The 217,340-nt window shown below is 44.1% G+C and overlaps 6 protein-coding genes across 12 annotated transcripts; 4 read left to right on the plus strand and 2 right to left on the minus strand.

Moving 5' to 3' along the window:
* Nucleotides 1-810: 810 nt before the first annotated feature.
* MFAP5 (microfibril associated protein 5) lies at nucleotides 811-18,783 on the minus strand. The gene is made up of 11 exons (XM_050331510.1): nucleotides 18,639-18,783; nucleotides 18,033-18,099; nucleotides 12,523-12,666; nucleotides 12,066-12,128; nucleotides 9,267-9,314; nucleotides 8,197-8,232; nucleotides 6,587-6,622; nucleotides 5,768-5,803; nucleotides 4,961-5,048; nucleotides 4,021-4,094; nucleotides 811-3,454 (listed from the first exon to the last, which is right to left on the minus strand). Exons 4-11 carry the CDS (start codon nucleotides 12,124-12,126, stop codon nucleotides 3,333-3,335), a joined length of 501 nt encoding a protein of 166 aa, XP_050187467.1. The 5' UTR covers nucleotides 12,127-12,128; nucleotides 12,523-12,666; nucleotides 18,033-18,099; nucleotides 18,639-18,783; the 3' UTR covers nucleotides 811-3,332.
* An 8,247-nt stretch (nucleotides 18,784-27,030) lies between these two features.
* Nucleotides 27,031-78,144, plus strand: RIMKLB (ribosomal modification protein rimK like family member B). Of its 5 annotated transcripts, none has more exons than XM_050331488.1 (9): nucleotides 27,031-27,172; nucleotides 28,161-28,669; nucleotides 34,873-35,093; nucleotides 59,133-59,363; nucleotides 61,260-61,346; nucleotides 64,267-64,470; nucleotides 65,873-72,825; nucleotides 77,621-77,686; nucleotides 77,946-78,144. In XM_050331488.1, the coding sequence occupies exons 3-7, from the start codon at nucleotides 34,919-34,921 to the stop codon at nucleotides 66,334-66,336; spliced, it is 1,161 nt and encodes a 386-aa protein (XP_050187445.1). In that variant the 5' UTR covers nucleotides 27,031-27,172; nucleotides 28,161-28,669; nucleotides 34,873-34,918; the 3' UTR covers nucleotides 66,337-72,825; nucleotides 77,621-77,686; nucleotides 77,946-78,144. The 5 variants fall into 5 exon arrangements, with proteins under 5 accessions (XP_050187445.1, XP_050187446.1, XP_050187447.1 ...); XM_050331492.1 differs by lacking the exons at nucleotides 27,031-27,172; nucleotides 28,161-28,669 and adding exons at nucleotides 44,240-44,430; nucleotides 47,274-47,338 and having other exon boundaries at nucleotides 34,958-35,093; XM_050331489.1 differs by lacking the exon at nucleotides 27,031-27,172 and having other exon boundaries at nucleotides 34,876-35,093.
* A 24,852-nt stretch (nucleotides 78,145-102,996) lies between these two features.
* LOC126648450 (alpha-2-macroglobulin-like protein 1) lies at nucleotides 102,997-125,826 on the plus strand. Its single transcript, XM_050331392.1, has 36 exons — nucleotides 102,997-103,055; nucleotides 103,702-103,885; nucleotides 104,890-105,052; nucleotides 105,412-105,464; nucleotides 106,351-106,368; nucleotides 106,878-107,037; nucleotides 107,610-107,694; nucleotides 108,475-108,589; nucleotides 108,909-109,023; nucleotides 109,423-109,532; nucleotides 110,069-110,236; nucleotides 110,497-110,727; nucleotides 111,137-111,200; nucleotides 111,897-112,042; nucleotides 113,006-113,155; nucleotides 113,564-113,680; nucleotides 114,237-114,384; nucleotides 114,826-114,940; nucleotides 115,724-115,949; nucleotides 117,439-117,565; nucleotides 117,862-117,983; nucleotides 118,466-118,520; nucleotides 119,209-119,292; nucleotides 119,709-119,885; nucleotides 120,048-120,129; nucleotides 120,480-120,636; nucleotides 120,836-120,910; nucleotides 122,063-122,225; nucleotides 122,547-122,764; nucleotides 122,953-123,168; nucleotides 123,640-123,764; nucleotides 124,140-124,230; nucleotides 124,652-124,720; nucleotides 124,939-125,041; nucleotides 125,134-125,175; nucleotides 125,595-125,826. Exons 1-35 carry the CDS (start codon nucleotides 102,997-102,999, stop codon nucleotides 125,172-125,174), a joined length of 4,332 nt encoding a protein of 1,443 aa, XP_050187349.1. The 3' UTR covers nucleotide 125,175; nucleotides 125,595-125,826.
* A 6,473-nt stretch (nucleotides 125,827-132,299) lies between these two features.
* Nucleotides 132,300-160,892, plus strand: A2ML1 (alpha-2-macroglobulin like 1). Its single transcript, XM_050331511.1, has 36 exons — nucleotides 132,300-132,422; nucleotides 133,045-133,228; nucleotides 134,144-134,306; nucleotides 134,882-134,934; nucleotides 136,962-136,982; nucleotides 137,451-137,622; nucleotides 138,099-138,183; nucleotides 139,537-139,648; nucleotides 140,818-140,932; nucleotides 141,303-141,412; nucleotides 141,912-142,079; nucleotides 142,303-142,533; nucleotides 143,219-143,282; nucleotides 143,668-143,813; nucleotides 144,103-144,252; nucleotides 144,498-144,650; nucleotides 145,636-145,720; nucleotides 146,524-146,638; nucleotides 147,220-147,445; nucleotides 147,558-147,684; nucleotides 148,246-148,367; nucleotides 148,862-148,916; nucleotides 149,549-149,632; nucleotides 150,674-150,850; nucleotides 150,971-151,052; nucleotides 151,854-152,010; nucleotides 152,246-152,320; nucleotides 152,705-152,867; nucleotides 153,244-153,458; nucleotides 153,587-153,802; nucleotides 153,912-154,036; nucleotides 154,345-154,435; nucleotides 155,194-155,262; nucleotides 155,576-155,678; nucleotides 155,800-155,841; nucleotides 160,547-160,892. Exons 1-35 carry the CDS (start codon nucleotides 132,358-132,360, stop codon nucleotides 155,838-155,840), a joined length of 4,320 nt encoding a protein of 1,439 aa, XP_050187468.1. The 5' UTR covers nucleotides 132,300-132,357; the 3' UTR covers nucleotide 155,841; nucleotides 160,547-160,892.
* On the minus strand, nucleotides 156,974-182,765 carry LOC126648483 (alpha-2-macroglobulin-like protein 1). Of its 2 annotated transcripts, none has more exons than XM_050331469.1 (36): nucleotides 182,517-182,765; nucleotides 180,478-180,664; nucleotides 179,981-180,143; nucleotides 179,153-179,205; nucleotides 178,833-178,850; nucleotides 177,480-177,633; nucleotides 176,967-177,051; nucleotides 176,295-176,415; nucleotides 175,377-175,494; nucleotides 174,403-174,512; nucleotides 173,924-174,094; nucleotides 172,399-172,623; nucleotides 172,205-172,268; nucleotides 171,753-171,898; nucleotides 171,453-171,602; nucleotides 170,409-170,606; nucleotides 169,649-169,742; nucleotides 168,862-169,021; nucleotides 167,389-167,617; nucleotides 166,908-167,031; nucleotides 166,600-166,721; nucleotides 166,128-166,179; nucleotides 165,640-165,723; nucleotides 165,105-165,281; nucleotides 164,720-164,801; nucleotides 163,952-164,108; nucleotides 163,361-163,435; nucleotides 163,019-163,190; nucleotides 162,379-162,593; nucleotides 161,879-162,094; nucleotides 161,387-161,502; nucleotides 160,633-160,723; nucleotides 160,276-160,344; nucleotides 158,939-159,041; nucleotides 158,209-158,250; nucleotides 156,974-157,131 (listed from the first exon to the last, which is right to left on the minus strand). In XM_050331469.1, the coding sequence occupies exons 1-35, from the start codon at nucleotides 182,585-182,587 to the stop codon at nucleotides 158,210-158,212; spliced, it is 4,413 nt and encodes a 1,470-aa protein (XP_050187426.1). In that variant the 5' UTR covers nucleotides 182,588-182,765; the 3' UTR covers nucleotides 156,974-157,131; nucleotide 158,209. The 2 variants fall into 2 exon arrangements, with proteins under 2 accessions (XP_050187426.1, XP_050187425.1); XM_050331468.1 differs by having other exon boundaries at nucleotides 178,833-178,853.
* Nucleotides 182,766-184,393: 1,628 nt separating this feature from the next.
* On the plus strand, nucleotides 184,394-212,964 carry LOC126648485 (alpha-2-macroglobulin-like protein 1). Of its 2 annotated transcripts, none has more exons than XM_050331471.1 (37): nucleotides 184,394-184,561; nucleotides 185,199-185,382; nucleotides 186,602-186,652; nucleotides 187,000-187,144; nucleotides 187,785-187,837; nucleotides 188,161-188,181; nucleotides 188,673-188,832; nucleotides 189,443-189,527; nucleotides 189,647-189,761; nucleotides 190,818-190,926; nucleotides 191,458-191,567; nucleotides 192,957-193,121; nucleotides 193,419-193,652; nucleotides 194,543-194,606; nucleotides 195,024-195,169; nucleotides 195,743-195,889; nucleotides 197,103-197,276; nucleotides 198,288-198,393; nucleotides 198,946-199,057; nucleotides 199,152-199,377; nucleotides 199,584-199,710; nucleotides 199,851-199,972; nucleotides 200,149-200,200; nucleotides 200,517-200,600; nucleotides 201,182-201,358; nucleotides 202,617-202,698; nucleotides 202,796-202,952; nucleotides 204,301-204,375; nucleotides 205,095-205,248; nucleotides 207,018-207,199; nucleotides 207,611-207,826; nucleotides 209,073-209,194; nucleotides 209,929-210,019; nucleotides 210,696-210,764; nucleotides 211,009-211,111; nucleotides 212,296-212,337; nucleotides 212,766-212,964. In XM_050331471.1, the coding sequence occupies exons 1-37, from the start codon at nucleotides 184,494-184,496 to the stop codon at nucleotides 212,789-212,791; spliced, it is 4,356 nt and encodes a 1,451-aa protein (XP_050187428.1). In that variant the 5' UTR covers nucleotides 184,394-184,493; the 3' UTR covers nucleotides 212,792-212,964. The 2 variants fall into 2 exon arrangements, with proteins under 2 accessions (XP_050187428.1, XP_050187429.1); XM_050331472.1 differs by having other exon boundaries at nucleotides 207,021-207,199.
* The last annotated feature ends 4,376 nt before the right edge of the window (nucleotides 212,965-217,340 follow it).

The raw sequence follows: 217,340 nt of genomic DNA on the forward strand, positions 1-217,340 counted from the left end.
TCTAAAATAGGCCTCTGGCAGCTTTCTTTGTGGCTAGCCCAAGTGCATGAACAGCAGACCTAGCTGGAGCTGTATGGCTTACAAGAGAGAGCTCTATCCAGAGACCAGCAACCATGGCAATTCTGTTTGGAACGGCAGGGAAGGTAAATCTGGGTATGGAATAAGTGCTAATGAAGACAGGGAAGTGCATCTGCAGACTCCAGTGCTGTAAGAAAAGGGAAGAATAAACTGAATCACAAAAAATTGATGGCACACACAGCCAGTGGAAAGTGCCAATAGAGGGACACTGCACAGGTCAAGAGCTCATAAAACAGAGCAGGGTTTGGCCTGTGTAGGTGGGAGCAACATCTACAGTCACTGGGGCTGAGGCTGTTTGTGTTCTAATAGTGCAAGATAGGGGTACCACAGCATCAGCCAGGAAGGGGCATTGCTTCTAGGGGATAGCACTGTGCAATAACCTGCATTGTGGGTTTTAGTCCTGAAGACCTATGGGAAACTGTCAGAGGCACTTTAATGGGTAATTTGGGCCACAGCCACTTTTGTTCTAGAGATATCCTCTAAATGCAGATCTCACTGCTTGCACATGAGCACACTGCCTAGAGTGCCCCAATCTCTGAGTGCTCTATCTTTTCAATGAAAATATGATGTACAGTCAGTGCCTGATGAATCTATGCAAAAGTTGGAAAATCAATGAAAGGGAAATGTTTCTAATCTTTTTGACCTAGATGTGTAATTTTCCCATTGTTGAGTTACATGGCTGTAGTGAACAAATTCTTCTTCACTCATGTGATATTTAGCACAGCTCTTCTCTTATTTCAGTCACCTTACCATTTTACTTGGAGATGTTAATTCCCCACCAGAAAGTCATGGCACATGCACAGTGAAAATATGTGTTTTCAGCACAAATTTAATGGGCTCGGAGGACTTATTCTTGTATTCAGCAGCTACCAACTGTCAGGAAAATCTATCAGAGCTATGCACAGGAAAAAAAGTGCTGGAGCAAATCTTATGTTTCTCTAGAAAAAATAATGACTTCCCAGGAAGACCTGTGATTCACGAGTGAAGGGAGGGTGGCAGCAAAGGACTAGGTTAGCAGGGAATAAAAAGGTCCAAATGACAGATTTGGGCTGGAGTCAAGTTTCCCCACAAATCTGGAGGAAATATAGCAAGAGACAAATAAACCCAGAGACATGAGAGTTGCCAAGAATAATAGGAAATAAATTTTCCTTTAATACGCATTATATAGACTTTAGCATTAAAACAGTGTTCTCCTGGACAGGAGCACCTCTTCCTGACCCTGCTGAAAGCAAGCAACAGAAAGGCTTCTAACCACTTCCCAAACTGTATGAATGTTAAATTTTCTATATGCTGTACAGGAGCTATGTTACACAGTTATATATCTATATTGACTTATATTCAACCCTAAATATGGAGTGAAGACTTGGCCTAGTCCAATTTCCAAGATGTCCCTCTAATATCTCATCTCCATCCTACCTTCCTCCACACAGGCAATTTAGCCCATCTACGGCCAATTTTGACCTCATATAGAACAAATCTGTCTGCACAGGGTGTCTTCCCCTACAGAGAGGATGTAAACAGCTTATTGATGCATACAGCAGAAATCCTAGTCCAGGTGAGATGGCCTTACATTAATTGTTTTGCTCTTTTTCTCAGAGACATCTGGCTCTGTGCAGCAAACTGTCCCTGATATTGTGTGACCCTGGCTCTGTGCAGGAGAGCAGTGTCCCTACAAGGGTGAATGGTACTCTGTCAGCAGCAGAGTATGTTATGTGATGGGGGTGAATGCCTAATCTAGCAAACTGTCTCTCTGTTAGCTGGGAACAACACAGAGATCCTAGAGACAGGGTCTTGCTGATCTGCTGCAGTGCTCCGGTGCCCCACAGAATCATGCCACTGAGAGTCACACAAGAATAATTAATACAGTTCAGATTGCTCTTCCCCACTTACCCTACCCAGTGTCATCATGAAAACTGCCTATATACCTGGAAATGTTCTCCATATATCTGAAATACAAAGTTCTTGAGCAGACCAGACATCCAGTGCTACCAGAGTAATTCTTGTCCCCAGGCTGGCCTGCCTCTATAAGCACTTAGATCTGCAGATATGTTTACCTTCCCCATCAGCACCTGGCTCTGTACAGGTCAGCCCAGTCAGGGAACCTGCAGGAAAATCCCAGGTCCCAGATAACCAGGGATCCCAGATAATGATCCTTCTCCCACATCTGATTCCAATTTGTGATCCCTTTCTGCTTTGTGCAGAAATTTCCAGGTCAGGAGGTAGGAACTCAAGTGGAGATATTGAAAGCAGGCTCAGCAACTGGAGAGTGTGGAGGTAGCCAGACCAAGACAAGACACCAGTACTAGCTAATTCATTGCAAGTTCCCCATACTGTCAGGACACACAGGTTCTTCATGGGCTTTCTTAGGCTTAGGAGTGGAGACAGCCATTACTGCTCCTTGGAACTTGCCTGGAATGGACATCAAGGGATGTCTTCAATGGGAAGGGAGGGACAAGAATAGGGGAGAGGAGAGGAGGGAGTGTAAGAGATAGCACTCTGTTCCAACATAATCTTCTTGAGAAAAATACAATGCCATACTAAATCCAGAATTCTTCCTCTTGGTAGCAGTTGTGTGTGAGGGAGGCAATGGGCTTGGGACAAAGAACTTCCCAGAGGGAGTTATAAATGATCTGTTGCTATCCAGGGACAGTGAGGTGTGCGTTGGGTTCAGGATAGCTCATCTACCATTTCTATCACTTCTCTCATGCCAGCAGACACAAGGAGGAGATTGTGCTATCACACAACAAACGCAGTGGTTCGGGAGAATCAGAGAGGCTCAGGCTGACTAACAATATTGGAGCTCATACTGATGCCATTGCAAGAAATATAGGGCAGGAATCCTAGGGCTTAGTCCTAGTTTGTACTCCTCCATGTGAAATGCAGATTAGGGCATCTGTACCATTGGAAAGGACTACATCCTGTCCCCATGCAAAATATCCCTCCAGGGACAAAGCAAGAGAAGATGCAGCACATTCATAAGGACCTCTGGGAAATGAGTAGCTCGTGGCCTGCCAGACAGAGAGGAAAGGAGAGAGCATCTTATATCCTCAGCAACAGATTTTAAAGATAAGAGCCACCATAACAGACTAGCAGAGTACTCTGTGTACTGCAGCACCCGAAGAAGAGGATGTAGGGGAAGGCATAGAAGCAAGAAAATGGTGGGGAAATCACAAACAAGAAGGACTTGTCTCGGGTAGGTAGTGGATGAGGATTTCTCTTCTCTCCCTTCCTTTTCCTCTCCTACTGTTGGGAGTTCAGAGAGCGTCAGGCCTTCCACGCTGCTGCTCCAGAAGCTGTCTGCAAGGGAGAGGCAGGGGTTGCCCAGATCGGCGCAGACGTCGAGGAGGAAGGCCAGCCAGCTGGCGACAGATCTCATCTGAAGACATAATAGACACACACAAGTTGACAGATAATCAAAACTTCCTTCAAATTCTTCACCACTACATCTACAGAAACAGTTGAAACTGCTGAATCCTCATATACACGAGGCATGCAAAACAGGTCCTTAGGCTTTTATGATTTTCTTTCTGGCTTTATTCATGTACAGTACATATTAAAATCACTAGTATTTTGTTGCAACAAAGACTGCGTAAAAAATCTAGACTGGATCCTGTTTCTATTCATGACCAGAAATACTGAGATTTACTCTTTAACCTCAAAGGAATACAACTTTGAGTATGAGTGTGTTTGGGGCTAGTAGAGCATGATCAAGATGGGGGAATAGAGAGCTATCATACTTCTTGTTAGTACAATATCTACTACCCATTTTTTCTGTCATGTTTTTTGTGTACTGGATCTAAGACTGCATTGCATGAGAGCTCCTTCAAACGGAGTCCAGGGAAACTACTGCAGACGGATTGGAGTCCAAGTTAACTAGTTAGGTTAGAGACTCTGTCAGATGGCTGCAACTATTCTTCTAGGCTAGCTTGTGATCTCACTCACCTTGCATGACCTCATTCTCCTTGCAGACAATGCGAGAGCACACCTCCTTGTTTATTATGTACATGCGCCGCACACTGAGGGATCGCCAGGGTCAGTGGCAAGAGGCGCGGAGACCCAAAGAAAGAAAAAAGGGATACAGGCAATAAACACATATATTCACTGATGAGGAGGCAAGTCCTACGTTTTTATGATTAGTCAACCTAGATTAAGGCTGCCATCTATAGGAAAGTAATCTTGGCAAAGGCTTCATAAAATCTCAGAATCATAGAAAGGTTTGGGTTGGAAGGGACCTTCAAGATCAACTTGATCCAACCCACTGTCATGGGCAGGGACACCTTGCACTAGATCAGGTCGCTCAAAGCCCTGTCCAATCTGGCCTTGAACACTTCCAGGGACTGGACATCCACAGCTTCTCTAGACAATCTGTTCCTGTGTCTCATGACCTTCTGAGCAAAGAATTTCTCCCTAACATCTAATCTCTCCTCTTTTAGTTCAAAACCATTCCCTCTTGTCCTATCACCATTTGCCTGTGGAAAAAGCTGATCTCCCTCTTTTTTATAAACTCTGTTTAGGTACTGGAAGGTCGCAATAAGGTCTCTCTGGAGCCTTCTCTTCTCCAGGCTGAACAACCCCATCTCTCTCTGCCTGTCTTCATAGGAAAGGTGCTCTATCCCTCTGATTATCTTCATGGCCCTATAAATGGCCAAATACCTTAAATATGGATTACAATATCGAGCACATTACAGTTCCCTAATGCTGCACAGATAATAGTAATTGTGCTGTTTTAAATAATCACACAAAAAGGACACTCTGGGGATAGAATTCATCTCACCAACTGGTTCCCAGAGACCTCTAGTCCTCAAAAGGAACAATTGCTAAACTGGATATACCATTTCTGGAGAGTTTTTAAGGCATTTCTTAGGGACTGCTGGTTTCTTACCTTGTAACACAGAGGTAGCTGATACACTGCTTTACTGGTTTGTGAACAGAGTACAGGCGCGTGCAAGGAAACTTTTCTTCACGACAGTCTGGGAACACACACACACAGACACAGAGGTGCAATCCAGCATCACTGGCAGACGAACTCATTCTGGCAGATATCACTTCATCACTAGGTATTGTCCTCCAGGATTCTAGGGAAGGCCTCCAGCCTCTATTGTCCACTCTCTCATGAGAGATGGGGATGGTTTAGAAAATAGGAAAGTGATGCAGATATTTCTGATCCCTTTGCCTCGTAAGACAAAAGCAAGGGAAAGTTGAGTGAAATGCAAAAGCTCGCTGGGCATCCTGAATACAGGAGGCACATGCTGTAAAACGGGCAGACACAAATTAACCAAATGTAAATTGTAGTTGCATATTTAAGATGTGTTTCCAACAGATCTGCAATATCACGTTTCAGGATATGAATTTAGTTCCTTTTTTTTTCTGGAGAGTCAACCCTATAGCTAACTATGATGGGTTTTCCTGTATTTCATTCTGAAATGCCAGGTATCGGCCAATGACAATGGCACAATATTGACCCAGCGTATCTGGTCTGGTGATCTGCCAGTTCCTCCCCTCCCAGGCATGCCACTCAGGTGAAGGCTGCAGCTTCCACTACCATAATTCTCCAGTACTTCTAACTCAAGAAACAATTGAAAGCAATTTTCCAGGAGACAAAGCTCAGTGCTCAGCCAGCACCTGCCTCTAGAGGGGCTGGTTGAAAGTGGTTTTGGGAGGGAAGGTAGGCAGCAAACTTAAAACATACCTGATGAAGCTGTTGCAGTTTCACTGTCAGACTGAACTGGGAGACAGAGGGTAGCAAAGTTAGTTAGTTACCATGATTTCTTCCTAGATATTAGCTTAATCAAAACAAATACCTGGAAAGCTCTTTTAAGAGCCCTGCACTGTAACTTCTAAGGTGGAAAAAGATTTCATTGCTACTAATATGAAACCATAAGAGAAGGTACAAATCCAATATGAAACTAGCCAGGCAATAACAGCAAAAATCTGCCCAAGCTTTCCCTGAAAATATTACCATTACTGTTCAAAATTACACTACAAAGACATCTTCAAAATTCAAAAGTTCAGGTAAATTTATTTAGTTGCTGTAATTACTATTTATCTAAACAAGAAGTGAAGGACCTTTGACTGCCTCTTCCTAAGGAATAGCGACACCTTTAAAAAACAGCATCCCCAAGACCTCTTTAAGACTTCTTTAATGTCCATGACAAAGGATCAAAAATATGTTGGTTTGTTATTCCCTCTAATAAAGTAACTCATCTGTACCACAGCAAACCACTATATTTTATAATTTACCCAGTAACAAACTGCAAAGGAATTCAAAAAACTGCCAGGTGCAAGTTTTCATCAACAGTTAGAGAGGACTTTTACTTATGCTCATGAGCCATAGTGTCAGCCAGAAGCATAGAAAAACACATGTGCACAAGGGAAAATGAGTCTTTTTGGTGTCAGGGCGGTGCTTAGGGGCAGTCAGAGATGGCAGGATTCTGGGTGTGCAAGGGACTGTGAAAGGAGAGGGAAGGAGGGTCTACAACATGTGGTTGTGAACTGAGAATAAACTTACTGGTAGGAAGAACCTCAGGTGGTGTGTCGGCTGCAGCTGGAAAAAGAGAAGATGTTCTGAAAGATCTTAATTTGAGCTTTCAGCCTCTTTCCTCCTGCCACAGTTCTGCTGATGGCTCACCACTCCTGACCAGCAGCCATCTAGTTCACAGACAATGCTGGTCATGATGTTCTTATCATCTGACTTAGAATAACTGCAGACTTTCCTTACAAATATGCTGGGTGTCCCAGAGATGATAGGATGCTGCAGAGCAAAGATGGATCCCAATGGTACATCCTTTGTGAACAATATCTTCTTGATCCCTCAATAATAAACATTTCAAAGCCCAAGTTTGCTGCAAAGGCTTCACCTTTTAGTCTTTTCAGTTTTAGATGTAGGTTAGTCACCACCAGTTTGGTCTAGACACTAAGACTTATCTACACTCATACAGACTGTCAGGCCTCATGTACTGAACACAATTGCTTTCACCTCCCATCCCACCCAGGATGTGCATACAATATTGTTCTTCCAGTTTTCTGTTCCAGTGTTGTCCCATGACAGCTTGACCCATGATAAATACTCTAGACAGATGATGAACAGAATCAGGGCAGAAGACAGATTATGGAACTGATGTCCTGGAAAACAAGACACCATTCTCAGAAGAGCTCTCCTACACACACAGCAGACTTCCCAGAAACAGCCATGCATAGCTGCCTCTCTTGGGACCGTATCATTGACCAGATGTGTTCCTCCTCTCCCTTCCCTCTCTGGTCTTCCCATCCTCAGAGGGATGTGTTTGAGAGAGCCCCATAAGTGAGAGAAACCAGACATGCCAGATTTGAAACCAGACTCATGGAAAAAGTGGAGAGGCTCCTTCTTGAGCCTCCTTTCCTCCATTGCTGATTGTTGCAAATGCCTATACTCCCATCAGGTCTGTGTCCTTCCCCTGAGGTTACCTCCACTCTCCAAGGAGACACACTGCAGGCTGTAAGTGTTCATCTTCCAAGTCCTCCATCTACCCTACCTTTTGCAGACATTTTGCTGCCCCCCAGTGACACAGCCATAGCCAGAGTGGGGAGGACAGTACTAAAACAACAGTATTTCCACTTCCTGATCCCAGCACTCCTCAGAGTTTGCTTTACTACTGTTTTTCAGGTGTTTTTTGCCACCTCTGTCTCCTGAGCATCAAGCATGTGTGCCACCTGCCAGCAGACACACACCCAACCTGTGTCCCAGTGATGCCCAGTTTGAACCTGTCCAATTTCTCACCCATGTCACTTCGTCTCTTTGTTTCTGCCACCTCCTCTGGAAGACCAGGCTGAGTGAGCTTGGAATTTCATGGCTTCCTGCAGTGCAAACATCTTCAGAGAGTACACTAGTACCTAGTACACTAGGTGAGATTGGCATGTCCTCGGAGAACAGACCATCAGGTCACCCTAAATTAATCTCCCTGTATGGAGCACAGAAAGGATTCCCAGACAGCCATAAATGCTGGAAGAACACTGCTAGATGTCTAAAGTGGGAAGAGGAGTTTCTGGGCATAATGGGTAATTTCTGAGTGTGTGTAGGCAGGAGTACAGATGAAAAGGGAAAATGAAGCACGAAAATGAAGCCAAGAGATAGGAGCTTACCAGGGCTGCTGAGAAGAGAGGCAGGGGTAACATCACCTGGAAAAGACAGAAAGTTCTTACAAAAGCTTGTCTTTACTTTGTGGTCCTTTACATATCCAGCCATAGCCAGCTTGAATTACCTTGGCTGCCATCACGGGCTCATGAGACAGTGGGATCCAATCCAGTAAATACATAAACAAACACAGTGCCCCCATCCCATTCATATCCATTCCCTTTTTCTGTGACTGGCCTGGGACTGGATTTTTTAGTGCACATGTTGCATCAACCTGTACTGAATTCTGAGTGCATATTCTGACTTCTCACATATGGTCATTTTAGGCATCTTGGTGGGAAATAAAGATGTCTGAAATGAAGGTGCTGATGCCTCCTACAGCAGCAGGACAGACAGCTGAGGTACCCACTGCAGGGAAGGAAGGAGGCAACTCTAAAACAGTCTTGACTGAAGAAATTCATCAGCAGATGAGTTTCTTTGAAAGGCAAGTAATGGCAAAACTGGGGTAGTGATGGAGGGATAAAGTGTGAAGGAAAGGGAAACTTGGAGGACATGTTTTAGACTGCCTTGGGAATAGTTTTCTGGAAAGCCCCAGATGCTATAAGACAGGATCGTAGCTGGAAGATGTCTGAAGGCTTAGGCAGGGGTTTCAGTTTGAAGAAAAGGCAGGCCCTTGTGGTTCTTCTGGGTGCTGAAACATGATGCAAACATGCATTCATTTTATGTTACCATGTCACAGAAATGGATATGTCCAGGGGATAAAGCAATTCACCCCCAACAACAAAACTAGTATGAAGACCACTCAATAACCTTTCCCAGTGGACTTACTGCTGAAGCACCACTTGTGCACTTCAGCTAAGTGTTCAGGACCCCCACACCAGCAAATTATTTGTAAAGAGCACAAAACATTTAGCAGGTTGTCTTGGAAGGCTTGTTCAATCTTCCCTGAAAAGTAAGCTCACTAATGTCAGAGGTAAAGAAACAAAGAACAGTATTTGCTAATAAACAGGCTGAAACTCCACAGGACAACAGGATCACATGAGCAACCTTCAGCACACAACATGCCTGTAATACTTACCAGTTGCAGTTTCTGGTTCTTGCCCATTGACCACCCATGGAAACCAGTCTGCAAGAAAAGAAGAGAGGGAGTGAAGAAAGAGAGAGATTTCTACAGTCTGCAGGCTTTGTGAAATTTTTATGAGACATTTATCTATCCAGGAGACACCACTGCCCTCTGTTGAAGGGAGAAATCTCTTCACTCTGCCTCAGCCTCCACTGCTGGCTGGGTTTGTTGTTTAAAGACTCGTGGACACAGCCAGTCCTGATCTGAACCCTGTTGCTTCCACCAGGGTCAAGGGCTGGGCACAGGGAAAGTTAGTAAATACCTCCAGATCTGCTACCACATGTCACATTTCTGAAACCCCATTTGATGCATTTTGAAAAAAAAATATCCATGTGGCCTCCGTGCTCTGGAGTCTGGTCAAAATCCCTATCTTCATTTTATAAAAGAGGAAACTGAGTCATGGAAATTATTTACTTGGGGTCATGGATTGAGTCATTGGTACAGTAAGAAACAGACTGCAGGTTTTGTATCCTCTTAGGCAAATAATTATCTGGTCCATCATCCTGCTTGGGTATGGGGCACAGAGCAGATGATCTTTCCCTTCTCTGCACCAGGGTGCACTGGCGAGGGAGAATGATGAAGGCTTGGCTGTGCATTCTGTGTGGAAGAGAAGAAACTGAAACTGGGCTACACTGTTTGTTTGTCCAAATATAAAGGGTGAGAGAGCTGCTTCCTACAGCAGCCAGGAATAGGAAAGTATTTCCTGCTAGCCGCAGAGGAGGGAAATGTCTGCATAACTGGGGTGGGATGAAGGAAGGAGTTGGCAGGAAAAAGCCACAGATCTGGGGCACTGCAGGGATGTGTGCACGACCAGCCCAAAAAACAGTACACCCTGCTACATCTTGTGAACTCAGCCTTTAGCTTTCTGTTCTTAATGGGAGCACCATGTGGGTAAAAGCTATCAGCTCTGGAGCTTCTGTCTTAGTTCTTCCATGTTCCAAGAACAGTTACTTGCAGACTGCAGAGGGACTCTTGGGACCCCTACATAATCCTGCTTTGCAGCATTACAGAAGTTGTTGGATCTTGATATTCTCTTCCCCACCCAGCTGCCAGCAACAGCTCAGCCGCTGGCAATTAACCCAGGGAGAGCCAGACATGTATAATAACTTAATTGCACAATTTAATGCAGCCCAAAACTTTCCCTCTTCTGGCTAATCCCTTAATTGTAACATGTAGAGAAGTAAACAGTATTGAACACTTTCTCACTTGTTTCTGATGCAAAAGCAAGGACACAAATTCTGAAACCATTGCAGAAACCAGCAGTGCTGGATTTGAAGAGACATGTAGAAAAGGCAGGGAGGCTCTCCCCTCTTTTCTAACATCGAAAACTCAGCTCTTGCTAGTTTGGTGGGTTTTTTCCTCCCTAGGAGCTAACTAGAAAACTGATCTAATTCTAAACCAACAGGACAGAAAGTAAAGTGAAATCTCTGCATATGAGGTGAGGAGACAAAACAGGTGACTTTCTTATCCTATCTTCAATTACTTCAATTTATATTTGCTATTGTATGCAATTCATATGTTTTATAAACAATTGGACTTTATTCTCCAAGCTGCAGTAAATTCATCCTTGAGGTCTAAAACTGCAACCCTAGCTGACTGAATCTGTAGCTTACCCCAAACCAAAAGAAACAGTAAGAGACCAGCTGGTCGTTCCTGTTATTTTCCAAGTTAAAACAAACAAACAAACACAAATGGAAGCGCTAAAACGAAATACACCAAAGTAAGAAATATTCTTTTCAGGACTCCTTCATATATCATAAAAACCACAGACTTTTTTTTTCCCCTTTAACTTTGTAGGCCACCTACACACTGCATCTCTTGCATGCCTCACCTCCCTGCTTCACAGTCAAAAATATGACATCATCTACTGTGCACCTTTAAAGGAAAAAGTGCTTTTTGGAGCAGAATCAGGCTTCAGTATGAGGGGAAGACCAAAGGAGGTATTGCAATAAGCTGATTTGAATGTGATAGGTAGTCAGGTAGTCATCTCTCTCCCACTTGGAGTCTTTCCTGGACAAAGCTTTATCCATTCACTGAAATTCACCTTTTTTCGCTGTCTGTCCTGAGTCTTCCAACTATAATGTCTGATGCTGTCCTCCAGTTTTGAGGGCTTTGTGCTTTTTTTTTTTGTTTTAAACAAATTTTATCCCACCTGGATTTTTGCCAAAGTAGCTCCAAGCAAACAAAATCATGGAGCAACAAAACAGTAACAACATTCACCAACACCAAAAGCAAAAAATGGCCTGAACTACAGAGGTTAAGTTTCTCAAAACAGCTCTACAAAGAACTACAAAACCTTCCAGCAGTCAAGTGGCCTGAAATGGGGTCATTCCAGCAGGAACTACTAGTGACAGCAAATGTGTCATAACTATGACAGAACAAATTTTGTGGAGCACTGGGAAATGCCCTGAACACACAGGTGGTACACCAGTAAGCACAAAGCACACCTAACTCTCTTTCTCAAACTGACTTGGCTGTTTTGCTTACATAAACATCCCTGAAGTGGAGGCTGTGGACCTCTGCCTCTTGTGACTCCCAGTACTTACTGGAGACTGTCACAGATAAGAACCTGTTTCCAGTTTCTAATTTTTTCCTTACAGCCCTATATCCACCTTGCCTTTCCTGTTCGGTACTTCCCCTTTCACTACCCATCTACATGTCTCTTTCTTCTTAAGTCATTGCATATTAGTCTGTGTAGGAAATTCTGTGGGGCCCAGATGGGGAAGAAATTCTCCCCCTGGCATACAGACTCACCAGCTGGGGACAAGAAGAGTGCCAAGAGACACAGCAGTGTACAGGTTCCAGAGTTCTTCATCCCTGTGGAGTGGAGGAGAGAGTAGTCAGAGGAAAGCTAAGGCAGGAATTGGAATACACTCCCCTACAGCACAGAAACTTTGCTTGCTGCCCCCATTTCCCTCTCAAGACCATTTGGTATTCCCAGTCTCGTTCTTGTCTCCCTCCTCACCTCACTAGTTTTCCAGATGTTTTAGAAATATTCTGGACTGAAGTTATAACATCACCTGCTTTCTTCCTCTTTCCGTCTCCTTCCTCCAGTCCCCATCTTTTTTCTCATCCAGGTGGCTAAGCCCCACTCCACACACACACCCAGCATGCAAAGAAAAGTTTTCCCACATTATCTCCCTCCATTCTCTTCTACTTTTAAGTTATTTAGAGGAGCACTGAGAGAATGGATAGGGTCCCCATCACTTACTGCAGCCCTCAGCTTCCACTCCCTTCAGCAGAAAACGCTCTGTCTTTCCCCTTCGGCGTCCCCCCCACTTTGGCTATTGGGTAAATCACATGCAGCCACACCCAGAATACATTCTCCTTTTGGTTGTCTTCAAAAATACAATTTCTGGGAAAAAAAAAAAAAAAAAAAAAAGCCAGCGAGACGGAGGGACAGAGTGTCATCATGCATCTGGAATGAGGGGGGGGGAGCGAGAACCAGCTGCCCACACCCTCATTCCGGAGTTTATTGTCCTCCGAAGGGGCTCCTCCCATTCCCCCAGGATGGCCCAGCACCAGGGATGGATTCTTGGGTCTGTGTTGCACACTGGTGTCCCGCTTCGTCCTTCCCTCCTGCACAGTCCCGCTTCTCCTCACGCCGCTACCTCTAGCCACGATTCCCCCACTCAGCAGCGGCCTCTCCCCACGCCAGTCCTTCTGCCCTCTTCCCCGTTTCCCTGCGAGCCTCCCGCTCAGGGACAGTGCGGAACCGCATCCCGTGTGCGCTCAGGACGCGCTCGCTGCTCGGGCCGGCGGGGTGGGAGCGGCCGCGTCCCGCGGGGACCGAGCGCGGGCGGCGGGACGGGGGACACACGGCGGGGGCAGGCGGGCAATCCACGGGCAGCCACAGCAGGGACATCGCCCCGCTGCCGCGCCAGGGCGGGGCTGGAGCCTCCCAGCTGGATGGAGGGAAGGGGCTCCCGCCTGGACCAGCCTGGTGGCGGGGAGGGGGCATGGGGAGCAGGTACCGGCCACGGGGCCTGTTCTGCAGCGCCGCTGCCTGTCTGAGAAAAGCAGGGGATAGGGAACACGTGTGCAAAAAATAGGAAAATAAATAAATAAATAACTAAATAAAACGGTTAAAAAGTAGGAAAGTGAGCAAGACGAACTGAGAAGGGAAGAATGAGACCTGACCTTCACTGCTATCCTCCTGACTCCCCTGTGCCTCCACATGGCTGCATTTTACGAGCCCCACTGGAATAGCCACTCTCCCCTAACCCTTCCTCCAACAGTCCCTGCATCCCTCATCTCCTGTTGCTTTTGCTGACTTATTTTCCCTTTGCTATTTCTATAACTACTCCTCTGGGTCTGAGGAGGCACTGGATGAGCTTCAAGGCACAATGTCAGTCCTGAAGCCAAGAAGAAATCTAGGAAATGACCCCACTCCCCCCCTCATCTAGCAATGAAACCTTGTAGGGGAAAGCTGTCCCCCCTAAGGTTCATCCTTAGCTTGGTAACCCTAATTTGTCCTCAACTAAATGCAGACTAGAAATAAAATCCCACAATGCTTTAGACAGAGTTACTAAAGGAAATCCTCACTATGTCCTTGCTGCCACTGGAGACTCAAAAGAGTTATGTGACATAACTGATGCCACCGCTTCTTACCTGATAGTGCTGAGCATTGGGTGTGGCAGTGCTTAAGAGAAAAATGACTGCTCCTTCTTATTTCTGGTCCTCCCAAGGCTCCTGGAGGATGCACCATTGGTGGACTGTACCAGAGGAGGGATAGAAGGGATGGGGAAAGCTAGGAAATTCCCTGGTACCAGGACAGTGTTCTGGAGCCAAACACATTGCTCTGTTTCACTAGAGCGAGTCACCAACATCTGCACTTTCAGAGACCAGCTAAAACTGAGTGCATTGGAAATGCTGGAGAGGTCATTAAACAACAAAAAGAATGTGATGGAAGTTATAACCACAGCTCGGGTTGAGTAATTCTCTAAGATTCTTGGCTCTTATTGGAAGTCCACTTAGCAGTATGTTTGGGTTACAATTCTCCACACACCTTGGTTTGGTTTTTGCTTTTCTCTACTTCTGTGTTGTCATTCAAGCCTCTGTAACTGATTAACTGGATAACTAAAACATCCTGAAGACTTTGTGAGTTTTGAACACATTTATTAGGAAATTTTCATTGATGCCAAATGTTTTGGTCTACCAATATGCTGATGTACCACCATCTCCCACAGAGCACAGGATTCACAGCCAAACCTGGTTAAAGTTTGTGCTGATTGCTTTTGAACTTTAAAACTTTTCAATCTATGTCCTCCCCCAGCTGCTCAGTGCGGGTAAACCCGTGGCGCTAGCAGCACCCCTCCATTTGGAGAGCTTGGCACGGATGAGGTCGATGCTCCTGGTGGTGGAATCGCTGGCTGAGAAGCAGTTCAGTATTTTACAGACCAGACAAGCTGCGGAGAAATAGCTGGAGACATCCTGCTGCTCTTGCTCGCGGTGGACACCGGAGGGAGCCGCAGCACAATGGCATGAGAACGCCCCTTTTTCCTCTTGCAGTCCAAGCACATTCTTCAAGAGATGTGGCTCTGCGTCTGCAGGCCTCCATCTGGCATGAAGGATCTCCTCTTAGCCCTCCTAACTGTCTACTGGATTCACAACTGTTTATCCGGTTTGCTTTTTGAAACAGAAAAGAATCTTGTTTTTTTCTCCCATCCTTGCCCCGTGACACGGACAAAGGTAATTGGACAGCCCTCACAGCTGGGAGATATGAAAAATTAACATCCTTCTGCACCATCCCTTCTCATCCATTCCCATTGCTGTCTTGTGATTTGTGGGCTGCTGTCCTCCATCACAGTGTATCCTGGGGACATTTACAGCTGATGACTCAAGGTGAAGCACTCTTCCTTCTAAAAATTCAGGTATCAAGGCCACACATCATGGTGTGATGAACTGTGCTGCAGTAAATGGCGTGGGTGACTCATAAAGGAAACACATATCCCCTAAGTGCTGACTCCAGTGCCTGTAGGTGTTTACCTAAGATCAGAAGCAGTGACAATGATTCAGCAAAAAGTTATCTTCCTTCCCAGTTTGTACTGATCCCATTATGTTACCAGGGATTTATGCTACAGTGATGGTAGCATGGATAAGACACAAAATTGGCCTTCCTGGAAATTAAAATCACCTGATGCATTTCACCCCAGAGACTTCTGTGTCTCAGCAGACAGGTAAGTGATCCTGGGGCATACTATATGTATAGGTCCTGGAGCAGCATTTAAATTCCTACTGACTTCTTTCCCTTTCCCTCTTTGTCTTCTTGGCCTTCACATATCCTCACGGTAACTGGGCATTAAGTTACACCTGACTGATAAGAAATTAATGAACTGCTGTAAGATATGTGAATGTATCATGTCAATAATGCAGGACTACTAGTCTTGTGAATTGGGGCTGAAACGAATTTTCTTGGGTCCCACACTGCTGATGGGCTCCACTAATACCTGAGGTCTGACATCATCCTGCAGTTGTTCTACTGGTTTTGCTGAGGTCATCAGAGGGAAGGGACACAAGTTCAAGGCCTGATCCACCTATCCCCAATTTTCAGAGATTCACATCTGACTTTGTATCCAACCCACTGTAGAAGTGCAAACACTGCAAGGTACAGCAGCCTCAACACAATTTGTCTCTTTTTGACTCATAGTCATGCTTTCTGTTGTCCCATCTACAAAAATAAGGAATTCTTCACCCCTCTGTTTCCAAATCAACAAGGCAGTGCTTAGAGGGCATGCAGTCTCGCAGTCACAAAATACACTAAGATAGTCCATGAAACTGACTAATACCCGCTCAGTTCCTTCAAATCAGTTCAGCACTGTGAAGAACTGACCACAAGAAGAGGAAATCAGTGAGCTCTTTGGTGTTTGGTCGGTGACTTGGCCAGGTGCTTCAGGCCTTTCATGGACAAGGTGGTTATGGTGAATTGCCAGGATTTTCCTTAGTAATTTGCTGTGCTTTGGGGTTTCCTTTGCTACTCTTTCTGTAGTTCTTACTATCATAAATGTAGTTCTTTTGTGATCCTTTGTACTGTCTCAGGGCCAATTCTTCCTGGCTGTTTCATCTGTTCCTCCACACTTCCCTTTCTTCAAGCAGTTGAGCTCAAATATGGCTTCTCTTATGAAACTTTTTCCAAGACTGCTCTCTCAGGAGGACAGGTAACACTTTAAGCTTAACAAAGATATAAATCCCTCACATAAGTCCAGTTATGTGTGTCCATACAGAGTCTGGAGTACATAATAACACCATATTTAATTTAATTGGGGCAACTTTTCCATACAGATGAGGCTGAAGCCATGAGTAAAATGTCAGTAAAGACACGATGGATTCCCCCTTCCCTTCTCCCAACTCTTCTGGACACCACAAACCCTGGAGCAAAGACAGCAGGATTAATCCTCCTGTTTCAGCACAGTGATCAAGCACTGGAGCAGTAACCAGAGCTGGCTAAAGAAGTCACTACTGGGAAGCAGAGTGGTGTCTTACTCCTGCACAGAGAGGTTCACCAGAGCCAATCCAGCAGAGATGAAGTCACAGTTGAGCTTTCCAAACAATACAGTATCTGTCTCATTTGAGGTCCAGTCTTTTGTACCATTTTTATTGTCTTTTAGTAGTCCTCCAAGGTGAAATAGATTTTAGTGGTTTTTTTCTACCCTTACAGTCTAAAATCAGGAGCGGTGTCCCTCTAGTCCTCCTCCCAAGAAAATCAGCTTCGAAAATCCAAAAACCACCCAGTGAAAGGGCTACTCCAAGTTTAGTGTTGCAGTGCTGACATGTACATCATTTTGAGATCCTCACACAGCTCAGTGAGTGTAGTAGTGGGGCTATGGAGAGTACTGGATTATAAAAGATGTGATGAAATTGGGGCAGCTCACAGTGCCTGAATTGGACATACCCTTTCAGTTAAAAGAGGCATCAGAGTGAGAGAGGTGTACAGGTCCATGCTTAGAGAAAAGGTTTCATGCGCACATAGAGAGACTGGGAGCAGGAATAGCAATTTAAAAGAAAATAAAGTGAAAGTATAGATATCACATTATATTAATTATATTTAAAAATAGAACACCCAGTAAGTTTTTAAATTCCATTGGGGAAAGGGCAAAAGTGGCAATTTTAAAAGCCATTTGCTTTAAATTCTGTAACATTTAGAAAAGATCTGTTGTCAAAACATTTTCTTAAATTGGCCACATCCAAAATATACAAACTGTTGAAGTCCTCAGTGTCAGCATTGACAACACTCACCGTGCTTCTGATAGGATGTAAGAAAGAAGAACAACACTTGCACTGGGTAGAAGAAATGCAAATGAAACTACCTGTTAGCAGACAAACTGATAAAAGTTCATATTGTGGGGAAAATTAGGAAGTACCATTTTCAGGCTTTTATCCCTCCATTTTCTATATCCCTCCATTTCACTGGGACTGTAAAGTCTGCCTTTTATCATCATTTATGTTTTGTTCTACAGTTGACATTAGAGAAATCTGAACAAAGATTTTGGACATTACTGAAACTGCAGTGGTATAAATCACTGTCTCACCTGTAGGTACTGCTGACTTCAACCAGATCACTTGATTTTCTTCTGACCTTCCCCATGTACAGTGACTATTCTAACTCGATGGCAGACTGAAACTAAGGCAAGGTAATGAAAGATTAAGGCAATGTTAATGAAAATGTGTCCTAATGTATATGTATATGTATATGCATAAAGGGCCTGCACTGCTTTAGCTTACCTCAGTTTTAAAGAGATGAAAACAGCAACCATTCTTTATCAACCTCAACAGCACCTTCACAAGTTGCCTGTAAAAGAGCAACAGCGTTCATATCTGAAAAACCTAATTGGATACTATTATAATAATTTCTTGCCTCTGTCCATCAATGCAGCTGCCCTGATACATATCTTTCTATGAAAGAGGACTTGAACTATTCATCCATTATGCACTCATTCTTACAATAAAAAACACACTGGAATTTTATTTGCATGCAGCTGTAAAGAATATTTGCATTCAAAACAAAGCCCACTGGCTTTGCTTATTAAACTATTTAAATGTTATTTCATATCAAATCAAACCTTCTTAGCAAGGCTCCTCTGGCTATTTATTGTATCCTTCTTGAGTTTTCTTGCCATGCCTGCCATCTTAGGTTTCTCTCCAATTTAATTCTTGTGGTTTTTTGCTATGTTTTCCTTTTCCTGCACCTAATATTTTTTTTTTATCCTATTTCTGCATTTATTCCTCTATTTCTGTATATACCTTTTTCTTTCTGGTTTTGTTTTGTTTTTTTTCCTCCCCTTAGTGCTCTTTTCTCCTGGTTTTTCTATCAGAACAAGCTTTTCTTACTCTGGCATTCTCTCTGTCTCCTTGGTTTCCTTTCAGTCGCCCAGTCGCCCTCACTGGAATGTTGGCAGAAACATATTTTTCTTTGAAAACAAAGAGTCTAAATAAGTAAATGGATAAATAAAATAGCTGGGAGCAGATGGGAGGTTTCAGTTCTAGAAGGGTCTGTATTCTGTGAGCTTTTCTCACTTCTTAGCAAAGGAGGAGATAGTTGCACTCACTGCCCACCCACCCCCAGCCTCACAAGGAGCCAGGCTTCCCCCTCCCCTGGCGTGAGGACCTTGCTGGGAGTGATGGATTGCACTGCAGTGAGGACTTGAAGCACTGCAGGGAGAAGAGGGGGAGGGATGGGAAGGAAGGGAAGGAGGGAAGAAGGGAGGAGACACACTGGTAGCGTCAGGCCAGGAAGGATGTAGCCGGGCTGATGAGAAGAGACGGGGGAGGGGGCTGGAAAACGGGGATGGAGAGGGCATGGCGGGGGTGGGCGTGCGTTTCTGCAGGCAGCACCGGTCCGAGCAGATTGGAGCCCAGGAATGATGGAGACACAAGGCAGTGTGGGCAAAGCTGTCACTGGGCAGCGGGGGAGACGGGCAGGGAAAATGGAAAAGAGATAGGGAAAGGGAGGAGGGATAAAAAGTCAGAGCGAGAGAAAGTAAGGCTTTGGCTGTACAGCAACGACAAAAGGACACAACTCTGGCAATCTGGATTTCCTCGGAGCTGTAACAGAGAAGGCAATGTTGATGTAGAAACACTCAAAAGGTCAAACAAGGCATTCAGCTAACCGTACTGAAATGGGCTTTCATTGCACTCCAAAGGGTGGTAACAGTATGACCTTTGGGCAGTAGCGAGGTACAGCTGTACCGCCGAAGCTACTGGCAGTGGTGAGCTTGCAGCGTCTGGCTGCAGCAGCTTATTGCCCTGTGGATTTTGGCAAGGGGGACGCGCGTCCTTTTGCCTGGGCACCGTGAGGAATACAGATGACCTCCCCACTGCACCAATTGCAAGTGCTGAAACATCACTTGTCATTGTTTGTTGTCTTTCACGCTTCTCTTCTTCCTTATTTTAATATACATTTCTCCATCTGTTCCTTATTCATTGCCCAGATTTTTTTTCTCCATTTCTCCATTTCCATCCAGCCTCCTTTCTCCATTATTAACATCTTTTTTTTTTTCCTCAACTCTCCTCCAGCATCACTTTCTTCCCTTCCTCTCTCTCTCTCTCTGCCCTTTCGCGGACGTCCCCCTGCCCACCCCAAGGCGCAGGGCTGGGAAGGGGCTCGGCGGGTGCAGGGGGCTGGGGGACGATGGGGAGCGGGGCGGGTCTGCTGGCAGCCCTGCGATCGGCCTGCAAGACGCTGCCCCGCCCCTGCAACTTCGCAGAAAGACCCCCCCACCCTCCACCCACTCACCCCCCTCTGGCTATAGCTGGCTCTCCGCCCCCCATCGCACTGCATCAGCTGCGGTTTCCAGCTCCGCTGACCTACTTCTGGCCTCCCTGGGAGGCACCTCTGTCCCACTCCTCCCTTAGCACCTGGCCTTAGCACAGGAGGAAAGGGGAAGGGTCCCCTCACACCGCAGGGAGCCTCCTGAGCACAGTTCCCATCATGGCGTCGGACTCTGCGAGAGGAGAGAGAATTGGTGATGCAGGAGCCCGCCCCCGAATCACCTCCATCGGCTCAAGGCAGGCAAGCGGAGATGGGTGTGTAGGCACACCAGCAAGGTGGCGAGAGGGGGTATCAGAGTTAGATGAAGAAAAGATGAAGAAACCACTCCCCACGAATGAGAGAAGTCTTGAAAAAACCCAGGTTGCCTGCTCTCATCAGATCTGGGCACAGAACTGCCGGACACAAGAGGATAACACCAACACGATGGGGATAAAGTCGGGGACATTTAACCTGCTGCCTGAAGCTCTTTAGCTCGCAGGGCAGATGTTTATCAGACTTAATGCAGCAGAGTGCCTGCGAGGTATAGCCACCCTGTGGTTGCATCAGATCCTTCCCAACAGGCACTGAAATCCTAAGTCATCACTGCAACAGCATTCATCAAAAGACAATGGAGAAAAGAGACAGAAAAGGGCAAAACAGGAGTCAAAAAGAGGTAAAGGAAAAGGAAACAAAAGCAGGCAGGCAGGAACTTTCTCAAGATGGTAAAGGAAAAATGCAGACTGAAAAAAACAGCTGGAAAAGGGGCCAGGCAGACAACAAGGAGTGGCAGAAAGGAGATACAGAGAAAAGGAGGCATTTTCCTTTCAAATGACTGTTTCCATCGAAAGCACATTCATCCTGTTGTCCAGCTCCTCAGTACTGTTCCCTATTTTCCTGCAGCAGAACTGCAACTTAGTTGAGAGAAATGCACTCCCGTCTTCTGGAATTGGGAGCTGCTAGTTATATACCAGCCTTTGAAGCTTACCAGCTGCTATTCACCCATTCCTTTGTTTCTGCCTGTAACTCTGCCCGCCTGGGCTTCTTTGTGTCTCGCAGTTCTCAAACTGTTCCCAGAATAAGGATAACAGAAGCCTCTGACCTTCTCCAAAGTTACTTATTCAATTAGATGTACGCTCTCCTCCCTTATGTCCCCAAATGTTGCTGTCTGGCAGGAAAAATCTTGCAATGCCCCTCTGAGCTCCTTTTTTCTGTCAGGATTGTGCCCTGAGCCTGAGCCTCGTTTCAAATGCTGGGAACAAGGGGGTTCCCATTCCGTCTATTCCACCACCTGCACAGACCACCGTTATTTTGTCTCAGTATTTACAGCAAAATAATTATTTCCCCCGCAGGAGCCTGCTGGCTCCCTTCCCACCGCCTGGCATAGGAAACGGGCAGTCGCGCCCTCCCCCTCCCCGCGCGTTCGGCACTGGCCGCCTCTCCACCCCAGAACCAGCAGGGATGCAGGGCTCCCTGAACCGCGCCACACGGGCAGCATCACCCCCGCTTCCCCAGCCCCACTGCCCCCCATCCCGGTCCCCCGCCTCGGGGCACTCCCGAGCCGCTGCCGCCGGCGGGACGGCGGTGCTGGCAGCCGGCCTGGCGGCAGAGACCTCGCCGCCGCCGGTCGCAGCCGGGCCGCGGGCAGGGTTTATTCAGAGGTATCGGTGGGTCCGGTGGGATGAAGCACATGGAGCCAGGCACGTGTGTGACGGACCCACCTGCAAGCTGGGGTGTTGCATTCTGGAGGGGAGGGTGCCGGGTCAAAATGCTTTTGGGACTGAGTCAGTGAAACCTGGAACCTCCTGCAGACCCCCTCAGCTGGGAGTCCTTTGTATTAGCAGTAGTGTCTCCATTTTCTGCTATCTTACAGTAGTTTTTTCAGAACAGCAATTAGCATAACAGGCAGAACCAATAAGAAACTTAGGTTGTATGAAATTAAAGACGATTTTGCACCATTTGGCATAAGTCCTCATTTTACATGGTATGAAACAAGAATGATACGGCCGTTTTTTGTTGAAATGCTGTCCAGAACTTGTTTCCCTCCATGGGACCATCTGTGTTCATATGTGAACCCAAGCATTCATGTGTGAACACAGGCATTTACCTTGCCTTATACATATATTTTTTTATTATGCAGTCATCCAAGCAGGAAGCAAAAACATTGCTATGAGATTTGGCTGACTAAATGAGTAACTGCTGAAGACACAAGGAGCACACAGTCAGCACACAGGGAAATGGGTTTAAATAATTAGGCTTAGCAACATCTGCAGGTTGGATTTCCCACCATTTTCCCATCACAAGGTCATACACCCAACCAGAGACAGCATATGAAACTTTACAATGTGAAAAATGGGATAATGTCCTGCAGACTTTGGCTTCAGGACTAAACAGCTGGTTTGCAGTTTTAGTGAACTCAGTGACAAAAGATGTTTCATGGAATCAACCGTGAAATCAGATTTTGCATTCATTAAGGCTTTGGACCAGTCCTTACATTATGCATTACAGAGTGCATGGGAAAAATCTCAAAAGAAAGGTGCCAGGAATCTTTAGTGTTCAGAGGCGTCCATTCCTTGCCGATACTACAATTATATTTCTTCCCTAAAGGGTGAAGCTTGGTATTCTGGATCACTGATACACTCCCCAATATTGTCCTTGCACTTTTAAACAGGAAGAATTTTGTCCTGAGAATGAGGTTTATGGGTAACAGGAAAGACCTCACCTTTAGTGGATAAAAAAGAATAGAAAAAAGAGGTCTTGACTAATTCTAGGGAAGTATAACATCTACATCCAACTCAGCAGTGGTAACAACTCTTAAAAAAAAAAACCAAAACACAAACTCAAAAGTTTCTGCAGCAGTGGACATATCCTGGGTGGGCATGTCCTGAGTAGTAAATTGACCCTTTCTCCTGTTCTACCTTTTCAAGAAATAGCAAAAAACTTTCAGGACTCTTTCCAAACTCACTTAGGTTTCTAGATGATGGGAAATTGTTCCAGAGATATAGGTTATCCAACCTGTGACAAAGTACTTCAACTCCAGTAGTTCAACGAACAGTAATAAAAAGGATACAAGGCTACATTTTGCATGTGAGAGAGCTATGAAGGTACATGGTAGTTGGTGGAATAAATTGTTACTGATAATCATAAGACCCAGCTGAAACATCTCAAGTGGTTTGAGATCAAATATCTTACTGTTACCGTGACGAGTGTTTTTCCTGTACTTGTAGAATGACTTCCTCTCAGATGTCTTATAACCAAAAGTGCATTTGTATGGCCAAAAATCTACATTCCTCAATTTCCCAGCTGTGCAATTCTCCTCTTTCCACAAACTGCTAACGATGTTTGAGCAGGAGAGGCACCTGCCTTACAGCTTGGCTACTTATTGAAATACAAAAGAAAAAAATTCTGCTATTATTATGTTACTGTAGTTCTAGTTATACCAATACTAATGCAGAGATTTTTCTTTCCTCTTTGCTTTATGCTGTCTTAAAAACAGCATACATGAGTCCAGAAGAAATCTTACTCTGAAATATATGTACATGTGAGGCAATGGGCAGTGGTTGCACAATCTTCAGCAGAGCAGATACCACAGTAGCTCTTTGTTAGCAAATTCCCTATGTAAACAAACTCTGCGCACCTCACAGCCTGAAATTACAACTTTTGTAAGTGTGAACTTGGTGCACATGGGAACTCTATTCCAGAAGGCTTCAGCCTATAGTAATTCTGTCTAAGAAGATAATGTTTTGTTATTGTCAAGATAACAGAAATACTGTTTAGCATTTTGGTGTTATTTATTTGTTTACTTACTAGTTTACCCTGCTGGTACTTGCCTATGATTGCCTCCTGCTCTCAAGTTATACTTTGAGTTGGCATTTAGGCAAGTAGGAGGTTGTAGCCAGGTGGCAGTTGGTCTCTCTTCCAAGGCAGCTATCAGTAAGACAAGAGGACATGGTCTTAAGCTCTTGTCAGGGAAAATTTAGGTTGGATATTAGGAAGAAATTCTTTACAGAGAGGGTAATCAGGCATTGGAATGGGCTGCCCAGGGAGCTGGTGGATTCTCCGTCCCTGGAGATATTTAAGGAGAGACTGAATGTGGCACTTAGTGCCATAGTCTAGTAACCGCTGTGGTAGTGGATCAAGGGTTGGACTTGATGATCTCAGAGGTCCTTTCCAACCCATCTGATTCTATGATTCTGTGTATTTTTCCCTATACTGTTGTACAAAGGCAGGCAGGTGTCTTGGAGAGCAACCCAAGCACACAGGTGAGCATTGGATGATGTCTGGGTAGCTGGGGATTTTGTCCTCTGACATCATCTGTGAGGTTGCCTTGCCTCATACGCATGAAGCAAATAGTTTTCAGAAGAGCACCTGAATCGCACTTGAGGTCTGGGGAGTAGCACCCAGATGTTTGCAGAACCAAATGAACAAACGTATATACCCTTCAGCAAAGTCAGTCTTAGAAATGCTCAATGATGTTTGTGTTATGAGTATTTTAACTGCCAGGTATAATTTTGCAGACGATATACCAAAGATGGAGCATATGACACCGCAGTACAGCATTGTGCAGTATGAATGAATAAACATTGCAGATGATTTTAGGGCATCCTGTCTTCCAATACATAGGTTACTCCTGTGGAAGTCAGTCCCATCGTGTCAGTTAAACCTTGTGGATACTTCATGAGAGGTTTGGGTGGCTCAGCTTTACCCTGCAACTGCAGGTTGGAAAACCTGTCTGGAATGGTCACATGTAGATGAACTGTGCTGGGGAGGCAATGAGTATGTAAACTGTCTGTTGTTCAGGTAGGAGAATTAAGACCAGTAGGACAGAACCACCACGTGCTGAAGAGGCAGAAGAAAGCAGGTTGAATGGTAACCTTCATGGTATGATGGATGTTGGGGAGTATCAGAGTGACCAGGTGAGTATATCCCATCTTTGCAAAGCTGGGAGTGCAGCACAGGCTAGCGAGAAACACACACGTTGTTCCTCTGGGGCGCAAAGGGTGTGTTTGCTGTGTCTAGAGGTTCTGAAGGTTGGTGAAGGAGAAACTCACATAGGACAATGTGGAATATACAGCTGATACGATACAGTGAATGAAAAGGGTGTGGTACGAAAGAAACTGAGTAGGTGTGCCATAGAAATTGATAAACAAGGTGTGTTGGTTGATACAGAGGATGCGTCATATTTGTCTGCTGCCAACAGTTATTATTTAAGAGAAATGACAGCAGCGAGGGATGATGCAGCTCTGGCTGCACACTGGGTACATCAGGCACATGATGGCATATGGTGGGTGGTGCGTAGGACATGTCACACGCGACATAGGACAAGGGGACATAGTCTCAAGCTGTGACAGGGGAAGTAGACACTGGACATTAAGAGAATTTCTTCACAGAAAGAGTGATTAGATAGTGCAACGGGCTGCCCATTGAGATGGTGGAGTCACCATCCCTGGAGATGTTTAAGGAAAGACTGGACGTGGCACACAGTGCCATGGTGTAGTTGACATGGTGGTGTTTGGGCAGGGGTTGGACTCGATGATCTCAGAGGTCTGATTACGTGATTCTGTCACACTGAACGTGAAGGATGAGGGTTCTGGGTTTGCATGCCACATGCCAACAGCAGCAGTGACAAGCGTGACAGACAGTGCCCATTTTGCTGACAGAGTGGCTGCTTTTGCTGTGCTGGGACTGGTCACCCGTGGCAGTGGGATGGTGTCTGCAGCCCCGAGGGGGCAGTCAGGGTTGGAAGGTGGGGACTGCAGGAGAAGCTGGGTCAGCACAATAGGGCCTGGGCTGGGGTCTGCCACGGCAGTGGGGGCTGGACTGAATCCCCAGCTAGAGCAGGGGAGGAGGGTGGGAACAGGCAGGAAGAACATTAGGAAAAGCATTGTCAGCATGTCCAGGGAGGTGATCCTGTCCCTCTACTCAGCTTTGGTGAGGCCGCATCTGTAGGGCTGTGTCCAGTCTGGGCTCCTCAGTAAGGAGAGACGTGGAACTTCTGGAGCAGGTCAGACATGGAACTCCTGGAGCAGGTCCAGCAGATACCAACAGGGATGACTGGGGGACTGAAGCGCCTCTCTTACTAGGAAAGGCTGAGAGAGTTGGGCCTGTTTATCCTTGAGATGACTGAGAGGGGACCTCATCAATGTGTGTTAAGTGTCTGAAGGGAGGTGCCAAGAGGATGGATCCAGACTCTTCGTGGTGGTGCAGAGCTATAGGACAAGGACATGGGCAGAAACTGATGCACAGGAAGTTCCACCTGAATACGAGGCAGAATTTTACTGTGCGGGTGACCAAGCACTGGAACAGGTTGCCTAGAGAGGTTGTGGAGTCCTCCTCACTGGAGATATTCCAGAACCGCCTGACACAATCCCGTGCCATGCTCTCTAGGACGACCCCCTGCTTGATCAGGGCGGTTGGAGCAGATGACCCGCTGTGGTCCCTTCCAGCCCGACCCGTTCCGAGACCCCGTGGGAGACCTCGGCCGTTGGGCAGGGGCGGCCTCGCCGCGCGGGCGGTGCCGCCGCTCACGGGCAGCGGTTCGGTGGAGCCCGGCCCCGCGGCCCGGCCGTTACGGCACCGCCGCCGCTCCGCTCTGAGGCGGCGGGAGCGGGCGCGGGCGGCGGCGGCGGCGGGCGGGGGGCTCGGTGCAGGGAACAGCCGCGGCCTCCTCGCCTCAGCCGCGGGGAGGAGGGACACCGAGAAAGGGGGAAGGCGGGAGGGGGGGCGGTGAGGGAGGTGGGCGAGCGTCGCGTCGCGTCGCCCGCTTCCCTCTAGGACCGCGCCGCCGGCGGGGAGGAAGGGGCGCGTCTCCCCGGAGCCTTCTTCGCCCCGCGCCCTCTCTTCCCAGGCCCGGTGCCGGAGGGGGTGGGGTGGGCGCCCGCGGGTCCCCTCAGGCTCGGCGGTGCCCGGGGCGGGTGAGATGTCGGGCTGAGCGGGCGCGAGCCCGCGGGGTGGGGTCCGCCGTGCCCGGGGAGGGGGCGGGCGGGCGGGGGTGGTTGGGACCGTCCCTCACAGCCGTCCCGCCCGCCGCCGCCGCGCTGCGCCCATGGTGATTGTGCTGCATCCCCCGCGCGCCGAGCGGGGCGAGCTGCCCGCGCCTCCCCGCCGGGGCGCCCAGGTGGGTGGTGGAGGGGGAGCGGCGGCGGCGGCCGCTCCTTGTGCGCGGGGAGAGGGCCGGGGGGTGTGAGTGGGGGGTCCGTGCCGCGGTCCAGGACCCGCCGTTCCGCGGGCGGGTCGCGCTGCCAGCGCGGGGTGGGGACCGCCGCCCCCCCGGGCTCGCACGGCGGCCGCGACCCCGCACGGGTCCGTGGGGATCCGCGGTGGCTGCGGGGGTTGATCTTCACGTGATGGAGGCAGGGGTGTGTGTGGCTGGCGTTGGGTCTGGCAGCGAGATCTTCCCAACTAGGTTTCTTCTCCCCTTTTGTTTTCTGATGTTTAAAGAGCTCATCGGTGACTTTACTGCCTGGCACCTATCAGGGGCTCCGTTTCTCCAAGCGTGCCACTGTTAATCTTGAATTGATTCCATCATTTAAGCAAGCATTCTCTAGATATGTTTGTTGTTTTTTGCTTGTTTGTTTGTTTGTTTTTTTGTTACCGTTTATAAACCACTTTATTTTGTGTGGCAGAATGGAGTCCCATGCATAGGAGTACATACTCCTAATGCATAGGAATACGTGCTCCTGACCTGAAATGTACTTTTCTCGAGTCTCCTCGTCTGAATCCTAAAGGTTATTCTGGGGGAGGGGATTAAAGACTCGCACAAATAAATGGAATAGTTTCTGTAGGTTTTAAAACTTGTTTTCTTCACGTGTAGGTACAGGTTTATCTTTCCATTGAATGCACATTCTTCAGTAAAAGAACAAGGTGCTTAGTCTTCTGGGGTCTTTTTCTCCTTAGAATTGGTATCTGTGGTAGTATAATGGTGTAAATTCCTTAAAGTTGCACATTTCCCCTAGTTGTGTTCATCTCACAATTTTCATTTGACTTTGCTTATTGTCTTGAATGGCACGTTTTATTCCTTTGGGATTTAGTTTATCTGTATTTCATACATTTATATGTTTATTTATGTCTAATAGGGACATTTCTTCTTTTTTTTTCCTCCTTAGGTGTTGGTGTCTTCAGAGTCATTTAGGCTTTTAGTTCTGAGGAAGTAGAGACACAAGGATTGAGTCTGTTTTACGTAGAAAGCTACAGCTCTTCACCAGTACTCTTTTTACTCCTTCCTATCCCTGCTATAGGGGAGGACAATTTAGGAATTATTTTAACAGTCGTTTACTCCCCTTCCCCCCTCAGAAATCTACCCTGGTCCCCGAGGCATCTGCTAGACATTGCCTGTTATAGGACCAGGAGAACGTTCTCATCATCATCATCCCTTGCTTGCTTTGGGAGCTTCAGTAGTACCCTTCCCTCCTTTGGAGTGTAGTGCAGAGAGGCATCCAGAAGACCTCCTTACCACCCTTTTTGGTTAGTAGAGGATCCAGGAAAAGGGGTACCTAGCAAGACACGTGACCTCCTTAAGGGAGCCAGAACTGAAGCAGCACTTAGCACGCTGAAGGAAACACCCATCTTTAGTGTCTACTTCGTCTTCCACTCCTCCTTCATCACCAAATTTCTGGTAAGTCTCTTCAGTCCATTCATTCACGCAGTGCATGTTTCCCTTCCCCCACTCCAGGCGCTGGGAGAGGCATGCACAGAGACTGTGGGGTGGGGGAAGGGAGGAGGGAAAACTGGCTGTGTACACACGGATCAGGGAGCAGAGGAGTGTGTTGTACCACACTGCAGGGAAACCTGGCACAGGTGGAAGAGCCTCTCACCAGAAAAGCAGCTGATATGGGGGAAATGTGTGTTTTATTTGCACATGGGCGTGCGTGCGCACACAGGCATGGTGGAGGGTGGTGAAAAAGCTGTTGTAGGAAAAAATACCGAGAAGTAGAAGGATGGCTGTTGCTGACCGGTATCGGGCTCGTGTTGCAGAGAGGAAAGAGAATGGATTATTCAGTGGTGATCGGGAAGTGGGGTGTGTGAATGAGGAATCGTAACCACCTACTTGCAAGCATGAACATAGAAGAGGAAAGATGGGGCGGGGGGAGTGTGGATGTCTGGCTTTTAGAGGCAGCTGTGCCTGGGAGGATTGCTGCTTGCATCTTGAACATCACTCAGTGCAAAGGTGGAGACAAGCAGATGAAAGCCATCACTGAGGGTGCAGTTGCCCGTCTGCAGCGGGGGGGATTGTACTGGGAATAAATGGAAACAATTAATATATTCCCATATCCTTTGGCTTTTGCAGTCTACAAATCTCCAAGGGAAAAGGAGGTGAATACTGTGATATGCTTTCAAAGAGGTGTGCTTGGGTTCACCTGCCTGCAGAGACTTTAAATTCTACAATGCATGTGTAACGAGTGGATGATAATGCAGCAGCACTGGACAGATTGTGCTGCAGATGCTCAATATATTATATAAAATTCATTTAAATAAATGTTCTAATTTTTCAGATTCTTCAGGTTTTAAAAATATGTTCTTTCCAAAGAGTCTCAAACAGTTATGTGACAGTCTTAGGAAAACTAGTTTTTGGTACATAAAAGAGGAATTTTTCTTGATGTTGGCCTTAAGCATCACCATGAAGGAGCATTGTCAGGAATGAGTTGATTTACTGTGGATTTTTTTTTCTTGAAAGATGTCAGTTCTTATCTCTATCACCATGGGATATATTCATCATCCATACATTTTCTTTAGATGATCATCATTCTGGTACCTTTGTGTGGAAGAAAATTACTTGTGCTTTATGCTCTAAACAGCTGTGAGCTGTTTGCAGACCTGCTCTCCTTATGGCATAGAAAGTCGTATTTCTGGGATGTTTCAAATACTGCTTTCCTCTCATTAAGATGAAATAGAGAATTCCATGACAGCGTATGGCGGATTATGTGCTGGGTCATGTGCTGGATAGCTGTTTGTTAGCTGTTTAACTGGTCTGCTATCTAAGATTGACTTTATAATTCAGATCTGCCTTGAGGTATCTCCTAAAGGAGATAAGTTGCAAGCATCTGCCAAATGTTCTTAGGTCTTCAGTGTCTTGAAGTGTGGCCTTCTAGCATTCTAGAAACTGCTGCCATGGTGGAGACGATCAGTTTACTGGAAATATGTACTCAGTTTCAAGCCTTAGCTAATTTATGATGAGAAGGAAGTCAAAATAAGCCTTCCAAGTTGAATAACACTATTTTGGAAATGAGTATTAAGGGATAAGCACCAATGGTGTTATTAGTGTTAATTGCAGTGAGGTGAGTGCTTAGAGCTGTGTTTTTCCTAGTTCTCTGTTTCCCGTGGCAGTCATGACTGTCAGTGTCCTTGCTCATTCCTTCTCGCTTCCATGAGATTTTTATTATCATTCTCTCAGCTGTAGGGATCCAACATGCCTAGAGGTATGCTAAAACTAAGGTTAGGTTTTACCTCTATTAACTGATGGAATCTGTGGAGTTAGTGTTAGCTGCACAGTGCTGTAACTGAGCCTGAGAGTCTGAGCCAAGCTCTAAAAAAAGGGAGATTCTGGGAGGGGCTGATGGTAGTAATTGTTCTGCTAACTTGTTTCCCAGATCACGGTATAGTCAGTGGGAGTGTGCTGCAACATCAGATCACAGGTCTCGCAGTTGAAATAGCTAGATAATATTGATTCTTAATGCTACAAAACATCTGGGATTCCATTCATCATTCCCACAGGGAAGAAACAAGTTAGATTTTTTAATTTACAAAAGCATTGAGTGGTTGCATTCTGAGCAGAAAGAAGACGGAATGGATTTTTTTTGCATACAAGGTATCTCTTATTTTACACATTTACCAGTAAAACATAAATTAGTTATTATCCCCTAATAGTGGGTTTCTTCTTAGAGGTCATATATCACGATGAGAAAGAAGAGACTAGTCCATTTTTGTCCTGCTTTTGGGTGTTGAAGATGGGATAAGGAGTAAATTAACAATGGAGACCAGTCTCACATTCCTGGAGACAGTTCTCTAATCTCTCTGTAAAGAGAAGACCCCTTCAAGGCAAAAAGAATGGTCTTCAGAGAAGATTTCTAGATCTCTCTAGACAGCTGATCTGATTGGCTGAATTCTCTGTTATTTCAAGAAAACATATTCCTATATGATGTAAAGCAGAAAAGGAGCACAGTGAGTGCTTTTGTTAGAACAGCTGTTAAAGGTGTACTGCAGATTGAAGGAATGCGGGAGGAAATGTGATGGGGAGGGGAGGAAGCTGCTGTGTGCTTGCCGGAATAAAGCCTAGCTTAAGCAATACCAGGGTGCTACAGCTCAAAGTTGAGGTGAGTGTTCCATTCCCTCTATAAACTGCTACGAATCTGTTCCACACAGCTTCCTGAAGCTGATGCGGCAGTGTCTGCTTGGCTGCCGTGACACAGAGTTTGATTTTTATGAGAGCTTTTACTTTGATGCTGCCCTTTTTACCTCTCCCAGTCCATTTTATGCAGTTAGGTTTATGGTTATTTTTTGCCTTTAATTTCATAAGTCTATTAAGTAGTTTTTGAAGGATGGTACTTTGACTGTAGTAGGTAGCTTTGATTGAAAACTGCACTTCAGCTGGTCATCTTGAACATATTTAAACATCTGGTCTTCCCCTTATATATACCATACTTACTTTGCAATAGATTCTCTCATGGATTAGGAAGTATTCCATGCACACCCAGCATTGTCTGAGGCTGTGTCTTTTAGACTGAAATGGGTGGAGTTGGTTTTCAAGGAAAAATTCTGGCAATCATATCCAACTTGAGAGCTTAATGCTCTTGTGCATCTGACTGCAAGGCCAGCTTTCCTCCTACAGACTGTTTTCTTGAGAATGTGGGAGGGATTGTTAAGATGTTTGGGTTAATAGGGTAAATTGCAGGTTTTGTGTTCTGTGAGAGTTCTTACACAATCAAAATAGAGATTGTAAGGAGAGGCTGAAACTGATGAGTAGATTCTGTTTTTAGGAACAGAATGTTAGTGTGAAAAAGATGGAAAGATTTTTTCCAGGTGGAAAAAAAGGGTGGTGTAGGGTTGGGGGTGAAGGAACCAAGAGTTAGGATTACTAGTTTCTGCCTCTGCTGCTGGCTTGCATCTTGATCTAAAGTGAATTTCTTAATCTTTGTTCCCAGATTTGAGGTTGTTACCTGCTTTCCTTAAAATGTTAGCTTTTGCATATACATTTATAAAACTCCTAAGATTTTGAGGGAATAAGACACAGTGTTAGGAGGGAGATGAATACCCATAGCTAAGGCATTTTTGTATGCCTGCACATTTATTTTGCTCATTGAGATACCTGGATGGCTCTTCTTAATGAAGCTGTAGCTTCTTTCAAAAGTAGAAGAACCATGGCCCTTTGCTGATTTTTAAGGATTTGAGTGCTGAAGTGGCATCAGGGAGAGATGATGGCAGACTTGAGGGGGTGGAGGTGGGGCGATGTAGAAAAGAGGCTTGAGAAAAATGGGAGTAGATTGGCAAAGAAATCAAGGGTTACTGGCAAGCTAAAATGGGGAAAACATATTTTTTTTTCCACCAGTGTTAGAACCAGTGCAGAGGAGGGAAAAAAGCCTCAAAACCTCAAACTAAAACCTCGAACAGGCCGAAAATATGTATTGTTTTCTGATTGATTTGTTTGCTTTTTTTTTTTTCAATGAAGAGAAGGTGTGGCTGGTGTATTGGTTGGCGTACTCGCGGTCCCCCGGCGGTCCCTCAGCCCGCTGCGGGCGGGCCCCCGGGCTGCGGGCGGGCCCCCGGGCAGCGCGGCGTTGCCGGGGCGGGGCGGCAGGTGGCGCTGCGCCGCCTCGCCCACCCCTCACGCAAATGGCAGCGGCGAGGGCCGGTGCCCGGCGGCCTCCGCGCTGTGCCCCCGGCGCGGCGGTGACACGGCTGGGAAACACAGCCTCTCCCGGCTCCTAGCCGAGCACGCTGTTCCCGGAAGTTTTATGTAAACTGCCGCGTGGAGAAGTCCATTGTTGAGAGAGACAAAAGTGGGGCTGGATCTGATGGTTGTCAGCCCAAGCCTCGTCTTGCCCTTTCCACTTTCGGTTGCTGTGAAGCACAAAGAGGTTCTTTGAGATATCAAAAGATATTCCTTACAACCCACCATACCTATTGTCCTGCAGGGAGCAAACACTCCTGTTCCTCCTTTACCTTGAACATCTTGCCTGCTGTCAAGGGCTGGTCTGGATCTATGATTACCTTTCCCAAGCTTCTGCTTGCATTCAGTCTATTAAGATGAAGACCTGTAGTCCTTGGCTTTATTGTTGCTCCTCATTTACCAAAGTAATGGAAAAAATATCTTTGTCTTTGTTAGTTGTCATTATGGTTCTCAGTACCAGGATTAAAAATGTCCACTTAACATTTGATGTTCACGATAAGAAAAAGCTGTACTAGTAGAAAAAACTTGCTTTTTAATTACCCAAAAAAAAAAATCCGATTCTTATGGTTGCAGCTAAACAATCCTTTTGTCCCAAGACCTGCTGCAGAAACTAAAATTCTTTGTAATATCACATGATAACAGTTGTATACTTACTGCCTTTCTGTATTTACATTTCCTGCTGACAGCACGTCCTGTCATTAGGACTACCAGGCAAAACTCCTGTTTCTATCCCACTCTGGCCATTATTTATATCCCACTTCTCTTTGAGTTCAGTTCTCTTTGGAACTTATGTAAGATATATTGATGAAAATCATGATTTCTACCTCTTTATTTTAATAGGAAAGTGACACTGAAAGCAGCTCTGTTTTTCTCCAGAATTCTTTTTCCCTACACCATGCTGCTGCTTGTCTTTCTTGAATGTAAATGAGTAGTCCATTAGCATACCTGTAATTGTTTTACAGCTTTTAAAATACTTCAGTAAAAATGTATTCAGTCGAGAATAGCTCAAGTTCTCTGTATTCAAAGCAAAAGGAGCAGTACCTTGCTGTTATCAGTTCTAACACCATTGAATTTCTTCAATTTGAACTGTTTTTTCTGTTCTTGGTGCTGAATTCATTAGTGCTGTTTATGTATAAAGATGATTTAAAAAAATGATTTGGAGCAAGAAAGGGCTAGTACTGAGATTCAGACTTTGATTTTTGCTTTATTTTACATATATTATTAATGTTCTGTATCCCTAACATTTTGTTGATGCTCCTCGTTCCATCGTTTTTTTCTGTTATTATGTGTTCTGGATACTACTAAATATATTTCTAAATATATTATGCAGTAGATGTGAAGTAGTTGTAAGAGCAAAACTAAATAGTTACCTGGAAAATTCTGTTTTAATGAATTTCTTTTATTCTTCTGGGCTCCTTTTTTAACATTAAGAATTTGTCACAGTGTACTTTCTTCCCTATGTGGTGGAAAAGGAAAATCAACTCCGTCACTGGGTGTTCTACCAGTACCGAGGAGAGGGACTGAGTTATTTCAATTGTAAGGAATTATCCCAATAGTGAAGTTGAAATTCTGGCCTTCAGACATGGCCATTCAAAGTTTATTAAGTTCTTGTCTTGCTTCTTAGTTCTGTCAAGGAAGGGGGATGCTACTACCAGTAGCAGGAGTTATATCATTTGTATACCTATTGTGAAGAAAGCTAGGATGAGGACCAAGACCTGGTTACTAGCCTTTAACATTCCATCAAGTGTAAATGGATTTGTTTGTGGTGTTGGTACTTCAGTGACAGATTAGGTGTAGACATTATTTTGCCTCTTGGAGGTTGGAAGTTGCAGTCTGTTGAAAAGGACTGACTTGTTCAGAGGGAGAGGGACTTGGTACAGGCAGGGATCAAGAATTATGTGCTCTAACAGAGTCTCATCTTTTCTACTGTCTAGCAGTTTCATTGAAAAGAAACCTTGAAGGTTGCAACACAAGTCCAAGATGTGCAGTTCAGTTGCTCCCAGGCTGTGGTTCTTAACAGACCGTCGCATCAGAGAAGATTACCCTCAGCAGGAGATCCTGAGAGCACTGAAGGCCAAATGCTGTGAAGAGGAACTGGATTTCCGGGCCTTGGTGATGGATGAAGTGGTGCTGACCATTGAGGATGGAAATCTTGGTGAGAATGAGCTGAGGCTGGGAATGTGCTGAAAGGGTACTTCGAAAAAGATTATAAAATGGAACATCTGTACTCTTTAATAATGAATTCCATGTGTGCCAGACTACCTGTCATTCATCATCTAAATCATGTAGATGTATGTCATACCATGTTTTTTAGCATTTATTATGTTAATTGAATATAACTGTTAAATTTGCTAATTTGTAGTAGAACCATTTTTGCCTTCCTTCTGCAGAAAAGAGAGGAGGGTTGTTTCGTTTTGTTGAGTTCAGGATAAGGACTACAGGACTTCTGAATTAATAAGAAATCTTGGAGCTTAATTTTTACTTAGATAATTGAAGTTTATGGGTCACATTTAAGAGTTTTAGGGGGAATTTTTTCTTTTGTTTGTGTTCTAACTCCAGAATAGAAAACACATTTTAAATAGTCTAAAAGGAATTTTCAATGAACAGTACAAATTGTTATAATGTGGTATAGATTATAATGTGATATAACTAAAGCGTGCTGCTGTACGCATGTGGAGTTACATATGTGCTAAAAGAGAACGGTGGTGAAAAACAAAGTATGTACATCCGAATAATTTGAACTATTACTACAGTTTACAGTGTTTAAAACTAAATGGTAAGATTCATGTTTTGTTCTCCTATTAAGTTTCTTTTTCCCTGTGGTGATTAAAAGGGAAAAGCAAGACATTGTGTCAGAAATGTTGAGTAAAAACGTAAATAGCAAGCTTATATGATAGGAAGAATATTAATACCACCAATGTCAAAGCTGTGTAACACAGTTTATTTTTGTTCCAACTTTTTAGCTTGGATTTCCTAAAGTAAGAAGACTACAATGTTGGCCTTTCTTTACCTCTTCCATTTCTCTTCCCCATATATCAGTCAAAAAAAATACCACTGGGAATCCAGGGAAGAATTACATTTCTGAAAGTTGTATTAGAGTAATCCTCTGTGGGAACAAAATATAAAAGTACCCTCAGCTCTGAAGAAGAGGCTACCATGTGATCATATTCCTTGTTCCTTATTGGGAAATCTTACATAGGAGTGGAATCATAAAAGTGACTCTGGGGAAGATTCAGTCAGAATTTTTACCCTATTTGTTACCTCCATCAAGCATAAAACGTATGCATGGGAAAACCAGTATCTTTTGTTCTGGTATTACTAAAACTTTATTTACCTATTCTGTCTTTTAATCTGAGGATTATGATTTTTAGCACAGATTGAAATTCTGTTGGATGTCTTCAAATCAAGATAACTTCTTGTCAGAAAGTCTGAACATCTTACTGCTCTGAGCGTACTTTCCTTTGGACAGCGTGTTATGCAAAGGCAGCCTTCCTGGACAGAGCTGCAGTCTTTGAGATGCATAATTAGTCCCTCACCATTTCAGTATTGTTTTTATTTTTTGGTGATGATTTCTTCTTTCCTGTCTTCTGTCTGTTTTTGGGCAGTTAAATACGGCAAGCATAAATTGTGGACCTTTCTACTCTCTTCTGCCTAATGTCTCCTAATACTGTATCTGTTGCAAGAAAAAAAGTATGCAAGTTGGAAATGCTGAGAAATATGCAGTACAAGAACGAGAAAAATTAAGGAAATTACTGGAAAGAAAATCCAAAAACCATGAAGTTATTCTCATACAAGGTGTTCATTCAAAATGATGTAAATAACTAACTGTTTGAAAAGGAGTGAGAAAAAAATGCTGAAAGATTGCAGATAGAAATTTTGTTTTTCTGTAGGTGATATAGTCAGTAATCTTGTGGATTTGCTGACTGTCAGGAACACGGCTTGAGGCTTCAGAGACCAAAAATTCAGCACAGGACATTAAAAAGCTTGGAATTATTTACCTCATGGGGCTAGAGTGGAAAAGACACTTCTAAACTTAGAAAAACTGAGCAGAACAGTGGGATACGTACCAGAATCGAAAATTGTCCCTTCCACCAGTCATGTGGTGTACACCTTGACAGTAGAGCACACTGATGTATCACTGAATCCTAGAGCCAAAGGCATAAATGGGAAGCTTTTGCAATGCTGAGATTTACAAGATTTGTGTAAGTCAGAAGTGATGAGATCTGCTGTGGCAGAAGCGGGGGGTTTCAATCAGTGGACACAGCAGCAGCAACTCCTTGGGGCAGGGCTGGATGGGGAAGCATGGCTGGATTCCCAGGCAAACCAGCAGTGTAGGCCCAGCAGTCTCTGCTGATTCCTTTTCTTCCACAGCTAAAACTCAGGATGACTCAGTATCCCAAGCACCCCACATAGCCCCAGTATGACTGGCCACGTGATGAACTAGCGTGCAGCTCAAGATCCACATTAGATTCCTCAACACAGCATGAGTCCAAAAATCATTGTAAATGGAAGTTAAGGGATATAGAATTAATTTTTTTCCTTTGAAGTCTAGAAAGAAATTCTTAAACTGATTTATGCTTAAACGGTTTTGGAAATAATTTAAGTTCAACAAGTATTTTTTGAAAATAACTGTTGTTTATGCCTTACTTAAGTAAGTGCCTGCTTACCCAAGCCATGCATTCCTGTTTTCTTTGCACCCTGGCAATAGTACTCTTTAGATTTCCAAGGCAAAAGCTGTGATGAAGTAAGAGCTGTATAAAAGGATGCATTTTTTCTGCTGCCTTAGTGGATTGAACCTGCTGAGTTGGTTACTGAATCAGATATACACAACATTGTTGCACAGGAATCAAAGTATCACAGAATCAATTAGGTTGGAAAAGACCTCTGAGATCACGGCAGTCCAATGGACAGGAATGCATATATGGAAAAAAGTGGAGGGTGACATTGCAGCTGGTCTGATTTAAACTGGCTCAATGTAGCTGTAGCCTAAGTTTAAGAGCTAAATTCTTGAAGCTAAACCAGTTTAGTACGATCTACTGTGGAGTGGAGCAGCTGTGTTTCTCTTGTGCCCTTCCAGTGCTGCTGTTCCTGTTTGCCCTGTATAAGGACTTCATGTCTCTCGGCTTGCTTTCATGCTGTATCCAAGCTAATCTTAGTGGCTTGTTGTCTAATCTAGTTTGGCAATTGCTGTATTAATTTGAAATGCGTAGCGAGTAACGTAGCAAAACTCTGCAGGACATTTTCAGACATGCAGTGAGCCCCATCAAAACGTTGACTTTTAAACTATTTGTCTGAGTTTGCTAACACAGTGATGTAACAGGCTTGAGGAATTTGAAGCTAGACAAATTAAAGCTTGTGAGCAGGAATGTGTACAGTGTGGGATGGAGTGGGGTGGAGGTGGAGCAAGCCTGTAGGAAAGTCCCACCCTGTAGGGGAGACTTAGTGGACAAGAGACAAAACACACTCATGGGTTGTCTCCTCATTCTGAATATTCTTTCTTACCTGTGTCTAGGACTGAGCAGTACCTTTCGCCACAGACTGAACACCTTACCTGTAGGGCAACACAGTTCAAAAATTGTTTTTTGGTGAAGAATGTGTTACGGAAATTTGTATCTTTCCCTTGTTAAAATGATAAACAATAATATCTTAATTAAAATTCTTTACTACCAGAACAGCGGAAATTGTAATTCACTGGGTCAGCAACTTACCAATACCTTTATTGTAGGTTTTTGGAATCTCCATGTTTTCTGATACTGTGAAGGAAAATAATTTTAAGGAAAGTTGCATTAATGAACTTTAAACTATTAAAGATGATGAAGTGACTAAAGTATAAAACTAAGTATGAACTTTTCCTAAGACTTTTTTGAAAGGCAAAACCAAATGATCAGCCTAGGTGAGGAATAGAAAGGGCATAGTAGTAATGTATTCTAAAACAGTAATACCTTGTGCATGGTCAGCTGCCCTTCTGAAGTCAATTGACATCTGGAAACAGATCTCTTACCTTCATTTTTTCTGCAGAGGAAGTATTTAGAAGATAGATTCTTTTAATTTGGTAAAGGTTGGTGTGCTGGTTTAGGCATCTGGGTTTCCAGGGTGGGCCTCAAATTTGTGATAAAAGTCAGTATTTTGTTTAGGTCTTTCATCTGCAAAATGTGATTTTGTTTTGTATAATCTGTCCTTCATTTCTTATTTAGTTTAAACTAGTAACAAATGGTTGTGATCTTTGATTTTTTTTCTCACACTGGATTAGATAGCAGTGGAAATAAACACGGAGGAATCAGGATAGTTGAAAGATTTCACAGAATATGTGACAGAATATTCTGAGTTGGAAGGGACCCACAAGGATCATCGAGTCCCACTCTGAAGTGAATAGCCCATACAGGGATTAAACTCACAACTGTGGCGTTATTAGCACCATGTTGTAATGAACTGAGTTCATCTCATTTCTGTGAAGTTTAGAAAGCTGAGGGAAAAAAGATAAGGTTGGATAACAAATTCTTGAGTTTTCATGAAATGGTGAGAAAAACACTTATGGATCAGCTGGATCTATGGTGAGAGAGGGCTTTTACAGATACAAAATGTTACTGTATCAAAATATCAAAACTTATAATGTTTTTGAGTAATCTTTAAGTCATCTAAAGGCTTTCTTCTGTCACACAACAAGGGGAATAATCAACTCCTCTTCCTTCTGGCCATTTCAGCAGTCTGGCACTTTTTAGTCCACCAGTGCACTTTACTGTAAGAGCTTTTCCTGCAGTGTGCAGCAGTGGCTTTGGGAGTGATGGAGCAGAGGCAAGCGGTCTTGGCAAGGTGCCTTGTTGAGCACTGCGGAGTTGGCCTGTTTCCTGCTGCTAACTACAGCCAGAGCAGCCATTGCTTCCTCTGCAGAGTTGGGAAATTGGTTTGTAACTCAAGTGAGAACTGGAGAAGAAGCTGCATTATGTGCAAAGGACTGGAAGGTGGTTTGACATGAAGTGAATTTTGTGCTGCTGAAAGTGCTGGGCTCCGAATCACTTGAAACCATTTCTGATGTTCTTTCATTGTGGAAATCAATCACTTGGCAGTCTGACTGGTGTTAAATCTGATGGAGCCATAAGCAGTACTAGTAGGCAGTTATGGATGATACAGATGGGATTCTGGAATGGTAGCTGTGTTTAAAGGTGGGCGTGATCCATTGTGTGACCACCCCAATATTAGATGCGTGAGACAAACACAGCTCTAGTAGAAAAAACATCAATTCAAAAATGTACTCTATTATCATATTTTAATAACAGTGCATTCCAACAGCTGCCACATATTTTAAGAATTGATTTTTTTGTTTTCAGAACTGTGACACCAAAGACAGCTTTCTTATGATGCATATAGGAAGAAAGGATTTATGCTCTCTAACCATCCTGGGTGTTCTTGCAGTTTTCCTCCTTCCTATCAGGGATTTCTGTTCTTTGGTAAATGATCTGCTGTTATCTCAAGCTGGTGCTAAATAACAAGGCTAACAATGAATTTGATCTTCTCGAATGTGTTTTGTTTCTTCAGTATGTCGTCAGTGGTAGATATGGGCTCAGTCCAAAGCCACCTTTGCAAGGTGGAAAGGTTGGAATGTTTCTGCATGGAAATATTATGTTAATTTCAGAGGGCTATGTTAAGGTCTGAAGTTTTTCATGGGGCACGTCATGTTGAGCATACGTGCATGTCATCATACCTGAAAATGCCAGAAAGCATTGCCAGATTTTTAATTGTAGTAAGAATTCTCAGGAATGGCCATCTGGATGATAAACAATATAAAAAGGACAAAAGCAAAATGAAAGATGTGTTTCTGTACATTCTAGTCAAGAAATGAAAATTAACTTAATGTTTCACAAGACAGTCTTTAACTGGCTGGGGATTTCTGTGTCACCTTTCCAACAATTCCTGTTCCAGTGCTGTGTCGCCTAGGCAAGTTTGGCTGGCACGTTTGTGTGAGCAGTTGTATTGTGAACCAGGTCTGCATACTGGTGTAATTTTAAATCAGCCTCTTCTTGGTGGCAGGTGTTTTTTTATACTGCATTGGTCCTCTGAGTGAGGGAACAGCGTGACTGCACAAACAGTAGTGTTCTGCAGCACTTAAATCAGAAGGGTAGACTGTGTGTTGGAGTGTGAGAGATTCGGATATACCACAAGTACTGATGTGAAAAACTTAATCTTATGAAACTGACAGCTATGCTTGCTTTACTAGATTTGTGAACAGAGTACTCTATTACCTGTTCTTTAGGCAATACAGTTGCTTTGGCTTTTTCCGCCTTTTCTCCAAGTCTAGTCGTTGTCCATTTGTGAATGATGGGCAGTTGACTGATTCTCAGTGACTGTGAATATGAGGGAGATTGGTACTGCTGAACTTTGACCAGTATTGAGATGGGTCTTCCATTGAGCAGATGGTGTTTAAATTGGTACGGACTTCTAAGAATACCAGTGTTCATGGACAAGTCCCTTTATTTACTTATTTTTATAAATTCTTGTCTGTAAAATGTGGTGAATTACCAGTTTCAAGAATTACTGTTTCCTTTTGTATCTGCCCTTTGCTGCATGGAAAGACTGGAATGAAAAGGAGAACAACAACAACAAAAAGAATGCCACTACTGAAACTATTAATTATTTTTTAATTCCTTTTATTGTAAATAACTAACATTGACAACGTCACAAAAATCTGTAGTGCTGCCCTTGTGATGATTGTTCTTTAAATGGAAGAGCTTACATGATTTCTATATCTGTATAAAGGCCTAGACCATTTCATGATTAAAAGTGTGATAAAATGCCTTTGTAATTGTCAAAAGTTTAAGCAAATTGAAGCAGAATGTGTTACATGTGCTTTGACTAATTGAACAGAATACCTGAGAGCAAAGGTATTCTGCTAATGTTGTCAGAAAAACTCTTCTCGAATTACACTAATTAATTGTTTACTGGCATTAACTACTAGAAAACCTTTCCTATCATACAGAAAGGGTTTTGTCCATATAAGGCAGGTATTGAACTGGGGACTGTCTTGCTGTGCTTGTTACTCATCTCGACACATCTATGAGTAAAACAGGGAAGAACAGATATTGGAAGAGACACACTAGTGATTTGATCCATTTTGTCAAGGTGTGAAGTGAAAAGACTAAATATGCCAGTGTTCTTTCTTTGATTTTTTTAGCTGAGAGGGAGGTTGGACTGCACTAACACAGTTATTAGGGTAGATGATTTTGTTCACAGTAATAGTTGTAATGCAACATCCATGAAATAATATGCTCAAAATCCATGCTATCAAAATCTGTTTCTTGGCAGTTTCCATTTAAAGAATAATTAGGTCTGGTAGGGAAACACAGCAGTCAGAAGATCAATAAATATTTCCCTTGGGTTCTAAGAATGTGATTTGAAAGTGTCCTCTAGGTATCGTGTTTGTTGTCTTGTGTTGGTACAACGCTGTGAAACTTTGAGGGGGATGATTTCCTTTTAATTTAAGTTTTTACAAGGACAGAAGAGGAAGTTGTTTGTAAAAAGCTGTGGAAGTGTTCTCTTTAGTTGTTCAAAATATACAGCTGTTAATTGTTTGACAAGCAATTTAGGAATAGAAATAAGTGCATAGACAGAGCTGCTGGAGCACAATGCAAATTGTGATTCTCATTACAGGTCCCTCTGTTATATTTACCATGTCTAAGGTCAGGGCATGAGCCTGGGAAGAAATATACTTCCATTACTACCTTCACCAAAGACTGAAAATGTTAGACAAGTCTTTTACACCCAGACAAATGCCTCAAACTCCAGATTCTATACACTGGCAGCTCTTCTCTCCATGTGATTCTGTCCTTAAGTGACATACTTACCTGATAAAACATTGTATGAGGTGTTTTGTGACATTGCAGATGGGTCTCATCTCACCTATGTTAACATTGCAGTGGGCCAAACCTTTCTATCGGAGCCTTATTGCTTAGAATTTGTCCTTCCTTATTAATATACATCTGCCCCTTAAGTCTTAAATGTATTTCTGAGGGAGTTTTGGTAATTTTTTGCTAAGTCATTCAGCGGAAGGAGGGCACTTCAAGGAAAAAAGAATATGTTTTTCTGCTTTCCTTAAATCCAGAAGGATGTTTTTGGAAGGACTAGCTTGGAACAGGAACTCGATTCGGCTGAAGTAGCTTTTGCTGATGAAAGTAGACATAAATTTGTCCCAAATTATTACCAATTCAAAAAATAATCTGTTAAGCATCTTAGAGGCTTGTTTAAGCTTCACAGCTGAAGCGTTTGAAACATAGCCCTGTGTTATGCCAAAAAAGGACTTCCGGTGTTATGGCCTTGTGTCTGCTGTGGGATGGGAAATACAGTTTGGTCTGAGCATACAGTTTAAAATGGAGATCTTCTTTCATGTTGGTTATACCTCCTCACTGACAGAGACCTGAATGGAGTCACTCATTCCATTCAAATATAGCGGGGACAAGATGACTGAAATTGGTTTGAGATTGGGGACTGAGGTGCCAGTGGAGAAAAATCTGGTGAGGAGGCAGTGTACTACAAACATGTTGGAATAAGAAACTGTAACAGGAAGTGATTGCAGTGAAACTCTTGCTAGATAAGAAATTGCTTCCCTCAAGGAGGAAATTGGAGCTGAAAATCAGTGGAGCATGGGTTGTGTTGAAACTTGCAAACTGATCAAGGAGCCTCAAATGGAAAACAAGTTTCAAGGCAAAGGCAGGCAATAGAGTGGTTAAAGTGGTATTCAAAATTGGTGGCAAAAAACCTACATGACAGTAGAGAAATCTGTAGTTAGAAATTACTGGAAAAATAGGGAATAGAATGAAGGTGGGACAGAAAGGCAGTGGAAGCATAGGTGTTATACCTAGGGGATGAATGCTGAGGGAGTTGTGAGTGGGGAGTGAGAATCTGGGGCAAAGCAAGCTGCATTCAGTAGTTGCTGACTTCCAGTGCCTGGAGTGGGATCAGATGTGCCAGAGATTTTCTCTCCTGCAGGTTTTCCTCTGCTGGTTGGTTACACAAATACTTGCTGATGGTGAAGCCCATCCACCTTAGGGTGGCTGCAGCTCCAGTGCTGCAGACATGTAACTGTCAGCTCAAGTGTCAGAGGCCTGTGTGGGAGATGAAGCCGGGGTAACCCTCATGTCCCTATTCCACCAATGTCATGCATATGTTAGACTCAAGGGAAGTTTGAATTTGGTTGTCTACAATTGTATGGACAAAATACTATTATGAGTAGCAATAGCAAATGCTCAAAACTTAGAAATTAGCAAAATCAGATTTGCATTTTTGACTCCTTTGTTGTTCTTTTGTTTTCAGATACTGCACTTTAAATTACTTAATCACTTGCTACTTTTTCATCAGCCTCCCTAAAGTACAGGGTGTTCTGTTCTGGAAATACAACTTGAAGTAGAGTGAAGGAGAGGACAATTTGTAGGATGTCTTCTTTGTGTTTACAAGAATTTGTGACAATTTAAGTGGAACATTGCTGGAAGAAAAGTGTTAGTCTGGTGAGTTAAATTGAACTGCTCGGAAATTGCCTATAATTGCATGTTTTTGCATTTTCTGAGTGCCCAGACTTTGGATACTAGGATCAGCTTTGTGGAAGAACTGAATGCTTGCATCCACAAATAAAATCAATCAGAGCAGCATGAACAACTGAGAAATCACACTCTTCCAAATGTTGCATCTAGAATTCCTTCTTTAACACTTACCTCTGGATTTCCCTTCCCCGTATTGGAAATCAGTAGACTACTCACTGATTTCCTGTGGTATTGACAAAATAAGTTAAGATTGTGAAGGACTTAGATATTAGTGTGAGAAGCACATTAAATAAAACTCCAGGAGAAATTAATAATGGTGTGTTTCAAGCAAGGATTTCAGTATATCAGTCCATGGACTTCACACTGAACAACAGAAAATACAGTGCTGAGTAGCTGCTTGATAAGAGAGTGCCATACCTCCTCTGCATGTTAGATATCTGCTGTGGGGAGAAATAATGTTTGTCTGTGTGACTGAAGACAGGGTGTGGGTGGGCTAGTAGATCAATGCTACAGACAACTCCTCAGTTGTGGCTCTTCTAACCTTTATGCTCTTGACTTTGTGGCTGCAATAGTTTTCTCTTAATGTAGCTTTTTAATGTAATACTGAATGCCTACATTCTTTGTAAGTAAAGTATCTGCAGTCACATAGGGACTGTGCTAGATGCATCAACACTGTTTACTATCCAGGCTTTGAAAAATGTAGATGTAGGGAAAACCAGGAGTGATGGAATGATAACTAATTATTTGGGTAACTCAGTAGTCTGTCTTTGACCAGTAGTCCATGGATATATTTACATTCAAGATAATATGCATCCTGTCAGTGAGACTGAGGAATTATTTCATCTGCCTAAATACCTGGAGGGTTTGCTCCTGTACCTTGTTCTTCCTCATACTTGTTTCATGACTATGTAAATTGGTGTGTCCCATTGTTATTGTACTTCTCAACTACTTTGGAAATTGCCTTATTCCATTCTTGGAATTCAGTTTAGATTCTTCTGACAGCACTGCTTTCAGTGTTTATATTTCATATTTTATGAGCTGCCTTGCAGGGTGTTTTTCATGTTTGAGGACATCTTCATATACCTAAAAAAGTAATATATTACTTTTGGATATCAACATGAAGTATTGGACCTTCTGTTTCTGGATGAGGAATAGACTCACAGCATGAATTACATTCTTAGTTCTATGGCCAGGCAGGATGCAATGCTTTGAGTTGAGATTTTTCTTAAGAAGAAGCAGGAAGGGAGTGCTAGTGAGCCTGGCTGAGCCTCCCATGGCAGAGGCAGTTAGTTATGATCGTGAAATTATTTTTTAGGAGTTTCAGTATTTCCTGCACCATCCACACTATTGTTAGCTCACTGTTCTAGAAAGCATAGCTTTCCAAATCTTATCTCTCAAATGCCATCGGGCAGCTTTTATTCCTGTATTATACCCTTTTCTTCTCAATGAAGAAGGTTTTTGTTCGTAACAAAAGAGGCCATATCAAGTGCTCCTGCTAATGTTACTATGTGTCCCTGTTTCCCTGACTCAGACAACATTCATGAATATCCTGTAGACTAAGAGTAAAGGTTTAACTCTATTTTGTCTGGATTGCAGTCCATCTCTCATTATTCCCAGTGAGACAGTTTTGACTTTTAAAGGCTTGAAGTAGCTTTTGTTCCACAAAAATAGATTCAAACTCAACTCAGGACCTAAAGGACCCTTTGTGTCCCTGACAGCTTTCTGCACCTTTCTGTGAAGGACTATCTTGTTGGATACCTACTTCTACCAGGAAAATGAAATGATGAGGAGCGAGGCCTGTTTTTGGTTGTTTATTTATAGCTTAACAGTAAAAGCTTCACAAATTCTTTCCCTCCTTTGTTACTTTTCTTTCCAGACAGGACTGGCCTTTACCATATACTGAATTTATTCTTCGATCTCCTTCCCAGTTTCATTATGGTCATGGAATCAGGCTGTGGGTCCTGTTCCCTGCCCTCCCCTCTGTCAAACCTATAGAAGCACTCTCCACTTTCAGCATGAAGAATTTAATTTTAAGTTTTTTAATGCATTTTTTTTAATGACTAAGAACTTGTCAGATGATCTTCATTATGCAAAAGAAAGAAAGAAAGGATGTTTCCCAGTGAACCCACAAATCTAGTTTTAGCTGTGAAATCCTGCCTTTTGGAGCGCGCATCCTACCGTTGCAACTGGGCGTAGCAGTAAGTAACGTAAGAGGCCAGGCATACTGTAGGAGAAGGCCCCAGAGAATCAAAGGATAATTTGGTTTCAAAGGGACCTTTAAAAGTCATCTAGACCAACCTTCTACCCAAAGTGGCCAACTTGAAAGCTAGAGCCTGCTCTGAAGTTAAATTGGGTTGCTCGGGGCATATCCAATCAGGTTTTGAATATCTCCAAGGATGAAGCCTCCGTAGCCTCTCAGGGCAATCTGTCACAAAGTTAAACCACCCTTATGGAGGTGGAAAAAATCCAAAAATACGGTCACAACTGTGTTAGCACACTGTATCAGTTGCTGGTCTCTTGACTAGCTCTGTGCATTCCAAAGCAAATCTACATGCTTGTGATCAGCTCCTTTGTGTGGAGCACAACCCTTCTCATTTTCACAGCCTGTCCTTCTGAAAAAGTCTTTATCCATTCACCACATTCCTCAGGCATGGGAGCTATCCAGCTGCAAACGAGGGGAGATTATGGGTTGAAGTAATGATTAAGTGCAGGTAGAAAGGTAGAGAGAAGTAACTTAGTAATGACTGGACATTTTTGAGATGTGCATGCTCATATCCTGCTTCCTTTTGTTTTTCTGTCAATCTTCCCAGGATCATTCTGGCCTAAGACTGAAATGGTTCTTTGTGCACTCCTCCTTACATGCTTGGGACTAAAGGTGAGGCAGGATTCTGAAAGTGCATGCCCTTTGTGGATGCTTTGAGGTGAATAAGGTCTGTGGTTGCAGGCAGAATGGATGCCGTAGGTGCAAACTGCATGCCTTAACGCTTGTAATTATTTGTCATGCTCGAACAAGTCTGGCAGCTGGGCCTTTGTAGCAGTTTTGCTGCAAATGTTTCTTAACCTGTCTGAGTGGAAGACACTGGGGATTGTGATAGGTGCATAGGTTGGGAGAGCAGGAGTTGGAAAAACAGAAATCAGTCTGACAGGCTCATTTTTACGAAGTTGAAAGCTGAGCTAGCATAGTGACCATAGAGTTGTAATTGCAGGAAGAAAAAGCCCACCTCACAGGAGAAAGTTCTACAGTCTCAAAACAGCATTGTCTTGACAATTTAAACTGTTCAGATTCTTGCTGTCATTCCTGTGATCCAGGCTTCTGTGTTGCAGATTGATCAGATCCTACAGTGAGCTAGTTTGGCTTGCAATACCTGCAGAAATCGAATTCCACAGAAAAACAGGAGAGTTTTCTGCTGGTGTAGGAAGTTTATCTGCTCACCAATGAGTCTGGGAGCACTAGTGCGGGTGATAGTGAGTGGGTGGTACTACATGCCACTGTAGGATTGCATGGAGCTGGAGAGTAAAAACTTAAATTGTCTTAAACCCACAACCTTGTGTGAGTGTTTCGTCCAATACTGGAATTTCTAAAGAGTTGCTCATTTCTTCCCCTTTCTTGCTTGGGCCTTCCAGGGTTTGTAGCATGCTGTTAAACCTTTTCCTTTCAGAATTTTTAATCTTTTTAAATTGTTAGAGGCAGAGTCTAGGAGTGAATGTAAATTTCAATGCTGTTACTAAGAACAGATCAAGAGGGGCATTTGGTAATGACATTTCCATGATTGTGTTGCTGTAAAGTGGAAGGACTTGAAGAAAAATGTAATCTGCAAATATTTAAAGAAGGTTCTTCGAGGAATCAATGGAAGAGGTAAATGAACTAAGAAGACTTGTCATACCTGAAGCTGGTAAAAAAGCTTTTGTTTCTATTCCCTGCCATTGACTTGTTTGTGATGAGAACAGTAGCCCCACTGTGGTTTTTGTTTCTTTGTAAATTGGGCAGGTGATCTTTTCAGAAAAGACATGAGAGCTTTAGAGCTTATAGTGTAGAGTGAGTGTTTATAAAGATACTTAGGAACTCGTAGGGATCAGTAAACTCAGAATTACCCTTACAATATAGAGATTAGTGGTAAAATGTCTTAAATGTGTTGCCTTCAAAGGTCAAAACAAGCTGACATTGGCAGATGTCCCTTCTGCTTGCTTTAGTCTGCTGTCTGTGAATACAGTACTACTGCTACATGATTTTTTTATTTGACTGGACTGGTTGGAAGGACTGTGTACCTGTGTAATTTTGAAGACTATTTTCTTTCAGGAAGAAAGTTACAGCTTGTATGGAGTGTATTACTTAGGGAGTGTAGTAAGTATGTTAGTTAATTAACATGTTTTTGGCATTAGGTGGAAGCTTCTGCATCCGGATCAGGTGAGAAATAATACTGTGGTGTTTTCATTACAGTTTGGACATGGAGTGTGTGTACAGCTACTGCAGTGTAATTTAACTCTCTAGAGCTGGGAAGAGGAAGCAAGCTCAGTGAGTGTGCTTACAGAGGGGTGGGAAAAATTAGTTCTTCCTTCTCTACCTTTGCTTTGTGAATGTCTGTCATGTTTGCTATGTTAATGTCTGTCAAAACTAAGAAATTTGGGGTTATAGCTTTGGGTTTAGAACAGTTTTTTGGGGGGATGCATGTATTGGTGTAGAAAAATACGGTATTCATAATGACACCTGAAACTGTAGTTTACTGTATATCTGAGTAAATAAAGTTTTTGTCTGACACATTAAAAAAACCTGAAGAAACAGAGAATCTCCCAGTTGACAGGAATTGATATTATGTCTGCAAGCTTTGGAGTCAGTTTTAACTAATTTTTTTTCCAAAATATCACAGTTAAATTCCTTCCTTTTAGAAGAACACATTTGTTTCCAAATAAGTGCCTCCAAATCATAAATGTAGTGCAATTTTATTAGAAAGGCCTTAGACTGCAGTGGCAGGTGAAAAAAATAAGTTGAGAGGATCTTTCCATTCATCAGAATTCAGGCTCAGTTAAACATATTTAGGAAAAATTGAAAAGGACAGGGATTTAGGTATAATCCCTTAAAAGTTTTTGACAATGTAGAAGTGCTTCTAGATGTGTTTTCTGTTATGGGAGACAGATACATGTCTTCATTACAAATTGAAAACTCACGTGGAATGTTTCTCTGTTCAGGAGTTTGCTTAAGTAAAAAAAGGGCAGATTACTGAGATAAAAGAAGGTATTGCTTGGTAGCAGAGAGAGGTGAGGTTCATTAAGTTATGCATTTTAAAGATATTTAGTAGATTTTGGCATTGCAGGAAAAATTTCGATTCATCGCAGATAGGAGGAGAAACTCTGCCGTTCTGGGTTGCTTGAAATCTTCCTTGAGATTTCTTCCTACTTTTGGAAAGACCTTTCCAATTACATATTTTTTTCAGGTGTATCTTTAACTTTTTTCTGCTTTATCTGCTATTCAAAATGAACAGAAACTGCACATTTAAAGCATAGGAAAGACTGTGTGTTAAGAGTAGAGTGAGTTTACAATAAGGTTAGTTTACATATATTTAGCAGTGATAGGTTAGTGGTTGGACCTGATCTTAGAGGTCTTTTCCAACCTTAATGATTTTATGAGTCTTTTCTTGTTCTGTAACACTGAAGACTTGCATTTTAGGATGGGATTGTTTAGTGTTTATGGATTTCTGCATTTTAGGGGGGAGTGGATTCCAGAACTTTTTATTTTTAAGGTTCTTTTTGTCTGTGGGCTCTGGATACATAATACAGGACAGACACTTTGCACAAGTGGGTATTCCATCAGTTAAAGATGCTTTTAGACTTTTAAAACACTGTAAAGCATACTTACTTGACCCAGGAATGTTCTGAGATCTCCTAGTGAGAACCATTGTACAGAAAACCTAGTGAGGTGCAAGAGGTCTCCCCTACAGACACATAGAAACTAGAAGATATGTCTGGGCTATAAACAGGTGTCTGCTTTTGAAGTGTGGTCTGTGCTGAGCTATGGGTTTAAGTAAGGGTTTCATCATAAGGCCTTGGTAAATATACAGCTCCTGGTTTCCAAAATGGGGAGGCCTTGTTTCCCTCTGTCACCCCGGTTCCCAGTTATGCCATCATTTCTTCCTTGTGCTGGCACTTTGACTCATGTTCTAATTACAAGCTGATGAAGTTCACTAAAAAAACCCCATCTATTTCCACCTGTTGATTTTCTGGCATTCAGATTTGTTGAGGTGGCCTGTGGTGCAAACATGCGAACACCAAGGCTGGCTCTGAAGTGCAAGTAGTAGGGAGATAGGTATAGAATATCTTTTTTTTTTTTTGGTAACTGAGCATGTTCCTGAAAACATTGAGTTTCCCAAGACCATTGCAGTTGTGCACAAAGTTTTTATCACAAGTATTAACTTTGAAATAGTTTTGGTACCATTTTGAAATGGTCCAGTTTTCAGTATTTGTTTAGGGTTTTTCCTACTTTCCTACTAGACATGAAAGACATAGCAACACAGCTTTGGTTCAAACAGTGCTCAGTTGCTAGGATATTGTGCTAATTTGACATTGATCGTATCTGAATATCTTTCTAAATTGATTACTTATTTAAAAACAATAATTTATATTTGTGATATACCTTTTACATATGTCTTTATATTTGGGTCCATTCACTACACAGCTATGCATGACTCTGAAGAAGTGCTTATGGTTTGGGATTATAAGCAAGCAATGTATGGTGACTAAAAACAGAGCTCAGAAACAAAATTTAGCCATAATCAGTCTGCTTAATGTTGATTAGTGAGGTATGCATGTAAGCATCTCTGGTCTATTTTCCTCTTTTGCCCAAAAAGAACCCCTAGGCCAGAATGGGCATAATCACTTTGAGCATCATCATCCTTTGCAAATTTTTCACCATTTTCAATAGCCTGTGCGTTTCTAAGAATATTTCTGTGTTCTTCCTGGGAAAAGGAAGAGGTCCTCTGAGTCCAGGAAGGGACATGAAGTACAGGTGATTTGACTCGGGTACCTGTTTGCTCTATTGGGAGCTGCAGCAATGGCCTTTTGTGGAGGTTTTCACAATGCTTCTGTTAGGAATTTATGAATTGAAGCTGGATCTGCTCCTCTTAATTTCTCTGTTCGCTGTTTCAGAATAGTATGGCATAGGACTGTCTTAGTGAGATCGGTTTTGTCTCTGCCCTGTGTGATTTCATTTGAACTGCTGAGCTATGGAAGCATATCTTGGCAAGAAACCCTTTTCGGTTAAATTTTTGTGGAGAAGGAAATTGAGGTCATATTAAACACATAGAGTTGAATGTCAGCACTTGTTAATATGGTTTGAAAATACTAGTGAGTAGGATAGGAAGGGAGAGAATATGCATTTAAAACACCCAGCACAGAAGTATTTTAGAAATCTGTTTCTGTGGACACTAAACTAAAAATTAGCTTGGTAATACTAGGTGTCAAAGAGACTTTTACATGGCAGTGAAATTTCGGAGAAATTGTGACTACTTAGTGTTCAGACTAATAAACTGTGGTTGTCAGGTGGTAAGTGATACGGAGAAAATTCCTGTGCAGCTTCAAAGGGGAAGTTTAGTGTTAATAAATTGGTGGTTCTCTAAAATTGCAGTGCTTAGCTGCTTTTCAAAGGTTAAGTTCTGGTTTAAATAAAATTGCATTTAAAGTGTGATACTTTATCTAGCATACAGCTGCCACAGGCAGCCACTTCTCAGAAGAAGAATTTAACTTCAGTGACTGCCTCTGTCTTTGGCAAAACCCCCAGGAAATGTCAACTGCTCTGAAATACTTACAGATCTCCATGAACTTATATTTTTCAAATGAATTTGAAAAAAATAACATGTATCACTCAATTTCTGGGAGTTCTATCTTGCTTAGAGTTGTTTTATAAGATACAAACATAAAGTTAATATAGCAGCAAGCTTTTGATGTATAGAATAGTACTTTGTAATGATAATTCCACTATTGGTAATTGTTACTAAATTCTGCCACAGTCTTGGTAGAATGTATATTTAAAGTATGCTGAATTTTAAGAATGTTAGGGATCTAGTTGTGTTTGAGTTTAGTGAGGGAATGTGTATCTTATTATTGCAGTAATTTGCTATTAAAGTTTGGGATATCTCCCTTTTGGAGCTTGAAGCTTGCTTTTTACGTGGCAATTAGGGTGAAACACATTTAATTCCCTGCAAGTAAACTGTAAGTAATTAATAAACACTTTAGAAATTTAATGCAAATATTATGCAGTGTCATGTGGCTGACAGATATTGGGAGGACAAATGAACCAGAAATAGTGATGCCCTGTTTTGAGACCAGGAGTGAGTCCAGGTTAGTAGAAAAATTCAGTGATTTGTGTGAGAACAACTGATTAATTGGGAAAAGCAAATAGCAGGATGTAATATCCTCAAAATACGAGGAAAGGTTTGTGTGATAGAAGGCTTGCCTGATTTTCGCAGCTGAGTGAGATGACTTCATTATAGCCGGCTTGCTGAGTGACTGTTCATTTGGGAAACGTTAGCAACTCCATGGATGGGTGGATGAATAGATTCGTATAACAAAGTCGTGAGAGCTGGAGACTTTCAGGGTAGCGTACAGATCTCTGAGGAAAAATCTGGGTAATATTTCTGGAAGTTCTCACACTCTGCTAGATCCTGTAGGGAATATGATGGGAAGTGATGTATGTTTTGTGCTTTTGAAACTTGATTCAGGTTTTATTTTTTGTAATGCTGCATGCACAATGACCAGTCATTATTCCACTTGTACGCTTGTATGTCTGTTAGAAAAATACTCCACATACTGGATTTGTCTGAATACTGAAACACTTTTTTCCTGCTTCCTTTTACTTATGTATTTCAGAGAGTTGGTATTTATTAGGGGTTTTGCTAAAGACAGAGGTAGTTATTGAAGTTAAAAAGTGGCTGCTTGGGGCAGATGAGGCCACAGAATGAGGATGCTTTGCATAGTTATCCATGCTCTACATGGAATAATAGTCACACAATTTTCAGACAAATTTTGCGAAATGTATACATTTGGAAGTCAGTTTGAAAGAAGACGACTTAACGACTAGAATGTTTTATGTTGCTGAATTCATGGCAGCACTGCATAGGGAGTGCTGCCAAACCCACCTTCTGCTCATCATTCCTGCTCTTTTGATCTGTTTGGTCAGACATGTGATGTGATAGGTCATGAGCTTCCATGGATAGCAAGGCAGTTACAGCTATCTTCAGGCACAGAGTGAAAAGCTTGGTCTTTTTCATCGTGGAAACCTGTTTCCTGATTTAGGCTTTTCTAATGTAGATATAGAAGTAAAGGTAAATTTCTGCCCCGGGGAAATATCTTATTTGTTACTCTTATGTCAGTGTCCTTTGGGTTTCTTCCCAGGCCATATCTTCTGACATTTCCAGCTACTTTAGTCTTTTCATCTGGTGTAGTCTATCAATTAACACTAATCATTGTATAAAAGTAGAAGCTTGGTATCAGTTATTTTTATTTACATGTAAGCCCACCCAGAGTCTCCTTCTGCTTGTGTATTAAATACTTCAGGCATTTAGCTTTGTATCTTATGTTATTGAAGAAGTTGACTGTGATTCTTATGGTCACATGCTGTACTTGTAGATCTGATTTGGAGTCTGAAGTATTTCGTGGCCTTGGTGACTCAGTTTGCTTATTTTGACTGTTTTCCAAAATTATAATTTGGACTGAAAATACTTTTATAAATTTATTTAACATTACCAAGTTTTTCTATTGTAAAAAATGCTTGATGTTTGCTGTATTGAGAACTATAAAAAATCTGAAATGATTTTTGATGTCCTTGCAAATCTTTGAGATTTTAGACCTGTCTCTTGAAACTATGTTCCTTCTGTGAAAACATTTGCATTGTTTCAGATAAAGTACAGTTCTTTGTAACATGCAAACTGGACATGAGATAGTGCTTTGCAGTAGTTACTAATCTGCTGATGAATGATTCTTCTGGAGATTGAAAGGGATTTGTGTAGGCTGCAAACTGAATATAATGAGTTTCAAAAATGTAAGCAATTTAAAATACTGCTTGGATGTGAATTAAAATGTTCAGAAGCCACACAGTTTCTTGATCTTGATCCTTTTTAGCCGTCCATAATGCCATCACACAGAAGTGTTTCCTAGAATTTCTGGAGGGCAAAAAACTAGGATAACTGTATAGATGAAACACCAGTGCTTATAAATTGCAAAAGGTGTACTCTGGCTGTGGTTTTGATTGGCTTGCAGAGGCGTGTTTGTTTTGCAGGCTCTACAGTGCCTGTATTTGAGCAGCAAGTTTGTCCCGGCTGTGTTGTGAGATTCATGAATAGTGTAGAATACCTTCACTGAGACTTAAGGTCATGCATTTTGTGTTGTGTTTCGCTGTAGGATGGGAACAAGCTTAGGAGTTTTAGCTGATGGGCATCAACTTGTTAGGTCAAGTTTTGTTTGTATGTCTGTATTTTGAGGCATTTCATTGGGAATGTGTGCCACCTAAAGAGTGAGACTCTTCAATTGAGAAATTGCGATTGTGAGATAAACTTGTCTTAGGAAAGAGGTCAGAAGGTACTGAAAAAGCCCTGCATATGTTAATGAGGGTTGGCAAGTCCCAGAATTTTGTGAGGTTTTTTCCAAAGTAAGTTCATCCACCCTAAAATTGAACTAAATCAGCAGCTGTCATCTGCCATATCTTGCTATACAAATAGGCTCTACCATGTTGGAGGTTAGCGTCTCAAGAACTTTTATTAGGGTATAGGTACATGTCTTCTTATCTCACTGGTAACAGAAGTAGTAGTTTCTGCCTCTTTCTTCAGTTTAACAGTCCGTCCATTTTCTGTGGTCTTCACAGGTTCATGCGATGGCTTCTATCTGTTTGGGTCAAAATAGGCCTTTTTAGCAGAGACCAGCAACTTTGCATTTTCAGCTCACCTGCCATTCTTTGCGAGTGAAAAGCAGGATGACTGGTTGGGGCAAATGATGAATAATCATGCATTTACCCACTCAGTTCCATCATGTGCTTCTTTGAGCTGTTTTTGAGAGGTTTTTCGAGTTTGAGGGATGTGGTGTAAGTGGTCGAGTTCATTCCCAGGTGATTAGAATTTACACTGCGAAAATTCCTTTTATATTTTATCTGAATGCTGTGATGATTGATGTATAATGTTATAGGTGTACCATGTTCCATTTTGGAGAGTTTTGTTTTGCAGAGGAAAAACAAAGGAAGCTGGAACTGAGTGAAAGAACAGGTCTTCTTCAAGTTACATCTGTTTCTGTTGTGTGATATGCCAGCTCAGGAGTCTTTATTAAAGTCATAGGACCAAAGAATACCCAAATGTTATATGATAACCTAAAAAATTGTTCCGCAGGCACTGATAAAATGGTTGTTTTATGATTAGAGAGTTTATAGTACTGGATAAGTGTGAAATCTCCCTTTCCTGGATTTTAGTATTGGTACTTCAAAGGACTGTATAGCTATCTGCCATGCCTGCACTGTCATGGGCATCCACTGAGGAAGCCAGCAAATGGACTAATTTGTTATTTGTCAAGGTATTTCTGTATGATCTGAGCATCTGCCTTTCTGTGTGTTTGTGAGGTTGGTTCGCTGTCCACAGGCAACCATGAGTGTAACCTGCTAATACTATTTTGGAACCAGGATGGTACTATTATTGCAGAGAAAAGAGAGTTCATCTCAACTGTGTGCAGATTTGGGCACCACTTGGTCTGTTCAGCCTGGAGAAGAGGAGACTGAGGGGTCATTGCAGTTGCAACTTCCTCATGAGAGGAAGTGGAGGGGCAGACACCAACCTCTTCTCTCTGTTGACCAGTGACAGGACCCAAGGGAATGAAACTGTGTCAGGGGAGGTTTAGGTTGGATATTAGGAAAAGGTTCTTCACCCAGAGGGTGGTTGGGCACTGGAACAGAATCCCCAGGGAAGGTGGTCACAGCACCAAGCCTGCCAGAGTTCAAGAAGCATTTGGACAACACTCTCAGGCACACGGTGTGATACTTAGGGCTGGCCTGTGCAGCACTAGGAGTTGAACATATCAATCCTCGAGGGTCCCTTTCAACTATGGGCACTATGATTTTCAAAGAAACCTTGATTACTTCTTAACCACTCTCTAAGTAACATCTCTGTAACGTGTCTTTTTTTTCCTTTATTTCTCTTTTCATTCATGAATTGTTTCTTTGGAAAATAAATTCACTGTATGCATTAATATCGTCTGTGTTACTGTTTTCAGCACATCATAGTGAACAAACATTATATTCTCAGCCCAGTAGGCATTAATGACCATTAACCTGATTGTTAACTGATGGGTCTCACGTGGAATGCTGAATGCATACTCATTCCAAAATGGCAGAATCTGGCTCTCCTTTTTACTGTGATAAAGCTGGTTCTGTTTGCAGCACTGTGTTGCTGGGAAACTGCAGCTAATTTTTGTGGCGCATGTCAGTAGTACTGATTCAAATTATACATTTCATTGAGTAGCTCTTCTTTTTGTTTGTAAACTGCCTTGTATAAGGGGAGAGAATTTTTTGGTGGTGTTCTGCATACAACAGTATCTATACCACAGAATATGACTGAATCTGAAACAAAAGCTCAGGTTGTTCTGTTGATAATATCGTTGTACTTCCAAAGTTACTCTAGGGGGGATGGTGGCCTGGTTAAATTTACACCAGTTTGATAGTCAAGTCTCATACAGGTATTCAGGAGAATTCCAGGTGAGGCATACACATCTCCTCAAACTGCTGTTTTTCTGTTTCAGACTCCATGGTGCAAAACTTCAGCATGTGGCGTGACTTTAAAGCGAAACAACAAAATAGACTGAGAGATTATGAATTGGAAAATTATGTCGTTTTGGTTCACAACACAGAGACGGTGGCAGTTTTGGGGCCATGTAGAATATGCACTCCTTTTTGAAATGATTGTTGCACAGCTTGCATGTGGATCAGGACATGCATGCGATATCGTGTGCGAAAAGTGGGTGTAATTGGGCATGCACCTAAACAGGAAAATACATGTGTAAGGTGGAATCTGACTAATAAGTAAAAAATCTTTTGCTTGCTGAATCTGTACTCCTTTTCTGGCTAAAAGAGATGGTAGTCCATTTTGTGATGTTCACAGTCTGCTTAGGTTTGTAGCAGTATCTTGTTTTTACTCTTGCTTGAGATGCCTCTATGAAATGGGAGGGGTGTGTGTCTGAAGCCTGCTTGCTTAAACACGCGAGTCATGTCAGCTGCAATGCGGCAGTGCTTGGTGCTAATGAGGTGAGCAGCCAGAGCACCGTCTGCTTATGTTTGCTCATCTCTGTGCAATTATGGCTGTGGGGATTGGAAAAAGAGATTTGAATTGGATGTGGCTCTGTTTTGGCCTTTCCAGAGTGTGGTTCTGTGTCCTCCCGAGGACTGGGCAGCATATATCTACTTCCTTTTTGGGAGTTAGGTGGTTGCTTCATTGTATTTAAGGCAAGCTCTAAATACATCCTGGCTGGGAGAAGAAAAGAAAAGGGGAAGTAGAGAGAGGGGGACACCCTCCCTTCCTTCCCCCTGCCATCTCTCACGATTCAAATGCACCTTCGAATGAAATATATTCCTTGGCAATCTGTGTCTTTGGGTTGAATACATACAAGTCTGTATTTGTAAAGTAACATCTCTGGAATAGAGTAATCAGGTTAATCAATTAATTTTGGCTAGATCTCAGTAGTTCCAGCTGGCCTTTGGTAGGCACAGAAATGCAGATGCACTGTGATTTCTCAGCCCACCTTCTTTCTCTTTTTTAACCCTTAAAGTGCTGACTACAGTGTGAACTCTGTATTTGATGCTGAAGTCACGAAGTTTTACTTTGAACATAAAGCAAGTAATGTGAATATCAAATCCTATTTGTCTTTTCCCATCCTCAGATGCCAGACTATCTTCATTGAGCTTGATACCTCCCGTCCAATCCTGTCATATTCCTATTCCTGCAGCCTGTCTTTCAGTGTTTCTTTTTCAGAGAATTAGTCTATAAAACTATAGGTCGTGATTAAGTAATACACTGGTCTTGGTGGCAAAGCTGGCTTTCATTCTAGTTCCTGCCTTTATGTCACAGGGTGCTTCCCTGTTAGCTGATAGTTATTTTGAATACTTATAAAACACATTGTTGAAATTACCTGTGTTAAAAATACTGCTGGCTTTTTGTGTTTTTTTAAGGGTCGTATCTAATCTCTGTTACTTTGGCAGTATGTTGTGTAACGTGATACCACAAACAGAGGGATCAGTACAGCTGGGACTGGGAAAGGTATGAACTGCATCATGTAGGCAAGAAGCAGCAGTGGGAGGCAGGAACCTCCTGGGCTGTTGATACAGCTCATGTGAATGTAATGTGCAGCTAACACCCAGAGAAAGGATGGTGTGTCAATCTAGATAAAATGTGCTTCACCCTGGAAAGAAGCCCAAGATTGTGTGCCCTAAATAAAGTCTTGGTTTTGCTTAGTCCGACCTTTAAGTGGGTTAAGAGTGACATGTATGAAACAGCACAACTGACAAGATGCATGGTAGGGAGAGTTGTGCTGTTTCGACACTTACTGTTGAAGTCTAGTATCAGCTGTGATCACAGATAGTACAATATTTCTTTGCCTGTTTACCTTTTGCTGATGGGATGGTAAAAAAGTGGGATGTTTTTCTCTTCCATCTTTAGGTCTCCGGGTGAAAGGGGAGCTCATTACTGCTTACCCACAAGTGGTGGTCGTGCGTGTGCCAACACCTTGGGTCCAGAGTGACAGCGATATCACAGTCCTTCGCCACCTAGAGAAGATGGGCTGTCGATTGATGAATCGTCCCCAAGCCATCCTCAACTGTGTCAACAAGTTCTGGACATTTCAAGAACTTGCCGGTCATGGTGTGCCTCTTCCAGACACTTTTTCGTATGGTAAGACTTTTGGATCAAAAGGATAGCATAGTTGCCTACCACTGTTTACGTTTTTGCAGTGCTAAGGATGTAAGTCAAGTTTTGGAAATCCATAGAAATTAGGTAGCATAAGGCTAGTTCCACAGCTAAGTGCTCAGTAACCAGGAGAGGAAATCAGAGTCGCAGCACTCAGGTTCTGGTCTTGGCTTTGTTTATTAGCTGGTAATGCTTTGAGAAGAGTACTTTAACTGTACCTCAACTTTCCAAGCAACTAACTTTGGCTGTTACTGCTAAAACATTTTTAACTCTTTTCCAATTGCCAGAAACAACAGGCAAGAACTTGTCCTAAGATACTAAAAAGATCTAGCCTTTGTTAAAACCTGAAAGTAGATTGGATTAAACTTCTGTATGAATAAAAGTATCTCCAAATACATTAGTTTTTGTCCAAGGGCAAAGAAAGTACAAGCCCTTGTACAAGTACAGTTGTTTGGGGTTTGTTTCCCATCATAACAGCTAATTATTGTTTCTTGTGCCTGCCTCTGGAGTCTGTGGTTCCTGACAGAGTGCTAGATTAGAGGAACCATTTGTCTGAGCTACCATGAAGCTCTTAATTACAATCTATTAAAGAACTGAAGATACCTCTCAACCTTCCTTGCCTTCTTAAGAATTGCCAGTGCTTTCCTCCCCTTTGTGTTGTTGGACCAATGGGCTTTTGTAATGGGAACTTGGCAAAAACAGAAACAAACTTGACAAACAAAACCCATGGCTTTCTATTGATTACTGTGAATTACTATTTCCATCACTTACTGTGAAAACACATCAGAGAAGAAACACACCCTTTCTTTATGCATGTCGTTGCTCTAACTCATTGAGAAAGGAATGAGTTTTTAATTTTTGGGGGGAAGGGAAGACCATGAATGATGAGATAATTGCAGAACATATCTATTTGTTCATAACTCTCTGCCACTACTTTTAATGCCTGCCTCTGGAATTTGACAGAAGCATGACTTTTTTTTTGCTTTTTCTATTTTTTTTTAAACTGCAAATATCAAGTTATCAGTGAGAACTGGCTTTGCCAAGTAAAGCAGGATGTGCTGAATGACATGTTATTCCATGGCATGCATTCAAATCCATGGCAGGGTAGTGATGGCTGCTGCTGGCTTTGTGACCAGTGTCTTGGCTTGACTTCTGCGCTTTACTGCACATGCTGTTAGAGGGGGCTCATCCCTTTGTCTGCTGACTTTGTCTTCTGTATTTCTTGTACTTGGTCAGCCTTCTATGAATTGAACTCAAAGAACCTTGAAGTATCAACCATAATGGTGTGAATGACCATTAAAAGCTACTCTCTAAGGTCCTTACAGATGCAGTGAGATTAAAAGGTTTAAGTACTACATTAGGATATAGGGAGAATGAGATACAGGACACTTGAGCCTTGGAAAGGGGCGAGGTGGAGTGACAAAGTATTGGTTGTTGCTGCTCTCTGGATTATGTCTTGTCATTGTATTCCGTGTTGCTTTCCTGGTTAGTGGTTTGGATGGAACTGTTACTAGTGAGTGTTATATCTCTGCTATTTTCCTTTTAGACACTTGAGAAGATGGGAGTTAAAGGGGTAAACTTGAACAAGGTGATAGAGTTGGGGCATTCAGATTTGGAAAATTAGATTGAGCCTTTTGGAATTGTGATCAAGAGGCCTTTGCCAGCTTGTATCTTCAATTTCAAAGGAAGAAGGAGTTGATATCCCACAGATCACAAATACCTTCAAAGTCTGACCATGCTTTATGACCAGGTTTCTCTTAACTGATAGTTTTTAATGCATTATCTAAGCTGTAAGGGTGGGAGAAAGATATGCCAATTACATCCCCAATTAGGCCACACCAGACTGGTGGCACATAATGTTGTTGGTTTTCTTTTTGCCAGGTGGTCATGAGAATTTTTCCAAAATGATTGATGAGGCGGAAGTGCTGGAGTTCCCTATGGTGGTGAAGAACACGCGGGGTCATCGAGGTGGGTGTGAGGTCAGGGGTGAGGCCAAGGAATATTCTGAGCAGCACTCTAAGATTTGGTCTCATCAAGGAATGATAGCTAAGAAGATCTTCTATTAGGTGCTGGACTTCTTTCCAGTACATCTAAATTCTGTCCTGGTTCAACTTCTGAATGTTGAATAGACTGCAACACTGGGAAACAGTTTTAGTAGAGCCTCGTCTTGCAGTAGTGTGGGGGGAAAGGGGTTCAAAATTATGGTGCATTGGTGACTTCTGTGAGGAAAGCTTTGAACTGGAGTAATGGAAGGTTGGGCCTTAGGGAAATAGAAGTCCACATGGATTTTAGGGATGCTTTTAAATAGGCATAAGAAATGAAATCTCAGTTCACTCAGTGACTTTTTCTACTTGACTTTGTCTATAATTAGGATTCTGATATAAATAAAATCTTACATATTGTTTGTCAAACTGGATCTCTGTTTTTCAGAAAAATACCTCTGACAGTGCCAGTGATATTATAGCAGGTTCAGATTAATTTTTTTCTGTTGTTAGTCTTTTGGTTTAAGTGTTGAATATGAAACAACACATCAACTTAATTTAGTGTTAGATAGCGATCTGCTAAAGGAAACCAGGTGTAAATCAATTTCAGAGGTTTTTTACACAGGAGGTTGCTCAGTTCTTAATATACTTTAAAACCAATTTTAAAAATACTAGAAGTATAGAGAGACTAAAAATGAAGTTTGAGCACATAAACCAGCAATTGCTTTAGGCAAAATCATAACTAAAAGACACAATTTCTTCCTTTCTTACTGTCAGTCAGTTTGCTGCCACTCTACGCTACTCCAGTGCACCTCCTGCTGGCTTGAGTACTTCTGTAGCCATGTAGTAAATGGATTCAGGAACTAATGCTGGATGAATCTAGATGGGTTATTTTTACTTAGATTAATTCCTTACATGACTTAGCACTTACTTGCACAAATGCTTGTCTTGATGTAATGAAAGAGTGAGAGCAAAAAGCTGGGGCTGAGGAAGATCCGACCTGCTTCCGTTGGCAGTAACACCACTTTATGTGGCTTTAAAGTGCATGTGGAGCTATAAAGCCAAGTTGGAGTTTGGTTTTGCAGCAAGCTGAATTTGACAACTGTGGAGTATCTGAGACAATGAGTTTGACTTGACATTGCCTCTAGTTAAGATCTGTTAAATAATAGTAGTTACAGCTATTGACCTCCTTCTCCCTTTTCTCACCAGGATACATGTAAATCTGTTTACAAGTTTAGCTTTTAGAGCACTTTAAATTCCAGGCATTCTAATGTAAATTTATGCAGAGTACATATCCCTTCACATTAAGAGGGTTGGGGAAACTTTTTCAAATTAATTGAAGAACAGCCATTTAAAAATGGCATTTAAAATAAACAGCCAAACATGGTCATGGGTACTGGCAGATGAATAAAAGTCATTTTAGGCATGCTTTTTGTGTAATTTGTTGCTGCAGCAAATGTGCCAATCTTATTTTTGCCAAGATACTGTGTTGCTGCGTAATTCCCAAGAACTACGTAGTTTCCCTCCATAACATCATTCTTACTATTCAATTTCAAGAATGCAGTAGGATTGTTAAGTGCCCGTAGGAGAGGTAAAGTCTGGAATAGGAGAAAGGAGGAAGAGAAAGCATATGGAGGTTGTTGCTGTCTTGTCATGATTTTTAAGCTTACATTCTCATTTTTTTGTAATGAGAAATTCTGTGTTCCTCAAGCAGTGTTCTGTGTTATAGAGACCTTAAATCCTGACTAAAGAGGCTGCCCCAGTTGGGCTTTGGAGCACTTGATGGAATTCTTTACATGTTATTTCTTCTACTTGGGCTACCACTGCATTCTGTCTCCTTATTTAAGATAGACAGTTTATCAGTTTATTTTTGTGCTCTATTAACATTGTAGCATAATTTGAATGACAGTTCTGTTACAAGAAAAAATGTACAACCCTACTGCAAAACGTCAGTCTAATATGACATAGAAAGAGCGCTTAGGAAGGTAAAAGGAGTTGGGAAATGTAGCTAAAGGTGGAAAGGAATGCAGTCTTTTAAGACTAGAAATGAGATGGAAAGTGGTCGAGTCTGTTTCAGGAGTGACTTGGTAACACTGGGAAAGAAGAAGTCTTTGGTGTGCTCTAGAAGTGAAGGGGAACGAAATGGCATGTTTTAGGTTAAAAAATCCAAGTCCTAGAGGTGTTACTTGCAGAAAAGCTAATGATTTCTGAAGAGTTTTGTTTTTTTTCTTTTAAGTGTAGTATATTCCATTCATTTCATGTCTTGTGGAATCTGCTGAATTATCTTGGATACTGTAGAGTCTAGTATTCTCCTCTGAATGTAGTTGTTTCACTGCAAAACCTCATTCTGGAGCTGTGAACCCTTGTAGGTAATGGGAAGAGCAGCATTCAACAGGGAAGTGGTTGGTTCTGCAGTGGCACCGTTGTGACTTCAGAGTTTTTAGTTGCCCAGTGTTTAACAGTTTCATGTCGTTGGTTCCTGTGTGTCAAAGCTGTAGGTTGTGGGTCCAGTCCTCTTGGATGAATAACATTGTTATTAATTAAATGTCTGCTTTTCTTTAAGTGTTTCTTCCCTTTTTTCCTCTCCTTAAGGACTTGTACCAAAAGGAGTTGAAATTGCAAGACCACCTCCTTTATCTAAAATTTTTTTCTTTTCTTTTTTTTTTTTTTAACTCCTCATATGTCTCCTCAGCTCTATCAGCAGCACTTGAACACTTAAAAGCACTGCATCAGTGGAACACAGTTGTCCACGGTGGAATTTGTAAATGGGAATATGGGTATACGGATGGTGCCTGTGAGAACAGGCAGCATGCTGGTCAGAGGTTTTACTTTCATGTGCTGAATCATTGATGCAGCTCAAATGGGTAGCTGTTTTCAGTCTTCAAATGTTCTTTCTCTCCATACAGGTAAAGCTGTGTTCCTGGCACGAGACAAGCACCATTTGGCAGACCTAAGCCATTTGATCCGTCATGATGCCCCTTACTTATTTCAAAAATACGTTAAAGAGTCCCACGGCAAGGACGTACGTGTCATCGTAGTAGGAGGCCGTGTGGTGGGCACCATGCTCCGCTGCTCAACAGATGGGAGGATGCAGAGTAACTGCTCACTTGGTAGGAAAAACATTGCTCATGGTTTTGGTCAGAATTTTTCAATCCAGCCGAAAAATCACAAAGCCAACTGAAATAAGCTGCAGGTTTTATTTTGTATTAATTGTGTTTACTGCCGGGGGCTTACAGAGGGAACACAAGAGTAGGGATTAAGTAAGATGCATGTTGAGCAGACACAGAAGGAGAGACATTCTCTGCCCACAGTGTTAGATGGACAGGATGGATGAAAAGCAGGGGAAAGTTCTAGAACACAAATGGAGCAACTGATCTGGTAGTGGCAGTTTCATGCTAATGCCATGTTATTTCTTCCATCCTGTTGAGAGGAACAGAAAAAGAAGAAAGAAAAAAAGGGATACTTAAGGGAGGTAGAGGGGACAGTTGGCAAGAGGGTAAAACAGAATGTTAAGAGAGGAAACTGTTGAAGGCAATAAACAGTTGTATTGCATTGTGCATCTTCTGTGCTGCCTTAAGTCTTCCCCCCTGCAACCTCTTCCCCCCAAAGACCGTGTGTGGAAGGAAGAGGAGGTTACTGCATTGATTGTTGCATACTCAGAACTGAGACTGCATAGCTTTGGATGTTGGACACAGGGTTTATGCGGGTAAAAGGAGGAAGGAGGGTTGAGGTTACCTGACTTGAACTGTACTGAACCTGAACAGGGATGGGATAAAATATGTTCACGTGTAGTACAGTTTTGGTCAGTCAAAATGCCTGAGAGGTTTTAGTTACTACTTGATGCTGCGGAAATGTAGCCTGAAAGATTTCTCTGCTAAATATTTTTTCTGTTTGTTATTGTTTGGGTATTTTTTAAACTTAAGTATTGTGATAGATGAGGTCTGAGTCGGTTAATACTTAGGTGATGGGCTTTGTTAACTGGACCAGCTAAGGTTCAGACACAAATGATCCCTAATTATTGCTTTAAAGGCAATAACCTGTGATAAGAAGTTGAGAGGGGACACTATGAGCAGATGATATCTTAACCCCCACCCCCCAATTATATTTGTTAGAACTGTAGTCTTATTAAGAGCTCGTGACAACTTACAACTGTGCAGGGAAAGCCTCTACCTTAGGAAGAACAAGGGTGATTTATTAGTTCATTTTTTTTAATATCCTGGGATCATAAAAATGGGTGATACTTTTTCTGGACTGAAAAGTCATCACTTAGCTGCCTTTTAAACAAGTCATAATCTTGACCTGCCAAAGGCAGGTCAGAATATTTTGAAATCGTCCTGTGGCTTCAAGTTCATTAGTAGTCACTGTGGAAAAGGAGGTTGATTTCTGAGTCATCGGCAGTCTGCTTGCAGGCTCACTTTAGTGCTTCCCAACAGAAAAATGCTGACCAGTTGAGAAGGATGTCAGTCACCCATGACCAGAGTACAGACAGCAAGTTTTTTTCGCTTTTTCCAGGTGGTGTAGGAATGATGTGCTCACTGAGTGAACAAGGCAAGCAGTTGGCAGTCCAAGTGTCAAACATCCTGGGGATGGATGTGTGCGGCATTGACCTGCTGATGAAGGACGACGGTTCATTCTACGTCTGCGAGGCCAATGCAAATGTAGGTTTCATTGCCTTTGACAAGGCTTGTAATTTAGATGTAGCTGGTATCATAGCGGACTATGCCGCTTCTCTGCTCACCCCCGGCCGCTTGACGCGGCGCATGTCCTTGCTCTCCGTGGTGTCCACGGCAAGCGAGACTAGCGAGCCAGAGCTGGGCCCTCCAGCTAGTGCCGCTGTCGACAATATGAGTGCTAGCTCCAGCTCTGTCGACAGCGACCCTGAGACCACGGAGAGAGAGTTGCTCACCAAGCTCCCGGGGGCTCTTTTCAACATGAACCAGCTATTAGCCAATGAGATTAAACTCCTGGTGGAGTGATGCCACGTGTAAATAGATGACCAACAGAACTCTCTCTTGTAAATTTTTTTTTTTAAGCCAACTTGCAATGCTGTTTATCAGAGACGCTCAGAGGAAATGAGGAAAGGGGGTGGGTGTGTCAGTCAAGAGAGCAAGAGTAAAAGGCACACGTGCTGTGATTGCTGTCCCTGCTTTTTTGCAGAACATTAAATTGTCTTCATTCTTCAGCAACAGCTTTACAATAAAGATGTTCAGTTCATAACCAGGCAGCAGTTTTATTTGGATGCTGCTTTGGTCCCAAGATATATTACAGTTCATGTGTCTTCACAGGCAGGCATTGAAGCATGATTCACACTTGAAGATTTCAGAAAGTTGTCTGGCAGCTCTCTAGAAACTTCTGTGAATTACTGCACCAGTTAAGTCTCTTCTACCTCTGTAAGGCTTGATCCTGTAAATTGCTGAGTGCCTCAAATTCTTTATGTGAGTTGAAGGTGTTAAATACCAAGTATTTCAAAATTCCTGGACACCTACTGTTCCTACTCTTTTAGGTGGGAGCTGTAAGTTCAGGATCCTTTTAAAAAAGTCATCACTTTCTGACCTTGCAGGATACGGCCTTTCAAATGATGAGGCTGAGAGAAGTGTCAGTTGACTTAACAAGAATTTTCTGTAAAAATCTGTAACTTGTACCATCTTGGTATTAAGTGGCAGCTTTGTGTCTAAATTTCTTTATAAAGCTTTTGAAGGAGGATATTAGTACTTTGTTTTTCTCATTTCAAATCCTGATTTTGGAAGGTATCTAGGAGAATTAGTCATATTCTATTTGTGGGCAGAAATGGCACGTTTAAACTATTTTTTTGCATGGTTGGAGGAGATAAACAGCACTGTAATGTTTGGTATACAAAATGATGTTTAACCCAATGTGAAAATGAATTTACACTAGTTTAAAGCAAACGTGCATCGACTTGTATTTGTTAGTGTTTTAGTCTTTCTGAGAGAGATCTGCAATGTTAATGTTCCTTTTTCTTTAATACATGCTAGTCCAACACTCCCTTCTCTATGCCTGCATCTTTAACAGTGGCCAAAGTGAAAACACCGCAGACTGTTTGTTAAGAAAACACTGAGATATAGCCTGTACATTGTTGGGGGGTTTGTTCGTTTGTTTTTATTTTTCACTTTTTTTCGGAGGGAGGAATGTGTTAAGGTGTGGAGGAGGGAAGAGCTGGTTAAAAGTGATTAGTAGTCCAGAGGAACTTTAGAATAAAGCAGTTCGTACAATACTTACCAGGCTTACTTTTTCCCCACTGAACATAAAAGCTGATGTTAGCAGAAATCCAAAGAGTATAACTGGGGAGAAATACTCAGTTTGTAGCTTTGGGAAAAAAATGTGACAGATTTAAAAAAAAAAAAAAAGAAGAAGAGAGCTCAGCCAGAATTTAAAAAAAAAAAAAAAGAAAAGAAAAAAGTATATAACCTAGGTCCACAAACAATCAACAGATTGATTCTGGACCCTTACATGTGTGTGGTGTGAGTGCACACACTTGTGTGTGTTTGTGTGCGCGTGCATTTGTTTGGCTTGATTTCTTTTGGGGTTTTGGCTGTTTAGCTCCTAATTTTTTTCCAGGCTTCCTGATTTTCCTTAATCCTTCTGGCTGTGCATTTTCTCATTAGCCTTGAGCTGGTTTGGAAAACAAATAGCCAAAACAGATACTGAGCCCATTTTTCAGTCCCTGTCTTCCTCCTCCTTTTCCTCCTCCTTCTCCCGTTTCATTCCCCTCTTATTCTCTGGGTTCATAAAACCCTGGAACTATAGATATATATATATAAAGATAAGCCTCTTTTTTAAAAACATAAAGTAAAACGTTTACAATCGAAAAATAATCTTGTGAAAATAGGTTTTGTTCGGAGGGGGGTTGTGTGTGTGCAATGCTGCTGTTTTCTGGATACTTTAATGGAGCATGTCCCATGTACCCTCTGAGGTTCTGCACTGCCCACCTCTGTGGCCCTTCCTCACCTCTCTGCTGCTCTGCTGTTTTATCTTCACTTGGACCTTAAACACAACTCACGGACACTATGCAGAGAGTCTTCAAGAGGCAATAAACAGAACAGTATTAACCTGCTTTATGGAGGTTTGATCATGCTTCTTTGTACAGTTTTGTTTTTTTATTTTAAAAGGAATGTAATAAAATGGCTTTTTTTTTTGTAGAATTAAATATTATTATTAAAATCAAGTGAAAGGTTGACTGTTGATGTTAAGCAGGAGAGTGGACCAGCTGGTCCAGCAAAAAAAGGATCTTCAGCAGTAAAGGTATTTTCAAATCCTTCCCGAGCCTTCAAGTGCACAGGTTATACATCAAGAATATAAAGGTCTTCAACTTCCATGAAGAGATGCAGAACCACAGAACATGAAAGAAATCTAGTTCTCTAGTCACTGAGCTCTAGTCACTGAGCAGGAAACTGTCTCTTCCAGAAACTTCTTCCTTTGCTTGTTTGTCTAAGGGGAATTTCGGGTGGGGGTGGTTTTTTTTTTTTTGTCTCTTTACTGGTAGGTGCCTGCACTCCTCTAGGGGCTGATAGGGTCAATCCTTCCCTTTCTAACTGGGTCATACACTGAGCACATGTGGAATTACATCAGGGAGTAAACATGTGCTAGTTGGTATAATGCAACCTCTGTGTTTCTATCATAGGAAACATCTTTTAGAGAAAACAGCTGGTAACTGAAGGTTCTGGATTGCATTTTTTGAGTCTCCTTAATGCTTTGTGGCTCACAAGAACCTTACATTTCTATCACCTTTTTAGAATGTCCAGGTTACACCTCACAGTTGTAAAATTTATGAAGTAAACATAAGATTTTTTGAAAGACCTCTGGTTGGTGCTTTCATTGCTAGTTTGGATATAAGTCTATGCATAGTGGTCACAGAGGGAGACAGGCTTTGAAACATCCTGTACATTTGTTTGGACACTGGGTGTTGATGCTGCACTTATACCTTTCTTGAGGGTTCATAGGTACAAATGGACACACTTGTCTCATGTATTTACTCCCTACTTACCCATTGCTTCTGAAATAGTGAAATGCATAGAACTGCCAGGGGATGCAAGAGGGGTGTCTTGTTCTTACATAAAGGAAAAAAACACCAACAAATCTAGCCCATGGTAACCAGGCAGTGTTTCCCATTGACGGTGAACTTTACAGATGTCAGCTTTATACGATTTATCTTCTTCAGTTCCATTGCTGAAAATCACATGCTAAACTTTCACAGAGTTGCACTAACACTATCTCCGTATGTGGATTTGGAAGCAGGTGCTGAAAAAATGATCAACACGGTGGTTACAATAGTGCCAATACAGCTGATGGTGATACAACTATTTCTGTGTATTTTAATCTTTGAAAGAGCCAGCTAGAAACTCTTGTTTGCAAGAATAAGTTTCTTAATCTACCTGTGATGAAATTTTGTTCTTTATAACACTGGAGATTTCCTTCTGTTCAATTTACTGTATTTATAATTAATGTCTTGCTTTATAATTAATGCCAATGTATGGATTGTATCTTAAGTCTTGTATTCAATGCTTTAATGTGTTTTATCAAATCTTTTCTTGTAATGTTACAACACCTCATCTGTAAAACAATGTCAATACTTGATGCTTATATTGACTGTTAATGTTTTCATTCTGAGCTGATGGTCACTCTTGAAGCAATTTCTCCACTTCGTGTGCTATCTGTGACGTGGTATACTTACTCAGGAAATAATCTCTGGAACATCTGTGTATGTCAGGCGCAAAGGAGATACTTCTTCAGATGCTGTACTGGACTACAAAATCCAACAAATGAAACCAGTGACTTTTGCTAAATATTTTCTCCCCTTATTGCAAAAATCTGTCAGTTAAATACATAAGGGACCACAAGGGCTTAGAGAGACTTTGAAAGCAGATCAAATGTACAGTATCTTTCTCATGGCTCACTCTTTTTGAGAAGGTTTATGGGCTTTATGGCTGGTGTGAGACACACGACCCACTCCTGTTCTCTCTATGGAATAGTAGGTGCTCGGACAGGTAACTTCTGTTGCTACTGTCTTTTTTAATTTTTAATTTTTTTCACTGTTCTAGGAATTGTTTTAAGCTGTACACTGCAGGATTTATAACCAGGTGTTTGCTGCCTTTTCCTTTGTTTTATTTCTTTAAACCTTTCTTAACAGATGAGGGTGACTTTTGGAGCATTCTGATGGTGGATCTTGGCCTGCTGTTAGAAGTCTCCAGGCCTCTCATGTTTATAATTTGAGTTGAAAAGTTTTTGTTTTGTTTATTCATTTAAAACAATGACACAAATTAGGTGTGTGGATTTTGGGTGGGATTTGTTGTTCCTGTATTTTGTGTGACTTATTCTACCTTTTTTTACAGAAACGTGTTCTAACAGTTCACACTTTGTTACTGTTCTTTGCAAAACTTTTCAGGAGCCAAAAAAGTCAAACAATCCAGAGAAAACCCCTTCTCCCCTTTCCGATGGCAAGAGTGAGAACTTATGAAAAATCCTTGAGAATGTTCCTTCCTAAACTTTTCCCCCCAGTAATGCAAGCGGGTAAAATGGTAAACGCAGCAGTTTGGTGACATCCAAAACCGACCTGTTGTCAGGTAAATTGAGACTTTTCTGCTCTTACTGTAATCTTGATAAATTTGCTAACTTGTCTGCCTTCCTTTCTTCCCATCAGTTCATTTTGGTGAAACTTGTTGAATGATTGCTTTAACCGTGATGTTTAGAGAAAATCCTACTTTTCTTCCTCAGTTCCCCTCCTTATGCTTGTTGACCTTTAAAAAAACTGTCATTGTCCTTTGCTTTACTCAGGTAAGACAGAAGTGAGTCCCCTCATGCGACTGTGTGAGGAATAGCTTTGTAATACATTCATTCCACTTCTTTGTCAGTTCCAGGTAGTTTGCCTTCAATTGTACTATTTTAGCGTAGATTTTTGAAAGGTATGTTGCTTTCCATTTGCCAAATGAACATAAAATATAACTGCATCAATTAGGAGTTGTTAGGTATGAAAAAACTAGTGCTAAGAACGTTAAATCTATTAATATTCAATAGAGCAAGATCCTGTAAAGAGGGCAGATGGGAGAATACATGTGCTGAAGAAAAAGAGTGTTGGGCTGATTATTTCTGTTTGTGGAGGATGGGGGACATATTTTATGTTTTCCTTACTGCTGTATCAAAGCACTTGTACATTTTATCCTTCTCTGGTAACTCAACTCCCTTAATCTCAAACTGTGTGAAAGTGCTGGGTACTTAATATTCTTTTACTTCTTTTAAGGAGGAGAATCTTGTATTTTACTCAGATATAAATATCAGACAATTGGAATACCATTCCAAGTTGAAGAATATGAGCCTACAAACAGGCTTCCAAGTTTCCAAATGCAGTTTTCTATTTCCCATGACATCTGTAAAGAATTAGCACTTGTTTCAGATTATTTTTCTGTGTATGCTAGTAACTCCTCTATACCATAATAAAATAGTCTACTTTTCGTAGTTTCAATTTATATTTTCCTGATACACAGCAAATTTATCAGCAATACCATAAACTGCAGCTTCAAATTAAGGTGGGAGGAAATAATTTTAGAGCCAAATTTTGCTCTCAATTACACTGAGATAAACCTGGAATCACTCTGTGAAAGTCAGTGGAGTGATATCCAATTTCACTGGTATAATTGAGTGTATAATTTGTGTCTTTAATTTTACTTGCAAGATAATTTTACAAACCTGTTATACTTATGTTTCCAATGCTTTTTCCTTTCAGACACACCCACTTCTTGCGTCTCAGCACTGGGCAGGCCTATTCCTTTATTTGTGTATATTTTTGTGCATCAGCTGCTATAGGACACGGGTGTAACACTTTCAGGCATGTGGTTGGGTGTCTTTTTGGGGTTTGTAATAATGTCTAAAAATAAGAATTTCTTTTCCTCAAACTTATTAATGAATTCATGTTGGATCATGGTTTTGCATCTCTAACCTGATTTTAGATACATACAAGTAAAGGCTGTCTTGAAAGAAATACAGTACTAGTTCTTTGCAGTGTCTGCAATTGATCTTTGGTGGGGAGAGTTGATAAAAATGTACTGCATTCTACAAAAATGATTGTTTTTGTATTTAATGTTTCTTGAAATGTGGTTTTACAGATCATGCTCCTTCCTCTTTATGAAATGGCTTTCAAAGCCTTGTATTGATCTTGGTTGTGCCCAGTGCTTTGCCTAGTGTATGGGGAGATGTTGTAGAACTTGAATAGGCCATGACATCTTAGACAAAGGATGATGATTATATGCATGCTGAACACGAACTTCTTCTATATGCCCTTCTGCTGCAACAGAATAATAAAACTGGTAGGTGGCAGCAGCAGCAGCAGCAGAAGAAGAAACTCATGACTGGGACCTGAGAAACCTCCAGTACGGGGAGAAATGGATTGCAAAATACTAACTGGAGTAAGGGGAATGGAGGAGAAAGGCATAGTCCCTGAACTGTCCCTCTGAATGGTGAGTTTAATTTACAGAATTCTAACCATCACACAGACTGCCTGTAGTACAGTAGGCACACTGACCTATCTGATTTGGTGTTTGGTTACCTGATGTCCTAATTCTCATTTTTGATTCAACCTTCCAGTTTTCCATCTGCCTCCGTAAGGCATAGTATGTGTCTTAAAAAATTAAACTTCACCAAAATTGCCACACCTTCAGAGTATTGAAAAATAAGGCTGGAAGGAATTTATCTAACCCATCCATTCTCTGCCCCACAGGAAGATTAATTATAGTTGTCCCATTGGTGAAATGCTAGTTTTAACCTAGTTTAAAAACCAAGGAATAAATGAGGAGGCTTCCACCATCTTTACCTGTGGAACTTTATTTCATGAAGGTGAAAATATCTTTACTGTCAGCCAGTGATCAACCTCATAGGCTGAGAGCTTATCTACTTTTTTTGCTACTTAGAGAGCACCATATAGATGACATGACAGAAGTGTTAGAAGCACCATAATAGTAAAGAACAGTGTTCTTTATGGAGACTTCCTATATCTCAAGGCAGGAAAAAAAGGTTCAAATCACCAACAATTAAAATTCCTTTTGAAAGTGGGAAATACAAAATATATATAATGTTTCTGACTTGGTAACAGCTGGTGGTTTCAACCACCTCTTCAGTTACTAGCTAGACCCATGACTCTAAAATATCTTTGATTACACTTCCCTATCAGAAAAACCATTTTAAGCATGCACCCCAATATATATTTTTTAGAAGTTATATTCATGGATTGCTACATACATTATAAAACTTACATAAAAACAAGAAATTAAAACAGGGTGAGTTAGAGATTAAAGGAACACTATTTAAAACAATTACTTAGCTGTATTTATTAATGGTGAAAAAATATTTTCGCTCTGTAGCCTTATGGATTGTCTTGTGTCCCTCCCTGGGGAACGTGCACTCCCATTTATGGACCACTGATCTAGACATCATAAAATACTTATTGTTGCAGATGTCATTAATATGTTCCACCATAACAGTACCTTCATTTTAAGTAAGTCTCCTGCCAGAGATTAAAATGCTGACCTTTATTAGGAGGACTTCTCTTCCTGAAAAGAAAGTAAAAGAGGAGAGAACAGCAAGATATGGAAGCACTGATGAACTACCTGGCATAAGAGAAGTTTGAATCTGGGTCAACTGAAAATGCAGAGAAGCATGTCCAAGTGGATTGGGGAAAAAAATTGTGTCCAGAATATGCAGAATACAGCAGTAACTTCTGTACTTTCATAAATGTTTCTTAATTGACTGACAGCTGAGTATTAGTTGATAAATTCAGAGTTCTGTTTCCTGTTGTTACATGGAGTAGTCACACTAAAATCAGGAACAGTGCTTATATGCAGGAACTAAACTGGATCTGAATTTTGATAGCCAGGCAACTAAATACTCTACAGTGCACATCAGGCACCACTCAGGACTATGGACAACTGATACGCTTTTCTCATTAGCTTCTCAGTTATCATACAGCCTTTGAAAGTATTATGTGGACCACAGGCTGGAAATCCCAGAACTAAATTACTGCAGAGGGAAAGGAGATGCATGTGCAAAGTGGAAAATATTTTGAATGGAGAATTGATTAGATCCTTGTTATGTATGATGAGCAAAGTCTGTATGTGAGAAGAAGCTCATAGGAAAGGGTTTAAAATTCAGTCAGGCTTGAGAAGTGAAGAGAAAGTAATTTCTGGTAGTAGAGGCAAAGGAGTCTGAAGCCTGTGTCAGTCTGTCATTGGAATAGAGATGAGGCAGGGAAACAGTTTTTGCTGATACTGGAGCATTCTCAGCTGCTTTTGTAAGGAGGAATCTCACCAGAATTTCTGTATATAATATATGCTAAGCATACTAACCTTTGGGATCTGGATTTCAAGAAGGAAGGCTGAAAGTGTTGATAGGGAAACTAACTGTAGTGCTTGCCTACTTGAACGGATAGTCATGTGAATTAAAGGTGTTACTGCATTGAGTTTAGATGACAGTAGTATTTGGGAAGAAGGGTGGTCATCTGGCCCTGAATGTGGGCCTATTTGCCCCAATACACCTGTAACCTATTGCTTCTTAGCATATTAAGGGATAGAGGTATATAAATGTATCTAAGTTTTTTTAATGACTAAGGTGACTTAGAGTCAACTGGTCAGGAAAGAATTTATTTTGTTTTTTATAAACAAGGAGGCATTTAGAATACTGTCTTAGATCCCCCACATTTCTGCATGTGGCTGTCAGTACAAAGGGATTTGATTTTTTTTTCATTTAAATATGTGACATAGCAAAGCATGCAGTTTTCTGTATCTTTGATGTGGTAGAGATTTGAAGAATGCAGAATATTTCTACTCTTGTCATAGGCTTGCACGGGCAGGCAAGGGGGTGACACCTGTGTGAAAGAAGGGACTGGGTAGGATCCTCACCCTAACAGAAAGCAAGATGATGGATTAGGCTGACAGAAAAGATAACATTTACATTGCACTCATGCAAGGCATTTTCTAGGTATTTCTGCATCCCTCTTTTGTTCCCTTTAGGAACAGTACAAGTGTTACTAGAATATACAGAGTCTGCATAGTAATATGTCAACATATTAAGCTCTGCCAAGTCTCTGTGTGGGAAGGGCTTATAAAAGATTTATGTGAATTTCTATGTGTCTGCTTTTTTATTTGGAGGTAGTTTGCTGTATGCAGATACGTACAGCACTCTTTCTTAGGGTAATAGATATTTTTTGTTTGTTTGCAGGGAGAGGAGTGTGCTTGGGGAGTTAAATATGCCATTCTGTTATCCATTTCTATAGGAAGCAGAATGGTTGAGGGAGAGCAGTTAATATGCATAGGAACTACACAACTAGTTATATCCCAAGTCTGGTGTCAGTCAAGTAGTCATTGATGTTGCTGGGGAGAAGGCTTTTTGGTTTATCTTCTAATAAGAGCAGACAAAGAAGCATCTGAGAAAGAACTTTGAAAGTGTTGCATACATTGAATTGCATCTTTATCTTTTGTTGCCATTTCTTTTGGCTTTCAGAACTCCTCGATGTGCTTCTGTATGCATCACTTACCAAGAAAGTATTGGCTTCTGAAATGTCAGTGGTGCATAGGGCTAAGACTGATTTAACAGGGTGTGGAATATAGGTGTGGAGTGCTCTCTAAGAACAGTCAGCTGTGCTAATCTTGGCCTTGTCTGGATGGGGACAGAGTAGAAGTCTAACATAGATTTTGCTGAGCTTTATGGTTTTTTTGTGATACACAAGTAGTATGTCAATAGTGACAAGTGTTTGTCAATAGTGTCTTCTGTATCTGTAGACAGTGCAGTTGCTTTTGATCAACAATGAATTTTTAAATTTCCCTCATCATGTAATGCTTTTCATTTTCCCAAGTACATGTACTGTGTTATATTAATCTGAGGTTTAATGTAATATGATATAGATACAGTTTTCCAGCTCAGGTCTGAATTTTTTTCTTAGACAAATTGCAATATGATTGAGATTTTTCATACATGAATGGAAAAGAAATTAAGTTTTATTAGAGGTCATTGGATTTTTTTCAATAAAGTGTTCTAATTGGAAAAACTAATTTCACAGAATCACAGAATCAGTTAGGTTAGGAAAGACCTCTGAAATTGAGTCCCAACCTTTGAATGAACACCAGCATGTCAACTAGACCATGGCACTAAGTACCACATCCAGTCTTCTCTGTCATGGTGACTCCACCACCTCCCTGGGCAGCTCATTCCCATGCTTGACAACCCTTTCTGTGAAGAAATTCCTCCTGATGTCCAATCTGAACAAAATGCATTGTTGTAATAAATAAAATTAAATAATAAATAAATAAATACATAAATAAAATTTTTCACATTTATGAATTTTCAGGCATATATACTGATTTCCAGAATTTATTGGGACAATCCTGCTTGTACAAATTAGCCTTTGTTGTTAGAGAGGGAGGAAAAGTCCATACTATATTAACCAGTAACCCAAAGCTACCTCTTTGGGCAGCCATGCATTTTTTTGATGCAGATTTCCTGGAAGCAGTGGTACTACTGGGCTTCCTTGATGCTTAGTTTATTTGTGTCATAAAATACTTACGTTTTGGGGAGAGGAGAACGGGAGAGGTGAAAACTGTACACAGGGTTACATGGACTGAACATGAAGGTACTATGAAGCAGAGAGAGAGGACTAAGCAGTAGCAGCATACACAGGTGTCCTCTTGGTTCTGTCATATCAATGTAGTGGGAGGCCAGGGGTCAAGATGATTGTTTCAGTTGTCTTGATGAGGAATGGGAACATCGCATTGACTGTGCAACTGTATATATTTCACATCTGTAAATATTTCATTTACAAGAAGTCTGATTTGCCCAAGGATGTATGTGCAGGTTCCCTTCCTCACTGCTAATTTGCAAAGCACTGTCTGGCAGTCTTTATTCTCTGGATTTTTTCTGTTCAGTGGTGTTGCTTACTAAGTCTGCAACTTGTATTTTGAGAGTTTCAAGAGGAAACTGGGTCTGCTTGTGTGTATATTTTCCCATGCATCTAACAAATACAAGGCCAGCAGAAACAACACAGATGTTATGGTTACTTTCCCCACCCATCTTTACAACAGTGTATGGGAGGAGTAGTGCAATTGTAATGTGATGTAGGAATACTTGTCCATTCCTGAATGGAAATGTTTGTTTACTGGATGGCAAATACTGAAGCTTTATCAGTGGGAGAACTAGGCAGGAAGAGTCTGCAGTTTGACTTTGCTAAACTTATATACAATTTTTCCTCCACATGAAATATTTCCGCAGGAGTCTAATGCGTGTGAAAGATGCTGGATCACCAGTTGCAGAGATTGAACTCTACCCACTGGAAAGGTAACAGGAACTAGATTTTATCTTTAAGAACACAGCCTTCACTGCATCTCACTCCTTGACCTGGAAAGACCTTTTCCAAGGTCAGAAGAGGAGTTTGGTACCCATGGCTCAGTCCTTGGTGTGTCTGTAATGCAGCTATCAAGGAAGCCAAATAGGTGCTGGGTATAGAGATTTTTTTTTTTTTTATGATGGTTCCTTGAATTTCTGGTGTTCATATTTTGGCGCAAACACTAACTTTTTTAATGGTTTATTTCTCTAGGTTTTTCTGCAGCAACAGGAGGTCGTCTTTTGCCTCTTGTGGGGACATTTAGCCTTTTGATAATGCCTCCATCACAATGAAGGGAAGAAAGGATGGACCAGCAATGATGTGGAATGGAGTGATGTCCACACATGGCGTTAACAGTCATTATGATCCCTGTCCTAATAACATGGAGAACTGAATAAAGAGTTTAATTGTAGCTCATGAGAGTGTGAGTTCTTTTTGGTATCTTTTGCACTACCTCCCCTTTCTGAAGTGCTGGCTAACTTCAGAAATCTATTCATCTTGTATCAAAGCTACAACTAAGCCAGAAAAGTAAAACTTGTTGGATATTTTTCATTATATTAACCTTTTTTATCCTCCAGGAATTTAGTTTGTAAGAGTTCTAAAATACTTTATATTGACATGAATAATCTTCCCAAATGCCTTGGAAACTTTAGCATCAGGCCTTTGATGTTATGTTATGACTTCACCTGAGTCACTGAGAATATAAGTCTTATGAGTTTTAAAAGTAAAATCATACCATACTGATCATACTATACTGAAAGCTTTGATGACTGCTAGAGAAAAACAGAGCTGCAGCTCAGTTAATCTGCCAGAGATTTTGAAGTGGATTTTGAAGCCACAGTGGCAGGGCTTGTTGTAGACATCGTTGTGTAAATTCTTACTATCTGTTGTTTCTGAAGAGAGCTAATCTTTCAAACCACAGGTTATAGATCGTGCACATGGCTCTCTTGGTTTGTTGTTAGTGAAGCACTGTAAAGAATTAGATATATACTGATAGCCTTTCTACAATGTGCCTACTTGGAATTGTGAATTAAAAAAGGGAATCAAGATACTGAGTTGGTACATTATCAGTAAATACCTCTTGTTCTGACATTCTTCCTCTTCATTTCATGGATATTCATTTCATATAAATTTTAGTTCCTGTTTTCTGTGTGCTTGTTCTAGTTATTCACATGTGGATGGAAACTAGGAATTTGACTGGTACTTTGTCTGCAGCTATGCCTTTCTTCCAATAGCTGCAGTTCGTGGTTGCTTTTTTTGCAGATCTGTATGTCAAACTGTGCCCCTCGTAGCATGCTCTGTGTTACCTCTGTAAGCAGGTGAAATGGCTGCCACTGCAGACTAGTGGCCATTTTATCTCTTGTGGTTCAGTGCTTGGGAGTGTGCTGATGCATATGCTGATACTTCCATAAATGCTTTTGTGTCATTCTCCTTAATATTTCATGTTACAAAAGTAAAACAGCTGAGAACTTTTCTGAATTCCTTCTGAGTTTCATATATCCCGTTTTGCTAAGATAGTTCCAGACTCTATCTGTATTTCAGTTCTCTTGCTTTATTTGCGGGTGTTCAGCAGTGTTCTCTCTGCTCTGCTGCCTCAAGTTTACAGGTTTGCTCCTCCTGCCTTCATAGTCCAGAACGCCTTTCCTTTTTCTTTTTCTTTTTTTATGTTTCCAGATGCTCCTCCTGGCTTGTCATAGGAAAAGTCCTGCTTTTGTTTCTGCTCTTAACCACTGGCCCTACTTGTTCTTGTCTATGTCCTGAGTGCACACACACATGTAGTAGCTTAAGAATATTTCTTACTCAGTGTCTATTACAGATAACCAGTCTTTGAATTACTCTAAAGGTGTATTTTCCTCTTTTAGGGGGAGAAAGGTTTGGTTACTACACATTTCCTTTTGATATTTCACAGCCTGAAATGTGATAGAAGTTAAATAGAAATTAAAAGAGGTTTATCACTGTGTAGTGTCTTAGAGAGTGAAAGACAGCAAATTGTAATGCGGAGAAGATAGTTCCTCACTGTTGTACTCATTTATCTGTCTTTGGTGAGAGGGATTGATCCTGCAATCCGTCTCTTCGTGTACCTCACTTAAAAGCCCAAGTTCAAGAGCTGGGGTCAAGAATATGTATGTAACATGTAAAGTTTTGGTTTCCTTTGCCTTTCTTTTGTTCCTCTGAATTTGTCCTTTGAATATCAATACTGGATATTGAAAACTAAATAGTAATTGGATATTCATAATACAATATTTTGATATTATTTGTACAGTACAGTGAAAACAGAGTAATAATAGGTCTGTAGTGATAATACTGACCTGTGCTGTGGTGGTTAGGGAAGCCTGGTATAAACAGTTCCTTTTGCACTTCTTAATTGGAATTGTGCTTTTGTGCTGGCTACAGAAATGGAGTACTTGTAAAACTCTGCTTTGCTTAGTGTAATGAGATCTTAGGGTGGGGTATATTTGTACTGAGGCCAGACTGGAAGAGAGGTTGTAATTGTGTTTAGCATTAGATCTGGAAAACCTCTGTAACTTGTCTGGCCTGCATTCCCAGTTGTGCATGATGTAAGCAGACAGCTGTGCTTCAACCACTGTCTTTTATATTTTTCTGGGTCACTTCCCTTATTTTTCGCTTTATCACTTTGGTTGCTTCTCCAGTCCACTCTTTCCCTGACCAAACAACTTGGTTTATCACTGTACATTTACCTCTAGCAGGGTCTGCAAAATCCAGGTATCAGCTTGGAACTGGACATCGCATCACCTGCTCTCATCCCATGTTGTCATCACTGCAATGTTTTCCAGATGTGCTGCTTTGGAGGGCTTCCTCTGCTGTGCTGGTAATGTTGAGAAGGGAGAGTGTGCACTGTGATGACCAGCTCACCTCAAAAACATCAAAGGAGGGATCCATGGGAGACGGGCTGCTGCTGTGTGCTTCTTTCTCCTCCACTGCCCTCCTTAATGTAGCTGTTGGTGCAGAGGCTTTGTCAGCAAAGCACATACTAATGAGTTAAATCCTACTCTGCCTGTGGGCATATGCACTTTATCTTAGGCATGGTCCAGCTGGGGAGAGCAGTGGTCCCTGGGTCTTTCTCACTTCGCAAATGCCTGGTACTGAGATTCAGTCAAACTCCTTGGTCTCTTCTGCATGTTTACCCTGGTCTGCTTTGGATCTACTATCCCAGTTTATGGACGGGAGTAGAGTAATACTTAGGAGCCCCTGGTGGTCCAGTGGTAAAGGCGCCGCGCTATCACCGCGGAGACCCGGGTTCGATTCCCGGTCAGGGCCACTCCCGGGCAGGTGGGGCTCGTTAGCCCTTAAAGGCAACCCACCTACGTCCTAAGGACCTCGCTGCCACCGTCCAAGCTCGCTTGGCCCCGGCAGATGAACCTTAGGATTAAAGGGTGGGCTCAGTTCCGCGCACACTGTGTCTCACCTAAAAAATCCAATGCGCAGGCTGGAAGGTGGAAAGACCTTCCCCGGATCTTCGCTCGCGAAGACTGGCCATTATTATTATAGAGTAATACTGAGCTCCAAAATCATGTTAAATGCAGTTGGAAGAGTTTCTGTCAGAGGTGGAGTTACAACTGCTCCATGTTTTTCTTCAGCATTTTAATTAAAACATTCTGTTTTCTTTCTAAATCTTCCTTCTAGTTTTGTCTGTCTTTTCCTTCCTAGAGAGAGCATATAGCAGTTGCCAGAACTGCCTGTCATATACCTACTTCTTCCCTACAGCCCCCAAGATTCAGGACAAAAACATACAGAGGGATATAGGGATGTTCTTCCAAGAGAAAAGAATGGGTGATGCTTTCCCTCATACCCATCCATGTTCAACAGCCCAGCAGTAACAGTGCTTGTCTGTGTAACAATATGAAATTGTGACAGGAGGAAGCAGGGAAGGAAGGGACAGAATCCCTTACAGCTGCGATGTCACTAATGGACCAGAGGTCATATCTATGGTGGGGGTGAGGCAGGGTGGAGAACTTGGGCTTTTGGAGAAATAAAGAAGCAACCTCCTGCAGTTTTCTAGTCCCTTCTTTCCAGCCTTGTGGGCAGTGCTGAGTTACAGGGAAGAATACCTGCTTAATCTTGTCCATAACGTCCCAGCACACAGCTTTCTGTGCTCCTGTTTGCAAGGTAAGACTGAGGGAAGAAGTACTCTCAAAATCATTCAAAGCGTTCTCTGCAGCTTGAATACTTTTGTGGCTTGGATTGGTGATCTTTCCTCTTAGCCCCGTCTTAGTAATAGCTCATGTATTTTGAAAACAGCTGAACTTGTGAGCAGTGAATGGAAATGAAGAATTGCAGCCCAGTTATGAGACTTTACTCTGGAACAAGCAAGCCCTGAAACGGGAGAGGAGGCCCAGTAGGGGAAGGAAAGAAAGAGTATTTTCAGTATCTAAATTTCCAGATTTTGTTGGGGGTGTGTGTGTAACTTTCTGTTATAACACCAGTGGTTATGATTTCATCAGCTGTCACAAGAAGTCACTTTGCTTGGATGGGAGATGTTAAAGGAGTCCAGCCATGGTTAGATGCAGCTGACTGCTTGGTATAGTAACAGAAGAGTAAGAGGGGTTCCTAAAGATGTTTTCTTTTCTAAACTCTATTCCTCCTATTGCTCTATTGAGACACCAGTTTGCCTTATGTGCATTGGTATATGGCTTTTTTGATTTAAATTCCAAGGTTGGCAATTTTTAACTGTTGCCAGTTCCTTTTCTGCAACTGAGCTAAGGCCTTGTGGTGCTTCTCACAAGACTGGCCGTTGTTTTTAAAAAATCTGTATGCTTGTCACCTTGCCTGAAAGATTGGGGAAGAAGCCTGGAATTATATTTTTCTGCTCAGTTTCATGGGCTGAGGTTAACATCCCTTTGTGCAAGACTGTTTTGCATCATTGCTGGTATGGAGCCCCTGCTTGTTTTTACACTGTCTGAATTAGCTTTGTTTCCTCGGAAGTTTAGTTACTCATTGAGGTGAAAGCAGCATCGAATGTGTGTTACTGTAGACTGTACAAAAAGATGAGCCTTCTCTGGACGGCATATAGCCAAAGCAGATGACAAGGTGAAAGGACACAGGGAAACAGCATGTCAGTAATTACTGGGTGTAACTCATCTGCGATGCAGTGACAGCAGTCCATCATACTGGAGAGTCCATTGGATGGTAAGCTGCTAAAAATACCAAGATTCTGTCTCTTGTCTGACTACTGTTCTTTGCATGTGTCCTGTTTTTTAACCCCATATGTGGCACTAATTCCAGAGTCACAGCACCTTTGCAGGTAGAAGCTAAGGATGTCTCTTCTTGAACAGCTGATGTTACATCCTGCACACTGACAGGAAGGGCAGCAGTGACCCACCTACCCAGGCTCAGGTGCAGAGTTTTCTTTGTCACACAGGGAGCTCCCAGTGAGCTGCGTGCAGCTGAAGATGCCAGCAACAAAAGCGAGGATGCAGTCACAGGAATTTAGCATTGAGGACGCTTGGGAGACCCACTTTCAGTGACCAAAACTCCCAAAGTCACATCAGGTCTCTGTGTTCAGTGGCAGCAAGTTCTTCTGCATGGATTGGGCAGTAAAAGGGAAATGCACTAATGATGCTCTGTGGGAAAGGATTTGAAGTGCTTGATTTTGTCAGTTCCTCCTGACTTCAGAGGAAAAAGAAGGCACTCAAAACTTCTAGCATGAGGCATCAACTGACTTTAGAGTGTGGGAGAGGGGAAGAAAAAGAACGTGTTCTTAAGGCATCCAAATCTTGCAAAATTGCTAGTCGTAGACATCATCCTTTAATTAAATTTCCATCTCTTTCCCTTAGCCCAAATGGTTGGTGTTTAATATCCCTACGTTCTGTGTCCCTTGGAGTGGAACACACAGTGGTGCATTGTTTTGTTTGTATAGAACAGGCAAGCAGATGTGTTGCTTTGGTGGCCTGGAGTTCAACATCTTTTAATTACATACTTTCATAAGTGTCTTTTAACAGATGTAACCCTTAGGAGCTAGAACAGTGAGTGTGAGAAGCAGGCTGGTTTGGATGGATTTGGAAGCAGATGTTATGATCCCAGAATGGTGAAGGGCTTTGAGAGGTTGAATTCATGCTCATATGCAATCTGATACTTGCAAGCTTTTTGTGCAATTCCTGTCTTCCTCATTAGTTTTGGAAACCTTCCCAGTGCTTTGGAAACACCTCCTCAAGGCAGCAATGCTCTCCAACACTGAGCTTTTGATAAAACCTAGCCTAAACCTGCACTTGTCTTTTGCACAGAAAGTGTGTTGGGTCATCACTGTTTGTTATTCCTGCCAGAGTGTGTAAAGTGCTCTTCCAGCTCCACCAGTTGGGTTTTGTCACAAGCACCTAGTGCTGCAATGACAGGTGTTTGAATGACATCTTCCAAGGTGAAAGATGTGAATTCCAACATCCATAAGTCACTTCTGACTGTGCTGGATTTGGATCACATGTTGCCAAATGCACTTTGGACCCATTAACATAATGGAGAGCAGGAAACACTTATGAACTTGGAAAAAATTAAGCCCCAAGATGTCTGAATCATATATTAGCAGATCCATCTCAAAGCAGAGATCACTTTTACTTATTTCTGTCTGTCCATAATAAATACAGGAAACAAGTTGGCATATCCTACCACATCTCAATGGGTGTAATTTATCCCTGGCTAAAACAGTCCATTTCAGTGGATATGATGGATGAAAAACATCAATCAGAGGGTGAGTTAATTTTCTTGAGGCTCTGTTTCCCTCTGCTGGCATGGAGTTAATACTGCTGATTTTTTGTGTGTTTTTTTTTTTTTTTCCCTCAAACCCAAGCTTCTGAAGCTACTGCTTCCTTGTAACCCCAAGAAACATTTATACTTGGCCCTCATGATAAAAATTTACTTCTTATATCCAGTTGAAATCTACCCCCTTTCAGTTTAAAACTTGGTCATGTCCCAGGGTCTCACCACCCTCACCTTAAGTAATTTCTTCTTAATATCTAGTCTAAATCTGCCCTCTATCAGTTTAAAGCCTTTCCCCCTTGTGCTATCACTCCATGTCCTTGTCAAAAGGCCCTCTCCAGCTCTCTTGTAGCCCCCTTTAGGTACTAGAAGGTGCTCTAAGGTTTCCCTGGAGCCTTCTCTTCTCCAAGCTGAACAACCCCAACTCTCTTGCTGTCTCTTCATAGGAGAGGTATTCAACCGCCCTGTTCATCTTCATGGCCTCCTCTGGACTCACTCCAAGAGGTTCACATCCCCCTTATGTTGAGGGTACGAGAGATGGATGCAGCACTCCAGGTGGGCTTTCCTGAGAGTGGAGTAGAGCAGGAGAATCACCTGCCTTGACCTGCTGGGCACTCTGCTTTTGGTGCAGCCCAGAATACAGTTGGCTTTCTGGGAAAAAAAGAATTTTGTGCCTGGGCTACCTAACAGCCTTAAGCAAGCGAGGGTAATGAAACTATTTAAGTTAGGAAGCTAATGTATTTTGAGATTTGAACGTCAGAGATCAAGTAAATTCGCTGGCTATGCATCTCTGCAGGGAGGGCGAGCTCTTGGCAGACCATCTGAGAAGGCAGCCTGTGTTTTGCACAACTGTTCTCTGCAGGTATATTTTGATTATTAGATGTAGGTTATCTAAGACCATCCACCTGTTCAAAAGGCTGTTTCTATAAATTCATCAATAGTACAGCCTGAGAATAATTTAAGATGGTTTTCAAAGTGGATCCTAAAGCTGCCTATGGTACCCCAAGTATTCCATAGATACTTAACTCTGAGTTGGGCTTCCTTGTGACCAAAGACGGTGCAGATTGTCTTCCCTTTGTTCTCTGTAACAAAATAGCTCAATATCAATAGAAAATACTTCAGAGGTTTCCGTAGCCGATACACAGCATGTCTCAGTATAAGTGGAGTTCAGGGAAAGAGTAGAGAAGGCAGTGCTCAGATAATGGTATCTATTTCAGTTTAACCCTGGTAGCACTGGGTTTTATGTTCTTTGTCCACACAATCACCAGAAGTCATTACCGCTATCCCAAAAATGATAGTGTGTTGCAGAATTTAGAATTACCGTTCTATCCAGATGAATATTCCTCAGCTCATATTGTGGAGCATTTCTGAATGACATCTAGAGAAACAAATTGTTTTACAGGTACCTGGAGAATGCTACTGCAAAGCTCTTCTGTGGCAGAACTTACACTTTTAAGTGGAAATATTTTTCAAAGCTGAAAAGAAAGTGCCTTAGACAGTCTTCACTTTCAGTTAGTCCAGAGTGTATGCATTGTTAGAATCATTGTTAGGACCTGTTTTACAGTAGGAGAGAGGTGCATTTGACAGCAATATCTGCCTGCCACTTACCGGTACAGTAGGAATCCAGTTTCTCAGACCGAACCTTTATTGTCTAGCCAGGAAGATTTCATCCTTATAGGACTTCAGGTCTTTCAGCACTTCAGAAAACCATTGTTTGAACTGATATTTTCTTCTCTAAGTCTAATATTTGTTATGAAGGTGACTTCTTAGTGGCTATTATTTCAGCTTACAAAGACAAGCTAATGTTGAAGTCAAAGTTTGCAGTCAAAGTACTCCCTTCAGAGCCATGAAAAATAATCCCACATTTATCTAAAAAAAAAAATGCTGCTAGACTTTCATGACGATCAAGACTTAGGAATGCCTTTGCTTTTAAGTTTGTTTTGTTTCATTACTTTTTTTTTCAGTGAGCCTAGTCATCCTGAAATGAAGCAAAACTGTCATGTCATTGTAAATTGACATTCTAAGCCTAAAGACTCAAACAGAACAAGACCCTTCAGCAGGCTCCTTGGTTATACCTTCTTTTGCCAGCACAGAAAATTTGGATCAGAGGCTAACAAACTGTATTGCATATCCTATTGGAAGGGCTCATGCTATAAGCAAGTTGAATCTTCCACAGCATGGCCCCCAAAGCAGTTTCAGGATGTGCTGCTAACTTTTACCACCTGGCTGTAGGGAGGGTAGTATTCAGAGGAACTCCCAGCTCAGTGCACTGGCAAGACCAGGTTGTTGGCTCATTACCATAAGTGAGATCTACATAAGGACAAAGTTTGTTGTTGAATTCCATGGCTCATTGATCTTTTACCATTTTTTGGCAAGTGAAAATCCGATGACTTGTCCCCCTGTACTCAGCCCATGACTTCAACAATATTCTAGAAAAACAAGAAATGACGTGAAAGACAGAAGGGGTTATTCTGCTCCTTACTGCTTGGAAGTGAAACACCAGAGTGTGTTGGGTGCGCATTACCCTTGATGCAAACCACTGCAGAAATCTTTCTAAGCCACAGTGTGTGTGTGACTCCTGTGCATCTGCAGATGCTCAAGAAGCCACAGCTGAACATACAGGCAGTTCAGAGTGATGATTTCCCTGTTCCCACTGGTTTCTGGGCTGAGAGCTCGCCATAATCTACCTTGTCCCCACCTTTGAATGGTTTTCTCTTTCTTAGCTCCTGGACAAATATATATATAAACTTCCCAATAGTTTCTTTCTCTGCTTTTCCTTTAGTCTCAGCCCTGCTGTTTCTGGTTCTTATGGGTTGTTCTGTGACCATCTGAAATCACTGCTTTGCAGGCTGTCCTCCAGTCATCCCCTTTGTGTGCCTCAGGGTGTTGCTTTTGACACTTTTGTAGTTGAGCAGTGGCATTTGCCTTTCATGTACTATCTGTATGGTAATGGAGAGAAGGAAGTGAGCATTCCAAGCATATCCTTCCTTATACCTTGATCACCTTTGCTTCTTGCTGTTGAAGCTACATCTGTCCTCACTTTTGGAGTGCTGAAAAGGTATTTGCTGAGTTGCTGTGTGGGGATGTTACACAAGTGGGTCAGTCAGGACTAGCAGAGGGGCTTCAGCAAGACCTCTTGTTTCCAAGCTCCAACTTGTTTCCAAGCTGCAGTTCAGTGTGAGTGGGATATAAGAAAGGGCCACCGGACAATTGTGATGTTAAAATTCAACATCGCGGTTCCCTGTCTTCATACTTGGGAAAACATGCAGCTTTTGGCAGAAGCTTTCAGAGGGTTTGGTGCAAGGAAAATGCATGTCCTGGAGAATGTCACGCAGGACCACGAACTGCGGCTGAAACCAGCTTGTTACGGTGAGGAGAACTAGCTTTAATGACATGCTACAGTTTTGCTTAAGGAGCCCCTGGTGGTCTAGTGGTAAAGGCGCTGCGCTATCACCGTGGAGACCCGGGTTCGATTCCCGGTCAGGGCCACTCCCGGGCAGGTGGGGCTCGTGAGCCCTTAAAGGCAACCCACCTACGTCCTAAGGACCTCGCTGCCACCGTCCAAGCTCGCTTGGCCCCGGCAGATGAACCTTAGGATTAAAGGGTGGGCTCAGTTCCGCGCACACTGTGTCTCACCTAAAAAATCCAATGCGCAGGCTGGAAGGTGGAAAGACCTTCCCCGGATCTTCGCTCGCGAAGACTGGCCATTAACAGTTTTGCTTGAGTTAACTTGGATTCACAGGTCAGTTCTGGCCTGGAGTATCCTATCTAAGAAACAGGTTTTACATGGTCTGCATGTGTGCAAACACCCACTGTGGTTATTACACACAGGGACTGAACCCCACGTTTGCCCAGAAGCAAAAACTGCAGCCAGGATTATTGGATCTCCCTAGGGAATCCCTTCTGAAACAGCAACTGCTCAGCCCTTCTGTAAAGAGGGCATGTTTGCCCCTAAGGCACAACTATATTAATCACATTCCTTTACTCTGGAAAGCAGATGTTTCTTAGGAAACAAAGTGCCCAGCAGTTCCTGGTGATCCACATTTCAGAATTTGAGTGGAGCCAGCTCTGGACAGAAGTCCCAAGTGCCAGGTGTTTTGCTTAGGCCATAGACAAGGAGAAAGAGGATTATAGAAGTCCAGTAAAGACTTCTATAGTAAAATGCTCCCTTACTTTTTATTATCTGATGTGGTTCCCTTCTGTTCTTGTTAATTGATTCAACATCTCAACTCATTATTTGTCTGGTGTGGATCTCATTTTGCTCTGAGGCAGAGAAGTGCTTTGCCTTTGGAGTTGTCTGATGGCAGCTAAGTGTATACTCTTAAAAGAGTCTGTGCCTTTTTTTCCTCCCCTTTTCAGGTGTCTTACTTTGTGGACACAAGATGTTAAACACAAATAACCAATAGTTTAAACATTTTCCACTCTCTTCTATGGCCATTACAGGGCATGTGAACAGAGTTTCAGGGCAAAGATCACCTGGAGATGCTGGGGAACTGAACGTGTAAGACAAGATGTCTGACACTGGGTCACAATTGCCTGCACATACCGGGAAGGCCCTGGGAAATCAATACCAAGTCCCCACAGTTTATTTACAGTCATTCTGAGACTCTTGCTTTAAAAAAATGAGGTTAAGCCCTCTAGGGAGATTCTTGGAATCCCAGTTTGTCAGAAACTTTATTGAACCTTTTGCCTGCCAGATTTGTCTGCTGGCTTCAGAGCATTGATACTCAAAATTCAAACAATGCCAAACATCCTGCCACGTCTTATATTTCCTTACAGCTTCCCCTAAGCCAGAAGTTGTGAAGATAACCATGTTCAAGTCATCACCTTTGGTTTGGGAAGATGTGGCTTTTGAAGTCTATAACTGAACCTAAGGCCTGTTAACATGGGAAGCAGGTTACAGGGACAACGTGTGATGTTGTTCTGGTAACATGCACTGTGAGGATGTGGCAGAGATGAGGGGATGAGGTCTACAACCTTAGAGCAGGCATATCTCTAGAGTTAATTGCAGTATTCCTCTAGGCTGTGTGTGGGGAGATGCTTCCCTCTGGCTGCTCTGGAAGATTAGGAACAACCCAGGCTTTAATTCAGGCATCCTCTGGAGACAGTAAACTCTGCTTAATCAGAGTGATGCTCTATTGAAAGGCTTAACCCATTAGGGATATCCATCCACCTAATTAGACTTAACATCATCTTTGCTCATGCTTTTGTCCATCTCAGTGCAGCTCTAGGGAGAAGCAAGAATGATCATGACCTTCTTGAAACCTCAGTGTTGCTTTTTGATGTCATAGCTCTAGTCTGTATGTGTTTTTGCATGGGTCTTTGGTGAATGCGTGGCAAGTGAGGAATGTGTATGAATCTGAGAGGTTTGAAATTCACCTTGCACTGTTCTGCTTGCAATCTCTTAAGGAGATCTGAAGTGGAGGCAGAGAAGGTAAAAAATACAGAGAAGGCTGAAGGTAAAACATTAGAGAATGAGAAAATGCAGATCAGGGAAAAAGATGTACAAGGAGTGGAGTATATAAGTTACACTGTAAGCTAAGTATCCCATTTAATTGCTCCTGGCATGTGTTCTAGGGGACCTCTGTCATGAAAGACACAAGCTTCTTTGAGTGGAATGCACTTTGACTAGAGTGTTTTTAAAAAACTTCAGGATAGGATTCACTTCTCAAATAATGAAGTGGCAATCTCTTCATGTCTTTTATTGCATTTACCACTATTGCTAAGAAGTCCTTTTGTTAAATAGAATTGACATTTAGCCTGAATTTGCCATCATCCTTCAGCTTTACCTACTCTGCCTATTCAGCTTTACTCTAAACATTTTTTTGCTGCCTTGATCTTAACTTACATATAGTTTCTAGGTTGTGATTCTACTTCCCTTTCTTGAAATTCACACTCTTTTATGAAAGTAAAATCACATTAAGGCAAACAAAAGCCAAATCTATGGTAAATAGATATAATTTTTATCTTCCCCTCTCTTGCCTTTCTGACTTCTAAGTGTTGCTCACTGTCCTGACTCATTTCAAACTGAAAATCCTGAAGCAGCCCTGTCAGAGCTGGCTGCATGTGAACATAAATTACATTGTGGAACGTGACTTCATGGCAACTCTAACATCCTAGGATTCTTAATTGCATGTACATGTACACGAGTTGAAATGAAGGAGATCATTTAAGGTGGACAGATATTCTAGGTATTTTACAAGATTCCAGGAGACACACTGGAGACACCCTGTGGGATTAGGGTGCCACTGAAGAGGGACTACAACCATTTTCAGAGCATCTTTTTGTTTGGGTGTGGGAATCAGGGAGGAGTAGTTGAAAAGTGAGGAGAAAGTCTCATATAGCTGTTAGTAAGCTTTTTTTTTTAAAAAAAAAAGGTTATGTCTTCCTACAAGGTTTACATTTAGAATGCAGAATTCTATATTGCAAAAATTCATGTAAAGTAACAGTAGGCCTGTGTTTTAGTGACCTTTAGTAATCCCCACAACAGAATGCACAGACCTCTAAGGGGCAGGAGAGAGCAGCTGAAATTTACTTGTCTAGAGCATGAAAAAGGATTCTTCCATTTTGGGGTGCAGGTTTAGAAGTGTGGTGTCCAAGATCCCCTTGGGAACCAGACTGATTCCACATGGTAGTACATCCTATGTACTAGATAAATAGATTAGAAACTTTGTGGCCATGTGGCACAGAGTAGAACATACACAGACTTGTCCTGCAGGTTTATGTTCACGGTGCTTTTCTTTTCTTTTTGATAGAGGAAACTTTCCTAGCAGGCTTCATGCCTGATCAGGCACCATCTGCATTTGCACAGGTCCAGGAAACGCCCAGGGATGTTCAGTAGAATGGCAGGTTTGTGTCCCCCCTTTATCCGAGTCAGAGGTATAATTGCAGTAGCAGTGCCCCAAGTTGATACTAACATCTGTGGAACTATGAGCTTAGCCAAACTTTGCTCTACTGTGAACCTAAACACCCTCTAAACAAGGCAATCCTTGGATTTTTAGATCCAAGGAGGAGAGGAAGAAGAGACTTCTGGGTATGCTACAGGAAGGGATGGGAGGATATGAAACATGCTGTGCTGGGCCCTCAGAAGAATAACTGCTGTCCTTTAGAGATGCCTGCACACCAGCAGTACCGTGTACACTATGAACTGCACCTTCTGAACTCCTAAGTGTGTATCAGGACCAGAAGCCATGGGCTGCTCTGAGACCATTTTACATGTGCAGTGGCTCTGTGCACTTGCAGTGAGGTACGTAGCTAATGTGGAGACATAACTTGGCATGGCAGCCACTTTTTCCATGGGTTTGGCAGCCTGTGAAAAATTGAGGAACTGGTTTTATTCCAAGCAAATTAAAATGAACAGAGGGTACTAACAAAAGAACTATTTCTGTATATTTACTAACTTATAGGTGTACCGTGGAGACTGTAAGGTGAAGGGTCCTATCTGGACCTCTCACCAGGGAATCTTTCGCGGCCGAGAACAGGGAACAAATTATGAATAAAAATGTGTTCCTCTGTGCCATGTGAATACACAGAGAGACCCTCCATGTCTTGCAACGTGGGTATGATGCAAGACCCCCCTGTACGAGCCCAGGGGAGGTATGTTACCAGCCAAAAGGTAACACCCACTTCCAAAGCAGAGAAATTACCTTTTAAGGCAATAAATGGACAGTAAATGAATATTCAACAACTGATACCAAAGGGTACAAAAAAGCATGGTTTTCAAACAGGTGTGTGTGCTCTTTGTATGATTCAGAGGTGCACCCAGTGCTAAAATGGGTACCTAAGTGCTGTAATAAAAATCTTTTACTATATTTCTTTGTCCTGCAGGTATTTTTGCCGTCTTCAAAATTCCAAAGAAAAAGTAACTTATAACACAGCCCATGCGGGAAGATGGTCATTTGTTGCCCACAGAGGTAAGGTTGGCAGAGCTGACCTGTGCACTACAGAGCTCTTCAGTAGCAGGTGTTGTCTGTGAATAGCAGGCAGACAGCTCTGCTCCTTCACCTGGGATGAGATGTAACAGGCTGGACAGCATGTTATGTCGTAAATTAGTAAGTGAGCTGAAGCATTTTTCCGTATAGGCTTGCTACAAGAAGAAGGACAAACAGATAATGGCAGGTCAGCATGTGTTCTCAAACACCCAGGAAGGGGAAATGTTTCTTTCTAAATGAGAGCAATCATACGATCACGTGTTTCTTTCTTCAAGTGAGTGTACCCATACAAGAGCTGTTGTGTCTTACAACCTTGCAGTGGGGCTCAGAGCTTGAACTCTTCCCATGGTGCTTGGGACACTTCCCAGAAATCACCCTACCTATAGGTAAGGACAGGAAAAAGCAGAACATGCTGTTATGGGCTTATCAATACATAGAAATGAGCTTATTTCTGAAATTTATGTTCCTTGGTTCTTTAGCTGTGGGCAAAGTGTGTTGAAAGAGAAGCTTCCTTGTTATTAACTCTAACAACATCTTGGTTTCCAAACATTTGTGACTGGAAAATTGCAGAAGTTGCAGTTTAAGGTTACAGTGCTGTGGAAACATGCAAGAAGACTTAAAAAATAGTCAATCATGGATCTAGGCATAAACATCCATTCAGAATGCAAAACGAGGGACACAAAAAACTTAAACTGGAATCCTGGAGCTTCCAGGCTACTGCAATACCATCATGCAGATGAGTGGGAAATAACATGCATCAATAAAACAGAATTTTACTTTTACTATTTTGATCTCAGGAAGCAGTAGGCCTTCAAAATTTAAATATGTAGATAATCTTGAGAAAAAGCTCGCTCTGAGCAGGGGAGAATTGCTTTCATTGTTCTCTCTCAACTCGCTGCAAATTTTTTGCAGCCTCCCCTTTGAACAGCCTCATTCCAGTAAGTGCTTTCCTCTGGCTAAAAGAGCGGTTTGTCCAGCTGCTGAACTACATATTGTTTACTCTTTTCTTCCCCTGTTATCTTGCTGTCTTTGTGGGGGCGATTAGCATCTGAAAAGACTTCAGTCTGTCTCACATGCCCCATGTAGGGCGTAACGCTTACTGACAAAAATGCGAACTGTGCCCTGGCTTCACCAGGATCAAACTGACATACTTGAAAAATTGGAGCTGTAAGGTCAGGTCGAATTGATTTCCCGGTGACAAATCTGATTTCCCTCAAATCAGGGTATCTGGGAAGGATCCCAGGACATCGTGCTGTCCTAGATGAGGCAAGCAGTACCTCTGAGCTGTCTGTTAAATCTTGCATAAACGATCTGTCAAACCCATAGCTGTGATTCTGCGCTACTTCAGGCTCACTGGGAGCAGCAGCTACAACACAGGAGCTGTTTTACCGAGTTTGGTCTGGTGAGTCTTAGAGTTTGGTCCACTGTGAACACCTACATGATAAGATTCAGGATTTTTTCCTGCCTTAAGTACTTTACAGCTTTGCAGGATCTTGGATGAAAGGTGTCATGACAAAAGAGCAGCAAAGGCACATGGAATAAATACCATGTTAAGGAGGCTAGCAGCTTGGTTTGAGTGATCATGTATTATCCTTCAATTAGGAGGCTGAGGATATGATAAGTGCCCAATGGGTATAGGTAGTTTGTTATAATGTGATATGGGAACCAGAAAGAGCAGATGGAGTTTTTTGCAGGGATAATGGAGCCAAAGGGACTAAAGGAGGGAGAAGCTGGACATTTTTGTGATTTAGTATGACTTTTGTGGGCAGTGTAGCAAGGATTTTGAAAAGCCGCTAGCAGTTTTGTGCTGAGAACCTTTGATAGAACTACTTGAGTAGATACAATTTTCTCCCTCTACTTTCACTCTTCCTTTCCCATTCTTTGTAAGGTAGAAATACAGGAGAGAGGTTGTGAAAGTCTCCTCCTCCTCTCATTCCATTGCCACTGTTTTTTCCCTACAAGGAATAGCCATAGTGTCACAGAAGGCCAAGAACTGTAGTGTGATGGATACCCTTTGAAAAGGCTTCTTGTCCTCTCACCTGGCTCCCTAATGCCTGTCTCTTTCCAGGCTTCACTGTTCATAGGCACATTGGTGATGAAAGAGGTGGCCCAGGCAGAAAGATGATACAGGTGTGGTACCTCAATGGAGACCTTGTTTGCATGGCATTGTTACTGGATAACAGAGAAACAACCCCGACATCACTGGGAGCAGCTGAGGGCCCCTTCTGACTGAAATTCAGAGATAACAGCAGGGCTCCTTCCCCCTGAGACATGGGGTACTTAATGCCTGTTGCTCTTACCATGTGCTGGACAGGTCCCCAAGCATTTGTTACCTGTCTGTCCACTTTCCTGGGCCACATCCTCTGTATTCCCACATGCTAATGCTGGAGCCCACAAACCTTGCTGGGTCCTTTGACACCTGAGATGGCAGGTCCAATGTTTGGACAAGAAGCTAGCAGTGGATCTGGAAGGTTATCTTCGGAGTTGAGTCATCTTGCCCTAGATGGTCTCATACTGTGTATCTCTCGACACTAACTGGAACCTAAAGATGAATAGATACATATGCTTAAACATGGCCAAGGTGAATCTCACTCTTAATAACTCAGATTTTTATACTCTTTGTAGTATGATCTAACTCCTCTGGGATCTGTATTGTACTGGAGTCTTCTGGTGCTCTGGTGTCTTTTGGCAGCAACTGATTTACATCCAAATCAGCCCAGGACTGCCACTTAAACCGAAAGGCAACCTCTGCAGCATCAGAAGTGCTGTGATACTCAAGAAAGGGCTGAGGGTATGCACATTACACCTGAAACCACGGAGCTCTCTCTGAATAGCTGTGTGTGTGTCTGTATTTCTTCTCCTCTATTTTCTTTTTAGGATGAGTTTGCAAATAAGGATCCTATGTATGAGCTGGGAACAACAGGTCCATACTACCAGAACAGCTATTTATGGCCTGCAGCCATAGTCCAGTCCCACTGGGAGTTATCTTGAAGCCAGGGGCCTGTATTGGGTACTGGCCTGTGCCCAGGAGCAGGAGGTCTGGATGGATGATGATACTGACCCTGTGGACCTTTTTCCTTGTGAGCACACTGTGGCCGTAAGTGGGTGGAGAACTTTTGTGTGCTGGAGCGAGGCAGTGGTGGCTGAAGCCAGGATGCTGCAGGTAATGGCAAAACTGGTCTTAAATGCAGCTTTTGTGGTCTATGCTTAGCTCAGACAGCCCTGGAGAGGATCACTGGAGAGGATATAGTCAACTGTCTTATTTCACAGCATCCCTCCACCCTTCCTGCTCTTGGTTCTCCTTTTCTACCAGACATAGTAACTAGCTGTGACCTTCGAACTTACCTTTTAAATATCCCCAGGTGTTTTTTCTCTGCTGCTTCACTTCTTGCTGTCTCATCTCACTGTATCTTTCATGGCATTAATAGAGGATGAAGGGACTGGATTTTCAGAGAGGGGAGTTTTCAACTGAACACATGCTGCATTTATTTTCCAGGTGATGGGAATGACAGGATTGTTGTGGATGATCAGAAACTTCTTGACCTCAAGAAGGATGTTGGAAGTATGAAAAGTGGCTTATTTAGTAAAGGACACTGTGTCCTGTTGAGTGCAGGAACTCCTTGAAATCAGAGGGCATGAGGAATTAGAGAGTGTGACTGAGGAAGGCATGTCTTGGTGGGCTGGGGAAGGACTCTAGGACTGAATAGGTTTAGGTCTGTTTGATTAGATTCTGATTTCCTCCTCTTTTTGTCCTAGGTCTGGAGTTCTCTTTGTCCATCCCTCTCCTCTTCTCACTCTGTTCCCCACCCTTTACTGGTGGCTCACACTGTGTTCCTTGGTGGAGACCTTTGTTGCTGACAGCAGAGTTCAGGTTTTCCCTGTGCTTCAGTAATCAGGTGAGGCTCAGACTGAAGCAGGCTGAGGATGTAAGAGGTGCAGAAAGGGGAGGAAAGAATGAGAACGGCATTATCTGGCTTGCATTGCTACAGCCAGGCTGCTACCTGTGTCCTCTGCCTGGTTTATCTTTCCAATGCCTTCTTTCTTTGTCCCTGTTTGCTCCCAAGCCTCTTTCTCCCTGTTGGAGCCTGCTGCTATAGGGCTTTCACAAGGGTGACAGTGAGCCTGCAGCTAAGGGCAGCTGCCTTCTGGATGAGTGCTCGGCATGGTGCTGCAGGGCAGAGCCTGCTGCTCCCCAGGGCAGCAGCTGTGACAGGCAGTGAGGCAGCAGGATAGGGGAGGAAAGATGGAAGGAGTGTGTTGAGTTGTAGACTGGAGCTGAGCTGATGACTGGACAAGGAGGTCTCTGTGCTGGGAGAAGAGTCACAAAAAAAGTCACAACTGCAACGTTTCCAAGGTCAACTGATGACAATTAAAGTGCTATGAATTATTTGCTTAAATACATTTTGATTAAAAATAAGAAGTCTTTATTTAATCAATTTCACCTTCTTTTGAGCTGGTAAGCTGTATACACTGAGCAAACACTGTCAATGTTGCCTTTTAAACCTATTTTTGTTATCCAGAGTTGTGTGCTATGTGTTCTTGCTGTGCAAGTTTGATCAACCCTGCCAGGTTAGTGTTTTAGAGTCTGCACTTTTAACAGTTTTTCATGACAAGAATATAATGAGATAAATATCAGGTTTTTCATTTCACAATTCATTCCTGTATAGCTTAATGGAATCTAGACTTCAATTACTGCACAAAGCCCTCAGCACTTAAAATTTGTCATTAAATAAAGCTACCTTAGATGTTTTGGATTCACTGAAAGTAAGCTTGTCTAAACATATTTGACATTTACATGGATTCAATTTAAACAAGGCAAGATTTATCTCTCAAAAAATAATTAACTGATCGATTTTTTTCTCTTTTTCTGGTCAATGTGTTCCTCAGTGTTTCAGAAATCACAGAGCTTAGCTCGTCGCAACTAGTTCCTATTTGCAGATATAGAGGACAAAAATCAATTTCCGTGCTTTTGCAGTCCCCAAAGGCTTTTTCAGTTTGAATAAGCTAGTCAGTACTTTGAACCAGGTGGATAAATAGAATAAAAGGAAATATTTTGTGGAGGCATGAACAGACTTCTCTTGTTAAAACCTGGCTGAACACCTTTGTGAAGCGTTTTCTGGACATTCACTACTGACTTATACTTGCTCAATAGTCTATCTCTAAAACTCTGTAGGACACGTGTAGGGCTTTATTAACTATTTTACTGTAATTACTTGACTATATTCTAAAAGGATATTCAGAACTCAGCTTATGTCTGTTATCACCTTAAACTGAGTTTTAAAAAGTCTTCTTTTAAAACCAGGCTGTTAAATAAACAACAAAAATTTAAAAAGCTTGACTTCTTAGGGCTTTTTATTCTATCTGCCTACACCTTTCTGCTTCATTGTAACCTTCCCTGTTTATGTATTCCCATCCCTGTGATCCTTATAACTCCATTTTCTTATGTTCCTGCACTTCTGGCTAGGGAAGAAGCAACATGTGTTCTGGCTGGTTCAGAACTATTTATTTGTTCTCTGACTAACCAGTACCCATCTACTGGCTGGGTGGCCAGGTAGCTCCTGGTCACATGTAGCACAGGTCACTGCTGATCTTAAACAGATCATCTTCAGTGGGAGATATGAAATCTGGTCTCTCTTTTCTTCATTTAATAGTTTAAAAACTTGTTTTCAGGGAAAAGATGCAAACACTCTAGCTTTCCACTTCGAAAGTGGAAGACTTTGAAACCTTCAACTAATCTGCTGACCTGTGATTAGATGATGCTAAAATTCCACATTTTAAAAAATGGATTGTCTTGATTAAACAATAACCTGTTTGGATTCTGGAGGGTTGCAGTACATGGTGGGTTCATGATTTTTAAAAAGGTAAAGAATGGAGAGAGAAATCTGTGGGGTGATGGTTGGGTAGCAATCTATCATGTTTTGTCTGCAGTGTGTACCATTTGTTCAGTTTTCTTGGACTCTTTGTAGGTGAATTCCATGTTTTCCTCCCAAAATGAAGGTTATCCCTAGGAAGTCAATGAAGACATTGACTGCTCTGTACCAGGAGTAAAGTAATTTCCAGTGTAGGGAACAGAATACCTTTCCTCGTTGTTTAATCAACCAGCTGACTTCCTTAGCTTTCTAAAGGTACATTCCTTACGAGCTCTTGATAGAATGACGTAATGGATTGGGTTGGAAGGGGCCTTAAAGTTCATCTCGTTCCAACCACCCTGCCATGGACAGGGACACTTTCCACTAGACCAGGTTGCTCAAATCTCTGTTCAACCTGGCCTTGAACATTTTCAGGAGTGGGGCATCCATAGCTTTTCTGTGCAATCACCCTCATCATAGAGAATGTATTTCTTATGTCCAATCTGAATCTACTCTTTCAGTTTAAAACTTTGCCCCTTTGCTCAAGGCCCTGCTAAAAAGTCTTGCTCCATCTTTCTTATAAGCTCCCTTTAGGTAGTGGGAGGCTGCTCTAAGGTCTCCCCAGAGCCTTCACTGCTCCAGGCTGAACAACCCACTCTCTCAGCCTGTATCCATAGGAGAGGTGCTCCAGCCCTCTGATCAACTTGGTGGCCTCCTCTGGACCTGCTCCAACAGGTGAATGCTGTTCTTGTACAGGTGGCTCTAGCTGGATGCAGCACTCCAGGCGGGATCTCATAAGAGCAGAGCAGAGAATAATGCAAGTGAACAAGGCAAACTGGCTCTAAGGTGTGAAACTGAGCCTGTATACTCAGTATTGCATGCTTAGTATTTTTTTTCAGTCCTGCAGTAGCAAAAAGATCCCAGAATTGTTTTGTTGTTTTTGTTTTTGGTTTGGTTTGGTTTGTTTTCCAAATTAAAAGCAAATGACTAACACTAACAAGGACTCAACTAGGTCTTTAGAAGTTCAGCTCTCATTTTAGCATCAGATTTGGGCTATAATCTTGTGCCTTATGGCTTGCTCCATGCTGCTAGTACAAGGTGCTAGTGAACCAGTCAATCAGACTGGTTCTTTGTATACCTGTTGCCGGCACTGGTGATGACCAGTGGGATGATCAGTCATGTTGTGGAGTTGTTGTTACACTCTAGTTTCTATATACAACACTCAAGTTGTATGTGAAGACCTCAGGAAAGACTACAGGAAAAAGACTTATTTGTGCCCTTTTGTGAAAACTATGCAAAGGTATAGGTTTCAGGGTTCACATCTATTCTTTGAAGAGAGATCCACAGCTTGCCCATGGCTTGAGCACCTCCTTGTTATGGTTTCCAAACTCTGGTGGGCCTCATTTCATAATTTTCCAAAGCTCAATTCCAACCAAAAACATTAAATCCTGCAATCTAAAAGCTTGCACTAGAATTCTGGGCAAAAAATTAATGAGATTTGCAGCTCTTTGAATGATCTTGGTATAAGAGCCAAGCATTGAGAGTCACAGAACAGTTTACACTATGTTGCCTTCAAGCTTTCTGACCCAGTCAGTTCGTTCTCCTTTTGCTGTGTTTGTGCAGGTGTGTTCTTAATTCCTTGCTTGGTTTTGGTGCAGTGGACAAATCTGCTGTCAAAGCAACAGAAAGAGGGTGCAGCAGTCTACTTGGCCATAATGGAAAGATTCTTTCAAGGGATTCCATTATGTTATAGATGCTAGTCAGGTTGCAGAAACATTATGGCCTTGCAGATTTTCACGAACCCTGCATGGACTGTGAAATATCCTTAATGCAAAGGTATACTTTACTATCAGAACACAAGGATATCAAATCTTATTGTCTTTGAAAATGCTACATAGTAGTTACAGAGTGTGTTCAATTGTGTGCAAGAGGGAAACTGGAAATGTCAGTGATTAGTAGCATGAAATTTGTGATTGGAAAGAAGGCAACAATGGAGGAGGTCTGAGGTTCGTATGAAGTTGGTGACAAGTGTCTAGAAGAGAATGAAGAATGCTTCAGTTTCTTTGATGAATTATTCTGCACTACAGGCTCTCTAACAGATGTGATTCTTCAAAGAAAGTGATGACTTTCTCCTCTCTGCACAGTCTCCTGTTGAAGTGCTCTGCAGACATCAGTGCTTCTCTGGTACTCCTCTCATACAGATCACTGATACTACTGCCTTTTGTTTTCTTCAAAGATATTAAAACACTAGAGTGATTTCCAAGGTCCTCGTTCTCACTCTGAACTATGGACAATGTCATCCATTGATCACAGCTGTGACCTTTAATAAGTCTTCTATTCCTCCTTTTCAAATTTTGATTCAAGTTATCTGTGGAGAATAGGTATCTATATGGTTTTACATTGTCAGTGTGCAGCATGCCCTTCGCTCCAGCTGACATGCTTTCAGGAGGGATAGATCCCTTCCTCCCCATGGGCTCTTGGCTCAGCACTTCTGTGCAAAGGCCTTCTTGGAGTCCATTTAGAGACTGGAGAACTAGAAACTCTGCACAACCTTGCTTTGCTTTCTCTACTGCAGAGACTTTGTCTGGGTTTGTGACACCTGCGCAGCTGTCAGTCACTGCCTTTGGTGCAAGTCCTTCAAATGTATGTTCCTGTGACCAAAAGCCAGGTCTGCCAAAGCTAAACAAGGAATAGAGAGCGCACCTGAGCAAACACGGTAGGAGGAGCATGGTAGGACAGGGTCAGAGAGATCTCTCCAGTGCTGGTCTCAGGGGGTGCAGCTCCTGTCAGAAATCTTCCAGAATCTGGACCTCTTTGGCTATGATTACTGGTAGATCTGGCTCATGCTTTCTGTAGGAAAATTGGTTTTTAGACAAAAAATCTGTAAGTTTGCCTGTCAGGCTCTTTTCGGTGGTGCCGAGCAATAGGGACAAGAGGCAATGGACAGAAACTGATGCACAAGAAGTTCCACCTGAAGACAAAGAGAAAACTTCTTTAACATGTGGATGACCACTCAGTGGAGCAGATTGCCCAGAGAGGCTGTGGCGTCTCCCTCACTGGAGATATCTGAGAACTGTCTGGATGAAATCCTGTGCAGTGTACTCTCGAATGACCCTGCTTGAGCAGAGAAGTTGGACCAGATGACCCCACTTGTGATCCCTTCCAACCTTACCCATTCTGTGATTCTGTGATTCTCTGAGTCTGTGATTGTTGTTCTCAGTAATGTGACCTCTTTCTTTGTGAAGGACACAAAGAAACAAGAATAGGGAGAATATGTTCATCAAAATAAAAGGTGTCCAGTCTTCCTTGTCTAGGAGCCTAGGACTGATTTAGACCAACCCAAGGCTGATTTTTATAATCAGTTGGGATATCTGGCCTCTGGCCAGTCATCTCAATCAGGTAAGCAGCGAAATATTCACTTGAGACAAAAGCAGTACCAGCTAGCACTAACAGCTCCTGTGCATAATGGCATGGTGACAGAGATAAAAGAGAGGTCAGTCTTCCCAACCCCATCTGGAAAAAGAGCATGAAGAGCATTGGAAACAGGGATCCCAAGCTAGCTGAAAATTTCTGTGTATCCTGTAATCTGGTTTTGCCAGACAAAGAGATCCCAACAGCTTGAGTAACACCATGTTGGGACTCAGATGTGGAAATCTTAGGCTGCATCAGCGCTATTAAACAGCACTGGGAAATATTTCCATGTATGAAACTGTAGCTGTATGTATTATTAGGACAGTCCCTGGTACATTTCAGCCTGTGCTAACTAACACTGTCTCTCACAAGTCTCAGATGTAGTTTGTGGGTTAATGCAATCTGTGTACTGCTCACAACAGGCATTTTACGTGGTGACCACGCTTTTCTGGAGACCAGGCTGGCTTAATAGCCCAATTGTCTGTGATCTGTACAAGCTGCCATCAGTACTAGAAAGTGTCCCACATGTTTAATTTGTGACTTTAACTCGACCCTCAGGTTCAAAAACAGAACCTAAAGGCTGTCTACCCTAGACCTTTCAGACCCAGACATGAACAACGAAGAACTGGAAGCAGTTCCTGAGGACCCCTCTTTGCAGATGGTTCCATGACTAATGGGTGTTGCAGGGCACTGGTGGAGACCCCTGTGGACCAGTATTTATTTCCATTTTCCTCATTGTATGAAGGGAAGGAAAAGGCAAAATTGTTCACTCCTTAGTGATTGCTGGCTGGTGGGAGTGTTGCTACAGTGCTTCCTTACACACATGCAAGCATTTGCTGCCATTCTCATGCCAAACAGCCTAAGGAGATCCATATTTCCATAATCTGATCTGGAGCTACTGAGCTCTATCCCAAATGACAACACCACCCGCTGTGTGCAGGGTGAGCTCTTGCTGCAAGCTGCACAGCAGCAATCCATCTCCAGCTGAAACAAAGGGATGCAAGTGACAAGTGATCAGGACCTGGCCTGGGTCACTGGTCAGCAAAGTTCTCACTGTTTTTTTACCATAAGAAGTCCATTTGGTCAGGTGCCTCCATGGCAACCTTGCAGGAGGGGATGTTCTGAACTCGTGGATGAGAGCCAAAGAGGCTGCTATTGGCTAAGGGGCACTTGGCACAGTGCACCTCATCACTTACCACTGCCTGTGCATAATCCCAGGAGAGAGGGAGAGGTGGGGAGAGGCTGGCTCCTCCCCTCATCCCACCTCTTCATTTAGGCTGTCCTAGAAGAAATTAGCCCCCCACCCCCCCATTATCCTCAGTGATTCCACAGGAAGAGAGCCATTGGGCAGCAAGAGTCCCCAGGATGAGGATAGCCATCCTCCTGAGCCTTCTGTTCCATGCTGCCGCTGCTTTTCACCAACTGTGAGTGATGCTGAACTCCTGTTTCAGTCTCTTTCAGGAAGGCATCAGTCTAGGTAGACAGACCACATCCCATGCCATCAGCTCTTGTGCTTCCTGCTCTGTTAGATCACGCCAAAGGGTAGCTGAGTCATTTGCCTTGCATTTCACATGCTTTAGATTGACTCCTGTATGTCAAACCGAGCCAGCTTTTTGTGGGACTTCCCAGTCAGACCTTAGGCCCAGGGACTTCTTCTAAAGACTGCATGGGATGCTTTTTGGGAGTTCAGGACATTAGTGGAGTAAGAGGTTTGAGAAAGGTTATAGGGCTATACTGAAACTAATCAACCCCGAGATTAGCTCAGCTGGTTAGAGCATGGTGCTGATAACACCAAGGTTGTCAGTTTGATTCCTGTATGGGCCATTCACGTAAGGGTTGGACTTGATGATCTTTGTGGGTCCCTTCCAATTCAGAATACTCTGTGAAAGCAGAAACTGTTTCTCAAGTTTTAGTGGTGCACTTTGCTGCGTTCATGGTTGCTCTTGAATACTGACTGCAGCTGTGGCACATTGATGAGGATTTTGCAGTAGTGGGCCACAGCAGGGAAGATATTTTCCAGCTGTTGAGCCTTCAAACTGATGCTGCCTCTGATTTCTTCCCCTGCCCCAGACATTATCTGGTGGTGATCCCTGCAGCTCTCCGCTACCCGTCCACCCAAGTCGCCTGCCTCCATATCACCTGTCATGAAGCAAAGCTTCAAGTGAACCTGGTCTTGGAGCACTCTGCGGGACGTGAGCTCTTAATGCAAGAAACCATCCAGAAGAAGAAGACTTTCCTGTGCACTAAGTTCTGGGTGAGCCGCCCTAGGCAAATGCCACCACTGATTTTCCCTTCAGGAAATCGCTTGTGTCACCAGGGGTGGTGTGGATAGAGTCTACTTTGTCTTGGTGTGAGCTGGTTAGGAAGAGGAGTCAGTGGTGCATAGAGGTGCATAGCTCTGCACGGTATCTGTTGGTTAGCACTGAATTTCCTTTTTGAATCTAATTTTTAAATGGAATTTATGTTTGTTAAAATCTACCACAGTTCTGGATACATAGGAAGAACGTACCTGTTTCCTTCTCTTCCATTAAAGACTAGATGAAGCAACTTTAGCTCTTCTCTGAACAACTTGTGCAGGTCTGCAGATAAAGACTGGGGAAATTTCATTTTACATGACATACTGCAATTTCTGTAATACCTGAAATCAGGCAGCAACTGAGCTCTTGGGAGCTACTGAAGACTACTTGGATGGAAATGGATGTGCTTGTTGTTTTTAAAGAACATCTTAGATGTTATTTATTGTTTGTGAGAACTTAGCAAAGATCTAGGATAAGGCAGACGTTTAAATATACTGTATATTCTGTGCTGAGGCTGCTGAAGTCTCTGACTGCTAGAGTCAGAAAGACCCTCTAGTTGTGTTTCCTAATCTAGATTTCTTACTTGTGCATGCTGGGTAGTTCTGAAGGCCTAATATATGAGGCTGTGCTACACCTTGATCTTTCTCTTTTGATTCTCTGGTACCATCTCCCACCTTTCTGTCATCTGCCCATCTTGCTGAGCAAGTCTGAAGACTCAGAGGTGTCAAGCACCTGCTTGTCACCAGTGGGAAACAAGGACAGATTCCATGACATGCAGGGCCTCCTGCTGTCATGTAGGACTGAGTGAGATCTGGATGTGATCTGGATCCAGAGATTGGAAGGAGTGTCCTGGGACAGCTGGAGGGAACTGGTTAGTTCTTCCACTTTACTCTCAGTTCCTGCTCAGGGCCCCCAGAAGATTACTCAGGGCCTGTGTGCTCTTCTCTCTCTGTCTGTGTAGGTTGCACCTCCAGCTAATGGCACAGAGGAAATTGCCACTGTCAAACTGACCATCGCAGGTGAAGGGGTCAACATTGAGGAGAAGAAAAAGGTCCTGATCTGTAAGACCAGGAGTGGCACCATCATCCAAACAGACAAGCCCATCTATCAGCCAGGGCAGACAGGTGAGGTGCAAATGGGAGGAACTGTGAGCCCCAAGCTTTCTGCTGGTTACATCATGTGGAAAGCCTGCAATTACCTGAAATGCATGAACAGTCCTAGCAGAAGGCTTTGAGACAACGTCTCTTGTTCAGTGATGTTTTCAGTGGCTCTAATATCCAGCTTATGATGACTCTGAAGTTGCAGGAGGCAGTAGGATAATGATAACCATGTCCATGGTATCTTACATGTGGGAATGTTAGTGTCACATGTTGCGACAAATGTGTCTAGAATGGAGACAGGAGCTGGGGAAACAGATGGAGTAGGGGTCTGTAGGGAAGAACTGACATCTGACAAATATATTCCCTGATTTCCTTGCCTTCAGTGAAATTTCGCATTGTGACTCTGGATGAGGAATTTGTCGCACTCAATGATTCGGTAAGCCAGTCCTGGGGCACTGTGGAAAAGGCTGCCTTGTACCATGCATGGATCCTACTTCCTTTCTACCCTGCTCATCTGCTAAAGCTCCAGCTCTTCCACATTCATCCCTGGGCCAGGCCTGATGAGTGTCCAGAGGGGAAGGGTAACTCAAATAAAAGCTGGTAACTCAGGAAGATGGCAGAGGTGTACATGTCTCTTGCTCATCTTGGTAGAATAGTCCTACAAGCGCAAGCATGTGATATACTGATTCCTGATGTGGTGGTGCCATGTGGGGAGTGAATACTTTGTAGGTTGGGTTTTCCTTGTTATGGGGAAGGGTGCTCTTAATCTGGCCCCTACAAGCTGGAATGTGGGAAATGCTGACTAGACATTAGGACAAGCTTTTTCATTGCAACGATATGGAAACGTGTCCAGAGAAGGCATTTTCATAATTTGAGATGTGCAGAACCCAGCTGGATAGAAAGCTATGAGCACAAAGACATGCTTCAGCAGAGTGTTGGACCAGATGACCTCCAGAGTTTCCTTCCAAACTCTGTGATCCTATACTTCTGTAACCCCCTTGAGACTGCAGGTGAACCAGAGCTAGGTCTGTTTGGACTGCAGGACTTTTCCTGAGTTTTTCTACCAGGAAGTCATTAGCAAGTGCTGGGTGGTCTCCAGATTGGTTTTTCCTTTCCCTTTCTTCAGACCTTACTGTCATGAACCCACCTGGTATTTCTGGTTTTTGGTGGCATTTGTTTTACTTTTTATTGTTGTCAGGGCTCTACATTTCCAAATCACTAGTTGTACATCCTTCAGAGAGGACTCTGTATCCAAAGTGCCTTGTGTATGATGCTGGCATGTATTTCTCTCTTCTAATGTTTTTGTCTTTTTTCCTCCCCAGATTTCTTTGCTTCTCCAGGTGAGTGATGCTGAAATCTACTGTTAATGATGATGGCAGTCAGTTCACTGTGCTATTCATATTCAGTTTCTGGTAGATCTTACAGACCTCTGAGTGGAATAGTGGACCTTTTTTGTTGTTAGATGTTAAATTCTTTAACACACTCCTTCAGCATCTTTTTTCTGCACTTATTTGAGGTTATGCTCCCAGTTACTTCAGTAGAAACCTCAGCTGTTCTAGACATGCAGGAGTATAGACAGATATCTTAGATGTTTTTATGTAAGAAAGTTAGAACTGTGAAAAATCTTTCCTTAAGATCAGAATTTAAATAAATGTAGAAGGAGACTCAGAAACTGGGAGCAGAACCTGGGCATTAGAGTATCTTCAACATTTCACAATTAGTCTATACCAGACCTCATTCCTTAGCTACAGAACCTGGTAGTCCACAGGGCTGAAATCCTAAAGCTTGATTGCTACGGGATGTGGACCGGTGAGATGCGGGAACAACTGTTTCTCTCTTTCTCTTGTAGGACCCTAAGAACAACCAGATAGAGCAGTGGCTGAATGTGGTACCTCAAGATGGCATTGCAGATCTGTCTTTCCAGCTGAGTGATGAGCCTCTGCTGGGAACGTACGTCATCAACGTAACCAGCGTCAAAGCATACGGCACCTTCTCCGTTAAGGAGTATGGTATGGGCATGTGGGGGATTTGTCTGAGCTCCAAGGGGGACCTTGTACTCTTGCTCTAGGAAGCTGGGTGTTTATTTCTTGATAACCATCCTGGGAGCAAATCGGAAAAATAGTAGCATCTGTCATAGAAAAGGGTTGAGCTGAGGCTCAGAGAGAGACCGCTTTGGGGCCTTGGGTCAGTGTGTGGGAGGAATGTTGTGCATGATGTTTGACACAGGTGATTCCTGCAGATCTTAGACAAAACAAGGTAATTTAGGATGGGCTTTGCCAGAGAGTATGAAGTCCAGTGCCATCTAACTTCACTTTCATTCCCTAATCAACTGTGTTGGGAGACCAGTTTTCTCTCCGTGCAAATAGCTGCCAGAAGTGCAGGTTCATGGACATGTTTGGTTTTACTTTGGAAAGGAGCAAATCTTTTAAAGACATGACAGAAATATTCCCTTTCCATTACTCACCACCTTCTTTCTCCATTTCCTGTCTCTTATTCTACCATACTCTGTCTTCATGTTAATTCTCCAGTGAAGGCTGTCCCTGGCCTGTGTTTCCTACAGTTCTCTGTTTTTTCCTTCCAGTGCTGCCAAAATTTGAAGTGATCTTTGAGGCACCAAATCAGATTTATGCCCTAGATACAACCTTCCCGCTCCGGGTATGTGGAAGGTGAGGATTCTGATTGGTGAGGTGTCCCTGTGTTAATTTCTGGCCTGATGAGCACTTCAGTTACAGGAGGCCAGAATCTTCCATGGCTGCTGTTTTCACCCTGATGCAACACAAAATGTTCCTATAAGTGTTACTCTGACACTCTAATGCACCTTTTCTAAAAAAATTCCACAAGTCTCTACACACAAAACCTGGGGGAACAACCTACCCTTTGACAAGCAGCCATTTTTGGTTTTCTTTTTGCACATACATGGTAGATACTTGGTGTTCATCTGCAGAACAAACTCATGGGAAATGAAAGGAAGCTTTTTGAGATTATGCTCTAGTGGAAGCTAGAGAGGTTTGAAAACAAATTGCCTCAGATATGGTCCAAGGACAACAGTAGAGCTAGCCTCATGTAAAGGTGCTTTCTTAATGAAAGGCACTTGCTTAATCACCCACGTTTCTGCCTGTAAGATGATGCATGCCTTCAGCATATCCTGGGGTTATTGCAGGTGTTGCTGATGTATAGTGCAGAGCTCTGTGCTGAGTCAGCACCTACAACACTGGTTTCCCAGAACAGATTAATTTAGCACTAATTATATCGCAGAGCCCTTGATATCCCATCACTGCAGTGCCCTAGTCTGACCCTGCTTTACTGGGTCAGGACTCCTGGGCCTGTTACATGGCTGCCACTCTTGAGCTGTACTGTGAATATCTGTAAGTGATCTCTGGGGCTGCAAGCCCTGTGTTCTCCCACTGTGTGTGACTGTCTCTTCCTTTCCCTGCTCCCCCAAACAGATATGCACATGGGAAAAGCATCCAGGGAATAGTTCACGTGAGCCTTTGTCAGAAGATAGCCCCATTCCTGCCCAGCGCTTCAAAACCCAATCTCTGCCACAAATTCAACAACCAGGTGAGATACTCAGGAAGAGATGAGCTGTATTCAGAGACATTTGTGCTAGTAAGGCAAGCTGAAAGCTTTAGCTGAAGTAATAGTGGTGTTACCCAATTTATTTAGATGCTTGGGCAGTGTTCTACTGTGCTGCTTCGCAGTAGCTGTACCTGATGACTATGAGTGGGCTTGCATCATGTGCCTGCTCCACATCCTGGACTGCTGTGCCAAAAGGCAACTCCCTGAAAGCAGGGGGTTTGCACTGCTTCTTCTGCACCATTTTGATGATTTCTAGCCTTCTGCCTTGCTCAGACCTTGTTTCCTCTCTCTGTACTTTCAGACAGACGAGGCAGGCTGCTTCTTCACAAATGTGAGTCTCTCCTCCTTCAGCCGAGACTTTCGGTACTATCAGGACAGCATATTTGCAGAGGCCTCGCTGGTGGAGGATGCCACAGGTAACTCTGGAAATCTTTCTGGTGGCTGCAAAGTTGCACTAATATTACCAAAAGCACTTTTGAAGACTTTCAGGCTAGAAAGAGGCCTGAGCTTTCTGAGCCCTTTGGGGCCTGCGATCAAACCTCACAGATACAGAGCCAGCAGATCCTGATGGGATGACACAGTCAGTCTGAGTGCCTGCAGTCTTGGGTGGTGCAGCTCTCTAAAGGCTAGAAGTTAGGTGGGAGGAAGACTAGATACCCAGAGTCGTGGGCAGATCACCATCATGACATGAAATGTGTGTGCAGCTCAACATGTCCATTAGTACTACCAGTGGGTCACCCTGCAGGGAAATGGCTGAGGGGTGCTTGGCTTTCTTGCTCCTTCTCTTATGTTTCTGTTTTGCTGCTTTCATTCAGAGACACAAGTCAATGCTTCCCACAAATTACTCATCTCCAGGATTGGCGGGATGGCCTTGTTTGATGATGTGAATTCTTACTACCACACTGGAGAGATGTACAGGGGGAAGGTAATTCAGTTACAGTCCTTTGAAGGGGAGAATGTGAAGAATGCTTTCTTAGTGACTGTTCATAGTGCTTTCATAGTTGCCTGTTGTCTTTTCTGACCTCACCTTCAGCCTGGGTTTGGGCCAGAGACAAAACTCTTGAATTGTCAAATGTGAGAATAACACCCAAGGCAACCATTTGCCAAATAAGCCATGAGTAGCAGCAGCTATGGACATCTGTATGTGGGGTCCAAACCCAAACATCTGGAATTTCAGCAGCCAGGCTGCCTTTTGCTGTGAAGGAATGGAGAGTGTTGGAGGTTGGACCAGGTGACCCACTGTGGTCCCTTCCAACCTTACCCATTCTGTGATTCTGTGAATGGACATGGTAACACAAGTGATAACGTGACATGACCAATAGCAGTGTTGATAATCGTATTAGTAACTGAAAGGGTGATCTTGCTGTCTTTGGAAATGCTCCTCCTCACTTGGAAAAGCAGGAGATTCTGTCTACTGATCAGACTCTTCTGCACTTCTCTTGTTCACCACAATGTTGTCAGATTAAAGTCATTGACTACCAAGGCAAGGCACTGAAGCACAAAGAAGTCCTCCTTGTAGTAAGCTGTGGTGAGCAGCGATTTAAGCAGAAGTACATTACTGGGGACTCTGGGACGGTTTCATTTAGCCTGGACACGACTGCTTGGAACAGCACCTTGGCCTCCCTGGAGGTAAGTGAGGAAAGCTCTGTCTGCTCTGTCTTGTGGCAGGGGAAGGAAAGTAGTTCCTGAAACACCTCAGCTTGATCTGGATCTTGGCTCCCTCTGAGAGCTTATTCTCCAGATCCCAGTTGCTTTTCTCTTGAGATCTCCACACAGAGAGCTGTGCTTTGGTGTTGCTCAGATCATCTTACCGAGGTGCAGCTATGGTGATTTGCAGCTGACTTGCTTAACTAGGGAAATTAACTTGTTCGGGGTTTTTGTCTCACCAGGCAAGTGTCCTGCATCAAGATTTGGATAGAGAGCCTGGGACAATTGATTTGAGTTACCAGAGAGCCTCTTATTTCATACGTCCGTTCTACAGCACCAGCAGGAGTTTTCTCTCTATTGTCCGTGTGCCAGAAACAATGCCCTGTGGTAAAAAGCAGTCTGTCCAGGTGGACTTCAGAATTTATGAGGAAGACCTGGAACATGGCCCCAGGCGTGTCATTTTCTCCTACTTTGTGAGTTTCTTGGGAAGTGCTAGTGGGTGACAGCTGAAAGCACAAGATTAGCAGCTCTTAGAGATTCAAGCCTGATATTTGATAGATTTGGCTTAGCCCAGGACAGGTAACTCATCCAGTCATCATGAGGATGGATCCTGGTTTTGATTCTGCAACTGCAGTAACAGCAAGGAAGGCAGAACCTTTCTTTTAGGCTCTGCACAGGTGCAGGGCAGGCATTGAACTTCCCTGTTCTCCCATGAGTCTCTTCATCTTCTGAACTTTCCTTACTAGCCAAGAGCGAATAAAGCTAATATCTCTTTCCCCACCTCCACCTAATCTCCAATTTCAGGGTTACTCTGAGCTTCACATGGATCTCAAAGACTATGGAACTAACTATGTGACTATCACCTTCTGTATTCTTCCCTAGGTCACAGGGAAAGGAGGGATAGTCCATGCAGGTCAGAAGACTGTTTGGGTTGGGCTTCCAAACAGTAAGTGCATTCCTCAGTTTCATGTTTAGCAAGCAGTCAGTGGTCTGTGGCATCCACTCTTGTTTGGATATGTGGCATAAGGCTCTTTGTGGTGTGGAGGTGGCTCATCACTTCTCTGTTGTATCAGATGTAGGCTCATCCTCTGTCATCTTCATTTTCAAAGTCTCCTTTTGCTGCTCCTGCAAGTGGCATGAAACTATAGCTTTTCCCTCCATAGCAACTGTGTCTACAAATAATCTGAGTAGTTAGAATGCCACAGCTTTTAATTTTGATGGGTGTTGACCCATTGTTGCCTACTTCTTCAGCTCTTGTTTTTCAAACCTGAATTAGAGGTGCTTTGGGACAAAGGTCACCTCTTTTATGGTTACAGGATGGGAGATGTTTGGTGATGGGAGACTTTGAAAGATATCTGACACTCTCACTCTTTGTGGAACCAAGCTTGAACTCCAAAGTACCTTTTCATGTCCTTGAGGAGATGAACAGAAACAGGAAGAGTCTTTTGCTAGTCATGAATGTCAGATTCAGAGATGTGCTGATTGTTTCAGTGGTCTCCAAAAATCTCCTCCATCGTGAAATACTTGAAGAAAGGAATTAAACAGGCACATTAAACAGACACATGCAGAATGGCAAAAGCTGATCAGAATCTATTTGCACTACCAAATCTACTTTCTCTTATTCCCTCTCTTCTCCATCTAGTGCTGGAAGGCTTCTTCTCCATCCCTCTTACCTTCAACTTGACCTCTGCCCCAACTCCGAGACTGGTTGTTTATGTTATCTTCCCTAATGGTAAAATCATTGCCGATTCTGCCATCTTCAGTGTCTCCATGTGTTTCAGAAATAAGGTAGGATTTGTGTCTGAGGCTATGACTGAATCTGTGAGAGTGTATGTGTCTGCTGCAAGGAAAGGAGAGACTGTGTAGCTGTGTGTGGCTGATACCATGTGGGATGCTGCCATGTGAACTGCAGTTGGTGAATGGTGAGGTGTACTGTGGATGTACAGAGCAAGTGTGTGCTGAGCGTTGTGAGGGCTGCTGTTCAAAGGCAGGGAATTGCTGTCTGCCTCCACAGACACGTGTAGCAACTGCAGCCCAGCAGGATCATAGCCCAGCCCAGCACAGGTCATTAGTGTGGTTCCCAGGAGAGCTCAAGCTCAAGCTCTGCTGCTGCAGCAGACACTTAGAGTTGTTAGTATATGGTGTTAGGATGACATCTGAAAGTGAATGATGGAAGAAGTGGATTTTACTGGCAATGCTGAAAAGGCTGACTGCTTGTGGTTGTTTTGACATCCATGGGAATCTGCTTTCTTGGCTGTGTTTTGCACTCCAAAGATGAACTTCTGAGGACTGGCATTACCCCTGCTCCACAACTCCACAGCCGTCTATTTGCTATAGGCAGTCAGATTCAAACAAGAACAGGAAGAACTTCAGGAAACTAAAACCAACCCCACACAGAGCATGGGAATAAGGACTAGGCTTATTTTTGATCTGGGGCTCCAGAAGACAGCTGTGTGAGGTGTGTTATCATGGCTGGCTGATTTGCTGGATAAAGAGAGCACTATGTTCTGACTCCACAGGAATGTCTCCATGTAGACACTTGTGGTTCCCCCTCTGCTGTCTTTTCTGTTAGAACTTCAGTGTGATGTTTTTTAGATACCTTCTGGGGGTTCCTGAAAGGTTCCTTCGGTTTCTGTCCAAGACAAGTTCTTGTAAACTCTCTTCATGTAGGTCCCTTTGCTGCTTGGGAAGTGGTAGGGTGGCCAGCATCAGAAATATCACTCAGGTATTGCCTGCATTCTTCCCATTCAGGTGGAGCTGGGCTTCTCAACGCCGGAGACTCTTCCCGGTTCCCAGGTCGGTCTCCACCTGCTGGCAGCTCCTGGATCCACGTGTGCTGTCTGGGCTGTGGATAGAAGCACCCTTTTGACTAAGCCAGGAAGAGAACTCAGCAGCCACTCGGTGAGTGAGCCTGCTCTGACTTCCTCCCTTCCCTCGTAATGACATGAAGAGGGAAGAAGGCATCTGTGCAGAGCTTATCTCCAAGGAACTCAAAGCACAGCCCAGAGGGATCAGCAGCACTCTCAGTGTGGCACGGGTAGGGTTTAGGGGTTAAGAAAGAGGCTGAGCATCACTCAGGGCACCAGCGGTAAGACAGCTTCTGTTGTCTGTCTTGTGTTCAGTTCAGTGGGCTGTGCTGGCTCTGTCAGAGGAGAGCCAGGGAAGAGTGACAGTGGGCCTGGGCTTTCTGGTATGCATTCATGCACAGTAGCCAGAAGCAATTCAAACAGGCCTTGGATGTATGACAGGAAGAGAATGGCAGGTTTAATTCCTGCTGATTTTATTTTTTGCTTTTTTTTACATTCTCAGATCTACGGGTTGTTCCCATCTGTTTATAACTCCAGGTATCCTCACCAAGTGTCTGAAGATGATCGTTCATGTGGGTTCCCAAATCCTGATGAGCCTGATGTGTTTACAGCATTCAGGGTAAAAATGGTTTATTTGGTGGGTTGAGATAATTTATGAACTGAGGGGAGTGTAGCCCCCTGACTTTACCAATAATCCTGGGGATGCCGTTATAGACAGTACAGGGAACAGGTGCAGTTGTAGCTCACTTGTTATTTGAGTAAGTGACTTGAAATGTTGACTCAGGAAAAATTTTTGTGTGGTTACCACACTTCAGTTATGTGACTCAAGATGCCAAGGATTACTGGTTACTTTAACCGGATTTCACATAGTTTGTTTAATCTCCACAGCACGAGCAGTTGCACCATGCAGGCTGAGAAGGCGTGATATCTAAATGACCGTGTGTTTGAAAAGGAATAAATTTGGCTGACTCAGGCCAGATGAATTAGCTCAGAAGACCTCATTTGGCCATTGCTGAGGATCTGAGTTATTCCCTCTCAAAGTGAAGCAAGGGAATACTTTGCCAAGCCAGAGCGCAGCCAAGTCCCCACTGCATGAGGGGACAGGAAGACACAGGGCAGAGGGCAGTGAGGAGAGGACAAACTTCTGGTGATTCAGTTCTTTCTTTTTCCCACAGGAAATGGGGTTGAAAATTATGTCCAACACCAATATCAGGAAACCCACCGTGTGTCCAACTGCATCACTGACAACTAAGCTGCAGAAAACAGGAGTGTTTATTTCTAGGCCCATGCTGATGTTTGCCCAGCCCCCTAAAGCATATAATAGTAAGCATTTGCCCACTGTTTCTTCTTACATAGGATGCTTAGTCTTTCAGGTGAAAGTAGTCCTGGGTTTGAGCCAATCCTGTAATTGAAAATGGACGAGAAGGAGCGTTCCCTGGCCCTAAATCTGTCGTGCTAGTGTGAGGCTGCCTGAGGCTCACAGCATCTGAAATATTAGAGGTCTGTCTGAATACCAGGTCCTACCTCTGAGGTGAGGGACTGGTTGCCTGTCCCATGGTGCCCATACATGCAAGTAAAGCCCGAAGCACCTCTGTCATTTGAAATGAGGCAAGATATTTTAAAATTTGGGACAGAAACTTCTGTTCTGATACCATGCTTTCAGAGAGCTGACTGGATTAGCTACAGCCTGCACTGTGTTGGAACTCTTCTGCTCTTATCCAGGACCTGAGGACACTGTGGTGACTAGGTCTTTGTTATTTCCAGCAGAGCATCTGACATCAACCTATCAGCCCATTAAGTTTCCCCCTGTTTCTTCAGCTGAAGAGAAAGTACACAAGCCTATTCCCCAAACCTGGCTATGGGATTTGTATTCTGTGGGGTGAGTAAACTGAGCAGTAGGGGTTCAGTCTGAGTCATTTAGTGTGGCTGGGAGTGGCAGAAGATGCAACTGAGTTTAAATCATAGGCAGCTGTGCAAGACACCTAAGGACATACGTCGTGGGGCTCATTCTTGTCAGGCTGTTTCTTATTGGAGCTGATATCTGTATTTAATACATTTTCCTCTACCAGACCATCACACAGAAATGTTGTCCATCCGTGGCAAATGGCTGTCATGGGAAAATAGAAAAGCAGGTAAAGTGCAGCAGAACAGCTTGGTTTACTGCCTGCACTCTGCCTGTGGTATCCTCGTGGGCAGGCATTTGCCAAACTGTGCTCACAAGGTGTATCCTGGTATTCAGGGGTAACTGATGCCCATAGAAGTCCTGCACAGGACTGGGAATTGTGTCCTGTGAGAAAGGCTCATTGTGCACACAGGCTCTACTGAGGGAGCTTTTGGAGACTTTTCCTCTCAGTCTTCAAGATTTTCTTGTCTGCTGTCTGGAGACTGGAGTAGGCTCAGGCCAGATGCCTCCACATCTGCCCTCTCCAACCTCCCTGTATCCTTGTTGTATCCTTCCAGATACAACCATCTCTTCACCCCCAGCAGCAGATATCTCCTATTGTCCACCAACCTGATCTGAGCCATCAAAACATCTCTATGTTGTGTGTGTTGCCTTCCTGTATGCTCATGGCAAAAGTGAACGTTTTGATCTCCGGTTAGTGGAGTATGGTGTACAGCAACTTTCAGTTAAATGCTTCTGTTGCTGTCTGATTCTCCTCAGTCCCAGCGGGAACAGGAATGTCACTGTCACTGTGCCTGACACCACCACAGAATGGAAAGCAGGAATGTTCTGCACAGGACGTAATGGCTTTGGATTTGCTTCAGCCTCCAGTCTGCTTGTTTTCAAGCCCTTTCTTGTGGAGCTCCCACTGCCATCTTCAGTGGTCCAGGGTGAGACCTTCAACTTGAAGGCCACAGTCTTCAACAACTTGCAGCAATGCATGAAGGTAGGTGAGCCCTGATAGGCTCTGTGAGAAAAGCGGGAGATGGCTGAAATCCATGGCCTGTGATCATAGAATCATAGAATGATTTGGGGACCTTAAAGATCATCTCATTCCAACTCCCTGCCATGGGCAGGAACACCTTCCACTAGACCAGGTTGCTCAAGGCCCCATCCAACCTGGCCTTGAACACTTCCAGGGATGGGGCATCCACAGCTTCTCTGGGAAACCTGTTCCAGTGTCCCACCACCCTCACAGTAAATAATTTCTTTCTAATATCTAGTCTAACCCTACCCTCTTTCAGTTTAAAGCCATTACCCCTTGCCCTATCACTGCATGCCCTTGTAAAAAGTTCCTCTCCAAGCTCTCTTTTAGCCCTTTTAGGTACTGAAAGAGACTCTTAAGATTTCCCTGGAGCTTTCTGTTCTCCAGGCTGAACAGCCCCAACTCTCTCAGCCTGTCCCCATAGCAGAGGTGCTCCAGCTCCCTGATTATCTTCGTGGCCTCTTCTGGACTCGCTCCAGCAGATCCACATCCTTCTTACATTGAGGTCCTCAGAGCTGGACACAGAACTCCAGGTGGGGTCTCACCAGAGCAGAGGGGAAGAATTCCCCTCCCTTGACCTGTTGGCCATGCCTGTTTTGATGCAGCCCAGGACAGAGTTGACTTTCTGGGCTGCCAGCACACATCGATGGGTTATGTCAAGCTTCTTGTCTACAAGCACCCCCAAGTCCTTCTCCTCAGAGCTGCTCTGGGAATTAATTCTCCACTCAGCCTGTGTTTGTGCTTGGGATTGTCCCGATCCAGGTGCAGGACCTCACACTTGGCCTTGTTGAACTTCATGAGGTTCACACAGGCCCACCTCTCAGGCCTGTCCCTTTCTTATTTCCCTTTTTAAGGAATAAGGTACCTTCATTATTTCCATTTTTAAAAATGGGGTTTATGTTTTCCCTTTTCCAGTCAGAGGGAACTTCACCAGATTGCTATGAGATATGATGGATAGTGGCTTAGCCACTTCCTCCACCACCTCCCTCAGGACCTGTGGATGTATCTCATCAGGTCCAATGCACCTTCAGTTTCCTGAGATGGTCATGAGTTTGATCATCTCCTACAGCAGGTGGTTCTTCATTCTCCCAGTCCCTGCCTTTGCCTTCTGTGAGCAGTATGGCTGGAACACTTGTTGGTTAAGACAGAGGCAAAGAACTTCTTGAGTGCTTCAGCCTTCTCCATGTCCCTTATAACCAGGTCTTCTTTTTCCTTTTGGAAAGGGTCCACATCTTCCCTAGTCTTCTTTTTATCAGTACCACACCTATGAAAGCTTTTCTTGTTGCTCTTGACATCCCTGCCCAGGTCACCAGGACTTTAGCTTTCCTAGCCTGATCCCTGGCTACTTAATCTCTCTATATTCCTCCCAGGCTACCTTTCCCTGCTTCCAACTGTTAGGCTTCCTTTTTGTGTTCGTGATGTTTATTTATTACCCCTGCTCCCTCTCCAGATCCAGGTGACCCTGGAGGAGTTTGCACACTTCCAGCTGAAGCCATGTGAGGGCTGTGTCTACAGCAGCTGCTTGTGCGCTGGCGAAGCCAAGACCTTTCAGTGGAGTGTCACAGCTGAGCAACTGGGTGAGAAGAACAGGGAGGTGGGGTGGTGAAACTGGGAAGGGATGAAACCAAGGTGAGAGTGTTTTGTAAAGGCTGACATTGAGGAGCTGTTTGCTTTGTTACCCAGAGAGTACTTGTTTGTATTCATCCTAAGGTCCTGATTACTTGCAAGTCCACAGACTGTGCAGACTAGGAGGATACAGAACCACGTAGGGCTCTGATCAAATTTTTTGTTGTCAGCAGGTGATGTCTATTATATTAATAGGAGGTGCTTCCTCAGAAGATGTTTTATGTACCTAAATGTGTGTTATTTTCAGGGATCACAAACATCACCCTCCACACAGAGGCTGTGGCCACAGAAGAGCTCTGTGGTGAAGAGATACCATTTGTCCCAAAACAAGGACAGAAAGACACAATCATCAAACTCATTCAAGTCCGGGTCAGTCAAGCTGTTCTGTCACCTAAACCTGAAAATGAGCTTTGTGCAATACCCACATTTTGTGCGTGTTCTGGGAGTTACCCCCTGCTATTCAAAATTAGCATCTCAGGGCCTGAGCTCGGCCCATCCGTGAGGGCTGATGGATGTAGGAGGTAGAGGGGTGTCATCCACTTCATACCATGGAAAATTTTAAGCACTCTATTATGTCCTTGCTTCTGAGTTCTCTGCTGAATCTCACAGCATCAGTTTTGCAGACATTTAGAAGTTAAGATGTTCTGAAAATGTGTGCTAATTCTAATATGAAGTTTCTAATATGAAGTGCAAATGTTTGACAGTAATTTGCATATTTGTGTGGTAATAATGATATTCCCGCTGACTGTCCAGTCTGAACCAGGATTTGTCCGTATCTACTTCAAATCCCCTTGTAATCCTGTTCCTCTCCTTTGTGCTCATTAAAATGCTACTTTTCTGTGCTCCAACAGCCAGAGGGAGTTTTGGTAGAAAAGGCTCACAGCTCCATCCTGTGTCCCAAAAAAGGTAGAAGGATTGTTTTCTTCTTTCACCCTGCTTATCCCCCTCTTCCTGCCTAAACAGCTCCTGGGTATTTCCACTTGTTGAAATATTTTCTCTGTCCACAAGACAAAGCTGCAGAAGCATACTTTATTTGTGGTGCCAGATAGAGTTTTCCTCTAGGCAAGGATGTGGGGAGGTCCAATCTTTTAGCATCAACACCCCTGACACTAATGTGACAGCTTGAGGCATTTTTCTCCTGTGGGAAATAAAACCAGACTACTGAATATGGTGACGCTGGAGGACACGGCTTAGGATTGCTGTTCCTGTCTTGAATTTTATGGTGTATGATGGGGCCATCAGCTAATTTTGAGAGCATGAGCTGCATTGAGATGACAAGCCTGCAACTGAAATCTAAAACAAGATGGAGCAATTTCTGTAGAGAAGAACAGGTGGCTTGGACCACTGAGAGTTTCCAGGAGAAAATCCTCTCAACCTCTCTATAAAGAGGGCTGTTAGGACAGCACAGTCACCGTGAGGTGAATGGAGGAAGTTGAGGGTGGAATGGGATTTTGAGGTGATTTGCAGCCTCTCTGACAGGAAAATGGGATGTTAACATAGAACAGCCTTGAACAGGTTCTGGGAATTTTGAAGGCTGTTTTCTTCACAGTCTCTTTCTTTTTGTCCTTTCCACACCTTATCCAACTGGTGTTAGGGGATCCAGCACAGGAGTCTGTGTCACTGATGTTGCCTCTTAATGTGGTTGAAGGTTCAGTCAGAGCCACCATCTCAGTCACTGGTAAGGAATTCAGCTATGATAGTACCTTTGCAAATCCCTGAGCTTAGCAATAGGAAGGCCCAAACCCAGACTCCCACACCACCCTTTGTGAGGTTTTCAAGGCTTCACTGCCTTTTTCTTCCCATGTGTGCGGCTGCATTTTCTAATTACTGACAATCTAAAACACTCAGCATGGGAGAGAGTGTGCTGTTAATGAGCTTGCCCTGCCAGGATGGGAATGTGTACAGTCCATATGAAGGGCACAGTGGAATTGATAATCTGGCTACCACTTATCAGTGATAACTAGGGGTACCCCACATTGCTGTGCTGGGGCTTTCTTGCTTGGTGCACAGCTGGGAACAGGTCATAGGTGGGAGGAGGTGAATCCCAAAGCCTACTGCCCAGGAGGTGATCAGGATTCTTATGTTTTGTTTCAGGTGACCTCATGGGGACAGCACTTCAGAACCTGGACAACCTGGTGCAGATGCCCCATGGCTGTGGGGAGCAGAACATGGTGCTGTTTGCCCCCATTGTCTACGTGCTGCAGTACCTGGAGAAAACCAGGCAGCTGACCCCTGAGATCAGAGAGAGGGCAACAGGATTCCTGCGCAATGGCAAGTACAAGAGACCTACCTTCTTCCTCTTCCTTCCCCTGTGTCCAATAGTCTCAGGTGCCTACTTCCCTTCCATCTGGAGCACGCAAACTCCCCATTCCCTTCACAGTGATTTGATTGCAAATACCATTCTGAGTGCTGATGTCCTATCCTTTTTCTCAGGGTACCAGATACAGCTGCAGTATCAGCACCCTGATGGCTCCTACAGTGAATTCGGTACCAAGGATGAGTATGGTAATACTTGGTAAGCCCTGGGCTCTCTCCCTGCTGTCTACGTGATCTCTGACAGCCTGGAGGCTTCCAACAGGACTTGCTGTCCTATTGGATCCAAAGTGTTCTAGAAGCTTTGTAGGCTAGGGCAACCCAGGGGTAGGCAGTTGTTCTTGGGATGAACTGACCTTGGACCAGCATATTAAAAATAGCACAGTGGGTTAAGAGAGATCTACCAGTTTCAAACTCCCGCTTTTTAAATTTTTTCTCACTTCTGCTTAAATTCTTAATTTCCAGTCGTTCTTCCTGCTCTTTCATGCACTCCATCTCTTTCTGATTCTCTCTTCCCTCTCTCATGCCTTTTTTTCTGTTGTCCCTGATCAGGCTGACTGCATTTGTGGTTAAATGCTTTGTCCAAGCCAAGCCATACATTTTCCTGGACAAGAGGACCATAGAAGCTGCTCTGACCTGGCTGGAGTTCCACCAGCTTCCCAGTGGTTGCTTCAGAAATGTGGGCCAACTTTTTCACACATTCATGAAGGTAGGAGCCAGAGCACCCTGAAGGACAACACAAAGCAGTTCTTGCCAGGTGTATTGGTAATTGTTTAAGTTCATTTTCCTGTGTTGTTCTGCTTTCTTGCAAGAGAGCAAACCAGGGATAGGTGGGACCTGTTCTGAAAAGCTTCAGATCGTTGTGTATTAACTTTCCCAGCTTTTTTGTTGTTTATGCTTTTTTTTAGGGAGGTGTAGATGGGGAAGTCCCCTTGGCTGCCTACATCACTGCTGCATACTTGGAGGCAGGAGCGACACCAGAGGTAAATAGTGGGATTCTTTGCCACACTCTTACCTTAAGATCGGAATCCTAAAGACCTTAGTGGTATCACTGGGGCAGGCAAAAGAGCATCTTGGAGAGATTTGTGGACAAAGGAATAGGATGGGCAAGGAAGATCCTACCACTTCTTGGCAAAAAGCCTCAACTATCCCTTGAGGAGGACATTTGCTGGCAGGGAGAAAGTGAGGTTAAACTTCATGGCTAGATACTATGGCCATTTCCCAGGCTTTACTGCTCATTCCTGCTCCCCTTACCCCCCTCCTCACCTTCCTCCCATCCCCTTGTTAGACCTACACAGCTGAGAACTAATAGTGAGTTGTTCTTGAGGAGAGGTGGGTAGAGCTGCTCCCGAAGTCAAGTAAACAGACATAATGTAACTCCTAATACATTTCAGCTTCACAGAAAAGTCTGGGAAAGGAGTGCTGTAGGGCAGTTGGAACTGCACGCCTAAGTAATAACAATAGGAGGGAACTCTTACAATTCCTAAGGATTGTAGCTAGTTACTAGACTGTGGTACTGGCAAGTAAAGAACCATGATTAACTTGATGGAGAAATGCAATTGCTGTAGACATTGAGAAGCTAAGTTCTCTAGAAATCAGAAAAGGAAGTGAAAAAGCAATGCTTTTCAGTGGAACTGAAAATAATGGGCTTAGGAAAAAAAGGGAAGACAGATGGAAATTAACCTTCTTTCTGGCAACAGATGTCCTTCAGGTCACAGGAAAATTGTTCACTGGGGAGGTGAATTAAACGCAGCAATTTTGGTCAGCAGGCTGTGTGTAAGCATTTACCATTGTGTGGTTTTGCTTTTGTTGTGTTTGGAATTGGAAAGTAAGATGTGATGGTGTTATTCCAGCAGTAAGGATGTTCATTTCATTGAGAGAGGACCACTGAAGCCCAGGACCAGCTCAGGGGGGTGGTCTATCTAGCACCTTGCGCCGAGGGCTGGAAACACTGCTTAGTGGTGCTGCACTGACACAAAGAGTGCAGGCTCAAGCACAGAGTCACCTGGGTGAAAGTATGGAGTACTTTATGTGCTGGCATATGCTAATTATGCATCCTTCTGTTTGTGTCTCAGTGTCTGTCTGCCTCACAGGTGTTTGTCTGTGACCCACACCTGTGTCACTCTTTTCTGTAGAGCACAGTGGTGCACAAGGCTCTGGGCTGCCTCCTTCCTTCCCTTCCCAAAGCTGCCAACACTTACACCCAGGCCCTGCTGGCCTACACCTTCGCCCTGGCTAAGGACTCTCAACGCACCCAAGAGCTACTTGACATACTTGATCAAAAGGCGATCAGAGAAGGTACGGGAACCTCAGGGCCAGATGAACATCAGAGAAGGGACAGGTGACCTTTCTGAGCCCTTGGCTCAGAAGCTGGATGTCTGGGAAATAATGCATATGCAGATTATTGGCTTATTGGTTTCTGTGTATCACCTTGGTGTGGAATGTGGAGTATTTGGTATTGCAAAATACGTATGTTTTACGTAGTTGACCCAGTGATGTGATGATCCAGCTAAGAGGAATTTGCTCAATGGTCTTTGCAGACACTGTGTCTTAAGAGCTTAGGCCAAATGATTTCTTTCCTGACATCCCTCAAGGTCATCTACTACCTCCCTTTCCCAGATGGGCAGATCCACTGGAGTCAGACATCATCCAAGTACCGACACAGCACCAGCCCTTGGTCACAGCCAGTGTCTGTGGATGTGGAGCTGACAGCCTACATCCTCCTGGCCCTGCTCTCTAAGCCAAATATCACAGAGTCTGATCTCACCATGGCCTCTGGCATCGTGGCCTGGCTCACCAGGCAGCAGAATGCCTATGGAGGGTTTGCCTCAACACAGGTAACTTGTGGCCAGGGAGAGGGATGTTGTTTGGGAAAAACCTCTGCAAAATATACACACAATATATGCAAGAGCAAATGCTTTGAGGAGAGGAGCCATTGTATATGGAGGTCCTCAGGATGCCGAGTTCAAGCGTCACTGGGTCTCAGAGCTGCAAATCTAATTGTTTTTTGTTTTTTCCTTTTCAGGACACAGTAGTCGCCTTGCAGGCCTTGGCTAAGTACGCAGCGCTGACGTACAGCACACAAGGGGTTGCAGAAGTGAAGGTTAGGTCCCATGGAGGCTTTGGGAGGAAGTTCCAAGTCTCCTATCAGAACCGGCTCTTGGTGCAGGAGGCAGCACTGACAGAGGTCCCGGGCGAGTTCTTGGTGCAGGCCCACGGCAGCTGTTGTGTCTTTACTCGGGTAGGTTCCCACAGTTCCTGCTGTGACCACCCTCTTCTCATCATCTTATCAAAGCCAGAACTCTCCACTGCACCTCTATGGAAGAAAATGTGCATTAACTGTGCCTTAATCCCAGCGCGTTGCCAATGCAATGAACCTGCGTGTTGGAGAGACAGAGACAGAACCTGCCCAAATGTCAGGACAGTGATGCTTCTATGGCTCTCAAGAGTACTGGAGGATGAAAATGTTGTATAGTGGTCCCACTGCTGTGTGATTAATATGCACAGTCTCAGTGGAAAGGTTGAGAAGGATCCCATGGAAGGATCATGGAAGGTTTCCAGTCTGAGTGACCTTACTGTATATGGTTTATCCACTCAGTATCTGGGACCCAATCTTGAGGATTAGAGTAGCCAGTGGAAAAAGAATAGTTGCAATAGATGATATTGAACTGATTATTCATGTCTTAGTCTGTCTTTTTGTCTCTCCCTGCAGCTGGTGCTGAGGTACAACACACTCTCCCCACAAGACTCAACATCCTTTGCCTTGCAAGTGAAAACCGAGCCAGTCAACTGCACCGAGGACAATACACGCTCTGTTACTGTCTCTGTCAATGTCAGGTGACTCTAAAGATATTGCCCCACTTGGGAAGGAAAGCCTGGCATGGTTGGAGAGCTAAGGGGTGCTGATTGGCTGCAGTGGAGGCACCAGGCATTTTCAGGAGAAGGGCTGGATGGAAGATGGATAATAACCGCAGAAGTGCCTCTGGGGATGGGGAAGTGTTACTGAGGGCCTTGGTTCTTGCTGGAGAGAGGAGTACAAGAAGTAACTTCAGACTGGGGATGCTCAGAGCAGTGCAACTATCATCTTCCCCCTGTGAGAGGAGGCAGCGACTGCCTTGGCCCCAGGCTGGGCTACCTCGCTCAGGGTACTGCACATGGTGGGAGAGGGCAGGGTAAGCTGGGAGAGAGTTTATTTTTAATCTTCTCCACTAGGTACAATGGGAAGAAATCGACTTCCAACATGGTGATTTTGGAGGTGTCACTACCGACTGGATTCGTCCTGGCTCCAGGATCTGGGATGTCTGTAAGAAACATGGAATTGGGATGGTGATGTGGTGTCAGCGGGACCATCCATGCCAAAGGAGAGGGGAAGGTTGCATAGGAACATGTTGCCTGTCCCTGTCTTGAGCAGTCTCACCATCCTTTCCCCTCTGCCACACAACAAACTCTAACGCATACTGTTGTCTCTTATCTTCGAGTCTTGAGGATGGTGATACTTCTGGCCCAATTTGCTCAGCATATCCTTAACAGCTAAGTAGCCTAGGTTCCTGTCCTTAGGGTTTGCAGGAGCTGAGTAGCCCTGCAGGGAGATGAGTACAAATTAAATTTGGAAGTGAGTAAATTGAGAATCCATATACTGAAACTCAGATAAACCTTGTTGAGATATCCCACACTTGCCTTTCCAAAGACAAAACTAAATCGCTTCCTCTGCTCTCCTGTCCTAGCTGCAGCATTGGCACTCTGTGAGAAGAACTGAGAAAACACAAGGAGGTGTTGCCATCTACTTGGACAAGGTATGTGTGTGCTACTAGAGAAGCTGCAGGAGTGGAGGGCACTGCCAGAGTTGTTGGGAGAATCCAGAACTGTGACTAGCAGAGCAGAATGCTTAAGATTCATATTGTGTCCCAGCCTTTGACTCTTTTCAGAGTTGTTATTATCAGCTAGTAGGATCAAACTTAGGTGAGGAAAAGAACAGCTCATGAATTAACTGCAATTTGCTTTTCTTCCCCAGCTGACCCATGTCTTTGACACATACATTCTGCATCTGGAGAAGGAGATTGAGGTGACCAACCTGAAACCAGGCCATGTCAGGGTCTATAACTACTACAACCCAGGTCAGTATGGAGCCATGGGGTGCCAGGGCTGCCTGGGTGTTTGCACTTGTATCTGTGCAAGGATAACTCGGATCTCTCCTGTTCTGTTGCAGAGGAGCAGGCCCTGACTGACTATAATATCTTCTGCATCTGAGGTAGGTGCAAGTCCCTTCCTCAGCCCCCCATACAGACCTAGCAGTCTTGTGATGTTTCCTCTGCACCTCAGCCTCCTCTCCTTGTTCCATTGGAGCCTCATGTATCTCTGATTCAGCATGTTCCCTTCATCTAGGACTGTATGTGAAACTCCCTAAGCAGAATTCATGGTACTAGTTCCAACCTACTCTGTTTAGGTATGAGGAGCCTCTCTTTCTGGGGAGGGGCTGAGGCAAAAACCAAGGATACTAGATCAAACCAGAAAAACCCCTTTCCTTTAGAGCCCTTAGTGAGAGCATCCTAGCTGTTAGTATCCCAAAGTTAATAATTTGGGTCATATTATTTGCTCTCTGGGTTACTCTCTCTTCTGCTCTCATTTCTCCAGGGACTTGGTCTGCTTCCTTACTGTCCACTGTTTCAGCCCACAGGGATCCAACTAGTTGAAGATGTCTGAGGGCTGCTGCATTATTGCTTCTGGTATCATGGGACATGCATCACCTGGAAAGTCACATCTCAGTGGGCTTGGGGTATTGGTGCTGGGACACATCTCAAGTTGGATTTCAGGACTAACTCCAGCCCAACCTATGCTGCTCATCCTGACAGCCATTACCTGGTGAATTCTTTGGGGTGTCTGATTAATTCTGATTGCTTTAATCCAGGGATTTTCTTGCTTGTAAAAAGAATGGAAGTAAAATATAAACCACAAATCTGGGTGCTGCGGTGTGTGTTTGGACTCTGTGTTGCAGTTTACCTGGGAGGAGTGAGCAGAAGCAAACTCAGTATCTGAACCATATAACTGGCAATCATTTCTTCCAGCATCATCAGGATTCCCCTCCAGCATCATTATGTAGTCACTAGTATGGGTTGAAGACTCCTAGCATGGAGACTGATCCCCTGAGCATCATTTACTGCACTCAGAGGTGGCTGAGCAATAAGGTCTTGGCTGATTCTGCACTTTACATGGATGTAAATCTACCCTGCTGTGTACCTCATGGACTAGCTCTGTCCCTTTAGCATACAAAGAAGAAGGGGAGAATTTTAGTTTCTGCACCTCCTGTGAAGCTGGATCTTGCAGAGGACAATTCAAACACAAGTTTTTGGGCATGGGTGGCGCCCCTGTTGCCTAAAATTGGCTCTTAAAAGAAACCTCTAAGACTCAATTTGTGAGTTTTAGCAGGCAGGCACTCTTTATTACAGCACATTGGAATGATTTCAACAGACTGGGTGCCCTGGGAATCAGTTCAACAAAGTGTACACAGAGGTATCTTCGCTACAGCTTATGTGTCAGCATTACATGATTCTTCATTTTTCTTTCCCTGCATTCCTGTTACATACTCATGACATTTCCCAACACTTATAAGCATATATACATATCCTTATAAGGTCTCTGAGGGGCTTCACTGAGGGACTTCAGTGGTCTTCTCTGTCTGGAACCCCCAGAGTTGTAAGTGACTGCCTTATAAACTTTAAGACAATGCACCTGGTTATAGACTAACTTGGTGTTGCTTGGCTGGCTGCCTCAGTTCCCTTCCTCATTGTTTCTTTACTTTGCTTGGTTAGTTCCTTTAAATCACTTGGCTCAGCTGTGTGTAGTTTCTTTGGTACATGCTGCTGCGAAAACTCCTAGTTCTTGTTACATCTCAAAACTCAGAAACCGTTCCCCCTTTTTTCTCTAGCCTTGGCCATTAGGCCAATGTCTCATTATTTAAAGCATACTTTGAACAATAAGTGACTACAACAGCTACAGCTACAGAATCATAATACAAGCTAATATACAAATGCAGATGATAATATTTTGGCTTTCCAATCAAATGGGGCTTTCTTAACTCAAGAATAATGTATCCAAGGTCCCTTTTTTGCGAATTAAACTGCTATAAATGTGATCAACAAAACAAGGAAAAGTCCTTTCCACTTCACTTGTAGAGGCCTGGAGTCTCACTACTTGACGTAGACCCAGTTGCCAGGCGGGAGTGGTGTCCAACCCTACCAGTCGAGATGTCACCACGAATCTCTGGAGTTTAGTAGATCCTAAAGCATACATCAGTTCATAAGGGCTTAAATTGTCTCTTCTTCTAGGCTGAACCCGAATTCTCAGCAAGGTGACAGTTAGGGCCTGCACCCACATCATTGAGGTTTTCTGACAGATTTTATTTATCTTGTGTGTCACTGCTGCAATAAAATGTGATCCCCTACCTGGTAACATTCCTTGAAGAATTCTGAACCTGGAAATAATGTGCTTTAAGAGAACCTTCACTACTTCTCTTGAAAGGCCTTCTTTCTGAGGAAACTCGGAGAAGTCTGTTTGCCAATAGTTTCCAGGAAGGTTTCCAGCTTTGGCGACTCATACAGTTCTTTTAAGTATTCCATAATTGTAGGTGGGACTATCACCTCCCCTAAAGGGGTAACAGCCCATCCTGTAGCTTGAAAGTCAGTCAATTAACTGAAAGTTCCCCCCCTTTTTTTTTTCATTGTACTTTGGGGCAATTTAAAGTAACACTACCTCCTTTTCTGGGACTAAAGCCAGAATGCCTTTTTCTGCTGCCTCTTTTGCAGATTTGTCAGTGAAATGGTTTCCAGTTTCAGGGAAAGTTTTCAATGCCAAACATTTACTGTTTATACTTGACTTAAGTCCAGAGCTCTTGTAAGAGCAGTTAGTTCTGCTTTCTGAGCAGAGACAATAGATGGGAAGGACTGTGATTCGATTACCTTGTCAGCGGTGGTCACACCTTGTCATTTGTTTTCTCTCCCGAGCAAAGCTGCTTCCATCAGTATACAGTTCTCAGTCAGGATTTTCCAGAGGAACATCCCTTGGTTCCGGTCGGCTGGAGTAGGCTGTGGCTCTTCACTGATCCCCTAAAAATTGTGCAAGCACTCCTAGGGCAACATTCTTCCTCTCACAGGCTAACAGTTCAAATGGTTTTGAGAGACCTGTCAGACCCAGAGCCAGGGCTCTCCTCAGGGAATGCTTTAGCCGCTTAAAGGCTGCTCTTGCATAGTCTGTCCAAGTGAGGAAATTCTTATAGGCTGTTTCTAAAAGTTTCGTATAATGGTCTTACCAAAAGTCCGTAGTTAGTAATCCAGAGTCAACACTATCCTACCATTCTCAGGAAGGCAGCTCATGAACTGTTTGTGGTTCAGGAAGGCGACAGGTGGCTTCTTTTCTTCCTTCCCAGTTTCTGGATTTTCTCATTCAAAACCCAAAGATTTCTTGGGCTTTCCCTGTTCAAGGGAATGCAGAAAAAGGCAGCTTTTAAATCTAAACCTGTGAACTATTCTAGGTTATTATTTAAGGTAGTTCTCTCAGGTCCTGCATTAATCAATAATCCTTCCCATTTGCTGTCTTTGTAGGTACTTGGATTCACATACTACTAGGAAACTGTTTAGCAAGTTTGTCTATTACTGGAACTGATCCAACTTGGCTTTCTAATTTTAAAGGACACTTTTTATACCTCACCAATATAGATCCTGTCTTAGCGGTAATTAGTGCAGGTTCTGCCCTTTTCCATTTTCCTTGAATTCCACTGGCCCACACAATAGGAACAACCACGTCTTCAACTTCAGCTGGTATGTTGCTGCTAACAGGAGTTATTTCCTGCACAAGAAGAGCTGCTGCTTCTATATATTCAGTTTCAGGAATTATGATTTCAATGTCCCCCATGTTTTCCAATAAATCTCTTCCTAGCAAAGGTTTAGGGGTGTTTGGCAAACAGAGAAACTGACCAATTACCCATTGTTTCCCCAATGTAACCCATCACACCAATAACCTTTTAAGTGCTGGTGATCATGGATCTTCTAACTTGGCAGGGACATGTCTCTATGGACAGGTAGATCTCCATGGCCCCTCCCTTGTGCTGGCTGGAACAGTCTGAATGGCTAAGAGGAAAAGGCAGGCTTAGGAGTGGAAAGTCTGGAACATGGCTGAGGTTTGAGGGTCAGGATTTGGCTGCAGCCCTAGAGGCTCTCCAGACCCTGCAGTAAGGCTGGGATTTGTGGTGGTTTAAAGGGAGGGATTTTGAAAGCATGTTTAAATTTTAACTGTGAAGTTCCAGAGTAACACTGAAGACTTGGCAAGTCCTGACTGTGAGGCAAAGACGTGAGCATTGCAAGTTCTTTTGGTTAAGAGCAAACACACCGAGGAGATCTGCCAGCAAGGCAGGCTGCTGACAGCCTGCTCTGTGCTTCATGTGCAGTTTAACAGGATCAGAATGAATACAGAAACTCAGCCCAGCAGCTGGATGTTACCACTGCCTTGTGTGGTGCCAGAAGTGCCCTCTGTTGATGTTGGCTTCATTCCGGGTGTCGCTTTCTCTCTCCTTCTGCACCTTTGTTTAAACAGGTGCTTTTTTCTTCCCTTTATTCAATTTCTCCAGCAGTCCGTAAGCAATGCAGATTCCAACTCCACAGAACAGGATTTTTACCAGACTACTACTTTCTCTGAAACTTTTTAAAAACATTTTGCAAATATTGCAGCTTTCTTTACAGATGTCTTCTCTCTCCCTTGCCTTTACCTCTGGTGATATTGAAAAGCAGAACTGGAGCTAGTTAGGCCTGCATCTGGTACCGGTGCTTAGAGAGTGCCATGGGCTCTTGCAGAAAGGGGGAGAGTCCACTTATCCCTGCCAGTGCCACCATGTTGTTCTTATAATCTGTTTTGCAGGGCTTAGCAAAGCACAGGTCTGGTAAAAGTCCCTGGAACAGAGGTTTATTGGGAAAACAACTACTGAGGTGGTACACACACACATACACACACATGAATTCAACCTTCTCCTTACTGACCCCCTGAGGGGTAGCTAATGCATGAGCCCATCATTGCATAGGGAGTTGACACACAACCCCTCTGTGTACACACACTCCGTGTAAAAGCTGCATGGGGTGACATTTTTGACCCAATAGACATTGTAATTTCTATGCCTACTTTCTTAACATCTCTTCTGTGTCCTTCAAAATGTTTTGTTTTGTTTTGTTTTGTTTTTCTCTGAGATTTAAACTATAGTACCTGTGATGCCTGGCTACTAGAGAGCATTTGGAGGGAGGTGGCTGTCTTCCAAGAGAATTTAAAGACAGAGAAAAAACCACTTTTGTACACAACATATTGATTTCTCTCTGGCCTAAACTTCCCCTTCTCTGCTGAGAGCAGGAGATGTCAAACATCACACTCATTTTTTTATCCTTCACAAAATCGAGGGATTGTGGTGATTCAACCTGGAATTTGGTGGTGTGCATGCTTCCATCTAGCTTTTGATCAGCTCCACTCCTTGAGCACTGAGGACTGCTGGCCTCCAGGGACATAAATCCACCCTCAACTACTCGTGTGCCTCTTCCCTGTCTCTGGGCCAAGTGATGAATGGTTCTGTGGACTGGGGAAGGATTTCAGCACAAGACAGCAGCCAGGCACTGTCACAAATTCCAGTGGGTGCAGAGCCCTGCTAAGAGATGCTCCCTTTCTGAGTGCCTCCTGGCCATCAGCATCTGGTCACCATGCTAGTAATAGGAGACGGAGATGGGGCTGAGTCAGATGAATCACAGACACACTGAGCCTGTGACTTTGTTTTTGCTGCTCCAACATTTATTTCATTCTGCTTTGTTGTCTGGGAGTTAGACTGGATTGAGTGCTCAGGATGTAGGTTTCAAATCAGTGCTAAGTTATAACTTGTGAGGTATTTACATGCCTGCTCTCACAAAACAGCTGTCAGTAGGAGCCAGGACTCACAATACCTTTGCCATTGTGAGCTCCTGTGCTGTTATGAGGGTTCTCTCTGTCCCCTGAAGCTGTCGTGGATCTACTGTGAACAAACAAATGTCAGGTGGGATTGTTCAACAGGCACTGCCTGTACTTTTTGAAACCTATGAAAAGAAATGAATGGCACCTTAGTGTCAGAGAATGATTCATATTCTTGCTCCAGTTCCTGTTTGCATGTTTATCCAGATGCATTTACACATTTTTCTCAGCTACTAGCACCAGCCACTTGGAGCTGAGCAAAGCCCAGGGGAGGGGGGAAGGAGAGGGAGGATTTGTATCTGCCTACAAAGTCTATGGAGGGGGGGGAGGGTGTAAGAAAAAAAGGCCAAACCCTGGTTTCCTTGTTATGCATTAGTCTGTCCTAAAGCAAAGGAAAATATTACTAGGCCCTGCATATGTAAGAGCTGAGTTTGGTACTGAATTAGTGGTGCATTTTGGTATAAAATGGCCTTAATACTAAAATAGAAGAACTTCCTTATTTTGAGAATACATAGTTCCAAGAACCAGATTTTCTTTTAATTTATGGTAAGATAGGGAAAAGTTCGGTATAATCACTAGGCTGACAGGTGTAAAATAAGCACGGGGAAAGAAGCTCCCAAACTAGATAATGTGTGTCACCTGGGGCTAGAGCATCAGCCTTTCGGTGGCTAAAGAAAACCCTGTAGGACTTAAGCCATGCAGCTTTTTACCTGCCTGTCCAATGTTCAACACTCATTTCCACTGGTGAGTGTGTGTGTGTGCAAGCTGGCCCTGATCTGGACCACAGAGGACCGTGTGATACAGTTGGGGTGAAGCACAGCTGTCAGATTTTCTCTTCAAACTGAAACACCTGTAGGGCAGAGACAAGGTGAGGACTACAGCTTTGCCTGCTCCCTCTGCTTTCCTCAAGGAGGAAAGGAGCAGAGCACTATGCATGTACACTGGTTTTGTACAAACCTGGTCTTCACTTCAGGACTGAGACCTACCTTGGGAATTACAGATCCAGAAAGCTTGGGGACAGCATGACCACAAGAGTTCACAGTGAGCTCCAGCTGAGTGCACATGCCAGAGGGTCATGGGACAATCCATCTGGAGGCAAAACAATGGGACTGGGGCTGCAACTGACACGGGGAGCAGGGGCAGTGCAGAGAACAGAAAACAGGGTTGGTTAGCAGAATAAAAGGCAATAATGCTGGTCCATGCACAGGGGCGTAGGAAGCAGTGAGGCTGGAGTCCAAAAGGACTTGGATTGGCTGGGAACATCCTGCATGGTACAACCCTGTGCCTGCAACACTATAAACACAGGAATGAGGAGGAAGGACAGGAACTTTGGGGCTTCTTGTCTGCTTCCTGGGAGAAACTGCAACAACTGCAGGTGGCCTGGAGACTTCGGAAGAAAGAAGCAGCACCCTACCTTCTCTCCTGACCAGCCCTCCTGAGGAATCCACCCCTCTGGGGGTCTCCCATGAAAATGTGGACTCCTTTCTTCCTGAGCTGCCTGCTCTACACCCTGGGGATAGTGGCACAACCGTAAGTGCTATTTAAAATCTAGTGATTGAGAGTTGTGATACTGAGGGAGGGGCCCAGATAGCTGGGAGAGAGTGTGGGACCCTGAGAGTCATCTCCTGGAAAGGATAGACATGGGGTGGTATGCAGCCACCACGAGCTGTGTTATGAACACAGACCCTCCTGAAGGTGGGAACCTCTCTCTGGGATACTGCTGCAGTACAAGAACTAGGTGAGGACTGGTGGTGGGAACAAGAGTGAGGGACTGACACAGTCTGACACAGGATGAAGGGAAAGGTGTAGGATAAAGTGAAGGGCAAAAGAAAAGGGTTGAAGGGCTAGGGACGGTTAAGCAAGAACCAGCCTGTTCAGGGTAGTTAATGGGCGGTGTCAAAGCAAAAGGGGTGAATCCTGTTCTGTCACTTGAAAGTATTTCTCTTGTATTTATGTGAAATGAACTATATACCTTCCATCACTCCTGTGATAGGTTTGCACACTCACTTTTAATCTGTCCCCCTCACTGCAGCAGAGCAGCACCTCCTGCCCCCAGAGATGGTGAACTGTCCTGTTTCCTTAGAACAGAGTACTAGTGCCAAGCGTCAGTGAGACTGCTCCCAAGATTTGATGTCTTTTTTCCCCACTGCAGGAGGTACCTGATCATCATTCCAGCATCCCTGCCCTACCCCTCATTCCAAAGGGCATGTTTGGACCTCCGTGGGGTGGAAAAGCCTATTCGTGTGGCCTTAACTCTTACGCATCCATCTGGCAACCTCAGCCTCTATCGCAAAGTCGTCCGGAACAATTGGATCTTTGAGTGCACCAGATTTCAGGTCAGAATCATTCTTGGCAGGGACCTCTAGCTGGCAGCTCCCAGTGTGCTCTTTTGGCTCATGATGCCTCTTACTAGAGAAATAGAAAACGAGGATGACAAGAGTAAGAGAGGGCATGGAAAGGAGTAAATCCAAAATCAAAGAGAGTGTTTACTGGGAGCCTGCTGTCTGCTCCCTGGCTTTGTCTGTCCACTTGCTGCTCTTCCTGTGGGATATCTCATAATCCATCTGGGTGGTACACTGAGGAAAGGCTGCCTGGCCAGGCTCCAGAGGTCTGGGGAAGATGGAAGAGCACACAAACAGCAACTGCGCAGCTAATTCTCTCCTCTGAGAAGGATTCACTGTCACAGGGTGTTTGAATCTGTGATCCAGAAAGAGTCAGACTTTTCATCTCAGATAGCTTCCCATCATGTCTGCTTCACTCCAAGCTTTTATTTAACAGCTTGAAAATTTGCTGGGGAACTGGGAAAGACATGGGAGGGTGCACACAATCTTAGCACAAATCTTTCAGATTTTCCAGACTCGTGATCCTTGTTTTCTTTGTTTGTACTGATGAATATGAGCAGATTTCAGTCTCTCTGACCCACACACTCTAGAAAACAGATTTCTCATCAGCATAGACATTTTCTTCCCTTAAGTTAAGTCTTCTCAATCTTGCTCCATGCAGAGTTTAGCAGTGGCCCCTTGACAGGGTAATTTCTGTACCAGAACTGACTCCCTTTTTTCTCTTGTCCAAGATCTGTTCCAGCTGCTAAGCATTGTCCCCTGTGCTTCCACAGACATAGCCTTCAGTCACTGAGGGGCCACCCTGTGCTGGCCTCTGGAGTAGGATGGTGAACAGGCTGGCCTTGCAGTGCAGCCAAAGTAAGGAGAAGAGCACTGCTAAACTAGTGGCTTTCCTCTTTTGTGTCCCAGGTCCCCCGACCTGCAGGCAGCCAGGAGGTGGGCACAGTCCACCTGCGCATCTCCAATGACCAGTACTTCAGTGCAAATGAAGGGAAGCAAGTCCTTATCCGCAGGGCTGGGACAGGCACGTTTATTCAGATGGATAAACCCATCTATAACCCGGGACAGACAGGTGAGCACTGCAAGGAGCACCCTGACAGTGCTCTTACCTTGGCCTGCCCAGACTTTGTTTCCAATTTCCCATGAGGGGTGTGCTGAGTGCTTTGTGCTATATGGCCTCCATGAGGACAGAGGGGGAGTGCTGCCTTCTGTAGTGATATATCCATGAACCACATTTTAGGGGCAGGAGGAGACTGGAAAGGTCAGTCTCACATGCTCTAGGAGCAGAATTGGCTTGGAAGAGGGAGTAAACCTGAACATGGTCTTCTTGGCCGGGGCCAGGTACATAGGACTGGTCTGCCTACACTACAGACAAGGAAATGTAAGGGTAATTTACATTTATTTGGATGTAGCCCATGGGAAAATCCCTAAATTGTGAGGCTCACTGCTGTGCTATTGCTGCGTGTTTCAGGGAAAAGGTGGTGAGCAGGGCAGAGCAAGGGGTTTAGAGGGGCTGCAGGGTAGGCTTGGGCTGTCAGTAGGGCTATGTGGGGAGCTGTGATTTTGGGGTGAGAAAAATGCAGGGCAAGTCCATTCCCAGATGCACTCTGTGTCCGTGGTGTGCTCTTATCCATTTTCTCCCTGCAGTGAAATTCCGGATCGTGACGTTGACTGAAGATTTTGTTCCTGTTAACAGCAAGGTAAATTCTGTCTCAGTGGAGGCGAGGAAGTCTCCAGGTTCCCTCTGACAGTTCTGCCTCGTTTACCAGCCCCATGCTGGGGAGGCTGGGACAGTCCCACCACGCAGGGTGGCCAATGCCAACCCTCAAGGAAACCAAACTGGAACGACAGTGCCTGCTTACCACTGACTCTGCTGTTGCCCTCACAGGACAGCTGCTGGCAGGTGGGAAAGCTGGTGCTGGTGCTGATATTCGGGGAGTGTGCCAGTGCTCCCAGCTAGCTGAATTAGCTGCATGCACCTGCCCTGTGCCAAAAAAGCAGGCAGGGCTTCTGGGGACATCCACGGGCTGCTGGCCACAGGCATAATTGTCAGACGAATTTGTGTGCAGACCTAGCCAGACCCAAGCTGCCAGAGCTGCCCTCTCACAGGTTTGGAAAGCTCAGTGATTTGTGGAGTGCGTGGCACCTAAGGGTGGCAGGAGAGTCTGAAGCAAGCTGCAAAATTTAAAGAAAAATTAATTGATATGGGAAAGGATGCACATGAAGTGATCATTAAAAAAAAAAAAAAGAGAAACCAGCATAATCAAATTATACAGACTTGCTGCTGGCAGCAGCTCATTCTCCCCATGTCCAGGGAGTGAGAAGTTGCCAGAGACTGGCATATCTGCCGTCCAGGAAACTGCAAGGCCAGCATCTTTCTACAGGGAGCAATTATACCTGCAGCCAGCAGCTATAGATATTTCACACTCCTCTGTCCTCAAGCAATCTCAGGAGAACCAACAGGAATTCATGCCATGACAATTAAATACTGAAGGGCATGCATGAGGAGAGTTGGATCAAATCCTTCTGGACTGAAATAAAGGAAGAGATCCTTCTAGCTTCTTTATTGTTGACTAAATTACCTCCATTTTGGGCTATTGGTGACGTCCTAGAATCACCCACTCCTTTCTTCTCCGAAAGAAAAATCATATCTCTTACATTAGTCAGATAATAGAGTAAGCAATACATTTCTTTCTGTGCCTACAGTTGTTTCATGAAGATATTTGACCAAAAATGACCGATGTCTATGTGCAAGTATAAGCAAATTAGCACTATAACTGTTAATAATGCTGTGATGAAAATTCAAAAGATGTCAGATTTAGCCAAAGCTGTTATAAGGTTTGAATGCCCTATGCATTAAAGTTATAATACATAGTTTTTAAATCAGATGAGTTGAAGATAACAAGGGTGCCATTCACCAGCATGTTTTGTTTTAGCATTGACATTAGATTCAATCTACGAAAATAAATAACCTGCATTTATTTTTTATTGCAATGAAAACAGAGTTGCCTGTGATAACCTGTATTAAAGCTTAGAATGATGAATAATGTGACTTAAATGTCAATTACTTGTTTACAGACTAGTTACTCTCCCAAGTCACTGTTCCTGCCTCCTTATGCCTTGTGCTCACAAATTATATGTTCTTTACCAGTACTGCCTCCTGGCTGATAGATACAGTGATATAAGAACAAACAGAGAATTAATGGGCCTAGAAGGGCTGAAGTATGTCCTCCTTTGTCCCTCTCTGTTACTGCCAGCTGCAGTCAGCATTAATTCATATCTCCAAGCCTTACTTCCTAGGTCAGGCATTGTAAAGGAAGATGTGGGGTGGATTCTTCTTATAGGTGTTGCAGTTTTGCTAATTTTTGAGATTTATGTTACAAAACTGAGGCCATTTAATATTTGTGAACTTGGGATGATGGTATTTCTGAGTATTCCTACTCTTCTCCTTTTTATTATAGCAAATTCTAGCTTTCACAGCTGTAGAATATCTATCAAAGTGCATCTTAAAAATTCAGGGATCAAAAAGCAAATCTAAAGAATAGCACAGATTTTTATGTTATGTATTTTCTTTACTATTTCAAAGCAATTCTCCTGGTTTCAATAGGACCCAGATTCATGTATTACAGTGTTTGTCACAGTGCTTTTGCTGGGTGGGTAAGATAAGTTTATATGCAAGTTGCTATGGCACGCCAGTTTCTGACATTGCTGTCTGTTTGCTTTGCAGTACTCCATGGTGGAAATCCAGGTGGGTGTTTCAGACTCCTCAGGTGTTATGAGGAAAAGTACTTCAGTATGGACAGAACCTAAGCCTCTGTCTTTCTGATTCAAGTTACTCTTCTTAAGCTCTGTGCATGCACATTCTCTGTCCAAATGTTTCCCGTGAACAAGCCTTGAGAATCCAAATGGTTCACTTCTATCCATTTCTACATTCAGGAATGCCTGCCAGACTTTAGCTAACTCTTACAGTTCATCTTTACATAAGACTGGAGACCTTCCACACCTTCTTTTACAATAGAAGTACAGAGTAGAGTAAACCTGGGTGGATTGTGTTCACCTCTGTTGGTGCTTCAGCGCTCAGATCACTTCACCACTGTCCAGGAAAAAAAAAACATCAGGCACCTCTGAAAGCCTCTGAAATCTCTGAAATGCCTTTGAATCCAGTGGAATCTGGATGGCTGATGACTGCCTCTTCTTTCCTTCCCTTGCACTACAGGACCCGAACCAAAACCGCATTGGCCAGTGGCTGGATGTGAGACCAAAACAGGGCATTGCAGATCTCTCTTTCCAGTTAGCTGACAAACTCTCTCTGGGAACTTACACCATCCGTGCCCAGTCCTTTAAGTCTAGTTCAGTCCAGTCCAGTACCTTTAAGGTGGAGGAACGTGGTAAGGAAAACAAAGAATGAGATGGAAGAAGTTGCTTATTTGTTGCTTGCCTGCCTGTATAACAATGTAGAGCCAAATACTGTAAACTAACATGTTTTGTAAACTAACAAATACTGTAAAATAAGTCCTAGCCTGAGGACTAAAACTGAACAGAAATCTATGGAGTATAAAATGTGCAATATCAGAAATGAACAAAAGACGCATTGTGTTGGAGATTCCTCTAGAAGGTATCTGCTGACAACTAGGCTGGAACAGAGTGAGAATACACTGAAGACTTCTTCAAGACTGTTTTTTTGGGGGAAAAAAGGGGATTCTTTCTTTGGTTCCCCTGTTTTTAATTAATGCTTGTTTTTACTTCATTAATATGTTCCTTCATAGGACTCCAGCCTTGCATGAACACACTCTTGCCTTTTTGTGATCCTGTGTCTGGATAGTGTTATGCCTTTGATGAGGTAACTCTGAGGTTTTTGTTCCAGTGTTGCAAAAGTTTGATGTTTTCTTCGAGGGACCAGCTCAGATTTATGCTTCAGATAAAACCTTCCAGCTGCGTGTGTGTGGCAGGTAAGGAGAATGTTCAGGGGAAAGGAAAGAGTGCACCAAAACTGTGTCTCTCCTTCCATATATCTTCTAACTCTTGAATCCATCAAACAGAAGTGGCCCAAGAAGGGCCAAGCACAGCTGTTCCTTTTGAAGAATCCCAAACAGTGCAAGAGTCAAACTGTTTGGCTCTTCCTTGGGGAAGAGGTACATGAGCCACACTAGAGAGAGACCATTCAGCTATAGGGATACTTGTTCTGGGCAAGTGATAATCTGCTCTAGAAGTTGTGTGTGCCCGGCCTTGAAAGACCTTACATGGGGAAAAACACTTACTTGATATGGGGCAGATCTGCTAAGGTACAGGAGCAGGAACAGGCATTTCTTTAGGGGTTTATGCTGTTCCTTCTCACTTGTATGCTACTGAACTTATTACCTTCTTAGAAGCAGCAGGTGTACTTCTCTAGTTATGTGATCATCAGCAAAAACTGAGCATCTGAGGGTGAGAAGGAATGCAGGACCTCTGACAATATAAGCACAAAGGAGGAAGGGGAATTGTCTCAAAAGCACTTTGTAGACAGGTAGAGGAGGTGAACTCATTTGTATTTGGGACTGCACTGTCTGGAGATTTTTGGTGTCTCTTTTACCACTGGTCTGACATAATTTCTAATAAATTGGGACATTTATAATTAGGTCATTTGAAACTGTAGTAGCAAATAGTACAGAACTCTGAATCTCCAAAATGGGTAATAAATGTCTTCTTTTTACTGATACTGTCAGGAGCATTGCTCCAAAGGGAAAATCAGAGGGGAGTCAAAGCAAGGAAAGGTTGCAAAGCAGGCAGAAGGAATTTCTAAACTGACAAGGGCACACTTTGCTGTACGTTGCAAAAAACAGCAAAGCATGTCTGATGGTGGAAACAAGAATCCAGATCATGAGATAAGCCCATAGAGAGGCAGGTCTGAGGTCACTTTGTAGCTCTATTACTGCCACTTGCTGTTGCTCTCTGCAGGGACACTGCTTTCTGCTGCTTTCACACCTGAACTAATATCTTCACTGAATGCTGCTTTGGGCTGCATGGATAAGCCAGGTCGGCTCTCTGTGTCTGCCTGCAATTCCAGGACAGCAGGCGTCCAGAAGTGGGAGAGCTTCAGGGAGTGTGTGTCTGTTCCTGTCTGTGCTTTGTTTCTGCATCTGTTGGGTGCCAGACCATGCTACTGCACTCCCTGAGTACTCAAGTGTGCTATATTTTAATTTATGCCTACCTGTTTGCCAGCTGCATTAAGACTTTCATCAGGAAGGGCACCTCTGTGGACCAACGTGCTTGACAGGACCCAGATGTGCCTCTGCCTGGCAGCTCCTCTGGTGTTCTCCCCACAGGTACAGCTATGGGAAAGCAGTGAGAGGGACTGTGTGGGTGACTTTGTGCCAGAAGGCAAGGAGGAGGCCTCAAAATGCCAGCAAGGACATCTGCAGGGAATACAGAGGTCCGGTGAGTAAAATTCTGGAAGATATATTGATAGTAAAGAAGTACCACACAGGACTAAGTGTCAAGGGCTGAGTAAACAGAATGAACTGCTATGTAAGGAAGGCTTGCCAACTTCCATAATTATATATAGACTAACAAATATGGTTTTATTCAATTAATACAATTATTGTTGCCTAGACCTGCTAAGAAGCCTTTACCCTCAGAAATTATTCTTTGTAACTTTGCTAATTAATGATAGGGTCTAGGAAAGAGGAATTTCACAGAAAGTTTTAGACTTCTTTTCTCTTCTGGAAAAAAACATAACTTGCCAGAAATTGGTGCAATGTAGGAAACAATAACTAACAGAATTTTCTCAGGTACAAAACTACCATATTATGGTGAAGCTATCCTGGGGCTGCACAAAGATGGCAGAAGAATGGTTAATTCCACAGCCAAATCACACAGTGGCTTCCATACTTCGTTTTATCTTTTTATTTGTTTACAGATTCCTTATTGTACATTTCCATTCCTAATGAAGTATTTCATAGCTGTGCTCTTCCCTTATACATGTACAGTTGAAAGCTTTTCATGCTTTCTGTTTTGTCATTATGACTTGTTACAGTAGTTGTAATCTTCCAGCTCTGGAAATGATTTGTTACTTTGAATCTTCATTTGATTCTCCAATTCTTCTAGCTAGATCTATTAAAAGACTGATGCCTTTGCTCTGTGATTCATTTAGAGGAGTATTATGTTTCCTACTAAAACTGGAAAGTTGACAACATTGTAGCTTTGATAAAAGTGTGATGCATGTTTTGGCTTATATTTCTGCAATATGAACTACACATATTCATGCACATAAAATAGAAAATATACATTTTAAAATACGAACCATATCTATCTATCACTGAATCATGGAACAGTTTGGGTTGGAAGGAACCTTTAAAGCTCATCTAGTCCAACTCCTGTGCAATGAACAGTGATATCTTCAACTGGGTCAGGTTGCTCAGAGCCTTGTCCAGTCTGACTGTGAATGTTTCCAGAAATGTAGCATCCACCACCTCTCTGGGCAACCTCTTCCAGTGTTTAACTGCATTATTATTTGTTGTTGTCAACAGTTATGACAAAATGACTTGTACTTTTGAGTACTCCTGTTCTCTCCAGCCCCAAATAATATCTACCACTGCCTATTGCAGACACAGAGCAATGGTTGTTTCACCTCTTCTGTGAGCACATCAGTCTTCAACCTGGCTCCCAGCGAGGAAGACAGCAAACTCTATGCAGAAGCCTCTCTCCTGGAGACGGGCACAGGTACCCAGGCACTCAGCAGGGAAGGCACAAGGGCAGGAGAAACCATTCTGTGGGTCTGATGGCCCCAGAGGGCACCCCTGGTCCTCTCCTCCTCCCTGCTGCTGGGACTGTCACAGGACATAGAAAGGTGCTCTGCCAGCAGCAGGCGGACGAGGTGTGACTGAGGTGACAAAGAGCACTGGCAGACACCTTAACTAAAAAAGGAGCTGCCACATGAGCAGCCTCCAAAGCTTGAAGAATGCTGGTGTTGGGATGGAAGCTTGAGACGTTCTGCTTAGAGGGGTTGGGAATAAAAAAGTGATATTAAAATAGGATGGAGTAGTCATCTCCAATACTGATTCAGCTTCCCTTGCACTCTGCGTTTCAACAGGGGTGCAGATCAACAGCTCCAGCCAAATCCTCATCTCCAGGACAGCTGCAAGGGCAGTGTTTGAGACACCCAATGAATATTACATCCCTGGAGTACCCTACAGGGGGAAGGTGATTTTCTTCCTTTGCTTTTTTGCTCCCCATCATTTGCCAAGGAATATAGCGTCTAGTAAATTTTGCTGACCCAAACCGTTTTCTGCTTCTCAGACAGAGTACTTTACCTTGCACTGTGTCACATTACCTGACAGTTTGTCTCCAGTTGCCACATTCCAGCTTCCCCGTTGAGTTTACACCTCCAGCTCCCGCTGAGAATGATGAGTGGTGCCTCAGCAGGGGTGCTGGGATGCAAGAATGCCTCAGCTCTTGGCTAGGATATAGCTGCTCACGCTCTAGCCACACCTACCTTTTGGAGCAGACTGATTTTAATCATGCTCAGTTTAGCTTTAGAGATGAGGGAGCTTTACAGTTCTCCTGCCTTCTTGGGGCCAGACGGAAGTTAAGACCACCTACAGAGGAAGATCTATGCTTTTCAGAAAGAGGAAGGTTTTGGGTTATGACACTGGAAAAAATGTCTGACTTTGCCTTTCTTGCCTCATCCTGTTTTCATCAGATTAAGGTTCAGGATCACTATGGAACTGGTATGAAAAACAGAAAAGTTTATCTCGTGATAAGATTCATGAGGCGTCGGTTTATCAAAACGTACATCACAGATGGCAGTGGAATAGCATCGTTCAACCTGGACACAACTGCCTGGAACAGCTCATCAGTCTCTTTGGAGGTAAATACCACCTCTGTATACAGCAAAGTGAGAATCCCTGAGTTCTGTCAGTGCTCCCCACTGTAGCCCCACTGCCAGCTCAGTCTTGGGCTCACCACACAGCTCTGCCTGTGTAGAGCCAGCAGGAAGGCACCGAGCCAACAGCCTTTCCCAAACCAAGCTGATGACATCCTAGTAAAGCACTGCAGCTTGAAACCATTGATTTCTATGTCTTCCCTTTCAGGGAAGGTTCACACTGGAGGATCACATGCACACACCTCGAAAAACCGACTTCAGTTACACGAATGCGTATCATCACCTGCAGCCCTTCCATGTCACAACCAAGAGCTTCCTGGACATACACCCACCTGCAGAAACACTGCCTTGTGGGCTGAAGCAGAATGTCCAGGTGACCTTCACACTCAGCCGAGATGACCTGGGAGAAGACACCAGCCGTATAGGTTTTGCATATTATGTGAGTAAGGGCAAAGGCCGGGGGAAAAGGCTGCACTGATGGGACCAGACCCCAATGAAAAGTTGAGGGTGTAATTTAGGTCATCCCTGGAGGGATGGCAGGAAACACTTGTTTTCAGAGAACTGTGTGAATGCTACACCCAGTAGGACTCAGCCTGGCAACACCATAATCTGGTGGGGCCCCAGTCACTTCTATGGATGGGAGGAGGCTTCTGCCTTTGTAGCCCATTACCCCCTTAGCCTCTGCTAAGGCTGCAGCTGGAAGTGTCTTGTGCAAAATCTGCTGTCAAAGTTTTCTCCCTTTAAAACTGGATGGGGGATCACCTTTTCACTGTGGCTATCAAACAGGTGCTCAGTGGAAATGGATTTTGGTCTAGCCTGGAGGCTGGTCTACCAGGCGTAAATACCTTAGTTGTCACTTGCTGATCTCCAGTAAACCCACTACCCATCTGTTGTCCAAACTAGACAGATTAGGCCAGAATCTCATGTGTTAAAGCTTCTCCTCCCAACTGTGATGTCTACAAATCCACTGGACCTGAAGTCTGGGATTGGATTTGACCCACAGTTCATTTTGGAGGTTTTATTTTGCTTATGAGAGCAAGATGCACATAGGTGAAGTGTGGCTGCATTCTGGTGGCAAACAGCAGTCTGTTCATCCCATTCATCCCATGTCCCTCTTCCAACAGGTCACTGGCAAGTCTGGAATTGTTGTCAGGGGCCAGAGGATTATCCAGGTCGGGAAACTGAACAGTAAGTCTGTGGCAGCCAGACAATGGGAAACACTTGTTCCCAGTGGGTTTCTAGGTTGGACAGTGAGAGTTACCAGAGCTTCTCCCAAATTCACTCAATCTGTAGGTCTTGAGCAGTCAGCAAACAGGACAGAGGGAGGCTGAGGAAATATTTGTGTCAGCTGGAAGAGGGCAAAAAGGGAAAGGGAGGAGAAGAAACAGTGTTGGGAAGAGAGACTGGGAGGACCTAGGGAAGATGTAGTACACAGGGTCAGGAAATGGAGGGAGGGCAGACAGTGCAGCAGCAGGAATTGGTTTGACAATTGGTTTGACAGCAGAAAAGGAAGAAGGGCAGAAGGAGGTCTCGGTGGGGCTGTGATAAAAACACTTTGCCTTTCTTTCCTCAGTGTTGAAGGGCTCCTTCTCCATCCCTTTGACCTTCACTGCTGACTTCTCCCCATCACCTTCCTTAGTGGTGTATGCCATCTTCCCCACTGGAGGGGTAACAGCTGACAGCATCCGTTTTGATGTTGCCTTGTGTTTCCAAAACCAGGTGAGGCTCACTTCTGTGTCTCAGGGGAGAGATGGCAAGCAAGAGTTAGGAGACCTGAGGGAAAGAGACCCTCAGATCATTTGAAGAGAGAACTGAAGAGAAGAGAGAAAGGGAATATCTTCAGCACAATGCCCAGGAGCCAGGAAAGCTTCAGCAATGACTTCCGTTCACAGCAGTGGCTGAACAGGGGAGATTCCAGCTGGTCTCCCTCTTTCTGTCAGCCTCCCTCATCTTTCTGTCACTCCTCCTCATCTCTTTTTCATATTCCTTTCCTGATGTGCTGCTCAAGGTCAAGGTCGGATTCCCAGACAAAGAAGCCCACACAGGGTCAACAGTGCAGCTCCAACTGCAGGCAGCCCCTGGCTCTCTGTGTGCAGTACAGGCAGTGGATAAAAACACGTTCTTCATGAGACCAGAGAGTGAGCTGACAAGCCGAATGGTGAGTGTCTGTGCAACCAGCCAAAAACCATGGGACTGATGGATGCGCTGGGCAAGGCAGGCAGGGCCTCTGGCAAGGGGAGCCGGAGGCTAATGAATGAGGAGGTCTTTGTGTGGAAGAGAAAGCAGGGCCTGCCTAGGCAGATGGGCAGGAACAGATGTGTATGCTAGGGGAAGGTAGAGTGAAACATCTGGAGGTGGTATCTGCTCCTTGCCTGATTCTTCCCTACCTGTGAGTTTCCCTAGGTCTATGGTTTGTTCCCTGCTGCCTACCAACGGGGATACCCTGCCCAAGTAGAAGAGCATTCAGATCGCTGTGTTCAGCCCCAGTCCACGTCATCTCTGCTACAATGGAAGCCACAGAATTCCTTTCAGCCTGACATCTTTAACCTCTTCCGGGTAATCCTGACTTATCCCAAAGCTGTTGCAATCGTGAGCATCTGAGATTATCTTTCTCCCCAGGCAGTCTGCGAAGGCCTTGCCTTCTCCAGACAAACCCTGTTGTCTGCCTTGACCTAGCTGTGTTGTCTCGAGATGTACAATCCCATTGTGTGCATGCACACTCGTATTTCCCTCCACAGAAGCAGAAAGCAAGATGATGACATCCTGGACCATCAAGCTCCAGATTTTTGGGCTTGAGAATGAGGTCCTGGGCTATGTACTGTTTGCCTACAGTATTAGAAAAAAGAGAGACAGGGAGTGAACCCAAGCATTAGACCACAGATTGCTGACATGGCTTACCTGTTAGCCTGCTCTTAAGCAATGTTTTGGCCTGTTTTGGGCTGCTTCCAGGCAGATCTCTTGGTGTCTTTAAGGCAAATCTCCTCTAGAGAGAACTAGCCTATAGCACTATGGACACAAGGCCTGGGGAACAGAACCTGTCCTCTTTTATTTAGCATTAAGACACATCCTAGGAGGCTTTTTCACGGAGTAGGAACATCTCTCCTGTCTGTGGACAGGCCCAGGTCACAGCCCTAAGGGCTAAATGGGGGGTGTGCTCCCTGTGACACCTCTGTATGACTTCAGATGGCAGATTTCACACAGCTATTCTCTCTATTGTGCTTGAGGGGATGGGGCAGGACACCGACACCTCTCCTATATGTCCTTGCCACTGAAAATACATTGAGAGGAACAAGACATCCCAGTGTCCCCAGAAAAGTGGTGGTAGCTTAGTGATCTCACAAGAAAGAAGAGACTGGGGAGGCTGTGCTATGTATGCCTCCCTCAGCACTGTGTCTGCTTGTGCCAGTGCTGCTCTGGGCTGCCTGGGCACTGAACTGTCCTCATCCCAATGGTTTTCTGAGTGATTTTGAAGAGCAGTAGTCACTCTTCCCCACTCACTGACACTTTTTTGCCTTCCATGCCCTCCTTCTTTTCTTAATAGAGCATGGGACTGAAAGTCTTCTCAAACCTTGTAATCAAGAAGCCATCTCAGTGCTCTCGTCGGGTGGACAGGAAGCCAGTCATGGGTGAGCTGCACTTTCAGCCTACCTGGGACATGGGGTCACGTCATGCAAGAGGCCTCTGATCTTTGGGCTTTGCTGGTGGTGGATACTGGCTCTCTGAGGAGTAATGGGTGTTTCTGCTACAGTCTAGCTGCCCAGTCCACCAGAGTCAGTAGGAGTGACCAGTCCCCATAAACAGGGCTCTGAAGAATGTCACTACCTGGATGTTCCCTGACATTAAAGGATGGCACTCCCTTTCCTGGCCTAGACAAACACAAGTGTGGACCAGGATCTGTTTCTCAGTGACTACCCCCCTAGGATGTGATGAGACCTGGCTTCTGTCACCACCTGCGGCCACAGGGACAGTCATGTTCTTTATGTCTCAGTTTGCATTTGATAATTAAACTAGGCTGGCTCATGTGCCTGGTTGTATTTAAACCACTGCTTGCAGTGGGCTGTGAGATTTATGCAGCGAGCAACCAGTACTGTTATTCACAGAATTACAGACACGGTGGTTAAAATGGCTCCCTGAAGGTCCCTAGTCTCTTAAGCATTAACTCTGGGTCAGATCAGCAAGCGGATTTGTCTAACCAAGTCTTGGGAAACTTGAAACCAGCTCACTGCAAGCTGGTTCTCCTGTTACCACTCTCTTTTCCCTTCATGTTTTCTCTTCTTGAAATCAGCCCATTTCCTTGTGCTTTCCTCTGTCAGACTCTTCCCACATCTCTCTTACTACTTGTTTTGCCTCTTGCCCCAGTGCTAGGCTGTCTATCATTGGCAGGGTTTACCTCTCCCACTCTCATGGGACCCCTTATTCTTTCTTTCAGGGTTGCCTTCTACAGAAGACCAAAGAATCACTAAGGAACAACCTCAATTTACAACACATGGAAGACTTCACTACTATTTATCTGAAACTTGGATATGGAATCTGTTCCCTGTTGGGTAAGTGATTCCTGACTTTACAAATGAACAGAAGGATGGCCTCTTTGTTATTGAGTCTTGGCTGACTTGCATTTGTGCCAAGTCCAACCATAGGTGTAAAAAGAGCTCTGCATGAAATTTTGTGGCTCTTCACTGCCTTTGTACTGTGTCAAACTAAAGGATTAGTAAACTTTGAGGTGCAGAAGTGTAGACAGATTTAGAAAACAGCAATACACTTCAAGACCAAACCACCACATATTGGGGTACACTCTACGAACTTCTCATTTTAGTGTGTGCACTAGCTAAATTCATAGCCCCTGTTGCCACAGTGCTTAGGTTAACACTGATGAATCGGCATGCAGGAGGACATGGTGATGCTTCTCCAGAACATTGGGTGAGTGTACAGAACTGGAATGGCTGGGCAGTATCTTGCTCAGGAGAAGGGCATAAAGCCATTACTAATGGCATTTAAGTAGGGTTTATGGCTTTAGGGAAGAAATTGTTGAGAGCTTCCTTGCTCTGAGTCAATAAAAGGCCACAAGCACTCCCCATTGCAGCAGGGTGGAATGAATTTCTTCATGCAAGTGCTCTTTTCCTCTCAGCTTCAATGGAAGCAGGAATGTTTCCGTCACAGCACCTGCTGCTGCCACAGAGTGGAAAGTCAAGATGTTCTGCTTGGCTGGGAGGGGATTTGGCCTTGCCCCGACCACGAGCCTCAGAACAGTTCAGCCCTTCTTTGTGGACATCACCTTGCCATATTCTGTCATCCGTGGAGAGACCTTCCTGATGAAAGCTACTGTCTTCAGCTACCTGCAACAGTGCATACAGGTGTGTGCCTGTGTGGGACAGACCTACCATGCCCTCTGGTTTTAGAGCACATTGTGCCAAGCCATCTCACCTGAGCTGCCCAGTCACTTGCCTGCATCTGTTATTCCCTCAGATCCATGTGGCCCTAGATAAATCCTCAGACTTCCAGGTGGAGCCATGTCGGACTTGCAGGGACAAGGAGTGTCTGTGTGCAGAGGAGTCCAAGACCTTCATGTGGAACGTGACAGCAGTCCAGCTGGGTATGGCAGCAGAAAGGGAGCAGTGATGGGGAACCCTAAAACTGAAGTGAAAGGGAGTGGGAGGTCCAGAGAAACTGGCAGAGCCTTGCCTCCTCTGCTTGTCCTTAATGGTTCAAACATGCAATCCATCGGGCCTGATTTCTCCCTTTCTACTTAGACAGACTCATCAGAGAGGGCAGAACTGAAAACACGGCCTGGAGAGCTTTTGAAGAGAGGGCTGTGGGACCAGCTGGGGAGGAAGAGGCTGCATGGATGTGGGTGGGGGAACATTGTATTGCTGGTCTGTACTCCATATGCAATGGGAAGGGCAGACAGGGTTCCAAGGGGCTGCTGGACCTTCTGTTGTTACAGTCATGTTGCAGTGTGTAATGAAGTCACTGCTGGTGAGGCATCACCGAGCTCCTCGTGCTCAGGGTATCTGAACAAGCTGTTGGTTGGTACTGGTTGGCTCACCTTTACTGACCAAAACACTCAAAGCATCTCAGACCACTATCAGTTAAAGCAAGTTGACTCCATTTGGCCACAGGTATAAGAAAAGGGCTTTTTGAATTTATTTGCTAGGGACTCTGAATATCACAGTGAGGACAGAGGTACTGGACACCACGTCACGGTGTGGGGGCAGGACGCCCTTGCCAGCTACCATGAGGCGGAGGTACACACTGATCAAACACTTGCTGGTCCAGGTCAGTATGAGAACAAGGTCACTTCTGCCTCTGAGTATCACTGCCCCTGGAGAAAGCCAGACTGAGATGAGCTAAAAGGTTTTTTCTCCTCAATTTTGGCCAGCAATAGCATACCAAAGCTGTGGCTTAGTTCACTTTATTTCTCCCAAGGACCTAGCCAAATCTATTCCCTTCTTGTGATACCCTTTCTTGGGCTGCATTCACATGCCTGTGTTTCTCCCTGTACCTTTTCCTGCTTTTCCTGCTGTACATGAGCTTTTGTGTATGCTCACTGACCAGAGAGCCCCATCCCTCGGGCTTACTCTTGATCTCTTGAGCAGTGAAGCAGGAAGCCTCAGTGCAGACCTGCCAAAAGTGAGGAGGATGGGGTCCCTGACAGCTGGAGACTAAACACTGAATTCAGACCTGAACTTGCTCTGAAATGTCGCTGTTGTTGGGAATTTTATGTGCATTCTTGTTTCTCCTGTCCCACGTTCATGTTTCTGCTTTGGCAGCCAGAAGGTGTGTTAGTGGAGAAGTCTTACAGCTCCCTTCTGTGCCCAAGACGAGGTATGTGCCCGAGATGAGGTATGTGGACAGCCTGAATGGGTTCTGCAACCTGATATAATTAGACCTGAGAGTAGAACTAAACTGTAGAAAGTCTGATTAAAGAATGTTCTCAGATGATTTTTCACAAAGGAAATTTCACTTGCCTCCACAGACAGGAAAGAACATGAAATACTATTTCCATGTGTGCTGTCCTACTGAATTTGCCACCAAGTATAGTATCCTGCTCTGTAGTCTTTTTCCCCACACTGTAGCCCCTGGATGTTCCTGGGGCTTAACAGTCACCAATGACAGCTGCTCCAGCCCTCCCACCCTGTCTGTGCAGCATTGCAAGTTTCTCCAGGATGCTCCTTTGTTGATGTCCAGCTGTGATTCTTGTGAAGCTTGTGAAGCGTAGTGAATTGAGCTGTGAAGCTCGGTGAGCCCTCAGCCTGACCAGCAGCTCTCACATCTGTCCTAATCTGAAAAGTTTCCAGGCAGTGGAGCTTGGTGCAATGACCAGGACAGACTGTAGGAAGGAGTCTGTGTGAGCAGGATGTAGGCAGTGTCCCATTTACCTGTGCCAGTCTTGCCCCTCCAGTTAGATGCTTTTGGCTTGATTTTTCATGCTACACCTTTTATCCTACTGTTACCAGGAAACATGGCTGAAGAAGCTGTGTCCCTTCACCTCCCTGACAATGTAGTAAAGGGATCTGCCAGGGCTTCCATTTCCATCTCAGGTAAGTAACTTCTATTGTGGGCTCACATACTGCTGTTACCAAAGAGCAAGGCTTAAATTGGTAGTGGTGTCAGAGGATCCATTTGACATGATACTGCTCAAAAGAGAGGATGCTGTGTTTCTATTCCCTGCAAACACCAGGCTTTCAGATTTTTGGATTAGCACTTAGGCTTTCATGGGAAGAGGAATCTGTAGAGGGGAATAATCCTTCTTTTTCTAGCTAGGACTTTGGAGCAGAGACTCCAGGCCATTAATTTTACTGGGACTTCATGACCTTGGCTGTTTCTGTGTAGATACAAACAGCAAAGCTCAAAACCATCTTGCCTCCCTGCTAAGTTTCACTGCTACAGCAGAAGCTCCTGGAAAGAAGAAATTTTTCTCAGCATTGCTAAGTTGCAAAAGAACACTTTGGATAGGCTACTGGGACCAGATTTACCTATCATTTAATACACCTCTTTGCACTAGGCTCATTTACCTGCAGGCTAGAATTGGTATGAAGCCAGGCTGGCATAAGTAGCCATGAATATTGAGCAACAAAACCTCGAAGGAGGAAACAATACAAGGTTTTTCTGACTGGCTGGAGGACATATGGACACCTTCACACCATCTGACTAGCACCCCTGCTGTCTTCCTCACATTGTGATGCTTCACATATGGCCAGGTAGAACAGGCCTGGCTAAAGACCAGCAGCACTTCAACCTTTCCCTGAGTGCTGTTATATTTATCTGTCTGTATGATACAGACTGTGCAGCTGCAACTCTGCTCATTGCCCTTTACAGATAGTACTTGTTATGGCTGGAGCTCTTCAGATTGCAAAAGCTGATAAGGGAAAGTTCCTTGGGGACTCCATAGTGTGGTCACCCTGCATCACAATGCCAGAGTGGAAAGAGGCAAAATATTCACTAGTCTCCATCTTGCACTCTGTTGTTTACTCCTCTTTCCTCCCTTCTCTGCTGAGATAATGCACTATTATACACTGCTTGGCTGAAGAAGCACCTCAAATCATACTTACACTTTCTTTGTTTCTTACACCCTTGTATAGGTGACCTCATGGGGATGGCACTGCAGAACCTGGACAACCTGGTGCAGATGCCCCATGGCTGTGGGGAGCAGAACATGGTGCTGTTTGCCCCCATTGTCTATGTGCTGCAGTACCTGGAGAAGACCAGGCAGCTGACCCCTGAGATCAGAGAGAGAGCAACAGGATTCCTGCGCAACGGCAAGTACAAGACCCACCTTGCTCCTCTGCCTTCCCCTGTGTCCAACATACCAATAGCTTTTGCCCTTGCACTCACTCCGTGTTACTGTGCCATATTAATCACTGTTCCCATCTCCCCAGGGTATCAGACACAGCTTCTTTATAGGCACAGAGATGGCTCCTATAGTTTCTTTGGGCAGAAGGATGGGGAAGGAAACACTTGGTAAGCACTACAAACATCCCTCACTTCTGATTTTTCCTGTCTGGGTCAGTGCAGCTCACATGACTGAGAAAGCTGATAGGATGTATGCTCCTTCTTCTGGATGGGGTCAGCAGGAACTCTCTGGCAGGGAGAGGGACTGAGGGACTTGACTCACCTGAAAAAGCAGTCAGGCAGGGCTGCAGAGTTTCTGGGAAAGTGGAACAACAAAGATGTGGTCCCAGGGGATGGGAGGTCCTATTTTGTCTCTATGGCCCTGCTGTTGCCCCACAGACAACACCAGGTACCAGTGCTGGTGAACCGGCAGCCAAGAAAGGTACATATGACTGGAAAAAGATCAGGTAAAAGCAATAAAAAATCCCCTCCTCGGGGATGGTGTTGTTTGGGAGAGTTGAAAGAGCTGCCTTGGCACAGCTTTGCCCATGGTATCTAGGCTGGGACCAATGGAGAAAGGGAGGAAGAAAATGGGGAATTCAAGATTTTACATAGTTATTTGGGGGAGATGAAGTCCAACAGGTAAAAGTAGAAGCAGTAGGAGGTTTTTCAACCTGTGAAATGACTGGGTAAAGCAATAACTAGTACATAAGTAGTATATTTGTGGAGCCAGGGGTAGGGAGAGGAGCCACTTGGATGGATCCTGTGGACCATTTCCACTTTTAGGTTACCTTTCTTTATGAAAATTTCTCTTTTTTGGCACTCTAGTATGTCAGTGTTAACTTCAGGGACAAGCACCAGGAGATCTCTGACTTTCTCTTTGCCTTTTTTGTGTTTGACTCTTTTTCTCACAACTCATCCTCTTCCTAGGTTGACAGCTTTTGTAGTCAAGAGTTTTGGTCAAGCCAGAAAATACATCTATGTAGATGACAAGAACATCCAGGATGCCCTACGCTGGCTAGAGCAAAACCAACTCCCCAGTGGCTGCTTTGCCAGCAAAGGAAGATTTTTTCACTCCTCCCTAAAGGTAAATGAGGGCCAAGCCAGGTAGCACTGCTGGGGAATGGCTGGACAGATGTGACAGCAAAAGATTGTGGGATCACAAAGGATCCTAGAAAGTCAATCTGCAACTTGTGCACCAGCCTCAAAGAGAGAAGGGTATAGGGTGGAAAACATGAGAGGGATGCTTTTCCTTCTGGAGAGTCACTGCCTGTGCTCTCCTAACACCAGTGAAGAGAGTGAAAGGTGCATTTCCTTCACAGGACAGCACGGATGATGAAATCTCCCTGGGGGCATATGTGGCTGCAGCACTGCTGGAGATGGGTCAGCCTCTGAAGGTGAGGATGCCCACACTCCCTCCTGCCCTCCTGTGCACTCCCACACCTGGGTGCCACTATGGGGATACACCGGCTTGTAATGCTGCCATTCTCCAGGACAGGAGGGAGTGAGCTTCTGGGAGTGAGCCAATGTTTAGTCCAATGGTGGCTCCTCATTTCTCAAAAGAGTCAGTGCTGTAAAACTGGCATGGTGCAACAGTGTTTGGTTGCTGTGGCTCCCAATGCACACTGGGGCTGCACTGCCTGTTTTCTGAAGAGAGTTAGTAACTTAGTGGGTTTCTCGGGGGCTACATCAGGAAGACATAGTGTGGCTTCCTGGAATGAGTTCCCCAGCCCTCTGTTTTACCCCTGTCAGAGTTTGGCACGTGTCTCCTCCCAATGCAGGGCAAGCTGATGCAGACTACCCTCCGCTGCCTGCAGCAGGTGGTTCACAACATCACCAACATCTACACAGAAGCCATGCTGGCCTATGCCTTTGCTCTGGCTGGGGACTATGAGACAACCCAGGAGCTGCTGTACAAACTGGAGGAACAGGCCATCAGATCAGGTGATGACTACTGGGATCTGGACCAATGTATGCCCAGCTAGAGCAGTTAAAAATGACATATGTCTTTATACATATTCCTTGTTTCTCTGCAGTAACTGCATTGTGTGACTGAAAATACAATAATTTATTTCACAAGCTGTGAGGGTGACTTAGCAGAAATAGTTTCCTCAGCCTGGAGGATTTCAAGATCCCTATGAGGGAGGAGGTAGGAATCTAAGACCAAATGAAACCCTGGAGAACAAACTGAAGAAAGTGATCCTGACCTGAGTACAGGGAATGAGCTGAAGGAGCTCTGAAAGCGCTATGGGGTTTGTTTCCTGTGAACCCCAAATTATGTCCTCCCCAAATAGCCTTCATGGTCCTTTTCCTTCTGCAGGAGGACAAATCCACTGGAGCCCCAAGCCAAGCTCTCCAGCTTCCATAGACTTCTGGCCTGGTACTCAGTCAGTGGACATAGAGTTGACAGCCTACGTTCTCCTGGCATACCTTTCTAAGCCACGGGTGCACGCAGGTGACATGACAACTGCAGCTGGTATTGTGGCATGGCTGACTGAGCAGCAAAATGCCTACGGGGGTTTTGCCTCCACCCAGGTAACAAGTGGATTGATATACTTTTGTACCCAAGGCTGGCAGGGCGAGTCCCCTGGAGGTCTTCCTGATTCAAGTCAGTTTCACTAGAGCTGGTGCTTTCGAAGGGGTGACTGTCTCTCCCTCTCTAGGACACAGTTGTTGCCTTGCAAGCCTTAGCAAAATACGCAGCAAGGATGTTCAGCACATCAGGCCAGGCAACTGCGAGGGTGAAATCCCAGCGGGCCTTTGGGAGGGCTTTCCAAGTCAACCGCCAGAGGCGGCTGCTGGTGCAGCAGGCAGCACTGACAGAGATCCCAGGGCAGTTCCTGGTGCAGGTCCACGGCAGCAGCTGCGTCTTTGCTCAGGTGAGGTGGTGGGATGAATGTGGAGAGAGGGAGGGAGAACTCTGCCTCTTTTCTCCTGCATGAGATCACGCCTGGCCTGTCTTTTCTGCTCCTGGCCCTTGCCCTGCAGACAGTGCTGAGGTACCACGAGCCTCCTCCACGTGCTGCTGTGATCTTCACTCTGCGTGTCAGCACAGAGCTGACCAACTGTAGCCAGGCCAATCCGCGTGTCCTCACTGTCCGCATCCTTGCCAGGTGACCCCAAGGGTTGTTTCCTCCTCTAGGAAGACGTGCTGTGCTTGGGGACAGCAGCCAGGGCTCCAGTGGAAGGACCCAGCACTTGGGGTGAACAGGACAGAGGGTGAATTGGACAGGTGGGAGGCATGGGGAAGGAAGGTTCTCGCCGGCTCCTGTGAGAGGGAGCAGTGGCTGCCGTGTGCCCAGTCCCAGATGGGCTACCTGGCTCAGGGTCCTGCACAGAGAGGATGGTGGTGGAGGGAAGGGGGGCTGGGAGGGCACTATTCTCACAGAGTCAGACTCTCTGTCTGCTTTTCCTTCTCCAGCTACATCGGGAGCAGAGTCACATCCAACATGGTGATCATAGAGGTCTCCCTGCTGTCCGGATTCACCCTGGCTTCCAGATCCAGAATGTTGGTAAGGACTTAGGAATAAAAAACCCCAGCTGTGATAAATGGATCCCACCTGCTTACTCCTGTTAGGAACTGTTCATTTCAGGCCATGAGGTAACTACATTTGCAGGGGACCTTTGCTGTTATAATTGAACCAAAACATATTGTTTTCATACAGGCCCCAAAAGGGAGATAAGATGTGGTTCAGATTGTTCCTCTGACACTGTTCTGACTTTGGCCAGCAACAAAATGTACTGCTGGGTGTGCTAATACCAGGATTTATTTCTCAGAAATCTAAGACAAGATCCTTTCTAAGACAAGATCCTTTAGAGGTACTCTAGCTCTACCCAAAAAGATTTTTTTTTTTTTTTCCCCCAATTAAGGCATAAAACTGAAAGATGACTTATTTGCACAGCCCCCATGCAGGTCTTTAAGAGCAGTCTAACACTTAGTGACTGGATAACCTGAATCCCTACTGGTGCCTGCCCCTGTTTGCTGACCAATACATCAGTCATATGTACTATCCACACAGCTTTTTGTCCCCAGGTGGGAGTTTCCTTTAACTGAGCAGGCACAGCATATTCATAACTGTGATGCTCACAAGGAATGTCCAGGAGAGATAGGAAAGATAAATCCACTAAAGAAAGCCCGTGGGTGTGAGAAAGAATTCCACAGGGAGTCCAGTTCTACACCGTCCCTTCAGTACAACAGTGAGTCCCTCAGGTCAGGAAGCCCTAAGGAAAGTGCTCACAGATTTCCTTGCATTATTGTTTCCTATCCCAGCTGGAGCACAGAACCATTATTAAGAAAATAGAAGTGGAAGCTAATGTGGTCTACATTTATCTGGAGAAGGTAAGTGGGGAAAAAAGCGTTTATTTTGACACAGGGAGAGCAAGACACCAAGGACAAGGAGCTGTGTGAGAAGCCAAAGGCTGGTCTAGGCAAGGAAAGAGCACTGGTAGAACTGTGGGCAGAGGGAGCTTGCCCAAATTCATTGTCATGGGGTTGGCATTTACCATTCCTCACACAACACTTCATTTTTCAAATCCAGAATCTCTAAAGGGATCAGAGAGGTGTTGTGCAGGAAAACACTCAAGCTAGGGAAGATGAAGATGCAATGACTTCTTTGTCGCCTTCCTGGCTAATTTCCCTCTATCTCCACTAGCTCAACGACGAATCTCAGACTTTCATTCTGCAACTGGAACAAGTAATTCAGATGAAGAACTTGAAACCAGCCAGCATCAAAATCTATGATTACTACCAGCCAGGTGGGTTACTGATTTTACTCTGGGGTGGGGAGCTGGGCTTCTAGTTCTCTGTCTGGGAAAAGACATGCAGTCTTCTCTGTGTACGTCCATGTGTAATCAAATTCCTCACTTCCTTTTGCAGAGGAGCGAGCCTTGGCTGACTACAGTGCTGTCTGTAGTTGAGGTAGGAAGCAAGTTCCTGTGTAACACAAACAGTGGCATCAGGAAATGGTGGGTCTTGGCTGGGAGAGAGGGAATGTAAGCAAAGACAGGAAGGAGAATGGTAATCAGTGTGGAGCATATATCCATCTGGAAAGAGGAACTGTCTGTGCCTAGGTGTGTGGAGCTAGGATGGGGGCTCTTTGCAGCCAGGGAGGCAGCTGGAAGACTTTGGTGGAAGGTGGAGAAAGGGACAGTGTCTCACAAAGTAAGAATGAGGAAGGAAGGGCTGAGCACCACATGGGGTGATAACACAGGTCTATAGCAGCTTGTGCTAACAAGGGCCCTCAGACCCAGGCATGGCTCCATTCTGTCTACCCCACACTGCATTCATTGCATGGTAGGAAAGAGGCATTCAGGGAGCCAAAAGAGCAAGTTGAAGCTGGGAAGATATATTTTTTCTTGTGGGAGTGACATACCCAGAGGCTGGAAGGAAGATTGCTAGTTAGTAGTAGCCTGAAGCCAAGATAGATCCGGAGAATTCCCTTCAGGAAGGACAAAGACAGAATCTTGACATGGTACAAGCTGCACCCTGACACCATCCCATAGAGAGAGTGCTGCCTAGGGACCTGCTTTGAGAGCTGCTCCCATTACTAGCCAAGACAAGGCACCTTCTACAGCCTGATGATTGCCATGGAGGGATCGGATCATGCCATTCTTGTTAGTCTTACCTTTTGTCCCCACAACTGCATTTGATACCTCAGAAAGGGGTGGAGGAGCTTCCTCGTGCTTCCCATTGTTTGTCCTAATGCTTCCTGCAGTAGGACTGGCAGCTTTGGAGTACAAGATATAACTGAACGTGATGTAATAGCTGTATCTCCTGTGCCCCTCCTCCAAGCTCCTTGTGCCGTCAGTTCTTCTTTGGCCCTTCCTGCAAGTTCCTTGTGCCATCAGTTCTCTGAGGCAGTGGTGCATGCTCTACCTCCTCCTGTGCAAGTCTGCAACTGGAAAGGCAGAGTTTTGCACATGTACATGTACACACACACACACACAGACAGAGCAGAGGTGGAGAAGTTATTTTTCCCAGGTACTCTTAAGTGTAGTTTTTCTGCTTTGGGAGAAAAACAGCAAACCTGAATAATCACTCAAATAGACAGTTCTAGTCTCCTACTTTTAATAAGATGGCAAGCACAGTCTAAGCCTTTCAGAAACTAACTGTTCAGCCAGAATTTTCTTCATTCTCCATGTGGTGGCAGTTGGCAGGGGTGATAGGACTGATGGACAGAAACTGCAGTGGATGTGTCTGTCCCTGTTCCTGTGAAGACAACAAAGGACAGAAAAACCCAAAACTGTGTTCCTGAAGTAACAAAGCTTGGACTTTAATAATTGACTTTAACTGGGAACCTAGAAACTCAGGGGCCTTTTTTGCACCTCATGACCAAACAGTACTGTCAGGCCAATAAGGACAGGGCTCTCCTCACCCAAAGGGTAGTTTGGGCAGTGGAACAGGCTCCCCAGGGAAGTGGTCACAGCACCAAGCCTGCCAGAGTTCAAGAAGCGTTTAGACAATGCTCTCAGACACATGGTGTGATTCTTGGGGCTACCCTGTACAGCACCAGGAGTTGGACTCAATGATCCTTGTGAGTTCCTTCCAACTCAGGATACTGTATGATTCTAAGATTCCCTCTCACTCTATCCATACAAAGCCTATGGCAGAATCTCCACCAAGAGTGTGGAACATGTGACAGGCATCCCAAGACAGGGCTGTGTGCCTCCCTATAGGTGATTCATGAAGCAGGTAGCTTTCTCCATCTTGTGGGCTGTGGGCATGAAAGCACACAGGTGCAAAGTTTAGAGCAAGGGCAGGCACTAGTCAAGTTCAAGCTTTGCCTTTGCCCAGTCTGGAAAGAGGACAGGAAAGTGTCCATTCTCTAGTGTGGATCAGAAGCCAGGCTGAGACAGAGAAAGGCTCTGCACTGAAATGGAATGAGGCTCTGCTGTAAATGTGAACATGGCATGTGGTGTGCACAGGGCTGGAGGCATGGGAAACTGCAGGGAAAATGCCAGGAAAAGGAATTGTGATGACTTAAAGTATATTTGATGCAAAATGCAAGAATTGTTAATAGTACTTGTGACAGGCAGCCCGTGTTTTCTGTAACATACCTCCAACTCTGTCAGGAGTGGGAACATCAAATCTTTTACTTCACTTTTCTCTTTCCCTCAGTTCAACCACTGGGATACAGAAACTCACACTTGGCACTGTCAATCACTTCCTATCCTGGACCTGCAGTCTGGCAAATTTCTTGACCAAGGGCCTTTGCTTGTGTCTCCCTCCCTTCCCATATTCTTCAGGACCACGCCTGTGATAACAAAAGAGGTGTTGGGCCCTCACCTCATTCGCATGGGGCACTGTAGCTTATCACTGCAGTTTCTTCTGGAAGACAAGGAAAAAAGGGTTTGTGAGACACATTTGCCAAAAACTTACTAAAGCAACCCAGTACTGGGTTCCTAGGAGAGGTGTTCCCTCAGCTTACAGGCTATGACTCCCCACTGCTGTGACACATGAAACCACTGGTATGTGCCCACGACTTTGTGCAGCTAGTCCAGGTTCACCCAAGTCATGGGGCTTGCGATCTTTTGAGGCTGTAAGTCCCAAAGAGCTCCCCTGCAGTTATGAATTCCTCACTTTCTGAAGGAATAACAATCCCTGACATACTTCTAGCTTTTCCTCCCAGTAGGGACCCCACAGAATAGAGGACAATTCGGTTTTGGTCATTCTTCTAAGGGGGTCCTTATTCTTCTGAGTCATCCCCTCACTATGGTCCCTCTGCCTTTGCTGCCTCCCACAATGAGTGTTCAAAAGCATGACTCTTTGCTCCACACTTGTTGGGAGAGCTAGACCCTGAATAGTTCTACAGCTGACTTCAGACTTGAAAGTTCTGGGGCCAGAGAGAGAAGGATCTACCATTTTGAAAACCGACAGGGTAATTTCATCCCTAGAGAGCTTCTAAGGGACAGTCAGATAACCATGTCTGGGATGGTATTATCTTAGACTTGACAAATTCAGAACATTTCTTTCCAGTGGTACATTTGGGAGGTTTCTGTACAGCATCTGAGCTCACCTGGCATGTAGTAATCGTAGACCTTGATATTAGCTGGCTTACGATCCTTCACTTGCATGTCCTGCTCCACTAGGAAGGTGTAGGTTTGAGGCTGTCTAGTCAGCTAAGACCAAGAAATGCAAGGATTAAAGCCAGAACCAAAGTCCTTTAAGACAGTCCCTTCCACCTGTTTGCACTCAGGCTCCATGGAGACCTCACCACTGTAACAGGTCTGTTCTACTTTCTGGTCCATCTCAGAAATATCTTTAACTTCCCGTTCTGTGACTAACTCTTTTTTTCAGTCACCAAATTTAACTCAGCTTGTGAGAAAGATTGAACTTACAGAGTCAGTATGCATTAGGTACCCGAATATCCCACTAGTGTTCCCAAGGAATGCCACCTTCCCACCTATGTGTGCTCTGAGCTCCTTCACGCATCTTGCCTCAGTGTCTACTTCCTTATACACAGTCCCGTAACATTAGTTCTTATTTTCCAGTTTCACACAACCCTTATTATTAAGCAAATACAAGGTGTGGATGAACACCTGCTGGATTGTAGTAGTTACATGACCTGCTGTTGATCAGGTTGCACCTTGTGCTACCTGGCAACCTGAGCTGAAATATTTCTCTGTACTGCCTTTCTGCTCTGTGCAGCAGATGCAATGAAAGCAGCATCTCTGTAAGCCTAATCACCCACATGGAAATATCCTGCTTCCTATGAGGCCAGCTTAGTTCAGTTTACTGACAGAAACTGGGAATGAAGAATCACAGAAACATAGAAGAGCTCCTTGCTGATTCTGAAGTATTAAATACATGCCAGGTCTTGTTTCTGGTGCTGTTCAGGTATGCACATAGCTAGAGAAAGGCTGGAGGGGTTGTTAATCTGTTGATTAATGAGGCTGTGGAGTGAGCACTGCTGTTCACACAACCATCTGGTTTAATTTTGAGTGATCTTGGCAAAATCCATGAGCAATCTTGCACGTTCCCTACTGCATCCAGGCTGCTTATGAGCTTTCTAAGAATTCAGGCTTGCTTGGATTTACTAGATGGATCCTAGTACTACTCCCAAATCCTGATCAGACATTGTATATGGACTTTCAACAGCCTCTGAACAGTGCCAACAGATGTAGGCTTAACATCAGTTAGCCTCATTTCACTCAAGTTAAGTGGACCTGTAAGTGGCTCTACAGCTGAACTGCTGCAGACTGACACAACATACTTCTTCAGATCAGCAAATGTGGCTGGTATGCAGGACTGGATACTTAAAATACTAATAAAACCAATATATGAGAGTAAGCTAAAAACTATCTGTTAGTCCACAGCCCTTTTAATGATGATGTTAGCCCAAATTACACTCACTTCCTCTAGGTAGAGAACGACTCGGTCAGCTTCGCTTTCAACTTTCTTCACTGAAGGCATTTTCTTTAGCTGAAAACAGGGGAATAATGTCAGGAAGGATTTAACAAAAAGCAGAAATAATTCAGGGATATTTGTCCTTGTGAGAGTATGGGCAAAAGATTCATATGGCCAAGGAAGCCCTTGAAGTAGGGGAAGGCAAGGTGCAGCCTGGAAGAGACTTTGAATGTAGGGATTTCTAAGGAAGACAATAACCACGTTTCTCTGCCCACAGGACTGATCATAGTTCTGCATACAATCCTGCATGATGGATATCCATCACTGTTCCCATCCCAGCTGGACACAAATTCGCAGTCTCACCTCTTCCAGTGAACCTGCCACGGGGCTGTATCCAGACAGCAGCTCCACTTGGATCAGGACCATGTTGGTGGACACACGGTTCCCTGTGTAGCTGCAGCAGGAACCCAGGGGACAGCACTAATGTTACTTTCTGAGCCATGATCTCTAGAGACTCCAGCCCAGCTTTCGTACTCAGGTAGAGGAATCTGCCTTTCTTTCCAGCATCTCTCCTGTAAGCATACCTGTCTCTGTACTGTAATAAATCTTTGTGCTTCCCCTGATCTCTCTTTTAGTTGTGCTGACTCAAGGAGAATAAGTTCCTTGGAAGCCTTCTGGTGTTACTTTCTTTAAGCATGGCAGGGAATACCTGTACTCTTGGCAGTTCTGTCCCAAGTCAGGCAGGAATACAGCAGAGGAGAGTGGTGTGACAGTCGGACAGGAGCAGAGGAGGAAAGACTTAGGAATATGTCTCAGTCCCACAGGACCTTCTTCACATCACTAGTGTTTTGAGACCTAAGCCTAGAAGGGAATGAGACCCATAGACCTTGGGAGAACTTGTGGTGCCTAGCATGGTAACAAGGCAGGACTATAGCCCAAGCCATTCCTGCTGGGGCCTTGCACTTTTCTCCCAGCTGAGGAGAGCACAGCTAAACGAGTGGGGACATCTTAGCACTTGGACCTCATGAGTGATGGGGAGCTCTGCCATCAGGAGGCTGGTGTGGTGCCAGAAGCCTCTTAGCACAGGGGAGGAAAGGGGCAACTGAGTGTCTCCTACCGAGCACGAATGGTGACAGGGAACTGGGTGGCGTTGGGTGTGGTGCACTCCGTCTGCACGGACAGGGCAAAGGTGACGTCACTCCTCAGTGGAGGGATGTGGTACCGTAGAACGGCCTGCCAGGACAGAAAGAAGAAAGACGGCTCAGAATAGCAGGGTTTTCTGCTGGAGAATATCCTTATCTAGACTTGGCTGTTGTTCTCTGCCTTGCACTGGTGTGAGAGAAAACTATGGGGCAAGAAGCAGAGGTTCTGCTAGTAGTGCACTGCTCCTGGTGGACTTCTTGAAGGAGAGGGTGGAGATAATTCAGATTTCATTTGGGGAGTTGCTCTTCCCTTCCTATTGAATCACAGCTACTCCCACCAGCCTTGAAGCCCCGATTCATGCAAGTTACTGCAGCAGTTTATTTTCAGTGTTGGCTAAATAGCGAGGTAAGACATCTGGTGGCTTTCAAGGCTTTTCCCCGGACTTTTTCCTCCTGGCTGGACTTACCTGCAGGAAGAGACACCCACGGCCTTGCACATGCACAGTATAATCTTGGGGGATAGCTGGCAGCTCCACTGTCTGCAGCAGGAGGCGATTGCTATTGTCTACTTGGAAGTTTTGGTTGAACTCCTTAGAAGTGAGAGAAACCTGGAGATCAGGGCCATCCTTGCTGAAGATTTTGGCTGCATACAGGGCTAGGGCTTCCAGAGCAACCACTGTATCCTGAGAAAAGAGATGAACATTGGGAAAATTAGGATTCCTGCTTCCTATGCACACCCAGTCCTTAGCCTTCCCCTCACACATGTTGCATCTACAGCACAATAAGGGTTGAGATTTTAGCATGGGATTATTTCCCAACTCCCAGGAGCCCTAAATCCATGCACGCTAAATCCGTGCATCCTTTTTTTTTAAATTTATTCTTTTTCTTTTTTACTATGTGCTATTAGAACCCATTGCTCTCAAAAAACAGCATCATCTCTGATGATGATGGTAATCAAGAGGATTACCTGGGTTGAAGCAAAGCCTCCATATGGGTTTTGCTGCTTGGTGAGCCAAGACACAATCCGGGATGCCTTTTTGCTTTCATCTGATGACAAACTTGACTTTGTAAGGTGAGCCTTGAGGATAGTAGATGTCAATTCCACATCAACAGATGGAGCTCGATACCAATGCAGGGAATCTTCTTCCTGTTTGGATCGTTGACTCCAGAATATCTGGTCATCTAGAGGTGGAGTGGTAACACTTATGGAGTGTGTAGCTGTGTCTAATAACCTTGGAGTCCTACTCAGCCCCTGTATTTAGGTACTGAGTGAACATGTACACTGGACAAGATATTGGTGCATATCTCCCTATTAACCCCCACACACTGCTTTTCCCACTAAAAGCCTCACCCTGCAGGCTCTACAACATCCATGGATTGGATGACTGGGAGGCCAGGACTGTGAGACCATCCATTGAGACAATCTGTCTCACAGTGCAGATATAACCTGTGACAGCTTGGCAAACAGAGTCTATCCAAGCCTTGGACTCCCCACAAAGCTCTGGCAGTGCCCCCCACTCCTGCCATCCAATCCATTGGTTGTTCAACCCAAGTGTCTCCTCACAATTCTGCCAATGTCCTCCCTCCTGCCCCATAGTCTTTGGTACCTGATATTATGGCAGCCTTATCCAATCTTTTGAGGATTTTCTGCCTGAGGGCCTTATCACCTGCTACTGCAAAGGCATTTGCAGCTAGTGCCAGGCTGTAGAGGTCGGAACTGCCAGTATCAGCACTGACCAAGTCCTTTATACAGTCCAAAGCTTTCCACACAACTGGGTCCTAGGATAGAATTGAAAGCACACTCATTACTGGCAGGGTGTTTGGGAAGGGAATGTAGCTTTGATGTGTGCAGAGGAGGATGGAACCAGGGACAGGATACATGGGGAGAAAACTGGTAACATACCCCCATGTGCACAAAGGCAGAGCCCATCCCTGGTGCCCATACTCACGGAGCGTGGCATCCCAGAGTGTAGGAGAGCTGTGACGATCACAGAGCTCAGCCCTAGTCCTTCCTCCACTGCACCCTGCAGACACCACAAAACAGAGAAGACAGGGGCTGCTGTGAGGAGGGAGAAGGAAAAGTTTTCCTATACCTTCTGCTCCCCTAACAAAAGCCAGCACAGGCAAAAGTGTTGGTCTTATTCCTTCTGCTAAGGAAGTGCAGGGTTGGTATCTACCCTCTGTTGGACACATTCCCCTTTCCCCTCCCCTGCATAAAATCTGCAGTAGCAGATTTCAGTGCCAGGAAATGTGATGTTCCCACAAGCCCTCTGCAAGGTGGCATGTGTTAGGTTTTGAGATGGAGGTCGAGTAGGGCACTGGTTCAGTTCCCATGTGCACATCGTCTAATGCAAATCTCCATAATTTGTAACTTGAAAAAGTACCACCATGACTAAGCAACCCTGCATGTCACCCAAAGGTGACCTTGGGCACATCAGAGATTTCCTCCTGCAGTAGAGTTTGTTTGTTCTTGTCACCAAATTGGGCCAGAAAATGAAGGAGCTTTGAGGTATCTAATGAACCTTCAGGACATGTCATACCATCAGGCCATTGTTGAAGAGTTTCCCCACACTCTTGAAGCAGCCAGATGGAGTCTGACTTTTAATCAGGGCACTGGCAGCATCCTTTATATTTTGTTCATCTATGTGGATGAAGTCCCGAGCTTGGCTAAAGGTCTTCAGGACAAGGGCAGTAAGCCTAGAGCCAAGGAACAAAGAAGAAAACAGAACTGAACCAGTCACTGATGCCATCTCCAGTAGGAGACAGGAGTCTCTGTGTTTTCTACTATGTCATCCCTGTAGAAATACCAGCAGGTCAGAGTCTCTGTGCAGATGGAGAACTGCAAACAACGCACATGAGTTAGATGATCTTGAAGCTCGAGTTCATATCCATTTGGAGCAAGAAAGAAAAAATTCAGTTCATCAGAGGGAAGCACAGTTCAGTGCTTCCCTCAGAGCTCTGTCAAGTCCAACAGGGTGCAGGGTTGCCTCCAAGAGCTGACATTTAGTGAGCTCACTCAGACCCATTTCAAATCTTGTTTGGGCACAAATAACTTTGAAAAACCTGAAAAGAAGGTGCCTTTGCAGCCAAGTTTTCAGAATCAGCCTCACTTGGGGTGGTCACGCACAAAAAATACTTCAAGTTAATTTACTGGCACAACTCCCTTCCAAAATGTCTCAGGAGCAACTTATCTTCAAAACTCCACACCTTCAGACTTCCTCAGTTTCCCCAGACCAAAATGCAAGCCAGCCTGAGCCTGATCAGGTCAAGTTGTTGTTCCTCAGTTATGTCTGGATACTTCTGCTTACCAAGTGTTTCCTGGCTCACTTCCTTCCCCAAAGGCACTGTATGAGCCGTCTATGTGCTTGTACAGGAGTTGCCGCTGATATCCTGCAGGAAGAGGTTCAGGGTAGTGAAGATTCTCTGTGTATGTCCCATTCTCAGGGTGACAACCTGCCCCACCAATTCTGCTGATCATTATAGAGAGCATTATCTCTGAGGAATTGAGAGAGGAGAGCCGTGGACCACTTGTTCTGGTGAGACACAGCAGCCTGATTTACACTGCTGCAACTACCACGGTGTCAGGCAAGTGATGGTGCACAAATCCTGTTCAGCATCAAGTCTCCACTGAGATTTCTACTGCAAAACTAACATAGTGGACATCACCAGCTTAATGAGCAGAAATCTACTCACCGCTTTCCAGATAGCCAATTGCCTTCTGTTTGATTTCTGGAGTCAGTTGTCCTGTTTCCTCAAGGTATTGTGTGATGTAGACATTTGGGGCAAAATGAACCATGTTCTGCTCACCACAGCCACTGGACATCTGGAGGAGCTCATCTATGTTGTCCAGTGCTGTCCCCAAAATATCACCTGTAAGACAGAATCACAGTTTTGAGAGCTATACATATTCTTGCTTGTAAAACAATTCTGGTCTCACTGATTCTCCAGACAACCTCCTAAGACTAGTCTCAGTTCAACTCTGCTCATGTGATGTTAATGTCTATAGACTGTAGATACAGTGATATGGTACTTGTCTATCCTTCCCCTGACTTGGTGAAATTATGCCACTTATGTAAGAGAGATGAGATACTTCTCTGGAAGACAGTATCACACCTTGCTGTACTTATTTCCTCTTATTACTTTGTTTGCTAAAGCAGACACAGTGGCACCAGAAGAGAAGTGTCATGCAGGGAAAAATATTGCTTTCCAAGACACCCCTAAAACTCACCTAAGAAAGAGATGTGGGCTCTCTCTGACCCAAGGACAATGTTCTCTGGCATCGTGAAAGTGATTGTCTCTGAAGCTGAAGTTCCTGCAAATGGCAAAAACATTAGGACAACAATGGGCTCAAAGGAGATAGCAGAGTCACAAGCATCCCCCAGGAGATGGTGTAAACAAGGCTGGGATCACCTCAAGAGTTGGTGAAATCAGCATCCAGAAGAGAGGATGACACAGAGATCAGGCCACTCACTGATAAGGGACTGTGATGTGGTTAGACTGTGGTTTGGTGCTGCCAGAAGTTTTTAGTACTGGATAGAGCTGAATGGCTATGCCTACCCATAAAAGCTTAAAATCCTTGACTTTCTGCTCCCTACAGATACACCTCCAGATAGTCCTAGAGTTGTTCAGACACCACACTGCTTCTGTCTGATCTCCTTGTTTTGTACACATGTACAGCCCCAGTGGTAAGATAGTCTCTGGAGTCCCTGCACCTACCTTCAGGGCATAGGTGTGAGGTGTGGGTCTTTTCCTCCAGCTGCCCCTCTGCCTGGTGGAGAAAAGGCTGGTCAGCTTAGAAAGGAGAACAGTAAAATGAGACAGCAGCTGCGCATCACCCCACCTTCCTGCACCTTTCTTGCCCTCTTTTCCATCCTCATGGGCCATGGCAAAGGGCCTCACACAAACAGCAGGAACATGTGTGCCAATAGTGAAGTGTTACTGAGAAGCAGGTTTCTTAGCTGCTACATGACCTGTGACTCCACTGCCCTGGCAAGCACTTTTGACATTTCTGTTCCATCGAGTGGAGGAGCTCATGCTCCAATCCAACCTACCCTTAGAATCACTCCTTGACCAGCCTTCCTGAGAAGCCTACCTGCCCAGCTGACTCTTCCTTCCCAGAGCCACCCACCAGGCTGTTTTGAGCCTGACCCAGTTCCAACCTCGCCAGAACTCTGAAGGGCAGTCTGACCTTTACCAGCAGGTGTTTAATCACTGTGTCCTTCCCTCCAGACTCTGGCACAACAGCTGTACTCTCAGTGCAAACATCGTCCTGCTCCATCACCTCAGCAGTGACAGTGAAATTCACCTTCCCTAAAAAACAAAACACCAAGGCCAGCTGGCACATGTGCTAACTAAAGCCTGTGCTTTAGTTAGCTCAGCCTAAGGCTGCTCACTCATGCTTCCCATAGTAGGCCAGTCTCCCTTCCAGCCCAGCTCTAGTTTCCTCAAGTAGCTCTACCACTGCCTCCCACTCCTGCCACTCCCTTGTCCCCTTACCTAATTTTGTGGCCTTCACATCCCAGAAAAATGTTTTTGCCGATTCAGGACACAGACAAGTAGTGAACCTGACATTTGCATGCACAAATTCAAATTCCCTGGAGTCCATTAGGCTAAGCTGAAGCTAGAGGTGAAACAGAAAGGAGTTCAGGTTACAGAGCTGTTGCTGTGTTTTTCCTTTCAGCTCCTTGTTCCAAATGACAGTCAATCCCAGAATCCAACGATGAGTATGATGATGGCCCTGTTGCAACATATGTGGAACACCAACAGTGTTCCATGGATATTGCAGTCATGTAAGGGTTCATCTTTTAGGGAGGGATAAACTGGACAGAGATGCCTCTGTGTGGAGCTTTTATTGAATATCTTCTTTGGTGTCTTTTGGCCAGTGCCTGAGTAGGCAGCTCCTTGTCCGTGTCTCTATCGGTGAAGTAGTTACCACACATCCCTCTGCCCAAAAACCATCCCGGAGTGAGCCACTCACCGCCATGCACTGCTTCAGGTAGCTGAAGACTTTGACTTTCAGGGGAAATGACTCTCCCCGGAACACAGAATATGGCAAAGTGGGTTCCACGAAGAAGGGCTTGAAGCTCCGCAGGCTGGTGGTCTCTGAGATTCCCAACCCATGGCTCTCTGAGGTGCAGAAGGTCATGGCTCTCCAGTCTGTGATACTGTCAGGTACTGTGACAGCTAGCTCAGCAGCCCCTAAGTCACTGAGGAGAAAACAGAGTGGAAGGGGTTGTCCCCACCCCTGGAAAGATTTCCCTTGGTAAGACAAATGCAGAAATTCAGACTATGAAATGGAAATGGGTGTGAAGGGGTGGGGACCGCTTGGAAGTAGGACAGAGGTATGGGAAAGATAGTAAATAGGTGGGCAAGGAATGACTGAAAGGAAAATGCAACTCAAAATTTGCTTCTGAGCAGTGTTGCGTCTGAAATTCTTATTTTGTGTGGGCACACAGGGCTCCCAGGGGTCCATGTTATACACCCAGACTGTGCCATGGAGTATTGTGTGAGACTTCCACAACACTACCACCCAACCACAGCTCAGCAGTCATCATTGTGTGTGTCAGTCACAGATCTGCACACACAAAACAGAAAATGGTTCCTGCCCTGAAAGATCATAATCCAGCCAAATGGGATAGAGAGGCAGAGATCCATTTTTACAGGTGGAGAACATGAGCACATGGGAAAAATAAAAAAGATGGGGTGTGTGAATACGGGAAGAACAAGGTATTTTTCCCCTGTATTCCTCCATTTGGGACCAAATCTGCAGTACTGTGTCCTATTTTTGTCCTCCAGTATAAGAAAGGCACTGACATAATTGAATGCATCCAGTGGAGGACTACCAAGATGACCAGAGGGCTGGGACATTTGATGTACAAGGAATGGCTGAAGGAACTAGGGTTCTTAAACTTTGGAGGGAAAGGCTAAGGGGAGATATTTCAGCTTTCTAAAGCTACCTATTGGGAAGGTGTAGAGACAATGGAACCCATCTCTTCTGAGGTGCATATTGATAGGATAAAAGCTAACAGGCACAAATTGGAATATGGGAAATTCTGACCTAAGATAAGGAAAAAAAAATACCACAAGTATGGTCAAACACTGAAAAAGGTGCACAGTTTGTGGAATCTCCATCCGTGGAGATACAGAATATTTGACTATAACTTGATCTAACTGGACCTGCCTTGTGTAGGATGTTGAGCTATGGACTTTTGTAGGCCTCTTCCATCCTATAGGAGTGTGTGATGTTAAATTCCTAGCAGCATTTGGAAAATCTCATCAGAGTCAGGAACCGAACCAAAACTCCACTGTCCTTTATCCATTTCTTCACACCTCCCTTTTCTTTCTTGTGCACAGAAGGCAATAATGCCATGGCTCTGCTCCTGCCTGTTCTCTCTACTGTGGCTGGTAGAAAGTCTAGGTCCATGTGAGGTCTCAGCCCGTAGTTACTCACTTGATGGGAACCAGAGTCCAGATGAACGTCTCTGGAAACCAGGTACGTACTGGCCCTGACTCACTACCCGGCTCAGTGTGCTCTGACTCAGCATCATCATGTTCAGCAGCATCATCTGCATCTGGGTCCAAGCTGTTCAAGACTGCCAGGTCATCATAAGCTATTGGGAATACAAGCATTCATTCAAAAGGCAAAGCAACTGTGAAATCAGGATAGAGTTCAGCTGGGAAAAGCTCAGTTGTCCACTCCTCCTACACCCACCCCAATCCCACCTGTTCTCTTCAAAATGCCCTCTACCTACTTCACTATTTTCTTCCACAAGACAACCCGGGAGACCAAGTGGATTCCATTATGGGTGTGCTCCTCCAGGAGGCATTCTACCTCATCACAGTTTTGCTCTCAGATCCTACAGACAAGCCTAGATACTGCCCAATGCCAATCCTGGCTGATTCCCTGATTTCTAGCAAGACCTTTCCTAGTCTTAGAGATCTTCCTTCCTGAGACAGCTGCCCCATTTCCACCCTTGAACCATGTTGTCTTCCTGCCCAACAGCAGAAACCTCCAAGCAGATTCTTCTTTTGCAGCCACCCCTCTACCCCTCCAGTGCACTGGACACACACCCATGCCAGGACTTTTCCCTTCTTCCTTTGTTGCACATCTCCTGTGCAACCTCCCACTCATTTCTGGAAGCATCTCCAGTTCCTAAGAACCCTGCATGTCCTGCTGCCTATGTGCAGCCTGTATGTTACCCATGATTTCCAAAGAAACAGGAAAAATCGAGATGTACACATGTAGTTGTAGTCATAGTTGAAAGAGGTCTGGGTGCGGCACTCAACTGGAGATTTGATTTTAAGGCTGGTTAAAAATGTTAGACCTGAATTCTGGAGGAAAGAAAGGGAAGACAAGAAGGTGTATTTATTTGGAGGGAATGGTGTGTCTGAGGGTCTGTATCTGCCCCCACTTCCCAGCATATCAGCCACTCTGTGTTGCTGCACCCTCAGCCTGATTTATGAGTTTGTACAGGGAGAGGATTCAGAACTGCCCTGCTCCCAAAGCCCAGTCCTGGCCAGTCATGCTCAAGGATTATGGGGGTGAACGTGTATGCCTGCATACAAAGTCATTATTTTGGCACCAAAATTTGCTGCCCACCCTAACCCAGACTTGTTCTTATCCTTCACCTGCTATTCTTTTCCACTATTCTTTCCCTTCTTTCCCCAGTTCCCCCTTTTCTTTCAGGTGATTTCCAGCCTCCAATTTTCTCTGACACAGGCTGACACTCCTGTCTCCTTTTAACTCCTAGAAAGTCTAGGAGTCTCAACCTTGGGACTAATGGGGAGCTGGATTGTAGGAATTTACCTGACCAATGGGAATTTATCAAGTTGGAAGCAGAGAGTGTCAGAGATCTCCTAGTTCAGAAGCCTGGCAAATTTAGAACCTGAATTCGCCAGCATTTATTGGAAAGACAATCTGTGAAGCTGCCCAGTGCTGACCAGGGATACAAAAGGGCTCAGCTCTGATATCTCAGGGTTTCTGGAAATCAGATTTACCTTCAGAAGTTCATAGACATCTGGCTGGGACACAGCATAGAAGTGTCTGTTGTACATGAATGGTGACATTGTTCCTGGTGGAAGGGTGGTCTGAGGAGAGCCAGTGGTTCCTGGGCTATCATAGGTATTACAGTAGTCACTATAGAAGTCTGTGAGGGTGCTGGGGTGCTCCTGAGAGAAGCTGAACATATTATATACCTGTAGACAGAGAATGAAAACAGTGTGCAGTAAGAGGTGGGACGATTTTAATTTCTATCCAGAGATTTTCTGTGACCTCAAAGGCAGAGCTCGAATCCTGCCTGCTGCAAAAACCCCAAGAGTTTTTGGTCTTTGTGGAGAGCCTCCACAAGTTTTAGATGCACAGCACCAGAGATGACCAGGAACCGCTCTGGGGTATGTCTGCACAGCTGTGGCCACTTCTAGCTCATTAATTGTACCTGTGAACTCAATGCATGCAGTGAGAACACCTTCCCCATGGGAGTCATTAGACAGCTTCTTGTGTGACTGAAGGCACATCCTGGATCCACCAAGACAGTGTCAAGAAGCAATTCAAGTGTCCTTAGACCCAGGCATAAAGGAGAAATGGGGCCCTTCCGCTGCCAGGGCATCACTTAAAGTCCAGTTTCTGAACGGAAGGACTGTCTGGTTTATGAGAGCTGGAACAAAGACATGTAGCTGATCACACCTTTGGCATTTTTTTCAACATAAGTCTTTTTTCCAGAGTGCTGTTGTGAATTGGTCCAGGATATGGATGTCTCTTGCCTTCTGCGTGCACTGTGACAAAGCACCCAAAGCATTACAAGAATGTGACTTTGGGCTGTACTTGGGGATGACAGTGGGTTATTCTATTAGATCCTCCTGTAGAGACTGGAAATTTTGACTGGTATTTGATGTGGGCCTTCATTTTTTCTCATTAAGCCCTGGCCTGTCCCCATTCAAATACTTGTTGGTGTATCCACTGTGCCTTACTAACCAGTTCCTGCTACCAGATAATCCAAAGGTATCTCTCCAATATTAGCAAGGCTCAGCACTAAAGTGACTCACGCTATCCCTCGATAGCTCAGCCTCTGGCCTCAGGAGAAGGACACTTTGGTCTACAGCACGGATGCTACACAGGGAGCCTGGTGCAGCCTGCAAATGGAGACGGACAGATGATCCTGGAAGAACCACTGTGTCTGAGAAGCCAAGCTTCACCTGAAACAGCAGAAGAAAAGAAGGACTAAAGACATTGACAAAGAAAAGGGTAGGCTGGCTACTGGATTCTGCTGGACATCTATTGCCAATTTGCAGTTAATTAGCTCCCCTCCAACCCACCTGCCCCTTTATGTGTTGTGTGCTACTTACGTGGTTCCTGAAGCAGCTGGAGACTTTGAGACTGAAGGTGTCAGCTGCCACTTGTCCCTCAGGGAAGGGAATGTAAACAAAGAGAGTAGCCATGGGTGAAATGAGGTCAATGGGCAGAGGGACATTGAAAGACCCACTATACTGACCTGAAGGAAGAAGGAAAAACTGGAAAGTATAGGAAAAGGCAAGGCAGTCTGCAATCCAAGGATTACAGCAGCAACACACTCTTTTTCTGTAATACTTCTGTACAGTTTCTTGGAAAAAAAACCTATTCTGCCTTGCTTCTGGGGAGACCACTGCTAGACAGCCATAGCCACATATATGTATATGCCATTTTATAGCTCCTGTGGTTTTCTGGTGGTCTCTGATCTCTTTTCTCTCCAACTCCATTTAGGCTGAAAGGACTTTCCTGTTGGGGCCTTAGTCTGTTCCTGGTATTTAGATGCTCTTACCTAATGGAGGATCAAGAAGCACTGTTGTTTGGCCATGATGCACAAGGGATCCTCTGGCCAAAACCTAAAGGGTAATGAACAGAACAAGGGATTGAGAGTGCCTCTGCTCTATGTCCCCGGGCCAGCAAAGGGCCCCACAGTGACACAGACCCATCTCAAAGTTGGCCTCATTGCCGGCGCTGCCCCGCACTCACCAGGTGGTAGAAGTGTGCTTTGGCAGCCCCGTCCCCCAGCTCTGCGGCCAGTATGTGATAGTGCACAGTGACCTGCTGCACATCCCCGCAGGGCAGCATTGCCTGCACTGGCTGGATCCTCACAGAGCTGCGGCTGGAAGAGTAGAAGGCCTTCAGTGTGAGGGATGCAGTGCCATAAGACACCCTCATGTTTTGACTGCTTAAGTCCTCCGGCTGGGCCTTTGCCTGTGGCACAGAAAGAGTGTCTGAATATTTCTTGCGTCTCTCCCCATGGCAAAACCAAGACTGGTTGGACACCTTACCCCAGGGGTAAGGTGTCTCTTTCTACCTAATCCAAGTTCAATAAGCCTCTTTCTGTGAAGCTTGGCACTGCTCGCTCTACCACACTCTGCAATAACTAGTGTCTAAACGGGCAGGGAGCTGTGATACCACTACAACTTTGTCTGAAGTCTGAACTTCTGCAATGCTGCTGCTGCTACCCTGGGAGCAAGCCAGATCACTGGATTATTAGTAGAATAGCTAATTAGTGCCTGGATCAAACCACTGAACCCTTCACTTCTGTCTGGTGCTTGTGGGTAAATTATCAGCATGGATCTGTCCTGATAATGTATTTCACTCTTCAGTGCTGTTCCACTCACACACTGTATTTCTTTCAGCACTTTCCCTGATCTATAGGGTAGAGATGGCAGGGGACAACTGAAGATCAACAGCCTTGCTCAACTTTGACCTATGACCTATCTGTACTGAGACTATAATATTAACGTCTTGTGGACTTACAGAAAGGTCAAGATCCATCATCTAAGATACCTCTGATAAGGTCAGAGACAGGGCTTGCCTTAAAGTGCTTTGACCTCAAAGTTAGACAGGATAGGTATTAGAAACCTAGCCCTGCAACCAGACAAGGGAGCCTTCCTTGTTTATGGGAAAGTAGAGGCAAATTTTTCTGTCAATTCCCTGTTGGTGACATCCCTCATCTAGCTCCTTATGTTCTGGTTACCTGCTTAGCTCCAGATTGGTTTGCAGCAACTGTTTCCTAACTAGCCTTCCTTCTTTTTCTCTTAAGTTTTCTGGCTCTTATATCCCAGGTTTTTCCAAACTTTTATGCTATGAGGAAACATAATGCAAACTTGTCACTGACACTTCTCGATATGTAGCTTTAGATTGTTCTTCCCTAACTTTTCTCCTACCTTCCTGTTCCATACTGTATGGAAGTTCTTTCTTTGCTCTCTGTCCCTGCCCAGTTCCACTACATCCTTTCCACCTCAAACAGAGGTGCTGTGTAGGTGGAACTCAGTCACAACTTCATGGAGTCTTTGTCCACTTGGAGGGACTGCTCAGGGACTGCTGAAGCTCTAGAGGCCAGAAATGTGGCTCTGCTATGAACAATTCCTCTTGCCCTAGATCTGTTATTTCACTACTCCATGCTTCTATCTCCCTGGCTAGGCCAAGAGAATGACACAGACTATAGGTCTGAGGGATGGGATGCTTACTGCTAATCAAATCTAATGTAATTATTGGGCCTAACCTGTAGTACAACTTTACTGCTGTTGTCCCATGCTGACGTTTCTAAGATGAAAGAGGCCATCCCAGTGTCATCTGTGAAGTAGGTCTTGGTCTGCTTCCCACTACCATAGGACACTGTAAGAATCACCTTCTTGTTCTTCAGGTGCATCCCATTGGCACTTTTGAGTTCCAGCTGTAATGACACAGAAACCATCAGTTCCCCTCTCTGCAAAGGGACTCTCAATGTAAACTTTAACTTCTCCAACCCCTCTCCCCTAATTTATGCAGCAGCTCTCTCATCTGGCAAAGCCATAGATCCTGTGGCCACACTGCTGCATAACCTCTTGGTAGATATGTCAAAGGGGAGACTGGGACAAAGGATTTTGCTAGCTAGCTTCTGAGCTAGCTGCTCAGAACAAGGGGACCCCTTGATACTTTTGTGTCTGCCACCTGCTTAGGCCCAGATGTTGGGCTTTCCTTATTTCTTTCCTTTTCACTTACATTTCCATAGTAGGGAACTCCTTGCTGATAGTAGTAGCTTGTCTCCCAGAACTGGAGACTTGAGATATCAAAAGTGACCTTGCAGCTTTCAGTGGTGTTGAGCTCCACTCCTAGGAATGACAGGAGGTACATGCAGGTGAATATCATGTGTCTGACCTGCCAGAATGACAGCAGTCTACCAGGAAGTCTCTGTCAGACAGTTCTCAAAGGTTCTTTCCCCCTTTGGTAATGAGTCCTGCTTCTACTTGTCCTCTTCCATTCTTTTTCCTTTCTCACAGCAGTCACCAGAAGGCAACATTTTTCCTTGCCTTCACCATGTTTGTTTGCAGTCTGCTTTTGGCAGGCGGCTGCAAAACATTTTCTTGCAAGGATGGCTTTGTAAAATTTTGTGAGAGAGGGAACCTTACAGGAAACCTTATTTCCCTATCTGGAACGTGGAGGTAAATCTAATGAGGAGCTAATAACAGTACACAGTCAGGGCCTTGGTTAGCCCTAGTCGTTTTAAATTCTCATTCCAACAAACTGTCTTAAAGTATGGTTTAAGAACAAGAGAACCTGGCTTGGCCCAACCTCCACACAGAATTATAATGTGATGAGAAGACAAGAAAAAGCAGCTCTTGCCCATCTCTGTCAAACCAAGGTGACTGCCAGAGCTGGATTGCCCACAGCAGCTTGTGGAGGAGCAACCACACTGGTAAAGCTCATCCTGAAACAGGGGGAACTCACACATCCTATGTGAGTCAGACCTGGGTGTTATGACACACAAAACCACTCATGTTGTTATGGTGCTCCCAGGGGACACACAGCTCTCCGAACATTTGACCTCAAGGGAGCCAGTGCAGAAAGCTACAGTGGTCTGATGGGAAGACACAAGGATCTGTAAGGGTTCTTACAGATAAAACCCCAAAGACAAGCATGTTGTACGAGAGTAAAGTAAAAGATTTTCCACAAAGCGTAGAATCAGTTTTTGCTACCTGTTCCACTTTCTTTCAGAAAAGCTGCAGCTTCCAGGTTGAAATCATACTTGTCACCATGCTTCCGGTGGTAATTCTTAATATTCACTTCAGTGGCAAAGCAGCCATCCTCATTTGTCTGGGAATATGAAATTGTATTTGTTAACCAATCATGAATGCACTAATCCCTTCTGCAGTGTAGACCAAACCCAAAGCCTAGAAGTCTAAAACTGCATGACTAAGACACTTGAGTTAAAGGAGCAGTTCCCATACTGGCATGAAACCCTTTTTGTGGAGCAGTCACTCTTAGGAGATGCTGTTTCACACACCTCTTATCTTTACATGCTTGCTCACACACCAGTAGCAAACATGAGTTGTCATTCCTCCCTGACAACATAATTTCTTCTGTTAGGGCAGGATTTATCTTTAAGATATGCATTTCTTAAAAATAGGTAAACAAATATAGGTACATTCATTCAACCATAGACAGGAATGATTAAAGTTTGTGATGAAGTGCAATTGCTTGCTTACATGCAAGTGGTAATTTCTGAGTCTCCTAAGCACTTGTTTCTGGAAACAGCACATAGGTGTTTACACTAGATTAAGAAGTGGTGCTAAAATGCATCCAGTGGAAGTGAAATGATGTGAACAGTGTTTGTATTCTTTATTGACCTGTTGCAATACCTGTTTTGTAGGAAAGTCTGCAAGTTAGCTTGCCTACAGATGCTTCTTCCTTGGAGTGCATCTAAGTGCAGTCAGAGAAATCACTGAGAAGGGCTAAGATTGCTACACTGTGGAGTTAAAGGCATAACAGTCATTTATTCCCAAGCAAAGGGCACGCTGCTTCAGTAGCTGATGTCTACCCCACTCCTTCCTTTAGCATTCCCTCTCTTTGCCCTCATTCCTCTCTTTTGCAGGAGGAGTATCCCATATGCTCACCTCGCCAGTATAATCCTTACAAATGCTGCGCTTGGCTTTGGAAGACTTCCGATTATAGCGCATATGTTTACGGCACACCACAGCCTTCACGCTACCCCGGACTGGTTTCCCATAAGTGTACCTGGCAAACAGAGCACAGAGGACTTACATACAGAAACACTGGCTCAAGAGTGAATAACACCAGCTTTAGCCTGTGATTTGCAGCTATACAGCCCAGAAACCTGCGGTATCTTCACGGTTCATGAGCTCAGTAGAGATCGGGAAGTAAAAATGACCTCATGAGATTGAGACAGAAGGCAGTGGGGGGTGAGTTCTCTCCAAGTCAACTCTAGTCCCTCCAGGCAGGGCTAAGGGACATTGTGTTGGCCGTAAGCTGAGTCAGTATTCCTACAACACTGTCACTAATAAATACAGCAGAGTTACTGTACTGTAGGGCACATGAGACACTGAGGAAATCCACTGCCACACTTTCAAAGTCACAGAGAAAGAAGTAAGGAGAGAGAATATGGAGGACAGTGAGAGTCCAGGAGAATTACTTAGTGAAGGATACGAGGGTACCAGACTTTGGGGTGGGGGTAGGGTTGTCAGAGACCATTATGAGTTCACTTATTGATGGCTGTGCAGTTCCCAAACCAGTAAGAATGCATCTTCTACCACGATAAGTCAGCTCACATTCCACAGACGTGGAGACGGAAGGTTTCCTCCAAAATGGTAACCACCCGAGGCATCTGGATGGAGACACTGAACTTGGGCAGCACTGTGTGGAAGCAAGAGAAATATAATTCAGTGAGAATAGAGAGAGTTCACTTGTTCCAATCCTTCCTAAGTGGTTATTTACAGAAAAGAAATCTCTCCTTTCATTCCCTGGCAGCCAGCACAGGGCCTGGTAGGAATGCACCAGCAGCCCTGCCAGGAGAATGTGATGGGAGTCAACAGCCTTAGTCTCCTCCCCAGAGCACAGCTGTGGGACTCTGCCTCCACCCATCCTCAGGACATGGAGGAGGAGAAAGCCAGCAGACCTGAATGAAAGTGATTGCACTTACTTGCAGGCAATTATACATCTCAGGTGATAGCACAACTGGCACAGCTATTCACAGCTGCATGGCCTATTCAGTTCTGGGTGAGAGAGTGGGACTGGAGGCAATACACATTTCTCTGCTGCCATCAGCGTCCTGAGACTCTTACCATACTCCTCTACCCTGAAGGTACGAGTACGGTCAGGCATTCTGATGGTGTACTCTCCAACGGGTGCTTCTGCAGCCAGAGGGAAGGACAGATCCACAATACCTCCCGCGGGTGTAACATTCTGCCACTGTGCAATTCGGTTGCCTTTGGGGTCCTGCACAGGTAGTAGTAGAGAGTAGTTAATTGATGGTGCAAAAAGACTCCTTTGCAGGCTGTCCAAGCTACCAGAGTGTGGTCTGACCACCTCTCAATTGTCCTGAGAGCCCAGGTCTATGACAAAGCTACAGTGCTCAGGTGAGTCCAAGCTTGATGAGGAAAGGACTTTTCTCCCTGTCTAATTGAAAAAGTTAATGGCACTGCCATCTCACTGACTGCTGGAAAACTGTGGTTTACCTGTGGGTCTAACTAAGAAATAGAAGTGGTCCTTCTTAGGGACCTCTGTGGTGATCTGAGCTGGCATAGCTCCCAGGTCACTGTGGAGACACATGCTGCCTAAGACACGAGCTACCGGGGAGTGATTTCTGGGGAATCTGATGTCTTAAATACAGTCCCCAGGGAATTCTGGGTAAATGAGTCCAGGACTTCACACAGGGGACCACTGAAGCCCGGTCATGAAGGACAGTGTCTCCCACTGCTGGTTCTTGTGAGGGTAAGACGCAGAACTCTGGGTGCCTGGCCAGTAAAGACAGTGATGAGTTGATGGGTACTTCATATGGAACAAGTGGGAACTGCTGTTTGAAAAGGTGAAGCTGGATCAGAGTGCTATGTCTGTATACAGTGGCATAAAGTATTCCACTGGTATCTCAGAAATCACGCGTTTATTCATTGCTTGCTGGGTATTGCATGCAAATGTGTATTAGCTACTGCCAATTGCTAATTGGAACTGTGACCACTCAGTATGGGTATCACAAACTTTCAGGTGTCTTTCCTCAACTCAGGTGATTGCACTAAACTAACTGATTTTAAGAACAATAGCCTGAAAGCTGCTTTAGGAAGTTTTTCTAGCTGGGCAGCCACAAAAATAATTAGTCAGTCTTATGTTTTCTGTATGTCTCCTTAAAGAAATGTCAGGATTTTCACAAGTCTTCAATTCATAGGGACTAAAAGTCCCATGACTACTCTAGAAAGGTTTGCTGGAATGGCTTTCAATGGCACCCATAATTTATGCAGGGACCCCTGTGTGACAAACTTCTGTGGACACTGAAGGAGGGAAGGGCAAGAAGTCAAGGAGTGTTTCCATTCATTCTGAGGTAACTGACTTTATGCAACCGTATTTTCCCACCATCATCTCCAAACCTCTGCCTTCCCCAAGATGAGAAGAGTTCACTACTTTCAATAAAGTAGGTGCTTTACCTTCAGTTCCACCAGACGCTGCTGTGGGGAGGAAACAAGAGTTACTGGTTGGATTCTTCCAGGTGAATTACCATCTACATCCCTAGTATTTTTTATTCCCCAGCCATCTCTCAGTCTTCCCCAAGCAATTCCCAGGGACTGCCCATAACCCAACATCATGAGCAGCTCCTGCATTGCAGGTGGTGCTCGACACTGTTTGTAAGAACCAAAAGCAACATTGAGACTGGCTGTCCACAGCTGTATCACCTAGCTGGGCCAAGTACTGATCCAGAGGTTGTGGAGGCTGCCCACAGCATTTTCAGACTTTCCTCTTGACTTACCATTTCAGTGCTGGCAATAAAGTTCTGATCCAAGGTTACAATCCGCAACTTGACTACAAAGCAAAAGAAAAACAGGACTGGCTGAAATGAAATCAAGTTTCTTAATAATAAATAACAAGAATGGGTGGCTAAGAAAGATGTGCCCATGTGCTTCAGTGAGAGGATGTGGGCAACAGCTACAGTCATCCACTCCTGGGCCTATGTCCAAAGCTCCGCTAGGAGCTGGCAGGCTGCTAGGAAAAAAAGTGTTAGAAGATGTGGTGTGGGGTTTTCTGGGAAGAATGGCTGTGCTGGTGAGAAACAGTATTTTTCTGGACAGTGGACCTGTGGTGGGCCTCTAAGCCTTGCCTGCAGCGAAGTTCATCCTACTAGAAATGGTGGAGAGGCATGGGGCAAACAGCTGTACCCTGCATTGATCTGAGCTGTGCTAGGGCAGTGGTGGGGCCTGTTGTACTGTGCTGCTCATCTGAGGAAGTCTGTGAGAAAGAGAGGGATTTAGGGGCCTGACAGACTATCGTGGCTTTGACTGGAGCAATCATAACCAATATAACACATTGGCATCTGAACCTTTTCTCACACATCAGTGAACACACACACTCCCTGTTCACACTGGCGTGCTGTCTGCATATGGCTAGTACTCGAGAAAACATATGCCAGACTGACACAGGAGAGAAGTATTCTAAAATCCCTCAAAGACAAGAAAGGAGATGAAGCCTGTGACCCATGTCCCTTGAGGAGCAGGCCCTGTTCCAAGCACTAGAAGGTAACCCATCTTTTGTGTCCTAAGGACTGTTCTTTCTCTCACAAGACATGGTATTCTGTCCATACCAATCTGTCCAGGTTTGTACACAGGTTTGTCTGTCTGGATAAAAGTCTTCTTGTCTGCATGCTTGATTAGGACTTTTTGCTTCTTCTGAAACTCTGAGTTGGCTTCCAGGACTGTGATAACAATAAAAGCCACTTCATCAGGATTTCCAACAGGAGGAGGGACCTGCAGGTATAGTTATAACCATCATTCAGGGTGGATCCCATTCATTGATCCCAAGGTTTCTGGAATAATGATTATGATACTACTTTTGTATAGCTCCAGTTCTTCTCGCCCTGAAAGACCCCACAGAACATTTCAAAATGTTTTTTAGGAGAGTAAAATATTAGAGCTACACAGCAGGAAGGACACTCACTGTCAGACCTGTACAGCTGAAGCAGAAGGTTCACTGGCCAATTAAGATATCATCATGGGTATCACAATTTGCCTTTCTGCCCAGCAGGAGCAGAGCTCACGCAATCTCCACCCTCCTGACAACCCTTGAAAATACATTACTCACCTGGAACTTTGTGCAGTGAAAGAAGGTGAGCTGAGAGATGGACTGAGTGATCAGTGTCTCATTCCCAGCTCTGCTTTGCAAGGTTACTGACACATGGATTGGGACTTCTTGCTTTCTGCTGAGCTGGAGACACACTGTCTCTGAGAAGGGGTAGTAGAGCTGCGATGGTATTGCCACAGCATAGTTTCTATTAAAAAAAGAAAGAAAGAAACAAAAAAAAAGGCAGGTAAACCTGATTTTCTATGAGGATAGGTCTTGACCACGAGATTTAGGTACTTAGGAAGTACTTCAGGTTTCTTCGTTCTGCTGTCACAATGCCATTGAGACACCATCATAGGTACTGCACACATTAATACTGAGTCTGCACTATATGCTGCATGTCCATAAAAAGATAAAGTCACTGCTTCCCAAACTGAAAGTGAAAAGAAGGTGAAGGGACCTCCCCATGTCACCCAAGGGATCAGCAGCAGAGCTTGGCTATCACGAAAATACCAAGAAGCTGTTCATACTGTTTGTTTGTTTTCATCTTTCATTGCACTGCAGCAACTTGAACGAAGGAGAAGCCAACATTCAAGCAGGTTTCAAAACTCTTATCACTGACTCCTCCCACATTCTGACTCTGGACAGGTTCAGCCAGCAGCATGTTTTGCAGCAAAAGGAGGGCAGGGCCTGGAAAGATCAGAAGAGCAGTAGGCAGGGAGATGACCTAATGGAAGTTCTGAGCTGGAGCTCAGCACTCTGGCAAGAGGGAGTCAAAGTCCTGCTGGCCAGAAGCCTTGAGTGCTTTCACATTTGAGTGCTGCCAAGCTGCCTTGAACAGCTTGTCTGCTGCTAATATTTGGGGATCTGGTAACATATGCTAACAACATTTTGATTTTCCTAATTAAGCTGACTCATGGAACCTCCCCCTGCCACTTGGGCCAAAGGATGGTATGAACACTAAAGACTTGCTACTTGAGCCTCCCATACTTCCCTAGCTCCTAATGACCCTTTACTCTGGAACATTTTTTTACACCCCTTTGACAATTCATCCCTTACCCTCGCCTTCTGAGCTATAAAAGTACAAGACAGCCTCTCAGAGGCTGTCATTCAAGGATTCCAAGATCCAGGCTGGATTCCGTTCTTATGAATCTACAAAAGTATACAGGTGAGACAGTGGAGGTACTATTGAAACAAGCGGTATTTCCATAAACCAAAACCTCATGCTGAAGATAGCAATGGCAAACAGGTAGCAGTAATTAAAGCACATAATTTGTGTGGCAGCTGTGTCAGCCTATGGAACATGTCCATAGGAACATGGAAGATGCTATACTCCTGCTGGAAATGTTTTGTAAAACTAGACTTGTGCATGCCACACCACACAGAGCAGGAGGGAATGCAGCTACAACCCAGTGACTTATTTTTTACTGTAATATCCACTGTTCAAGCACAGTCATGCTTCTGTTTGCACTTGAGCCATGGCTGCAAAAGCAAAAGGCCTTCCAAAAGCAAGAACAAGTTCACAAGCCAGGATATCACAGCAGGACCTGCTGGAACAGGAGCTACATTCCTGACAGAGTATATGAAGAGGAGCAGTGCTGAGAATTGTCCTTGACAGAGGTCTGAGAAAAGGCATGGTGTGAGCAGATGGGCTGCCAAGCCTGAATGAACACACTGCTTTACAAAGAGCATCCCTGAAGTATTAAATGGTGATCTATGACTCCTGGGAGAAAAGCTTAGCCCAAAAGGAAACAGATTCTGGAACAGAGTAGGAGACATGAGATACTGGCATGAACACATGCAGAAAGCTGGCAGAGTTGCTCTGTCTTGAGTCTTTGCTGAAATACGTGGTCTACATGAAAGGCAGAGAGCCAAGTGTTAAGGGGAGTGTGGGGAAGAGGGCAAACGAAAAACAAGTGAAACCCTTGGAATATGAGAAATTATACCTCTCTGGAAAAACAGTCCTCACCTTAAGACTTCTGTCCTATTTCTGTCATACTGCCCCCCCCCAGAACCCCCCACAGACCAGATTGTGTATTCAAAGCAGCTGAGGTTCTTACAGCATTGCAGGCATTCCAGCCACCATAGGCAGGAGAAGGATGCCGCCCCACAGGAAAGCGATGCTCCACATAGCTGACTGCAAGTCAAATTCTTCCTCGGAAAGCTTAGCCTCTCCTCAGCACCCCCTTCGCTCCTGCTTCCGCTGTATTCCTTTTTCCTTCTCCCCCTCATCCAGAGCTGAAGGAGTATGCAGCTCCCGCCCTGACAGGGTGCCTGTTTCTCTCTTGGCTTCAAAACCAAGAAGATGGAAATCATGCTACGCGTGGTTGGGGCCAGGATGTGGGCGGGTGAAAGGGGTGGAGACAATGCTTGTTGCCTACAAATCAGAGTCATTTGCTTAGAGACTTTGTAAGGCTTGTTGATATTTCTGTGGGAGTTGTCTGCCTTATGCAGCACAGCTGATGGCAACAGGAATACTTAGTTACTATATTTGGTACTGGGACTTCATCGGAAACATCCGGGGACAAATTAATTCTTTGTGATGCCAGTGGATTTTGCTTCATGGTTGTTCTTCTGTCAAACTTTTTTAATGTATTATTTGCTTCTTACTGAAATTTCACTCCTGACCTGCAGCCTCCAGCCAGCCCAGCCCAGGGCTGCACACACAGCTCTACCAGTGCCCCCATTCTTCCCCAGAAGAAGGAAAGAACTTCAGCATGTTATTATCTTTTTGTTGTCTACTTGTTCCCATTTAACTTCAGAGATGGCCAGTTTAATGACTGTTCAGAGATGCAGAGCCATGTGGAGTCTTTCTTAAATCAGACAGAACTCAGATTTTTTTTTTGTCCTGCTAGTTTAGACTTGAACTCAAACCCCTGTTAATTTCAGAGAATCAAATACGCTCCCAGATCAGTGACATACAGTGCTTTAAACCTGGTGTTTATCTGCAGTGTCAGTGCTAGGTTAAAGGCTGGTGTGTCCCTGTTACATCGGACTGTGCACTAAGAGGGTGGGTGCTAAGCACACACATGGAGACTGTGCCAAAGTAAATCCAGGGGATTGCTTTAGCTGGGAGCTGGGCAGGGCTTGATGGCAGATTCACTCTATACTGTGTACCTTTGTTTATGCTCTGCTAAAACAGACATGGGGCCATGGCAGAATGAGGACACCAATCTTCAAGTGAGGTTGTAACTTTAGGGCAAATACATCCAAACAGTGCCCAAAAGAAGGGTCTGGAGGAGATAGGTTGTGGTATCAGTGTAGAATCACTTTATCACTCAAGGAAACTGCCAGAAAACTGGACATCCAGCGTGGGGGCATGTAAAGTAGAGATTTGATAAAATAAGTGTGGACTTAAAATGTCATGCTTAATTTGGAAAGGCCTTACAGGGGATCTTTGTGAGATATTGGCAGTAGGTGGCAGGAGCCACCTTGGAAAAGGGTCTATACTCAAGAAAATCAGACATGGCCGGAAAAGATGGGTGGACAGAAATGATGGCAATGAACAGAATGGAGGTTATTTGAAAGGTTTTTACTCCAAGCCTTGAGTAATTATTGGATGAGAAGAAGATCCCTAATGATGACCAGAGAGTAGTGAGGATGCATTTTAAAAGTTGAGGATGCTTTCTACAAGCTGAAGATAGTAGCTGGTATGCAGATTTGGCTCTACAGCCAGGATCCAGAGCAGCCATAGATGAGATGAGTTTTTCTCCTAAGTCCCCTTCAGCCTGAGTTAGAGGTCATATATCCCCATATATACCCCTCAGTGCCCTGGCACCCATGGCCTGGAATACCATCTGAATGTAGATGTGGGTGGAGAACTGTGCTGTGTGACCTTTATTCTGCTGGTGGTGGGAGCAAGTAAATATTAGCTAATGTCATCAGCCTGGAAGAGATACTATCTCCATATATCAACTGCCCTACTCTTTGGACTTAAAAGCATCTGAGGGGGGTATTTAGGATTGCCCCAACCGATCAGTACAGGCAGTTCTCTCCTTCAGTGTGGATCTTGTCAGCTGTCTGTCCCAGCCCAAGCAATGGGAGCACCACTGCTCCTCTTAGTCCTGACCCTACTCCCAGTTGCAGCTGCAGCAAGCCTGGAACCGTGAGATATCTCCTTTTGATTTTGGGGGCTTGGTGGAAGGGACTGTCATTAAAGGGTGGTGCTGAGGTGCTGCACAGTTCAGCATCCCAGAGCTGAATGGTGGGGGCCTTGTTCTCAGAGAGGCTGGGCAGAAGTGGGTCCTGCAGAGTCCTGCTGGAGTGCTGAGTGTCCAGCACCACTCCAGGTGCAGCCCCTGGTGTTGGCTTGTGCAGGCACTGCACTGCATGCACCACAAAGCTACAGAAGCCACAGAAGCTTTACCTCTGTTCATCCTGTGCTGGCGGGGGTGAAATTTGGTGTAAGGACTGAAGCTTAATGCCTCAGCCACTGAGTCTTCGGCTTTGTTCCTCACACAGCCTTGCTCTGTGTACCTGCAATTGGGGTATCATGCACTGGGTAGCTGGGGCTTGGTTGTTGGCAAGGTGATGACAGAAAGATATCAGGAGCTCTCTAATTCCACACTGGGCATACTCTTCCTTTCTGGTTTGGAAGTGGAGTTGTGCTAAATTTCCTTCACTGCAGTCCTCCAGACATTTTTCACCCTTGGTCTACCTCTTCATGAAAGTAGCAGAGATTGATTCTGGCCTGTCCACTTCAGCCTCTGAATTGTTTTTGACCATGTACTGCTCTCTTCTAGTCACTATATGGTGGTGTTCCCTGCTGTCATTCACCATTCCCAAGAGGAGAAGCTCTATATTCACTTCAGCTCCCTAACTGAGACTGTCCACCTGGCTGTCACCTTGCAGGCAACAACCCAGAATCACACACTGGTGCAACAAGATGTGGAGAAGCCAGGCACCTTTCAAAGCATCACCTTCCAGGTGAGTATACATGTGGCTACTTGATTTGACCGATGCTTTCACCTTCACTTCAGACAACAGGACAGCACTTCTTTGGGTACACTGTCCTTTTTCTACCCATAGCTTGCAAGCAGATTAAGTATATTTCACTACCAGTGTCAGGCAAAATACAGCAGTGTCCTAAAATCTAGGAAAGTAGGGAACCTTTGCTGTGTAGAAAAAAATCTGTACTTTCAATGTGTATCATCCCATTTCATCACACTTAAAGCCTGGTGGTAAACCAAAATGCTTGTATATCACAGTGAAAGTCAATGCATTGGGATTAGGTTCTTTTCATACTCATTTCCTCTGGAGCCTGCCCCTCCAGCTCCAAGAGGACCGTTCTGCTTTAAAGCTGCATCTGTATTGCCAGATGTAGTTGCAGTCTGCACAGACATTGAGCTTGCTTTAATTTAGCTGTGATGGTGCTGAACCCACAATGAACTGAATTTTACCTAGTGCAGTCTGGGTATTTCTTGAGTGGCTTGAGTTCCTGTCGTTGCAACTGTGCTGCTGTAGTTAGCTTAACTAGACACACTGACTACAGAACCTTCAGTTACATTTCTGGAGAGCCATGGAGATGTGTCTGGTGCTGAGGCTCTACAAACTGCCCCTCTCTTCCTCAGCACTATACAAAGTCACTGTGCCTATGCCCTGCTTGTTCTTCAGATTCAGCAGAATTCGAGGAGGGGCTGTAGTCACTTTTGGGTTTTGCATCAACATGACAATGATTAACTAAGAGTTTGGTGCCAGCCCTTAGGGGAGAGCAACTCCTGGTTCTGGAAAGCCAAGCAAGTCTGCCACTAGCTAAAAAAACAACTCCCAAAAACCTTTCTGCTGGTGAATTCAGTCTTTCTGATACTGAGATGTCCTGTGTTGTTCTGATCAGTATTTTACCTCCCATTACCGCAGATCTGACTTCCCTATGGTTTTATTTGGTTCCATAAAACTCTGACATATATGTGAAGTGGTGGCAGAATGACATGCCAGTTGGTTAACTCTTAGGTTCCTGAACAAGAGGCAGATAGTGACTGCTTTTTCTCCCTATAATGAAAAATGGGTTACAGACAAAGTCATACAGTGGAATTTGAACTCTGAAGTTTCGGGGATTTTTTAACAGTGAGATGATGTCTCACATCTAGGATAAGATGCAAAGTCTCTGATGAATTTGTTTTCCATTTCCTTGTGCCAATCAATCTAGGTGCCAGAGTTCAAGTTCGTACCCACGAAAAGAGATTATTACACATCACAGGTAAGATCCCTCTTTTGGCTGCCTCTCCTCTTAGAAATTAGAAGGCTTCAGCCTCTCTTGTGTCTGAGCCATGGTAATGCTGCTGATGCAGGGTGGGAAAGGTAGTAAAGAGGAAAAAGAAATGCAGACAGAGGCAAACATGACAAAGAGAAAGGCAGAGAGAGAGAATGAGGAAGCTGGGGAGCACAGAGGAGACTATTTCTTGGGAAAGGAGAGAGATAAATCAAAGGAGGGGAAGGAAGGAGGGGGAAGTTGGAGATTTTGGTAGGACAGGTGCCTCTGTTTCTCCTTCAAGCTCTTTGTAGTCTCAGGTAGTTTGTTTTTGTTTTTTTTTTTTAACCTGACAGCCAGAGGAGGTGGCTTTTCTGCATGTCCTGATCCACAGCGGGGACAGTGTACTCTTTGAGGGTCACAAGAAAGTTCTGGTCAGGCCTCAGAAGAATGTAATTCTAATAGAGACAGACAAGAGCTTATACAAACCTGGACAAACAGGTAAGGCAAGAAGGTGGCATGTGGAAATGGGGATGGAAGGGTCAAGGCAGCAGCCACATCTGGAGGGAAGATGTCACCAAGTGCAGCAAGTTAAGCTTGTTGGAGATGGAAGAAAGCAGATCTCTATTATCAGGTGTTTCCAGGAACAGTTTGAGTCAGGATGTTCCCCTCCAAGATGTGCTACACCAATTCCCAGCCTGCTGCTCCTGGGTGTTGTTTTAGGGAAATATCTCTAGTGAGACCTGAAAGGAAAACCAGGGCTCTCCAGGATGCTGGACAACCTCTTGTTTTTTAAAGACTGTTGTTAATATTTGAGTAAAGTCAAGAGCAGCAGTTCCAAGCTGTGGAATTACAGAGAGTTACTCCACAGTCTTCACAATATGCGCTGACTGCAGACAACCCCACTGTTTACCTCAACACTGTAATCTTTTCAAGTGAAGGCAGTGAGTTTCTACAGCCTGCAGCTGCATATAAGCCTCCCAGACAAAGTCCTCTGGGGTGGGTTGTTTGGGAAAAGATCTAGATACCTCTGAGGTAAACATGGAGACATGAATACTGGAGCACAGAAAAGGAGAAGCAGATTTGTGCAAGTACATGTTGCAGCCAGAATGCTTTACTATGCTTTTCTTTATATCTACAGTGAAATTTCGAATTGTGAACCTTGATGAGGACCTTAAGGTCATTGAACATGAGGTGAGTATCACCTTGTGCTTTTCTAGAAATAGAAGCTTCAGCATGAGACATATTGAGAGGCTCATGAAAGAGACATCTCCCTTCATGAGTGTTAAACCATAAGAACAAATTATCTTTGGAGGAAAGCACTCATCCACTGATCCCTTGGAGAAAGATTGCAGTGTACACTGGCACAAAGGGAGGAGAAGACCTAGTATGGGGTCTGGATGGGGCAGAATTTTCTGATCAAGGGCCCACGTCAGGCAGAGTTATTTATACTGGTTCACAAGGATGGTGTTTTGCAACTGTACAAAACTGAATTTGTGTTTCTTTTGTTTTTACAGTATCCCCAGATATGGCTTCAGGTAAGAGACAAAGAACTGATGAAAGGGAGATGTCTGTCTTTCTACGGTGCCCTTTCACTCCTGGACAGACTTATGCCGCAAATGTAACTTCATAAGGTTGTGGTTATGGTTGAGATTCAGCTGGATGCTTTTGTACCTGATCAGCCTGGGTTCTGCGTTCAAACCAGTTCCTCTGTAAAGCATGTAGCTGAGATAGAGGCAGAGCAGTAATGAACATTTGCTGAACAAGGATGACTGCCCAATAGATGCAGCACAGCTGCTTCTCGTTTCCATGGTGTTATGATGTTACCACTTCCCAGTAGCTTTACTGTTCTTGGCAGTCTTTGCAATTCATATGTTCATTAAAATGATACTGGAGGGAAGTGAAGGACTCTCTCTTAGTTATCTGGAATCATTCTACTGGGTCAAGGATAAGTCCTTGTAGTGCCTTCTTGTGCCAGGGTATGGCTCCCAGAGTGACTTGGTGGCTCTGCATGTCCTTTCCCAAATAGGATCCTGAACACAACCGTATTGCTGAGTGGCTGAATGTAAAGCCAAGTCATGGCATTGTGGATCTATCCTTTCCCCTGGCCTCCGAAGCATCCCTTGGGGAGTACACCATCTCAGTGCAACAAGACATGGCTCAGAAAACCTTTCATGTTGAAGAATACGGTGAGACTTGGACAATAGAAGTGAGGGAAAAGCAGTGTGTGACAGCTGAGCAGAGAGCAGGGTGATGCAGCTGTGTTTATCAGACCTTTCACCCTGGGAGGGCAACAGACTGGGGACAAGGATGGGTCTGTGTGGCACATCTCATTTTGGGCTGGAGGCTCTGCAGCTGCATAGGGTAAAAAGGAGAGGCTGTGGGCTGACAACTAGTTCTACCTGTGTCTGGGCCCTGTGATGAGCACATTTTGATGCTCATTGTCACTCTTTTCTAGGCTAGGTTTACTATCCACACCAGTCAGATGCTGTAATAGGAAGTGCAATCATATCTTGGTCCCATTCAGTTGCAGTGGTAAGGACAAAACCCTGTGCCATTTAAAATGCTTATGGTTGACTGAGCTGGAGTAGAAAGCTGTCCCATGTACAATTGTAGCAGCAAATATCGGGTTGTGTGGCTGAAGGGGGTAACTCCTATTGCAGCATGGTGATGAATAACTGGGGGCATTTCTGTCTTTCCCCTCATCTGGACCACAGCTATAACAGAACTTGAAGTCAGTGTCCATACTCAATATAGGGAGTTTTTTTCTATATTTTTATTTTCCTCTCTTCAATGCAGTGCTGAAAAAATTCGAAATAAAGATTGAGCACCCTCCATTTATCACTACAGCAGATGAGGAATTTCATCTGAAGATCTGTGGCAAGTGAGTACCACAAAGCTCTCCACGCTCCACTTCCCCTGATGAGCGTGGGAGATGTCCTGGGTCAATATTTCTGCTGAAGCAGACAGTCTTCAGGTGAATGTTTTTCCCCTTTGACACAGGTATACCTATGGGAAGCCCGTTCAAGGGAAAATAGATATTATCCTTATGACATTGTCCCAGGCCGTGGAAGACGATACACTCGATTCTACTGATACGAAGAAGCAAAGCAGCTGGGTAGGTGAACAAATATCAGAGTGGAAAGTATAACATGCTGGAAATGCGTGTCCCCTTAACCTGCCTCGATGCACCTCTGATGGCCACCAACCTATTTAGTCTGGTGTCTTCCTATTTGCTAGACATTGATTCCTCTTCCTGTGACTCTGTTGCTAGAATTAATGCTCTAGCTGCTCATATCTGACTTGGTGCTTCAGGAGAAGGTGTAAACTATGCAAAAAACTAAACTTAAGCTTGTCAGTGGTCTGGTCTATGGACTGTGTCCATTTCTGGTTATGGTTTCTGCTCACCTGTATTCCTTAGTATGTTTGTGGTTAAGCTCCATACTTGGTTTTTCCTGTGGGTTTCAGATGCAGCTCTTCTGCCTTGAAAGACAAAAGAAAATATTTCTAAATATCAGACCAGCCAGCAACAAGCCAGAATATAAAAGTATAACTGGATGTCTGCATCTTTTAAAATACACTCCAGCTGGAATGCTGCACAGTCTTAGCTGTGCAAAACACCAACTGAATGCCAGCTCCACATGGCATGCAAGAGGCCCTGAAAGGTTCTGTGAAGCACTTACGAAGCATGAATAGAAACATAGGCTGTACCCAATCTCTGCCTTAAGTCTTGGTGAAGATCTCGCAATATTTAACTGGCAGGATGTGCTTGTTTAATATGCCGTATCACAGAGATGGTCATGACTGGAAAACCACATTGTCAGGCTTTATTCATCAGGGCCAGATAGTTTCAGGGAGACCTTTAGATCATGTAATGACACAGGCTCTTTCAGCTGTGGGATTTGGGCTGAATCCAATCTCCTGATTAACCCTTGTGTGATTTGCCTGAAGTACTTTTTTCTACTGCTTTTTTGATGACTGTTTAATCCAAACAGTTGTTGATTTTCTTTTCTGGCTGAGGTATCCATGATGGGTTTCTGCAGTTAAGCTTTGTGAGCTTCCATCTGTTCCAAAAATATTTAGAAATACTTATTTGGGATTGCCTGCCATCTATGGAACTGTTCATCTTCCTCCACACCATGCTCTTTCTCTCTGTTTTTCTCTCTCTCTGCAGACAAACAAGAATGGCTGTGCTACTTTTACAGTGAAGACAGAAGCTCTGGAAATAAATGAAGCTGACAGCTACATAATTGCAGCAGGAAAAATGGTGGAAAATGGAACAGGTACTGGAGAATATGTGAAGTATTCTCTTCCTCACAAGCAACTTCTTTAGTTTTGCCCTTTCTGTAGCAGTGAAATTCCTTTTGAAAAAAATAACTTGAGGGTTCCCAAATCTTCTGTCATGGTAATGGTGTCTATTCTAGTATCTCTTCCATCTGTTATTACCAGGTTTCCTAATCTTCTCTGCCATTCATTTCTCTTAGCATGTACGTAACTTTTTAGTAATTGCCTAGGATAAGGTGTTCCTCAGCCAGTCCCACAGTGCTGGACTGTTTATAACTAAACAGTCATCTAGTTTCCCTTTATCTTCAATAAACATAAATTAATACTTATAAATAAATACTTACAGGGTATGATGCATGTCATGAGGCAGAGAACCAAGAAAGGTTGAGGGAATCATATCCTAGAAGAATGTATTCTCTCCTAAATTTAGAGGTTGTAGATGTTGTAGGTAGTGTTGAAGTGCATTTTTGTCTTCTGCTTCCCTAAGAGCACTACTTAGGATTTAACAGATTTTTCATCTCTCCATACAGAAGCACATTCTGCAGAATCAGTTCTAATTCCTGTTGCAACAATAATGAAATCTATAGAGTTTATCAACCTCCATCCATTCTACAAACGTGGTTTACCATACACAGGGAAGGTAACACAAACAGATCCCTTCTCTATTTAGAATGCATCATAGATATAACCTTTTGTAGGTAAAAATCAACAATCCCCAGGAAAGTAAATGCTGCTCTGCTGGCACCCAGCAGCTAGGAGTAAAGCCTCCTCTAGAAGCAATTTCTTCTCCCTATCCCAATCTACTATATTCCCTGGACTGGAATTTTGGGGCCAGTTGCAGTTTCTGGAGGCTTCCCCAGGAGTAGCTCCTGAAACTAGTCTGTGTGTATAGGGGTGGTGTGAACAGGCACATACCTTTCCCTTCGGACAAATGCTCATGGTAACTTCACAGAGTTCTCTAAACCTTGCATATCAGTTCCCTGGCATTCATTTCTGACCCAAGTATCCTGGGCAATGCTAGGGCGATACTGCCATCCTGGGGCTAGAAAAACCTTCAGCTGGGCCACTACTGCTTGACCCCAGCATGAGGGACAAGGAACAGCAAGTTAAGCTGCTGGAGACAAGAGTCTTTCTGATCATCAAGGATCCCACAGCACTGTCCAAGAAGCAACTCAGGATCTGAGGAATTCATCTTGGATTCTCCAGTATAGGTGTCTCATTTGCCTGTATTACTGTGTATTTTTGTGCTGGTTTTGGCTGGGGTAGGATTAATTGTCTTCACAGTGGTTAGTATGGGGCTAGTTTTGGCTCTGTGCTGAACACAGGGTTGATAATATAGAGACATTTTTGCTATTGCTGAGCAGGCCTTACACAGAGCCAAGGCCTTTTCTGATTTTTGTACTACCACGCTGGCAAGGAAGTTGGAAGTGCATGGGAGGCTGGGAGGAGACACAGCTGGGAGAGATGACCCAAACTGACCAAAGGGATATTCCAGACCATATGACATTATGTTCAGTATATAAATTGGGAGGAAGAAGGAGGAAAGGAGGATACTTGGAGTGATGGTGTTTGTCCTCCCAAGTAACCATTATGTGTGATGGGGCCCTGCTCTCCTGGAGATGGCTGAACACCTGCCTGCTGCTGGGAAGCACTGAATGAATTCTTTGTTTTTCTTTTGCTTGTGTGCACAGCTTTTGCTTTCTCTATTAAACTGTCTTTATCTCAACTCACGAGTTTTCCAGCTTTTACCCTTTCAATTCTCTCTCCCCGATCATGCTGTTGGGGGAGAGAGTGAGCAGCTGTGTGGGGCTTGGCTGCTGACTGAGGTTAAACCGTAACAATTTCCAGTACTGAAGAGCAGCAAGTTGTTAGTTTAGTGTGTTTGTTGGACTTTTATTTGGATCCTTCCAACATGTCTGAAAGCTAGAAGGGGTGAGGAAGCCCAGTGATAGAAGCAATTAATATTAAGCACTGGCAGAGCCTCAGAGTGTGGCACAAAAGGGTATTAACTTCCTCCCCTTCTCTACAGATGTTCTGCTCCAGTGGCAAGTCTCCCCTCAGAAATGAAACTGTCTACCTAAAAGTTGATGTCAACGATGAGGAGACACACTTGTCACTCCTCACAGATGAGAAAGGGGAAGCTCACTTCTCACTGGATACTACCAGCTGGAACAGCACGATGGTTGCGCTGACGGTGAGCATCAGCCACTGAAAATCTTTTGTGGGGTTTAAGTCTGGTGTGGGATGTGTCCCCATGAAAAGATAAAGGAGGAAAAATCAGATTTTGGTCAAATCTACTAGATTTAATTTTTGCTAAGACTACGTAAGAGAAAGTCTTGGGCTTTAAAATGATACTTAAACAAAGTATCATTCTAAGAACATAGATATGTGGTCTGCCATCAGCTCAGCTGATAACAGTGTTCCAGCAAGTGTATAAACTCCCTTGCATCACTTGATAATAATTGCCAACTCGTGCCTTTGTGCTTGGAAGGGTACCTACAGCCTTGAAAATCGTGATAACCAAGATTCTTCTGAAAGCTACACAGAAGCTGAGGATAGCTTACATTGGCTGAAACCTTTCTACTCTGAGAGCAACAGTTTCATTGAGATCAAGGCCAAGGATGATGTGATGCCCTGTGATCAAGAGCAGGAAGTGCAAGTGGATTATATACTTGACCGGAATAAACTCAGACCTGAAGACGACCACATTGATTTCTACTATTTGGTGAGCACAGAAGACAGCTGATTCTCAGGGCAAGATTGTGCTTACTGATATTTTTCCCTTTTCACACAGCATAGAGATACTCAAATGAAAGGTTAAGCTACTCCAAGATCGGTGTAAGTCAGTTTGTGAGTTCTGTTCTGGCCAAACCTCCACCTGCTTTCCAGTTCCTGAACTTGTTCCACGCCCCCGCTTCTTTGCTTTGTTATCAGTGCCTTGACCTAAGCTTGGGTGATAGATGCCTACCATCCAACCTGCTTTCTCTTAAGTTCACATGGGTTGCAGTGGAGGACCAGCCTGGTTTCTGCCTAGCAGGTATGACCCAGACATCCACCAGTGTCTGGAGCAATCTGTCTGTGAACTAAGAGGCAATCTCTGGGGCAGCCAACATGCCCTGGCCCATGTATTTACAGGAAAAGGCTGGAAAGATCCTTGTGCAGGGCCTTGATGCAGACCAGAGATATGTAATAATGTTGTGATGAAGCCTACTTTCAAGAAGCTGAGTCCAAAGCAAGAGTGTGACTACAGCCTAGCTGAGAGGTTATGAGTATCTTGGTTACTGAACTGGACTAATTCATACAATCAAAAAGTACTGTATCCTAGTATTGCAAACGTCAGAGTTCACTGGGTCTTAAGAGAGCAGCTCTTAGCTCCAGAAATACCTCTGGCTTAACAAGCAGCCGTGCCTTTTCATTGCCTAACCAATTTCTCTCAAGTCCTACATAGCTATACCATCACTAGCTCTGCTTCAGAGCTCTTGAAGTCATGACCTGTGAGAACAACTTCTGTGGCAACATCTGTCAAACGTCATTCTCTCTTCTCAGGTTCTTTTCACACTCTCCTCTTGTTCCCAGAATTCAGACTCTTGAGTAGTGCTTCTCTTTGCTCTTCAGGTGATAGCAAAAGGCAAGATCCTTTTCAGCAGAGAGAAGAAGGTGCCAATTACCCAGCATGAGAGTGAGTAAAAGCATGTGAAGTGCCTCATAACACAACCCAGAAAACTGACCGCTCTCTAGTGACTATATCTGCAGGTGTTATTCTTATCCACAGGTGGGAAATATTGAACTGAGTTCTTAGTGGTAGTTCACATCATTAGACCAACACAATCTCCTCTCAGTTCAGTGTCCTTCTAGCAACTGTCCTCCTCCTATGTAATTGATCTAATATCCAATTTTATGACTTTGCTGCTAGTTTGTACCTTGGGAGAAGATGTGAGTTAAATAAATGGCTAGTATCCTGGGTTTATTGTTGATCTGTGACAGTGTCTGTGTGGGGTGTTGTTATCTCCTCTTTTGATTCTTAATGTGTATCCTACCCCAATGAGCTGATTGAACTGGATGTTTTCCCTCCCTTCCTTGCTGCTGTCTTGTGCAGATTTGCAGGGCTCCTTCTCATTGTCTCTGACTATTGGCAATGACTTCCTGCCTGACATTAAGCTTCTAGTGTATGCAATCTTCTCGGATGGAGAGGTGGTGGCTGATGTGGAACAGTTTGAACTAGAAAAGTGCTTTAGACACAAGGTGAGTAGAAATCACACAAGGAGTATGACAGCATCTTTGATGTGCTGTGGTCTGCTGTGGCTCCTGGTCCTGTTTTATCCTAACCCAAATGGTGTAAAGTGGATGTACGCAAAAACAGATGCCCAGTATTTTTGGCTGGGAAACAAAACAGTCAACCTTCTTCTTCCCTGAATTCCTAATCCTGCTCTCCACAATACTGACTGGCAAGCTTTGCTTCAGGAGTAAACCAGGCCCCATTGAACTCTATTTTCTTCTCCCATTCCTTATTACTGACTTGGGAACACAGTGTCCCCCACGTTCTCCCTAACACAGAAGAGAAGCCTGTCTGCTTAGCTCTCGGTGGTGGTTTTGGATCAGAGTGTGGTGGATGTGTGGTGGTAGAGGAATTCTGGCTAGGGCTGTGTGCACTGCAGCCTGTTTAACCTTTCCAATGGATTTCTAGGTGGGCCTCTCTTAGCATCTCATCCTCCTTCCCTACCTTATCCCTGTCTTTCCCTCTGCTACCCAGACACATTAAAATCACAGAGTCCTACTCAACAGTGCTAAGTCCCCAGACCCTATCTTCCTTTGCAGGTTTCACTGGAATTCTCACACAAGGAGGAAGTCCCAGGATCAGAAGTTGGACTGAACATCAAGGCTGCTCCAGGGTCCTTGTGCTCTGTCCGAGCTGTTGACAAAAGCGTCCTCCTGAAGAATAACAATACCCTAACAGCAGACAGCGTGAGTGCAGCCAGACATTACCAATCCCCTAATGCCTGCCTGTCTTCTGTCTCCATGCAAGGGCAGGAGGAAGCCCATACTATGTCCCAGGACATAGCTGCAGTGCTAGGTGGCTGCCCTGCCATTTCCCCTCTTTGGCCTCTTTTGAGCAGTTATGTGATGATCACGTTTCTCATGCATCAGCCCTGCACTCTGGGCCTCTGCCTGAAGAGTGGTGGATTCTACATGGCACTGCAGGGGTAGGCAGGGAAAACAACTTCAAAGAGATGCTGCTGCTTTCCACTTGTCTCTCTACTCTTTTGTCTTCCACCAGTCAGTGAGGCTAAACCTTTGAAATGGAGTTTTGGCCCTATAGGGTCCTTCTATCCCTCTATTCCTCTGCCCCAACCATTGCTGAATTGACATGTGACAGATCAAGCTGAGGACCTAAGCAGTTCTTTAAAAAACAGTAGAGAGAGGCAGCACACAACGGCTGGTGAAAAGTGGTCAGGATTTTGTCAGCAATCGGGTGCATTCTGAGAATCTAGAAGGATTGGAGGATCTTACCTTAAAGCAGCTGTGTGTTTCAGAAGAATGAATTAAAAACTTAGAGAAAAAATGCTGCAAAAATTGAAAATCCTAACATAATTCCACAATGTATACCAGAGGTGTATATATATATACATACCAGGTATATGCCTCATGGGAAGTTGTAAGTTAAATGACAGCAGTCCAGACTGTTACAAAGAAGCCTCTCCAAATCCAGGGGGGACATGCTGTACCTGTAAGTAAGGCCCACAGTGTGATGTGGTGTTCCATTTCATAGGAATGCTATTCTTGTGCAGAGTATTTGCATCATCTACTAACAGCTCTGTGAAGTAGTAATCTTTAAATATGTAAGTAAGTCAGATGTGCCAATGCCTTGTGCTCAAACTGAATATTGCATTTTTATCCAAATTTTCCACCCTTGAGTTGAAAGGCTTGAACTGTCTTGCAGACTAAAAGCTACTTGGCTACATCCACTCCCTGGGTATATATCCTTTAGTATATATTATCCTATATATATATGTCTCTGCTCCTTTATATTATGTCCTTTAGTATGAGCTGGGCCAGTGTCAACTTCCTCAACTGCAAAGCTTTACAAAACATAATAGAGGGCTCCAGTCCAAATATTTGACCCGCACATATGTTTGTTGGCCGACTCCTTTTGAAGACCTCTGTTTTTCCATTGCAGTTGTATGATGAGGTCTTTGAAGACAGTTTCACAATTGGAGGACGAGGGTTCCCTTATCACTTGGAAGACTTTGAGGGATACCCTTGTCTGCCCCAGCAGCCCGGCCCCCACAAAAAGGCTCGGATGGGTGCACCGTGGTACCAAAGTGAGGCTGATGTCTTTAATCTGTTTAAGGTGAGTGTCTATACTCTAAACTTTTCCTGAACGAGTGATTTCCAATATGCTATCCTGAATGCCTACAAGAATTTACTTTTTGCAAACTTCAGCTGCCCCGACTTTCATTGCTACAAGTCATCTGTTGTTGTTTTTCATGGTAGCCACACTCATTTGGGGACTATGGGGAAAGATGAGTAAGCATAGTGCAAACGACCTGATTAGAGAAAGACAGCATAAAAATGAACAAATTTAGTTTAGCCTACTATAACTACAAAGGGGGAGTGGCAAGAACATAGCAGTAATACCTGAGCAGCTCACTGTATTTTGACTGATCACCACTTGGCTACTATTTTATTTACAAACTATTTTACTCTGTGTTTCATTGAATCTGTTCTTAGTTGTCCTCAAAGCAGTTTTAATAAGAAGAAGTCTTTCACAGTTTATAGCTAACTGTTGAGACAAACAACAAAATAAACTAATCTGCTAACAATCATGATAGCCAGAAAAGTGTTGTCTGCTAACTGAAATCCAAGAAGTGCTGCTTCTGATAGAACACTGTTTAAAAAACCCACAAAACAAACAAGTAGAAGCACCTCAAAACAGCAGAAAAGGGTAACAACATGCTGAAAACAACCCAACATATAGTCTGAGTTGCATGGGCTTCTCATGCTGACAGAACTCTACCTTAAAAATACAGACCCTGATTCCCCTCCAAAGACCTGTTGCTGTGCTGTCTTCTAGATGCTTACTCCTAGAGTATGTCTCATTGTTAGGGTTAGGCATATGTAGTACAGATCTAGTTGGTATGAGAAGTAGTAACTGGTCCCAGTATTCCTCAGAAAGCTGATTTCCATTCCTCATGCTGTGGTCAGAGTCTGAGCCTGTAAATCTGTGGATATAAACAATCAGCATTTAAAAGTGTTTCAGCTGTCACCAGCCCCTGTATGATAGCTATGATCATGAGATAGTTTCAACATTCCTAGTTTCCTTTTATTCATCGTTGATTTACCCTCTTTACTCATTTCCCAGAGATTGCGCATGAAAATAGCAACCAATACTAGAATCAAGAAACCAGTTTCCTGTGTGCGACCAGACTTTGAGACAAAGATGCTCAAGATGAAAAATCATATTGTTGGTAAGGAACAGACATGTCCATATCCTTGACTGAAGGGGCTCCACTCTCCCAGTTCTGGCCAGCCTGCAGCTGAGACAGCTGACTTTCATCCTGCTGCATTTCTTGTTTGTGTATAGGAGCAACAAAGCCTGTGTCCATTTCAATGGACCTGATTTATAAATCACAGATAAAAGCTCAAATCTCTGTGCTTTATTGGTGTCCCTGTGTTCAGTGTTTTTCGTACAAAATGTAGTGTGCTCTTCACCAGCACTTTCACAGATTATTTAAGAGTGTGACTCCCTTTTAGCATGCTGTCTTCTCCCTGGATCGAGACCAAATTTGGATCTGTCAGACTGAGTCTCAGGCTAAACTCCATCCAACTCTGTCTCCCTAAAGCTATATTCCCCAAAGATACACACAGTGTGTCAGGTTCTCATTGAAACGCCAACCCTGTCCACTCTTGTTCTGTGTCACAAAACATTCCTGGTTTGTGTTAGATTGCCTGTAAATGAAGAAATAATTTCACCTGTAGGCGTATATATATTGTTTTCTGAGGTACCACTTGCTTTCTAGATGACTATCTTGCTGCCCCTGCTGTTTCTGAACCTCACTCTGGTGACAAGAAGAAGCCAAAACCACGGACGCTTTTCCCAGAGACCTGGATTTGGGATTTGGTCTCTGTCGGGTTGGTAACAGCCTCTACCTGCCTTCCCCAGAGACAATCCTGGAGTATTCAGACTGCTTCTAATCAAGTTCTCCTCTTCTGTTTCCTGCTGTAGGGGCAATGGGCAAGCGTCTCTCCAAGTTGCTGTACCTGACACCATCACAGAATGGAATGCCAACACCTTCTGTGTTGCTGATTCTGGCTTTGGTTTCTCACCACTGACCACTCTTAGGGTCTTCCAGCCTTTCTTTGTGGATCTGTCACTGCCATACTCTGTGATCCAAGGAGAGACTTTCAGCCTAAAAGCCACTGTCTTTAACTACCTCAAGGACTGTATGCAGGTGAGTTCCTCCAAGAGAGTTCCCCCAATTACACAGCCTCTGTTGGAACAATAACTTGAGCCCAAAGGCAAGCTATGAGGTTCTCTGGAGCCCTAGGTACTGGCCATAAAGCACTCACACTTTATGACCCAAGGTATTTGCTCCTTTGTGCAGTATTTGTTACTAACACTGTCCCAACATGTGCTTGTGCATCCAACCATACTCAGATCCGCACCACCCTCACAGAGACTCCAGAACTAAAGGTGGATGCCTGTCCAAGCTGCCAGTTCACCAGCTGCCTCTGTGCCAATGAAGCAAAAACCTTTGAGTGGAATGTGACAGCCACCAGGCTGGGTGAGGTTGGGCAGAGGGGTGTGTGGCAGCTGGTGGGAGGAGGGGTGGAGTTTGCCTGTGCCTGCATGTCTGGACCTAATGCTTGTGCATACAGCTGTCTGCTTCAAGTACTCAGCAATGTCCCCTTGTGCTCTCTGCAGGCAAAGTGAATGTCACTGTAAGCAGCATGGCAGAAGATTCACACGATCTGTGTGGTAATGCAATTGTTGTCACACCTTTGCAAGGAGGGAGAGACACAGTGATAAAACCTCTGCTTGTGAAGGTTAGTCACATCTCAGGGTGGAGAACTCCTGGAGACAGTGGTTTGTCCCCTGGGGCAGTTAGCAAGATGCTAAGAGAAGTTTAGCCTTTTCTTTTTGGAAAGCAGGCAAACTTGCTGAGACATGGTGAATTCCTTTCTTGTCTTCCCTATCTGAACTACTCTTTCTCCATCTGCAGCCAGGAGGGGTTCTACAAGAGAAGACCCAAAATGCCTTTCTCTGCCCTTCAGGTAGGGGACAAAAATCCCTAATGACTCTTGATCATGAGAGCAGGATGGAAGGGGCAGGGCTACTGCAAATCTTAAAGGTGGGGCCAATTTGTTAGAGAAGTGCTGGTGGTACCACCCATGCCTGGGAGAATGACCACTATAATTTGTCCATGTCCTTCTTTTACCTGGCAAAGTTTCCTGTATTGAGGCATTTGTTTGCAAGTCTTGGGTGCTGTGACTCAATATCACATTAAGCCTCACCTGGGTCTCCTTGAATGTTACACTTGTGTGTGATGCTTCTTCCCTGGGATAAATTTCCGGGTTCTGCCTTCCTCAGATAACACTGTCTCTGAAGAGTTCTCCCTGACTCTGCCTGCAGAAGTGCTGGAGGGATCTGGCCGAGCCACTTTCTCTGTGATTGGTGAGAAAGGCTTTCCCTGATCTTGGGTCCCCAGTGAGAAAAGCTTGCACAATGCTTTGGCCTTACTGATGCACTGACCCCACCCCTCATGAGATTATCTGTTATGGGTGTGATGTTGGCCTCAGAAATGCAGATCAAGTAATCTTTTCCATGTTTATCCCTCCCATATGGAATGATTCTAGGTGATCCTCAAGTGGCCAGAGGAGAAGGCACAAAATGGGATATCGCCTCTAACTTCTGTCACTACCATCCACCTAAGTGAACCAAAACCATCCCTGCAGATTTCCACCTAGTTTGCCTGTGTAATTCCTTTCCCTCCTTGGCACCCACTCTGGAATGACAGCTCTCTTTACCTTTCTTTGGACCTCCTCAAGGTTCACATTCCCTTCCTCCTTCCAGAACGTTTCTGTGCTGGCCTAGTCTGTCAGGGGTCACCAGAAATCTCAATCATATCTGTTCAGTTAGGAACTGGTTCTTTTCTAGGATCCCAGTAGAGTTTAGAGAAGGCAGCAGTCCTTTTGTTTCATACTACTTAATGTCTGTGCTTTTCCCTTCTCCTGTGTCTCCACTTCAAATGCAAGGTGACATCATGGGTCCAGCACTTCAAAATTTAGACCAACTGCTAAGCATGCCCTTTGGCTGTGGTGAACAGAATATGGTTCAGTTTGCACCAAACATCTTTATACTCCAGTACCTGAATAAGACTAAACAACTGAATGCAGAAATTAAAGATAAAGCACTGAAATTCCTGACAACAGGTAAACATTGTCCTTCCTTCTGCTGCAAAATGAAGCTGCTATAAATCAAGATTGTTGGGCACAGGTCTGGTGGGAAGGTGAAGGGCAGGAATGGGAGCACTGCCAGAGCTGTTACAAAGGAACATTATCACAGAGAAAAGGGAAAATGTCTCATGGAAAGAAAAGTGTATTTCTGAACAAAGCAGGACTTCTGTCTCTGCTGTAACTGAAGTACTAAGTCTGCTTTTTTGAGAAGGGTGTGGGTAATTACTGATTTCCATCATTATGTGATGCATGTTTACTCCTTTATCAGTCCAAGGCTGACAGAAGTACCTTGTGGAGACAGGGCATCAGCTGCTATTACATGGAATAAAGAATGGCCTTTGGGAATTGATGGGATTTCAGTAGCTTAGTGTTTCCCCATGTTTTAGGACACATATTTTGGGGGTGTGTCAATTCTGTCTAGTATAATCTGAACTTAATATTGTGCCAGTGTCTGCGCCTCATGTCGTAACGTGCCTTACATTTCAGTCTGCCACTCTACTTATCTTGCTATGCTGCAAGCTCAGCAGCTCCCCCGGATAGGATCTGAATCCCTTTCTCTCCCCCTTTCTCTCTTCTACCATGAGCATGTACTGATATCTGGGAGAGGGGAACCTACCCAAGAGAACAATGGCAGCAGAGAGGCAAAGCAGAGGCTAAACAATGCAGCCATGGAGAGGATGTAGGGAGAGCAAACAGATGAAGACAGCATTCTGGCCTCAGAGCTTAAAGGCATGGCCTTGTTGCTTCCTGTACATCCCATAAAAAGTGTCTTCTGGAGTCCCAAGAGGGCCTAGCAGAAGCGCTGAAAACCAAATAGGGTTTCATTTTGGTCCCCTCCAGGAAATGCCTTCCTCCTCACTCCTACCACTCTTTTTATTCACAGCAAGGGCCTGTGGGGGCTCACTGGAGCATGGGGAGGCATGAGGTGGCTGAGCATGTCACCATTCTGTAAAACAGCAGGGAAGATACCCACAGCACTTGCTCATAACAACTGCAGTAATGTAGAGCAGCTGTGTGGCGCACTTCAGTGATGCTGTGCAACTGCTTCTTGTCATGCTGTTGCTGTGGGATGCATGGGGAATTGTGTGGGGGTGGTGTGCTTGCCTCAGTGTCTCTGACTGCAGGACATGGTGAAATCTCTTGCTGTGAAGCCAGGATTCCTACAGCAAGGATACAGTCTGAGATGCTACAGGTCCTCACAGTGACAGTCACGTCCTATCACCTGTTGTCACAGGTTACCAGCGTCAGCTGCTCTACAAACATGATGATGGCTCCTACAGTGCCTTTGGGAAAGGTGATGACCAGGGCAACACATGGTGAGTGACCAGAGTTGCTATTGTCACCATAAACCTATTATCCTTACTGATTCATCTCCTGCCTGTGACATGGAATTCCTCTGTGCTCTGCTCACAGGCTGACAGCCTTTGTAGCCAGGTCCTTTGGACAAGCCAGCTCTTACATTTACATCGATAAGGATCACGTGCACAGTGCTCTGCTCTGGCTGAAGAAGCACCAGCTGCCCAGTGGCTGCTTTGAGAGTGTGGGCAAGCTCTTCAACAATGACTTGAAGGTATGGCTGCCAGACATGGGAGTGAGAGCAGGAGGAACACAATGTGAGGCACTGGGGTTGCTTCCCCCAGGCTCTTCCACTGTGCACGGTAGCATAAAGCAATGTCCCTATGGCCTAGCACAGCCAAGGCATCTTCCCAGAACAGAATGAAAAAGCATGGCCTAAAACAGCAGGCATTTCCTCTGTGAGAGGTTTTAACCTCTGCTAAGCTTTCTTCATTTTTACTCTAGCCAAAAGACAACACAGCTAATTGTGCAAAGGCACTTCAAGCACACAGGGAGAAATATTTTTATACTTTAATGCTTCTCTAGAATACCCTGGCTGGATTCTCCCTCTTCTCATGCCTTACAAAGAATAATACTTTATGTGCTCTAATATAGAATTCTCTGAAGACACAGTTGTCTCTCTGCCACCCAAAAAGTATGACTTCTCCTGGATCATGGCATCCCCCAAATGATCCTGCAATATAGCTGGAAATGCACCAAACTCTTGGTGTACATGTCCCGATACTTAGGTACTGAACACTGCATATGCAGCATGGCAGTACTTGGGTTCATTGCCTTTGTAAAGGTATGAACAATCCAGACTGGTCAGATTGCAAAATAGCTCATATTAAATACAAGGTAGGCTTATGAAAAAAAACACAGGCTGCCACTTTAGCAAAGCAAAGGGTTATGCTTTTTCTTTCTTAAAATTTGGGCGCAGTACAAAATAAAATCAGAGTGTACATGTAGACTGTTCATCCTTGTCTGGCTTTCATTAATTTTGCAGCTTGAGCTTTCTATTTGAACTTTTTGGGATAGGTCTTGCACCCCTGCCTGCCTTACATTTCAAAGTTTCTGCTATTCAGTGTGAACAATGCTTATTAGCATCTTAGCCCAATTTTTCTCTCTCATTTTAGACTTAGTCTTGTCTCATGTCTGAGGATCCAAACAGAACTTCCCCAAGAATTAATGTTCTCTGATGTGAAAAGAGGCTCCTGAAAGCCTGTTTAACACATAGTAACCTGTAGCTTCTATAGTCAGCTGAACTATAGGTAAACTTGCATACCTTCTTGTGTGCAAATCCAGCACACTTTGTTTAAGTGTACAGTTGTAACATATTTAATTTTTAATAAAATATATTGCTTAACAGTTTGCTTCATGCCCTTCTATGAGAAGGGATGCCTAGGCTGTATGCACCTTTATGATATCCAGCAAGCGTCCTTGTTTCCTGTCCAAGAGTGCCCAGAAGCATGCTACTGTACTCCCTCAGATAGGTCATCCATAGGCAGTTTCAGTGACTATACAATGACAGGCAATCTGTGGTTGGGTTTGTACTTCTCTGATGATTATCTATGTGCTTGCAGGGTGGTGTGGACGATACAATCTCATTAACAGCCTATATCACTGCTGCGCTGATGGAACTCCATCTGGAGAAAAATGTAAGTCACATCTGAACTCTTGCAGGGATTAGGAACCAGCTCCACCATTCATTCCTTCCCCAGCCGGTGGCTTCAGGGAGAACCCAGCCTGAGTGCTGAAAGGTTCTCTCTTTTGAACTTGGCAAGGAATTCCTAATATAGATGGCCTGATTTTCAGCAAAGCAGAAGACTTGCTTGTCCCAGCTGATCTCAGGGGAAACAATTGTCTCTCAAAATGACAATACAAGGGCTTGCAGGGAAAGGCAATAGCAATTGATCAATAGAGCTAAAGGAAAATAAAAAGGCCCTCTTTCAGGTATGCAATGCCCTCCCCCCCCTCCCCCAAAATAAAAGCAACGATCTACAAGATAAGTATAGACTGTTCTAGCAAAAAAGAACTGATATTCCAGGCTTAATGGTATAGTTATAAAAACAACATCATACCCCCTTAGGGTCCAAGACCTACAGCATGCAGGTTTGACAACTCTGATCCAGTGTATTGCCAGATGCTTCCCACAGCTGGATTCTCCAGTACATTAGCAATCCCCTATCCCAGTGATATGTCCAGTCACACCTTTGCTTTTGACCCACAGTGATGTTTTGTCCACTCTACTTCATGTTCCACAGCCATGAGATAGATCCTAGCAATAAAGTAAATCAAATATGTATCTGGAATAGGTGTTCACAACAATGTTTTGTTTGGTCAGAGGAAATTCAGTTGGTTTGGATTCGTTTTTCAGGACACCATGCTGGATAATGCCTTACATTGTCTTAAGAACGTAACACTTGACGAGACAAGCCTTTATGTCAAGGCTTTAATGGCTTATGTCTTCACACTGAGTAAGGACATGGAGAAGAGAGAGCAGCTCCTGGATATGCTAGAGAAGGAAACAGGTAGGTTGTTGCTGTTGAGAAGATTTTGAGTCCTAGAGATAACAACTATGTTTAAGGTCTGACATCTTTAGCATTTAACTGCAGTAGTCTGTTAAATGTATCTATTCTGAAATAGGCTTTTGTGTCAGAAAATCATAATGTATTGAAGCTATGAGAGCCTCTAGTTTCCTCAGACCCATGAAATAATTTCTAATCAAAAGCAACAGAGGTGATCCATGCTTAATTTGTGTGGTCAAAATGCTTACTTGAGTTCTGGTGCTCCTGTCATTCTTTAGCAATTCATATATAGTACAATAGATCTTGCAGAGGAAACTTGTCTCACCATGTCTATTCAGGTGCTTATCAGGGCACTTACCTGAAGAATTCAAATCTTTTGACTGCTTCCCCATTGATTCTCTACTCAGCTCAGGGCCCTTGGGTAGATGCATCTTTATTGCTGTGCTGCTGAGCTTTTTTCTTCTTTTTGTGTGTTTAACTTGGGAAAAAGATGGGCTTCTGTCCTGAATGAGGATGCTGGGGTGGGGGGTTCAAAGCACCTAAGCCTATGGTTAAAGAGCTGGTAATGTTACTGGAGTTGGTTTAAGTTCCGCCCTCCATTTGTTTGTCTGGCAGTATGGTGAACTACATTGGGAGCTGAAAAATAACACTAAGGGAAAGAGGGAGAGAGAATTTCTCAGTCTGATCAGCTACCACTGCAGAGTGCAGCTCATTGTATAGCCACTCAAGCTGCCAGCTGGTTTCACAGAATAGCTGGTGGGCAAACTGGAAGGAGTAGAATTGCACACACTGAATGTAATACTTGTCAGAGCTGCCTCTGTGAGTATACATGTGGAACAAGGAAAGAACTTTCTGCTGTGATAAACATAATGAAGTAATGAAGGTCTCCATAGAGAACCTGAGCTATATTCTAAAGTCTTTAGGCTGTTTTTATGCAAACGAAAGATTTGATGGTTCTTCTTTCAAAAGTGAAGGTTTGTTCTGAAAACTGACTTTGAATTTAAAAGCCTTAAGCTTTTCACACTTGTACCATTGCAAATGTCTACACTGGCACAATTAAGTTAAATTCTTAGCCGAATTTTGGTAAGCCCCCTACTATCACTGCAGCAAAATATTTGACCAGACTCAGATGTTTGCAGTACTTCTGAGCTTGAACTTTAGGTGGGAGCCCAGCTCTTGCTTAAATTGTCCTAGCCTATGCACTGCACAGTGAGGATGCCAATGAAGTAAGTTGTGTAGTCTTGTTCCTCCAGTAGCCTGCCAGTGACATTCCCTCAAAGAGTGACCAGTTCTTGTACAATAGGTTAAAACTGACTGGAAGTGAGTCCTAGAGTTTTTCAACACAGGGGGTCCTATTACACTATGCTAGGTAAAACCAGAAGCAGCAAAAATGCTGAAGCTTGGAGACATAGCTTTGAATATACACAGAGTTGAGTAAGACTTGGAGTATACTTTAAACAGAGAACCTCTGTTCAGAGTTCACCAATTTTTAGGGGAATTTTTTCCTAGAGGAACTAGTTGAGGATATGGGGCCTGGATGTATCTGTGTTTTCAAAGGAAGAAATGGAGCCTATCACAGATCACTGGACCTTGCAAGGTAAAAAACCCCAAAGGATGGATTGGCTTCTGCACTCTAAGGTGCCCCAGAAAGGCACTTGCGTTTCTGATGCTGTACTGGAAACTGTCAGTCCTCAAAGAGTCTCAGTGTAGGAGAAGCTGATGTTCATAGGGATCTACAGTTCTTCTCTTCCCTGTGTTTCTTCCCCCATCAGCAGAGCTCCTGGCATCCCATTCTGGTGGTGAAGAATCTTCTTCTATGATCGAGACAGTGGCCTACATTGTCCTGGCTCATGTCTCCAAACCAGACTCGTCACTCAATGAAGCATCAGTGAGCAAACTTGTGCACTGGCTCAGTAGGCAGAGAAATGCCTTCGGAGGATTTGCTTCCACACAGGTAATAAACCATGGAAAATCATGGGAGAAAGAGAGAGATGCTGTGCCTGGAGTGACGTGCACATCTCTCATATGCATGTCACTCTAGATCCATCCTTTGCTGACAAACGCATATGAGCCCTGCTTGGGAAGGGGAGTGCTATGGGGAAACTTTTTTGTGTAGAGTAATTGGGACTACTCAGGGTCTGGGACTGCTAATCCCAGGGCTCAGAAGTTACCTTTTCCAGGTAACAGAAGTCATACTGCTGCCTGTGGCATAGACCCTACCCATAGACTTAGTGGTGTAGAGCCCACTAGTGTCAGTGTGAATCAGGGCCATGAGGACTGTGGTCCTCCCTGCAGTGCCTGAACTAGTGTGCTGGATTTTGTACTGCACAGCTCCACAGCAAAGTGACTGATTCTCTACCTTCAGGACACAGTTGTTAGCCTGCAGGCCCTCGCTCAGTATGCAGCCCTGATTCCTCAGGAGATCAGAGATGTAAAGGTGATGGTGAAAGGCAAGGAGTCTTCTCCACTGGAGTTCCACGTGCACAGGAACAACAAGTTGGTCCTGCATCAGGCATCTCTCCTTGGTGTCCCAGGGACGTACACAGTGCAAGCAACTGGCAGCGGCTGCGTTTATGTACAGGTGCGTATACATAAGGAACAGAGCTGTCAAGCTTTGCCTCTGGTTATTGAAGTGAGGCTTGGCTCCAAGCAAGCTCTATAGCCTCAAATTCTGAGTGGGATTTTGCTTTCTAGGCAGAATCATGTCAAGCTTGAAGGTACTCAGGTTGTCATGAAGGTACCCGTGTTGTCATGCTTTCACTGCAACCATCTCTGGTATCTTCTTCTCAGAAATAACTCAGCTTAGCTGTCCCATGCTACAGAGCCATGTTATGGTTAAGAGACCAGTAGATCTGAAGTCAGGAGTAATGAGACACAAAACAGTACCTGCTTCTATTTTGAGTGTATGTTGCTGATGTCAAGCTTCAGGAGCAGAGCACTATATATTATGTATTCTGGTGTAATATTCCTTGGCTTGTTATCACATGCAGAGATGAGGAGTGATGTAGTACCAAGGTCTTATTCCAGTACACCAACACAACTGGTCTATCAGGAGGATACATTTTATTTTTCTGGCAGTTATGATAGTGATCCACTTATGAGCCATTCATGCAGCAAGGAATTCAAAGTCATTCCCCGAGAAAACTTCCCTTATTGGATCACTTCTGTTCAGCCATCTTTTACGGTACTCACAGAGAATCTGCAAGCAGTGTATAGACAAGAGGATTCAAAAAATATTTATTGTTAATGCATGTAGGAGGTAACTAGGACTCATACTACTTGGCTATACTTGAATACAGTAAATAAGCATAAGACATCTGATGAGTACCTGTTGGCCAGGCTGTCAGTCACCAGGCAGGTGGAAGAAGATTCTCTTTGGAGGAGTGTGATCATCAGTCTTCCTGAGTTTTCCTTTTCTGATTCTTTGTTTTTTCTGTCTTTTTTTTGAGGTTTATACTTGTTTTGCCAGTATTTTATCTCTTGAGACCTAGAACTTCTGTTAGCATGTCAAGAGTTAACAGCTACACTTCTTTCTCCTTGTGGGGCAGTCTTAGCTAATGTACTTTCTTACACCTTAATAGTATTTTTTTCCAATAAGACTGAATGAGGACTTGTATCACAAATGGCTGAGTCTCCATGCTGAGGGTTACATTTGCCAGGTGTCTCTGATGCTATGTGCTAAACAGCACATCTCTGAACTGAATGTGCATCTGGCTCCAACTGTGTTAGCCACTGGTTATTTGTTAAAAGCTGGAGGCACGGGTAATCCTTTAGCTCACTCAGGAAAGCTTTGGGGCACTTCACAGAAATGTTTTCTCCCCCACCAGACCACTTTGTACTATAACACCCCACCACCAAAAACAGAAGAGGTCTTTGTCCTGGATGTGGAAACAGTACCAAGAGAATGTGATGGAGTCAGGAAAGAGCTTGACATCCATCTGTCTGTCAGGTATGAGATCCCTTGAGGCTCCTTCTTCAGTGTAAAGAATTGGGAACTCAGCTGTATGACCAGAACCCTGTCTGTGGAAACAAAGACACAGGGATGATCTCTTCTTCTCCATAGATCCCAAAGAGATTGTTAATTGAGAATTAAGGCCTGGAGGAGCATGGCAATGCCCTGGCCGCGTCTTGCAGAACCACAGCAACTAGCTCAGCAGCTCCCAGAGCACTAGGAGATGAGATGGCAGCTTTCCCAAGAACCAGAGCTCCCACCTTGTGGGACACTTAGCAGCCTGGGCTGAAGCAGCCCTGAGATGCATTAGCCTGTAGTGGGAACCTCTGCTGGAACTGGACATAGGAAACTCCAGACTCTATCCATATTTCACTTGCATGTATCTGTCTCGGATGAGAGTCTTGATCCATATTCTCCATGCCTTACTGTCCTTACTGAAAGAGAACATTGCCACTCTCAACCTGTAACAGCAAAGGTCACTTCCATCTGTTGGAGAGGGCAACATGAAGCATTAAAACATTAACCATAACACATTTGCTGCACATTCTGTCTCCATACTGAGTGACTAGATGGGGGCGATTTTTTTGTCCCTTTCTTCCATCAGGTATACATGCTACTGAGCTCTCATATCACTGTAGAGCAGGGCAAAGTTTGGAAGTGTCCATTAGTATTTCCTAGAAATGCTGTGATGCTTTCCACTTCTAATATGCTTCTCTCCTGACTCTTTTCAGTTATGTAGGGGACCGTGGGACCAGTAACATGGCCCTAGTGGAGGTGGAGATGCTGTCAGGGTTCATTCCTGTGCAGAGCTCTGTGAAAGAGGTAAGATTTTTCCTCTGGCCTTCCTTGAAGATAGCAAAATCTGTTTTCCAGATGTAGCTCAGCCAGAAATATCCAAACATGTAAGAATTGCTGAAGAATGGTAACTACTTATCTTACTAAAAATGAAGTGCAAATATAGAGGGCTATTTCACAAGGCAACTTTCCGATTGCACTACCGATTGTGCAGTTTTTCGTGCTGAGTAATAAGGATTGCACATGCAGAAAGAAGTTAGAGAGGAGCTAAAGCACCTAGTTAGAATCACCTGGAGTGCACTGAGACCCTTTGCAGTTGCTGGTGCCTTTTTAAGGGATATTCCATAAAGTGGTGTGGAATCTCTTAGGGCTGTCCAATGGCATGCTCCATTGTTCCAGGTGATAGCTAGGAAGATCCATTATAACCTCTTACTAACCATCTTTCCCTTTGCTACAAGTATTGAAAGTAGGAACATGGCTCAAGGACACTTGATCCAAACCTGAAAAAATATTTTCTAAGGCCTGTTGTGCTCCCAACAATCTCAATGCCATTATAGCTGAGGAACACAGGCCTGACTAATCCCCTGACTAGGCTTAGTGCTTTAGTCAACAGTGGTTCACTGACAAATACCAAACTTGGTGTGAGACAGAGAAGGCCAATATGCTGATGTTAACCAAGCTCATCTCTTGCCTTCCTATACAGCTGGAGAAGATACCCCTAGTGAAAAAGACAGAGATAAAACCAGACCAAGTCACAATCTACTTGGAAGAGGTAAGAGGAAGAACACAGGGAACTGCCCATTCAAGAAGTAGCAATTGAAGTACTTTGCATTGGGACTTTCACAGATTAGAAATAAAAATTTCTAGCCTGGTCAAGTGGGCTAAAATTTTGACCAGGAGGAAAAGGGTGGAAGAAACTTGAAAGATAGACAAAGAAAGCTCTGATGCAGAAGGAGTAAAGCTGGTATATAGGTGACTTTGAGATGACCAGTACTTTTCTGCTTACTTCTTTCCAGCTGGGTGAGACTTCTCTGAAGCTTAACATCTCAGTGGAACAAGACGTTGAAGTGCAGAACCTGAAAGCAGCAACAGTGCATGTCTATGACTACTATAAGCCAGGTGAGATTTCACTGACACTAGCAAAGAGTAACTATTATACCCCCCACTCAGACATAATTCTGTCTGTGACCCTTATTCTCTTAACTCCCTTATTCCAGTGCACTTCCTCCTGCAACTTCAAGCTTGGGTTTCCTCTGTGCAAGATGTTAACATTCAAGTAGCACAACCACTTGTTTAGAAAAGTTCTTGAGATGAGACTGCCTGGCACTATGATTATGTTGTAGGGTGTTAGGTGTTCAAAATGACACACTGTTTACTTCCTCTAGCTTCAAGAGACATCTCTGTGGAAAGAAGACTTCTCTGTCAACTTGACATGGCTTTTCCAGCTCTTTAGCTCTCTTAAGAATGCTTAGGAATTTATTTCAAATCCGTATTATGTAGTGCCCCCCTGATCCATTAGAAGCCAGAATTTAGTTGTATGCTTTTCATATATAGTGTAACAATCCTACCGTCCATCAGATTCTTCCATGTCTCAGAGGGTAATAGGAAAATAATTTGTTACCTTTAAAGCTCTAAATGAACTCTCAGCACACAGAAGAGAGATCTTTTTGTCATTTTGAGTTTCTTTTCTGTGCTAGGTATGAGAGAAAACAGCAGATGGAACATTAAGAATTATTTTTAAAAAAGAATTTGAGAACAAAATGGGAAAACTGCCACTGATGATTTAGAAAGCAGCACCACAGGCCTACGTGTTTTATACTAAATTCCATTCTTTTTCCCCCTCCCATAGCATGGCAAGAAGAGGAGGACACTTCTCAGTCCAGCCATTACAGAGCTAAATACTGTCACCCAATATGGTCTCTCTTTGCTATTTCATCCTGTACAAGAATTTTTATGCTTAGTACATAAAATTTAAAAGCGTTACCTGACATGAAAATACTAATTGTCAGTAAATAGGCAAGGCTATCAGGACACACTACTGAAAGTTTCTCTATTTACAAAAAATGTTCTTGCATTACAAGGTACCACAATGCATACGATGATATTTTACAGTTGTATGGGACACGTTTCGGGGAGACAGACCATTGGTCTGACCCACTGTAGACACTTTTTTGTTCCTGCATTTACAGTCTGAAGAGTGAAACATTAAGATAGTGGGATGGTTGTGTTACAGAGAAAGAAGCTTGGCATTACCCTACCATGCAGTTCTGCAGCTCATCACCCTTTGTCTTTTGTTTCTACAGATGAACGCACAGCAAGAGAATATGTTTTCCTTTGCAGTTCAGGTTAGTGTTAACAGGGTTCCAAGGTGGGAACAGCTGGAACAGAGTAGAGGACTGGTGGTAAGCAAACAAAGCATCCCACCTCTGCTCTGTATTTAATCCCATCATGTGATATAGGGCCTTCTTGGACTAGAAGTTGAATTGGGATGTACTTACTAGTTGTGGGCACAGTTTCTAGCCCAGGTATTAATCTCAGTGTAGACTAAGGTTAAGCATACCATGGAAGTTAAAAGGATCTATTTTTATTTAACTTCCATACACTCCTCACATGTGTAGTCCTCACAACATCCCAAGTCTGAATGCAACTGGAAATGCCTATGTCGATGATAAAAAAGATGTTGAAACTCATTCTGTAAGATCTTATAGTCCTTAGATAGCTTCCTTAAAATTCATCAGGCACTTTGCCTTTTCTTTCCTCTTTCTTTTCACAGATGTCTCGAAGAAGGTTTCTCAGTAGTATGCCCTGGCTCTGCAACCTGAGTTTTCTGCTTCTATAAGGAAAACTTCATTGCTCTTCCCTGCTGTATTGGAAACACCCTATTTCCTTTCATCTATGCCCTAAATTTCTGGCTTGATACACAGTAGTTTGGGGGATCAAGTGAAATAAAGTATGTGCAACCTGGAAAAAAAGCAGTGACTTGACAGCTGATGAAGATTTCAATGCCTGAAAAAGAGAAGCGTTGTGCCCATCATGGTTATATACTTTGCTTTTCGTCACCTTAGTGCTTTAACTCTCTCTCCTCCCCAAGTCCCATCTCTGAGCTACCTTTTCAATTTAGTTAACACGATAGTCCACAACCAAACTCCAAGCAAAAGAAAAAAAACCAAACCAAAACAAAAACCCCAACCTTTTTAACCCTGATCTGTTTTACTACATGGCCCTATGAACATCTTTGTGTAGTAACTGAGGCTTAGGAACAGGCAAGGGAAGGCTAAGAAAGAAATACTTTACCAATTCATTCAGACAGAAAAGGACTGTGCAACAATGCCTCGGCAAGGAAGGCCATGAGACCAAAATAACACCTACTCCAAGTTCACTGTCTGGCAACACTCAGTCCCATCATGTCAAGACATTAACCCAAATGACTAATCCTTACCTGTGGCACTACTTAAAGACAACTATCTGAGGAATTTCAGGATGCAACACATACAGTAGGAGAATAGGGTATGCAGATGGCTCATCAGGATATGCATTGACATTAGCAAGGTAGCACATAAAAGATGGGCTGCTAGATAAGAAAAAATTGGTGCTAGTTTCACAGAGCTGATTACCAAAAAAGAAGTTACCAGGACAGTTGTGCCATAAATATGAAATAAAGCTATGAAGTCAACAAGCCCAGGGTCAATGGAGAAGAAGGGAACAAGGTGAGCTATGGATTTGGGAAGTGATGATGCTTCTGAAGAGGAAGTACCCAGGAGAGAACAAAAAAAAAAAAAAAAAAAAGGGAGAAAAAGGAACATAAAGTGAAGCAGGTCATGTGACCAGAGTTGCTTGTGGAATCCCTGTCTGACAGCCCTTTGCCTGATCAACAGAGCTTGCATAAGGGCAGTTGAGGCTGTCCAGTAGGGACAGGAAAAAAGGAAAATAATAGTCTCACAGCAATGCTTAGGAAGCAGGTGAGGTAGAAAACCTGAGGAACTAACTGATTCCTTCTGTGGACAACTGATACAAAAAGAGGACAGGGTTCACCTCAGGTAAGCAAAAATGTGACAAAACTGAACAGGCCTCCAAGAGTTTTTCCCCTAGAATTGCCCCTTCTCAAGACATTGTAGGATTCAATAGAGGTTGTTTGATGGTGCTCTGCCAAGGAAGCAAAGTGGGACCTGCAGTCTTTCATCTGCCTTCCTGGCAAGTTTCTTCCTCTGGATATTTGGACTGGACTGAAAGAGCTTCAGGATCAAGGTCCTCTGATCTGGTTAAACTTCAGATGGCAAGGTTATAAATAAAACCTGAAGCCTGTAACCCCGTGTAGTCATTGCGGCCATGAGCCAGGCTCTCCTGCCTCTAAATAAACAGCTGACAAGGGTCTATTTTTGAGGTTGTATGATCAGCTGGCCATGAAATTAGATCTAAATAGATGAAGGCCCACCAAGATTACTCTGCTGATGATATGAAGTCTTGTCACCTTGTACCTGTGCGGACTAGGTGAGTAAGAAAACCGAGCATGTGAAATAAGAATACAAACAGATTATTTCCAGTCTGTAGTTTCAAATTAGATTGAGGTTGTTCAGCTGCAGTTGAAAGGGTCTGTGGAAGCTGACAAAGCAGAGAGTTGAAAAAGAGCTTCTGTGTGGCAAGCTTCCTTAAGATAGGAGTGTACAGTAAAAGTTGGTGAGGTCTCTGCGTCTTGGAGCAAACATTAGGGAGTTAAGCTGTTCTGAGTGGGCAGTCTGATGCTTGCTCAGTTCTTCTGACTGTTGAAAGGTTCTCCCTGTCCTTAGTGACATCCACAGGATATATCTTCCAGTGCAAGAAAGGAACCTTTGCTATGTGTAAGCAAAAGTGGGGCAAATGGCCAGGAAACTTCCTCCCATCACCTCACCACAGCTACTATGTGGGTCTTGGTTGCTCAGATGGTCTGGAGGCAACTTGGAAATTTCCTGCAAAGTTTGCAGCTTCAGCTTGTGAAAAAACAAGGTCTAGAAGAACATAATATGGGAGGCAGCTAACAGGTAATCTGGTAATTAGCATCTCAGACAGCAGGGGAATTTTCTGCAAAGAGAAGCTCTTAAAAGTAGTTGAAAGTGGGCACCTTAAAAAGAGGAGGATTGTAAGCACACAAGATGGCCCCAAAGGGATTCTGACTTTTTTAGGGCACTGTTATAAAAAATAAATGGCATAATTAAAATACTTGCATGAATAAGGTAGTTTGTACAATGAACAGTTCACCACAAGAGAGTTTTCCTTTTGAGGTACCTGACAGTGGTGGTCTCACTTCCAGACTGAAGTGAGTAAATGAGTGTGAAAAAGGCAAAGAAGCACTTACATAGGCTAGATGTTAATTTATATGCCTGTACTATATGAATCCATACGGCACAGTATGGAGGCTCATCCTTATGCTAAGTGCTATGCACTCACCTGTGTAGAAGGTTCATTTGCTACCACTGTCTTCCCGATAAAGTGGAAAAAAACCCGTCAACTCATAAAGTGCACTTTTCCTCCAGGACCACTGAGTGTCACCATCGCTCCGTGGCTTGCGCTGCAAGATGCCGTTTCTCCAGACAAAAAAATTCCTTTTCTAAAACGGAAAAACAAAACAAAACAAAACAAAAAGTAATTGGAATGAAAAGGGGCTGCTTCTTCCTGCAAAGCCCAGGACGGGAAAGATCTGCATCTAAAACGTGAGTTATCTATGAAATGCCTCGTTTTTATGCAAAGAATCTGACGGGTTTCTAATCTGATGGGTTTCTAGCAAGACCCTCTAAGCCAGTCTCACAATTTGCAGCATGAGCCTCAGTGACAACAATGATGGGATGGAACAAATGCTTTATCAGGAGACACTAAAAAGTCTGGGTTCCCATCATTTGGTGAGCAAAATGAGCACAATTTGTAGAGAAGTATCAATATTTACAAAAATAAGGAAGGTGGTGGATAAAGCGAATGGAAAACAGCTCTTCAGTAAAGCTTTCCACGGCAGACTGGGGGCATGTAATGAAACTAGTTGATAATCAATTTAAAACAAATAAAAAAGGTACTTTACTCTCCAAGAACTTACTGCTACAAGAGTTATGGAAGCCAAAGGTATCATCAGGTTCAAAAACCTCACAGATAGTCTAACAGAAAAAACACTCTATAACAAATGAAACAGTTTTTGATGTACCCTCTACCATCCCTACTACCATGCTTGAATATGGGAGTTGAACAAGAGGAATGGATTGTACATATTGGCAGGTACACCTGCTTTCCCTAAAAAGTACTAAGGGCATCTGAATTCGGTGGACTGAAAGATCCAGTGGCTTCCTTTTTTCCTGGGTCAATGGAGATGAGTGAGAGCTTACTTGTTTCACATCCCAGCAGTAGCAGAGTGGTGACACAGGTTAATGCTGGCAGGAGAGTGTACTTCAAAGACATCCTTATAAGCACTGTGTCAGCAGCCTGATCCTGTCCTAAGAACCAGAGCTCAGAGAAATGTGCCTTCTTAGGTCTCAGGTTTCTGGCCCTACAAACCTTTCATCCTACTTGCTGACTAGACAGACCACTTGCACACAACAGAGAACACGATTGAACAGGAAATAATTTAAATCATTTATTACAAATATAGTACAAGCTGTGGTGATCAGATGCAAAACTTGGGCAAGCATACTGATTGCATTTGACTGGTTTGTTTATCCCTATCTTCACTCCTTTTGATCCACCTTGACCCCTTTATTGCTCTGCCTGTGATTTTTACCCCAAGCTTAACAGTGTAGATTTGTAAATCCTCAAATTCTCTTTATCGATTCCAACAACCTCCCCAACCTCCAAGCACCCCCCAGTAAGTCCTAAAGCCGCTTTATTGTGTACTTCCTCCTAGTCCTATTGCAGTAACTCCCCTTCATTTGCATACATTCCAGAGAGTTTCCTCCCTTGAATCCACTTCAGTGGGTTTTGCAACAGGGACAAATGGCTTAGTCGTTCATCCAGTTGTTGTGGGTTTTAGGAGTGGTTGATTCACGGGGATTACTGTTTGTTGGGTTCCCTGCCTTGTCATTGTTTCTTTGTTCACTATCTGACCTTTTGTTTTGAAAAACCTTAATTATCTCCTTAAAAATCAGCCAGACAGTTTTCCATCTGAATTAAAAAAGAACTCTTGCATTCAGAGCAAGTATCTTTGGTAACAGCCCAAATGCCCTCCTGTACAGTGTGTTTTGCTGCTTTTCAGGCAGCAGCAAATGTTATTTTGTGATGTTAAGTCAATGGAAATCGACTCCAATTGATAATGGAAGTTAGCTCCTGCGAATTGATAGCCTGGCACTATCATTACAGAGCCAGATGGAATGTTCTTGCAACATGAAGCTCAAACATG

This window comes from Myiozetetes cayanensis, unplaced genomic scaffold, assembly GCF_022539395.1.
Source record: "Myiozetetes cayanensis isolate MyiCay16 unplaced genomic scaffold, myiCay2020 scf5-8, whole genome shotgun sequence".
NCBI lineage: Eukaryota > Metazoa > Chordata > Aves > Passeriformes > Tyrannidae > Myiozetetes > Myiozetetes cayanensis.

What these genes read in the sequence shown, in the direction of transcription:
- A2ML1 (XM_050331511.1), top strand. Translation starts at nt 132,358, where the DNA reads ATGAAAATGTGGACTCCTTTCTTCCTGAGCTGCCTGCTCTACACCCTG. An exon ending in CTTTAAGGTGGAGGAACGTG is followed by an intron (nt 137,623 to 138,098) that starts GTAAGGAAAACA and finishes TTTTTGTTCCAG; the next exon opens with TGTTGCAAAAGTTTGATGTT. An exon ending in AACAGGATTCCTGCGCAACG is followed by an intron (nt 150,851 to 150,970) that starts GCAAGTACAAGA and finishes CCATCTCCCCAG; the next exon opens with GGTATCAGACACAGCTTCTT.
- MFAP5 (XM_050331510.1), bottom strand. Translation starts at nt 12,126, where the DNA reads ATGAAGAACTCTGGAACCTGTACACTGCTGTGTCTCTTGGCACTCTTC. An exon ending in AGAACCAGAAACTGCAACTG is followed by an intron (nt 8,233 to 9,266) that starts GTAAGTATTACA and finishes TGTCTTTTCCAG; the next exon opens with GTGATGTTACCCCTGCCTCT. An exon ending in CTCTCTTCTCAGCAGCCCTG is followed by an intron (nt 6,623 to 8,196) that starts GTAAGCTCCTAT and finishes CTCTTTTTCCAG; the next exon opens with CTGCAGCCGACACACCACCT.
- RIMKLB (XM_050331488.1), top strand. Translation starts at nt 34,919, where the DNA reads ATGTGCAGTTCAGTTGCTCCCAGGCTGTGGTTCTTAACAGACCGTCGC. An exon ending in CATTGAGGATGGAAATCTTG is followed by an intron (nt 35,094 to 59,132) that starts GTGAGAATGAGC and finishes TTCCATCTTTAG; the next exon opens with GTCTCCGGGTGAAAGGGGAG. An exon ending in GAACACGCGGGGTCATCGAG is followed by an intron (nt 61,347 to 64,266) that starts GTGGGTGTGAGG and finishes CTCTCCATACAG; the next exon opens with GTAAAGCTGTGTTCCTGGCA.
- LOC126648485 (XM_050331471.1), top strand. Translation starts at nt 184,494, where the DNA reads ATGGGAGCACCACTGCTCCTCTTAGTCCTGACCCTACTCCCAGTTGCA. An exon ending in CATCTGAAGATCTGTGGCAA is followed by an intron (nt 189,528 to 189,646) that starts GTGAGTACCACA and finishes CCTTTGACACAG; the next exon opens with GTATACCTATGGGAAGCCCG. An exon ending in TGCCTTTCTCTGCCCTTCAG is followed by an intron (nt 200,201 to 200,516) that starts GTAGGGGACAAA and finishes TGCCTTCCTCAG; the next exon opens with ATAACACTGTCTCTGAAGAG.
- LOC126648483 (XM_050331468.1), bottom strand. Translation starts at nt 182,587, where the DNA reads ATGTGGAGCATCGCTTTCCTGTGGGGCGGCATCCTTCTCCTGCCTATG. An exon ending in AGCCCACATCTCTTTCTTAG is followed by an intron (nt 165,282 to 165,639) that starts GTGAGTTTTAGG and finishes TCTGTCTTACAG; the next exon opens with GTGATATTTTGGGGACAGCA. An exon ending in GTGGGTGTCTCTTCCTGCAG is followed by an intron (nt 161,503 to 161,878) that starts GTAAGTCCAGCC and finishes CTGTCCTGGCAG; the next exon opens with GCCGTTCTACGGTACCACAT.
- LOC126648450 (XM_050331392.1), top strand. Translation starts at nt 102,997, where the DNA reads ATGAGGATAGCCATCCTCCTGAGCCTTCTGTTCCATGCTGCCGCTGCT. An exon ending in CTATCAGCCAGGGCAGACAG is followed by an intron (nt 105,053 to 105,411) that starts GTGAGGTGCAAA and finishes CCTTGCCTTCAG; the next exon opens with TGAAATTTCGCATTGTGACT. An exon ending in TGTCACAGCTGAGCAACTGG is followed by an intron (nt 117,566 to 117,861) that starts GTGAGAAGAACA and finishes TGTTATTTTCAG; the next exon opens with GGATCACAAACATCACCCTC.